At 37.5% G+C, this 215,298-nt stretch overlaps 1 protein-coding gene, 1 long non-coding RNA gene and 1 other non-coding gene across 8 annotated transcripts; 2 read left to right on the top strand and 1 right to left on the bottom strand.

Annotated features, from left to right (window-relative positions):
- The first annotated feature begins 36,670 nt into the window (after positions 1–36,670).
- Positions 36,671–201,474, top strand: ZMYM4 (zinc finger MYM-type containing 4). 6 transcript variants are annotated; one of them, XM_040231724.1, is made up of 30 exons: positions 36,671–37,070; positions 87,526–87,571; positions 125,995–126,519; positions 128,195–128,256; positions 128,608–128,778; positions 135,620–135,704; positions 135,943–136,198; positions 140,285–140,459; positions 140,571–140,783; positions 144,232–144,382; positions 144,858–144,973; positions 145,415–145,690; positions 145,864–146,014; positions 146,790–146,962; positions 147,672–147,822; positions 148,375–148,515; positions 148,848–148,885; positions 149,920–150,064; positions 153,981–154,099; positions 154,799–154,970; positions 162,836–162,889; positions 163,290–163,469; positions 163,868–163,962; positions 171,693–171,864; positions 172,050–172,145; positions 174,366–174,517; positions 182,654–182,765; positions 184,207–184,455; positions 197,855–197,984; positions 198,870–200,845. In XM_040231724.1, exons 1-30 carry the CDS (start codon positions 37,032–37,034, stop codon positions 199,075–199,077), a joined length of 4,653 nt encoding a protein of 1,550 aa, XP_040087658.1. In that variant the 5' UTR covers positions 36,671–37,031; the 3' UTR covers positions 199,078–200,845. The 6 variants fall into 6 exon arrangements, with proteins under 6 accessions (XP_040087658.1, XP_040087659.1, XP_040087657.1 ...); XM_040231725.1 differs by having other exon boundaries at positions 37,001–37,070; positions 125,995–126,851; XM_040231723.1 differs by lacking the exon at positions 36,671–37,070 and having other exon boundaries at positions 87,218–87,571; positions 153,984–154,099.
- LOC120857167 lies at positions 58,742–58,848 on the top strand. The gene has a single exon (XR_005719624.1). It is a non-coding gene; the product is annotated as a U6 spliceosomal RNA (small nuclear RNA).
- On the bottom strand, positions 151,640–166,893 carry LOC120856436. The gene is made up of 3 exons (XR_005719429.1): positions 166,795–166,893; positions 162,050–162,055; positions 151,640–151,651 (listed from the first exon to the last, which is right to left on the bottom strand). It is a non-coding gene; the product is annotated as an uncharacterized LOC120856436 (long non-coding RNA).
- Positions 201,475–215,298: the final 13,824 nt, after the last annotated feature.

The raw sequence follows: 215,298 nt of genomic DNA, 5'->3' as shown, positions 1-215,298 counted from the left end.
AAGTTGGCTTAAAGCTCAACATTCAGAAAACGAAGATCATGGCATCTAATCCCATCACTTCATGGCAAATAGATGAGGAAACAGTGGAAACAGTGTCAGACTTTATTTTTTGGGGCTCCAAAATCCCTGCAGATGGTGACTGCAGCCATAAAATTAAAAGACACTTACTCCTTGGAAGGAAAGTTATGACCAACCTAGATAGTATATTCAAAAGCAGAGACATTACTTTGCCGACTAAGGTCCGTCTAGTCAAGGCTATGGTTTTTCCAGTGGTCATGTATGGATGTGAGAGTTGGACTGTGAAGAAGGCTGAGCCCCGAAGAATTGATGCTTTTGAACTGTGGTGTTGGAGAAGACTCTTGAGAGTCCCTTGGACTGCAAGGAGATCCAACCAGTCCATTCTGAAGGAGATGAGCCCTGGGATTTCTTGGGAAGGAATGATGCTAAAGCTGAAACTCCAGTACTTTGGCCACCTGATGCGAAGAATTGACTCATTGGAAAAGACTCTGATGTTCGGAGGGATTGGGGGCAGGAGGAGAAGGGGCCGACAGAGGATGAGATGGCTGGATGGCATCACGGACTCGATGGACGTGAGTCTGAGTGAACTCCGGGAGATGGTGATGGACAGGGAGGCCTGGCGTGCTGTGATTCATGGGGTCACAAAGAGTCAGACACGACTGAGCAACTAAACTGAACTGAACTGAACTGAGGGATATATTTTCTTCCATTTAAAATTTTAAGTTTTAAATACTTTGGGACTTGAAGGAATCTTGCATTCCCACAAAACCCTAGAATAAGACAAGTATTACTTTTGAATATCTTAAATATCTCATTTAATTTTTAATACCTCATAGATTTTGTGTAACTTGCAGCCAACAGCCAAAAGCCTCATTCTACCAACTTTTGAGTGCCCCAGGTTCTCCAGGGAACCCTAAAAACCCTCACGAGACCAAATATGCATGCAGAAAGTCAGAGGACCATGGAGAGAAGACCAGATTTCCCTTGAAATAAAGAATCTGCTCCAGGTGTTCTAACAGCAACTGTTTGGTTCAGTTCAGTCACTCAGTCACATCCAGCTCTTTGCAGCCCCATGGACTGCAGCATGCCAGGCCTCCCTGTCCATCGCCAACTCCCGGAGTTTACTCAAACTCATCTCCTTTGAGTTGGTGATATCATTCAACCATCTCATCTTCTGTGGTCCCCTTCTCCTCCTGCCTTCAATCTTTCCCAGTATCAGGGTCTTTTCAAATGTGTCAGTTCTTCACATCAGGTGGCTAAAGTATTGGGGTTTCAGCTTTAGCATCAGTCCTTCCAAAGAAATCCCAGGGCTGATCTCCTTCAGAATGGACTGGTTGGATCTCCTTGCAGTCCAAGGGACTCTCAAGAGTCTTCTCCAACACCACAGTTCAAAAGCATCAATTCTTCACTTGGTGGTCAGCTTTCTTTATATTCCAACTCTCACATTCATACATGACTGCTGGAAAAACCATAGCTTTGACTAGATGGACCTTTGTTGGCAAACTAATGTTTCTGCTTTTTAATATGCTCTCTAGGTTGGTCATAACTTTTCCTCCAAGGAGCAAGTGCCTTTTAATTTCATGCAGTCACCATCTGCAGTGATTTTGGAGCCCCCAAAATAAAGTCTGTCACTTTTCCCACTGTTTCCCCATCTATTTGCCATGAAGTGATGGGACCAGATGCCATGATCTTAGTTTTCTGAATGCAACTGTTAGGGCTTCATAATCTTAGTATTGTTTATTAATAACCAATGTCAAGATTACAGACATTTCTCTAAATCCCCTTGTGAACTTTACAATGATTCATATCAAACCTGTGGAGTCATCCGTTCATTCAACCTATACTGAGGCAAGCAAGGGTCTTCTCATTTATTGAAGGGCTACCGAGTGACTGGCACTAGGCTAGGCATCCATAGACATGACCTTACTGAATTCCCCAAGAATTTGCAAGATGGAAATTATTATCTCCTCATTACAAATGAGGAAACTGAAGTTAAGATAGCAGTTAATTTGCCCAGGTTCTGCCAAGAAGGCACTTTGCTGATTATGCTGTGAAAGAAACAGGCGCTCTCTGGAAGGTTTACAGTCTAATGGCAAGACAGACATACAAACGACTGTAATATAAAACAAAAGAAATAAATGAGAAGATAAAAGTGCCAGCAAAATATCCAGAGAGCACACAGGAAGGGGAATTTTGTCTGAGTTGGTAGGGAGAGGTATTTCGGCTGGGCCCCAAAGGATGAGTAGTCCTTTTTATTTTATGAGTTTTAAATAAAATAAGAAGGTAGTCCCTAGAATATTGCTTGAGCACAGCCCGTGAAATGTTTTGTGTTTGGGAGATAGCAACTGTCTGTGTGGTTGAAGCACAGAGAAGTAGAAGCAGAGAAGGGAAGTGAAGCCAGATCATGTATGGTCCTGAAGGCTATAACGTGGAGTGTGGACCTCATTTTGAAGGTAATCAGGAGCCAACAGATGATTTAGAGCAACAGTTCTCAAGATGTGGTCAGTGGACGTCCCCAAGACCTTGTCAGAGTGTCTGTGGGATTAAAACTATTTTAATACTAATAAATATCTTGCCTTGGGACTTCCCTGGTGGTCCTGTGGCTAAGGCCCTGTGCTCCCCATGCAGGGGACCCAGGTTTGATCCCTCATCAGGGAACTAGATCCTAAATGCCACAATTAAAGAACTCACATGCCTGCAATGAAGATTGAAGATCCTGTGTGTTGCAACTAAGACACAGAACAACCAAATAAATAAATTTAAAAAAAATCAGTACAGTTTCTATACACTAACAACTGACTATCTGAAAACTTATAAAAAGTAAATATCTTGCCTTTTTAAAATGGTGGTAAAGAGCACATGCCATAAAATCTACCATCTTAACCATTTTTAAGTGTACAGTTAAATAAGAAAGAAAGTGAAGTCTCTCAGTCATGTCCAACTCTTTGCGATCCCATGGACTATAGTCTACCAGGTTTCTCTGTCCATGGGATTTTGTAGGCAAGAGTACTGGAGTGGGTTGCCATTTCCTTCTCCAGGAGATCTTCCTGACCCAGAGATCAAACCCAGGTCTCCTGCATTGCAGGCACACGCTTTACCCTCTGAGCCACCAGGGAAGCCCCAAGTGCTAAGTATATTCATATTGTTGTGCCATCATCAAATCATCCACTTCCAAAACTTTTTTTTTTTCAGAACTGAAACTTTACACCCATTAAATAATAACTTCCTACTTTCCATTTCCACCAGCTCCTGCTAATCACCCTTTTACTTTCTGTTTCTGTGAATTGGACTCTATAGACACCTCATATAAGTGAAAGCTTATGGTATTTGTCTTTTGAGGACTGGCCTATTTCACTTAGCATAATTCTTCACAGTTCCTCCATGCTGTAGAATGTGTCAGAATTTCCTTTCTTTTTAATGCTGAGTAATATTTCACTGTGTGTATACCACATTTTGTTTATCCTTTCATTCACTGATGGACATTTGGGTTGCTTCCACCTCTTAACTATTGTGAATAATACTGCTGTAAGCATCAGTGTGCGCGTGCCCCTTTGAGATCCTACGTTCAATTGTTTTGGATACATATCCAGGAGCGAGGTTGATAGAACATACGATAATTTGATTTTTATTTTTTTTGAGGAACCATCATAGTTTTCCCTAGTTGTTGCACCATTTTACATTGTTATTTGCCTTTTTAGCTATGTTAACATTTTCACTGACATTGTAAATCAATGGTGGGTTAATGGTGGGTCAGCATAGCTCAGTGGCCCCAGATTGAATCTGTATTCTTTGCACATAATCACAGTAAAACAAGTCTTCTTGATGAAGCAGTAAAAAAAAAAAATTTAATTTTAATTTTATTAAATTTTGACTCTCGAGCGCATATCTTTTTAATATCTTGTATGGCAAAATGTGATGAAGACATAAAGCACTTTAGCTGTGTATCAAAGTATGAAGTTTATTTCAAGGAAAAGCACTTGTGAGATTGTTTGAGCTGGGAGCAGATCTAGCAGCTTTTTCACATAATACCATCTTTACTTGAAAGAATGATTAATGAATGATGGTTATACAGACTTGTGTGGCAGACAAGTTCCCAAAATAGACTGAAATGAGACTACTACCTCAAGGAAAACAACTGACAATATTTGTTGCCAATAATAAAATTCAACTTTTCATGTGAAATTATAATTTAGGAAAACTTGTATCTGCTATCATGACCTTGACAGGTTTGCAATACTTGAAGACTTTTATGATAAGGCTGATGGAGACATTAATGAATGAGATTTTTGATATTTTATAATGAAATGTGTCAGTGTTTGGAAGATTAGGGTAACGTGGTGAATCAATATTTTCCACATGACCAATGCCTGATGTTATAAAATTATTCACGGATGGAGTATCTATTCAGGGTATAAGATAGATCAGTGAATTTTAATGTAACAGTATACAGAATTCATTGATATGGCTTCAGATTCCACATTGAAAGTAGCCTTTCATAAATTACTCTGTGTATGTTGATTATTGGTGTCATGCTAAAGAAGAATATCCACATCCCAAAAGGCTTTTAAAATACTTCTCCTTTTCCCAATAATACATCTATATGAGGTTAGGTTTTTTCATAGACTTCAACCAAAACAGCATATTGCAATAGATTGAATGCAGAAGATATGAGAATCCAGCTGTTTTCTATTGAGCCAGACACAAATGAGGTTTGCAAAAATGTAAAACACTTGATTTTTCTCTCTGATTTTTTTTATTTTGGAAAATATAGTTATTTTTCATAAGTTATATTAACACAGTGGATTTATTGCTATCATCTTAAGTAAATGAAAATATATTTTAATACATTCTAGCTCTAATTTCAAATATGGTAAATATACATAAACAAAAGCTCAATATTTGTTTGTTTATTTTTGACTGTGCGGGTTCTTCATTGCTAGTTTGCAGCGAGTAGAAGCTACTGTCTAGTTGCGGTCCATGGGCTTCTCATTGCAGTGCAGGGCTTCTCATTGCAGTGCAATTGAGGTGGCTTCTCTTGTTGTGGAGCACGGGCTCTGGAGCACACGGGATTCAATAGCCGTGGCATGTGGGCTCAATAGTTGCAGCTCCCCCGCTCTTGAGCACAGTCTCAGTAGTTGTGTCCGACAGACTTTGTTGCTTGGAGGCACGTGGGATCTTCCCAGACAGGGATCGAACCCATGTCTCCTGCATTGGCAGGTGGATTCTTTACCACAGAGCTATGAGGGAAGCCCCCCAAAGCTCAATAATTTTAACAGTGTAAAGGAGTCCTGATATAAAGAACTTCAGAACTGGTGATTTAGGGGTCTAGTGCAACATGATCAGGACTTTTAGGACTTTTTTTTTTGGCTGTGCCAGTTCTTAGAACTAGGCACGTGGGGCCTAGTTCTCTGAACAGGGATCCAACCTGGGCCCCCTGCATTGAGTGTGAAGTCTTAGCCCCTGGACCACCAGGGAAGTCCCTAGGACTGTTTTTAAGAATATAATTCTGAAGATGGTATTTGGAAGGCCTGAAAAAGGTGAAAATTTAGAGGTATTGAAGTCAGTGAGGAAACTGTTAAAATAGTTGTACTGAACATTCCACAATCTGAATGCAAAGTAAGAAAAGTATAGGGAAAAGGTTTCAACCCAATAGAAATTTTAAGAACACTCAAAATTAAGAGAAAATGCCATTAAAAAAAATCTAACTGATTGCTAACTGAATGCTCAAAAAGTCTGATGATAGATGAAGGTAGGTGAAGGTACAGAGATATAGTCACATTTATACACAGCTGGGGGATGAATAGAGCTTCACAAAATATTAATATCTATCAATATTTAAAGTATCTATGTATGTTGACCCAGACATTTATACTTTTAAGAATTTATACTACAAATATATGCACATTTGTTCAAAATTACACACACACATATATTTATATGCAATGGAGAGAGTTTAAACGTTTGTAGAGGATGGTTAAATATTTGAGTTAAGCTATCCATACAATGTGGAGAAGGGAATGGCAGCCCACTCTAGTATTCTCCCCTGGGGAATCCTGGGGATAGATCCCTCCCAGCATAGACAGAGCAGCCTGGCAGCCAGCAGTCTAGTGGGTCACAAAAGAGTCGGACATGAATTAGTGACTAACACACACAAACAAACCATAAAATGACATATTATGAAGTCACTGAAAAGAAGGAATCAGTTTTTATGGGTACAAATATAGAACTATCTCCAAAATATATTGTTAGTGAAAATAAAGATCGAGAAAAATGCACATAATGTGCTATCATGTGTGAAAAAAAGTGTGTGTGTGTGTGGGGTAGATTTATAACCTCTCAAAAGATATACAAGAAACTGTGATAGTAGCTGCCTCTGAAGTAGAGAATTAGATGGCTGAAAGACAATAGTAGAAGGGGGATTTACTCTTCCCTATATAACCTTTTATATCTTAAAAATTCACGTCAGATATATGTATTATGAGTCCAAATTTCATTTAAATGATTAAGAACAAGAAGATAGTTTCAGTGACAGTAAGTCTTATCTATGGTCGTGCATGAAATGGAGAGCGGGAGATAGATAGTACAGATAGATAGTGGGAGGTAGACAGCACTGTTGTAAAAGTGGCATTGGTTGGTTTTTAAACCTTTTTTTGGCTGTGATGGATCTCAGTTCCCTGACCAAGGATTGAAACTTTGTCCCTTGCTGTGGAATTGTGGAGTCTTAACCAAGCAAGTCCTCAGTTCAGTTCAGTTCAGTCACTCTGTCGTGTCCGACTCTTTGCGACCCCATGAATCGCAGCACGCCAGGCCTCCCTGTCCATCACCAACTCCCGGAGTTCACTCAGACTCATGTCCATTGAGTCCGTGATGCCATCCAGCCATCTCATCCTCGGTCGTCCCCTTCTCCTCCTGCCCCAATCCCTCCCAGCATCAGAGTCTTTTCCAATGAGTCAACTCTTTGCATGAGGTGGCCAAAGTACTGGAGTTTCAGCTTTAGCATTATTTCTTCCAAAGAAATCCCAGGGCTGATCTCCTTCAGAATGGACTGGTTGGATCTCCTTGCAGTCCAAGGGACTCTCAAGAGTCTTCTCCAACACCACAGTTCAAAAGCATCAATTCTTCGGTGCTCAGCCTTCTCCACAGTCCAACTCTCACATCCATACATGACTACTGGAAAAACCATAGCCTTGACTAGATGGACCTTAGTCGGCAAAGTAATATCTCTGCTTTTGAATATGCTATCTAGGTTGGTCATAACTTTTCTTCCAAGGAGTAAGTGTCTTTTAATTTCATGGCTGCAGTCACCATCTGCAGTGATTTTGGAGCCCCCAAAAATAAAGTCTGACACTGTTTCCACTGTTTCCCCATCTATTTGCCATGAAGTGATGGGATTAGATGCCATGATCTTCGTTTTCTGAATGTTGAGCTTTAAGCCAACTTTTTCACTCTCCTCTTTCACTTTCATCAAGAGGCTTTTTAGTTCCTCTTCCCTTTCTGCCATAAGGGTGGTGTCATCTGCATATCTGAGGTTATTGATATTTCTCCCGGCAATCTTGATTCCAGCTTGTGTTTCTTCTAGTCCAGCGTTTCTCATAGAAGTTAAATAAGAAGTTAAATAAGCAGGGTGACAATATACAGCCTTGACGTACTCCTTTTCCTATTTGGAACCAGTCTGTTGTTCCATGTCCAGTTCTGACTGTTGCTTCCTGACCTCGATACAGATTTCTCAAGAGGCAGCAAGTCCTAGAATTGATTAATTTTGATGACTGATTTTATTTTGAAGGTATGAGTGGTGCTGGGGCTAAAAAGAAAGATAATAGGGAATTAACGATGATTTCATTTTCCAGACAGAATGATTGATGGCACCCATAACCCCTGTGTGTGCTCAATTGTGTCCAAGTTTTTGTGACCCCATGGACTGTAGCCCACTGGGGTCTTCTGTCCATGGAATTTTCCAGGCAAAAATACTGGAGTGGGTTGCCATTTCCTACTCCAGGGCCATAACACTGAAAGAAACACAAAATAAAGAGCTGGTTTATGGGGGTGGTAGAGATAGAGTGAAAATTTATGCGTTTCAGGCCCAGATGCTCCAATCATTTATAAGAAGACACCTATAATTTACTAAATATATTTTTCACAAACATAGTCTCTTAAATACAAACCAATAAACAAAATAAGTATATAAGGTAAGAATTACTATCTCTGCTTGATAGGAACAAAGTAGCCTCTACGATGCTAATAAACTTGCATAGGGCTGAACATCTATTAAGTGCAAGAGGTAGCTTTGAATTAAGTTGTTTTTGTTCTCCAAAAATGTTTTCCTCCCCATCTATCAGATGCCAGATGTTAAACTGGCAAAAGAGGCTAAAAGAACAGGTTGTGGACTTGAATAGACTTGTAGTCAGATCCCAACTCTGCTAATTCCTACCTGTATGACCTTGAGCAAGTTCCCTCAGCTTTCTAGACCTCACTTTCATCTTGGTGTTGTTTGGTAGCTAAGTCGTGTCTGAGTCTCAGCGACCCCATGGATTGCAGCATGCCAGGCTCCTCTGTCCTCCACTATCTCCTGGAGTTTGTTGAAATTTGTGTCCATTTAATCGGTGATGCTATCTAACCATCTCATCCTTTACCACCCCCTTGGAAAATACCCTGATGCTAGGAAATATAAAAGGCAAAGGGAGAAGGGGGCGGCAGTATCTATAAATGAGATTTAAATTAGATGACATATCGAAAGGTTTTGGCAGACATGCATGATGGCTTAATATACAGCAGATCAACTGTCATATTGATTAGATGTGGGATCTATCAGTACAGTAAATTGATAGTAAGAATTTTACATCTGGAGTTAAGGGAGGAGTACAGATTTACTTCACATAATGATAACCAGTTTTTGCCATAATGGCTCTTGAAAAATTATTCCACTTTTCAGTCAATGACTCATTTTTCCCAATACTAGTTTTTTCACTTAAAAATAGTAAAAGTATGCTCTATTTTTATTATGTAATATTTTAATCCTATGGTTTCCAGTAAAAATACACTCACCACTTTACTTGGCACAACAGATTTAGTCAGAGAATATCATATGAACAGATTTGTATTGGACTCTAGATTTAGACAAGCACAAATGTTTTGTTTTGCATATATACACAAAGTGAGAAAAATGAAGCATCTTCTAGGATCAGTTGAATGAGTGCTTATGTCATTTCCATTTTTCAAAACACATTTGGAGTTAGCCTTTATTTTGCTCTAGAGATATTTTTCCTTGTTATAAACTTATTTTTAAGTGCAGTTCAAGTGCAAGAAAGCCATGAGCTTCTAAAAGATTGAAAAAGTGGTGCAAATGGCCAACAAAAGAATACACCTTCTAAAGAATAATTTCCCTGTACCCATCCTCCACCAACCACCTCTCACAAACAAGTCTTCTCTTCTTTTTTTGATAAGTTTAAAAGATCGATTGAATTATGTTTTATGTACAAAAGATATTAACCTTCAAGTAGCTGTTTATTTGAAGATTAATATATATATTACATGGTATGGGCTTTCCCTGTGGCTCAGATGGTAAAGAACCTGTCTGTAATGTGGGAGACCAGGTTCGATCCCTGGGTGGGGAAGATACCCTGGAGAAAGGAATGGCAATTGCTCTAGTATTCTTGCCTGGAGAATTCCATGGACAGAGGAGCCTGGCAGGCCACAGTCCATGGGGATGCAGCATCAGATATGACCGAGCAAATAACACACACACACTATATACCTCATATAATAATTATAATATTATTATGCAATTATATATTGTATTATATGCAATGATATATACATGTGATAGATATCATATAATATACCACATAATTGTATATATTTACAGTTACATATTATATTACAGTGATGTATCATTATATATATACTATGGTATAACATAATTATGATACTTAAGTGAAAACAATTATATGTTATAAACCATGTTATAGCTATATATACCATCATGTAATGATATGTGTGCTCAGTTGCTTCAGTCATGTCTGACTCTTTGCATTCCCATGGACTAGCCCACTCCAGTACTCTTGCCTGGAAAATCCCATGGACGGAGGAGCCTGGTAGGCTGCAGTCCATGGGATCGCTAAGAGTCAGACTTGACTGAGCGACTTCATTTTCAATTTTCACTTTCATGCACTGGGGAAGGAAATGGCAACCCATTCCAGTGTTCTTGCATGGAGAATCCCAGGGACGGGGGAGCCTGGTGGGCTGCTGTCTATGGGGTCGCACAGAGTTGGACACGACTGAAGTGATTTAGCAGCAGCAGCAGGCTACTAGGCTCCTCTGTCCATAAGATTCTCCAGGCAAGAATACTGGAGTGGATTGCTATGCCCTTCTACATGGGATCTTCCTGGAACCCATGTCTCCTGCATTGCAGGCAGATTCTTTACTACTGAGCCACTGGGGAAGCCCATAATTGTATACATATCATATATAATATATATAATTTACATATGTGTATTTGCTGTGCACCATTATTGATTATAATTAATATATTATCTACTATAATAGATTATAATATATACCATTATAGTACATAATATATAAACCTATTTTCACTACTTAATAAATGTATTTGTTTATTATTTTTACTTTAGTTGAGATAATTTAATATGCAGAGTTGGGACTAAGATCTTGGTGGAGGAGGCACAGCTGGCTGCTGATAGAACTTCAGGAGGGTACAAAAAGGTACCTTGGAGCTGGGACTCAGACCTCCAAAGAAAGATTGTGTGCTGCTGGTTCTAGGAATATCAAAAAAGCTGGAGGTTGGAACCAATTGATGCTGCCAGGGTGAAATGATCATTGATGGGAACAGTGAAGGAGCCAGTCCTTTATTCTACCTCCAACATTGCAATCTCCCTCTACATCCTCTATTTCTTTATCTTTAAAAATTGTTTGCAAATCTTGGGTTCTAAGTTGGCTCTGAAAGTTTCCATCTCTTGGTGTACACATTCTATAAAATCCCTACCCTCGAGAATGGGTGGGATCTATAAATACGATGAGCTATAATGTGTGATTAGGTAATCTTAAATAGCAAAAGTAAGGAGATTTTTGAGATGTAATAAGGTTTCATGTATGAATGTGAGAGTTGGACTATAAAGAAAGCTGAGCGCTGAAGAATTGATGCTTTTGAACTGTGGTGCTGATGAAGACTCTTGAGAGTCCCTTGAACTGCAAGGAGATCCAACCAGTCCATCCTAAAGGATGTCAATCCTGGGTGTACGTTGGAAGGACTGATTTTGAAGCTGAAACTCCAATACTTTGGCCACCTGATGCAAAGAGCTGACTCATTTGAAAAGACCCTGATGCTGGGAGGGATTGGGGGCAGGAGGAGAAGGGGATGACAGAGGATGAAATGGCTGGATGGTATCACCGACTCAATGGCCATGAGTTTGGGTGGACTCCGGGAGTTGGTGATGGACAGGGAGGCCTGGCTTGCTGCAGTTTTGAAACTGAAACTGAAAGGTTTCTATTCAGTTGACTTTAAGGTAATCGAAAGGGGGATTATCCTGGATGGGCTTGACCTAATCAGCAGAGCTCTTTGAAAAGGGTTAGAGACAGAAAGATCTAAAGCATAACTGTCTTAAAGAAGCAAACTGCCCTGTTGTAGGGTGGTCTATATAGCAGGACATTGTGACTGGCCGTTAAGAGTTGAGGGCCTCAGCCCAATGAATGGAAGAAGTTGCATCAGCCAACAACCAGCAAGTCTGGAAGAGGACCCTGAGCCTCAGATGACATCAAAGTCCTGGCTGACATCTTGATTTCAGCAGAGAAAGAACAGAACAGAGGATCCAGCTAACCCATGTCCAGATTTCTGACCCATGTGTGTGCAAACATGCTTAGTCACTTCAATCGTGTCCAACACTGTGCAACCTGTGACTATAGCCCCCCAGGCTCCTCTGTCCATGGGAATTCTCCAGGCAAGAATACTGGAGTGGGTTGCCATTCCCTCCTCCTAGGGATGTTCCTTATCCAGAGATCAAACCTGCGTCTCTTATGTTTCCTGCTTTGGCAGGTAGTTATTTTACGGCTAAGGCCACGTGGAAAGTCCAAGACTGAGATAATGAATGTGTTGTTTTAATCCACTAAGTTTCTGATAATGTGTCATGCAGCAGTAGAATACTGGTATAGATGTGTATAAATTATCTATGGCCACAATAATTCTGTATAACAAACCATCCCCAAACTCAGAAGCTTAAAGGAACTACTATTTATTACTTCTCAGGTCACCCAGGCTGCTCTTTTGACCCGGGCTGGTCTAGGCTAATCTCACTCGGACTTGTTCATGAATCTATAACATCTGTTGAATTGCCTGGACGTTGGCTAGTCTAGAAAGACCTCAGGTGGGATGACCTGGCTTCTCTCCACATGGTCCCTCATTTCCCAGCAGGCTAGACTGTGTTTGTTGTCATGGTAATAACAAGGTTAGAGAGAGGAATTAAAATTTACAAAAGTGAATTTCAAATTGTTTGCATCAAATTTGCTCAGTTCAGTCCAGTTCAGTCACTCAGTCATGTCCGCCTCTTTGCAACCCTAAGGACTGCAGCCCGCCAGGCTTCCCTGTCTATCACCGACTCCCAGAGTTTACTCAAACTCACATCCATTGAGTCGGTGATGCCATCCAACTATCTCATCCTCTGCTGTCCCCCTTCCCCTTCTGCTTTCAATCTTTCCCAGTATCAGAGTCTTTTCAAATGAGTCAGTTCTTCACATAAGGTGGCCAAAGTATTGGAGTTTCACCTTCAGCATCAGTCGATCCAATGAATACTCAGGACTGATCTCCTTTAGGATGGACTGGTTTGATCTGCCTCCAGTCCAAGGAACTCTCAAGAGTCTTCTCCAACACCACAGCTCAAAAGCATCAATTCTTTGGTGCTCAGCTTTATTAATAGTTCAACTCTTGGATCCGTACAGGACTACTTGGAAAAACCATCTCTTTGACTAGACGGACCTTTGTTGGCAAGAGAACAAACACAGTCTAGCCTGCTAGAAAATGAGGGACCATGTGGAGAGAAGCCAGGTCATCCCACCTAAGGTCTTTTTAATAAGCTGTCTAGGTTGGTCATAACTTTTCTTCCAAGGAGCAAGCGTCTTTTAATTTCATGGCTGCAGTCACCATCTGCAGTGATTTTGAAGTCCAAATAAATAAAGTCTGTCACTGTTTTCACTGTTTCCCCATCTATTTGCCATGATGTGATGGGACCAGATGCCATGATCGTAGTTTTCTAAATGTTGAGTTTTAAGCCAACTTTTTCACTCTCCTCTTTCACATTCACCAAGAGGCTCTTTAGTTCTTCTTCACTTTCTGCCATAAGGGTGGCATCATCTGCATATCTGAGATTATTAATATTTCTCCCGGCAATCTTGTACTTCATCCAGTCCAGCATTTATCATGATGTACTCTTCATATAAGTTAAACAAGCAGGGTGACAATACACAGCCTTGACATACTCATTTCCTGATTTGGAACCAGTCTGTTGTTCCATGCCCAGTTCTAAATGTTGCTTCTTGACCTGCATACAGATTTCTCAGGAGGCAGGTCAGGTGGTCTGGCATTCCCATCTCTTAAAGAATTTTCCAGAGTTTGTTGTGATCCACACAGTCAAAGGTTTGGCGTTGTCAGTAAAGCAGAAGTAGATGTTTTTCTGGAAGTCTTTTGTTTTTTGATGATCCAACGGATGTTGGCAATTTGATCTCTGGTTCCTCTGCCTTTTCTAAATCTAGCTTGAACATCTGGAAGTTCGCGGTTCATGTACTGTTGAAGCCTGGCTTGGAGAATTTTGAGCATTACTTTACTAGCGTGTGAGATGAGTGCAATTGTTTGGTAGTTTGAGCATTCTTTTGCATTGCCTTTCTTTGGGATTGGATGAAAACTGACCTTTTCCAGTCCTGTGGCCACTGCTGAGTTTTCCACATTTGCTGGCATATTGAGTGCAGCACTTTCATAGCATCATCTTTTAGGATTTGAAGTAGCTCAACTGGAATTCATCCCATTAACTAAAGCAAGTTACATGAGAAAAGAAATTAAAATGTAGCTATATAGAGTTGTGAAAAAATATTTATAGTAGTTTTAGTCATAAGAGCCAACAACAGGAAACAATCCCAATGTTCAATGTTCATCAATAAGAGGAAGAATAAACAAACTGTGGCATATTCACAAAATGAAGTATTACTCAGCAATAAAAGGATGAAGAACTGATACAAGTAACAACACAGATGAAAATAAAAAATATTATGTTGAGTCAAAGAGGTCAGACCTAAAAAAGTACATGTGAATAGATCCATTTATTTGAAGCTAGAGAATAGGTAAAGCTAACGTATGGTGATAGAAATCAGGATAATGGTTAAAGGGTATGAAGGTTGAGTGGAAGGGGCATAAGGGCATTCTCTGGGTTCATAGAAATGGGCTTCATCTTGATTGGAGTGCTGGTTACAATTATATGTTAATTTATCAGAATTCACTAAACTTGATATTTTATGTTTTTACTTGTATACTTTAGATCTATACATTTCACTGTTATCAAAATTTTACCTTAAACAAACTGATGTAGTAGTAAGACCATAAGCTTTGGTGTTAAAAAGCCTTGTATTTGGATACCATTTCCAATTCCTAGCTATGTAAAGTCACATAATCTTTTAAAAAATATTTATTCATTTACTTTATTTGGCTGCAGGAGGTCTTAATTTACACATGCTAACTCTTACTTGTAGTGTATGGGATCTACCTAGACAGCATATTAAAAAGAAGACTTTGCCAACAAAGGTCTGTCTAGTCAAAGCTATGATTTTTCCAGCAGTCATGTATGGATATGAGAGTTGGACTATAAAGAAAGCTGAGCACAGAAGAATTGATGCTTTTGAACTGTGGTGTTGGAGAAGACTCTTGAGAGTCCCTTGGACTACAAGGAGATCCAACCAGTCCATCCTAAAGGAAATCAGTCCTGAATATTCATTGGAAGGACTGATGGCTGAAACTGAAACTCCAATACTTTGGCTACCTGGTGTGAAGAACTGACTCATTTGAAAAGATCCTGATGCTGGGAAAGATTGAAGATGGAAGGAGAAGGGGACAATAGAGGATGAGATGGTTGGATCGCATCACCGACTCAATGGACATGAGTTTGAATAAACTCTGGTGATGGAGTTGGTGATGGACATGGAGGCCTGGCGTGCTGCAGTCTATGGGGTCGCAAAGAGTCGGACATGACTGAGCGACTGAACTGAACTGAATTCCCTGACCAGGGATCGAACCCAGCCCCCATTGCATTGGGAGCTTAGAGTCTTAGTCACTGGATTACTAGGGAAGTCTCTAAAGTTAATTAATCTGGATAAACTTTATTTGTTTATCTATAAAATAGGAAAGTTGTTCACTGTTTTTTTAAAATTGTGGTCAAGTGTGTATAACATAAATTTACCATTAAATGTACAGTTCTGTAGCATTTAGTACATTCATATCACTGTGCAACAATTCCCATCATCCATCTCCAGAACTTTCTCATCTTCCCTAACTCAAACTTTTTACTTGTTAAACAACAAATCTCCATCATCCTCTTCTTCCACCCCCTGGCAATCACCTAATTTCTATGAACTGGGCTACTTTAGATACGTTATGTAAGTGGAATGGTACAAGATTTGTCCTTTTGTGATTGGCTTTTTTCACATAGCATAATTCTTCAAGGTTCATCTACGTACTGCATGTCAAAATTTCTATCCTTCTAAAGGTGGAAAAACATTCTGTTATATGGATATAGCACATTTTGTTTACCCTTTCATCTGTTGATAGATACTTGGATTGCTTCTGTCTTTTGGTTACAATGAATAATGCTGCTTTGAATGTGGGCATATAAATACTTGTTCAAATCTCTTCTTTATTTCTTTGGAGTATATATCTAAAAGTAGATATGTTGCAATATATAATAATTCTATGTTTAATTTTTTGAGGCATTGCGATGCCCTTTTCCACAGTGATTCAACCATTTACATTTCTATCAGCAGTGTACATGCGTTCCAATTTGTTTGCAGTCTCATCAACAGTCATTATTTTCTGTTGTTTTTTTTTTTTTTAATAACAATCACCCTAATGTGGGTGCAGTGGTATCTTATTGTGTTTTTGATTTGGATTTCTAATGACCAGTGATATTGAGCACCTTTTCTTATGCTTATTGGCCATTTATATTTCTTCTTTGGAGAAATAAAATCCTGTACTAACTTTTTTGGGGGGCCATGCCACATGACTTGCTGGGTTTCAGTTTCCTGACCAAGGATTGAACATGGGCCATGGCAATAACAGCCTGGAATGTTAACCACTAGGCCACCAGGGAGCTCCCTCCTTTACTAATTTTTAAAAATTTTTTTTTTTTTGGTATTGAATTCTAGGAGTTCTTTATATATTCTAGATATTAATCCCTTATCAGATACATGATTTGCAAATATTTTATCCTATGCTATGGGTTGCCTTTTCATTCTGTTGACAATGTCCTTTGATGCATAAAAGCTTTGAATTTTGATGAAGTCTAACATCAAACAAAAGAAAAACATTTTTTTCTTTTCTTGCCTGTGTTTTTGGTGTCATGTCCAAACAGTGGTTGCCAAATCCAATATCATGAAGTTTTTCCCTTAAGTTCTCTTTTAAGAGTTTTATAGTTTTAGCTCTTATATTTAAGCCTTTGATCCATTTTGAGTTATTTTTTAATCCAGTGTAAGTCAGGGGTCCAAACTTTCTTTCTCTTGAATGTGGATATTGAGTTTTCCCCATACTATTTGTTGAAAAGACTATCCTTTTCCTGTTGAGTGTTCTTGCCCCTTATCTTGCTCCTTGGCTCTTATCTAAATGATTTCACCAGGAATTCCTTGGTGGTCCACTGGTTAAGGATCTGCTTGACAAAGCAGAGGGCATGGGTTCAATCCCTGTTCTGGGAGGATTCCACATACCTTGGGATAACTAAGCCTGTGTGTCCCAAAAAGAAAAAATAACTGAAATGAGAAGCCCATGTACCACGACAAGAAAGTAGCCCCTGATGGCCACAACTAGAGAAAGCTGGCATGCAGTAATGAAGACCCAGTGTGGCCAAAAATTAATTCCTTAATTGAAAAAAAATCACTTGACCATATAGAGGAGGGCTTTTTCTGAGCTTTCTATTCTATGCCAATTATCTTTGTGTCAGTATCACATTATTTTTTAATAAATTTTAAAATCAAGAACTATGAGTCCTTCAGCTTTGTTCTTCTCTCTTATGACTGTTTTGGCTATTCCAAGTCGCCTGAGACTTTATATGAATTTTAGAATGGGTTATTTTAGTTCTGCATAAAAGTTCATTAGAATTTTGATAGTGATTGCATTGAATCTGTAGATTTCTTTGGGCACTATGAAATTTTGACAATAATAAGACTTCTAATCCATGACCATGACATGTGTTTCCATTTATCTATGTTTCTTTAATTTCTTTTAGGAATGTTTTGTAGTTTTTGTTGTATAAGTCTTTCAACACTGTGGTTAAATTAATTTCTAGATCAGTCAGACAGTTCAGTCGCTCAGTCATGTCCAACTCTTTGCAACCCCATGGACTGCAGCATGCCAGGCTTCCCTGTCCATCACCAACTCCCAGAGCTTGTCCAAACTCATGTCCATCAACTTGGTGATGCCATCCAACCATCTCATCCTCTGTTGTCCCCTTCTCTTCCTGCCTTCAATCTTTCCTAGCATCAGGGTCTTTTCAAGTGAGTTACTTCTTCACATCAGGTGGCCAAAGTATTGGAGTTTCACCTTCAGCATCAGTCGTTCCAATGAATATTCAGGACTGATTTCCTGTAGGATGGACTAGTTTGATCCGCTTCCAATCCAAGGGACTCTCAAAGTCTCCAACACCACAGTTCAAAAGCATCAATTCTTCAGTGCTCAGCTTTCTTTATAGCCTAACTCTCACATCCGTACATGACTACCAGAAAAACCATAGGTTTGACTAGATGGACCTTTCTTTGTTAGCAAAGTAATGTCTCTGGTTTTTATTTTATTTTTTTTATTTTTTTATTTTATTTTTTTTTGAATTGAAAGAGACACGTGTACCCCAGTGGTCTCTGGTTTTTAATATGCTGTCCAGGTTGGTCAAAGCCTTTCTTCCAAGGAGCAAGTGTCTTTTAATTTCATGGATGCAGTCACCATCTGCAGTGATTTTGAAGCCCAAAAATATAAAGTCTGTCACTGTTTCCACTGTTTCCCCATCTATTTGCCATAAAGTGATGGGACCAGATGCCATGATCTTAGCTTTCTGAATGTTGAGGTTTAAGCCCACTTTTTCACTGTCCTCTTTCACTTTCATCAAGAGGCTCTTTAGCTCTTCACTTTCTGCCAGAAAGCTGGTGCCATCAGCGTATCTGAGATGACTGATGTTTCTCCCAGCAGTCTTGATTCCAGCTTGTGCCTCATCCAGTCCAGCATTTCTAGATATTGCATTCTTTTTAATGCTATTATAAATAGAATTGTTTTTGTAATTTTCTTTTCAGATTGTTAACTGTCAGTGTATAGAAATATATATGATTTTGTGTAATTTTATATCCTGTTATAAAAATTTGCTAAATTCATTTAGTAATTCTGTATATCTGAAGTTACTGATATTTCTTCCAGCAATCTTGATTCCAGCTTGGGCTTCATCCAGCCAAGCATTTCACATGATATACTCTGCATATAAGTTAAATAAGCAGGGTGACAATACACAGCCTTGACGTACTCCTTTCCCGATTTGGAACCAGTCCCTTGTTCCAAGTCCTGTTCTAACTGTTGCTTCCTGACCTGCATACAGATTTCTCAGGAGGCAGGTCAGGTGGTCTGGTATTCACATCTCCTTAAGAAATTTCCACGGTTTGTTGTGATCCAAACAGTCAAAGGTTTTAGCGTAGTCATTGAAACAGAAGTAGATGTTTTTCTGGAATTCTCTTGCTTTTTCGATGATCCAACGGATGTTGGCAATTTGATGTCTGGTTCCTCTGCCGTTTCAAAATCCAGCTTGAGCATCTGGAAGTTCTCGGTTCATGTACTGTTGAGGCCTGACTTGGAGAATTTTGAGGATTCCTTGCTAGTGTGTGAGATGAGTGCAATTGTGCAGTACTTTGAACATTCTTTGACGTTGCCTTTCTTTTGGATTGGAATGAAAACTGACCTTTTCCAGTCCTGTGGCCACTGCTGAGTTTTCCAACATTACTGGCATATTGAGGAAAAAAGTAGTGACCCCACAAGAGACTGAACCAGACTTGCCTGTGAGTGTCCAGGATTCTCCGGTGGAGGCGTGGGTTAACAGTGGCCTGCTGTGGGGTTAGGGTCACTGAATGAAACAGTCCTGCACCATGCTGGTGTAAGTCTTTTTGATGGCGGTCACCATTAATGCCATTAGCCTTACAATAGTTTGACTTCAGGCCAATCTACAAGGAGGGAACACAGCCCCACCCATCAACAGAAAATTGCATTAAAGATATACTGAGCATGGATCTCATTTCCACTGTATAATCGTAATGGATTTCATTTAGGTCATACCTGAATGGTCTAGTGGTTTTCCTTACTTTCTTCAATTTAAGTCTGAATTTGCAAGATGGTGTTCATGATCTGAGCAACAGTCAGCTCCTGGTCTTGTTTTTGCTGACACTATAGAGCTTTGCCATCTTTGGCTTCAAAGAATATAATCAATCTGATTTCGGTATTGACCATTTAGTGATGTCCATTTGTAGAATCATCTCTTGTGTTGTTGGAAGAAGGTGTTTGCTATGACCAGTGTGTTCTCTTGGCAAAACTCTATTAGCCTTTGCCCTGCTTCATTCTGTTCTCCAAGGCCAAATTTGCTTGTTACTCCAGGTATCTCTTGACTTCCTACTTTTGCATTCCAGTCCCCTATAATGAAAAGGATATTTTTTTTGGGGTGTAAGTTCTAGAAGGTCTTGAAGGTCTTCACAGAACCATTCAGCCTCAGCTTCTTCAGGATTACTAGTCAGGGACTCAACTTGGATTACTGTGGTATTGAATGGTTTGCCTTGGAAATAAATAGAGATCATTCTGTTATTTTTGAGATTGCACCCAAGTACTGCATTTCAGACTCTTTTGTTGATAATGGTGGCTACTCCATTTCTTCTAAGGGATTCTTGCACACAGTAGTAGATACAATGGTCATCTGAGTTAAATTCACCCATTCCAGTCCCTTTTAGTTCACTGATTCCTAAAATGTCGGTGTTCACTCTTGCCACCTCCTGTTTGATCACTTCTAATTTGCCTTGATTCATGGACCTAACATTCCAGGTTCCTGTGCAATATTGCTCTTTACAGCATCAGACTTCACTTTCATCACCAGTCACATCCACAACTGGGTATTGTTTTTGCTTTGGTTCCATTTCTTCATTCTTTCTGGAGTTATTTCTCCACTGATCTCCAGTAGCATATTGGTGACCTATTGACCTGGGGAGTTCATCTTTCAGTGTCTTATCTTTTTGCCTTTTCATACTGCGGCTGCACCCTTACTATTATACAATGGATGTGAGAAATAGATTCAAGGGATTAGATCTGATAGACAGTGTGCCTGACTGCCTGAAGAACTATGGATGTAGGCTCATGACATTGTACAGGAGGCAGGGATCAAGATCATCCCCAAGAAAAAGAAATGCAAAAAGGCAAAATGGTTATCTGAGGAGGCCTTACAAATAGCTGTGAAAAGAAGAGAAGTGAAAGGCAAAGGAGTAAAGGAAAGATATACCCAATGCAGAGTTTCAAAGAATAGCATGGAGAGATAAGAAACCCTTCCTCAGTGATCAATGCCAAGAAATAGAGGAACACAATAGAATGGGAAGGACTAGAGATCTCTTCAAGAAAATTAGAGATACCAAGGGAACATTTCATGCAAAGATGGGCTCAATAAAGGACAGAAATGGTATGGACCTAACAGAAGCAGAAGATATTAAGAAGAGGTGGCAAGAATACACAGAAGAACTGTACAAAAAAGATCTTCATGACCCAGATAATCACGATGGTGTGATCACTCACCTAGAGTCAGACATCCTGGAATGGGAAGTCACTACGAACAAAGCTAGTGGAGGTGATGGAATTCCAGTTGAGTTATTTCAAATCCTGAATGATGATGCTGTGAAAGTGCTGCGGTCAATATGCCAGCAAATTTGGAAAACTCAGTAGTGGCCACAAGACTGGAAAAGGTCAGTTTTCATTCCAATCCCAAATAAAGGCAGTGCCAAAGAATGCTCAAACTACTGCACAATTGCACTCATCTCACAGGCCAGTAAGGTCATGCTCAAAATTCTCCAAGCCAGGCTTCAATAGTACGTGAACTGCGAACTTCCAAATGTTCAAGCTGGATTTAGAAAAGGCAGAGGAACCAGAGATCAAATTGCCAACATCCGTTGTATCATCAAAAAAGCAAGAGACTTCCAGAAAAGCATCTACTTCTGCTTTATTAACTATGCCAAACCTTTAACTGTGTGGATCACAACAAACTGTGGAAAATTCTTCAAGAGATAGAAATGCCAGACCACCTGACCTGCCTCCTGAGGATCTGTGTGCAGATTAAGAAGCAACAGTTACAACTGGACATGGAACAACAGACTGGTTCCAAATCGGGAAACAAGTACGTCAAGACTATGTATTGTCACCCTGCTTATTTAACTTATATGCAAGGTACATCATGAGAAATGCTGGACTGGATGAAGGACAAGCTGGAATCAAGTTGCTAGGAGAAATATCAATAACCTCAGATATGCTGATGATACCACCCTTATGGCAGAAAGAGAACTAAAGAGCCTCTTGATGAAAGTGAAAAAGGAGAGTGAAAAAGTTGGCTTAAACCTCAACATTCAGAAAACTAAGATCATGGCATCTGGTCCCATCACTTCATGGCAAATAGATGGGGAAATAGTGAAAACAGTGGCTGATTTTATTTATTTGGGCTCCAAAATCACTGCAGATAGTGACTGTAGCCATGAAATTAAAAGACACTTGCCCCTTGGAAGGAAAATTATGACCAACCTAGACAGCTTATTAAAAAGCAGAGACACTACTTTGCCAAGAAAGGTCTGTCTAGTCAAAGCTATGGTTTTTCCAGTAGTCATGTATGGATGTGAGTGTTGGACTATAAAGAAAGCTGAGCACTGAAGAACTGATGCTTTTAAACTGTGGTGTTGGAGAAGACTCTTGAGAGTCCCTTGGACTGCAAGGAGATCCAACCAGTCTATCCTAAAGGAAATCAGTCCTGAATATTCATTGAAAAGACTGACACTGAAGCTGAAATTTTAATACTTTGGCCACCTGATGTGAAGAACTGACTCATTTGAAAAGACCCTGATGCTGGGAAAGATTGAAGGCAGGAGGAGAAGGGGACGACAGAGGATGAGATGGTTGGATGGTATCACCGACTCAATCGACATGAGTTTGAGTAACCTCTGGGAGTTTGTGATGGACAGGGAAGCCTGGTGTGCTGCAGTTCATGGGGTTGCAGAGTGGGACATGATTGAGTGATTGAACTGAATTGAACCAAACTGATCACATGAGCAAAAGCCTTGTCTAATTCAGTGAATCTATGAGCCATCCCTGGTAGAGCCACTGAAGATGGGCAGGTCATGGTTGAGAGTTCTGACAAAATGTGGTCAACTGGAAAAGGGAATGGCAAACCACTTGAGTATTCTTGCCGTGAGAGACTCATGAACAGTATGAAAAGGCAAAAATATATGACACTGAAAGGTGAACTCCCCAGATCAGTAGGTGTCCAAGATGCTACTCGAGAATAGTGAAGAAATGACTCCAGAAAGAATGAAGAGATGGAGCCAAAATGAAAACAACGCCCAACTATGGATGTGACTGGTGACGGAAGTAACATCCGATGCTGTAAAGAACAATATTGTACAGGAACCAAAAAAGGTTATTTCCATGAATCAAGGTAAATGTGTAGTGGTCAAATAGGAGATGGCAAGAGTTAACATTGACATTTTAGGAATCAGTAAACTAAAATGGACCAAAATTGGCATATTTAATTCAGATGACCATTATAACTGCTACTGTGGGCAATAATCCCTTAGAAGAAATGGAGTAGCTATCATAGTCAACAAAAGAGTCTGAAATGCAGTACTTGGGTGCAATCTCAAAAACGACAGAATGATCTCTTTTTGTTTCCAAGGCAGACCATTCAACACCACAGTAATCCAAGTCTACTCCCCAGCCACTAATGCTAAAGAAGCTGAAGTTGAATAGTTCTATATGACTTACAAGACCTTCTAGAAATAACACTAAAAAATGATGTCCTTATCATCATAGAGGACTGGAATGCAAAAGTAGTAAGTCAAGAGATACCTAGAGTAATAGGCAAGTTTGGCCTTGGAGTACAAAATGAAACAGGGCACATGCTAACAGAGTTTTGCCAAGAGAACACACTGGTCATAGCAAACACTCTCTTCCAACAACATAAGAGAAGACTCTACACATGGACATCACCAAATGGTCAATACCGAAATCAGATTGATTATATTCTTTGCAGCCAAAGATAGAGAAGCTCTACACGGTCAGCAAAAACAAAACTGGGAGTTGACTGTGGCTCAGGTGATCAACTCCTTATTCCTGAAATAAGAATTGAATTGAAGGAAGTATAGAATACCACTAGGCCATTCGGGTGACGTAAATAAATCCCTTACAATTATACAGTGTAAGTGACAAATATACTGAAGGGATTTGATCTGATAGACAGAGTGCCTGAAGAACCATGGATGGAGGTTCATGACATTGTACAAGCGGCAGGGATCAAGACCATTCCAAGAAAAAGAAAGGCAAAATGGTTATCTGAGGAAGCCTTATAAATAGCTGTGAAAAGAAGAGACGCAAAAGGCAAAGGAGAAAAGGAAAGACATACTCATTTGAATGCAGAGTTCCAAACAACAGCAAGGAGAGATAAGAAACCCTTCCTCAGTGATCAATGCCAAGAAATAGAGGAACACAATAGAATGGGAAGGACTAGAGATCTCTTCAAGAAAATTAGGGATACCAAGGGAACATTTCATGCAAAGATAGGCTCAATAAAGGGCAGAAATGGTATGGACCTAATAGAAGCAGAAGATATTAAGATGAGGTGGCAAGAATACACAGAAGAACTATACAAAAAAGATCTTCATGACCCAGGTAACCACAATGGTGTGATCACTCACCAGAGCCAGGCATCCTGGTGTGTGAAAGTCAAGTGGGCCTTAGAAAGCATCACTATGAACAAAACTAGTGGAGGTGATGGAATTCTAGCTGAGCTATTTCAAATTCTAGAAGATGATGCTGTGAAAGTGCTGCAGTCAATATGCCAGCAAATTTGGAAAACTCAGGAGTGGCCACAGGACTGGAAAAGGTCAGTTTTCATTCCAATCCCAAATAAAGGCAGTGCCAAAGAATGCTCAAGGTACCGCACAATTGTACTCATCTCACATGCTAGCAAAGTAATGCTCAAAATTTTCCAAGTGAGGCTTCAACTGTGTATGAACTGAGAACTTCCAAACGCTCAAGCTGACTTTAGAAAAGGCAGAAGAACCAGAGATCAAATTGCCAACATCCACTGGATCATAGAAAAAGCAAGAGCATTCAAGAAAACATGTACTTCTGTTTCATTGATTATGCCAAACCCTTTGACTGTGTGGATCACAACAAACTGTGGAAAATTCTTCAAGAGATGGGGCTACCAGACCCCTTTACCTGCCTCCTGAGAAACCTGTATGCAGGTCAAGAAACACCAGTTAGAACCAGACATGGAAGAATGGACTGGTTCCAAATTGGCAAAGGAGTATGTCAAGGCTATCTATCGTCACCCTGCCTATTTAACTTATATGCAGAGAACATCGTGTGAAATGATAGACTGGATAAAGCACAAGTTGGGATCAAGTTGCTAGGAGAAATATCAATAACCTCAGATATGCAGATGACATCACCCTTAGGGCAGAAAGCGAAGAGGAATTAAAGAGCCTCTTCATGAAGGTGAAAGAGGAGAGTCCAAAATGCTGGCTTAAAACTCAACATTCAAAAAACTAACATCATGGCATCTGGTCCCATCACTTCATGACAAGTAGATGCAGAAACAATGGAAATAGTGACAGACTATTTTCTTGGGCTCCAAAATCACTGCAGATGGTGACTGCAACCATGAAATTAAAAGATGCTTCCTCCTTGGAAGAAAAGCTATGACAAATCTAGACCGCATATCAGTGACTTTATTTTGCAGATTAAGTTTCATATAGTCAAAGCTAAGTTTTTGTCAGTAGTTACATATGTATGTGAGATTTGGACCATAAAGAAGGCTAATTGTCAAAGAACTGATGCTTTTAAACTGCGGTGTTAGAGAAGAGTCTTGAGAATTCCTTGGACTGCAAGGACATCAAACCAGTCAATCCTAAAGGAAATCAGTCCTGAGTATTCATTCAAGGAATGATGCTGAAGCTGAAGCTTCAATACTTTGGCCACCTGATTTGAAGAGTTGCATCATTAGGAAAGGCCCTGATGCTAGGAAAGATTGAAGGCAGGAGAAGGGGACAGAATAGGATGAAATGGTTGGATGGAGTCCCCAAGTCAATGGACAAGAGTTTGCGCAAGCTCTGGGAGACAGTGAGTACAGGGACGCCTGGAGGGCTGCAGTCCATTGGGTGGTAAAGAGTCGGACAAGACTGAGGAACTGAACAACAATAACAACGAGGAAGTACCCATTTTAGTTTTGGTCTCATATGCAGATATCCAAGATTAGAACAATTGAAACTGAGGAGGACAGACAATCAGCACTTAGGAGGAAATCAATGGTCTTTTTCCCTGTCATTTCCTCTTTTGTCTCCCAGGAGTTGGAGCCTGCTGTGCCTTCAGGCTACTCGTGTTGTTCCTGTGATGCTACGAAGGGAGTTAACTGTGTTGACGTGTCAGCTCTGAGCCTGTCTGTGTTTTCAGTGTTCTTTTCCACCCAAAGTTTGCCTGAATGTCTTCTCTTATTGCTGTTCCTTATCCTTCACTTTACAATTAGGTGATATTTATTCGAAGCATTTGGAGACATTACAAATGGTGGGCTTTCTAGGTAGTTTTTCTTAGTTCAGTTCTGTGGCTTATTTGTGTCCAACTCTTTGCGACCCCATAAACTGCAGCACGCCAGACTTTCCTGTCATCACCAACTCCCTGAGCTTGCTCACACTCACATCCTTCGAGTTGGTGATGCCATCGAACCATCTAATCTTCTGTGGTACCCCTTCTTCTCCTGCCTTTGATCTTTCCCAGCATCAGAGTCTTTTTTTCAATAAGTCAGGTCTTTACATCAGGTGGCCAAAGTATTGGAATTTCAGCTTCAGCATCAGTCCTTCCAATTTTTGTTAGCATATGTGGAAAGTTCAAAACTATTTTTTTTTTCAAAACTATTTGACTTAATTGACAGCACTGAAATATTTGTAAATTTTATGGTGTGTCCATACAGGAGAATGTTATTTAGTTATATAAAGGAATGAAGTACTGATACATGTTACAACATGGATGAACTGGAAAAATAGTATGCTAAATGAAAGAAACCGTTAACAAATGCCACGTATTATATGATTCCATTCATATGAAATTTCCAGAATATTGAACTCGGTAGAGACTGAAAGTAAGTTAGTAGTTGCTTATGGCCGGTTGGGTTGTGGGAGAGATTGGAGGGTCATAGTGAAAGTGTATTTTGGAGGTGATGCAAATGTTCTAAAAGTGATGGTGATGTTGGTTGTATGTATCTGTGAATATAGTAAAAACTATTGAATTGTATGGTGGCTTCCCAGGTGGTGAAGTGGTAAAAAAAAATCTACCTGCCAATGCAGGAGAGGCAAGAGACGCAGGTTCAATCCCTGGGTTGGGACGATCCGTGGAAGTAGGAAACGGCAACCAGCTCCAGATTATTCTTACCGGGATAATCCGAAGGACAGAGGAGCCTGATGGGCTACGGCTGATAGGGTCGCAAAGAGTAGGATACGACTGAGGACTGAGCACACACACACACTGAATTGTGTACTTTACGTGGGTAAATTATATGGTTCGTAAATTGTATGTAGTAAAGTTATCTCAAAAAATTGACTTCCAAATATCCAAAAGAGTTGAAAGCAGGGTCTCGAAGAGATACATGCGCATCCATATGCATGGAGACATTATTCACAATAGTTGAAAAGTGAAAACAATTCATGTGTGCATTAACAGATGAATGGATAAACAAAAGGTAGTATATACACACAATGGAATATCATTCAGCCTCTAAAAAGGAAGGGAATTTTGACATATGCTATAATATGAATGAATCTCAAAGATTATGTTCAGTGAAGTTGGACAGAGAAAGATAAATACTCATGATTCTACCTATATGTGGTATCTAAAGTAGTCCAATCTATAGAAACAGAAAGTAGAATGATGGTTGCCAGAGAAGGAGATAGCTATTTTTTGAGGGGTAATAATAATAATTACTTATTTTTACATTTACATAATTAACAATATTTTTAAAGTATATGATTAAGATTATTCCTTCCCCATCTTCCCTCATCTGGTCCCAAATAGGTAACTACTATTCATTTCCTGTGTATCTTTCCAGATTTTTAAATGCATATTCGAGTAAATACATATTCTTTTCAGGGGGTGATTTTTAAATTTGACTCTTTGAAATTTTCCTTTTGAAAAATAATTTCCATATTATTGAGAACAATGTTGTTACTATCATTACTGTTGTAGAAGAAAATAAGAATATTTCATGATTATTCAGCTGGCCTACGACAATTATTGTGACTTGCCAAGCTCTGTCCTTTATATTTTCTTCCTGAAATTTCTAAATATCTAACTCATCAGCATTAAATATACTCATCTTTAATATATCCTTATTAATCATGAATTTTACTCTCGTGCTAGGACCTGAAGAACAAGGTTTATAGAAGAAGCAGTACAATGATATTCACCTTCTTTCACAGAAAGAAACCAATAACCATGACAACTCTACAGGGCTGCCCCAGTGGCTCAGCAGTAAAGCATCCTCCTGCAACCCAGGAGCCACAGATTCGACCCCTGGGTTGGGAAGATCCCCTGGGTTGGGAAGATCCCCTGGAGGAGAGCACGGCATCCCATTCCAGGATTTTTGCCTGCAGAATCCCATGGACAGAGGAACTTGGTGGGCTACAGTCCATAGGGTCGCAAAGAATCAGACACACCTGAAGGGACTTGCCATGCACGCGTGACAATGCTACAGAACGCATTTCCAAAGGATTAACTGTTGGGTGAGCACTGGTTTCTGAAAATGGCTTGGCCCCATGATACATGATTTCTTCTTTTTCACCCACCTCATCATCCACTTCCTGGCCTTCACCTAATCTTTTAGCCTCGTCTCCAAAGTTTGTGCCATCTTGAAGGTAGAGGTCTTTCATACTGTGTTGTCTGTATGATCTTTCCAATATATTTGGTGATGCTTTACTATTTGTAATATGCTTTAATGATTCCCATCTTTAAAAAAAAAACAACCCTCTTGACCCACAATTCTCCTTGTAGTAATATAGGGTTACTTAGGTCCTCACAAGTCGTGTCAGTCTCCATAGTTTGCATTTCATCTGTTTTTAGTTTCTTGAAGTATCAGTTTGGGTGGGGGCAAAGTTAATGGGTTCAAGTTGAAACACACTGGCATTAACTGGAGTCTCAAAAGCTTCAGTACACTTCCTCTGTGCTCCCTATCATATCAGGCTCATTTCTCTCGTATCACCCGTTTTAACTGTTTAATTACATGTCCATATCAATTCTTATCTTATTTATCTTGGTATCCTTAATTTCTGACAGATGCTAGGCTTATAAATAAGTAAATTATGTTAAATCATCATGTAGTGGATATGAGGTTCTAGAGCTCAGAATAAGGCCTGGACTGAAGATGTCAATAGAGGCAGCCAATGAGTTATGTGATGGATGAAGTTTACCAGGGAAAGTTCCCATCTTCCAGGCCTGTGAAGCTGACTCTGCTCCAGTCTCTGAGCCTCTCTCACATACCTAGAGAATATCATACCTTAGTGAGTCACTTTTTAGTGAAGGGAAATGGGGAAAATATCTTCACATGAGGATAATGTAATGTGCACTCATTGTTTGGGTGTTCAGTTCAGTTCAGTTCAGTCACTCAGTCGTGTCCAACTCTTTGTGACCCCATGAACTACAGCATGCCAGGCCTCCCTGTCCATCACCAACTCCCAGAGTCTACCCAAACCCATGTCCATTGAGTCAGTGATGTCATCCAACCATCTCATCCTCTGCTGTCCCCTTCTCCTCCTGCCCTCAATCTTTCCCAGCATCAGGGTCTTTTCAAATGAGTCAGCTCTTCATATCAGGTGGCCAAAGTATTGGAGTTTCAGCTTCAACATCAGTCCTTCCAATGAACGCCCAGGATTGATCTGCTTTAGGATAGATTGGTTAGATGGACACTACCTGAAAAAACTGAATTGAAAATGTGGACATTATGTTAATAAAAGGTACAGTAAACTTGTCATAAGGAATCCAAACAACTTCAAATCAGTAACAACTTCCCTGCAATTTACTGCATGCTATTTTTTTGAAAAATGACAAACAAAATGTCCCTGTTGCTTCAGTGTATGTCAAGATGTAAGTCAGGAAAGATTCAGCCCAACGCCCCACACCGTCTGTTAGAAAGTTAAGATGCTTGACTTAATAACCCAGCAGCACTACAAAATCACGGACTGTCTTCAAACCACCAAAGCAAGATTAAATTCTAATCTGAATAGTTTTTATGTGAATTATATCCTCATATTCTAAATTTTTGAAAATTAATTCGTGCAGAACATGTGCATTAACTATCAAACTGAATATTCACCATTTCTCCTATCATTTTTGGCAGATAGTTGCTAATTTTATTTGTATTTATGTGTTAAGTCCTCTGAACCACTCACCTCAGACACACAGGTTCTTGAAGCTGAAAAGCTTTCATGATCCTTCTTACTATTATTTTTTATTTTCTCACAAAGGAACAGAAACTTATTTTATTATTTGCTTAACTTTAATTTTTTCTATTGTCCTCATTTCAGAATGAGAATCTTTAAATTGTTTTTTAGTTTAATTTAAAAAATAATATTTGAAGATCATTCTTTAAGACAAAATTTTCTGCACAAAGGTCTGGTACATGAAAAGGAGATAAGCATTATTTTCTCCATATTAGGACAAGAAAAATGAGTTATCCTTTAATGAAAGAATCCATCTTCAGTTTTTTTTTTTCTTGCAGCTAATTAAAAAGCTTTGGTTCAAGAAAAAGCTGTGGACCAGATTTCTGGATCTTCATTACTCAAAGAGCAGTGTTAAATTGGAGGATCAATTCTTTTTTTCCATCCCTTCTCTCCATTCCCATTGACATAATGGCAAATAGTCAAAACAGTGAGACTAAATTGCTACATCTCAACAGCAGTCACGTAAATTTATAGAATCAAAAAAATCTAGAAAGGGGGTAATTAGTAGAGCATTTAGCTTAGGGATGGCCTATGTAATGGGCAATGTAGCTCCCTCCACCCCTGTCTGATCTGTGGCAGACATCACTCATTAATTACTGAAACTAAATGTGTTTTCTAACATTCCAACAGATGTTTTCTGCACAACACCCCCAGTGGTATTACCAGGTAATTGGCTCTGCCAGTGAGACCATATCTGAACTAATCACCTTACATTTGAACATTGAGGCCCACGGAGGTAAGGTAACTGCCCTAAGGTCATTCTGTGACTGACGTGTGCAAGCATGCTCAGTTGCTCAGTCGTGTCCCACTCTGCGACCCCTTGGACTGAAGCCTGCCAGGCTCCTCCAGCCAGGCGGTTTCCCAGGCAAGAATACTGGAGTGGGTTGCCATTTCCTGCTCCAGGGGTTCTTTTTCACCCAGAGACTGAGCCCATCTCTCCTGTGTCTCCTGCATTGCAGGTGGATTCTTTACTCACTGAGCCATCAGGGATGCCAGTGGCTGACAGAGAATCCTTCTTTGTATAATGTAAAAATCTGCTTTCTTATGAGCCTTGAATCAATTGAGTATGCTTCAGGTCCCAGCAATGGCAAATAAGAGTCTGTATACAGTAGACCATTTCTATCTGGGAAGACAGGTTCCTATGACATTAAGAAACCCAAGGGAGAAGCCAGGGACAAACAATAGATTACTCTTCTTCCTCATATTCTGGTGAAAGCAGGTGACAGAAAGAGGGGAAATTAGGATCTTCTGCAAGTCTTCTAATTGTGGAATTCTTGAAACTGTCCTACCAGGTAGCAGGGAAGGAAGGAAGGTGTCCCTCTACAAGCGGCAGTCCACAAGAGGGGCACCTAATTCCCTTTCTACTTGTTCAGGTTCCCAAAACCAGGGTTTAGAAGTTCTTGAGAAACTAAATAACTGATGTAGCCCTACTCCATTCACCTTTTATCCCAGCACCCTATTACTTTCTTTTAAACATTCTCAGAATTTATCTAATATACCCGAGTGTCCAATTTTGTTTAGGACATATTTGAATCTAAAGGATGGAATTCCTTTAGGTAATAAACTCTTTGGGGAAGAAATGCCAAGTACTACCTACAGCTTCTCTCCACTTCTGCACATGTCCTTAAGATAGTGTTGTCGTGGTTGTGTAGGAAACATTATATTGCTGAGGAAGGACTTCGGACCCAAATGGACCTTGGGTCCATTTGATATCCTTGTACTGTTCTCTGACTTCTTTGGATGCCCAGCAACCTGTTCCTCACGAGCAGTGTAACTTGTAGCTTGGCCTTGCTAAGCTTGCTGGGAGCCTGAAAGCAAACCACAGTTCTTCCTAAGATCTGGCTATTACTACTTTTTGTTCCCAGACCGAGCTGTAGAGTTACCTCCTCCTACACTTGCCAGCCAGTTCTCTTGGCTACCTTCATATTCTTCTGCAGGGTGTGTGGGAACTTCTGGATACATTCCATATCACACTGGAGCTAAAGGGCCACTCACTTGCATAGCTCCTTCAAAAACACCGTATCTAATAATTGTGTCTATGGAATTTTACACAAATTGGGAAGATGTAGACATATATCTCTCAATCATTCTCTCTCTTATCTCTCTCTTTCTTCTTCCCTCTACACTTTGAGTTAGGCTTAATGTCTGAGTATGTCATGGCTTCCTGACTGAACTCTCCTAGCTGGAAGCAGTATCTTTTCTGGAGTGTGGGAGAATATGAGATTCTTAGGAAGTACTAAATTTCACAGGTTAAATGAAAATTTTTTAAAATTTATTTTTAATTTTACTTTACAGGTTAAATGAAATTAAGGAAATTTAGCAAATTCGTTTTCTCTCCACTAAGTCTGTTCTAGGAGAAAAGGAAAGATATAAGCACCTGAATGCAGAATTTCAAAGAATAGCAAGAAGAGACAAGAAAGCCTTCCTCAGCGATCAATGCAAAGAAATAGAGGAAAACAACAGAATGGGAAAGACTAGAGATCTTTTCAAGAAAATTAGAGATACCAAGGGAACATTTCATTCAAAGATGGGCTCGATAAAGGACAGAAATGGTATGGACCTAACAGAAGCAGAAGATATTAAGAAGAGGTGGCAAGAATACACAGAAGAACTGTACAAAAAAGATCTTCATGACCCAGATAATCATGATGGTGTGATCACTCTCCTAGAGCCAGATATCCTGGAATGTGAAGTCAAGTGGGCCTTAGAAAGCATCACTACGAATAAAGCTAGTGGAAATGATGGAATTCCAGTTGAGGTAATTCAAATCCTAAAAGATGATGCTGTGAAAGTGCTGCACTCAATATGCCAGCAAATTTGGAAAACTCAGCAGTGGCCACAGGACTGGAAAAGGTCAGTTTTCATTCCAATACCTAAGAAAGGCAATGCCAAAGAATGCTCAAACTACAGCACACTTGCACTCATCTCACACGCTAGTAAAGTAATGCTCAAAATTCTCCAAGCCAGGCTTCAGCAATACGTGAACCGTGAACTTCCAGATGTTCATGCTGGATTTAGAAAAGGCAGAGGAACCAGAGATCAAATTGCCAACATCTGCTGGATCATGGAAAAAGCAAGAGAGTTCCAGAAAAACATCTATTTCTGCTTTATTGACTATGTCAAAGCTTTGACTGTGTGGATCACAATCAACTGTGGAAAATTCTGAAAGAGATGGGAATACCAGACTACTCTGACCTGCCTCTTGAGAAACCTGTATGCAGGTCAGGAAGCAACAGTTAGAACTGGACATGGAACAACAGACTGGTTCCAAATAGGAAAAGGAGTATGTCAAGGCTGTATATTGTCACCCTGCTTATTTAACTTCTATGCAGAGTACATCATGAGAAACACTGGACTGGAAGAAACACAAGCTGGAGTCAAGACTGCTGGGAGAAATATAAAAAACCTCAGATATGCAGATGACACCACCCTTATGGCAGAAAGTGAAGAGGAATTAAAAAGCCTCCTGATGAAAGTGAAAATGGAGAGTGAAAAAGTTGGTTTAAAGCTCAACATTCAGAAAACGAAGATCATGGCATCTGGTCCCATCACTTCATGGGAAATAGATGGGGAAAGAGTGAAAACAGTGTCAGACTTTATTTTTGGGGGCTCCAAAATCACTGTAGTTGGTGATTGCAGCCATGAAATTAAAAGACGCTTACTCCTTGGAAGGAAAGTTAAGACCAAGACATTACTTTGCCAACAAAGGTCCGTCTAGTCAAGGCTATGGTTTTTCCAGTAGTCATGTATGGATGTGTGAGTTGGACTGTGAAGAAAGCTGAGCGCCGAACAATTGATGCTTTTGAACTGTGGTGTTGGAGAAGACTCTTGAGAGTCCCTTGGACTGCAAGGAGATCCAACCAGTCCATTCTAGAGGAGATTGGTCCTGGGTGTTCTTTGGAAGGAATGATGCTAAAGCTGAAACTCCAGTACTTTGGCCACCTCATGCGAACAGTTGATTCATTGGAAAAGACTGATGCTGAGAGGGATTGGGGGCAGGTGGAGAAGGGGCGGACAGAGGATGAGATGGCTGGATGGCATCACCAATTCAATGGACATGAGTTTGAGTGAACTCCGGGAGATGGTGATGGACAGGGAGTCCTGGCGTGCTGCAATTCATGGGGTCGCAAAGAGTCGGACATGACTGAGCGACTGAACTGAACTGAAGCCTGTTCTACTCACTGCTGATTAGGGAAATAAGTCTCAGAGCTACACTTCAGACAATAGTCTATACTGGAACATAACTTAAAGAAGAAAATTAAGATGATATTCACGAAATACTACACCATTATATTCTGCTCGTTCATAGAGAAGTCAGAAAAATTTATGTGAAATTTGCATGCGAAATAGCCCATTTTAAAGGTTGACATGCAATAAATATAAGTTAAAAAATTTTTTTAAATCTATAAAATGATATGCACTTTTGGTGTTTGGAACCAAAAGTATCCTAAGAGATTTAGAGGTATTAACTAATTCTCCTAGCAACCTATTTTACAGATGAGGAAACTGAGGCAAAGAGCAGGTAACCTGACTAAAGTGTACACGGTGAAGCCAAATAGGACTGTGGGAAAGATGTGTCTGCAAGACTGCCAATTTGCAATCTCCAGGTTATGACATATTTGCATAAGCTAGAAAGAAAAAGGCTTTTAATTCTGAGTTGGTTTCTCTGCTGAATGACCTTGGACTGTCACTTAACCTCTAAAATTCCCTCTACAAAATTCAGATAATATGAGTAACCTTGCAGTGCCCACTAAGTGTTGGTTTTCTCTTTTCTCCTTCCCCCACATGGATGATTGCTCTGAAAATTGATGGTATGCTTGTGTTATCATCTGGAATGTACAAATCCCACCTATTGTTCAGGACCCAACACATTCACAATACCTGTAGAAACAGTCAGAGATAAGAAACAGCTTTAGGCTGTCTGTTCCAGTTCTAATGTTGTTCCTAATTCTTTTTGTGATCTCAAGCAAGTCAAATCTTATTTCTGGGTCTCAGTGGCTCCATCTTTAAAAGCGTGGAGGAAATAAATGGCTTTAAGCTGTGTTCAGAGAAACACATTTCTCTAACAGTGGGAGGGGGCATGAAAGGAGAACACTGAGGGCAAGGGGGAAGCTGGGGAGCAGGCTTATAGATTCCCCATTTCCTCTTCAAATTTAACAACTCCAACTTCAAATTTAAATCACCAGATTTTATTAGAAAAATGACTAGACCTTTCATGTACCCATATTCCCTGGAATTTTCTTTCCTTGGATGCTCTTTTTAATACCTTCTTGTTCTTAACATGGAACTAAAGGGTCTGACATCTCTTTTTCTTTTGGGCTGAAAGATACTTTTATTTATTTAGTCTTTTTCTCCTCTTTCTCATCCACAAGTGAAATTAAAGATGAACAAGAGTGAGCAAAGATCAGCATGGAAACCTAACAATCTTACAGATACTTTTCAGTAAAGTGTGATGGATTAGAAAACTTCTTAGTTTAAAAACATCTATCAAGCAATATATAAAAGTTAAAGTGACACACAAAAGTTACATCCCATTATCCTGTAATTTTGGGAGTTGCTCATTTGCATCTGAATGTCTCTTGTCATGAGGAAAGACTCTTCGGGAAGCAAATTCTTTGTATTTCTTTCTTATATGATTACCCCTAGCTATAACTCCATTAGGGCAATTTCTCCCCACCTGGGGATGGGACACTGGAATGGATGAAGAAGAATGGATCAAGTCTTCATTTTCTTCAGCGATCTTCAGCTTTGGTTTCAGGGCAAGTTAGATCTAAATCAGTCCCAGTTTTCTGCTTAAAGATGCTCATTCTTTAAGTCAGATTCTTAAAGCTCCTTCAGTGGAAATGAATGAAGACACACAGTATTTGCAAACCGTCACACATCTTCAAAGGATAATTACAGTATTCTTGAAATATCATGAATTTTCACTTTTAATCCTCTAGATAAGAATGAATTTATTTCTTGCTTCGAAGACAGCCTGGTGCGTTGAAAAGCCTGGAGGATTGTGACTCAAGTCTTGTTCTAATTACACACCAGCCTCTACATGCTTTGGGGCAAATGACTTCCCTTGTTTCGGCTGCAATTTTACCAATGGGAAAGAGTAGATGGTTCCTAAGATGCTTTTCGATTTAGACAAAGGACAAATTTGAGAAAATTGTCTCCGGTTGTTGCTTCAGTCTTCAAAATCACCAAAGGCTTTGCCTTAGAAGTTAGGCTGTCAGAGTTGGCCGTTAATCGTCTATGCCCTGTGCTTCTGATCAGGCTGTCTAAAGGCAAGAAAGGTGGATCTTCTTGAGATGACTGGCTGGTTCTCTCGTTGCTTGGGATTCTTCACATTCAGAGGTCCACTGTGAACTTCAGCTCACCATCATTTCCCCCTTACAATGGTATCACTGCAGTCCGGTCCAAGATGGTGATCTGGACCCCTCACTGACATTTCACCCAATACTCCAGATAGCCCTTTCACTAATTTCTTGCATTCCTCCTTCATCATTGCGTCATGGCCCCTTTAAGGAAGCAGCCATAGTTGAGTAGTGGGACCAGCTGCTGGCAGCAAAGAGACTTGCAGGATTTGGCCTACCCTGGGCTACTCAACGCGCACGCTCGGGACCGGGGGCTTGGTGGGAAAGGAAGGAGGGGCTTAGGGTGCGCCTGCGCATCAAGGGCGCGCGCAAGGGGCTGGTTTGGTGATCCCTTTAAGAAACCGCAGGCGGAGGAATTTCTCTGAGAGAAAATAATCCTACTCACGGGGCCCCTTGGAGGCCATTAACCCCCCGAGTCCCGGCCCCCCCAACCCTTTCCCGGGCAGGCCCTACTGCCTACGCTCGCACCCGTGGGATCTCAAGATCTCCGACCCGGCGCGCGGCATCCGCCCCCTCCCACTCTAAGCGCCAGGCCCGGCCAGGTTCGGGGACGCTGCCGCGAGGCGGCTATTCCTGCAGTGTGGGCGGGGGCCGGGGGCCCGAGAGGTTCCGCCGCCACCGCGCTGGGAGCCGCAGCGGTTCCGAGCGGGGCCCAACATGGCGGAGAGAGAGGTGGAGTCCGGCCCCCGAAAGAGGGTAGGTGAGGTGAGGCAGAACTCGGGCGGCGGGGGGCGGGGCGGGGGCCGCGTCCCGGGGCCCGGGAGAGGAATGGGCCAAGCGTAGGCTCGTGGAGGCGTCGCCGGGGCCCGCTTGGGCCAAGGCTGCGGGCAGCACTGAGGCAACCTTGAGTGTGGAGCGCGTTTAGAGTGGTCCTTCGGCAGGTGGGACAAAGATTTGCTGCTGGTTGGGAGGGGAGGGGGAGGGGCTGTTGTTTTTGTGGTTTTAATTTTTCCAGCACTGTTGGTGGGTTATCTGGGTCGGGAGAGGAAAGGTGTCATATACTTAAGGGCATCTTTAGTGAACCAGAGTCTGGAAGTTTTAACAGGAGAGAGGTCAGGTGGGGGTGGTGGTGGCGGGAATGAGTTGTGGAGGGGTCTTCTGAGGAATAACCGAGAGGGCTTTTCAGTAGTACCGTAGCCAATTCATTTTCCTGCCTTCTTTCCCCTCCCCCCATAACCGTTATCAAGACCAAGGTGGAGGTGGTGCTCTTACCTAAAGAAGAAATGGGTTCGTTGGCTTGTCCTGATTTAGGAGAAAGATGTTGGCAACTATAAATGTCATGTTCTAGTCCCTTTAGCATCAATTAAGAATGTGGAAGAGAGTGACAAGTTTTGTCATAACAAGGATGTATCCAACCAACCTGCAGAGGTGTAAGCCAGTTCTACATAGGAGTTGCTGAGTGCCTTTTAAAGTTTGTCTTGAAACTTTTCTTATTTAATTCTGAGTGATTTTCTTTTTTTCAGATGGAGAACAATACTGTACTGTCAATTGAGCAGTATTTTTTAGATTTTTCTTATATCACCCGTCCCCCCTCCCCCTCGCCTCCCCTCTCCCTTCGCGTGCGTGTTAAGCAGTAAGTTTCCTACCAGGAATCTTCCTTTTTGTAAATGGAATCAAAATGATCAACTCAGTGTTAAGCCAACTGCCTAGAAAATTACTGCTTAAATCCTAATCTTTCGATTTATCATAAAATTAGCAATCTCATTGATACTACAGCTAACATTTTGAGTGCTTACCATGTGCCTGGCACTATGCTTTATAGGAAGAATTAAACCTCAACATTTACTATGGACTTCCCTGGCGTCTCAGCTGGTAAAGAATCTGCCTGCAGTGCCGGAGAGCTGGGTTAGATGCCTGAGTTGGGAAGTTGGGAAGATTACCTGGAGAAGGGAAAGGCTTCCCACTCCAGTATTCTGGCCTGGAGAACTCTATGGACTCTATAGTCCATGGGATTGCAAAGAGTTGGACAGAACTGAGTGACTTTCAGTCACTTTACTATGTAGACCCATTTTGCACAGGAGGCATATAGGGGTTAAGTAACTAATATTAGAGAGCTAGTTAGGAGATTTAGCTGGGATTTGAATCCATGTTTGTCCCAACTACAGTGCCCACATAGGAGTTTTTAAAGTCTGTTTCTCTCCTTAAAAGCTTAAATGATAAATAACCAAAGAAGTGTCAAGTGGTGTTTTTTCCACAATTTATTAGGAAAATATTTTCAACTACTCAGCAAAACTGAAAAAAAAATGCAGGATGTGTCCATAATGATCAACATCTGGATTCTGTCATTGACATTTTACTATACTTGTGTTATTAAATATTTATCCACATCTATCACTTTATCAGTTCTTATTTGCATTTCATTGTAGTATACTGAGCAATTGAAGTTTATTGTTGATAGTCTTAGGTTTAGAAAACTTTAGATCTCTCATGCAATAGTTAGATCTTCCTCATAGGACAAATTAAATTGTATGATAGTATGCCCAAACAGTTCACTTAGGATTAATATTGGTTATGGAATGCATGCGTTTTGAAAGTTTTAAATTGTTCTTCATACTTTGAGCCAGTTTTAAACTGGATCCTCATTATGCTTGAGTGAAGGCATATGACATGTGGTCCACCTGTTAAAATATAAAGAATAAATTATTTTAGTCGAGAATTCAAGATCATCTCTGAACCCAGTTGCTGCTAATGCTGTTATTTTCACCATAGAAGATAGAATGTTCTAGAAAACATCTATGCACTTTGGTAACAAATTCAATTAGATTTTAAATACTACTTTCTCTTCTAATACACTTAAGAGGTGCTATCAGTGTAAACTTAATATTATTTTTAATAGCATGTAGCATACGGAGCACTTGTACAGGTTTTCCCTGTTATTTTACCAGTTTCATTGTGGAGGAAGGTTACAGCCAGTCTCTTTTAGGCTCCATAATCTATTTTGGTTTTGATATTTGGTTAGAATGTTTAGTAGAGTTGTTTTAAATGGTGCATATGGTGCACGTGCTTTTTTTCCCCATATTTTTGTCTCCCTGCACTAAACTCTACATGGGTTCCATGTGTACATTCTGAGCAGTTAGTGAGGAATATGTACAAAAGTATAGTATCTTTTTAAAGAAGCTGTGGTACATATATAAAATGGAATATTACTCAGTCATAAAAAGGAACACATTTGAGATAGTCCTAATGAAGGGGATGAATCTAGTAAGTCAGAAAGAGAAAAACAATTATTGTATACTAATGCATATATATGAAATCTAGAAAGATGGTGTTGATGAACCTGTTTGCAGAGCAGCAGTGGAGACACAGACATTGAGTACAGACTTAGGGACATGACTAGGTGGGGGAGAAGGAGAGGTGAGGGGAGTATGGCCAGAGTAACATGGAAACATATATTACCATATTTAAAATAGATACCAAAGGGAATTTGCTGTAGACTCAGGGAACTCAAACTGGGGCTGGATAACACCCTAGAGGGGTGGAATAGGGAGGGTGGTGGGAGAAATGTTCAAGTGGGAGGGGACATGGGTAAACCTATGGCTGATTCATGCTGATGTTTGGTAGAGACAAATGTAATACTGTAAAGCAATTATCCTTCACTTAAAAATAAATTTAAAAAGTACAGTATCTTTTAAAATAATCTGTTTGCCTTGAGGTAGTTAAACTGCATAGGCCTAGGTAATAAATTTATTTAATCTGAAATTGTATTGTTGATACGGTGTTGTGTTTATGATACTTACTGCCTTTGACTTTTATAATCACAAGTCACAAAAAAATTGTTGAGTACCTGTGCCTGTTGGTGAACTGTGTTTTAGGCATTGTGCTATGGTATATGGTATGTATGATCATTTAGAATTACATATTCTGACTTGTCTGCTAAATTGTGAACTCCATAAGGATAGGGCCATCGTATTCTTTTTTGAACCTCTAATACCTATGACCTCCTTGTGATAAGGACTTAAAAATTGACTTTTGGTAGTTTACGTGTATTAGAGACTCTATATCTTGGGTACCAAGTTGTTTGTAGTTTTGCGACCTTCTGTTAATCTTTCATATCACCCTTTATATTCCAAATTCTCCTCTGTGTATCTAGATTTAAGCATCTTGTGATTGTTTTGGATTACGGTTAGATGGGAGAGTGTGTTTTAAAACCATTGACTTAACAATCTTAAATTCTTTGTAGGTCTGCTTGATGTCTTATTTTTATGTTTATGGGCACTTAGGACAATAGTAATACCTAAGGTAAGACTGATTTAATTGTATTCAGACTATATCTGAGTGCCAGTCTCTCAATTTGTAAACGTGGAGAAGCTGAATATGTGGGTGGGTGAGTACCACATCCATCTATCATCTCTGCTGTAGAAAGAACCAAGTTCATATGAAGGCCAGTATTATACACACACATTCACACACTCTTTAAAGTCAGGATATTTTTCAGATATTATTTATGAGTTTGTTTAAGGTTATAAAATTTTTATTTTCTGGACTAAGCTTTAAAATTCATAAGATAGGCTTGTAAGCAGTGGATTATTTTATGTATGGTTATTACAATAAATACTTATGAAGCATGAGCTCTGACTAAATTTGGTGAAATTCCTTTATCTTTTCAAAGGTTACATACAAAATAATAGTAACTTTTGTAAATGTATGTATTATTACCTGGTCTAGTAGATTGTATCCATTTTCATATTTAAACTTTTCTGTATATTAACTTTGAGATATATGTTTGGCCTATGTTTAAAAGAAAGAGAAAGCATATGTATATAAGTAGTATGCTTCCATTTTTGTAAAAACAAACTGATCTTTCTCTCCTTACATATGTGTCTATGCTTGTATATGTATGAGCTTGGAGAAAGTTGTGAAGGATGCATGTCAGCTGTTACCATTATCTTCAGCAGGTGGGGATGAGAAAGGACAAGGGAGACTAAGGGAAAATTTTGCAAAATGGAAAATTTCTTGGGGTATAAAATTAAAGTGAAAATGTAAACTATGTTCCCATTGTAAATATGTTAAAATTGAACATGCATGTAGACAAGGAATAGAAAGTAACATGAACAAATGAAAACATTGGTTTTACTATGCGATGGGATTATGGAGAAGTTTTGTTTTGTATTTCTGTTATTTTAATATTTTATAATAAAAAATTGCAAAAGGTTAATCCCTCTTAATTCCTTAATGAACTTTTTATCTTTGGTTTTTCTACTAAATGTGTTGCTGAAGAACATGGTGGTGCATATCATTAAAAATATTTGCAGTTCACATGTGCATAGTGTAAGTTATCTACTTACATACTTACTTCAAAATGCTCTTTATATACTCAGTGTATAAAGAGCATTTTGAAGAGACTATTCTAATGCTGACAGTGATCCTGAATTGTTTTCACAGTGTGCGTCTTGTAACTAGCAGAGACTTCTACAAATAGTGATAATATTTATAAACGTTTACATGCCATTCTAAAGGTTTTATATGTAGTGTATTTTTTAATCCTCATTAATTCCATAAATAGTAGTCAACTATTACTGTCCTGTTTTATACATGAGGAAAGTGCAGCACAGAGAGAGCTCAAGGTCATGATACATTAGGCTAAAGTAAGATCAAGTGCCACTTGAAAAATTGTACTGTTTGATAAGTAGTATAGGTTAGAATTCATTATATTAACATACAGTAATTAATAAACATTGTGCTTAGTCGCCCAGTCATGTCTCTTTGTGGCCCCATGGCCTGGAGCCCAGCAGGCTCCTCCATCCATGAAATTTTCCAGGCAAGAATACTGAAGTGAGTTGCCATTTCCTCCTCTGGGGAATCTTCCCGACTCAGGGACTGAACTCGTGCCTCGTGCATCTCCTGCGTTGGCAGGTGGAGTCTTTACCGCTAGTGCCACCTGGGAAGCCCTCAGTGAACACATACATCAGTTATTAGTATATGTGATACAAGATAATGTGTGTACATAATAGTACTGGCTCAGAATTCATTCTCTGGGATTTTTGGTTTTTAAAGTAATACTGTAGTTAAGACTGCACTTCTACGGCAGGGAGCGTGGGTTTGACCCCTGGTTGGGAAACTATGATTCTGCATGCCCTGTGGCCTGGCAAACAAAACACTGAAATATATTTAAATCTAATTGATACAGATTGTTTCTCAAGAAGCATCACATTAACTTTCTGCCTATGGAATATATCTTGTGATAACCTTAAAACATATCTTTGCATCTCACAGGTTTGTTTTTAAGAAATATACGCTAAATATTTTAAAGCTACGATTCACTTAAAAGATAAAGTTTATGCTTCCCTTGAAAATGGAATGCTTTTATTATGTGATAAAATATAAGTAGATAAATGTACAGTTGCAATTTCTCTGGATATTTAGAAGATATTTTTGAGTTCTGTATTAGATCAGTCACTATTTTTTTTAAGATCAACCACTTTTTAAAGAAGACTGACATTTCCTTTAAATATTCTGATTATTTTACTATGAGTTAACTGTATGTAATTATTTTAGCAAAAGAAAGAGAAAGGAATTTTAACATAGTATTAGGTTGTACTGTACAGAATTGCTAATATTTGGCCATTTTAACTACATAGATGCCTTTTCATATGGCTCAACTCAGTAGTAAGAGCGTAGACTTTACAAAGTCAGGTTATGTACAACCTCTGGTATTTAGCAATAGTATTCCTATGCCCAGTTTCTTATGCTTAGGGAATACTAATAATGTTATTTTAATTTCATTCTTTCTGGTCTCACAGAAGCTTGAGCTAGCTGCCTTCCTGTCTTTGATGAAAGACAGTACATAAGCAATCCTTTTGTTGTCCAATATTTAGGCTACCCACTATTCCTTGAGGCCAGGGATCACATGTGTTCATTTTTCTTTATATTTCCCAACATATCTTATAAATATATACAGTCACATATATACTACACATTCATAGGCAAGATTAAGAAACTTTACTATATTTCATAATTCCGTATCAATGCAGAATATAGAAAATATATTGGGGCAGTGAATCCCCATCTTCTTAATACCCAGCTTTGACAAGTAAACAGTTATCAACATTTTGCCATTTTTTGGTCTCATCTGATTTCTTCCTGCCTGCCTTCTCTCTCTCTTTTTTGTTTGATGTAATAACTTCAAAGAAATCTCAGGTATCACATCATTTAATCTATAAATACTTCCATATGCATTTTAACAGGTAAACAACACAACCACAATGCTAAACAAAATTGATTTCCTTAATCCAGTTTAGATTTCTCTGATTATTAATAAGTGTCTTTTTACAATTGTTCTGTTTAAATAACTGTGCAAATGAGATTTACCATTTCATCTGCCTTATATGTATCTTAAGTTTCTGTTAACTTTAACCATCCACCCTCCCCTTCCTTTACGCTATCCCCTCTACCTCCTGCACTTTTTCCCATGCTCTTTATTTGTTAAATATATTCCCTCTTTTGACCAGCAGAGTTTCCCACATTCTGGTTTTGGCTGATTGGATTCTCATGGTGGTTAACGCTTCATATTTCCCACAAAATAGAGATAGAGCAATTGTTCTCTATTTTGGCTGAAACATTAGGATTACTTGGCGAGCTCTTAAATATCTTGATTCTCAGATCAATTAAATCAGAATTCACAAGGTGGATTCTAGGCATCAGTATTTTTAAAAATTTCCCAAGAGATTTCAGTCTGCAGCCAAGGTTGAAAACTTGAATTGGTAGACCTTTATGAGATTTAGGTTCAGTTTCTTTGCAAAGAAGAATTCATGAATTGATTGCATATTTCCAATCAGATAATTTTAAGAATGAAAGAGTATGCTCTTTAATAATTGCAGTGGGACAGTAGCGATGAACTGGGACTGTCCTGGACTAATTAGGATGTGTAGTCAATCTATTAGGTGATGCTGCAAATTCTTACCGCATCATTCCAGGAGTCACATAGATAGTTGTCACACTTCTAGTGTTACTAAAATTGATCAGTTTTAGCTTTTGTCAGCAGGATCCAAAGGTACTTTCTTAACTTATCACCTAATAGATTTATCAGCCATTGATGATTATTGCCTTGATCCATTATTTTATTAGAATAGTGATTTTCTGTTATTTCTCCTGTATTTATTTACTGGAATTCTTTTGTAAAGAGTTGCTTTATTAGTTATTTGGTTACTCTTTAATATCATTTGTATAGGAGAAGCAGAGTAAATGCTTATTTTTTTCCTCTTTATTTGCCAGTTTTTAGACAAATGAATTGTTACCTAAGCAAATCCCAAAGGTGAGGTTTAGGAGGGGCTGTCACTGAACTCATATTTTAATACAGTTGATATATTTAAACTTACTGTGGTTAGTATACTTTTTGATGTTTAAATTTGTCATTTTTTTGATTGATAGCTATCTGTAATAGTTTCCTAAGGCTGCCATAACAAATTACTAAAAATTTTGTTTAAAACTACAAGAATTTGTTCTCTCACAGTTCTGGAGGCTAGATGTCTGAAATCAAGATGTTGGCAAGCAACGTTCTCTCTGAAGGCTCCAGGGAAGAATCCTTTCTTGCCTCTTCCAGCTTCTGGTGGATTGATTTGTGTTCTTTGGTTTGTGGCAGTATAACTCCAGTTTTTCCCTCCATCTTCACACTGCCACCTTCTCTCTGTGTCTTCAGTGTCTTCTAAGGATACTCTTCATTGAATTTAGAGCCCATCCTAATTCAGGATGATCTCATTTCAGGATCTTTATCTATCTTCATTACATCTGCAGAACCCATTCTGTACACATTCTGAGCTGAAGCTCCAGTACTTTGGCCATCTCATGCGAAGAGTTCACTCATTGGAAAAGACTCTGATGCTGGGAGGGATTGGGGGCAGGAGAAGAAGGGGACGACAGAGGTTGAGATGGTTGGATGGCATCACTGACTCGATGGACATGAGTCTGAGTGAACTCCGGGAGTTGGTGATGGACAGGGAGGCCTGGTGTGCTGCGATTCATGGGGTTGCAAAGGGTCGGACACAACTGAGCGACTGAACTGAACTGAACTGAACTGGGTGGACATATATAGGGGCCACAGTTCAACCCACTGTAGTCAGCTATGTGGGACTACTGTGGAATGGAAACATCATGTCCATTCCATATGCAAAATACATTCACCTTCATCAAGAGACTCTCGTTCCTCTTCACTTTCTGACATTAGGGTGGTATCATCTGCATATCTGAGGTTGTTGAAATTTGTCCTAGTAATCTAGATTCCACCTTGTGCTTCATCCAGATTCTGACATTTTGTATGATTTACTCTGCATGTAAGTTAAATAAGTGGGGTGACAATACATAGCATTGACCTGTGTGGATCACAATAAACTGTGGAAAATTCTGAAAGAGATGGGAATACCAGACCACCTGACCTGCCTCTTGAGAAATCTGTATGCAAGTTAGGAAGCAACAGTTAGAACTGGACATGGAACAGCAGACTGGTTTCAGATGGGAATAGGAGTACATCAAGGCTGTATATTGTCACCCTGCTTATTTAACTTCTATGCAGAGTACATCATGAGAAACACTGGACTGGAAGAAATACAAGCTGGAATCAAGATTGCCGGGAAAAATATCAGTAACCTCAGATATGCAGATGACACCACCCTTATGGCAGAAAGGGAAGAGGAACTAAAAAGCCTCTTGATGAAAGTGAAAGTGGAGAGTGACGACAGAGGATGAGATGGCTGGATGGCATCACTGACTCAATGGGCGTGAGTTTGAGTGAACTCCGGGAGTTGGTGATGGACAGGGAGGCCTGGCATGCTGCGATTCATGGGGTCTCAAAGAGTCAGACATGACTGAGCAACTGAACTGAACTGAATGCTTTCCCATTTTTGAACCAGTCCATTATTTTATATCTGGTTCTAACTGTTGCTTCTTGACTTACATACAGGTTTCTCAGGAGACAGGTGAGGTGGTCTGGTAGTCCCATCTCTTTAAAGAGTTTTCCGCAGTTTGTTGTGATCCACATAGTCAAATGATTTTTGTAGTCAGTGAAGGCAAAGTAGGTGTTTTTCTGCAATTCCCTTTTTCTATGATCCAGTGGATGTTGGCAGTTTGATCTCTGGTTCCATTGCCTTTTCTAAATCCAGCTTGTACATTTGGAAGTTCTCGGTTCGTGTACAGCTGAAGCCTAGCTTAAAGTATTTTGAGCATAACTTTGCTACCTTGCGAAATGAGTGCAATTGTATGGTAGTTTAAACATTCTTCGACATTGCCTTTCTTTGAGATTGAAATGAAAACTGACCTTTTCCAGGCCTGTGGCCATTGCTGAGTTTGCCAGATGTGCTGACATACTGAGTGCAGTATTTTAACAGCATCATTTTTTAAGATTTGAAATAGCTCAGCTGGAATTCCATCACCTCCACTAGGTTTTTTTGTAGTAAAGATTCCTAAGGCTCCCTCTACTTCATACTCCAGAATGTCTGGCTCTAGGTGAGTGACCACACCATTGTGGTTATCTGGGCCATTAGGAGCTTTTTTGTATAGTTGTTCTGTGTATTCTTGCCACCTCTTCTTAATCTCTTCTGCTTCTGTTAGGTCCATACCGCTTCTGTCCTTTATTGTGCCCATCTTTGCATGAAATGTTCGCTTGGTATCTCCAATTTTCTTGAAAAGATCTTTAGTCTTTCCCATTCTATAGCTTTCTTCTATTTCTTTGTATTGTTCACTTAAGGAAGTCTTTCTTATCTCTCCTTGCTATTCTCTGGGACTGCATTCACTTGGGTTTATCTTTCCCTTTCTCCTTTGCCTTTCGCTTCTCTTCCTTTCTTTGCTATTTGTAGGGCCTCCTCAGATATCCATCTTGGCCTTGTTGCATTTCTTTTTCTTGGGGATGGTTTTGATCACCACCCCCTGTTAGATGTTATGAACCTCTGTCCATAGTTCTTCAGGCACTCTGTCTATCAGATCTAATCCCTTGAATCTGTTTGTCACTTCCACTGTATAATCATAAGGGATTTGGTTTTTCCCTGGGTAGCTCACACGGTAAAGGTTCTGCCTGCAATGCAGGATCTGGGTTTGATTCCTGGGTTGGGAAGATCCCCTGGAGGAGGAAATGGCAACCCACTCCAGTATTCTTGCCTGGAGAATTTTATGGACAGAGGAGCCTGATGGGCTATGGTCCATGGGGTCACAAAGAGTTAGACACTGCTAAGTCACTTCAGTCGTGTCCGACTCTGTGCGACCCCATAGACGGCATTCCACCAGGGTACCCTGTCCCTGGGATTCTCCAGGCAAGAACACTGAAGTGGGTTGCCATTTCTTTCTCCAATGCATGAAAGTGAAAAGTGAAAGTGAAGTCGCTCAGTCGTGTCCGACCCTCAGCGATCACATGGACTGCAGCCTTCCAGGCTCCTCCGTCTATGAGATTTTCCAGGCAAGAGTACTGGAGTGGGGTGCCCATTGCCTTCTCCAGAGTTAGACACTACTGAGCGACTAAACACTACATGAATGGTGTAGTGGTTTTCCCTTCTTTCTTCAGTTTAAGCCTGAATTTTGCGTGAAGAAACCTGTGATCTGAGGTCAGCTCTAGATCTTATTTTTGCTGATGATATAGAGCATTCCATCTTTGCTTGCAAAGAATATAATTAATGATTTCGATATTGACCATCTGTTAATGTCCATGATAGAGTCGTTTTTTGTCTTCTTGGAAGAGGATGTTTGCTATGACCAGTGTGTTCTCTTGGCAAAACTCTGTTAGTCTTTGCCCTGCTTCATTTTGTACTCCAAGGCCAAACTTGCCTGTCACTCCAGATATCTCTTGACTTTCTCCTTTTACATTCCAGTCCCCTGTGATGAAAAGAACATCTTTTTTTGACGTTATAGAAGGTTTTGTAGATTTTCGTAGAACCTTTCAAACTCAGCTTCTTTGACATTAGTGATTGGAGCCTAGACTTGGATTACTGTGGTGTTGAATGGTTTGCCTTGGAAACAAACAGAGATCATTCTGTCGTTTTTGAGATTGCATGTAAGTACTGCATTTTGGACTCTCTTTTTGACTGCAATGGCTACTCCATTTCTTCTAAGGGATTCTTGCCCACAGTAGTACATATAATGGTCATCTGAATTAAATTCGCCTATTCTGGTCCAGTTTAGTTAACTGATTGCTAAAATGTTGGTGTTCCCTTTTGCCATCTCCTGCTTGACCATGTCCAACTTACCTTGATTCGTGGACCTGACATTCCAGGTTCCTGTGCAATATTTGCTTCACAGCATTGGACTTTTACCACAGGCACATCCACACCTGAGTGTCATTTCCGCTTTGGCCCAACTACTTCATCTTTCTGGAGCTTTTCTCTGCTCTTTCCTAGTAGCATTTTGGATACTTACCCTGGGGATTTATCTTCCAGTGTCATATCTTTTTGCCTTCTCATATTGTTCATGGGCTTTTCAAGGCAAGAATACTGGAGTGGTTTGCCATTACCTTCTCCAGTGACTATCTTTTGTTAGAACTCTCCACCATTATCTTGAGTGACCCAAACCTGTGTCTCCTGCATTGCTGGCCATTGTTTTCTGAGTCACCAGGGAACCCCCTCAAATTGCACATTTTTAGGTATTTATTGCAGCAGCATGCCTCTGTGTTCCAAAGGAACTTGGTGGCTTTAAACAACAGAAATTTATTTCTGCACAGTTCTGGAGGCTAGAAGTCCAAAATCAAGGTGTCAGCAGGGCCATGCCATGTCTGAAGACTCTAGGAAAGAATCCTTTGTCTCTTCTAACCTCTGGTGGCTCCACATGTTCTTTGGTTCTTTGGCATAATTCCAGTCTTTCCCTCCATCTTCACACAGCCTTCTCTTTCTGTTTGTTCTTTTCCGTCTAAGGATGATTGTCATTGGATTTAGGATCCACTCTAAACGAAGGTAATTTCGTTTGAAGATCTTTATATTAATTATATCTGCAAAGAAGTTTATTTCAAAAAGGTCACATTCTGAGATTCTGGGTATACAGATCTTTTGGGGGCCACAGTTTAACCTACAGCAGGGTCTTTTACTTCCTGAATCCTTTATAAAGATGATTATTTTATATTTAAACAGTTAGTTTAAAAATTTCTTATGTGTTCAGTTCAATCACTCAGTCATGTCTGACTCTTTGCAGCCCCATGGACTGCAGCATGCCAGGCTTCCCATCACCAGCTCCCGAAGCTTGCTCAAACTCATGTCCATTGAGTCGGTGGTGCCATCCAGCCATCTCATGCTCTGTTGTTCCCTTTTCCTCCTGCTTTCAGTCTTTCCCAGCATCAGGGTCTTTTCCAATGAGTCAGTTCTTCACATCAGGTGGGTCAAAGTATTGGAGCTTCAGCAGCATTCCTTCCAATGAATATTCAGGACTGATTTTCTTTAGGATGGACTGGTTTGATCTCCTTGCTGTCCAAGGGACTCTGAAGAGTCTTCTCCAACACCACACTTCAAAAGCATCAGTTCTTAGGTGCTCAGCTTTCTTTATGGTCCAACTCTCAAATCCATACGTGACTACTGGAAAACCATTGCTTTGACTAGACGGACCTTTGTTGGCAAAGTAATGCCTCTGCTTTTTCATATGTTGTCTAGGTTTGTCATAGCTTTTCTTCCAAGGAGCAAATGTCTTTAAATTTCATGGCTGTAGTCACCATCTGCAGTGATTTTGGAGCCCTCAAAAATAAAGTCTCTCACTGTTTTCATTGTTTTTCTGCATCTATTTGCTATGAAGTGATGGGACCAGATGCCATGATCTTAGTTTTCTGAATATTGAGTTTTAAGCCAACTTTTTCACTCTCCTCTTTCACTTTCATCAAGGGGCTCCTCAGTTCCTCTCTGCTTTCTGCCATCTACATATCTGAGGTTATTGATATTTCTCCTGGCAATCTTGATTCCAGTTTGTGCTTCCTCCATCCGGGCATTTCTCATGGTGTACTCTGCATATAAGTTAAGCGAGCAGGGTGACAGTTTCCCAGTTTGGAACCAGACTATTGTTCCATGTCTGATTCTGTTGCTTCTTGAAATATATATAATTTCCAGTTTATGATTTTAATCATTTAAAATGTACAGGTTTAGTGGCATTTGATACATTCACAGTGTTGTGCAGCTGTCACCACTGTTTCATCCCAAACAGAAGCTCTGTGTATACATTAAGGTGTAAGTCTCCTTTGCCCTTTTCTCCAGCCTTCGGTGTGTTTGCTTCTTGTTTTAGGTATTTCATATAAGTGAAATCTTAAGTATTTGACCTTTGGTGTGTGGCTTATTTCACATAGCATAATGTTGTAGGATGTGCCAAAACTTCATTTTTTAAAATGGCTGAATAATAGTCCATTATATGTATATAGCACATTTTGTTTTATCTGTTCCCCTCTGTTGATACTTTGGTTGTTTCTACCTTTTAGCTGTTGTGAAAAATGCTGGTGTAAACATTGCCATACAAGTATTTGAGTTCCTTCCTTCATTTTTTGGTTGGGGATCTAGAAATGGATTTGCTGGGTCATATAGAAATTTTATGCCTGTCGTTTTGAGGAATCACCAAACTCCTCAACAGAAGCTGCATTGATTTCCATTCTCACTAGCAGTTCATGCCTGTTCTGTTTTCTCTACATCCTCACCAATACTTGTTCTTTTCTTTTGGTAATAGCGATCCCGGTGGATGTGAAGTGTATCTCTTTGTGGTTTTTACCCCTAGTTTTATTGAGATCTAGTTGACATACAAGATTGTAGAATTTTAAGGTATACAGTATAAGGATTTGACTCACATACATCATGAAATGATTGTCATTGTAAGTTTAGTGAACATCTATCATCTCATACAAATACAGACTTAGAAAAAAAGTTTTTTCTTGTAATGAGAACTCTTAGGACTTATTCTCTTAACAACTTCCATATGTAACATATAGCAGTGTTAATTTTATTTATCCTGTTGTATGTTCATTATGGGTTTGATGTTTTTTCCAAGTATAATTTACAGTATTCAGTTGAACAGTAGGGTGATTAAATTATACACACAAACATATATATGTATACATTCTTTTTCAGATTCTTTTCCAATATAGGTTATTACAAGATGTTGAATATAGTTCCCTGTGCCATTTAGTAGGCACTTGTTGTTTATCCATTTTTATATATGGTACTGTGTATCTGTTAATCCCAAATTCCTAATTTATTCCTTATTGTTTGTGTGTTTGTTGTTGTTTTGTTGTTGTTGTTTTTGGCTTCCCTGCATGGCTTGTGGGATTTTAGTTCCCCAGCCAGGGACTGGGATTGAACCTGACCTTTAGCAGTGAGAACATTGAGTGTTGAACATTGGACCCCTAGGGAAGTCCCTGTTTTGATTACTGTAGTTTGTAAGAAGTTTGAAATTGGAAAGTATAAGTCCTCCAACTTTGTTTTTTTTTCTAACTTGTTTTGGCTTTACTTGGGTTTTTTAAAAATTCATAAGAAGTTTAGGATTTTTGTTGATTTCTGCAGTAAGTGCCGTGCCATTGGAATTTTGATAGGTATTGGATTCAATCTGTGAATTTCCCGAGTAGTATGTTTCATCCCAGCACTATTAAATGTTGTAATCAGTGAACATGGGATATCTTCCAATTTATTTAGGTCTTATTTAATTTCTTTCAGCAATGTTTTGTACACGTTCCTCAATGTGTAAGTTTTATACCTCCTTTGCTGCAATATCAGTCAGAGTAATAGACCACATTGATAGAATGAAGGGAAAAGCATGATAATCTTTGTTGATGTAGGGGAAAAAAAGCATTTGAAAAGATCCAACACCCTTTTATAAAAACACTCAAGAAACTAGGAATAGAAGGAAACTTTCTCAATATGATAAAGTCTATATATGAAAAATCATAGCTAACATCATATTTGATGATGAAAGACTGAAAAAATTTCCCCTCCGAATAGGAATAAGACAGAGATGCCGTTTTTTGGCATTTCTTTTCAGTGTGGTATATGAAGTTTTAGCCAAAGCATTTAGGCAAGAAAGAAAGAAAAGATCCAAATTGAAAAGAAAGAAGTAAAACTATATTTACAGAGGATATGACCTTGTATGTAGAAGCCTCTAAAAATCAAGCCCTCTGAGAAATTTCAGGATACAAAAAAATACAAAGAACTTAGTTTTATTTCTACATTCTAGCAATGAACAACCCCAAAAGGAAATTTAAAAAATGATTTCATTTATATTATAATAAAAAGGAATAAAATACTTGTATTTATCCTTTTGACTTAATTCCAGTAGTCCTCGAGTCTCCCCTTTTGGCCAAAAAGATGTTCCTAGGCTCATTGGCTCATCTTGTATATTACCACTTCAGACTTGGAATTAACTCCAATAACTTATTTTAAGTGGGAAATGGTAGTTATAGACCATAGACTGAACTCAGGCAAGTCTTTTGACTTTGGAGTTTTTTTGAGATTGTATCAGCTGAATATTTCCCATTTACTCCTCAGTCACACCTATGCTTTTCCTTCTGTTTTACCACTGAAATTCTCTTTAAAATCACTGAAATGACCTAATAATCACCAAGTCTAATGGATGCTTTTTCAGAACTTTCCTTTTTTGATCTTTGTTAAACATCTGACCCTATTACCCATTCTTTCCTTGAAACTTCTCCCTTAGGTATAAGATGGCATTCTCATGGTTCTTCTCTTGAATTGATTCTTTTCAAAAGAGTCATCTCTGACTCTTTTTTTGCTTGCCCAGTTGGTCTTGTTCCCTCAGCTGGATTTTTCTTGGGTAATCCCTTCTACAGTGATTTTAGCCGTTACCCATTAAATACATTATGTGATTTCCTTCCTTTGCTTCTCTGTTGTCTCTAGAATTCAAAATCAGTGTTTCCAAATGTGAGCTTTGACTCACATTTTGATGTCTTGTGAGTATTGCTAACTCAGTATACCTAAAATAGAATTCTCTATATCCTTGACAGGTACTTAATCTTCCAAATAGTGCCCTATTCCTTCTGAACCTATTTTTCTTCCTGTATTATCACCCAGCTTAGAGACTTCTGAGTCATCTTGCTTCTTCCCTTTCCTTTATCAATCCAGTTTAAATTGGTAAATCTTGTTGAGATTATCTGAAATGATTTTTAAAACTTCAGTGCTACTGCCAACACCCTAGTTCTAGTACTTAAAATGCTTTGTCTTTTTACTTTGTATGCCTTTACAATTCTTGTTTTACCTTTCTGTAATCTACTGTTTCCTCTTCCCCATTCATTTTATACACTGGAGACTGATTTATCTTCAGAAATGAGAATCTGTTCATCTATAAGGTAACATGTTGACTCCCTCACTATTCTAATTCCCTTAGATACTCTTTGAATTCTCTCCCTGTGGCAAGAGGCAGGTTGCTTCACAGCTCTTACTCTTATCTTGGAAATTTTCTTTTCCTTCATGGGAGAGTTTCTTTCTGGTTATCTTTGCTGCTATCATGTTACTTGGTAGGGGTTCTGCTTGGGCTCTGCAACCCAAATATGGAGACAAAATCTTTGCTTAATTCCACCCAATACAGCTGAGACCAGGCTATGATTTTTTACACAGGACTATTAAAAGTTTGCTTTTAACTTTATTAATAGAGGATCAGATGGCTGGATGGCATCACTGAGGCAATTAACATTTACTTGGGCTAACTTTGGGAGATGGTGAAGGACAGGGAGGCCTGGTGTGCTGTAGGTCATGGGTCTCACAGAGTTGGACACAACTGAGTGACTGAACAACAACAGTTAAAAGTGTAGCATAGTAGGAGGGAATTTGAAACAGATATAGCTGGCTTTTACATAGGTTGATCTGGGAGAAATGGGCAACATTTACCTCCTAAGCCTTCAGCTTATTGTCAAGTGAGTAGAGGAAGTCTTTTCTTTGGAACCTGGAAGCAGTTGGAGATCTGAGGGAAAGAACTTATTCCTCGCTCCTTTCTTCTGAGGATCTAGCATCCTGACCTGTAATTTCTTGTTTTTTGGCTGACTAACATTGGGACTAGTTCACTTCAGGAGATTCATTCTCCTTTCTGCAGAGATGCAGTGTTATGTTAGTCATTGGCTACAATAGAGCAAACAGACCAACATTTGTGTAAGACAGATTGGCTTATTCAACATATATAGAAGATGTGTCACACAGCCATGGAGTTTCAGAGTTGGACACAACTGAGCCACTGAACTGAACATATGGCTTAGGTGCTGGAGAAATAATAATGAATGAGAAAGACAAGGTTCATGCTGGTGGTGGGGGTGCAAGACAGAAAATAAGAAATAGATAAAATAATTTCAGGTAGTGAAGAAAATAAGAGAGCATAAGATAATATGATAGTGAGTAATTGGGGTGGAAAGAAACAATATTAGATATTTCTCTGAGAAGCTAGCTTGTGGTTTTTAAATAAGATCTCTTAAAAAGGTTCCTTTAGTTCCCGTGTATAGGGTGATCTTCAGGGAGCATGATGGGAAAGAGGATGAATTAGGAGGCTGTTGGTGTAATTTTTGTATAAAGGTAACCATTGTTTGAGGAAGATAGAGATGGTGAGAATTGGTTGTGATACATTGTGGAGATGGAGTCAGTAGGACTTGTGGATCGATTGAATAGGGGAATAAGACTGCAGACCTCTGGGTTTTCACCTGGATGAGCTAGATATTTGGTGGCACCATAAACTGAGATGGGAAAATGGAAAAGAATACACATAGTAATGAGGATAAAGGAAGTGAAGTGAAGTGAAAGTCGCTCAGTCGTGTGACTCTTTGTGACCCCAGGGACTGTATAGCCTGTCATGCTCCTCTGTCCATGGAATTCTCCAGGCCAGAATACTGGATTGGGTAGCCATTTCCTTCTTTAGGGATCTTCCCAACCCAGGGATCGAACCCAGGTCTCCCACAAAGTGGATTCTTTATTGTCTGAACCAGCAGGGAAGCCCTGGAGGTTCCACCAAGATAGGAAGAAACTGTTATTTCCTTACATTAGATTACTGGTCTAAATTGCTTGTGATTAGTATATAACAGCTTCACTGTAAAGAATACATCAGAGTTTCTCAACTTTGATACTGTTGAGGTTTTGAACCAGGTAGTTTGTATGGGGTAGAGCGAGTTGCCCTGTGTATTTTGGATGTTTAGCAGTATACCTGCCCTTTATCAACTGCATGCCAGTAGCACTGACTCCCCATTGTGAGAACTGAAAATACCTCCAGGCATGGCCAGATGTCTCCTGAGGGGCATGATTGCCCCTCGTTGAGTACCATGGCTCTAGATACAGCCTAAAGACCTATCCAAATGGTTCCAACTACTTCTCATCCATCCTCTTATATAAATTCTATCAATACAGCTATGTTGATTGACATGCTACTTTTCTTGCTTTTGTGCCTTTTAAAAAAATCATGTTTTATTCAGCCATGATTTCCTGATTTTTTAACCTAAATTTTTATCCTGAGCACTGCTTCTGTTATTAAAAATATGCTTATAAACATAACTTAAATGGCTTTAAAATTATATTTTAAAGTTGTAGTACTTTATAACTTAAAAATTTTTTTAATTGTAATAATCTGTGCTATAGATAGACCATAATATGAGAATATCCTCCAATTCTTAGGTTGTTTAAAATCTTTTCCTGTTAAAAGTGAGGCTAAACTGGCTGGATGAAGCACAAGCTGGAATCAAGATTGCCGGGAGAAACATCAACAACCTCAGATATGCAGATGATACCACCCTCATGGCAGAAAGCAAAGAAGAACTACTGAGCCTCTTGATGAAAGTACAAGAGGAGAGTGAAAAAATTGGCTTAAAACTCAACATTCAGAAAACTAAGATCATGGCCTCTGGTCCCATCACTTCATGTGAATAGATGGGGAAACAATGGAAACAGTGAGAGACTACTTTTGGGGGTTCCAGAATCACTGCAGATGGTGACTGCAGCCATGAAATTAAAAAACACTTGCTTGTTGAAAGAAAAGCTATGACCAACCTAGACAGCATATTAAAAAGCAGAGACATTACTTTGCCAGCAAAGGTCTGTCTAGTCAAGGCTATGGTTTTTCCAGTGGTCGTGTATGGATGTGAGAGTTGGACTATAAAGAAAGCTGAGCGCTGAAGAATTTATTGATGCTTTTGAACTGTGGTGATGAAGAAGATTCTTGAGAGTCCCTTGGACTATGAGGAGATCCAACCAGTTCATCCTAAAGGAAATCGGTGCTGAATATTCATTGGAAGGAGTGATATTTAAGCTGAAACTCCAATACTTTGGCCACCTGATGCAAAGAACTGACTCACTGGAAAAGACCCTGATGCTGAGAAAGATTGAATGCAGGCGGAGAAGGGGACGACAGAGGATGAGATGGTTGGATGGCATCACTGACGCGATAGACATGAGTTTGAGAAAGCTCTGGGAGTTGGTGATGGACAAGGGAGGCCTGGTGTGCTGCAGTCCATGGCGTCACAAAGAATCAGACATGACTGAGCGACTGAACTGAAACTGGCTAAACTGAGTGGGAGATGTTGGGACCAGTGAGGGTTTGAGGTTTCCTTCTGGGATAAGAAAAATATTCTAAAATTGATTGTGGTCATGGTTAGGTAACTCTGAGTATACTAACACTCATTGGGTTGTGTACTTTAGATGTGTGATGTGAATTATGTGGCATCTCATTGAAGTTGTTACAGAAAAAGGTTTAAAGCAAACAGCCTTATGTGTAACTTTGTACAAGTTTTTTTTTTTTTTAACTTTTATTTTTGGTTGTGATGGGTCTTTGTTGTTGCTCACAGGTTTTCTCTAGTTGCGACAGGTGGGGTCTGCTCGTCATTTTGGTGTACCGCTTTCTCACTGAGGTGGCTTCTCTTGTTTCGGAGAACAGGCTCTCAGCGCACGGGCTTCAGCAGCTGGGGCACAGAGGCTTAGTTGCTCCGTGGCATGTGGAATCTTTCTAGACCAGGGATCTAACCTGTGTTCCCTGCATCGGCAGGCAGGCTCTTATCCACTGTACCACCAGGGAAGTCTGATTGTGTGTAATTTTTGTCTGTAACTAGAAGTGAAACTACTGATTGAAGGCAAGTGAAAAATATATTTACGGTTTATTGAGGTATTCTATTACTTTACTAGCATGTGAGATGAGTGCAATTGTGCGGTAGTTTGAGCATTCTTTGGCATTGCCTTTCTTTGGAATTGGAATGAAAACTGACCTTTTCCAGTCCTGTGGCCACTGCTGAGTTTTCCAAATTTGCTGGCATATTGAGTGCAGCACTTTCACAGCATCATCTTTCAGGATTTGAAATAGCTCCACTGGAATTCCATCACCTCCACTAGCTTTGTTCGTAGTGATGCTTTCTAAGGCCCACTTGACTTCCCATTCCAGGATGTCTGGCTCTAGGTGAGTGAGCACACCATCGTCATTATCTTGGTCATGGAGATCTTTTTTGTATAGTTCTTCTGTGTATTCTTGCCACCTCTTCTTAATATCTTCTGCTTCTGTTAGGTCCATACCATTTCTGTCCTTTATCGAGCCCATCTTTGCATAAAATGTTCCCTTGGTATCTCTAATTTTCCTGATGAGATCTCTAGTCTTTCCCATTCTGTTGTTTTCCTCTATTTCTTTGCATTGATCGCTAAGGAAGGTTTTCTTATCTCTCCTTGCTATTCTTTGGAACTCTGCATTCAGGTGCTTATATCTTTCCTTTTCTCCTTTGCTTTTCACTTCTCTTCTTTTTGCTATTTGTAAGGCCTCCCCAGACAGCCATTTTGCTTTTTTGCATTTCTTTTCCATGGGGATAGTATTGATTCCTATCTCCTATACAGTGTCACAAACCTCAGTCCATAGTTCATCAGGCACTCTATCTATCAGATCTAGTCTCTTAAATCTATTTCTCACTTCTACTGTATAATCATAAGGGATTTGATTTAGGTCATACTGTAAAGTAATGCTCAAAATTCTCCAAGCCAGGCTTCAGCAATACGTGAACTGTGAACTTCCAGATGTTCAAGCAGGTTTTAGAAAAGGCAGAGGGACCAGAGATCAAATTGCCAACATCCACTGGATCATTGAAAAAGCAAGAGAGTTCCAGAAAACCATCTCTTTCTGCTTTGTTGACTATGCCAAAGCCTTTGACTGTATGGATCACAATCAACTGCGGAAAATTCTGAAAGAGATGGGAATACCAGACCACCCTGACCTGCCTCTTGAGAAACCTATATGCAGGTCAGGAAGAAACAGTTAGAACTGGACATGGAACAACAGAATGGTTCCAAATAGGAAAAGGAGTATGTCAAGCCTGTATATTGTCACCCTGCTTATTTAACTTCTATGCAGAGTACATAATGAGAAACGCTGGGCTGGAAGAAGCACAAGCTGGAATCAAGATTGCCGGGAGAAATATCAATAACCTCAGATATGCAGATGACACCACCCTTATGGCAGAAAGTAAAAATCTTCTTGATGAAAGTGAAAGTGGAGTGCTCTCTTCGGCAGCACATATACTAAAATTGGAACGATACAGAGAAGATTAGCATGGCCCCTGCACAAGGATGACATGCAAATTCATGAAGCGTTCCATATTTTTAGCCAGGACATGGAAACCTAGATGTCCATCAGCAGATGAATGGATAAGAAAGCTGTGGTACATATACACAATGGAGTATTACTCAGCCGTTAAAAAGAATACGGTTGAATCAGTTCTAATGAGATGGATGAAACTGGGGCTGATTATAGAGTGAAGTAAGCCAGAAAGAAAAACACCAATACAGTATACTAACACATATATATGGAATTTAGAAAGATGGAAATGATGACCCTGTGTGCGAGACAGCAAAAGAGACACAGATGTGTAGAACGGACTTTTGGACTCTGAGGGAGCGGGAGAGGGTGGGAAGACTTGGGAGAATGGCATTGAAACATGTATACTATCATGTAAGAAACGAATCGCCAGTCTATATTCAATACAGGATACAGGATGCTTGGGGCTTATACACATGGATGATCCAGAGAGATGATATGGAGTGGGAGGTGGGAGGGGGGTTCATGATTGGGAACTCATGTACACCCGTGGCGGATTCATGTTAATGTATGGCAAAACCAATACAGTATTGTAAAATAAAGTAAAAATTTTAAAAAAAAAGGAGGTGAAAGTGGAGAGTGAAAAAGTTGGCTTAAAGCTCAACATTCAGAAAACGAAGATCATGGCATCTGGTCCCATCACTTCATGGGAAATAGGTGGGGAAACACTGGAAACAGTATCACAGTTTATTTTGGGGGGCTCCAAAATCACTGCAGATGGTGATTGCAGCCATGAAATTAAAAGACGCTTACTCCTTGGAAGGAAAGTTATGACCAACCTAGATAGCATATTCAAAAGCAGAGATATTACTTTGCTAACAAAGGTCCGTCTAGTCAAGGCTATGGTTTTTCCAGTCGTCAAGTATGGATGCAAGAGTTGAACTGTGAAGAAAGCTGAGTGCTGAAGAATTGATGCTTTTGAACTGTGGTGTTGGAGAAGACTCTTGAGAGTCCCTTGGACTGCAAGGAGATCCAACCAGTCCATTCTGAAGGAGATCAGCCCTGGGATTTCTTTGGAAGGAATGATGCTAAAGCTGAAATTCCAGTACTCTGGCTACCTCATGCAAAGAGTTGACTCATTGGAAAAGACTCTGATGTTCGGAGGGATTGGGGGCAGGAGGAGAAGGGGACAACAGAGGATGAGATGGCTGGATGGCATCACTGACTCAATGGACTTGAGTCTGAGTGAACTCCGGAAGTTGGTGATGGGCAGGGAGGCCTGGTGTGCTGCAATTTGTGGGGTTGCGAAGAGTCAGACACAACTGAGTGACTGAACTGACTGAACTGAGGTATTCTATATAGAGTAACATTTATCCTTTTTGCTGTACAGTACATTCTGTAACTTATTGAACTACCAACAGAGTCAAGATCCAGAACAGTTCCATCAACCCCAAAATTCCTCATGTCCCTTACAGCCAGCCTTTCCTCTACCTCTACCCTGATCTGTTTTCTATTCTGCAATTCTGCATTTTCAGAAAATCATGTAAATAACATCATACAATATGCAGCCTTATGAATTTTGTTTTTTTCACTTAGGAGACACTTAGCATAATGCATTTGAAATTTATCCATATTGTTGCATGAGTCAGCAGTTCCTTTTTATTGATGACTAACATTCCTTTTTGTGATGTACCAAAATTTGTTTATCAACTTGCCAGTTGAAAAACAATTGTATTGTTTCTAGTGTTTGGTGATTATGGGTAAAGTCATGATAAATATTTGCCTATAAGTGTTTTTTATTTGGCTGCCCTGGGTTTTTGTTGTGGTGTGTGGGCTTCTCTAGTTGTGGCATGTGGGCTTCTGTTTGTGTAGTGTGGGATTCTTGTGTTGTGGAGCTCAGGCTCTAGAGTGCGTGGAGTTAATTGCACCATGGCATATGAGATCGTAGTTCTTCAACCATGTCCCCTAATTGGAAGATGGATTCTTAACCACTAGAGCACCAGGAAAGTCCCTGCCTATAGATTTTTTTTTTCCTAAGCACTGTATATTGCAGGGATATACTATAAGACTTTGCTTTTTCAAAAAAATTTAAAGCAAAGTATACAAATGGGGAAAAACCCTTTATTTTCCAGAAGGAATTAATGAGGAAAAAGCTTATGTTGAGTGTGATTTCTTTATACTTGTTCATAATGAACGATGAATTTGAGGCAGTTTATAAAAAGATGTATGGGGAGAAAAGATTAAAAGAAATAAAAACCATAGTACGAAAATATAGATAATTCTAATGTGATTGATGAGAGAATACAATTAGGTATGTATGTGCCATTATTAAGTGGAGCAGACATTACTGAATCTGCTAAAAAAACAGTATCTTCTAGCACTGATTCTAAAAGTAATTTCAGATGTGAATCTTCAGTAGGAGACACTGAGTAAAGGAACAATAACGTTTCCTTTTCAATAGGAAACAACAGTCTGAACTTCTTGCTTATAGGTTTTTGTATACACATACATTTTCATTTCCTTTGGGTAAATAGGTGTGGGTTTGCTAGGTCATATAGTGTTTTCTTATGTTGCGTTTTAAGAGTTGTTTTTGTATTTTGGATGCAAATCTTTTACTTGATATGTGTTTTGCAAATATTTTTTCCTAGTCTGTGGCTCAACTTCATATTCTTAAGTATTTTTCAAAGAGTAGAAATTGAGATTGAAGTGGGTGAATACACACACAGACACAAATTTAATTTTTTGGAATAAGCACATACATCATGTCAAAGGACCCAAGAGAAAACGTCATGATGTATTTCTTTTTTTTGTTGTTTCAAAAAAAGCAACTTGTTATTGAATTATAGTTGATTTACAGTGGTGTGTTCGTTTCAGGTGTATGGCAGATTGACTCAGTTATACATGTATTTATCTATTTTTTCATATTTGTTTTCCACTATAGCTAATTACAAGATATTGAACATAGTTTCATGTATCATATAATAAGTCTTTGTTGTTTATTTAATATAGAGAAGTGTGTCTCTGTTAATCCCACATTCCTAATTTATCATTCCTCCCTTTTCCTCTTTGGTAACCATAAACTTGTTTTCTATGTCTGTGAGTCTATTTCTGTTTTGTAAATAAGTTCATCTGTATCATTTTTTCAGATTGTAAGTTTCTAGATCATTCATATTGCTGTAAATGACATTATTTCATTCTGTTTTATGGCTGAGTAATATTCTTTTATATATTTTTATATACATAAGCGCACACACACACACACACAGGCGCGCATGCACACATCGCATCTGGTTTCTGCATTCATCTGTCAGTGGACATTTAGGTTAATTCCCTGTGTTTATGTCAAAGAGTGTTCTGCCTATGTCTTCCTCTAGAAGTTTATAGTATCCCGTCTTATATTTAGGTCTTGAATCCATTTTGAGTTTATTTTGTGTATGGTGTTAGGGAATGTTCTGATTTCACTCTTTTACGTGTAGCTGTCCAGTTTTCCCAGCATTACTTGTTGAAGAGGCTGTCTTTTCTCCACAGTACATTCCTGCCTCCTCTGTCATAGATTTGTCGGACATAAGCATATGAGTATATTTCTGGGCCTTCTGTCCTCTTCCATTGATCTAGTGTCTGGTTTGGTAATTTGAGTTTGATTACTGTAGCTTTGTAATATAGCTTGAGTTAGGGAGTCTGATTCCTTCAGCTTTATTTTTTGTTCTCAAGATTGTTATGGCTATTCAGGATCTTTTGTGTTTCCATACAAAGTTTAAAATTATTTGTTCTAGTTCTCTGAAAAATGCCATGGTAGTTTGATAGGGATTGCGTTGAATCTGTAGATTGCCTTGGGTAGTTTGGTTATTTTTAACAGTATTGATTTTTCCCATCCAAGAACACAGTATATCTTTCCATTTGTGTTGACTTCAATATCTCTTGTCAGTGTCTTACAGTTTTTGGAGTACAAGCTTTTTGCCTTGTGAGGTAGATTTATTCCTAGGTATTTTACTGTTTTTGATGCAGTGGTAAGCAGAATTGTTTCTTTATGTTTTTGATAATTTGTTGTTAGTGTGTAGAAATGTAAAAGGCTTCTGTATGTTAATTTTGTATTTGGTAACTTTACCAAATTCAGTGATGAGTTCTAGTAGTTTTCTGATGGCATCTCCAGGATTTTCTGTCTATACTATGCTGTTACCTGCAGACATTGACAGTTGTAGTTCTTCCTTCCCATTCGGATTCCTTTATTTTTCTTTTCTGAGTGCTGTGGCTAGGACTTTCCAAACTGTTGAATAACGGTGGTGAAAGTGTCCTTCCTTGTCTTGTTTCTGGTCTTGGAAGGAATGCTTTGAACTTTCCATCGTTGAGTGTAATGTTAGCCATAGGTTTGTTATATGTCACCTTTATTATGTTGAGATATGTTCCCTCTGTGCCTGCTTTCTAGAGAGTTATTTTCAGTGGATATTGAGTTCTATCAGAAGCCTTTTCTGCATCTATTGAGATGATCCTATGGTTTTTATTCTTTAGTTTGTTAATATGATGTATCATATTGATCTTTGGATATTGAAAAATCCTTGCTTTCCTGGGATAAATCACACTTCATCATGATGTATGATCCTTTTAATGTGTTTTTGGATTTGGTTTGCTAGTATTTTGTTGAGGATTTTTGCATCTGCTGTTTGTCAGTGATAAGTTCAGTTCAGTTGCTCAGTTGTGTCTGACTCTTTGCGAACCCATGGACTGAAGGATGCCGGGTTTCTCTGCCCGTCACCAACTCCCAGAGCTTGCTCAAACTCGTGTCCATTTAGTCAGTGATGCTATCCAACCATCTCATCCTCTGTTGTCCCCTTCTCCTCCTGCCTTCAATCTTTCCCAGCATCAGGGTCTTTTCTAATGAGTCAGTTCTTTGCATCACGTGGCCAAAGTATTGGAGTTTCAGTCATCATCATTCCTTCCAATGAATATCAGGGCTGATTTTATTTTAAGATTGACTGGTTTGATCTCCTTGCAGGCCAAAGGACTCTGAAGAGTCTTCTCCAACACCACAGTTCAAAAGCATCAATTCTTTGGTGCTCAGCTTTCTTTAGAGTCCACTCTCACATCCATACATGACTATTGGAGAAACCATAACTTTGACTATATGGACCTTTGTTGGCAAAGTAATGTATCCGCTTTTTAATATGCTGTCTAGGTTGGTCATAGCTTTTCCTCCAAGGACCAAGTATCTTTTAATTTCATGGCTGCGGTTACCATCTGCAGTGATTCTGGAGCCATAAGAAAGTCTGTCACTGTTTCCATTGTTTCCCCATCTGTTTGCCATGAAGTGATGGGACTGGATGCCGTGAACTTCGTTTTTTGAATATCAAGTTTTAAGCCAGCTTTTTCCCTCTCTTTGACTTTCATCAAGAGGCCCTTTAGTTCTTTGCTTTCTGCCATGAGGGTGGTGTCATCTGCATATCTGAGGTTATTGATACTTCTCCCAGCAATCTTGATTTGAGCTTGTGCTTCATCCAGCCCGGCATTTCTCATGATGTACTCTGCATATAAATTAAATAAGCAGGGTGACAGCATACAGCCTTGACGTACTCCTCTCCCAATCTGGAACCAGTCCATTGTTCCATGTCTGGTTTTAACTGTTGCTTCTTGACCTGCATGCAGATTTCTCAGGAGGCAGGTAAGGTGGTCTGGTATTCCCATCTCTTGAAGACCTTTCACAGTTTGTTGTGATCCACACAGTCAAAGGCTTTGGCATAGTCCATAAAGCAGAAGTTGATGTTTTTCTGGAACTCTCTTGCTTTTTCTATGATCCAGTGGATGTTGGCAATATGATCTCTGGTTCCTTTGCCTTTTCTAAATCCAGGTTGAACATCTGGAAGTTCTCGGTTGAACCCTGGCTTGGAGATTAAAATCAGTGATACTGGCCTGTAATATTTTTTGTGTGTGATATCTTTGCCTGCTGTTGGCAGAGGTGTTCATTCCTCTGCAATAAAAAGCAGTAGAGAAGATAAATGAAATTAAAAGCTAGTTCTTCGAAATGGTAGACAAAATTGATAAACAGTTACCCAGACTCATCAAGAAAAAAAGGGAGAGAGCTCAAATCAGTAAAATCAGATGAAAAAGGTGAAGTTACAACAGACTCCACAGAAATACCAGGGGTCCTAAGAGACTATTGTGAACAACAGTGCGCCAGTAAAGTGGACAACTTAGAAAAGGTAGAAAAGGTGGACAAATTCTTAGAAAGATACACGCTCCTGAGACTGAAACAGGAAGAAATAGAAAATATGAACAAACCAGTTATCAGTACTGAAACTGAATCAGTAATTAAAACAAGTCCAGGATCAGATGGCTTCACCAGTGAATTCTGCTAAACATTTAGGGAAGAGTTAACATCTGTTCTTCTCAAAGTCTTTCAAAAGATTGCAGAGGAAGGAACATTTCTGAAGTCATTTTATGAGGCCACCCTTATACTCAAAGCAGACACATTTATCACACAAAAAAACAAAATTCCAGACTAATATCACTGATGAGCATAGATGCAAAATAGTCTTCAACAAAATACTTGCAAACTGAATCCAACAATATATTTGAGAGATCATACACACCGATCAAGTGGGATTTTTCTCATGGGTATAAGTATTTTTCAATATCCAGAAATCAATCAATATAATATACCACATTAACAAATTGAAGAATAAAAACCATGGTGTAGTTTTCAGAATCCCCTGAAGGAATTCACCCTCCCCCCTCTTTACAATACACAAATAGTCATCCAGTTTCTGTCTATCCCAGACCTTTTGAAGTAGAATGTGGGGGAGAAAGTGGAAGATTGCAGAATAGGAACCATTGGTATTAGAATTTGGCCCTGGTCCTTAGCAGTAACAACAGTTTGTGTTTCCTTATGGATAAAATGGAAAGAACGACAGTCTAACTCTGTTAGTAGGTTTCAGTAGGTTAGTGCACATGAAATACATTAGGTGGTGATTTCTAAAAGCAAAGGGAAAGAGCAAGAGCAAAGATCTTGTCATGGAAGGGTTTCAGATCATTGCCAGAAACTGGTAGTGAACATTACTCTTTTCTTCCTTTCCATTTCTGTGTGGTACTTGAATTATTTAAGAAGCAAATGTTTTTTAGTTTTTCTCTGGTTCAGTCTATTTATTCTCCTGAAATTGATTATGATGTTTTCAGAAGTTCTTGAATTCCAATATAACATAGTAAATTTTTTGCTTTTTTATATGCTCTTCATATGAGTTTTGATGAATTTATGTCAAAGTTGAAATGCTCCACTAAAGATACTTTAAAAAACTATGCATGTTTACTGACCTTCAGTTATTCTTCATGCTTGATGTTCTAACATACATATTGGAGAAGTAAATACTTTTCTTACTGTAATTTTTATATATGAAAAATAATTTCACTTTAATTGAAAGAGTATTCAACCATGATAAAAAGGAAAAAAGGGTCCTCTACCTATTACCAAAAGAAGATGTGCTTTGTTTTGTTGCCATTTGTTGGATGAAGGAATAACGAAAGGCCCCCAAATAGTTATTTTTCAGTTCAATTCATTTCAGTGGCTCAGTTGTGTCCGATTCTTTGTGACCGCATGGACTGCAGCACGCCAGGCTTTGCTGTCCGTCACCACTCCCGGAGCTTGTTCAAGCTCATGTCCATCAAGTCAGTGACGCCCTCCAACCATCTCATCCTCTGTCGTCCCCTTTTCCTCCTACCTTCAGTCTTTCCCAGCATCAGGGTCTTTCCATTGAGTCACTTCTTTGCATCAGGTGGCCAAAGTATTGGAGTTTCAGCTTCTACATCAGCCCTTCCAGTGAATATTCAGGACTGGTTTCCTTCGGGATGGATGGTTGGCTCTCCTCGTAGTCCAAGGGACTCTCAAGAGTCTTTTCCAACACCACAGTTCAAAAGCATTAATTCTTTGGCACTCAGTTTTCTTTATAGTCCAACTCTCACATCCGTACATGACCACTGGAAAAACCATAGCTTTGACTGGATAGACCTTTGTTGGCAAAGTAATGTCTCTGCTTTTTAATATGCTGCTGAGGTTGGTCATCGCTTTTCTTCCAATGAGCAAGCATCTTTTAATTTCATTGCTGCAGTCACAATCTGCTGTGATATTAGAGCCAAAATAGTAAAGTCTCACTGTTTCCATTGTTTCCCCATCTATTTGCCATGAAGTGATGGGACCAGATGCCATGATCTTAGTTTTCTGAATGTTGAGTTTTAAGCCAACTTTTTCACTCTCCTCTTTCACTTTCATTAAGAGGCTTTTTAGTTCTTATTCGCTTTGTACCATAAGGGTGGTGTCATCTACATAACTGAGATTATTGATATTTCTCCCCGAGTCTTGATTCCAGCTTGGGCTTCTCCCAGCCCAGCGTTTCTCATGATGTACTCTGCATATAAGATAAATAAACAAGGTGACAGTATACAGCCTTGATGTACTCCTTTCCTGATCTGCAACCAGTCTGTTGTTCCATGTCGGGTTCTAACTGTTGCTTCTTGACCTGCATACAGAATTCTCAGGAGGCAGTAAGGTGGTCTGGTATGCCCATCTCTTTAAGAATTTCCCACAGATTGTTGTGACCCACACAGTCAAAGGCTTTGGCGTAGTCAGTGAAGCAGAAGTACATGTTTTTCTGGAACTCTTGCTTTTTTGATGATCCAGTGGATGTTGGCAATTTGATCTCTGGTTCCTCTGCCTTTCTAAATCCAGCTTGAACATCTGGAAGTTCATGGTTCACATACTGTTGAAGCCTGGCTTGGAGAATTTTGAGCATTACTTTTCTAGTGTGTGAAATCAGTGCAATTGTGTGGTAGTTTGAGCATTCTTTGGCATTGCCTTTCTTTGGGATGGAATGAAAAGAAACCTTTTCTGGTCCTGTGGCCACTGCTGAGTTTTCCAAATTTGCTGGCATATTGAGTGCAGCACTTTGACAGTATCATCTTTTAGGATATGAAATTGCTCAACTGGAATTCCTTCACCTCCACTAGTTTTTATTTGTAGTGATGTTTCCTAAGGCCCATTTGACTTCATACACCAGAATGCCTGGTTCTAGGTGAGTAATCACGCCATCCTGGTTATCTTGGTCATGAAGATATATTATTGTATAGTTCTTCTGTGTATTCTTGCCACCGTGTCTTAATATCTTCTGCTTCTGTTAGGTCCATACCATTTCTGTCCTTTATCGAGCCCATCTTTGGATGAAATGTTCCCTTTGTATCTCTGATTTTCTTGAAGAGATCTCTAGTCTTTCCTGTTCTCTTGTTTTCCTCTATTTCTTTGCATTCATCGCTGAGGAAGGTTTTCTTATCTCTCCTTGCTGTTGTTTGGAACTCTGCATTCAGATGAGTATATCTTTCCTTTTCTCCTTTGCCTTTTGTGTCTTGTCTTTTCTCAGCTATTTGTAAGGCCTCCTCAGACAACCATTTTGTCTTTGCGTTTTTTTCTCTTGGGGATGTTCTTGATCACTGCCTCCTGTACAGATAGTTTGTTAAAAGTAAAAATGGCTTGTTTAGTGTGAGGAATACAACTTTTAAGAGATTTCTACTTGATTACTACTTTGCTTAACCTTTGTTACGAAAATTTTCGAACATAAATGTGAGTAGATAAACTAATGCTCATGTATTCATCATTCATCTTTTTAAAGATTCATCAGCTTTTTGCCTTATTTTTCATGTATTCCTCCCACATTTCTTTCCCTATAATTTACATGTGTGTAAATGTGTGTGTGTGTGTGTATAAAGTAGTTGGTTACACCGGGTCTTAGTTGCAGCACACAGGATCTTTGATCTTCATTGTGGGCATGTGGAATCGAATTATCCAACCAGGGATCAAACCTGGGCCTCCTGCATTCAGAGCTCGGAGTCTTAGCCACTGGACCACCAGGGAAGCCCCCCCTCCCTGTCATGTTTTAAAGCAAATCCTGGACATACTTCTTTTTACCTATTAATACATAAAATATGTATGTCTGAAAGATGAGTCTCTTTTTTACAGAAAATAAGCCATAAATACCATTATTGCACTTAACAAAATCATTAATAGTTTCACTTAATACCCGGTTCAACTGTTGAAACTGTTTCAGAAAGTTAGTAGCTAAAATAAGATTTGTGTGTTGCTAAAACAAAGTCTGTGGGTTGTTGTGTCTTTTCAGCCTCTTCATCAGTAAATCTTTTCCCAGTTAAAAAAAAAAAAGCCATTTATTTTTAGAAGATACTGTTTGATTTGTTCTATGGCATTTCCTACATTCTGTGTTTTGCTGGTTATATCCTGGTGTCATTGAACACATTCCTCCATCCCTTATGTTCCCTGTAAGCTGTTAGAAGTATGATTAGATTCAGGCTTAATTTTTTTTTTTGCAAAGACTTCTTCATAGGTGGTACTGTGTTCTTTCTATGACACCAGTAATGGTAGCACTTCACTATTCGTGATGTTCATCCTAGGTCAGGTGATACCAGCCTAATCCAGATATTAAAAAGTTCTCCTTCAGTTTTGACCTAATGGTTTTATCATTCATTGATTAGTTCTTGATTCACTATTTAATTAGTAGTTATAAAATGATAGTTTCCTGATTCTTTTATTTCTGTAGTATCTGTTAACTGTAATAGTTCCTTGTCAGTTAACTCTCTTGTTTTCTTATTGCTTTGAAATATTGTTAATGCAGGAAAGACAAGATAAATGCTTAATTCTTTTTTTTGTCATTTAAAAAAATAAGTTGATACCCTCACAGGCTCTACAGATGACGAGTAAAGGTTGTTTTTTGGGTGGGTGGGAGAACGAGGGAGCTATCCTGGTAAGTCATCAAAAATGGATTTCTGTATTGTTTATTGTACTGTATTATACTTCATGGCAAATAGATGGGGGAACAGTGTAAACAGTGATGGACTTTGTTTCTTTGGGCTCCAGAATCACTGAAGATGGTGACTGCAGCCATGAAATTAATAGACACCTGCTCCTTGGAAGAAAAACTATGACAAACCTAGACAGCGTTATTAAAAAGCAGAGACATTACTTTGCCAACAAAGGTCCATATAGTCAAAGCTGTAAAGCTATGTTTTTTTCAGTATTCATGTATGGATGTGTGAGTTGGACCATAAAGAAGGCTGACCTCTGAATAATTGATACTTTTGAATTGTGGTGTTGGAGAAAACTCTTGAGAGTCCCTTGGACAGCAAGGAAATCAAACTAGTCAATCCTGTAAGAAATTAGCCCTGAATATTCATTGGAAGGACTGATGCTGAAGCTGAAGCTCCAGTACTTTGGCCACCTGATGTGAAGAACTGAGTCATTAGAAAAGACACTGATGCTGGGAAAGATTGAAGGCAGGAGGAGAAGGGGACGACAGAGGTTGAGATGGTTGGATGGCATCACTGACTCAACAGACGTGAGTTTGGGCAAGCTCTGGGAGTTGGTGATGGACAGGGAAGCCTGGCGTGTTGCAGTCCATGGGGTTGCAAAGAGTTGGACACGATTGGGCGACTGAAATGAACTGAGAAGAGCTGGTGTACGTCAGTTGTACCATCTTTGGTCAGTAAAATCCTGTTAGCCCTTGAGTCATTCTGTCATGACTTCAGTAAGTAGTCTTTTGTAATTTACTTGCTTTTTGATGCAACATGAAGCACCTTGATGCTGGGAATGATTGAAGGCAAAAGGAGAGGAGAACAGCAGAGAATGAGAGGATGAGATGGTTAGATAGCATTATCGACTCAATGGACATGAACTTGAGCTAAGTCTGGGAGATGGTGAAGAACAGGGAAGCTTGGCATGGAAGGAGTCAGACATGACTTTGTAGCTGAACAATGAAGCAGCTTCATGTTGAAATCAACCATTTCTGCCTGGAGTCCTGATCCCTCTTAGTGGGAAATATTATTTAGAGAACATAACACTTCATAATCTTTTTTTTTGACTGTGCTTGCGAGATGTTAGTTCCCTGACCACAGGTTGAACCCATGCCCTTGGCAGTGAAAGCGTGGAGTCCTAACCACTGGGCTCCCAGGGAATTCCTAGGACTTTTTAAAGTTATATCATCTTAGTTTGTAGATTTAGAAGAGTTCTCTAAAGTTTCTACCAAGTGTGGGAATCTGTGTCCTAAGCATTTTGCACATTCATGGTTGGACTCCTTTGGAGACCATTTAAAAAGGTTAGGTGATAAAGATTCTCTTGTTCAATATGAGCTCTACTTGATGTTGCTCATAAGAAATCTAAAAAATTTAAAAATAAAACAGTGTATATAAAGCATATGCAGCAAAATCAGAATTCTAATATTAAAGGAAAACTATGTAAAAAATGATTATCTGCCACAGATTTCTGACTTTATTCATAACAGATATAATTCACTTTGAGAATGTGATTACCATGAATTTTTATGTATCAAAAAGCCTTGAAGTATCTGAAACAAAAATTTAAATGGTTTAGAGGCTTATAATTCAGAGGTTTGTAGTTTAATTGAACCTGGTACAGAATGGGGAGACATTGCGTTCTTTTTACACTCTCATAGAATGTTTACAGAAATCAATCATAATTTATACTTTGAAGAAGATTGCAAATTTTAAAACCTTAAAATTTAGAGGTTACATTCTTTGACCATAGTGCATTAAAACTGAGATGAGTAGAGTGTCAATTAAAACAGTCCAACCATTTGGAAATTTTAAAACTTCTAAACAACTCTTGGGTTAAATAAGTTATAACTAACTTCAGTTGTTTAGAGAGTATAATAATGGTGTTATATGTTAATTATACCTTAGTAACAAAAAGAATATAGCAATGAGAACATGCCAGATCACAGCTTGGGGTATGAGCAGAGCTATACTGTAAAGACGGAGAAGGAAATCCCATGGACAGAGGAGCCTCGTAGGCTACAGTCCATGGGGTCGCTAAAAGTCGGACACGACTGACGTGACTTAGCAGCAGCAGCAGCATACTGTAAAGAAAATATTTAGAGCAGTTCCTTGGCAATCCAGTGGTTAGGAGTTTGTGCTCTCACTGCCAAGGGCCCACGTTCAGTCCCTGATTGGGGAACTAGGATCCTATAAGCCACAAGATGGGGCCAGAAAAAAAGAAAAAAAGGAGTGGGCAGTCCCTAACTACTGGACTGCCAGGGAAGTCCCTGTAACCACTGTGCTTTGACTCTTGGAAGAAAAAGAGTAATATATCATGTTCCTGGATGGGAAAACTCAATATTATTAAAATGGGACACAGTATGCTATAGTGGAAGGGGTGTTACAGTTTTAAACAGGGGCATCTAAGCAAAAATCTGAAGGAAATGAGAAACCCATACAGATCTCTGAGAGGAAGAACATTATAGGAGAGGGAAAGCAAACAAGGGCAGTCGCTCTGAGGCAGAGGAGTACTGAGCGTGTTTTATGAACATCAAACAGGCAGTTGGAGGTGAAAGAGCTAGGTGGTGAACAGTCAGAGAAGAGATCAGGGAGAGAACTGTCTAGATCATGTAGGGTCTTTTAAGCCCAGGTAATTCTTTGTTGTGGTGGCTGTTGTATATATTGTTGATGTTTTGCAGCATCCTTGACCTGTACCCACTAGATGTCAGTTGAACTCCCTGGTTGTGATAACCAAAAATGCCTCCAGACACTGCCAAATTTTCTAGATTTGGGAAGCGAAATTGCCCCTGATTGAAAACTATTCCTTTACCAAGTGGCTGTGGATCTATCTGGGGGGAGGCTTGGAGGAAGATTTATGGTTGTGTTAGGGGCTTCCCAGGTGGCTCAGTGGTAAAGAATCCACCTGCCAAGCAGGACACATGGATTTGATCCCTGGGTTGGGAAGATCCCGTGGAGAAGGAAATGGCAACCCACTCGAGTATTCATGCTAGGGAAATCCCATGGACCGAGGAGCCTGCTGGGTCTTTAGTCAGTGGGGTTGCAAAGAGTTGGATATGACTTAGCCATTAAACCACCACCACCACTTGTGGTAATGGTGCCGAGTCCTTCCTCAAGGGAACAAAATCTCCCCACAATTAAGAGGCAGTGGGGGACTTCCCTAGTTTTCCAGTGGTTAAGAATCCGTCTTACAATGCAAGGGATACCAGTTCAACCCCTGGTCTGGGAAGATCCCACCTGTGTTGGCGCAATTAAGCCTGTGTGCCACAACTGCTGAGCTTGTGCTTTAGAGTCTGTGAGCCACAGGTTCTGAGCCCATGTGCTGCAGCTCCCGAGGCCCCATGCCCTAGAGCCTGTGCTCTATAGGAGAAGGTGTGTGTTCAGTTGCGTCCACCTCCTTGAGACCCTGTGGACTGTAGCCTGCTGGGCTCCTCTGTTCATGGAATTTTTATGGGCAAGAATACTGGAGGGATTTGCCATTTCCTAATCCAGAGGATATTCCAAACTCAGGGATTGGACCTGCATCTCTTGTGTCTCTGTGTTGGCAGGTGGGTTCTTTAGCACTGTGCCATCCAGGAAGCCACAGTAAGAGAAGCTGCCACGTTGAGAAGGAGCAGTGAGGAGTAGCTCCTGCGCTTCACAACTGGAGGAAGCTTGCCTGCAGCAACAGAGCCCACTGTAGCCAGAAACCAATCCATAAACCTTAATAAAAAAGAGCCAATGAGTCTGTTAATTAACTTGGTCTGGAAACTGGACACACGTCCTTAACTTCCACTCTGATGCCTTAAGTCAGTTTCTGGCCACCAGATTTAGACATTTTTTTGGTAGATAGATTACACTGCCCGTGTATTTCATTGCTAGAATCATTGTGACCAGTTAGCCACTGCCAGGCTCCTGCAGGCCAGGCACTCTGATCACTGGTGCCTCACTGCTGCCCTTCTCTTGGGGCTGAGCTGCCTTTGCTGCCTGGGGCCCCATCTCAGTGGGCTGGCTTCCATATCTGACTTCCAAAGGAGAGCCGCCACGCAGCTTCTCCAGGTGCTGTGCTCCTCTCACTGGTGTGGTCTCCTCTGGGCCTCCTCAGAGAATGTCGTTGGGTAATAGGTGTGTAGGTTGCAGAGGATAAATGCATGATGTTCCTGTTTCCCTGAGCCTTTGGATTTCCTCTCCTACATAATGCCAGTGGAACTTTGATATCTCAGTCTCTTTAAACTTTATTACATCTTCATTGTTAGTGTAGTTTTGATTTGTATTTCCCTAATGATTCTCAGCTATTGTTGAGTATAAGTTTAAACCAACAACTAAGCCAGTATAGCCACCTCCAGCTGCACAGCTAACGCATTACATTCTGAATCTGTAGTCATCTCACTCATTTTAATGACTTATATAATCTCCTTGGTCTGATACCTTTAGCATCTATTTTCACACAGTCCCAGGTTTTTGCCTTTATATGTTAGCAAAGTCTTGGCATTTTGGACATGTAATTTCTTCCCTGTTGGGTCATAGTGTGTATGTGTCTTCCTGCAACCAACTCGTGGGTCAAGTGACAACAGGGTTGGTTGTGGTTGATCTTGAAGAGAATTAACATCTTTTCGCAAGTCATTTGTGTCACATAAGGAAGTCACAGATATTCAAGAAAAGGAAGGCTGTTCTTACAGGATGGTAAGTTATTTCCACTGGAGGTTTGAAATTGTCTTTTTCATTCTGGTTCAATCACATGTTTCCATTCCAGGTTTAAGGATCTATTTTCCTAGTCATTGCCCTTACTTTCACATTAGAATTGGTTTGACTGTGAACTTATGTGATAATTGTAGTTCAGCTGTTTGCACAGTTACATTTTGCATTTTATTTTTAGCAATACCAAGCTAGGAAAGTGAAACTCACTCAGTTGTGTCTGACTCTTTGGGACCCCATGGACCATACAGTCCATGGAATTCTCCAGGCCAGAATTGTGGGGTGCGTAGCCTTTCCTTTCTCCAGGGGATCTTCCCAACCCAGATATCAGAGCCATGTCTCTCAACTTGAAGGCGGATTCTTTACCAGCTGAGCCATCAGGGAAGCCCTTCAACCTATGGTTATAAGAATTAAGACTTTTTAAAAATACCATCATGAAAGTGCTCTGTTTCTCAGACTGTGATTTGATTTGAGAGTTAGTGGACCTGAACTTGTTATTCTCTAACTGCTGAAGAGCACTTGGAGAATCCATCTCATAAATCTGTTACATGAGATGGATATAACTCATGATTACTGCCTTAACAGTTAACTGCAACAACTCTAATGGCACTGTGTGCCAGGGATTACTAGCCTCCACAATCAAGCCAGTCTCCAAATCTCATCCTTATGGATCTGTCTACTGTGAACACTGCCATTACCTACCCTGTATTAGTCAGAGATCAGAAACCAAAAAGTAAGTTGAATAGGAAAAGTTTAGTGTAAAGAATTATTAACCAGTAGCAGAGAATTAACTCTTAAGGGCAAAAGAGAATATTAAAGTTTACAGACTAGCAGGTAACAGGAGCAGCCACTCACTGTAGGACTGAGGCAAAGTAGCAGTGATGGAAAAATTTGAAGATGCCTTCAGGGCTGAGATTCAGATTTTGGAGAGGGTTGTGTGCCGCTAGATGCTGAAGAAGTTTTAGGTGCTGCAGATTTTTGCTGGCAGGGAGGAAACCTTCTTCGGGTGCCGACAGAAGTCGCTAGAAAACCAATTTCTGAACCTGAGAAGAAGCCGCCTGGAGTATTGGCATAATTCTCTGGGAACCCTGCTCACTGGAGTACTGCTGAAACGTGCTCACTATGCTACCCTCTAGGGAGCTGACCAAATCTGATAGGAAACTACCTGCGGGGGTGCGTGTGTGTCCGAGCAGGAAACCACCAGTGGAGTGGTGTGTGTGTCGCTGAGCCTGGCGGGGAGTTGGCACCTGGGGAGAGGGCCATCAACTGTCTCATGGACCACTGGCCTCCACTGGAGCAAGCAGATTAGAGCACAGTGCAGTGAGAAGAGGACCCGTTCTTTCCAGAGTATTCTTTTGGTGCCATTTATTGTCAAAAGTTAACACTGCCAGATGACAAAGGAGAAGTGTTTATAGATAACAAAAACAAGGCAGAGAAAATCAGATTTGAAGTTGAAAGACAGTATGTATATAGTTGGTAACTCAGATATTTACATTTCTTGTGCTCTTCATTCCTTTGAAAGTGAAAGTGAAGTCACTCATTCGTGTCTGACTCTTTGCGACCCCATGGACTGTAGCCTGCCAGGCGTCCCCACCCATGGGATTTTCCAGGCAAGAATACTGGAGCGGGTTACCATTTCCTTCTCCAAGGGATCTTCTCGACCCAAGGATCAAACCTGGGTCTCCTGCAATGCAGGTAGAATCTTTACCATCTGAGCCACCAGGGAAGCCCTCGTTTCTTTGGGTTTACCTTGATTTCCACGTGGTGTAATTTTTCTTCTTTCTGAAAAGTGAAAGTCACTCAGTCGTGTCCGACTCTTTGTGACCACATGAACTATAGAGTCCAAGGAATTCTCCAGGCCAGAATACTGGAGTGGGTAGCCTTTGCCTTCTCCAGGGGATCTTGACAATCCAGAGATTGAATCCAGGTCTCCCACATTGCAAGTGGATTCTCTAGCAGCTGAGCCACCAAGGAAACCCAAGAAGACTGTAGTGGGTAGCCTATCCCTTTTCCAGAGGATCTTTTGGACCCAGGAATCAAACCAGAGTCTCCTGCATTGCCGGCGAATTCTTTACCAGCTGAACTACCAGGAAAGCCTTCTTTGTGTAGGACATGCCATCTTTAATATTCTTGCTGTGCTGGTCTGGTGGAGATGAATTCTTTAGCTTTTGTACATCTGAAAAGCTCTGTTTTGCCTTAAAAAATAGTGGCAAAACATACATAAAATGTACCATCTTACATATTTTTAAGTGTACAGGTCAGCAGTGTTAAATACATTTAAAATGTTGTACAACCATTTCCATCTTCATAGCTCTTTTCATCTTGTAAACCTGAAACTATATCCGTTAAACTGATTTTCTTCTCTCCTAACCCCAACCCTTGGCAACTATCATTCTACTTTCTGGCTCTATTTAGTTTACTTAGTATAATGTGTTAAGGTTTCATACATGTTGTTACCATGTGTCAAAATTTCCTTTCTTCTAATGGGTGAGTAATACTCCCATTGTATGTAAACACCATGTTTTGCTTATTTATCTGTCTGTGGTTACTTGGGTTGCTCTCATGCTTTAGCCTTTGTAATGTTATTATGAACGTGGGTATACAAGTATCTCTTCAAGACCTTGCTTTCAGTTCTTTTGAGTATATACTCAGAAGTGGAATTGCTGGATCACTTGGTAATTCTATTTTTATTTTTTGAGGCACCAATATAGTGTTTTTCATAACAGTTGTACCGTTTTTCAGTTCAGTTTAGTTCAGTCGCTCAGTTGTGTCCGACTCTTTGTGACCCCATGAATCGCAGCACGCCAGGCCTCCCTGTCCATCACCGACTCCTGGAGTTCACTCAAACTCATGTCCATTGAGTCGGTGATGCCATCCAGCCATTTCATCCTCTGTCGTCCCCTTCTCCTCCTGCCCCCAATCCCTCCCAGCATCAGAGTCTTTTCCAATGAGTCAACTCTTTGCATGAGGTGGCCAAAGTATTAGAGTTTCAGCTTTAGCATCAGTCCTTCCAGTGAACACCCAGGACTGATCTCCTTCAGAATGGACTGGTTGGATCTCCTTGCAGACCAAGGGACTCTCAAGAGTCTTCTCCAACACCACAGTTCAAAAGCATCAATTCTTCAGCGCTCAGCTTTCTTCACAGTCCAACTCTCACATCCATACATGACCACTGGAAAAACCATAGCCTTGACTAGACGGACCTTTGTTGGCAAAGTAATGTCTCTGCTTTTTAATATGCTATCTAGGTTGGTCATAACTTCCCTTCCAAGGAGTAAGCGTTTTTTAGTTTCATGGCTGCAATCACTGTTTTTACATTCCCACAATTTCAATTTCTCCACATCCTTGACAACACCTGTCTTCTGTTTTTTTGATAAGAAAGAAAGTGAAGTTGCTCAGTCGTGTCCGACTCTTTGCGACCCCATGCTGCCAGGCTTCTCCATCTGTGGGATTTTCCAGGCAAGAATACTGGAGTGGTTTGTGATTTCCTTCCTAATGAGCTTGAGGTCATATCTCATTGTAGTTTTGATTAGCATTTTTCAAATAATTAGGGGCATTGAGAATCTTTTCTCATGCTTATTGGCCATCTATATATTTTCTCGGGAGAAATGTCTGTTCAAGTCCTTTGCCCCTGTTTTTTTTAATCTAATTTTTGGTGACACCACACGGCATGTGGGATCTTAGTTCTCCAACCAGGAATTGAACCCACACCCCTTGCAGTTGAAGCATGGAGTCTTAACCACCGGACTGCTAGAGAAGTCCTGTTTTTGAATTGGGGTGGTTTTCTTGTAGGTTTTAGGAATTTTCTATATGTTCTCAGCATCCTTTATCAAGTAGGTTTGTAAATACAGTCGACCTCTGAACAGCATCAGGGTTCGGGGCGCCAGCCCTGCATGCCGTGGAGCACCCCCATGGAATTTATAGCTGGCCTCTGTATCTGTGGTTTCCATATCGGTATAGTACTGTCATATGTACTGTTGAAAAAATGCAGGTATAAGTGGACCCACACAGATCGTATCTTTATACATCATGTGCCTAAAAACAGAAAGTAAGAATTTAACAAGTTTCACTAATGTCTTAAATTACGTAGAAAAATAACTGGAGTTATAAACCAAAGTTACAGTAATTCTAACTTTTATAATTGCCCATATGTTTACCTTTATTAAGATCTTTATTTTTTTATATGGCTGTGAATTACTATATTGTTTTTTTAATTTTTAAAATTTATTTATTTTTAATTGGAGGATAATTGCTTTACAATATTGTGTTGGTTTCTGCCATATATCAACATGAATCAGCCATAGGTTATGTATGGCCCCTCTCTCTCAAACCTCCCTCCCACCCCATTCCCACCCCTCTAAGGTATCACACACAGCATCGGATTTGAGCTCCCCACTTCACACAGTAACGTTCCGCCGACTGTCTAGCTTCACATATGGCAGTGAATATGTGTCAGTGCAACTCTCTTAATCTGCCCCACCCTCTCCTTTCCTACTGTTTCCACAGTCTGTTCTCTATGTCTGCATCTCCATTGCTGCCCTGCAGGTAGCTTCATCAGCACTGTTTTTCTAGACTCCATATGTATTCATTAATATATAATATTTGTTTTTCTCTTTCTGACTTACATCACTCTGTATAGGTTCATCCATCTTGTTAGAACTGAGTCAAATGTGTTCCTTTTTATGGCTGAGTAATATTCCATTGTGTACATGTATCAGAACTTCTTTTTTTTTTTTCAAATGAACAAGAGATTATTTAATTTTTGAAAATGACACACAAGAAGGACAGAACCATGAATTCACTACAATTACTTTTATCACCTCTTCCATCATCAACGTTACTGCTAAGTAAGCTCGCTTTTCCAAAACAGTCCTAATTCCAATTCCATTGCATCCTGTTCTTTATCCATTCATCTGATTATGGACATCTAGGTTGCTTCCATGTCCTAGCAGTTTGAAATAATGCTGCGATGAACATTGAGGTACATGAGTTTTTTTCAGTTATGGTTTCCTCAAAGTATATGCCCAGGATGTGAATTACTTTCTATTGCGTTTTCATTTCATTGTGCTGAACTTCCTTCAGTAGTATGAACTTTGTCAGGCTTTATTTATTTGGTAATGTCTTAATTTCTCCTTGAAGGAGAGTTTTACCGAGTATAAGATTCTTGGTTATCTGCTTTTTCTTTTAACATTTTGAATATATCAGTGTGCTGGCGTACAGTCTTTCTAATGAGTTCAGTTCAGTTCTTTCACTCAGTCGTGTCCCACTCTTTGTGTCCCCAGCAGACTGCAGCACGCCAGGCCTCCCTGTCCATCACCAACCCCTGAAGTTTACTCAAACTCATGTCCATTGAGTCAGTGATGCCATCCAACCCCACTTATATTCTTACTGAGGACACCTTGTGTGTGATAAGTCAGTTGTGTCTTGCTGCTTTCAACATTTTCTCTTTGGCTGTTCAAAGTGTCTTTATGTGGATCTCTTTGAGCTTATCTTTACATGGTGTTTGTAGAGCTTCTTGGACATTTATGTTCATGTTTTTCATCAGATTTGGGGAAGTTTTCAATTATTAATTTTTCAGATACTCTGTCTGCCTCATTTTGCTCTTTTCCTCCTTGTGGGACTCCCACAGTGCATATGTTGGTACACTGGTTTGTGTCCTATAGGTACCTTACTGTGTTTATTTTTCTATCAGTTTTCTTCTTTTCCTCAGACTTGATAATTTCCCTTGTTCTGTCTTCAAGCTTGATGATTCTTTTTGTTTGCCTAAATCTGCCTTTGAATCCATTTAGTGAATTCATTTTAGATATTGAACTTTTTGTCTCTGGAATTTCTTTTTTGGTTTCTTTATGTATTTTCTCTTTATTGATATTTCTGTTTTGTCTATATAACATTTTATTGATTTTCTTCATATCTCCATATCAGTTTTTCTTGCTAAGTGTTGACCACTCATCATTCTGGTTTGTGAACCATTGACTCAGGTCATTTAAAAAATTCTGAAATCAGACAGTTGATAGAAATGATAATCACAGATAGTTAATAACTATATGGAAAGATTCTTCAAAAATGAAAATGAAAACAACTGAATGTAAATAAAACAGCAGAATACAAACTTAAATGAAATAACATCTTTTTCCTACCAAATGGAGGATGATGAATAAAACTTTATGCCAAGTAGTGGAAGAGTTCTATAATACTATATTTGGAAAGAGTATCTGATCACAGAACTCTTTTTTTCACTTAGGGCCTCTTGCAGGTTTTCTGTAACAAATATTGAGAGATGCAGCGTTACGGTATTCAGTTAATAAAAAAGATACAGAGAGGAGATATAGCACAATATGCAGGGCCTGTAGGTATCCCAAGATGAAAAAGATTTATCTAGAAAGTGATACTGACACATATATGTTAACTGTGCCACAAGTAACTAAGTGAAATATAAATGTAGTGCTGCAGTGGAGTCAAGACTTATAAATGGTTTATCAGGAAAGGCCTTATCAAAGAGCTGTATTTTAAATAAACATTGGAGAGAATTCCCTGGCAGTCTAGTGGTTAGGACTCTGGGCTTCCACTACTGGTGACTTGGATTCAGTCCCTGATTGGGGAAGTAAGATTCTGAAAGATGAGTGGCACCTCGCGCCCCCCTCCCCCCCAAAAAAAGTAAGCATTGGAATTTCATCAGGCAGAACTCATTCCCAGTTGGAAGACAATAGTATGAGAATAGTATGATGAGAACTTTAGTGAGGAATAATAAATAACCTTACTCCATAACCAGAGTAATTGTTTTCAGAACTTAGATCTCCTTTCTACTATCTCTTTCAGTGTTTTTGCTTAGGATAAAGTCCAGTGTCTAATCATGACTAATACTTAGGGTGACAAACTGAGACAGTTTTGAGAGGAAAGGGAGCATGTTAATGATTACATGGGGATAGTAGGCATAAGCTGCGATGCTTTGGGCTAACTGGAATATGTGGTTACCCTTTCCATAAAGAATGTCCATTGTTTGGCCCATGATTTGCCATCAGCTTTGTCTTACAGTGCTGACTTGCTTTAGTCCCAGAATTCTTACCCACCTAGCCTTTCTGTTGTTTGAATTCTCTGTTTTTTCCTGCTAACAACCTTTACATTTGCTGTTCTTTTCTTGAATCTTTTCTTCTGTCTTTTCATTTAATTCTTAGTTATCCTTCAGAAATTAAATTATGGAACAATTTCCATTTCTTTCTTGACCTCTTCTTTAGGTTAGCTAATCATGGAAAGTTAAGATTTATTTAAAACTGAAGATGTGTTAGAAATAGAAACAGTAGTTCTTACGATCAGCTGAAGGGGGTGGTGGGTTTAGAAAGTAAGTCATGTCCAACTCTTGCGACCTCATGGACTGTAGCTTGCCAGGCTCCTCTGATCATGGAATTTCCCAGGCAAGAATATTGGAGTGGGTTACTATTTCCTTCTCCAGGTGATCTTCCTGTCTCAGGAATCACTACCATCTCCTGCATTGCAGGCGGATTCTTTATGAATGAGCCACCAAGGAAGCCCAATTGAATGGCAGAAAATATTTTGAGAGTTCTTTGAATTCTGGGGTGTTGGGGCTCCTACTGAAATGAAAAAAAGGAATCAGTGGTGAAAAGAGTAAATTTTAGAGAAGAAGATAGTGAAGGACGTTTGACAGTTTTCAGTCTCTACTTAATCATTGAAAAATCCAGGTTCAACTTTCTGAAAATAAAGCTTTTGGTTTAGTTTTCACTGAATAAGTTTATCATATAAACTCTTAAATTGTTGCAGATATTAAAACCAGTTTGAGAAAAGTGTTTATGGTGTTAGGCATTTTAGCAGTTATGTCCAGACAATTTGCAAAGCTGTATGGTGGATTTTCCTCATAGCTCAGTTGGTAAAGAGTCCGCATGCAGTGTAGGAGTCTGCCTGCAATTGAAGAGATCTGGGTTCAGTCCCTGGGTTCAGAAGATCCCCTGAAGAAGGCAGTGGCAACCCACTCCTGCTTGGAGAATACCATGGACAGAGGAGTCTGGTCAGCTACAGTCCATGGGGTTGCAAAGAGTAGGACATGACTGAGCAACTAACACACACATGGTGGATAAAAGAGAAAATTAACATTTTAAAATAAAAATTATTGGTCCAGGATTCAATAAATTTCTGTTTTTGTTTTTTTTTTTTCCCACACCACCCTGTGTGCAGATTTAGTTCCCCAACCAGGGATGGAATCTGGTTCCCTTGCAGTGGGAATGCAGTGTCCTAAAACTGGACTGCCAGGGAATTCCCTCTGTGATTTTTTAAATGTTTTAATTTTTTCCCACAGGTGGTCGTGGGTGGTATTTTCACAGTATATTGGGATTTTTAGCCTCCTCTAGGGTTAGGGAACTTTAGTGTTCTATTTGGTAAGTAAAAGTATACTTTATTCCCAGTGCTTGATTTTTGGAATAAAGAGGGATAAGTCATTTTCCCAGTGCTTTCCTTTTATTTTAAGCAGTGGATACATTTTTACAAACAAATGTTGTAGTGAATCCTAAATTTTAAGATAAGGGAGGATATCTTTTATTAATATCATGTTATTGCTCCCTGGTGCTTCAGACAGTAAAGAATCTGCCTGTGATACAGGAGATGGTTTCAGTCCCTGGGTCAGGCTGATACCCTGGAGAAGGTAATGGCTACCCATTCCAGTATTCTTAGCTATAGAATTCTAGGGTCAGAGGAGCCTGGTAGGAGTTGGACATGACTCAGTGACTAACGCTTTCACTGCATATTTATGATTTGCTAATCATATGCTAAATGCTTTTCATTTAATCATGCTAACAATTCTGGGAAGTGTAGGTATCACTATATCTTTATTTTATGGGTAAAGAAATTGGAAAGTAAAAATCCCTTAAAGTTGTAGCATTTATTTTATAAGTTTAAATATGCAACAGTTACATGTTTTGAAAGGGGTAGAACCCATAAGACTATTTTGATAACTAAAAATGAACTGGTATTTTTTTTGTCTTAATATCCATATTCATTTGTTTATTTTTTTAATTTTAGGTTTTATGGTATTGAGAAAATCCTTGCCTACAGAATAGTTATTACAGATTCTTAAAACCAGCTTGGCTTTTAAGTCCAGTTAAATCTTTTATGAAACTTGAGGATTGAGTAATACATTATTCAAAGCTAAATTACAGTTTATATTTAATTCTTACTTGTAAATATACAGGTTAGACAGGAAGCACCCAAATATATTTAGCAAAACTACCATATGATAGCCAAGTGAAGTCTTACTTGTACCTTTGTTGTCACCCCAGTGTTAGATTTTAGGCCAAGCAGGTGTTCTGCAGTTCTGATGTAGTCCACAGTTGAGAGTGGTGTTAGTGTTAAGTGAGCAGTCACCAACAGATTTGAATGAAAACAAAAGATCAAAAAGGCGAACAACCCAATCAAAAAATGAGCAGAAGATCTAAATTAGACATTTCTCCAAAGAATACATGCGGATAGCCAATAGACACATGTAAAGATGCTCAACATCACTATTAAGGGTTTTTAAAAAATTTATTTAGTTTAGTTTTACTTGGAGGATAATTGCTTTACAATGTTGTGTTGGTTTCTGCCATATATCAGCATGAATCAGCCATAGGTTTTCGGGCGTTCCTTCCCTTTTGAACCTCCCTCCTACTTCCCACCCCATCCCACCCCACTAGGTTGTCACAGAGCACCAAGGTGAGCTCCCTGCATCATACAGATCTGTTTCGAAGAGCTGACTCATTGGAAAAGATTCTGATGCTGGGAGGGATTGGGGGCAGGAGGAGAAGGGGGCGACAGGATGAGATGGCTGGATGGCATCACTGACTTGATGGACGCGAGTCTGAGTGAACTCTGGGAGTTGGTGATGGACAGGGAGTCCTGGCATGCTGCAATTCATGGGGTCGCAAAGAGTCAGACACGACTGAGTGACTGAACTGAACTGAACTGAATATATATGTTTCAATGCTGTTCTCTCAGTTCATCCCGCCCTCTTCCCCTGCTGTGTCCACAAGTCTTTCTCTATGTCTGCTTCTCTACTATTGCCCTGCGGATAGGTTCCTTAGTACCATTTTTCTGTTGCTGTTTAGTAGGTCAGTTTTGTCTCACTTTTCTGTGACCCCATGGACTAGCCTACCAGGCTCCTTTGTCCATTGGATTTTCTAGGCAAGAATACTAGAGTGGGTTGCCATTTCCTTCTCTAGGGAACCATTTTTGTAGATTCCATATATATGTGTTAATACACAATACTTGTTTTTCTCTCTTTGACTTAATTCACTCTGTATGACAAACTATTAAGTGCATCCATCTCACTAGAACTGATACAAATTTGTTCCTTTTTATGGCTGAGTAATATTCTGTTGTATATCACATCACTGCATATTCAGTTCAGTTCAGTTCAGTTGCTCAGTTGTGTCCAGCTCTTTGTGACCCCATGAATTGCAGAACGCCAGGCCTCCCTATCCATCACCAACTCCTGGAGTTCACTCAAACTCACGTCCATCGAGTCGGTGATGCCATCCAGCCATCTCATCCTCTGTCGTCCCCTTCTCCTCCTGCCCCCAATCCCTCCCAGCATCAGGGTCTTTTCCAGTGAAGTCAGCTCTTCGCATGAGGTGGACAAAGTACTGGAGTTTCAGCCTCAGCATCATTCCTTCCAAAGAACACCCAGGACTGATCTCCTTTAGAATGGACTGGTTGGATCTCCTTGCAGTCCAGGGTCCTCTCAAGAGTCTTCTCCAACACCACAGTTCAAAAGCATTAATTCTTAGGTGCTCAGCTTTCTTTGCAGTCCAACTGTCACATCCATACTTGACTACTGGAAAAACCATAGCCTTGACTAGACAGACCCTTGTTGGCAAAGTAATGTCTCTGTTTCTGAATGTGCTATCTAGGTTGGTCATAACTTTCCTTCCAAGGAGTAAGCGTTTTTTAATTTCATGGCTGCAGTCACCATCTGCAGTGATTTTAGAGTCCAAAAAAGTACAAACAATAAATGCCAGAGAGGGGATGGAGAAAAGTGAATCCTTCTACACTGTTGGTGGGAATGTTCTCCATTTCATTACAGTAAATCAACTATAGGTAAAATAAAATTCTGTGAATATGAAAAACAAAAACAACAAAATCAGAGTGAATCAACAGTAGATTCTCCCTTAATTGATGCTCTACCGTAGTAAGAAGTTCAAATACATAGAGAGGCTAACATTAAACGGAGATAACCACATAATACTGGAAATTGTACTTGAGGGGCTTCAATGTATTAAAAATATTACTTATTTAATGGATTTGACTATATATTTTGAAAATTTCTGTTTTAAAAATACTGGCATATGCTGACATACCATTTCCCTAGTTACTCTTGTTTCAGTTGTGCATTTTGGTTTTTAATACGCAAGACTTCATGGAAATAGTTTTCTTAATGTGTTTTTAGAACAGCTTAATAGAGATATAGTTCATATGCCATGCAATTCACCCATTTAAAGCACATAATTCAATGGTTGTATTTTCACAGTTGAGCAACCGCATCAGTTTTAGATCATTTTCATCACCAGAAAAAGAAAAAGGCAGTGTTGTCCAAAAAATGCATTTTCTTCAGACACTCAAACCCCTTTCAGTGTAGCCCAGTGCTTTCATTCTTTGGCTTGCAGAGTCACGTCTCCCATTTCCCTTTTATTCACATAGCTCATTGAGTGGGATGGTAGGTAGAGTGGCCTTTACTGTTTCTTTCCTTTTTCAGTGTTTACATAGTTGAATTCAGTTATGTTAAATGTGTTTAGTGAATCATCTGCATGATAATTTTAAAATTTTCTTTTTGAAATTTTGAAATTTCACCAGGATGTACCTTCCCGCCTTCCCACCCCCCACTTTCTCTTTGGTATTTGGTATACCCATTCAATCTCAAATATTTATTTAGTTCATGGAAATTTATTTAGTTCAGGGAAATTTTCTTCTATTATATCACCTGTTGTTCTCTTCCTTGGATTTGCCTTTGAGATTTCTTTTGCATATAAAATATCTTCCAACTCTAACTTTTTGTTTTTGTTTTTTGGAAGTTGATTGAGAACTCTGTCAAAAGCTTGCCCAGCAAAATTTTTATTTTCTTGTCTCCTAATATTTTCACATGTCTCCTTTTCATGACTATCTGGTTTTAGTTTTTTGTATCCGTAGCCTCTCACATATCTCAGATAGCACTTAAAAGTAGAAACTTCTTTTCTGTAAATTGTTTCCTTCTGGAGTGGTTATTCTTTAATTCACCTTGAACCTTCTCTTTCACATAGTTAATTTCTTTCAGAAACCTGGGATCCTTGGTTGTCTTTTTGTTCTATGAATCTTAGATATTATTGATTACTATAGCTAGCTGTTGTGTTTCGTTTGTAGTTATGTAGGTAGCTAGGTAGTTCTTTTTCCCTGAAGTTTTCCCTTTGAATGGGGAGACTCGTCTGTAGTTTAGTGGGTTGCAGAGTTGCTTCTCTTCTTGCCTCATGGATGAATAGTAAGTAGGGAGGTGGGAGGTTGCAATGCTCACACTTGCCAAAATGAGGAGGCCTTTAAAGACTAGAAGTGAAAAATGCTAGTTGTGTCTCTATCAGCTTCTGAGTGGAGTTGCCTTTGCTTTACATTTCCCCTCCTCTGTGTCTGTTTTAAAGGTCTGAAATTACTTTATACTTGGCTCTGTTTGTGTCTTGGGCCCTAACATACTCAACACGGAATCATTTCTGTAATTTGGCTAACTTTGATTTAAAGAGCAGCAGATTTCTGGCTTTCGCCTGAGAGTAAAACCTATTGATGAGATTGTTCTGTTCAGTTTTGATTAGAAGTTTAACATAGTTCTAATATTAAGTGTTGTAAGTTCTCAGTAAGTGTTGCCTGTGTTTTATTATTACAAATGTATATGATCTTTTGTGTTATGTGATAGAAAAGTGATTTGTAACTTTTCCGATTCACTTTGTTGTATACCTGAAATGTTGTAGATCAACTATACTTCAGTTTTTAAAAAAAACTTAAAAAATAGCTTTTTTAATAGAGTATGTATATATCTCTTAATTTTTGGTTTGGAGATTTTGGCTTGAGAACTCTTTTATCTATACTAAACTTTTGTTTTACTCTATTTGGTAGTGTTTTTGTTTATATTGTTATGAATTTGCATACTTTGGGTGAAGATTACAGCTCTTAAGGGAGGAAGAAGGGATACTAAAAAGTATGAATGAAGAATGATAATAATGTTACTTTTCTTTTTTTGCTTTTTCAGTTTGAGCAGAAAACTGGTGCAGTTTTTGATGAAATTGTAGAGAACTGTAAGTACCATTCGGAAAAAAAAAAACCCAAAACAATGGTGTTTTAGATAGTAAATACAAGTCTAGAGAAGGCATTTATCTATAACTGTGATTAGTTAGGGCTAATTAATGTGATGGTCCAATTTGATTTGGTTTAGATCTTATCACACCCTCTTAGTGTTTTAATAAAGTTAATCTGACTTGTAAGAATCACTCTTTTCTTTAAATATTCTTTAAATATGTAGTTATTACTATTGAAATATAGCCATGGTTTGTGTATGTGTGGATCATATTGAACTTATCACTCAAGCTTTGTTTACAGGGTCTCTTAATTCTATCTTCATATTTTTTCCATTGTTACATTATTTTCTTAAAAGAAACTTTGTTTCTTAGATTATAAAAGTAATACATTCAATTTTATAATACAAAAATGAATAAAGCAGAAAATAAAAACCTTATCTTTACCATTCTCCAAAGAGAATCTGGTTTGAAAGTGTAATATATATCTTTCCAGACTTTTTTCTATGAATGTAAATATATATCTTTATGTGATGGGTGGGAAGAATGTAGTGTTCTTGCATTTTTCATACAACTGCCTGGACATCTTCTGTTAGTGTTTATGGACCCATTTTATCCTTTTTAGTGTGTACTCAGTATTTTACTGTCTCACTGTACTATAAGTTAACCAGATTCCTCCTTTACATGTGTGATATTATTTTCAACTTTTTACTGTTACAGTGTTAAGTATGCATTTCTATTATCTACTTATTGAAGTGTTTTTGTAGAATAAATTTCAAGAATAGAATTTTTCCTTCCAGTTTTATTGAGATATAATTGACATGTTTTGCCTTATGTGCATCATTAAATGATTACCACGGTACGTTTAGTGAATCTAAGAGTAGAATTGATGAATCATCAAAGGATGTTTGTGCACTTGTTTATGATGGATAATTTTCATCATCTGAAATTCCTGAGGCAAGGGAAATGTGCTTTGCTTTTGTTTTCTGTTTACCTTCACTAAAGGGATCTCTTAGTACCTTCTTTCTCTTTGGAATTAGTTTGTTAATATTTTTTGAGTGATAACAGTTCTTTAGACTACATATTGAAAAGTAACTAGCGCTCCTGATCTTCAGTGGATTTAATTATTAAATGTCCTTTTTGTTGCATGCACGTTTCAAAACTAGACTTTTGCTTGCTTGTCTCAAGAAAAAAGATTTAGAAGTATACTGGTGTATTTCACAGAAATCAGGAAGGAGATAAAGAACACATTTCCTCCAGGGAACTCAATGAAACGTGATCATGGGCCCGTTCTCTCTACTACTGCCAAAAAGCAGTTATGCTCCAGTGACTTTTAGTCTTTTTCTGTATCCATTTTAGATTTTAAGTTCCTAGTAAAAAGATTATAATTGGTCCAGCTGGTTTTTCTTTGAACCAGTCGTCTGTGATCAGGGGAACAGGGTCAAAAAGTAAAACATGCTGTTAGAAGGTATTCCTCAGCCTTTACTTCTCACTTTCAGCAAGTAATTTTTGATTTCCTGCTTCTGGATATGCCTTTGCTCAAGTCTGTGTGCCAGAAATAGTAATTAATAGTAATAATAATTAATCAAATAGCTTTCTAATGATGCTTTTGATTGGATACTTTTTTTGTGAAAGATGTTGCAGTAACAGCAATTTTAAAGCCAAAATCTCAATGCAGTAATAAGCATGCTGCTATATGTGGGTCTTTACACAGAACATTTGGAATTTATGTTTCTGGTGCAGGTACTCTTTTTTGCTCCAGCCCTGCAGACATTTTTAGGCTAGGGGTTTGCAAGCAGGGGATTTTAAACCAAATTTTGAATGCAAATGGTGTGGTAAAGATTAGTGTTTATCTCCCTCTTTCTGGTAGTTTATAATTAAGGGGCTGTTGAAGGCAGAGAAGAAACTAGCTTGGAAGAGGAGGCTGCTCTGCCTCTACAAGGGAGCTCAGGAACACAGACCTCTACATACAGAGAGAAGGGCAGACTGATATATAGACGGTATTCTGGAAGTTTCTGATTCCAAAGATGGTCATTTGAGGCCTACCATTTTGTCTTGATGTCCAGAAAAAAAGGAGATTCACTGTTTCTCAGGCAGGTGCCTGAAGATGTCTTGTGTAATACCAGACCTAACTGTGTGCTCATTGCCCAAGACTACTAGGATTGGAACTTCAAATATTTGTTTTATAAATCAAGTTCAGCCCTTCTAGGGTGCAACCTTTTGGCAAACTACAGTGTCTGCTAATGTAACCCCATCAGTGAGGACTTCGGGAAATTTGGTTTAAACATGAAAATAGTTAAATTGGTGTTCCAAATATATAGTGTTGTCAATGAAAGAGATTTAAAAGAAAAAAGAAAAATCTTCAATATTTTATGCAAATCAGAAGAGAAAGTAGAGTTGTCCACCTTCTAGTTTGTCATTTGTCTGGAGAATTGTGCTGTCGATTTTTTAAGGTAACATGTTGATAGTAGAAATGACTGATGTATAACTCATGTTCCTTTAACCATTGCTTCACATTATTGATGTGCAGTTTGAAAGAAGTTCAAAAATAATTTTTATTGACATATTGTTTATTTACAATGTCAATTTCTGCTGTATAGCAAAGTGCGTTATACATTTTTTTACTATTCATTTCCATTTATAGGATATTGAATATAGTTCCCTGTGTTTATACAGTAGGACCTGGTTGTTGAGAGATTTTTTAAAAAATGCTTTTAGATAACTGCTTCTTTAAATCAAGGACTTGCATCAATTGAATGGCTCTAAGGTAACCACCAGGGAAGAATCCACTTGCCAGTGCAGTTTCAATCCCTGGATTGGGAGGATCTCCTGGAGAAGGAAATGGCCACCCACTCTGATATTCTCACCTGGGAAATCCTATGGACAAAGGAACCTGATGGGCTACAGTCCGTGGGGTTGCAAAAGAGTCAGACACGACTTGGCGACTAAATGATAAAAACAAAGATAACCACTTGGTCATTTACCAGTGGTTAATTTTCTTAATGATAGAAAAAGCTCATTGAATATAACAGACTCAACAACTTCAAGGGAAAAAATAAGAGCATTGTTGAATTTTCATGTGCAGTCTTTGGATTAAAAAACTATTCATATTGTTTTGATCACTTGCAGTATACCAGTTTGTTTGTGAAAAACTTTACATGTATTACTTTTTAAAAATCTTGATCATTATATAATTGGTAGATTAGATTCAACTATGTGTTGATATAACAGAAACACAATAGAAAAACTTATTTTCCATGTGAAAAAAGCCTAGATGAAAAAATGCTCTGGATATCAGGAATACAGGGTGTTCTGGTTTTCTTTATCATTTCCTTAGCATATGGCTTCCATTCTCTGATGTTTTGAGATGCCTGCTGTATCTTCAGCTTGTGATGGGTTAGGGAGGAAGGCAAAAAGGCATACTTCTCAATGGAATCAGCCTCTTAAAGAACTTTCCTAGAAACTCTACATATATACATTGGTTTCCATTTCATTAGCCATCCTGATTTTGAAGAAAACTAGGTTTGTCCTTTAGCTGTGCCTGTTGGTGCCAACAGTAAAATTAAGGATCTCTTAATGAAGGGAAAGGGAATTGTTACCAGGTATGTAATCTATGCCATAACAACCCTCTAGATGAAGATATTACAGCTGTTTCTGTGTTACTAAGGAGGAAACTAAGGCTTAGAGACATCATTTAAAGTGGTACAACCAGGATTTGAATGCAGATTTATCTTTAACTCCCAAGCTCCTCTAAGCTCCTCTTAAATCTCTTGTTACCTATTTCTGAACTGCCCCCTAGTTCACTGGAATCACAGGTTTTGAATAGTAATTGTTATTTGGTAGAAATAAAAGAATATTTTGTAAAGTAATTTAGAGATATTTTAATGAGTGTTAACCATGACAGGTTTTTGGGACTGTCTATCAGCAGTCAAGAATCCGCTTGTAATTCAGGAGACACAGGAGATGTGGGTTCAATCCCTGAGTTTGGAAGATTCCTCTGGAGGAGGGCATGGCAACCCACTCCAGTGTTATTGCATGGAGAATTGCCATGAACAAGGGATCCTGATAGGCTCCCGTCCATAGAGTTGCAGAGTCAGGCGCAACTGAGCACACACAGCGTCAACGTCAGTTTGTGTTTGAATTATAAAATATCTGTCCTGTCAGTGCAGTTCAATTTTTAAAAGAACTAATAAAGTTGAGCAGTGTTTTTTTTTAAACCTCAGAGCTACTTAAAAATTTCTGTTTATATGGCCTATTGCTGAGTATTGTTTTTGTCCTTCCAGCATTTGAAGGAATATCTTCTTTATGAAAATGTTGAAATCAAAACCTAGAGTTGTCTTTAAAGATATAAGCATGGGTATAAAACTGAGATGACTTTAACTTAAAACACGTCACCATTCTTAATAATTTTCTATTTATTAAATAAAAACATAGATTCTTTTTGAATTAAGCATTGTATTTTTAAACTAATTTTTTCTTTATTTCTATGTTGCTAAAAGGAATATGTATTTGAAAACAAGTTACACTTTTATTTCAAGACGGTTATCTTTAAAACTGAGTGGTGACAGCATAACTTTGAGACTGAAAGGAAGACATGAGTTGTATATGAATTTTAGTTTATGTTGATAACTAGTATAAAAGATTGGTAGAGTTGAAAGTATAAGATAAATGTTTAAATATAAGATGATTCAAATACAGGGTTCTCATCCATTTACCAATGAAAAGATCATAACACTTAAGTTTTTAATATCTACAGTGCATGTTGTCTTAGACATATAGATGAAAATCAGATGTCTGTTGATCATGTTAATTCAACTACTTGTTAATTTAAATATATACATCTTTAAGCTTCATGTTAAGCAATATTAATTTAGAAAATACTCCTTTTCTCACAGTTATTTTGTGAAAGAATTTTAAGTACCTAACATGCATGTTTTAGAAATTTGACCTTGTTATCACTAGTGTCATTTCTTAAATCAGTTAATAATTTTCTAGAGCCTACTGTCTAAATTATTTAAGATAAAACATAGTTTGAATTTGCATTCTTATTACTGATAATGTGCTGCTTAACAGATCACCATAAACTTCGTGGTTTACAACGACAATTTTATTATGCTTGTCGATCTATGGCTCAGATATTCCGAAACGATACATGTGAGATATCTTGTTTTTGTTCTGCAATATCTTGTTTCTTGGCTAGGAAGATTTGAAAACTCAGTAGGGAGAATCTGGAAGTGTGTTGTGTATCACATTTATCCTTTCATCTGTTGATGGACATTTAATTTACTTCTATGTCTTAGCTATTGTAAATAGTGCTGCTGTGAACACTGGTGTGCATGTATCTTTTCAAATTAGTGTTTCATGTTTCTTGGATATGTGTCCAGGAATGGAATTGCTGGGTCATATAGTAACTTTTTAGTTTTTTAAGAAAACTTCAGATTGTTTAGTGACTGTCTCAGTTTACATTCCCACTAACAGTATAGGAAGCTTCCTTTTCCTCTATGGTCTCTCCAGCATTTATTATTTGTGAACTTGTTGATGATGGCCATTCTGACCAGTGTGAGGTGATACCTCATTGTAGTTTTGATTGGCATTTTTCTAGTAATTAGCTATCGGAGAAGGCAATGGCACCCCACTGCAGTACTCTTGCCTGGAAAATCCCATGGGTGGAGGAGCCTGGTAGGCTGCAGTCCATGGGGTTGCTAAGAGTCCGACACGACTGAGCGACTTCCCTTTCACTTTTCACTTTCATGCATTGGAGAAGGAAATGGCAACCTACTCCAGTGTTCTTGCCTGGAGAATCCTAGGGACAGGGGAGCCTGGTGGGTTGTTGTCTATGGGGTCGCACAGAGGTGGACACGACTGAAGCGACTCAGCAGCAGTAGCAGCAGTAATTAGCTATGCAGAGCATCTTTTCATGTGCCTGTTGACCATCTGTATGTCTTTAGAGAAATGTCTATTTAGGTCTTAAGCCCATTTTTTGGAGTGAGTTGTTTTTTTGATACTGAGTTGTATGATGTGTTTGCTTATTTTGGAAATTAAGGCTTTGCCGGTCACATTGTTAGCAAATATTTTCTTCCATTCTGTAGGTAGGCTGTCTTTTTTTTTTTTTTTTTTTAATGGTTTTCCTTTGCTGTGCAAAAGCTTTTAAGTTTGGTTAGGTTCCATTTATTTTTGCTTTTACTTCTTTTACCTTGAGAGACTGATCTAAGAAAATTTTATGTCTGAGAATGGTTTGCTTATGTTCTCCTCTAGGAATTTAAGGTTTCATGTCTTATCTTTAAGTTTTTAAGTCATTTTGAGTTTATTTTGATGTCTGGTGTTAGGGAGTGGTCTAACTTCAGTGATTTATATGACACTGTCCAATTTGCCCAACACCACTTACTAGAAAGACTGTCTTTTCTCCATTGTATATTCTTGCCTCCTTTGTTGAGGATTAATTGACTGTAGGAATGTGGGCATATTTCTGGCCTCTATTTTGTCTATTGATCCATACATCTGTTTTTGTGCCAATACCTTCATGTTTTGATTACTGTAGGTTTGCAGTATTGTCTGAAGTCTGGGATGTTATTCCTCTACCTTTGTTCTTTTCCCTCTGAACTACTTTGGCAATTCTTGGTCTTTTGTGATTCTGTGTAAATTTTAGGATCATTTGTGGAAAATGTCATGGATAATTTGATAGGGATTATATTAAATCAGTAGATTGTGGTGTATAGTATGACCATTTTAGCAGTATTCTTCAAATCTGATATCAGTATTTTATAGTTTTCAGCATATGTCTTTTACCTGCTTGGTTAGGTTTATTCCTGTTTTTTGCTTAAAACAATTTTAAATGTTAATTATTTTTAAACTTTCTGTTTGTGACTTCACTGTTAGTGTAAAGAAATGCAACAGATTTCTATATATTGAACTGTGTCCTATTATCTTGCTGAATTCATTTGTTCTAATTGTTTTGTGTGGAGTCTTTAGGGTTTTTTAATATAGAATATTGTATCATCTGCATACAGTGACAATTTTACTTCTTCCCTTCCAATTTGGATATGTGTTCTTGTTCTCGTCTGATTGCTGTGGCTAAGATTTCCAGTACTGTGTTGAAGAGCAGTGATGAGGGTGGACATGCTTGTACTGTTCCAGAATTTAGCAGGAAGGCTTTTAGGCTTTCACTGTGGGGTGTTACACTGACTGTGGGTTTGTCAAAAATAGCTTTTATTATGTTGAAATATGTTCCCTTTGTACTTGTTTTGGTGAGTTTTTATCATGAATGGGTGTTGAATTTTATCATTTAGTTTCTGTTGCCTTATTGGTTTTCAGTTTGGAAAATCTGTCCATTGATGTCAGTGGGGTTTTAAAATCTCCTACTGTTGTGTTCCCCTCAGTTTCTTTTTTTATTTCTGTTAGTATGATGTTTTATGTGTTTAGGTGCTCCTGTATTCATGATCCTTTTGTCATTATATAGTGTCCTTCTTTGTCTGCCTGTATGACGTTTGCTTTAAAATCATTTTTTTTCCTCAATGTTGCTATCTCTTTCTTGTTATTGCCATTTACATGAAATACATTTTCCATCCCCTCACTTTCAATCTGTTCATCTCTGTTGCCCTAAAGTGGGTCTCTTGTAAGCAGTATAATTGTACATTCTTGTTTTATTATCCAATCAGCCATCATGTGTCTTTTGATTGCAGCTTTTACTCCATTGACATTTATAATTGTTATTGATAAATATGTATTTATTGCCATTTTTCCTTGCCTGTCTTTATAGTTTTCAACCACATTTTCATTATTGATCAGTATATTGTTTGGTTTTTCTTATTTATGAATTTCGTGTTATTTTTGAATCATTCTATATGTTACCACTTTGTTTTTTCATTATACTTGCTATTTGTCTGTATTCCTTGTTTAGCTCTCATTCATTCATCACTGATGTGTAATTCGTTATTAACGCTCACCCTAATAATTTCTGTTTATTCATTTTTAAATGTGGTAAAAAACACATAATGCAGAATTTACCATCTTAATCATTTTTAAGTGTACAGTTTCGTAATATTAAATACGTTCACATTTTTGTGCAGCAAATCTCTGGAACTATTTTGTCTTGCAAAACTGAAATTTCTATACCCATTGAACAAAAATACCCTCCCCTCTTACGGTTTATGTGTTGTAACATGTATTAGGGTTTCCTTCCTTTTTAAGAATGAGTAATACTCTGTTGTATGGCTAATACCACATTTTGTTTGTCTGTTTACCTATTGATGGGCATTTGGGTTGTTTCTGCCTCTTAGTCTGTGTGAGTAATGCTGTAAATAGCACCTTTTGATATGCTTGTTGCCCATTTGTCTTATAGCAGAAATGTGTTTTTCAACTCTTATGACTATTTTTGGTTTTTTATTCTTACTGTTGATTTATGAGTTCTCTATGTATTCTGGGTATTATTCCTTATCAGATGTATGATTTGCAAATACTTTATTCCATTCCATGTGATGTCCTTTTACTCTGTTGATAGTTTCTTTGGATGTGCAGAAGTTTTAAAAATTGTTTGTCCCATTTGTTTATTTTTGCTATTGTTGCCTGTGCTTTTGGTGTCATATACAAAAATTTATTGCCTAATCCAATGTAATGAAAGTTTTTCCCTATTTTTTCTTTTAGGAGTTTTATACTTTTAGGTCTTCTGTTTAAGATATATCACAATTTCAAAATCTATTTTACTGTTTATAGACTTCTTGATATTTCTAGTTTTTCCATTGCGAATCTTTCCTCTGTGAACATCCTTGTATGTCTTTTGATTCATATAAGAAAGTATCATGTGGGGAATTCATGTAAAATCTATTATGGTGAGTCTCTGTCAGAAAGCAAATTTAGAATCTTTTGGCTTAAGACAGGAATTGGCTAACTGTTTCTCTAAAAGGCTAGAATCTAGTAAATATTTTAGATATTATGCCATCTCTGTTGCAGCTTATTCAACTCTGTCTGTTCAGCATGAAAGCAACCATAGACGATACATGAAGAGGTTAGTGTTTGTTTTCAATGAAACTTTACTGGCACTGAATTTTGAATTTAGCATTATTTTCATGTGTCTTTTTTGTTTTTTAACTGTTTAAAAATGTGAAAATCATTCTTAGCTCATGGGTTATGTGGACAGGACACAGGTGGCTTTTGGATTTAGCATGCAGACATAATGTACATACCCCTGCTCTAGAGTGCATATGGAATGTGATTGCTCAAGCATTGGATGTGTACATTCTCAACTTACTAAAACTGCAAAATTTACTGTTTTCATTTGTTTATATTTCTATCATTGTTTAGAGTTTTGGTCACTATGCACCTGGACAACACTTATTACTAGACTTAAATATTTTGTAATTGTAGTAGGTATAACATGGAATTCATTTTTAAAATATTTATATTTAACTGCTTAATAATTTAGTTGAATATTTTTTCATGTTTTTGGCTCTTTCTGGTTCCTCTACTGCAAAATCTGTTGCCCACTTGCTGTTGCATTGCTGACCTTTTCTTAACTGCACTGTAGGAAGTTCTCTAAGTACCCTAAAGAAGAAACTTGTCAGTTATAAATATTAAAAATAAACTTTCCTAACTCATGACTTGACCTAATAAGTCTTTGCATAAGCTGACATTAATTTTAATATATTTGAATGATAATAAATAGAGTCTTTTATGACTTGATCTTTAAAAAGTTTTTATTTAGGGAAACCTTTTCTAGGCTGACATCAGAAAGATATTTCATGTTGTTTCCTAAAATGTTCATTGATTTTACCTTTAACACATAGCTCTTTGAATTCTCATAGAGTTAACTGTTTTATGGTTTTTGTTAGGGAACTAATTTATTTCTTGCCATAGTACTAACAAATCATCTCATTACCAATCATCAAATACTGTTTTCTTCACACAGTTACTTGAAAAGCTATTCTGTAGTGTATACCTATGGGCTTTCCCCCACATTGTCCAGTGGAATTTTTATTTCTGTGCCATGTTCTTTTAATTAATTTAGCTTTGCAATAAGTCTTGTTTGATAACCTGATAGTTCACATATCCTTGAAAATTTTTCTTCAGGAATGTCTCAACTCTTCTTGTTACTGTTCATTTTAGAAGTACTTTACCAAGTAGCTAACAAAACAAAATTGTAAGAGCAGAATTTTGATGGACTGTTTTTTGAGTCTGTCGATCAACAGATAATTGGCATGTTTATGATATTGACTGACTGTGAACTTTGTGTGTCTTTTTATTTATTTAATTCTTAATTGCCTTTCAATAAAATTTTATAATCTATAAAGATTATCTTGTAAGCATTTTATTTTATATTTTAGATTTAAGTCTTATTTAATTTGATATTTATTTTTGTATGCAGGATAAGATTGGGGTACAGTTTTTTCACATGAGTAACTAATTGTGGTAACATGTTAAATAACTTATCTTTTCATCTAAATAGTTGATATTCATCAGTGAACTCATTTGGCACTACTTAAATGTATTTAAGTCATATATATGTGGGAATCTTTTTCTGAATTTCTTTTACATTCTGTTAATATTTACATAGTAATATTTATCATAAACATATTTATTGCTATATTATCTTCACTGATTTTATTAATAGTATATATTATTATAAGAAATATGTTAATACTGTATATATTTTGGATTTGAGGTATTGGCGTTTCTCTGCTCTGTCAAGCCAGTGTCTTAGTTTTAATATCTGTTACTTTAAAGCTTTTCTTTAGGCTCTTCACCCACTAAATTTTAATATGATTTATTGAATATCCAAAAATAGTCTTTTGGAATTCTGATTGAAAATGTATATATTTATATGTTATTTTTTGGGAGAATCAGTATTTTACTATATTTTTCTATTCAGAAATGAACTAGATTTTAATACAGATTTTGATTTATGCCATTTACTTAATTTTTAGAGTTGCTTTCAAGTAACTGTATTGTGTTTTTCTTCTATCATTTATTCTTAAATATCTTATTTTTGTTAAGTATAATAGTTCTCATATTTTATCATTTAGGGATAATTATTGTTGGTTTTGGTCACATTTGGTAAGGCTTTATTGCATTAAAAACTTCCCATTTTACAAGGAATGGCCGAAAAATATTTATATATTACTGGACTCAATCTGCTAATATTTCATTAAGGATTTTTTCTGACAGACTTTGTATATAGCTGGAGTTATATCTTCATTAATGTTTTATAGAATTCATAGGTAAACCACCTTGGCTTAGAGATTTCTTGGTGTGAGGTTTTTTTTTTGTTTGTTTGTTTGTTTTTAAGGCATACATTTCCCATGTATTTTAAAATTTTGAGCATAATTGTTTTCCAAAATATTTTTGATGTCAGTTGTAGAACTTCTTGCCATGAAACCTCGGTTCCTGACCCTGAAATGCTCCTCTTTTCTGTGAGAATGAATGTGCCTCCAAGGGACCTGGCGCATCATGCACTTTTCACAAGGGTGTGCAAGTGCGAATAAATCAGTCCTTGTGAGACCGCATATGCATTTGGTATGCACTTTAATTTTCCTAGGTATATAGAATACTCTTTCAACTTTGTCCTTTAATACTAAAGGAAAGGAGAAAACCTATACATGAGTTCTAAAAAATCTGATCTCCAGAAATCCAAACACTGTCAAATAACAGTTGTCCTTCAGAACCAAATATGTGACTGTTAGCTAGTGATTTTTTTTTCTCATTCTTTCTTTTGAAAGTGAAAGTTGCTGAGTTGTGTCTGACCTTTGTGACCTCATGGACCGTAGCCCGCCAGGCTCGCCTGTCTGTGGAATTTTCCAGGCAAGAATACTGGAGTGGGTTGCCAATTCCTACTCTGTGGTGTGAGGTTTTAAGTTATGAATTCAAAATTTTCAATAAATACAGGATTATTTATATATTTACTCTTGTGTCAGGTTTGTTATGTTTTCAGATAGTTTGTTCATTTCACTTAACTGGTCTTTTCCTTTTAGGTTATAATTATTTTAAAAGTGGGAAGGAGGGACTTCCCTGGCAGTCCAGTGATTAAAACTCTGCCTTTCAATGCAGGCAGTGCAGGTTCAATCACTGCTCAGGGTGCTAGGATCCCACATGCCTAGGGGCCCAAAAACCAAAACATGAAACAGAAGCAATATTGTATAACAAATTCAAAAAGACGTAAAAAAGCTGGTTCCCATCAATAAAATCTTTCTAAAAAATAAGTTGAAAGGATGGATACTTTGCTGACAAAGGTCTGTCTAGTCAAAGCTATGGTTTTTCCAGTAGCTGTGTATGGATGTGAGAGTTGGACCATAAGGAAAGCTGAGTGCTGAAGAATTGATGCTTTTGAACTGTGGTGTTGGAAGAGACTGTTGAGAGTCCGTTGGACTGCAAGGAAATCAAATCAGTCAATCCTAAAGGAAATCTGTCCTGAATATTCACTGGAAGGACTGATGCAGAAGTTGAAGCTCCACTATTTTGGCCACCTGATGGGAAGAACTGACTGACTGGAAAAGACCCTGCTGCTGGGAAAGATTGAAGGCAGGAGGAGAAGGGGACAACAGAGGATGAGATGGTTGGATGGCATCCCCAACTCAAGTTTGAGCAGGCTCCTGCAGTTGGTGATGGACAGGGAAGCCTGGCATGCTGCAGTCATGGGGTCACAAAGAGTTGGACACAATTGAATGACTGAACTGAAGGATGGATAGTGGCAACTGTTTATGGTTTTAATTTACATTTCCCTGCTGACTAATGATTTCAAACATTTTTTCAGCATGTGTATTAGCCTTTCTTAAAATGTTTCATTTGTAAAGTATCCCAAGTCTTTGCCCATTTTTTGAATTGTTGGTTTGTCTTTTCTATTATATCGTTATCAGGGTTTTTTACATATTCTGGATACAGATCTTTTGTTTTATAGATGATTAAATAGAAATAGTTTCATTGAGTTAGACAAAGCTATGGTCCGTGTGATTAGATGGACTAGTTTTCTGTGATTATGGTTTCAGTGTGTCTGCCCTCTGATGCCCTCTTGCAACACCTACCGTCTTACTTGGGTTTCTCTAACCTTGGACTTGGGGTATCTCTTCACAGCTGCTGCTGCTCCAGCAAAGCGCAGCCACTGCTCCTTACCTTGGATGAGGGGTATCTCATCACCGCTGTCCCTCCTGACCTTGAAAATGGAGTAGCTCCTCTAGGCCCTCCTGCGCCCGCACAGCCACCGCTCCTTGGACGTGCCCTGCCCTAACTAAGCCATGCCCTGTGGGGCCACCCAAGACGGGCAGGTCATGGTGGAGAGGTCTGACGGAATGTGGTCCACTGGAGAAGGGAATGGCAAACCACTTCAGTATTCTTGCCTTGAGAAACCCATGAACAGTATGAAAAGGCAAAATGATAGGACACTGAAAGAGGAACTCCCCAGGTCAGTAGGTGCCCAATATGCTACTGGAGATCAGTGGACAAATAACTCCAGAAAGAATGAATGGATGGAGCCTAAGCAAAAACAACACCCAGTTGTGGATGTGACTGGTGGTAGAAGCAAGGTCCGATGCTGTAAAGAGCGATATTGCATAGGAACCTGGAGTGTTAGGTCCATGAATCAAGGCAAATTGGAAGTGGTCAAACAGGAGATGGCAAGAGTGAATGTCGACATTCTAGGAATCAGTGAACTAAAATGGACTGGAATGGGTAAATTTAACTCAGATGACCATTATATCTACTACCACGGCCAGGAATCCTTTAGAAGAAATGGAGTAGCCATCATGGTCAACAGAAGATTCCAAAATGCAGTACTTGGATGCAGTCTCAAAGATGACAGAAGGATCTCTGTTTGTTTTCAAGGCAAACCATTCAATATCACAGTAATCCAAGTTTATGCCAAAACCAGTAATGCTGAAGAAGCTGAAGTTGAACGGTTCTATGAAGACCTACAAGACCTTTTAGAACTAACACCCAAAAAAGATGTCCTTTTCATTATAGGGGACTGGAATGCAAAAGTAGGAGGCAAGAAACACCTGGAGTAACAGGCAAATTTGGCCTTGGAGTACAGAATGAAGCAGGACAAAGGCTAATAGCGTTTGCCAAGAGAATGTGCTGGTCAAAACCTTCTTCCAACAGCACAAGAAAAGACTCTACACGTGGATATCACCAGATGGTCAACACTGAAATCAGATTGATTATATTCTTTGCAGCCAAAGATGGAGAAGCTCTATACAGTCAGCAAAAACAAGACTGGGAGCTGACTGTGGCTCAGATCATGAGCTCCTTATTACCAAGTTCAGACTTAAATTGAAGAAAGTAGGGAAAACCAGTAGATCATTCAGGTATGACTTAAATCCCTTATGATTATACAGTGAAAGTGAGAAATAGATTAAAGGGACTAGATCTGATAGATAGAGTGCCTGATGAACTATGGATGAAGGTTCGTGACACTGTACAGGAGACACGGATCAAGACCATCCCCATGGAAAAGACATGTAAAAAGGCAAAATGGCTGTCTGGGGAGGCCTTACAAATAGCTGTGAAAAGAAGAGAAGCGAAAAGCAAAGGAGAAAAGGAAAGATATAAGCATCTGAATGTAGAATTCCAAAGAATAGCAAGAAGAGATAAGAAAGCCTTCTTCAGCAATCAATGCAAAGAAATAGAGGAAAACAACAGAATGAGAAAGACTAAAGATCTCTTCAAGAAAGTTAGAGATACCAAGGGAACATTTCATTCAAAGATGGACTCGATAAAGGACAGAAATGGTATGGACCTAACAGAAGCAGAAGTTATTAAGAAGAGGTGGCAAGAATACACAGAAGAACTGTACAAAAAAGATCTTCACGACCAAGATAATCTCAATGGTGTAATCACTCACCTAGAGCCAGACATCCTGGAATGTGAAGTCAAGTGGGCCTTAGAAAGCATCACTACAAACAAAGCTAGTGGAGGTGATGGAATTCCAGTGGAGCTATTTCAAATCCTGAAAGATGTTGTTGCGAAAGTGCTGCACTCAATATGCCAGCAAATTTGGAAAACTCAGCAGTGGCCACAGGACTGGAAAAGGTCAGTTTTCATTCCAATCCCAAAGGAAGGCAATGCCAAAGAAAGCTCAAACGACCGCACAATTGCACTCATCTCACATGCTAGTAAAGTAATGCTCAAAATTCTCCAAGCCAGGCTTCAGCAATATGTGAACCGTGAACTTCCAGATGTTCTAGTTGGTTTTAGAAAAGGTAGAGGAACCAGAGATCAAAGTGCCAACATCCGCTGGACCATGGAAAAAGCAAGAGAGTTCCAGAAAAACATCTATTTCTGCTTTATTGACTGTGCCCAACCTTTGACTGTGTGGATCACAAGAAACTGTGGCAAATTCTGAAAGAGATGGGAATACCAGACCACCTGACCTGCCTCTTGAGAAATCTGTATGCAGGTCAGGAAGCAACAGTAGAACTGGACATGGAACAACAGAATGGTTCCAAATAGGAAAAGGAGTGTGTTAGGGCTGTATATTGTCACCCTGCTTATTTAACTTCTATGCAGAGTACATCCTGAGAAACGCTGGACTGGAAGAAGCACAAGCTGGAATCAAGATTGCCGGGAGAAATATCAATAATCTCAGATATGCAGATGACACCACTCTTTTGGCAGAAAGTGAAGAGGAACTCAAAAGCCTCTTGATGAAAGTGAAAGAGGAGAGTGAAAAAGTTGGCTTAAAGCTCAGCATTCAGAAAACGAAGATCATGGCATCCGGTCCCATCACTTCATGGGAAATAGATGGGGAAACAGTGGAAACAGTGTCAGACTTCATTTTGGGGGCTTCCAAAATCACTGCAGACGGTGACTGCAGCCATGAAATTAAAAGACACTTACTCCTTGGAAGAAAAGCTCTGATCAACCTAGATAGTATATTCAAAAGCAGAGACATTACTTTGCCAACTAAGGTCCGTCTAATCAAGGCTATGGTTTTTCCAGTAGTCATGTATGGTTGTGACAGTTGGACTGTGCGGAAGGTTGAGCGCTGAAGAATTGATGCTTTTGAACTGTGATGTTGGAGAAGACTTTTGAGAGTCCCTTGGACTGCAAGGAGATGCAGCCAGTCCATTCTAGAGGAGATTGGTCCTGGGTGTTCTTTGGAAGGAATGATGCTAAAGCTGAAGCTCCAGTACTTTGGCCACTTCATGCGAAGAGTTGACTCATTGGAAAAGACTCTGATGCTGGGAGGGATTGGGAGCAGGAGGAGAAGGGGACGACCGAGGATGAGATGGCTGGATGGCATCACGGACTCGATGGACATGAGTCTGAGTGAACTTCGGGAGATGGTGATGGACAGGGAGGCCTGGTGTGCTGTGACTCATGGGGTCGCAAAAAGTCGGACACAACTGAGCGACTGAACTCAACTGAACTGAAAATCACTGCAGATGGTGATTGTAGCCATGAAATTAAAAGACGTTTACTCCTTGGAAGTAAAGTTATTACCAACTGAAATAGCATATTCAAAAGCAGAGATATCACTTTGCCAACAAAGGTCCGTCTAGTCAAGGCTATGGTTTTTCCAGTCGTCATGTGTGGATGCAAGAGTTGAACTGTGAAGAAAGCTGAGCGCTGAAGAATTGATGCTTTTGAACTGTGGTGTTGGAGAAGACTCTTGAGAGTCCTTTGGACTGCAAGGAAATCCATCCAGTCCATTCTGGAGATCAGCCCTTCCTGTTCTTTGGAAGGAATGATGCTAAAGCTGAAACTAGCACTTTGGCCACCTCATGCGAAGACTTGACACATTGGAAAAAACTCTGATGCTTGGAGGGATTGGGGGCAGGAGGAAAAGGGGATGACAGAGGATGAGATGGCTGGATGGCATCACTGACTCGATGGACGTGAGTTTGAGTGAACTCTGGGAGTTGGTGATGGACAGGGAGGCCTGGCGTGCTGTGATTCAAGGGGTCGCAAAGCGTCGGACATGACTGAGCAACTGAACTGAGATTGAAATAGATTTACATATATCTGTCTCCATCTATTCAGGTATTCTCTGGCTGATGTTTTCATTAATTTTGGTGTCTTTTGAAAAGCACAAGTTTTAATTTTGATGAAATTCCATGAAGTTCCATTTTTTGTTGTTGAGTCACTCAGTTGTGTTCGACTTTCTGGCCCCATGGACTGCAGCTTGCCAGGCTTCTCTGTCCTTCACCATCTCCCTGAGCTTGCTCAAACTCATGTCCATTGAGTTGGTGATACCATCCAGCCATCTTGCTGTCTGTAAGACCCTTCTCCTCCTGCCTTTAGTCTTTCCCAGCATCAAGGTCTTTTCCAATGAATCTGCTCATTGCATATAACGTGGCTAAAGTATTGAGGCTTTAGCATCAGTCCTTCCAATGAATATTCAGGGTTGATTTCCTTTAGGATGGACTGGTTTGATCTCCTTGCTGTCTAAGGGACTCTTCTGCAACACCACAGTTTGGTAAGCATCAATTGTTCAGCACTCAGCTTTCTTTATGTTCCAACTCATACATCCATACATGACTACTGGAATAATTATAGCTTTGACTGTACGGACCTTGTTGGCAAAGTAATGTCTTTGCTTTTTAATATGCTATCTAGGTTGGTCATAGCTTTTCCTCCAAGGAGCAAGTGTTTTTTAATTTCATGGCTGCAGTTACCATCTGCAGTGATTTTGGAGCCCAAGAAAATAATCTTTTTTCTGATTGATTTATTTTGATACGTTTTTGAAGAGTAAATGTTTTGTATGTTTGGTTTTATTTTGGACTCATACTGTTCCAAGGATCTATATGTCGTTCCTTATGTCAGTACCACATTGTATTAATTACTTTAGTTTTTATATTAGATCACATAGTCTAAGCCATTTTTTTCAAAAGTTGTTTTTCCTATTCCAGATCTTTAGCATTTTCATGCAGTTTCTTAGAAACACTTTGTTATTTTTCTATAAAAAAGCTTCCTGGGATTTTTATTGGGATTCTCATCTATAGATGAGTTTGGGGAGAATTGACATGTAAAAGAGTTTCCCATTCATGAATGTTTTGTATCTTTAAAAAAATTTATTTAGATCATCTTTCCTTTTAGCAGGGTTTGGTAATTTTTAAGTATGAGTCTTATGCATATTTTGTTATCCCTGTGCATTTAAAATTTCTTGTGCTATTGTAAATGAAATTTTAAAAATATTTGCTGATGTATAATTTACGTATAAGATGTACTGTATCATGAAATCATTTTTAACTTTTTACTTCAAAATAATTACAGACTTATAAAACAAGTTAGTGTAAGCCATCCATCTCTTCTTAAAATTTACTTTGTTTAACTCCTTTGTATTTACACAGACATTTTAGTATATAGATAAACCATTGGCTATTTGATTAGAATTGCATTAAATTTGTGGATTAATATGGAGGAGAATTGACTTGTTAAATATATCCATGAGCATCATATTTCTGAGTTTATTTAGTTCTTTAAGTCTGTAAATAGTAAATTATTAAATTTCTAAATAACTTTTTATAGTTTTAGTGTTATAGATTTTGCATGTATTTAATAAATTAGCATTCCTGTTTTTCTTTTGGTCTTCTAAATATTTTGCCTCAATTTTAGTGTATGTGGATAAATTAAGGGACAGTTTTCCCCCATACTAGCCAGTTTTTGTCTTCCAAGTCAGTTAATAACAGTCCATCCTTTCCTTACTAATTTGAAATTTAATATTCCTATTTTTTATTCTATTATAATGATTACAAAATTTTTTTTAATTTTCCAGTTGATCTTTATTATCTTTGTAGATGCCTTTTCTCAGGTTGAGGACCTTCTCCTCTGTTTTTGCGAGATTTTTTTCATGAATGACTATTTTGTCAAATGGTTTCTTTTCATATGCTGAAATGATCATGTTTGTTTTTTTATTGTGTTAATGTGGTGAATTGATTTTTGAATCTTAAACCCACCTTGCATTCGTGATATAAATCATACTTTGTCATTATCTATTCTTTGTTTTATATCTTTTAAAAACCAATTTGCTGATATTTTAAATATTGTGATTTTTTAGCACCTATATTTATGAAGGATATTTGTATTTTTTTTTTTTTTTTTGTCGCATCTTTCTCTGGCTTTGGTTCCAGGGTGATAATGGCCTCATAATATTAGTTAGAAAGTGTTCCTTTCTCTTACATTTGCTGAAAGAATTCATGTAAGGTGGGTATTACTTCTTCCTTAAGTATTTAATTTATTAGTGATGTCATCTAATCTTCAGATTGTTCATATTTTCTGTTTCTTCTGTGTAATTTACACCTTTCAGGGCATTTTCTCATAAGTCAGCAGTCTGGTAGAACTTTCTCTGAGTATTAAAATATCTATATTGTACTACACCATTAAAGTATAGTAGCCACTGTCTGTGGCAGTAGAGTACTTGAAATATGATTAAGTGCAGAACTGAAGTTCTAATTTTATTTAAGCATGTAGCTGGTGACGTACTGTACTGAATATTATAGATCTAAGTTGTTAATTCATTTCCGTAGAATTATTAATAACTTTTAAATGTATTATCATATACTATGAATAATAGTTTTAGTTTATGTTCATAGTTTAAAAATTTTTTTCTACATAGTTGTTTATAGGGAATTCCCTGGTGGTCCAGTGGTTATTAGGACTCTGAGCTTCCACTACAGGGAACCTGGATTTGATCCCTGCTCGGGAAACTAATGTCCTGCAAGCTGTGTACTATGGTAAAAAACACAGACACACAATTGGGAGATGATAGGTTGTTTATGATGTTAGCTGATTTTTACTCTGATGAAACCTTTAGTGCTATCTCTTTTACTCCTGAGGATTGGTAATTTGTGTCTTCTCTCTCTATGCTTTCCTCCTCTTTGTATTTTTTATTAAAATATTTTAAGTGTGAAAATACATAAATTAAAATTTACCATTTTTATAATTTTTAAATGTTCAGTTCAGTGTTATTCATTACATTTAGATTGCTGTCCAGCCAATCTGTTAACTTTTCATCTTGCAAAACTGAAAGTCTGTACCTGTTACACTCCCTATTTATCCTTTCAGCTGTGTCATCTACCTCTTTACTGTCTGTCTCTATGAATTTTACTCTTCTGGGTACCTCATATAAGTGGAATTATACAGTATTTGTCTTTATGGGACTGGTTTATTTCATTTAAAATGATGTCCTCAAGGTTCATCTATGTTGAAGCAGAAGTCAGAATTTCCTTCCTTTTTAAGACTAAGTAATATTCCACCACGGGCTTCCCTGGTGGCTCAGCAGTAAAGAATCTCCTGCCAATGCAAGAGACATGGTTTTGATCCTTGGGCTCCAAAGATCTCCTGGAGAAGGAAGTGGCAACCCACTCTGGTATTCTTGACTGCGAAATCTCATGAACAGAGGATTCTGGTGGGCTATAGTACATGGGGTTGCCGAAGAGTCAGACAGAACTTAAGAGACTGCAAGCAACAACAGCGACAATATTTCATCGTATGGATATACCACATTTTATCAGTTCAGTCAGCAATGGACACATACTTGAATTGCTTCCATCTTTAAGCCATTGTAAATAATGCTGACTTCCCTGGTGGCTCAGATGGTAAAGCATCTGTCTACAGTGTGGGAGACCTGGGTTCGATCCCTGGGTCAGGAAGTTCCCTGGAGAAGGAAATGGCAACCCACTCCAGTACTCTTGCCTAGAAAACCCCTGGACGGAGGAGCCTGGTGTTCATGGGGTCGCAAAGAGCCGGACGCATCTGAGCGACTTCACTTTCACTCTTTCTTAAGCCATTGTAAATAATGCTGCAGTGAACATGGTGTACAGATATAAATATCTCTTACAGACCATGCTTTTTATTCTTTTGAGATCATGTGGTAATTCCATTTTGAACTCTTGGGAAACTGCCGTACTGTTTTATACAGCAGCTGTACCGCTTTGCATTCACACCAGCAGTGTGCAAGGGTTCCAGTTTCTCCACATCTTCACCTATGTGGTTATTTTTGCTTTTTGATAGTAGTTAGCCTATTGAATGTGAGTTGATATCTGATTTCAGTTTTGATATACGTTTCCCAAATACTTAGTGATGTTGAACATCTTCTTCATGTATTTGTTTGCCTTTTTTATTTCTCTCTGTCTATGGTTAGTTTGTCTAGAAGCTTATCATTTTTGTTCTTTTTGAAGATCTTGCTTTTGGTTTTTCTTCACTGTTTATTGTCTGTTATATAGATTTTTCTTTTTATCTTCATTATTCCTTCTGTTTAGTTGGCCAAATGTTCATTTGCTTTTAACTAAAATTAAAAGACATTAATATTTTCACTTTTACCAAGAACTTTATTGAACAGTGTATTCACTAACCAAGTAAAACTTTTTGGCCAACCAAATAAACTTTTTGGCAAGCCCAATCAATACTTGAGCTTAATTTGATTTTTTTTCTTGCTTCTAAAGGTGGAAGTTTACGTCATAGGTTTTAGATGTATAAATCTGTAAGTTCCCCCTCTAAGGACTTCGTTTATTGCCCTTCTCAAGTTTTCTTGTGTGTCCATGAACTTTACCAAGTCCATGTGCATGCATGCATGCATGGCAAGTCACTTCAGTCGTTTCTGACTCTTTGCCACCCTATGGACTGTACCCACCCTGGCTCTTCTGTCCATTGGCATTCTCCAGGCAGGAATACTGGCATGGGTTGCCATGCCCTTCTCCAGGAGATCTTCCATACCCAGGGATCAAATCCGTGTCACTTATATCTCCTGTATTGGCAGATGGGTTCTTTACCACTAGCACCACCTGGGTAGCCCCTATTCAGTTTATAATATTTTCTAATTTTCCTTGTGATTTCTTTTTTGACCAATCGCTTTTTTTAAAAGAAGTTTTTTATTTCTAAATGTTTGGGGTTTTTCCACCTGTGCTTTTGTTACTGAGTGCATTTTAGTCAAAGTAAATATTCTGTATGAGTTCCATTCTTTGATAATTCTTCCATACAATATTTCCATCACTTAGCATGTGATCTATATTGGTGATTATTCCATGTATATTGGAAAAGAGTATGTGTTTGCCATTTATGGGTTAACATTTTATAAATGTCAGTTAGGTTCAGTTGGTTGACAGCGTCTTTTTGGGTCTTTTATATTTTTATTGATTTCCTGCTATTCAATTAATGGCAGGGAAGTGTTAAAACTATCCAGATATTACAATAAAGTTATCTAGTTTTGCCCTTAAATTTTATTCATTTATTTGTTTTATTTGGCTACATGGGATCTTCTTTGTTGCACTGTGGCATGGGGGATCCTTAGTTGCTTCGTGCAGAATATAGTTCTCTGACCAGAGATCGAACCTGGGCTCCCTGCATTTGGGAGCAGGGAGTCTTACCTACCAGATCACCAGCAAAGTCCCCGTTTTTGCTTTTAATTGTTTGTTTCCAGTATTCCTTGTCTAGATCTAGGTTTCCATCCGGTGTCTTTCTTTAGGAAGAACTTTCTTTAGCATTTCTTGTCATATAAGTCTGCTGATAACACATTCTTTCATATATAACAATAATAATATAGTTTTTTTTAATTTCCATCTCCTCCCGTTTACTATTTTCATCTGTATAGTCTAATGTGCAGTTAACTCATTCCGTTAAATTTTCATTTCAGATATATTTTTCAGTTTTAGAAGTTTCCTTTTTAAAAATATAGTTTCTACTTTTATTCTTATTAAGATCATGCTTTGCATTGAATCTTTCTACTTTTTTTACAATAACTTTTTAAGTATTTTCTGCTAATCTAATCCCATCATTTATATTCTTTCTGGCCCCATTTCTGTTGGCTGAATTTTCTTCTGGTTATGATTCTCATGTCTTTTTCAAATGTGTTACAGTTTTTGATTGGATGCGGTATATTGTTAATGTTACATTAAGTGTTAGATTATATTTTATATTTCATATTATATTTCCTTTAAGGAGCATTGAGTTTTATTCTGACACGCAGTTTGCTTTGATTCAGCTTGATTTTTTTTTTTTTTTTCTTTGAGATTTGCTTTTAAAGCTTGTTAGGACAGCTGTAGGGTTGGCTTTTGTAGCTCACTCAGTAAAGAATCTGCCTGCAGTGCAGGAGACCGGGGTTCGATCCCTGGGTTGGGAAGATCCCCTGGGGAAGGAAGTGGCAACCCACTCTAGTATCCTTGCCTGGGAGATCTCATGGACAGAGCAGCCTGGCGGGCTGCAGTCCATGGGGTCGCAAGAGTCGGGCATGGCTGAGCGACTGACACTAATACCAGTCCTACTTTTAATTTCAAGGTCTCCCTTGATTCTCCTTGTTGTTTGACGAGGTTTCTTTGTTTTTTTAAAGATAGGCTTTAATTTTTAGAGCATATTTTTAGGTTCACAGCAAAATTGAGCAGAATGTGCAGAGTTCTCATATGTTGCATTCTCTCACAGAACCATAACCTTCCCCACCTTCTCACGTGTGTCTTACTGTTCAGCCAAAGAATTTCTAGGGCTCTTTCAGTGTATATTTGTCTCTTTTTGGTGGCGTGTCCTCCAAATACCATCTGCTTCAGTTTTTTCAGTCTCTTGTCTCCCCAGTGTACTGAGCCTGATGTGCTCTGCTTGAGTTTTCCCTCTGTGTACTGGACCCTGCTAAATGTCCCCAGGCCGAAGGTGGAGGCTGCTCACCTCAGTAGTTTATTTTGTTGGAGATCACAGTCTCGTGTTTATTGTTGTCCATACTTTGGGTATATTTGTTTTACATATTTCGTCAAGTTTTTTATTCACAGCAGAAGGGTTATTCTGGTACCAGAACTCTGCTAGACCTGCAAGTAGTTTTATGATAGTGTATTATACCTGGTGCCTAATTTGCAGTTGCTTTGTTCTGAATCATTTTGGCTGTAACTCAGAGATAGGTCTGTAGATAATTGCCCTGAGGGCTTTTCTAAGCCTATTTAGTGCCGTATGTTTTCCTAGCATGATGCAAATTATACTGTGTGAACTACATTCAGCAATATTCCTATAGATAGGGGTCAGGAAGCCTTTTTTATAAAGGGCTGAATGGGAAATATTTAAGCTCTGTAAGATGTAGTCAAAAATAGGGTCTCCCATGTATTCTTCTCTTTCTCAAGATGTAGTCAAAAATAGGGTCTCCCATGTATTCTTCTCTTCCTCCTCTTCCCTCCCCTCTCCCCTACATCTTTCTTTTACTGTCTCAAAAATGTAACTATTCCTGGCTCAGGGGCCATCCTTTGATCAAGAGTTTACCAGCCCCTACTCTAGATAAAGTTGTTCAAGTGGGATTTTTTCTTTCTGTGTTTAAATCTCTATTGACATTGTTGCAGGTAATATGAGATAGTAGAGTTGATGTTTCTGAGTTTAATGAGTTCAAGAGAGTAACAGCATGAAATGGTTGTAAGTTTACTAATGCCTTTGAAGGCAGAAAAGTGAAAGTTACTCTAGTTCTACAGCTTTAAAGCTCTTAAAAATGGCTATTTTACCCTTGCATTTGTTTCCCAGTTAAATTGGGTGGAATAAAAAGTAAGGTTCAGGACTGGAACAGATCCTTGTTTATCTGTATAGAAAAGGATATCAGCTAAATTTGGTGTGGCAAGAAGGGAGAGAAGATGAAAATTAAAACATTGTATTTTATATATAACAACTGTATCACAGAAATTTAGAATTAGAAGGAATAACAGGGAAGTTGTAGAACTGTAGATTGGGACACAGTTGGAACTGGCTCCTCATACCTCTGTAGAATTGTGCTTCTGCAGCTATTAGTATGAATTACTTTCGCTTTTATTGTTTTGTTAAAATTTCATTGTTTTCTCCTTATAGAAGTAATATACTCTCTGAAATGTTATTGAAATGTTATAAAAATATATAAATATTTTACTTGATTAAAATGTATGCTATTCTGTTGTAGTGGTATGCTTCAGTTTTAACAGACCCTGGACAGTTTTTAGGTACATGCTGAATATATCTATTTATAGACATCTCTAATCTTCTTGATCATTGCTTTCAGAGCACTGTAAATATCAATAACCATTCAAAAACAGTAGTCTGTTGTATTTGCTCTAGTTGTCCTACAGTAAAGAACAAATAGTTACTTGTTTTATAATGTGTGTTAAATCTTTTTTTAGCTCTAAAAATAGTATACAAGTGGACTATTGAAATTGACAAAATCTAACCAATTTATATCAGAGGTGTTAGAAGTGTTCACATTTGTCAGTCACCTTTTAGCAAGTTATAAAGTCAAATTGTTCTGGATAGTCCCATTTTTCCCCAGTGTGGGAACAAATAAAAGCAAAATTTAGTGAAAAGTTCTGTGAATATCACTTAGGAGTCTCCTCTCTCTTCATTGAATGTATAGAATCATCAATGGCATTCTTTAATAATTCCACAGTAACAATACATATTTAAATGAAAACAAGAAAAGAGAGCAGTGATCTCAAATCATGACTCCCTGAGGAAACTAACTCATTTTCATTAGTACTTAACATGGATTATTTTTGAACTATCATAAATGGTTCATAAATGGCTCATCTCTTGTATGGTAGTAGATCTTTCAGTGGTCCATCTTTGTTGGTTTAACATTCAGAGGGATGGTTGACCATTTAGGGTTTTGTGAAAGAAATTCAACCATCTCATGAGAGATTGGACTTGATGAAGATTGCTTTTAGCCTCCGGGTATAGTGTTTTATTATCTGAAGTTAATTATGCCTGGTTCGTAAAAACTAGAGCCTGTTACTTCAAATGTGGTAGGGTATTAGCATCACCTAGAGCTGGGTTAGGAATCAGATCTTTGACCGCCACCCTTGACTTCCTGAGTCAGAATCTTGAGAAGTTAATTTAGGAATCCGTTTCCAAGCTCACCAAGAGAGTCTGATATCCAGTAACTGTTGAGAAGCGTTGCTTCAGTTCAGTTCAGTTCAGTTCAGTTCAGTATAGTCGCTCAGTCGTGTCCGACTCTTTGCGACCCCATGAATCGCAGCACACCAGGCCTCCCTGTCCATCACCACCTCCTGGAGCTCACCCAAAGTCATATCCGTTGAGTCGGTGATGCCATCCAGCCATCTCATCCTTTGTCGTCCCCTTCTCCTCATGCCCCCAATCCCTCCCAGCATCAGGGTCTTTTCCAGTGAGTCAACTCTTCGCATGAGGTGGCCAAAGTATTGGGGTTTCAGCCTCAGATCAGTACTTCCAATGAACACCCACAATTAGTCTCCTTTAGGATGGACTGGTTGGATCTCCTTGCAGTCCAAGGGACTCTCAAGAGTCTTCTCCAAAAAAAAAAAAAAAAAAAAAGAGTCTTCTCCAACACCACAGTTCAAAAGCATCAATTGTTCGGCGCTCAGCTTTCTTCACAGTCCAATTCTCATATCCATACATGACCACTGGAAAAACCATAGCCTTGACTAGACGGACCTTTGTTGGTAAAGTAATATCTCTGCTTTTCAATATGCTGTCTAGGTTGGGCATAACTTTTCTTCCAAGGAGTAAGCGTCTTTTAATTTCATGGCTGCAATCACCATCTGCAGTGATTTTGGAGCCCCCCAAATAAAGTCTGACACTGTTTCCACTGTTTCCCCATCTATTTCCCATGAAGTGATGGGACCAGATGCCATGATCTTCATTTTCTGAATGTTGAGCTTTAAGCCAACTTTTTCACTCTCCTCTTTCGCTTTCGTCAAGAAGCTTTTTAGTTCCTCTTCACTTTCTGCCATAAGGGTGGTGTCATCTGCATGTCTGAGGTTATTGATATTTCTCCCGGCAATCTTGATTCCAGCTTGTGCTTCTTCAGCCCAGCGTTTCTGATGGTGTCCTCTGCATCTGAGTTAAATAAGCAGGATGACAGTATACAGCCTTGACATACTCCCTTTTTTCCTATTTGGAACCAGTCTGTTGTCCATGGCCAATTCTAACTGTTGCTTCCTGACCTGCATATAGGTTTCTCAAGAGGCAGGTCAGGTGGTCTGGTATTCCCATCTCTTCCAGAATTTTCCACAGTTGATTGTGATCCACATAGTCAAAGGCTTTGGCATAGTCAATAAAGAAGAAATAGATGTTTTTCTGGAACTCTCTTGCTTTTTCCATGATCCAGTGGATGTTGGCAATTTGATCTCTGGTTCCTCTGCCTTTTCTAAAACCAGCTTGAACATCTGGAAATTCACGGTTCACATATTGCTGAAGCCTGGCTTGGAGAATTTTGAGCATCACTTTACTAGCATGTGAGATGTGTGCAATTGTGCGGTAGTTTGAGCATTCTTTGGCATTGCCTTTCTTTGGGATTGGAATGAAAACTGACCTTTTCCAGTCCTGTGGCCATTGCTGAGTTTTCCAAATTTGCTGGCAAATTGAGTGCAGCACTTTCACAGCATCATCTTTCAGGATTTGAAATAGCTCAACTGGAATTCCATCACCTCCACCAGCTTTGTTCGTAGTAATGTTTTTTAAGGCCCACTTGACTTCACATTCCAGGATGTCTGGCTCTAGGTAAGTGATCACACCATCATGATTATCTGGGTCATGAAGATCTGTTTTGTATAGTTCTTCAGTGTATTCTTGCCGCTGCTTCTTAATATCTTCTGCTTCTGTTAGGTCCATACCATTTCTGTCCTTTATCGAGCCCATCTTTGCATAAAATGTTCTCTTGGTATCTCTAATTTTCTTGAAGAGATCTCTAGTCTTTCTCATTCTGTTGTTTTCCTCTATTTCCTTGCATTGATCGCTGAGGAAGGCTTTCTTATCTCTCCTTGGTATTCTTTGGAACTCTGCATTCAGATGCTTATATCTTTCCTTTTCTCCTTTACTTTTCGCTTATCTTCTTTTCACAGCTATTTGTAAGGCCTCCTCAGACGGCCATTTTGCTTGTTTGCATTTCTTTTCCATGGGGATGGTCTTGATCCCTGTCTCTTGTACAATGTCATGAACCTCAGTACATAGTTCATCAGGCACTCTATCAGATCTAGTCCTTTAAATCTATTTCTCACTTCCACTGTGTAATCATAAGGAATTTGGTTTAGGTCATACCTGAATGGCCTAGTGGTTTTTCCTACTTTCTTCAATTTAAGTCTGAATTTGGCAGTAAGAAGTTCATGATCTGAGCCACAGTCAGCTCCCAGTCTTGTTTTGCTGACTGTATAGAACCTGTCTATCTTTTGCTGCAAAGAATATAATCAATGTGATCTCAGTGTTGACCGTCTGGTGATGTCCATGTGTAGAGTCTTCTCTTGTGTTGTTGGAAGAGGGTGTTTGGTATGACCAGTGCATTCTCTTGGCAAAACTCTATTACCCTTTGCCCTGCTTCATTCTGTACTCTAAGGCCAAATTTGCCTGTTACTTCAGGTGTTTCTTGACTGCCTACTTTTGCATTCCAGTCCCCTATAATGAAAAGGACATCTTTTTTGGGTGTTAGTTCTAAAAGGTCTTGTAGGTCTTCATAGAACCGTTCAACTTCAGCTCCTTCAGCATTACTGGTTGGGGCATAGACTTGGATAACTGTGATATTGAATTGTTTGCCTTGGAGATGAACAGAGATCATTCTGTCGTTTTTGAGATTGCATCCAAGTACTGCGTTCTGGGATCTTTTGTTGACCATGATGGCTACTCCATTTCTTCTAAGGGATTCCTGGCTGTGGTAGTAGATATAATGGTCATCTGAGTTAAATTTACCCATTCCAGTCCATTTTAGTTCACTGATTCCTAGAATGTCGACATTCACTCTTGCCATCTCCTGTTTGACCACTTCCAATTTGCCTTGATTCATGGACCTAACATTCCAGGTTCCTATGCAATATTGCTCTTTAGTTCAGTGATCCGCAAACATTAATGTGCATCAGAAGCAAAATTATGTAGGAGCGCTTGTTTTTGTTTTGTTTAAAACATTTTTTAAAATTTATTTTTAATTGGAAGGTAATTACTTTATAATATTGTGATAGTTTCTGCCATACATCAACATGAATCAGGCATGGTAAACATTATTTTAAATTGAGATAAAATTGACATATAACATTGTATTAGTTTTAGATATATAACATAATGACTTGCTATATGTGTACATTGCAAAATGATTACCATAACAAGGTTACTTAACATCCAAGGTTACTTAACATCCATTACCAGTGCTGTTTTTCTTTTTTAATTTTGATGCTGTTAGAAATCTGTTTTACGTTGAGATCTACTTGTGTGTGTTACAGTGTTTTATAGCATTATTTATGGCAGAAAGTGAAGAGGAACTAAAAAGCCTCTTGATGAAAGTGAAAGAGGAGAGTGAAAAAGTTGGCTTAAAGCTCAACATTCAGAAAACGAAGATCATGGCATCTGGTCCCATCGCTTCATGGGAAATAGATGGGGAAACAGTGGAAACAGTGTCAGACTTTATTTTGGGGGGCTTCAAAATCACTGCAGATGGTGGTTGTACCATTTTTGACAATAATGAAATTTCCTCTGAAAAGTAAAATTGTTTCTGTGAATATTTTTAATGCTTTAGGAAGATTTAACTCAGTCAAGTCAGTAAAAACGTGGAGGTGCCTTTATTTTCTCATTCCATTCTAAAGAAACCAAAGTTGCGATCTGGAAGGTTGCATTAGAGCTGTAATTTGTTCAAGGAAGAACTCAAATTAGCAAACCGATTTCCAAAGTCTTACTGATCATCAGTGATAGGTCAATGTGCTTTTTTAATACATACCAAGTAAAAATAAATGTTTAAAGCATGTATGTTTCATTTTTAATTCCTGACTTTATTGGACTTTTAACTGGTAAACTATATTCCTGATCTTATAATTTAAAGGGGCTTTTATTACTTTGTTGTTGCTGTTCATTTGGTGAATCATGTCCAGCTGTTTGGAACCCATTGACTGCAGCATGCCAGGCTTCCCTGTCCTTCACTATCTCCTGGAGTTCGCTTATTGAGTTGGTGATGCCATCCAGTCATCTCCTCTTCTGTCATCCCCTTCTCCTGTGCCTGATCTTTCTCAGCATCAGGGTCTTTTCCAATGAGTAGGCTCTTCACGTCAGTTGGCCACAGTATTGGAGCTTTAGCATCAGTCCTTCCAGTGAATATTCAGGATTGACTTCCTTTAGGATTGACTGGTTTGATCTCCTTTCTGTCCGAGGACTCTCAAGAGGCTTCTCCAGCACTGCAATTTGAATGCCTCAGTTCTTCAGTGCTGAGCCTTCTTTATGATTCAACTCTCACATCTGTTTATGACTCCTGGAAAAACTATAACTTTGACTATATGGACTGTTGTTGGCAAAGTGATGTCTCTGCTTTTTAATATGCTGTCTCGGTTTGTCATAGCTTTACTTGCAAGGAGCAAGCGTGTTTTAATTTTGTGGCTGTAGTCACCATCTGCAGTGATTTTGGAGCCCAAGAAAATGAAGTCTGTTGCTCCTTCCACGTTTTCCCCATCTATTTCCCATGAAGTGATGGGACTGGATGCCATAATGTTAGTTTTTTGTATTTTGAATTTTAAGCCAGCTTTTTCACTCTCCTCATCAAGAGGCTCTTTAGTTCCTCTTCACTTTCTGCTATTAGAATGGTATCATCTGCACATATGAGGTTGTTGATATTTCTCCCAGCAGTCTTGATTCCAGCTTGGGCTTCATCCAGCTGTACATTTTGCATGATATACTCTGCATATAAGTTAAATAAGCAGGGTGACAGTATACAGCCTAGATGTACTCCTTTCCCAATTTTGAACCCGTCTGTTGTTCCATGTCCAGTTCTAACTGTTGCTTCTTGACCTGTATACAGGTTTTGCAGGAGGCAGGCAAGGTGGTCTGGTATGTCCATCTCTTTAAGAATTTTTCACAGTTTGTTCTGATTCACACAGTCAAAGGCTTTAGCATAGTCAATTAAGCAGATATTTTTTTTGAAATTCCCTTTTTTTAATGATCCAACGGATGTTGGCAGTTTGATCTCTGATTCCTCTGCATTTTCTCAGTCAGGTTTATACATTTGGAAGTTCTCAGTTCACGTACTTTTGAAGCCTAGCTTGAAGAATTTTGAGCATTATATTGCTAGCATGTGAAATGAATGCCGTTGTTCACTAGATTGAACATTCTTTGGCATTGCCTTTCTTTGGGATTGGGATGGAAAGAAACCTTTTCCAGTCCTGTGGCCACTGCTGAGTTTTCTAAATTTGCTGGCATATTGAATACAGCACTTTCACAGCATCATCTTCTAAGATTTGAAATAGCTCAACTTGAATTCCATCACCTTCACTAGCTTTGTTCATAGTAATGCTTCCTAAGGCCCAGTTGACTTCACATTCCAGGATGTCTGGCTGTAGGTGAGTGATTACACCATCGTGGTTATCCAGGTTATTAAAACTTGTTTTGTATAGTTCTTCTCTGTATTCTTGCCACCTCTTCTTTTTTTTTAAGTTATTAAATTTATTTATTTTTAGTTGAAGGATAATTGCTTTATAATATTGTGGTGGTTTCTCCCAGACATGCCCTGGTTTGAAGTCATATAGCAAATTCCCATTGGCTGTCTGTTTACATATGGTAGTGTATATGTTTCCATGTTACTCCCTCCGTCCATCCCACCCTCTCTTCCTTTCCTCTCCCTCCCCCTGTGTCCATGAATCTGTTGTCTATGTCTGTGTCTCCACTGCTACCCTTCAGACAGGTTCATCAGGACCGTCTTTCTAGATTTCTGTATGTATGCATTAATACACAATATTTGATTTTGTCTTTCTGACTGACTGCTCTTTGTTTAATAGGCTCTAGGTTCATCCACCTCATTAGAACTGACTGAAATGCATTTCTTTTTATGTTGCCACCTCTTCTTAATCTCTTCTGCTTCTCTTTGGTCCTTACTGTTTCTGTGCCCACTTGGAGATGGTTTTGTCACCACCTTGTGTATAGTGTTTCAGACCTTCGTCCGTAGTTCTTCAGGCACTCTTTCTACCAGATCCAATCCCTTGAATCTATTCGTCTCCTCTATTGTATAATCATAAGATTGTATTTTGTTGAAAACAAAAATCATCTCCTAGCAACTATTTTAGTGTCAAAGCAAAATGCTAATTTAAAAGTTTAAAAGAACCAAGATTACCTTGCTTTTATGCTTGCTGTTATTTATTTTTGCATTCTTTTGAGTTTGTGTTTTTTCTTTTGATCCTTTGTTTCTTTATTAAGAGAGAAAAACAGTGTCAGAATTACTGGAGAACCATAACTTCTAAGGTTGAAATTACAATTGACATTATTTTATTTCTGAAAGTTATCATTTATTGAAATAAAAATATATGAAATTAATTGAGTAATATATTGGAAATGAGTAATAGCCCTTTCATAATGTTTATTTATGTAGCTTCCTTTAATGGGTTCTTTAGTTGTTGGTTGTACCTTAAAGTAAAATGATTCTTGTATATAGTATGCAAATACCAATATGCCACTAAATCGAAAGCAAAAAGGAGGACAAGGTATAAAAGCTCATTTGACCTCATGAAATTTATTTTCATATTCAAACACAAATATTGTACTTAAGTACTTTAAATAACTTCATTCTTCTTTCTGAAAATCTTAACAGGCTACCTGCATTTAACCAGTATGCTCATTTTATTTTTTCACAAAGGAAATTTATGTACTGATCACATCCCTGTTGCACAGATTTTCCCTGTTACTAGTTTTTCCCTTTTTTGAAAAAATGTTTGTTTATTTGGCTGCACTGGGTCTTCCCAGGTGGCAGTAGTGGTAAAGAACTTGGCTGCCAGTGCAGGAGATGTAAGAAACTTGAGTTTGATCCTTGGGTTGGGAAGATCCCCTGGAGGAGGGCGTGGCATCCCAATCCAGTAGTCATGCTTGGAGAATCCTGTGGGTAGAGGAGCCTGGTTGGCTATAGCCCGTAGGGTTGCAAAGAGTCAGACACAACTGAAGTGACTTAGCATGCACGGGTCTTGCTTGCGGCTCTCAGGATCTTCAGTCTTTGTTGCATCACACAGGAGCTTTAGTTGCAGTATGCGAGGATCTAGTTCCCTGATCAGGGATTGAACCTAGGCCTCCTGCACTGAGAGCACGGAGTCTTAGCCACTGGACCACCAGGGAGGTCTCCTCCCTCTGTTTTTTTTTTTTTCTTATTGGAGTGTAGTTGTTTTACAGTGTTAATTTCTGTTATACAGCGGAGTGAGTCAATTATATATACACAAATAGCCACTCTTTTATATTCTGTTCCCATTGTTATTCCCTCTTTATTGAATCATTCCTAGGAGTATGCTATAAGCTGTGATAGCCTTCATCTTAAAAAAAAAAACTCCCCCCCTCCAAAAAATTACCCAAAACAAAGAAAGCAAAAATAGAGTCAGAAGAACTTTTCAGTCTATATTTTAGTCTAGTTTCTGCTCATTTTCTTTAATTTAGAGCAAAAGTCCTCTGTAGAGTTGTTTGTACTTAAAGTTCTCTCCTCTGAGTCTCTTTATGGGATCACCCCACTCCAGCTTTTGTGTATGCATTTTCCACTGATAAAGCTCCTGTCAAGTAAGAAGTTTGTTTCAGCTTTGCCAGTATTAATAATCAGTCTTCAGCCTTCATTTTTCTGTGTTAGCTCAGCAGCATTCATTAAGGTTGGCCACTTCTTTCTAATTGAAATATTTTTTTCACTTTTCTTCTATAATATCACCCCTCTAATTTTCCTCCTGCCTCATTGGTTGTTCCATTTTAGTCTCTTTCCCTGATTCCTTCCTTTCTACCAGATTTCTAAAAGTTGAATGAAGTATCTCAGGACTCTCAGCTCTCTTCCATCAGTAGTAAGTTCAATCACTAGGTTATCTTAACTAGTCTCATGAACTTTAAGTACCATCATTTCATCTATGACTCCCAAATTTATATATCATTTGTTGACAAGAGTTTCTTCTTTACCTCGTTAATATGTCCAGTTGCCTTCTTGATATCTCCATTTGCAAGTTTCATAAAGTTTTCAAAATTAACAGGTCCAAACCAAACTATTCATGCCACCCCTCTCAGTCTCTTCCTCCCTTAGTGTTTACGTCTCAAGACATGGCACCCTTTTCTGCTATTTTTGACTCCTTTCATATACAGCTTCTCATATACCACGAAATGCCTCTACTTTCAAATTATATCCACAGCTGAGTACTGTTCCTCACATCCACTGTTCTATCCTGGTCTGAGCCACCAGTTTTTCCTTGGATTACTGCAGTAGCCTCCTACATGATATCCTTGCTTCCCTTCTTCACTCCCTGTAACATTTAACAGCTTTAAAGTAGTCCTGCTACTTTACATCCTGTTCCTTGTAAAACATAAATCATATTATTTCCTCTTTGAGATATTTTTTGTATGGTTTGGAAATTCCTAATATATCTATCCTCCTGCATTTTCTCTTTTATCACTTTTAAGAACTCTTCCTCACACTTACTCATTTCCCGCCATATACCATTTATTCCCTCAAACATACCGGTCCAGTTCAGTATCTAAAAATTAGGTAGGAATCTTTTGTGAGAAATTTGCTTTCAAGTGTTTCATTATCCACCTGTATCCCCAAATACAATTTAGCGTTGCATTTTTTCTGTAGCTGTAGGCTCTGAGAAACAAAACCTATTTCTTTTATTTGGGCCACAAGGATGAGTACAATTCTGTTCTGTTTAATTATGTATACTAATATAACTAACATAATTTAATCTCATATACTTTTATTCAGCCTGTAGATTTATTGTGTGATAACTATCAAAATTGCAATTCAAATTAGATAACTTAATAGCAATTGCCACCTCTGAAAATCTTGAGTGCATTCTCAAATGAAAATAAATTTTGTTTTTTCAATAGATAATAGATGTGCTTCAAAACTCTGAGATACGAAAGGATATGCTTTGAAAGTTAGCGTTTCTGTTTCATAGCCACCTGGTTCTGGTGTCACAAAAAATCAGTGGAAGGTATATTTAACGTGTACACAAACATACATATAAATTATAAAATATATAGCAGTGATAGCCTAATATATATATGTGTATTCTTTCTCAGTTTAGGTATTTTTACTAATTGACTCTGAGAACTCTTATAAAGCTGCCTTCTTTTTACCAACTATATAATATTCTGTTATAGGTAGGTACTATAGTTAATTGAGCCTCATTGTTGAACAGATAGACTATTTCCAGTCTTTGCTGTTTATTCATGTTCTTTTTCATAGATCTTTTGAGAAATGTCTATAGGATAAATTCTTAGAAATTGAATTACTGGATCAAAGGTATGTGTAAAGTCTCATAACTATTGCCTGGTTGCTTTTTTTTTTTTACTGATTGTGCCATCTTATTCTTTGCCTAATAGGGATTATAGTAGGGATTCCCTACTACAGGGATTGGCAAACTTTTTTTTCTCTTAAGGGCCACATTGTAAATATTTTAGGCCTTACAGCTCACGTATGGTCTATGCCACACTCTTCTTTGTGTATTTTTTGGCCTCGGGCCATAGTTTGACAGCTTTGGCCAATAGCATAGCTGCCAGGCTGTTATCAAAACCTTAACTGCATTATTAATTTGCATTTCGTTTATGAGCAAAGTTCAACCTTAGTGTTTCCTTTCCTGTGAAATGTTCATTTAGATCCTTTGCTTTTATAAATGTATTTGTTTTTGGTATCTTTAGTGAACTAAGAGTCCAATATTTATCCATTAGGGAAAGGATCTGTTGTGATGTAAAGTGCAGTAGAATGTTTTTGACAGCTTTGTCTTTGATCTTTTGGTTTGCCTTATGTTTCCTTCTCGTTAGGAATTTTTTATAGTCACATTTGGTCTTTTATTCAGTCAGTCTTTTATTCTAGGTTTTGTGTCATTCTTAGAAAGGCTTTTCCCTAAAAATAATTCTTCCATTTTTTTTAATATTAGTGTTTTATTTTTTTATGTCTCGAAGTTAAATATATCTGGACATTATTTTGGTGTGAGTTAGAGATCCAGTTCTTTTCAGGTGGTTCCCCTTTCCTCCCAATATCATATTCTGAATTTAAACATAAAGATTTTGGAAGTCTCTTGGCAATATTACTTTTTAGATGATTTCTTATATACTGTAGTACTTAGATTAAAATGTTGATCACAAGAATGCATATTCTTTCATTCCTTAAACAGTTACTGAGTATATACCATGTGGTCAGGTAGTAAGGATAAACTTCTGTAGAGAAGGCTGTAACCGTGACCTTTGGTTGCCTTGTGATCTGGTAAATTTATCTCACTATGTGTGTGTTTTAACACCCTGCTTTTTTATATTTTCTCCCTATTCTTCTGTTACTAGGAAAATTTTCAAATAAAACAGTCTAAAGAATAAGAATAGTATAGTGAATATCTGTGATGTTGTACATACTTTCTCTTCCCTCCATGCTTTTCTCTGTGTGTTACACTATATGAAAGTAAGTTGCGGGAATGTCTATGAATTTACCATTTTTATTTAAAATTAATTAGTTACGTGAAAATGGTGATTTTCTCATTTTATTATTTACTCTGTTTCTCTGGTTGTCTGAAGAGAGGGAATCATAGCTATCTTTTTCATCATCATATCCTTTAGAACCTAGCAGAGTAGTTACCATGAAGTGATTTCCTAATAAATAGGTGCTGAATGAATGAATGAGTACTTTTAGGCCAAGGGATATTTTTGAAGGATTTCAAGTGAAGATATAATATGGAATGGTTAATGGTTTCAAAAGATAATTCTGATATCTTTATGAAGGGAGCAACTTGAAGAAAGCTTTCATTTGGACCCTATATTAGTTAGGACTTGATTAGAAGTAATCCAACTCAAATCAGTTTGAACAAAAAGAGAAATTTATCCTGGATCATGGAACTCAGGGAATGATTTGAAGATCCAGCCACATGAAATAAAAGCAAAGCTGTTGGTGCCATTAATATTTTTAGTTTTTGCTTCACTCTGTGTTTTCACCAGTTCTAGTTTGTTTGCTCATGGACCAATTAAATATGGTTTGAGGGCAGGATTTGTAAGAATATGGTTGCCTGCTAGATATCCTGTGGATTGAGTTATAGTGCACTGTCAGTAGGAAGAGATGTGAAGTGTTGGAATGGTACCAAAGAAGGAGAGATATTAATATAGTTAACAGAATTTGTCCCAAGAGAAAGGAAAATTGGAGTGAGTCTTTTTTTAAAATCTTGATCAGTCTGCTGATTTGGCAATGCTATTAATTAAGTGACAGAAATAAAGTACAAGAAAGTATTCTTGGAATGGGAACATGATGAATTTGATTTTAGAGGTGTTAAGTTTAAGGTTCTTAGGGGTCCTATAGAAGCTAGTTGAATATAGACATCTGAAGTTTGGAGGAAAGTTCTAAGCTAAAACATTTGGGAAGTCCTCAGCAAAAGTCAAGGCTATGATGGTGAATAAAATGGTCTGAGTGTATAAAATTAGATGAGAATTGGAATATTGAACACATAAAATAGGAAGAGAAGAATGGAATAAATTAATAGAATAGTAAGTGAAGTGAGTGAAGTTGCTCAGTCGTGTCCAACTCCTCGCGACCCCGTGGACTGTAGCCTACCAGGCTCCTCTGTCCATGGGATTTTCCAGACAATAGTACTGGAGTGGATTGCCATTTCCTTCTCCATAGAATAGTAAGGAAAATAGGAAATGGTGCATGTCAAAGAAACCAAAGTATTTTATCTGGGAAGGATATGACACATAAAGGTTGAAAGGGATATGACACATAAAGATTGAAAAAATAATTGAATTTGGCCATGAGGAAATCATTGATCTTAATGAGAGAGGTTCCAGTGTGAAATTGGGAACCAGACTGCAGTAAGTTCAAAGGATTAATAACTGGGAGATGAAATAGAAACAAACCAATGTAAACTTTTCCCCTAGAAGTTTGTCAAAGAAAGGTGAATTAGGGCAGGAAAAAGAAATACAGGACTGAGTTTTCTTGTTTGTTTTATTTTGGAATGGGAGAGACTTGAGCGTGTAGTTCAAACAGTAAACAGTTTTTAATATTTATTCTGGCTTGGATAAATTTTATTTTTATGTTTTAATATTCACCACTGTAAACAGTAACTGCTGTGTTTATTAAGGGTTAGTGTAGGGAAATTAGGACTCTGAGGTCAGAGAACTGGGTTCTAATCTCAGCTCCCCAGAATAGTCTCTATGATAACTGTAATTATCACTTTCGTATTCCCTTCTGTGTGTCAGTCAGCCCTTTATACATACTATCATTAAACCTCACCACAAATTAATCTGCAAGGTGAGTATTATACTGTTTTATAGATAAGGAAGCCTTAGAGTTTCTTCTCAGGATCACATAGATTTTCAGTAATTATGCTATGATTCCAACACACATATGTCTCATTCTGAAGTTGGTACTCTTTCTTTCTGTATTGCTTTGACTTTCTTTCTAACTTAAAATAGTTTCTCAAGTTTTATGTCCCTGTTTCCTTATCTGTCAGGTAGGGATATCTGTCACACCTATTGAAAATTGCAGTATTATTATCTATATTTTGTTTGAAAAGAAAAAATATATATAATTTGTTAAATGCCAGACAGACCTTATAAATATGGTCATCTTTAGCACTATCATTTGTCTAAACAGTATTTTACTTTTTAAGGTGGTGGTATCATGGATACAGAAATGTCTGAAGATATAGACCACAACTTAACTCCTACCCTTGACAGCATGTCTTATGGAATGCCGAATCAAACAGGATCTGAAAATTCATTGCTGGATGAAGATGATTATTTTTTGAACTCTGGGGATCTTGCAGGAATTCCAGTCGTTGGTAGTGACAATGAGGATGAACAGGATTTTAGTTCAAAGGACAATCTTGTTTCTTCAATTCATACTGATGATAGCTTGGAAGTAGAGAGAAGAGTCACACAGCATGAATCAGACAATGAAAATGAAATACAGATTCAAAATAAATTAAAAAAAGACTTTCCTAAACAATTTGATCAGGTTTCTGTCTTTAAATCAATACGGAAAGATTTTAGTCTAGTAAGAGAAAACAGCAAAGAGACATTTTCTGGAAAGGAGAAAAATAGAGACCTAACTTATCATGAACGTGAAAAACGGTTGGATAAACCCCATAAAGAGTTGGATTCAAGGTTGAAAAGCAGTTTTTTTGATAAAGCAGGTAATAATTGTTGGAATAGAGCCATAAAACACAATAAATAACAACATACTGATAATAATACAGCTTTTATTACTTCTGATACTAAGCAAAGTGTGAACAGTTAAATTCATTGTAAGCTTGTCATTTTTCTTTTATCCTTGTTCTTTGCAGAGTGACTGAATTTCTCCCAGTAACTATTGGTAATGGTATAAATGGTTGAAAAATAGCTCTAAACCTCATTTCTCCCTCCCCTGGTTGCAATATTTTGATGAGAAGGCAAGATACTCGAATCACCTGTTCATTTTCTTTGGTTGAACATTGGAACCTGAAGTTGGATTTAACTTCTCTGTGCTGTAAGCACTAATTCAAACTGCTGTCCCGCCAATTAGTCCAGTTCAGGGAGGGTTTTCCTTTTTGATATCATTTCTGTTTTATGTTTTAAAAGTTTCTTGAGACTCCTCTTGAGCCTCTTTGCCCAGCATACCCTATACTTTAGCTTCAGTTCCATTCTTGAATATATACATTTTCTTATTTCTATGCCTTTCTTTTCTCTTGCTGTTCCATTTGCTTGCGTGTCATTTTCTCTCTTGTATATGTGCCTGTAAAAGTGCTTCTTATCTGACAATACCTAACTCATAAACCTCTTCTACCCTGTGGTCATCCCTAATCTCTCTGCATCAAGAATGTTTGTTTCCTCATCTATATTTCCATAGCATTTTGTTTATGCCTCATTTGTTTATAGTAATTATTACACAGTATCATAGCTGTTTGTTTTGCCTTTACTTGTTAGTGTGAGAGTTTATTGAGGGCCGGACTGTATCTTACTCATTTTTGTGTTCTTGGGGCCTAACCTGGTAGTAAAATTTCAATAAATATTCAGTAGGTGTGAAAGAAAGCAAGGTTGAACATACTAGTCCTTGTGTTACTATTTCTTCTGACAGTGCTGGGAAAACTATGATAGAACAAATCAGTATCATTATAAAGAACAATTAGTTTAAGTATCCATTATGTACAAGGGTATACTGTATTTTTCAGTATATATTATTTAATGTATTTTCAGTATGCCTAGAAGGAATAAATTATATGGGTACTTATCTTCAGGGAACATAATGTCTAATAGCAGAAGGGACAAGTCAAGTAGTTGAAGTATTAATGACCAGTTGAATAGCATAAAATTTAATTTATAATTGAAGACAATGGTAGAAGAGTTTTTAATAAAGCAGTACAATAATATTTCTTTGAAATAACTGAAACTGTGTTTTAGGTATTCTTAGAAGAGAAAGTATTTTTAACTTAGTGGACAAGGGAAGGTTTTCTAGAGGAGAGGTGATTTTTGAACTGAGCTGAATCTGGAAGACTGTGTAAAGATTAGGATAGTGGGGACTTGGAATGATATAAGCAGAGATGGGGAAGAACAAACTTAAGTAATTTTTAGAACATGGTGAATAAAGTAACCACTTTATTTAGGTTTGAGCAAGGAAATAGTGTGAGGTGAGGCTAAAAGCTAGGTGGGGCCAGATTGTTTATTTTGAGTGAAACTACCTTGTGGGTATTTTTTGGTACCCTTTTCACTCTAATGAGCATCTTTGTTGGAAAGAGAGGTGATTATCAAGTAATAGCTTTTTAGGTCACTCTTTGTAATATTTGTTATTCATATACATATGTTTGTTTTGTTTTGTTTTTTTTCTTTCAATAGCTAATCAAGTTGAAGAAACATTACATACCCATTTACCACAAACCCCAGAAACAAACTTTAGGGTAAGTTTTCAGTGTGTATGTAGATTGCTGTAACTGTGGCAAGTGTCAAAGTTTTCTTTATGTGATTTTCTAAACTGTAACTATATGTATTAGGTAGAGCACTGGTTTTTTAACATTTCCTTTATTATTTGGATAAGGACATCTTTGGAGATGTGCTAAGAAGTCTTTGCTCTTAGATTCTTTATTTGTATTTGATATTTGGACATATATCACATTTACTTGTAAGCATAGGGACTCTAATGAACATCCACAGAGTTCTTCATTTCCAATGAGCTTTTCTTTGGGTGTTAAACCTGAAGAGGAATAATTTAAAAATCTGAATATTTATTAATCCTTTATATTGTGTTTTAGGATTCCAGCTATCCATTTGCCAATAAAGAATCCATTGGTTCGGAACTGGGAAATTCCTTTGCATCAAATATTAGAATTAAAGAAGAACCTTTGGATGATGAGTATGACAAAGCAATGGCACCACAGCAGGGACTACTAGACAGAATTAAAGATGAACCTGGCAATGCTCAAGTAACCATTTCACCTTTTTTCCCCCTTCTTTTTGGTTTCACACATGCATTATTCATTCAAGAAAGGAAGTTCTTGATTAAGCAGTGTTTTGTGGATGGGGTGAGAGGAGACTCGTAATGAAGGTTGCGGAAATTGAATTACCTTAAGAATACTACTAAGGAATCAACCAGAGTTACAGGAAACTTTTTCCAAGGAGTAATTAAGGCTTCTAATTCACTTTGTTCCTTAATAACGCTGTTCTGTGATTTTTAACAGTTTTAGTGAAGGATTAGGGAAAGTGAGTCTTCAAGGATTTGAGATTTATAATAGCAGACATGGCTGAAGTTTATGGAGGTTTATGAGTTTATGGTGTGATTGTTTATATAAGGTAGTAATAAGCCTTTTACAGTTATTGCTAATGAAGTATGTAAAGATTTAAGTGTTTTTCAGGAAGGATTAATGGACAGGTTATCTTTGGAAGAGTTAATTGATTGAGGAACCAGTTCTGTAGATCAGTGGGTTGAAGATAAAGGAGACTTTGATGGGTGATACAGGATTCCAGTTTTGAGGTGTGTGAGTAAAAAGGGTAGGGATAGAGCTCTGTTATTTTAAGGTTGTTCTGGAGATGAAAGTTGGAGAGATCCTGTAACTGTGAATCCTGAAGTCGGTGAAGTTATCCATGCAGTTAATGACATAGCAGTGGTTGGAACAGAATAAAGATGGTGTAATCATTTAAGAATATAGAAAAGGACCAGGGGATGAATATGCAATAGCAGCAGTTGTTTGAGGGTGTTCTGTATTTTATACAGATGGTATGAGTGCAGAAGCTGAGAAGTAAAGATAGCATGAATTAGCTGTTTTTTTGAAACGACATTTGATCTGGAGAAAGCTTACCTTTCCCTTTCTTTTATATTAGGGTGGTTGAGAATGTGAGACTGTGTGGAAGAGATTTTTTTCACTCAGATGTCTCTAAGCAGGGTTTCTCAGCACTGTTGACAGTTTGAGCCAGATAGGTCTTTGTAGTGAGGGGCAATACATCCTAGGCATTATAGGATGTTTCGTAGCATCCTTGACCTCTACCTACTAGTTGCCAGTAGCAGCATGTCGTCAGACATTGCCAAATGTCCCCTGGGGGACAAAGTCATCTGGTATTGAGAACCACTGTTTTAGAGTAGGAAAAGGCAAGAGATATAAGTGATTTATGTGAGTCAGACTGATGCTTTAATTAAACAGGAATTCCATGGTGCCCAGTGGAAGCTAGCTGTACAGGGTAGTGATGATAAAGCTGTAGAGTTGGATGGGTATGAGTGTGGTAGCTACAAAGAAGGTGGTAGAAGTTAGATTGAAAGAACGGTAATAGAAGCAGGCAAAATAGAGATATCTGAATTAGAGATAAAGAAATGTCCTGACACCTAGGGGAGATCCATATGGCATTGTATATTTCAGAGACAGTTATGTCTATACAGAGCAGATCTCCATCCTTTACATGCCCCAATCTGGACACGAGAAATCCGTAAGGAATCGCAGTGCTGTCAGGGTACCAAAGACATCAGTTTCTCCCTGTACATGACCCAGTGACACTCCTTGAGATGAAAGACAGTTATAGGAAAGACTACATACATTAGGGGAAGGGGGCATCAGGAAGGGTTATTTGTATTACTGTTTTGAAAACAATCAGATATTCCAGTGACTAGAGAACAGCAATAGGATGGAACTGTCAGGACCCAGAAATACCTACATTTTTATCAACTATTCAAAGTGTAATAATGTGTTATAAAATACCAAATAGGAAGTTTCGTCATGATTTTGGGGAAGAACTTCCGTAAGAGCTCACCACTTGATTGACTGGACTCGAGAACCAAGCAGGAATGTAAGTCCAAGGCATAAGGTCTAGAAGCGTTCTTTATGCTGACCCCAAAATAAGGACGTTCCAACGCGTGAGTGGGTAAAGCTAGGTTTTCTCTGAGAAGTCCTCTCTGTTTTCAGCTACACCAATCCTGTGGGATCAGACCTTCATCATTCTTCTAGACATTCCTCAGGGGACCTCATGTTAAACTATGGATACCGGATTCTTTATCTCCCTTTCCCTTCCTTACCCTTCTCTCCCTTTCTTTCCTACTTCCTCTCGCCACTCCTGTTTCCTCTCCCCTTCTCTTGCTTCCTTCTTCATTGTTCTCTTCTTTTAGGTATTTCTCCTCAGTGACCATTGGAAATCTATATTCATTTTTTAGTACTACCTAATGCTTTATCACTCTTCATTTCCAAAAATAGGTTGGAAGAAGGAGTTCCAATGAATTATTCTGAAACAGTACTATTAACCTAATGCTCATAAAATACTGATAGATTTAACAGCTGTGGTCAGTCTTTACTTTTGACCATCAGTTACTTGTAATAACTTTTCTCTTGACTTATTAAGATCATAGCTTTAGCTTCTGGCACCTTGTAAAAACCTCCCTTGGCTTTTCTCTTTGCTTAACGTGTAGCTTTGTTTCAACTTGCTTCCTTATTCTCCACTTTACACAATTCATTTTAGTCTTAGTTTTTTTACTTTCCCATATAACTCACTAAGATATGGAAATATGTTTATATATGTTTATCCACTTCTTCCCAATTGCTCTTGATTATTCTTCAGTTACAATTTTCTGGGTTTGCCAGTTGTCATACTCCTTCCTTTGTTACTGGCATAGCATCGTGTGTCCTCCTGGTTACGTTTCCTCATTCAAATCCTATTGCATGTTACTATATTTTCTATATAATATTTACAATTACAGATACTTTTATATGTACTACATTGTTTCATCCTTCAGAATAAAAAGGCCAGAGTAGATGATATTAAGTCCATTTATAGATAAGAGAACTGAGGTTTGTAGAGGTTAATAAGTTATTCAAAGCCATATGGCCAGGAAGGAGCCAATCAGGGGCCTTCATCAAGGCCTTATTATTAGTCTACCAGACTTTGTTCTATAAATAAAAGTTGTTTCTCATTTTTTCTTTTCCCCTTTTCTATAGATTCTAAAAACTGGGAATTCAGTAAATATTACTTTTAAATAATGATTTTTTTTCTTTTTGCTCATAATAAAAGGAGAGCTAATCTATAATCTCATTGAAATAAATGGATTAGAATGGGAAAGCAAATCAGTTAATTGTGATAATAGTGAGTCATATTGTTGTGGAAAGTAGGATGCAATAATGTTGTAGCTTGTTTTTTAGCTATGTCGAGTTAACTTGGTTATAGAATCTGGGTTTTTCATTTCTGAAACACTGTCTTGTAATACTGATATATACTTTATGGTAAACAAAGGGAAAGTAAAGATACTGGTAAAGGATATTTTTGGTTTTGACATCTGTTTTTCTGCTTCTGAGAGCTTTTGGGTCATAAGATTTTCACTTCTCAAGTTATTAGTCATTGATTTCTTATTAAATATTTGTGAAATTAGTCATTGTTGGGAGGATGCTAACATAAACATGATTCTGCCTTGAAAGCATTGTGGGGGGTACAAGCAGAGTACTTAAGATATATATGTATTTTACTATGTTACATAAGTAATATGTACTTGAGGCTTAAGGAATATATCAGAAGCTTTAAATAACTGTCATAGACTGAGAAAGAGAGCTGATTGGAGACTATTAAAGTATACCCATGAATATTGATTTTTTTTTCTGGAATTTTCTGAGATTAGAAAAGATTTTTATTTGTAATATGCCTTAATATACTATATAATGTAGGAATGTTAGAAGGAGTCAATCTTAGAAAATCTCTTAATGTATAACTTCATCAACAGGTCAAATAAGACTAGATAGATAGATAGATAGATGCCAAAAAAAATTTCAGTGTAATTCACTATACATTTCTTACAATAGATACTCTCTTGATCAGGTAAGGAAATACCTACTTCTGATCAATAACAGTCATTGAATTTAAAAGTAAAATGATGGAAACCTTCGGTTAATAATTACTAAAATGAATACAAATTAAAGATGTCAGCATTATTATTTAACTCTTGTTGGATTTTCGACCCAACGCATGTTAAAGAAATTAGGAGAAATAATGGAAAAGGGGAGACAAAATTATCATCATTTGCTGGTAAGGATCTTTATTAGAAAGTTAATAGAATTCATGAAAGTTTAGTTGAGTAGCTAGTTGGAATTTTAGTTATGTAAAACAGAGCAGTATTTCTATAAATCAGTTTCCCACCTAGATAATACAGTGAAAAGATACACTATTTCCTACAGCAAAGTGACTAAAAAGTGTTGTATCATACAAAACAGCTTGAATGAAAGTATAGACTTTCTTTAAAAAATGTAAGAAATTAGTTATTCCTAAAGTAAAATATAGTTCTGATACAATTCTGATGAAATATCAATGGTTTCTTATGTTTTGAGGAAGAATAAGTAGGCATGCGCACACACACATTATATTATATGTATATTCTAGTAATTAGAGACATGGTAAACTATTAAATGATTAAGCATCTCACAGTTATTTTCATTAGGATAGTGTGAAATTGTAAGAGTAGTAGCCTGATAATGATGCAGAATAGATTGCCACAAAAGAGGTATTTTTAGAGGAATTTGATATATTAATTGTAAGTGAAAGGAATTCACCAGCTATTCAGAGAAAGAGAAAGAAAAATGTTCATTATATATCAAAAGAAATAAATCCTGGATGGATTAAAATAGGAGTTGGCAAATTATTTTACCAGCAGCAGGCTAAATCCCGCCTGTCCTCTTTGTTTCTGTTTTGTTTTTCTGTATACTATTTTTGTAAATAAAGCTTTATTGGTTATTGCCACAGTCGTTCATTTATATATTATCTATGGGTGCTTTTGCTCTACCAGGGCAGAGTTGAGTAGTTGTGATAGCATGGCTTGAAAAGTCAGAAATACTTTGTATCTGGCCTTTTGCAGATAAAGTTTGCCGACCTCTGGATTAAAGGACTCTATAAAAACAATGAGAGCATTTTCTTAGCATTTTATCGTGGAAGTAGAACTTTGTAAGAAATAGAAGTGAAGTGAAGTCGCTCAGTCGTGTCCGACTCTTTGCGACCCCATGGACTGTAGCCTACCGGGCTTCTCCGTCCATGGGATTTTCCAGGCAAGAATACTGGAGTGGGTTGCTATTTCCCTCTTCAGGGGAACTTCCTGACCCGGGGATCGAACCTGGGTTTCCTGCATTGTAGGCAGACGCTTTACTGTCTGAGCCCCAGGAGAAGCCCTTTGTAAGAAATAGAAGGAATGGCTAAAGCTAAAACCATCGATTTTTTTGGCATAAACATGGGAACTTCAGTATGTAAAATTTTAACTGAAAGAACATATTGAGGAAATATTGATAACAGATGCTATAGGAGGTTAATATTATTACCTTATAGTGCTTTTTTGTAAATGGATACTGAAAAAATTGGAAATTATAGCAAGAATGGGAAAAGACTAAGTGGCTTTTTTCACAAATTGCTAGAATAAATGTAGTTAAATTTTTAAAAAGCAATCTGTCATTGTGCACCAAGAACCTTTACTATATACTTATCTACCTAGTAATTTCACTTTTAAGGTTATTTCCTTAGGCGATAATCCTAAATATGAATGTATTAGCATTCACAAAGATGTACATCATGGCATTAATGATTGAAGCAAATGTGTGGAAACAAATGGACCAGCACTGGGTTGTGGTTTTGTAATTTCAGTGCCATACAAGGCTATCATCAAATTGGAGACTGAGGCCAAGGGAAGAATTAGTAATGGTATCCTGTCTTTGCTTATTTAAAGTTTTGATATTTTATCATGGAGTTTTGCATTAAAAAAAAAAATATGACTGAGAATTGGTGCCTTAATTTATACCTGAGGCAAGGGCCTCACCTCACCCCAGTCTCATCCTTGTGTAATCTGTTATGTCTATTAAATAATATATATCAGTATTTCTTGAATTTGAGTAATGTACAGACACTTGTTGCCACAAAAAAGGGAGTATGTTGGAGTTGCCTGAGAATTCCAAGAATACGACATCTTTGGGGGTTTTGCAAGTTTCAGTGTGGTAAACAGTGAATTAAAAAATCAAAAGTTAAATCTATTACTTAGAGGTTTCACAATGCAATAATATAATTGTAAAAGCTAACAACAGTACTATAAACTTGTAGTATAACTCAGTTATATGTGATTATTCATGACTGAAAATAAGCTTAATTCAATAAAAAATTACTCAAAAACTCAAATTTTTTTTAGAATTTTCATACTGCTTAGAGTACCTTTATATAGATCTCATGGATTCTTGGAATCTGCCTTTAGAAACACTGGTACTTAGCCACTAGAAGTTATTTTGGAGTAAAGTGTGGTAATATGCAAATATTCCATTGATTCAAGTGACAAAAAAAAATCACTTTATAAAAATGGTATATTCAATATAATTACAGCTGTGTTAAGAAACACATACCGGAGGGGAAAAGACTGGAAAGAAATATACCAAAAGAATAACAGTGGTTGGTTGGTTGGGGGTAATGGAAATATTGTAAGAATTTTTTTCTGATTTCTATTTGTCTAAATTTTGTATAGTAAGTGTGTATTACTTTTATAAATATAAATACTTAAAATACTGTAGTAAATTGAGAATTAAACAATAGTTTGTGAATATCTAGTAGTGCTGTAAGCTAATTAGATAGCTACTTTGATTTTTTACCTCTTAAACTCTCAGCATGTATAAACCTGTTATACCCTCATTGTAATTATAGTTTGCTTGCTTTTATTTCTTACTAATGTAGTAAACATTTTCCAACCTTGTATAGCCTTAGTAAAATGTCTTGAATGTTTCAGTTTCTTTAGACACAATGTATTCATTTTTTATTTACATATTTATTTATTTTTCTTTTTAAAAGGAGTATAGTCATGGCCAACAGCAAAAAACTCAAGAGGGGGAACTGAAAATTAGCGCTGTGTTTTCAGTCAGTGGCAGTCCTCTTGGTAAGAAACAACTGAATGAATGAATCACGTTTGTTTATTCTGACCAGTGTGAGTGAGAGGAAGTGCCTACTTATATTAGTAAATTAGGCAGTTCTCTCTGTCTGTTTAGAATGGCTTTAATTGTGTGTTGCATAATTAGTGCTGGATTTCAAAACTAGTTCTAGAAGAGAAAGAAAGGGTGCCTACTTAAAATTCATGGTAAAAAGTAAAACTTTTTTTCAATTTTTTTTTTTTAAAGCTCCACAGTTGACTACTGGCTTTCAGCCTTCACTGGCGTCACCTGGCATGAATAAAATGCTTCCTTCAGTTCCAGCCACAGCTGTTCGAGTTTCCTGTTCTGGTTGTAAAAAAATCCTCCAGAAGGGGCAAACTGCTTATCAGAGGAAAGGGTCTACTCAGCTGTTCTGCTCTACATTGTGCCTCACTGGATATACAGTTCCACCTGCCCGCCCACCGCCTCCTCCCACTAAGAAAACTTGCTCAAGTTGCTCAAAGTATAGCAGAATTCTAAATTATCTTCTGTTTCCTTTCTCTCAAGATGTTTTGTTCTAATTTGTGCATTGTTTAATTTTTTACCTTTCTGTGTTTTTTGAGAAATATCACACATTGTTTACTACAAACTTGTTGCTGCTGCTTTCAGTCTTACAGGATGCTAGGTGCTCAGCTTTCTTTTAACTTTAATTAATGTGCATTTTATATAATAAGAGATACTTTTGAAACAGATTTTAGCATCCCTGTTAGTTGAGATGCTTTATAAAACAAAAACTGCATAACTTAAAGTAACATGTGACTGAAGTATTTTATAACTGTAGGCAATAGACACTTAAATCCAACAAATATTTAATGCTTGGGTGTATTTCTTATTTACATAGTTGGAATTCACGTAATACTTTTCATATTAACATTAATTAGATTCCAGTATATTTATTTTTATCTTTTCAGTATCTCTGAAGTATCTCAAAGGTTACATTTCAGTGTTTAACAACAAAAAATTATGACCTTAGGATCATTTGAGGAATATGAACTAATTTTGCGGGGTGGTCATTAGACACTGTTTAAATAAGTCAGAAAAAGATGAATAATGCTCTTGTTCTGAAACAATTTGGCTTCTGTTATTAAGCTACTCAAACTATGATTTATTTGTATCAGTACTTAGATCAATACAAAGATGTTGCCCTTTTCTGACTAGAAAGGGAAAAAGATGCTCCCTCTTCTAGTTCAGTTGGAAAAGGCATATAGAAAGAAACTTCTAAAAGAAATTTGAGTATGGTTAGATGTTCCAGAAGTTATATTTGCATTCCTTTATGTTTCAAATTAAATTTAGTAAAAGTAGACTTTATTTATACTGTTTGAATTATGAAATATGCTTTAAAAAATGAATACTTACAGACCACATATCTAATTACTGTATTTTAGTAAATTCATCATCTTTCTAAGGTTAATCAACCTGAGAATTAGACTTTTTATAAGGCTTTTTTCAGTTTCCTATTTTGCCATGAAAAAATTTCATTTAATAACTTTCTCTTATGTTTATTTAATTCTTGAGCAATCAGCACTTTCTAAAATTTCAGCGATTTCTCCTTTCATAATAATAGTCATAGATATTTATTGCAATGATATATCAGTGAATTTCAAAATGACCATAGGAAATTCATAGAAGTTTAAAATGTGTGCCCTCTTTTTGTGTTTTTTAATTCTTATCCATACATGTTGTTCTCATCTAAATTCACTGTATCTCTTTGACCTCTGGAATTGACCTCCCATTATCTGGAGATGGTTATTTTTACCTGCATGTCATCCCTTAGTTTTATTCGATCTTTTGTTGTTTAATTATTTTTAAGATTACATTTTCTTCTTTTGTAACATTTGGTCTTACCCAAACATAAATTTCAACCTGTCATTCTTTGACTTTAAACTGTTCTACCTCTTCCTTTACTTACTCTGTTACCTTTTTAAAAATGCTTTGCCCCTTTCTGGTCTTTTTTCAGGTACTCCTAGCCTGCTTATCACCTCAGGTTTTCTTTTCATTTTCTGTCTTCATTTCCCCCTTTCTCTTATTACAGAGTACCTTTTTCACTCAATCTAAATCCAACCATTTTTATTAGTTTTGTTTTCCTTTGTATTCTGTTTCATTTCGTTTTCTGAACTACTCTTTCATCTCCGTTTCATAACTTTTCCTTTCTCTTTTTTTCTCTCTTGTTTACACAGTCATTACAGCAGTTTGGAATAGTCTCGTTTATCTGATTATAAAATTATTGATATGAATTGTGCCTTAAATATAAGGAAATTAAGAGTCAAAGAAGTTAAATGATTTACTCAGTGTCACATTCTAACAGCTTGTTTTGGCACATTCATTTTCCCCCCTTATAGTCCATTTAGTCAAATAGGTTTAATTTGTAATTCAGTCCCTATAAGAAGGATTTTTACTTTAATTTGAATAGGTGGGGATAGAAAAGATTTCCATTCACATAAGCTTACTGCTTTTTTTATGTTGTTGTTCAGTCGCTAAGTCATGTCTGACTCTGCGACCCCGTAAACTGCAGCCTGCCAGGCTTCCCTGTCCTTCACTATCTCCCAGAGTTTGCTCAGATTCATGTCCGTTGAGTTGAAGATGCTGTCTAACCATCTCATTTTCTACTGCCCACTTCTCCTTTTGCCTTCAGTCTTTCCCAGCATCAGGGTCTTTTCCAGTGAGTCAGCGCTTCACATTAGGTGGCCAGTAGAGCGGTAGAAATAATAGCAGCACCACTTAGGTTGAAGGAAGCTACGTCACTGGAGTAACAGTTTTATTTTTTAGTCTTTTATTAACCAAATCTCTTAGCATCCTGAATTTAACCTAAAGTCTGAATATATTTTGGCTAATCATTTAATCTTTAGATTTCATTAGTAATAAGGACGTAACAATTTGTTTTAAAAAACTCAATTTCACATCCTACACTTTCTGATTTTTTTGACATTTACTTCGTGTTTTAATTATATAGAGAAACAAACATTACTAGAGTAAGGTGAAATTTTAATCCAACAAATAGGCAGATATGAAAAACATTTTTCACATTCTCCCACATATCCTGTCTTCATTTTTGCCTGTCTTTGCTTTTGTCATCAAATCCAACATTTAAAAGAGATAATTTGGATAAGGATACTTGTGTTAATTAATACCCATAGATCAGTTTTCTAGATATAATGGCACTCAAGTAACTCTTTCAGGATTGTCTGTACCATTTCTGAATTTTTGCTATCTGAAATGATGTTTCTCATTCTCATTCTGACATAAGATGTAATCTGAAACAATAAAATGTAATGCAGCTGGATGTTAAACATATTGAGAGCCAGGAGAAATAGCTGCTTTTATGCTTCTGTTGCCTTGATCCGTGCTGTTCCCCAACGCTTATCTACTTAGCCTTCTAGAAAACACCTATTTAAGGTTCAGATAAAATATCATAATTTTCATGTCACATCTTGTCTAATATTTTCAGTAGTACATTTTATGTATATAAATATCTTTGTCAAAATTATTATACTATTTTAAGAATACTTCTGTTACAGTGTTTAATATATCATTTATGTGCTTGTCTCAGTATACAAGCTCCTTGAGTGCTTGTACCATTACTTGGCCTAGGGTTGGGCTAGTCCCTGACTCAATATAACTGCTCATTAAATACCCTTATAAATGAAATATAATAAATTAAAACCTAATTAAAAATAGCTATAAAAAGTGAGAAAATGCAGATAATAGAGCGGTGTCAAGCTCTTAAGTATTGAAGATGAGGTGTGGTGTTACGAATTACAGTATTGTGATGAATCCCACTGTGTTTACTGCTTTCCTTTATTGAAGCAGGGATATTTGTAATCTTTTCTAAAAAGTACTATATTAATATAATCTGTTGAAAATGTAAGAATGAATATAACAGTTTATTTATTATTATGTGAGTGTATACTCATGGAACAGAGACATTGTTTAAAGAACTACTGGTTTTGAAAATGGTTTGCACTTAATCTCATAAACTTCTATGCAGTAAGACTGATTTGGGAGTGGGATAAAGGGTGGAATGGTAGGGGGTCTTAATTATCACAGTTTTAATCGTCATTGTCTTTTACTAATGCTTACAGATTGAATTACTTAGATATGAAAATGTTCAATATAATCTTGATAGAATATGCACTGTGTAGTTTGAAATGTATTCTTAATTTTAAAAGATAGTGACTTCAAATTTTTCAAATGTAACGTTATTTGAAGAGTATTTTGAACATACAGGAGACCTGAATAAAGAAAATGAGAATCTCCTATAATTTTTCCTCTTAGAGATAGTAAATGATAACTATTTATCTTAAAACATAGTATACTGATCCTCACAACAGTTCTATGAACTAAGCCATGTATTCGTTTCATTTTATACAACAGAGCTTGAGGATCAAAGAGATTTATCAGTTTATTCAAGAAAACCCAGGTTTCAGGTTTAAATTTCAGTGCCCTTTCCCTACACTTTTAATTGCCCTTGTTTCATTTGATATTTCTAGTTGACAAAAAGGAAAAAAATGAATTATGTTGTGGCTTATTTTATCTTTGTTGTCATTTTTAGAGACATTTTAAATCCGAAGGATGTGATCAGTGCCCAGTTTGAAAATACCACCACTAGTAAAGATTTTTGTAGTCAGTCGTGTTTGTCAACATATGAACTGAAAAGAAAGCCTGTTGTTACCATAAATACAAATAGCATTTCAACTAAATGCAGCATGTGTCAGAAGAATGCTGTTGTAAGTTCCCTTTTTTACTTTACTGGGGGAAAGAGTCTGGCATTTGTGCTTGAACGACAGCTTTTGGTGATCTTTGCCTGTTGTTTCTAAGTTGTTACTTGATAATTCTAGATTCGACATGAAGTTAATTACCAGAATGTGGTACATAAACTTTGCAGTGATGCCTGCTTCTCTAAGTTTCGCTCTGCTAACAATCTCACCATGAACTGTTGTGAAAACTGTGGGGGTTACTGCTACAGTGGCTCTGGACAGTGCCACCTGCTCCAGATAGAGGGCCAGTCTAAGAAGTTCTGTAGTTCAGCATGTGTCACCGCATACAAGCAGGTATGTGACCACACCTCAGAAGGATCTATTTTGGTAGAAATTACTTACTAAAACGTCACAAAAATATTAAGTTCTTATTATTAGCTTAGTTAGTATTTTTGCATCTAAATAGTGTTTGTGAAATGCTTGTATGTTAAACACTTGTTACGGAGCTTTGTAAGTACTGGTTATACCCCAGTGTCCATGGGGGATTGCTTCCAGGAACCCTGAGGAAACCGGAATCTGAGCATGCGTAAGTCCCTTGTATAAATTGGTATAGTAATTGTATATAATCTACATACATTCTCCTGCATACTTTAAATCATCTCCAGATTATTTATAATATCTAATACATTGTAAATGCCATATAAATAGTTGCTGACATGAAGCAATTTCTTTTGCTTTTTGAAACTTTCTGGAATTTTTTTCATTAAATGTTTTTGAACAGTATTTTGAAAATGCAGAAAAGCGCGAAGAAGATGCATTTCCCAGAAATCCCCAGTATCATCATTTTGGTTTATGCATTCTAATCTTTGCATCTGCTAATCCCAAACTCCCAATCCATCCCTCTCCCGCCCTCCTCCTGCCTTTACAACCATCAGTTTATTCTCTATGTCCCTCCCTCATTCTGTTTCTGTTTCATAGATAGGTTTGTTTGTGTCTGATTTTAAATTCCACATATAAATGATATCATATGGTATTTGTCTTTTTCTTTCTGGCTTGCTTCACCTAGTATGATAATCTCTAGTTGCATCCGTGTTGCTGCAAATGGCATTTTGTTCTGCTTTATGGCTGAGTAGTACTCCATTATGCACAGACATATAGGTTGTTTCCATGTCTTGACTATTGTGGATAGTGCTGCTGTGGACAGTAGGGATGCATGTATCTTTTTGAATTATACTTTTGTCTGGATGTATGGACAGGGGTGGGATTGTTGTATCACATGGTAATTCTGTTTCTGCTTTTCTGAGGAACCTCCGTACAGTTATCCACAGCGCTGCGCCAGGTTATATTCTCACCGGCCGGGTGGAAGTGTTCCCTTTTTTTTACACTCTCCCCAGCATTTGTTATTTATAGACTTTTTAATGATGGCAGTTCTGACTGGTGTGAGGTATAGTTTTGATTTGTATTCCTCTGATAATTAGCAGTGTTGGCAGTTTTATTTACACTGTTTATATTTTGTTGATAAGTTTTGATTTAAAATTCCACTTTAAAATTGATAAGAAAGAACTTTTTACATTTTCAGTTTTATAATACTTTCCTGTCTCACTGCATTTACTGATCATTCTTTTTCATAGAATAGTAAATTTTTATATAGTTTATGAAAACTGGTGAATTTAATAATGTTGATTGAGAAGTTTCTTTTAAATTGTTCTTCAAACTTTTCAGTGTTCTTGAAATTTTAAACATCCTAGTGTTTCCATTTATTTCTTGTTAATGTGCAAGCATGTTTAAAGGACTTAGTTCCTATTTAATCCTTCCTTAGAAACACTTTGTTTTTGTTCTCACGTGGGAAAAAAAATCCACCATCTTTGTTTGCTTTATCTTTGTCCAAAAGACGGTTTTCCTGGTACTGTGTCAAGTTCTAAAAGTTACTTCTATTCAGTCTACTGGAAGATGGTAGTATGGTCCACAAGAGGAGAAATACTTTGAAATGCCTTAAGTTTATTACTTTCAATTTAGCTAATACTTATTAAACTTTTCACTTATTAGTGTGTACTTAAGAGAAAGGATGTGGATTTAGAAGTAAATAGATTTTGATTTGATTTCCAGACTTTCTGTTCAAATAGAATTTTATATTGGGGAAAGCAGTTAAACTCCCTGACTGCATTTTCTTTTCTATAAATGAATATGTACTACCAATGTCACTGGGATGTTTTCAGGATTATGTGAAGTAAGAATGAGAAAGCACCTAGTATACAGCCTGAAATGTTGAAGATGGTCATTTCTGCTACTTTTCTTCTATATAATTGTTAAATTTATTTAACAAGCATTAGATGTGGTTCCTGTTTTGAGGTGCTATTTGTTCCTTGGGGAGATATACATATAACTGTGTATAGATACTATGTAAGTATTAAGGGATTCAGAAAGGCACAGCAGAAGCAAGGTCAGTTCTGCTTGGTAGTTTCAGAGATAACTCTTGACCTAATTCTTACAAATGAAGTTTGTATTTGTAGCCCTGATGGAGGAAGAAAGGAGAAATGGGGTTGGAGATGCTGAAGACATTCCAGAATGCAAGAATGTGCTCACTTGAACATGCATTTATTTTAATAGCAAGTCTTACATAGGAATCTTGAAATCTTTTAATTGGTGCTAGATATACTGTATAAGTTATCCTGAATGTATGACATGTTAATAGTATCTAGCATTATTTACTACTGATTCACGGAGTGGGAACTTAAGACAACAGATTATTTCATTGTCTATATTGGACACTTGGGATAAGTTTCCTCTCACTTTATTGCTGAGAGTGTGCTTTGCTGTTATTATCATTATTAATTTATTTTTTGGCTGTGCCATGTGGCGTGTGGGATCTTAGCTCCCTGACCAGGGATCAAACCCAGTTTGGCCCCTGCAGTGGAAATGTGGAGTCTTAACCATTGAACTGCCAGAGAATTCCCTGTGCTTTGTTATTGTTAGTGGTAGTATATTTGAAAGTGAATTTTTCTGTTAAGTTTATTGATTTCCTTGGATTCACATTTCATTCCTATATGCAGCACCTTTGGTGGGGAAGTTCTTCCAATGTTTTGAAGAGAGTAAGAGCGTGAATTCTCTGTTGTGTAATTTTTAAAATAGTGGGGGGGATTTGTTTGGTTGGAGTTTTGTATGGTATATTCTTATAGCTAATTTACTTTATACATAATATTGAATAGTTTGTACTTAACCCCTTATGCTTATCTTGAAGTGAAAGAAAGTGTTAGTTACTCAGTCTGTCTGACTCTTTGTGACCCCATGGACCTGTAACCCACCAGGCTTCTCTGTCCATGGGATTCTCCTGGCAAGAATACTGGAGTGGGTTGCCATTTCTTTCTCCAGGGGACCTTCCCAACTCAGGAATCAAACCCAGGTCTCCCACATTCCAGGCAGATTCTTTACAATCTGAGAGGGAAGTCTAAAATAATGATTTTAAAACTGTAGTTGCAATGGATCCCAAAATTAGTTGCTAAAAAGCATTGTTTTTTAAGGAAGTTGAGTAGAAAGGAAAAATATCAAGCTTATTGTGATATATATTATTTTATGAAACTTTTCAGTTTTATGTACTGCTTACTTAATACACAAATACAAAACATCAGAAGTGTGTGTTACTGAGTGATTTTCTAAAATTTATTTCTTACTGAGGATTGTAATCATAAAAGTTTGGAAGCCACTAATTTAAAATATTTCAACAGTATTAAGTATAAACATTTCAAAGAATTATGCTTTCACTTGTAATTTGGTAAAAATGAATGTTATTTTATTCTCTTAATAGAAATCAGCCAAAATTACACCATGTGCGCTTTGCAAATCATTGAGATCCTCAGCAGAAATGATTGAAAATACCAATAGCTTGGGAAAGACAGAGCTTTTCTGTTCTGTTAATTGCTTATCTGCTTACAGAGTTAAAATGGTTACTTCTGCAGGTAATATTGGTTTTATAAACTTTATAAATAGTTGAAAAAATTATGATTATTGCTTTGTTTTTGTAGTACAGACTGTTGTCCATATTTAATTGGTTTTAATGCAAATTAAAATATTTCAGATCTGTGTTGTAAAATATCACCTATTATCTTGATTGCATACTTGCTTGCCTATTTGTACATCTTCCTTACCAAAAGAATTTCGGGCTTTTTAAATGTACTTTAGTCACACCCGATTTGTTTCAAGATTTGTTCTTTTTTAGTTTTAGGGTGTAGACTGTGACAACTTTAAATTATCCGAAATATTTTTAACATTGTTAGTTTTTGTCTACATGTGAGGTAACTAAGTTTAATTTTAGTTCCTGCAACATGACTTGGCCCTTGAATTTTCATGTATTGTATGATACTTATTTACTTTCTCATACATTTGTATACATTTGTTTGTATTACTCATTAGCTTTTATTTTGATTTGCTAAGGTGTACAAGTTCAGTGTAACAGTTGTAAAACCTCAGCAATCCCTCAGTATCACCTAGCCATGTCAGATGGAAGTATACGCAACTTCTGCAGCTACAGTTGTGTGGTAGCTTTCCAGGTATGGCTTCAGGACTCTTCCTTTTCTCCAGCCAGTTAGTAGCCTACAATAGTGAAGTAAACTTATTAGGTGTTTGCTAACTGCCTGGATTGCCTACATTTCTGTCTCAGATTTAGTAAATAAACTAGGGTTCTTTGGTCCACTCTCTATTTGGACGCATGTTATTTAATTGCTTCCTGTGAAATTAAATACTATTATTACCTAGATTATCTATTGGGAGGATATTATCTTTAAAGATTATGATTAGTTAAATTATTTTATTTTTTGAATGTAAATAACACTTCCTCCATTCAATTATAAGTTACTGAAAGGCAGGGATTTTTGCCTGTTCACAAAATGTATGTTAGGTGCCTAGAACCGTGCTTGATATAGGTAGGTACTCAGTGCCCTCTTACTTGAGAAAGTAAGTAGACTGATCTTTTTATTTGTTTGTTCTTTCAGAATTTGTTCAACAAACCAGCAGGAATGAATTCTTCAGTAGTGCCCTTGTCTCAGGGCCAAGTAATTGTAAGCATCCCTACAGGTTCAACAGTGTCAGCAGGAGGGGGTAACTCCTCTGCTGTTTCTCCCACTTCCATCAGCAGCTCTGCTGCAGCTGGTCTCCAGCGTCTTGCTGCCCAATCCCAACATGTGGGGTTTGCACGAAGTGTTGTAAAACTCAAGTGTCAGCACTGTAACCGTCTTTTTGCCACAAAACCAGAACTTCTCGACTATAAGGTAAAGTATAGGAACATGATAGAAAGTTTGGGTATAAAATGATCTATTTGTAAACTTACTTCTGGCTTTTCACTTTTCAAAATTACACTATTTGCTTGAAAGTAAGAGAGAGAAAGATTTCCCCAAGATAAAAGTGAAATGTTTAATTAGTACTTAATCTTATTTCTTTGCAGGGTAAAATGTTTCAGTTCTGTGGCAAAAATTGTTCTGATGAATATAAGAAAATAAATAATGTAATGGCAATGTGTGAATATTGTAAAATTGAGAAAATTATAAAAGAGACTGTGCGATTCTCAGGTGCTGACAAGTCATTCTGTAGTGAAGGTAAAGATAGAAGATTATCTTCCCTACCGAGCATGTTGGTTGTTTCAAAAGTAGTTGATAATTTAAGCTGTCACTGTGTAACTTTTATCTATTTCATCCTTTGCGTGTAACACCAAAACCTTTTGTTTTGTTTATACTTGTTCACTCTTTTCTGGTATAATCCTTCATATTGTAAAGATGTTAAAATGAAGGAAAAGATCCCCAAAGTATATAGCAAAAGATGATGGTGATGGGAAAAACGTTTAATGTTATTAGATTGATGAGGATCTTTTAGTTCTTATATTTATTTCTGAAGGGAACTTCTTAAATTTTTGTAGCATCCTAAGATGATACTTTTTTTAAAAACATCCATTATATTTCTGAATATGCAAATCAGTGTGTCTTCCTTATTTAGATGACTGTAAGTTTAGAATGTTTTGTTTTACTCTAAAACCATGCAGAATTAACCTCCTAGTTTAGTGACTTTCAAACCTCTTGACCACATGCAGAAAACATACATTTTACATTGTGACCCAGTGTATGATCACATACCCAAAGAAAACAAGTTTTATGAAACAAAACTGACTTATTATATATGATGGACTGTAATATTTGCTGTGCTGTCTTATTTTGTATAAAAAAAGAAAATGGTAGCATCAATCCTCTAAATTGATTTCTTGATCTACTAATTGGTGAGAACCCAACTGTGCAAACTTTATCATAGGGCATTTAAATTAAAGATGTAAATACTTATTATTCTCTCTAATGTTAATTTTACCTTCTCTGATTTTTTTAGGTTGCAAATTGCTTTATAAACATGACTTGGCAAAACGCTGGGGAAATCACTGTAAAATGTGCAGTTATTGTTTACAGACATCTCCCAAATTGGTACAGAATAATTTAGGGGGGAAAGTAGAAGAGTTTTGTTGTGAAGAATGCATGTCCAAATATACAGTTTTGCTCTGTCAGGTAAATATGATTCACGTTCCTGGGTTTTTCAAGTTAGGGCACATTTTTCCCTTCTTTTTTTCTTTCAAATAGTATAAAGGGCAATTAATGATTTTCAGTGTTAAGTGTAATGTAGGATTTAAAAAGACTTTAATGTCACTGAAGTTACATTGCTATTGTTTTTTAATTTCCTTGTAGAAGACATATGTCTTAAAATATTAAAATATTTAAAATTATAATTATTCACTTATTCTTTAAAGTAGTCTTCTGATGTGTTTAAGGAAGATGAGGCTATTTCCATATCACTTTTTAAAAATTGCTGTTTTTGGCATCTCTATAATGTGACTTTTGTATAAGATTGTTGACAGATAATTTCCAATTTCAGAATCATTAACCTTCATTAAAAAAAAAAAGCTGAATCATAGTATTATAGTGAAGTATTAGGTGTGCAATATAGTGACAAACAATTTGGAAATGTTATACTTCACTTATAAAATATTGGCTATATTCCCTGTGTTGTACCATATCTTTATAGCTTATTTTCTGCATAGTAGTTTGTACCTCTTAGTCCCCTTCTGTATATTGCCCCTCCCTCCAGGATAGTTAACCTTCCTTTCAGTGATCTAAATTCTAAGCAGATTTCCTCACTCGTTACCTGGGACCTTTTATTTCATCAGACCATAGATAATTTGTTTCTTACTTCTTTACTGTCTTCTGTTTCTTTTTTCAGATGGCAAAATGTGATGGTTGTAAGCGACAGGGTAAGCTCAGTGAGTCCTTGAAATGGCGGGGAGAAATTAAACATTTCTGTAACCTGCTTTGTATTTTGATGTTCTGTAATCAGCAAAGTATGTGTGACCCACCTTCACAGAACAATGCAGGTAAATTTAAACTTTAGTCTTAGGTCAATGCCAGGGACTAACTACTGTTCCACAGATTGAGAACTTTAAACAGTTGTAAATAATTTCATGAATTGTAGATTTCATTCTGTTCAAATCACATTAACATTTAGATCCCTTTTTGTTTAACACCTTAGATTAATGCCCTAAATTCTTTCAGTTTTCTCTGAGCATATTTAGTCAAATAAACTCTGTTAGAACTTTATGGGAAAGAATGGCAGTTAACATTTGATAATGGAAGAAACGCATCTTGACTTCTTTAGAAAAGCATTTAAGATTATAACAAAGAACATAGAATCTAGACCACGTAGCCTTTTTTATCTACCACATGCCTAGTTATGCAAGAGAAAGTACATGGAATACTTTTAAGGTTCAGTAATTTAAAAATAGAAAAAATACAGTTAATCTTGAAATGACTCTCTAATCCATTTTACTGTAACCTAAAAGCATTGTTTAACCATCTTAAGATGTTGGTTTCTATGTATGTTCATATAAATTACATGAGGTTCTCTTATTTTTGTTTATTTTAATCAGCAAGTATTTCCATGGTGCCAGCTGCTTCAGCAGGGCCCCCGTCTCTAAGAAAAGATTCAACTCCAGTCATAGCTAATGTCGTATCATTAGCAAGTGCTCCTGCTGCTCAGCCCACAGTGAATTCTAACAGTGTCTTACAAGGTATGACTTGATTGGACAGCATTTATTTAGCCTTTTTGAGGTTGATGACAGTGGCCCTCTACCTTTTTTCTATCTGTAATCAATTTCATGTGTTTGTCACATTCATATTAGGAACGGTGGTTCCCTATGTGCTACTGTGGCATTAAACAGTGTTTCTGTAACAGTTTCCAAATCTTTTTTTCTTGTATAATACTTTAGATTCTACTCTTCCCCTGAATAAAATAAAATACATATTTTTATTATAAAACTTTGTGTTTATTTTCTAAAAATCAGCTTTTAATGCTAGTGTTTAAATAATAAGACCCTAAATTTTATATTTTTATTTATATCAGGTGCAGTTCCAACAGTAACAGCAAAAATCATTGGGGATGTAAGTTTTACTATTTTTATTGTTGTTGCCACTGTCTTTTCCATCTTACTCAGAATGAATATGTCTAAGCTGGTTTGCCCTCATTTATTTTTTATTTATTATATAAAGTAAATTTCATGAGTTCATTTAATCTTGTTCAGGAACAGGATTTCCTGGTTATTTAACTAGGTCTTTTATGCACTTCAGTTTTTTGGGATGCTTTATGTAGTTACTGAAAATTTTTGTTTTAATTGTATAGAATTACATTTTAAAGCATTCAGGCATACAAGGATTTGGGGCATTTTGTAATGTAGTCAGATTGTAGATGAAGTATTTGTAGAAAGTAGTTTGTTTCCCATTCAGTGCAGATTATGCCATAAATAAGCATTCTTTTCTTTTTTAAAGCTTATATTTTTGTCTCTTAAAAGAAGGACAAAATCAATAATGAGAAAAACGTAGGACTAGAACAGTGCCATTTCGAAAGTGTTTCCTAGTCTCTGGGACAGTTTTCATATCATCTTTTCTCAAGTTACTTCCAGGATCATGAGTGATGTTATTATTTCTAGTTACCTTGAAACTGGTTCTCCTAAGATTTAACTCAGTCAAGAAAAAACAGTTCTGATTTTAAGCTCAACCATCATTGTTCCTGATCAACAATATTTCATAAATGCAAATGGTATTTTTCTTGGTTAACAGAACTGGTAATTAGATACATTCAGAGTCAATATGTAGTTATCAGGGTATTCCTTTATTGCTGTTAATATTTCAGGAATTTTGTATTTCTTAAATATTTAATTGAATATTTATATTCTGTGTCTTCCATATGATTCCAGTATAGCATTTCTTTTGAAATTGTAATGCTTTGAAATATAACATTATATAGTGAAGTGTTAGTCGCTCAGTTGTGTCTGACTCTGTGCGACCCCATGGACTAGGGCTCACTAGGCTCTCCAGGCAAGAATACTGGAATGGGTTGCCATTTCCTTCTCCAATAATATTATACAATATTTCTCATAGTTAGTAAGCTTTTCATTTCTGATGTATTTTTTTACTAGGCAAGTACACAAACAGATGTCCTGAAACTGCCACCTTCCCAGCCTCCAAGACTTTTGAAGAATAAAGCTTTATTGTGCAAACCCATCACACAGACCAAGGCCACCTCTTGCAAACCACATACACAAAACAAAGAATGCCAGACAGGTATGTTCCTTGTGTTTTCTTTGTTTAATTTTTGCTAAAGGAAAGGAATGTGGTATGTGCTTACATTAATTAAGTGTCTTTTATTTCATACGTGATGTATTTCATTGCTCATATACATTGCACAATTGAATCCTTACAGTATCCCCGTGGGTTAGATGTTTTCATTAACTTAATTACTTATGGCAAAGAAAAGGTAGTTGATAATACCATGCCATGAATGCTTCATTTGATTTCCTTATTCATGACAGTGATATATTATGGGAAATATATCCAAATTCCATAGCTTTTGGAATTATATATACAGGGTCTTAGTTAAGAGGAACTATTACTTTCCAGACCACCCTTAGGTTTGGACTTTTCCACACTGTTTCAAATAAAGTCAGTTCTTTTGGGAAGAGCTTTAGGGCTTTCTTTTCTTATAAACTGCCTCTTCCCTCTTTGAGCTGCTGCTTTTCTGGATTGTGGACACAGTGTAAGCTTCTGATCTTCTTAGCTTCCCTCTGCTAGCATGGAATCTCTGCCCTACAAGTGAACTGGGATGAAGGTAGTTCGGACCCTGGCTTTGATAGCCTTGCTATTCCTGTAGTTGTTGATGTTCAGTTCCTCAATCATGTCTGACCCTTTGCAGCCCGTGGACTGCAGCACACCAGGCTTCCCTGTCCTTCACCATCTCCTGGAGTTTGCTCAAACTCATGTCCATTGAGTTGGTGATGACATCCAACTATCTTGTCCTGGGTTGTCCCCTTCTCCTCCTGCCTTCAATCTTTCCCAGCATCAGGGTCTTTTCCAATGAGTCAGTTGTTAACATCAGGTGGCCAAAGTATTGGAGCTTCAGCGTCAGTCCTTCCAGTGAATATTCAGGATTGATTTCCTTCAGGATTGACTGGGTGGATCTCTTTGCATTCTGAGGGACTCTCAAGAGTTTTCTCCAACACCACAGTTCGAAAGCATCAATTCTTCAGCACTAAGCCTTCTTTTTGGTCCACCTCTCACGTCCGTTTGTGACTACTGGAAAAACCATAGCTTTGACTCTATGGACATTTGTCGGCAAAGTAATGTCACTGCATTTGAATATGCTGTCTAGGTTTGTCATAGCTTTTCTCCCAAGGAGCAAGCATCTTTTAATTTTATGGCTGCAGTCATCGTCCACAGTGATTGTGGAGCCCAGGAAAATAAAATCTGTCACTGTTTCCATTATTTCTGCATCTGTTTGCCATGAAGTGATGGGACCGGATGCCAGGATATTAGTTTTTTGAATGTTGAGTTTTAATTCCTGTAGTAGGTTTTCTCTTTATTGGTGGTAGTGATACTCACTGGGAAATTAACTTTTCTGTCCTGGAGTTTGAGGGAATAAGAAATCATGGTGGCCTGCCCTTCCTGGTGAGATACAGTAACCTTGAATTGGGAGCTGAAGGAAGAGGAGCCCATTCTTGTTGGTGACATCCATTCCAGAGTGGAGTTTCTGTCTCATTGAGCTGGGCGAGGCAGGGATGTGGAGCAGGTGGTCGATCAAATGGCATAGACTCCTACTGTTCTTACTGTATTTAGTAGGTTTTCTTAAACATTTCTCCATTTGATGTGTACCCTCTGGACAATTTTGAAAGAATTTAAATGATTATTTTTTAGATTTTCACCAGCTTTGCTTGTTTCCCTAAGGAGCTCCTCATGCTGCCATCTGAAAATCGCAGAATTTTTAAAATAGAAAGGAATCTTAGATTCTTAGGTTTGGAAGGTTATCCTCTAGGCCAGTACTTCCCAAACATGAATATGCGTATGAATTACTTGGGAATATTGCTATGTAGATTATGATTTAGTGGCGCTGAGGTTCTGCATCTTTTAAGTTCCTGAGTAATGTCAGTGCTGCTGGTTCATGAACCATGTTGTATAGCAAGGCTATAGATAAGATAGTCCTATATTTTTATTGTGTGGCTTTTAAAAAACTTATTTTTAATATTTTTTTGCAGTAGGTCCTTGTTGGATATTTATTTTAAATATAGCAGTGTGTACACGTCAATCCCAAAATAGTGACCTAGTTTAGCATCATGTAGCTTGGTTACTGCATGGTAAATAGAAGGGGAAAAGGTGGAAGTAGTGACAGATCTTCCTTTTCTTGGGCTCCAAAATCACTGCGGATGGTGACTGCAGCCATGAAATCAGAAGATGATTGCTTCTTGGCAGGAAAGAGATGATAAGCCTAGACAGTGTGGTGAAAAGCAGAGACATTACTCTGCCAACAAAGGTCCATATAATCAAGGCTCTGGTCTTCCCCATGGTCACATATGGTTGTGAGAGCTAGACCATAAAGAAGGCAGAACACCAAAGAGTTGTTGCCTTCGAACTATGGTGCAGGAGAAGACTCCTGAAAGTCCCTTGGAGAGCAAGGAGATCAAACCAGTCAATCTTAAGGGAGATCAACCCTGAATATTCACTGGAAGGAGTGATGCTAAAACTGAAGCTTCAGTATTTTGGTCATCTGATGCGAACAGACGACTCATTGGAAAAGTCCCCAGTGCTGGGAAAGATCAAGGGCAGAAGGAGAGGAGGGCATCAGAGGATGAGTTGGCTGGACGGCATCCCCGATGCAGTTGGCATGAACTTGGGCAAACTCCAGGAGATGGTGAGGGACAAGGAGGCTGTTTTTTTATGTCCACTGTACCATGGTAAAATTGATCCCATATTATTCCCCACTTCTAACCCTAGCCAAATTGTCAACTTTTCAGTTCCCCTTTTCTCTTAGAGTAATGATTTTACAGTTATCTAGCATGTTTCTGGCCTACAGAAAAGACTGTAGATGGTTGTTAAATAATTGAATGACTCCTACCTCCATCCTTCCCATTTTTTCCTTACTCATGTATAAGTTAGTTTCCAAGTTCTGTTTAATTTTTTAATATCTTAGACCCTCTGCTGTGAATGAAGTGAAAGTGAAAGTGAAGTTGCTCAGTCGTGTCCGACTCTTTGCAGCCCCGTGGACTGTAGCATATCAGGCTTCTCCGTCCATGGGATTTTCCAGGCAAGAGTACTGGAGTGGGTTGCCATTTCCTTCTCCAGGGGATCTTCCCGACCCAGGGATTGAACCCAGGTCTCCCGCATTGTAGGCAGACGCTTTACCCTCTGAGCCACCGGGGAAGCCTGCTGTGAATACTTAAGTCTTTTTCTACAGCTATCATAACCACCCTAGTTCAGACCCTTATTGTCTTAGCTCTATATATTGTAATTGCTTTGTATACTTTATATTCCATGCAAAGATGGCAGCAAAATTAATCTTTTAAAATGCAATTTTTATACCATTACTTTGTACTAAACAATTTGTAGTACTTCCCACTGTTTACTAGAAATGATTTAAAATGTATTAAAGGGCCCTTCTATATATTGTCTCCTCTTTAACATACACTACTATTCATGTTAAGCTTTCTATACCTCCCTTCTAAGATAACTGTTCCATTTATTCATTGGGATTATAGCCACCATTCATCTTATTCTTGTGTCACTGATAATTATTGTGTTGCCCACTTTTTGTTAGTGCTTTTATACTCAAGCCTTTCTTCACAAAATTTCTCCTTTCTATGAACTCCTAGTATCATGGGTCTGTGGGTACATGCTCAGTCACTTCAGTCATGTCTGACTCTTTGCACCCTATGGACTGTAGCCCACCAGGCTCCTCTGTCCATGGGATTCTCTGGGCAAGAATACTGGAGTGGGTTGCCATCCCCTCCTCCTGGGGATCTTCCCTACCCAGAGATCGAACCTGCGTCTCCTGCATTGTAGGCAGATTCTTTACCCACTGAGTCACCTGGGAAGCACCCTAGTGTCATAGATATTTCTTCTGAAGTACAAAAAAAATTTTTTTTATTAAAATGGTGTTTCTAACCCTCTTTGTTTTTGTGTGGGTTTTTGCTTTTATTTTTGTTTTTATTAGAAGACACTCCAACTCAGCCCCAGATGATTGTGGTGCCAGTTCCAGTACCGGTGTTCATACCTATACCTCTTCATCTTTATACTCAGTATGCACCTGTCCCATTTGGAATTCCAGTTCCAGTGAGTAATCATTTAGAGGTTAAGGCTAATTTAGCGCACATTTTTCTCAGTTGAGATTTGGCAGCCCCATAAAAACTTTTCACTTGTTGGTAAAATATACCTGACTCATGTTGGATATCATCATATTACTTTAATTACTTGAACATGGAGTATATAAAGGACAGCTTCTGATTGTACCCTGCCTTCTCAGATAAGATTATGATGTTTTTTTAAAATAGTTTAAACACAATAAGACCACTAACATATAAAAAGATTGGAAATGGTGTGTATTAGAATCTTAGATTCTAGCATGGCTGAAAAGAGGAGTACTGTGATTTCCAGGATTCTGACTTTTTATGAAAGAAAAATGTATTCATTTTTTATCAGAAAATACATATTTTCTTGGTACTGAATTCTTACAAGAAACACTTTTGTGAAAATATTAAACAAGAAATATAATCAAAAATAAAAATGAATTGCTTAATTATTCTTTTAAAGGATTCAGAGATACTTTTTTTGAGTGTCCGAAAAGCACTTACTGAATTTTTATTTAAGAGACTGTAGTCTTATAAAAACAAACTAGCAAGGCTGTTTTAGTTATTGGCCATAAAATATCTTGGATTTGTTTATTATTTTTGTATTTAAATGATCTCACAAATAATAGTTTTGATGATAGACTTATTTCCCAAGAAACTCTTCAGTCTGTCCTTGGTCTTTCAGATGCCTGTCCCTATGTTTATTCCATCTGTAATGGGTAATGAAGATAAAGTCACTGAGAGTATTGAGGACATTAAGGAGAAGCTTCCCTCACATCCTTTTGAAGCTGATCTCCTTGAAATGGCAGAAATGATTGCAGAAGATGAAGAGAAGGAGAAGACTCTATCTCAGGGAGGTTGGTATGATTTTAAAGGAGAAAAAAAAGAAAAGCACATCTGCAGATTTTCTGGTCAATGAAAGTGAAAGAGTAATTTTAAGTATTAGCCAGTCAGGAAGTTTCTAAAAGCTTTTGCTGTTGTTCAGCCACTAAGTCTAAAAGCTTGTGTTTAAATACCAAGTGTGTGGGCTTGTTAAACTTGTTAACTCTGAAACTCTATGCAGTTTAGGAAAAAAATTAAGTTTTGATACAATTTCTGGTTCTTAATGTTTCCAGAAAAATAACATACAAATCCCTGTTTCATGATCATATTCTGGTTTTATACTTGTTGTCAAAGCCTGTGTGCTCAGTTGTTCAGTCGTGTCTGACTCTTTGCAACCCCATGGACTGTAGCCCACCAGGCTCCTCTGTCCGTGGGATTTCCCAGGCAAGAATACTAGACTGGGTTGCCGTTTCCATTTCCTTCTCCAGGGGATCTTCCCAACTCAGGGACTGAACCCGGGTCTCTTGCATTGAAGGCAGTCTCCTACATTGCAGGCAGATTGTTTAGTGACTGAGCCACCAGGGCAGTCCCTGGTCCACAGATAAAAATTCCTGTTGTGTAATAGTCAGCTTGTTGGTAGAAGGTAAATACAATGTTAGGATGGAAAACCGTTTAGTTCAAAATAGCCTATAGATAAATCCCATTTTATGAGTGTATAATAATGATAATAACCGTAGTTAAGATTTATGTCCTTGTTGTACCCTAGGCATTGTCCTAAATGCACTTGTATACATCACCTCATTTAATCTTCACAACTACTCCATGAGGAAGGTATTGTTTACTTTAGACTCTTCTTTTGGAAAATAGGCTAGCCGTGGTTATACAATCAGGAAATAATGAAACCAGAAGTTGAATCCAGGTCCATCTCACTCCAAAGAAAGGATTTTGACTAGAACTCAGTAGTATGTATTCCAGAATGGTTTCCAGCCTTAATTAGCACCTTCTTGATTTATGGGATTTATGGATGAAAGAAGAGATACAATCATAAGAAAAGATAGAGGAAACAGTGTTTAAGGTAGTTGAAATGTACAGGTGAATATTTATAAAAGCAAAAAAAGCAGAGACATTACTTTGCCAACAAAGGTCCGTCTCATCAAGGCTATGGTTTTTCCAGTAGTCATGTAGGGATGTGAGAGTTGGACTGTAAAGAAAGCTGAGTGCCGAAGAACTGATGCTTTTGAACTGTGGTGTTGGAGAAGACTCTTGAGAGTCCCTTGGACTGCAAGGAGATCCAACCAGTCCATCCTAAAGGAGATCAGTCCTGAGTGTTCATTGGAAAGACTGATGCTGGAGGCGGAAACTCCAATACTTTGGCTATCTGACTCATTTGAAAAGACCCTGATGCTGGGAAAGATTGAGGTGGGAGGAGAAGGGGACAGAGGATGAGATAGTTGCATGGCATCACCAACTCAATGGAGATGAGTTTGAGTAAACTCTGGGAGTTGGTGATGGACAGGGAGGCCTGGCGTGCTCTGTCCATGGAGTCGCGAAGTCAGATTTGACTGAGCGAATGAACTGAACTTTCACATATCATTGATGAGCCAACAAATTACTCTTTTCTGACAACATTTTTCCCGTGATGGCTTTTAGAAAGTTAGCCACTTGGTTCTGATTTTGTATAGTACATTCTAGAGATTTTCTGAACAGTTTAGCATTTGAAAAAACTACTGTCAACTTTTCGGTTGTGTTGCCACTATATATTTTAAAATCATATATGAGATGGAGAAAAAGCTTTTTGTCATTATTCCAAAGTTTCTGGTCTCATTTTGCTCTTTGGTGTATAATCTGATAGTTGTGACCCATTTATATATGGATGTCAGTGTCTTAGAATATTGCTCCTATACTTGATCTTCTGATATCTGATACTTATTTTGGAAGTTCAGGCAATTTCAAATGATAAACCTCATTTTAACTTGGCTTCTCCATTCTCATTAATAGTCAGCATTTATCAGATATTTCCTCTGTACAAATATTGTGAGTTTGCCTTAACTTGCAATGGAGTCAAACAGAAAAACTTTAAGCTCTAAGCCAGTTTTAATCATCATAGCGTAAGTACAATCAAATGGTCTAGAAATATAACGGGGAAAAATTAATTCCAACTGAAAGGATCTGGCTCATTTATCTTTGATTTCAGGGAAGAGAGACAGTTTTCCTTGGTTTTTAAAATCTGATTTTTTAGTACTCTGAATCTTTAAATTTTTTATATTTATTTTTTAATATATGTATTTTATTAACATTTAGTTGACTTACAGTGTTTCAGGTACATAGCAAGGTGATTCAGTTATACATATACAGATATAATATTTTTGAAATTATTATCCATTATAGGTTATTACAAGATGTTGATTATAGTTTCCTGTGTATAGTTTACTGTTCTATACAGTAAAACTTTTCTTGTTGCATATCTATTTTTTTAGTTACAAATCTAGCATTCTATTTATTCATTCTAAGTCAAACAAGTGGAATTAAAATGTCATAAATTTTTTAGTTAGGTGAAAATTCCTAAGTTTTCTAAAATATATATATTGTACATGTTATTTATATATACGTATACAAAAGCTTTTCTACTACACTTGAGAAAGAACGTCCAAAAAAAAAAAAACCATAAGAGATGGAGAAATTGGAAAACATAAACTAAATGAAATGGGAGCACTGAATATGAAATACAAAAGGTGAAACAAACTAGATAAAAGTAAAAGAGACATCACTGTGCCAACAGAGGTCCATATAGTCAGAGCTGTGGTTTTTCCAGTAGTCATGTATAGATGTGAGAGCTGGACAATAAAAAAGGCTGAGCACTGAAGAATTGATGCCTCTGTACTGTGGTCCTGGTGAAGACCCTTGAGAGTCCATTGGACTGCATGGAGATGAAACCAATTAATCCTAAAATAAATCAACCCTGAATATTCATTGGAAGGACTTGATGCTGAAGTGCCAGTGCTATGGCCACTTGATGTGAAGAGCTGACTCACTGGAAAAGACCCTGATCCTGGGAAAGACTGAAGGCAGGGGAAGGGGGCAACAGAGGATGAGATGGTTGGATGGCATCACTGGCTCAATGGATGTGAGTTTAATCAAGCGCCAGGAGATGGTGAAGGCCGGGGAACCCTGGCATGCTGTACTTCATGGGGTCAGAAAAAGTTGGACACGACTGAGGAACTGAACACCAACAACAAAAGTTACAGTCCAGTTCTTTTTAAACATGGCTACACATTAGAAATATATCTGGAGCTCTGGAGGGAAAAAAGCAATACCTGTACATTTGTATTTTTCAAAAAATTCCGAGATAGTGGACTTCCTTGGTGGTCCAGTGGCCAAGACTCTGTGCTTCCAAGTCAGAGTTCCCATGCCACAACTAAAGATCTTGTTGCAAGAGAAGATTGAAGATCTACATGCTGCAATTAAAACCTGCTGCAGCCAATAAATAAATATTTAAAAAATCCAAAGTGATTCTGATAAGCATCTGGATTTTCAAAAGTGTTTACAGGTTTTTCTATTAAATGGTAGTTTTGATGATACAAAGTTCTATTATTTTTCTGTTGACCAATCATGATACAATGGTATTGAGTGAGTAATAGTTACATAATCACAGTAGTGAAAGATGTTTATCAGTTTTCACAATCAATATCCAGACAAAAAGTAAAACATAATTACAGTTGCAAACCATAATGGGAACATGATTGACTTAACAGTATAAAATAATTACATGCAGTTTGGGGCGTCGAGCAGAGTGATGTAGTAAGTGGAGTTGCAAACACACAACATATTTTCATCCAGCCAGCCAGTCTGTTTTTTGGTTAGTGCATTTGATCCTGTTACCATTTTCTTTATTTTGGGTTTATTTTCTGTAGATCTTTGCCTTCTATTGTGTTCCTGTCTGGAGAAGTTCCCTTAGCATTTGTTGTGAAGCTGGTTTGATGGTGCTGAATTCTCTTTAACTTTTGCTTGTCTGGAAAGCTTTTAATTTCTCCATCAAATCTGAAAGGAAAGTCTTGCTGGATAGAGTTTCCTTGGTTGTACGTTCTTCCCTTTTATCGCTTTAAATATACCATGCCATTTCCTTCTGGCTTGTAGAGTTTTTGTGGAGAAATCAGCTGATATCTTGATGGGAGTTCCCTTGTTTGTTATTTGTTGTTTTTCCCTGGTTGTTTTTAATGTTAATCTTTGTCTTTAATTTTTGTCAGTTTGAGTACTGTGTATCTCGATGTATTCCTCCTTGGGTTTATCCTGTCTGGAACTCTCTGTGCTTCTTGAACTTGGATGACTATTTCTTTACCCTGTTAAGAAAGTTTTCATCTGTTACTTCTTAATATTTTCTCAGATCCTGTCCCTGTCTCTTCTTCTGGTACCCCTCTAATGCAAATGTTGGTGTGTTTAATGTTGTCACAGAGATCTCTTTGGCTGTCCTCATTTCTTTTCATTCTTTTTTCTATATTCTCTTCTACAGCAGTGATTTCCACCATTCTGTTCTCTGTTCTCTGTTCTCTGTTCTTTTGCCTCTGCTATTGATTCCTTCTAGCGTATTCTTCATCTCTGTTTGTTTGTTCTTTAGTTCTTCTAGGTCTTTGGTAAACACTTCTTGCATCTTCTCCATTGCTTTCTGGATATCCTGGATTATCTTCACTGTCATTATTCTGAATTCTTTTTCTGGAAGGTTGCCTAGCTCCATTTCACTTAGTTGTTTTTCTCGGATTTTATCTTGTCCCTTTATCTGGGACATAGCTTTCTGCTTTTTCATCTTATTTAACTTTCTATAATGTGGTTTTTGTTTTATCTGCTGAAGGGCTGTAGTTCTTGCTTCTTCTGTCTGCCCTCTGATGGAGGAGGCTAACAGGCTTGTGTAAACTTCCTGATGTAAGGGATTGGTGGTGGGAAAAACTGGGTTTTGCTCTGGTGGGCCTTGGTCAGTAAAGCTTTAATCCGATTATCTGCTGATGCGTGGGGTTGTGCTTCCTCTTTGATAGTTGTTTGGCCTGGGAAGAATTGATGCTTTTGAACTGTGGTGTTGGAGAAGACTCTTGAGAGTCTCTTGGACTGCAAGGAGATCCAACCAGTCCATTCTGAAGGAGATCAACCCTGGGATTTCTTTGGAAGGAATGATGCTAAAGCTGAAGCTCCAGTACTTTGGCCACCTTGTCGAAGAGTTGACTCATTGGAAAAGACTCTGATGCTGGGAGGGATTGGGAGCAGGAGGAGAAGGGGACGACCAAGGATGAGATGGCTGGATGGCATCACTGACTCGATGGACGTGAGTCTGAGTGAACTCCGGGAGTTGGTGATGGACAGGGAGGCCTGGTGTGCTGCGATTCATGGGGTGGCAAAGAGTCAGACACGACTGAGCGACTGAACTGAACTAACTGATACAACCCTGGGGTCCACAGGCTCGATGGTAAGGTTAATGGTGGCCCATAAAGGGGCTTATGCCAAAGGAGACCTTCCTGGACTGCTGCAGCCAGTGCCCTGTACCTTCGGGGAGCCCCTGCTGACCCATCCCTCCACAGGAGACCCACAGCACTAACAGGTAGTTTTTGGTTCAGGCTCCTGTGAGGTCACTGCTCCTTCCCTCTAGGTCTTGGTGTGTACAAGATTTTGCTTGTGCAAAATCCTCCAAGACTGGAGTACTGCTTCGCCCAGTCCTGTGAAAGTCCTTTCATCAAATCTCGCTTTCCTTCAAGGCCAGATTCCTTGGAGATTCCCAGACCCTTTGTCAGAGCTCCAGGCTGGGAAGCCTGATGTGGGGTTCAGAACCTTCACAGCAGTGGGAGAACTTCTTCTGGTACTGTTATTCTGCAGTTTGTGGGTCATCCACCTGCTGGTATGGGATTTGATTTTATTGTGATTGTGCCACTCCTTCTCACTGCAGCTTCTTTGTCTTTGGATGTGGCTTATCTTTTTTTGGTGCATCCCTATGTCCTGTTGATTATTCAGTAGGTAGTTGCAATTTTGGTGCTGTCATAGGAGGAGATGAGCATGCTTCCTTCACCATATTGAACTGAAAGCCCTAAACTGTTTACTTTTAAAGTGGTTTATAGGGACTTACTTTGCTGGTGTCCAGGGGTTAAGACTCTGTTTCCACTGAAGAGAACACAGGTTTGATTCTTGGTTGGGGAACTGAGATCCTGTATGCTATGTGGTACAACCAAAAAAAAAAAAAAAAAAAAGTAGTAATAGTAAGGTGGTTTATAATTGATAGAACTTTGTTCTGTTTAGTTTCATGTGCTGATTGCTAATGTATTTATATTCTGTTTTCCATTTCATGGTAAATCTTTTTTTTCAGGGGGGAAGCAATGTAAAACAGATTTTTCAACCTATGAGTAAATAAACATTGTGTGTGTTTGTTATTAAAAAAGGAAATTTCATAGTCAGAACACTTGATGACATAAAGCAAGATCCTCTCTGACCCACCTCCTAGAGTAACGGAAACAAAAACAAAAGTAAACAAGTGGGACCTGATTAAACTTAAAAGCTTTTGCACAGCAAAGGAAACTATAAGCAAGGTGAAAAGACAACCCTCAGAATGGGAGAAAATAATAGCAAGTGAAACAACTTGCAAAGGATTAATTTCCAAAATATACAAGCAGCTCATACAACCTAATGCCAGAAAAACAAACAACCCAATCAAAAAGTGGGAAAAAGACTTAAAAAGACATTTCTCCAGAGAAGACATACAGATGGCTAACAAACACATGAAAAGATGCTCAACATTGCTCATTATTGGAGAAATGCAAATCAGAACTACAATGAGATATCATCTCACACTAGTCACAATGGCCATCATCAGAAAGTCTACAAACAATAAATGCTGCAGAGGGTGTGGAGAAAAGGGAAGACTCTTGCACTGTTGGTGGGAATGTTAATTGATACAGCCACTATGAGACTGTATGGAGATTCCTTAAAAAACTAGGAATAAAACCACCATATGACTGAGCAATCCCACTCCTAGGCATATACCCTGAGGAAACCAAAACTGAAAAAGACAAAAATGTATCCCATGGTTCATTGCAGCATTATTTACAATAGCTAGAACATGGAAGCAACCTAAATGTCCATCGACAGATGACTGGATAAAGAAGTTGAGGTACATATACACGATGGAATATTAGTCACAGAAAGGAATGCTTTTGAGTCAGTTCTGATGAGGTGGATGAACCTAGAACCTATTATACAGAGTGAAGTGAGTCAGAATGAGAAGGATAAATATTGTATTCTAACGCATTTATACGGAATCTGGAAGAATGGTACTGAAGAATTTGTTTACAGGGCCGCAGTGGAGAAACAGACATAGAAAACAGACTTACGGACATGGGGAGAGGGTGAGATGTATGGAAAGAGTAACATGGAAACTTACATTACCATATGTAAAATAGATAGCCAATGGGAATTTGCTATATGTCTCAGGAAACTCAAACGGGTTCAATCTAGAGGGGTGGGATGGGGCAGGAGATGGGAGGGAGTTTCAGAAAGGAGGGGAAATATGTTTACCTACAGCTGATTCATGTTGAGGTTTGACAGAAAACGAAAAAAAATTCTGTAAAGCAATTATCCTTAAATAAAAAAAATTTTTTAGTATATTTTAAAAAGTAAAAGCAAAAAAAAGAAATTTCAGATAACATAGAATCCAAAATAAACATCTCTTGCCTTGACTTTTTTCATACTGCTATTTGGAAATATAACCACTGTTACCCAGTTGTAATTTAACTGTGTTTATCGCTAATGCTTAATTTTTATTAATGAATCATTCATTCTGCATATGCAGGGTATTTTGCAGTCATTTCATTTGAGATGCAGGTTGTTCACATATACATATAAATTGACATTATGTGCTTTTCTTTTTCTTTAGAATCCCAAACTTCTGAACAGGAACTCTTTTTAGACACCAAGATATTTGAAAAAGGTTTGTAAGTGTAAAATATATTATGAAACTTAGAAATATTGTATCTCTGTTAGTGATGCAAACCCATAAAGTATTAGCAACCTTGGATTTAATATTTATAATTTAAGCCATTTGTAGGGGGCATCAGAGAACTGTGAATTTGTGCTAATTTATAAAGAGACTGATAAAAGCTACCTCAGATACTGGTTTTAGGGATTAACTGAACTATTGTACTAAAGTGTACACCAAGAATATAAATCCATTTCTGTGATTCTGGTGAAAAAGTTGCTTCATTCTTGAGGGTAACTACAGAATTGTCCAGCAGCTATACCTGACTTTTTGTTATTCAGGATTTCAGGGAGATGTGTGAGCATGTCAGGAGTCTTATTTCATTTTGAGGGCTTGTTTTTTATTATTTCAGACCAAGGAAGTACTTACAGTGGTGATCTTGAATCAGAGGCGGTATCTACTCCACATAGCTGGGAGGAAGAATTAAATCATTATGCCTTAAAGTCAAATACTGTGCAAGAGGCTGATTTAGAAGTGAAGCAGTTCTCAAAAGGGGAAACTGAACAAGATCTGGAAGCAGATTTCCCCTCAGGTTCGTTCACTGTAACCTGACTGTTGAAAGTCTTTTTTTAAAAGATTGGTACAACTCTGAATCGACATTTTGAAGCAGTTATAATGTGTGATTACTATTTAAAGGCACAAATGGTCCCTGACTTTGAAGATATTGATTCATACCATATTCTTTACAAAAGTTTAGTTTGTTTTTGTTGTTATTTTTAACTTTCCCACAGTAATCATATAGGAGATTTTCTCGATTGTTAATAAAGCTTTTATTCATGCTATATCTCCTCTGTTTCCTTAAGTATACAAGTAAAATCTGTATTTTATCAAAACAATATAAATGATTACCTGATATTTCCTCCTCTAGTCTGAGACTTTATTTAACTAAAGTTATTTATCTCACATTATGCTTTCTCCTGGTTATCACAGAATCCTTTGACCCACTGAACAAAGGACAGGGAATCCAGGTACGTTCCCGAACAAGAAGACGACACAGAGATGGCTTCCCCCAGCCCAGACGAAGAGTAAGCAGTAGCTTAATTTTTTTAGCATTTTGTTTTATTTATTATTTCCCAATCTTGAATTTTCATGTTTTTGCTTTTTGAAGTAAAAAACCATATCTTTTTATTTTACATTTCTTTAAGAGGGAGTTTTTCCACAATTGAAGGATTTTTCTGTTTTGTTTTTTATAATTTTTGTTAGTAGACTTTCCTCTTTTTTTAAAAGTCTCTAAATTTAGCTTTTAAATATAATAATGAGTTTTGCTGATTTATTTAGTACAGTTATAATAGTGAAGTACACAAAGACTTTTTCATGGTGACTGGGGTTTCTCATACTAAAATTTAAACAATAATAGCCTTAAAAAAAAAAACTCCATTGAGTTGTAATTACATTTAAAAATTCATAAATTTTAAGTGTACAATTTGATGAGCTTTGATAAATGTGTACAGTATGTAACTACCTCCACAATCACAATACTTTCCTTGTGCAAAAAATTTACCTTGTTACCATTTCCAGTCAATCTTCATCTCCAGCTCCTGACATCCACTGGCTTATTTGCTTTGTGGATTGCTGTAAAATGGTACTGCTTTACTTTTTCTAAGATTTCATATAAATGCAGTCACATAATTTGTATTCTTCTGTATCTGGGTTCTTTCAGTTAGCATAATGTTTTTGAGAGTTATCCATATTGTTTCATGTATCACTAGCTCATTCCTTTTTATTTCTGAGTATTTCATTTTATGGGTAAACTACTGTTTATATAATTGTTTAATAGCTAATGGAAATTTGGGTTATTTCCGGTTTGGGTGTTTTTAAATAAAGCTGCTGTGAATATTCTAATATAAACATCTTTGTGAAGGATATATATTTTCATTTGGGGAAAAATATCCAGGGATGGAATTGTGAGGTCTGATGTGTATTTTTAACTTTGTAAGAAAGCTGACAAAGTGTGTTCCAAAGTGGATGTACCATCTTGAATTCCCACCAACAGTCTGGGAATTCTATCTGCTCCATGACTTTACTAACAATTATCAATTGTTATTGATAATAACAATTATTATCAGTTGTTATCAGTTACTAATTATCAATTATCATCACCTGGTATTATCAATTTTTTATTTTAGTTATTCTAGTAAATTTGTAGTGATATTAATTTATGGCTCTAATTTGTATTTTCCTCATGACTAATGTGTGGGCATCTTTTCAAATGTGTATTGCTGTTTGTGTATCTTTGATAAAGTGTGTGTTCAAAATTATTGAGCATTGGGAGGTGTTAGGTGTCTTATGGAGTTGTGTTTTGTTTTTTTTTATGGATATAATTCTTGTATCAAATATGAGTTGCTCCTATTCTGTGACTTTTTCTTTTCTTAATAGTGAAAAACAATTCTTCCCCCCATTTCCATGATTCATTTTATTTTCTTCCAGTTTTACTGAAATATATTCGGCATCCAGCACTGTATAAGTTTAAGGTATATAGCAAAATGATTTGACTGACTTACATTTCATGGAATGAATACAAGAATAAGATGGTAAACACACATCATCTCATATAGATAAAGAATTAAAGACATTTTTTAAAAAGTTTTTTCCTTATTATTAGAATTATTAGGGTTTACTTCTAACAACTTTGATATATAATATAGAGAAGTGTTCATTATATGTATCATGTTGCACATTATATCCCTAGTACTTCCCTACCTAAAATTGGAAATTTGTGCCTTTTGACTGCCTTCATCCAGTTCCACCTCCCTCTCCCTTGTGCCTCTGGTAACCACAAATCTGATCTCTTTTTCTAAGAATTTGTTTGGTTTTGAAATATGATAGACCCATAACATTATGTTCTTGGAGTGCGATGTAGTGATTGGACATTGCTACATATTTCAAAATGTTCACTAGGGTAAGTCTAGTTACAATATGTCAACATACAGAGATATTGCATAAATATTGTGTGACTGTATTCCCCACGCTGTACGTGTCCTAACATGACCGTGACTCATTTGCTTTGTGACTGAAGTTTGTACGTCTTAATCTCCCTCACCTGTGTCTCTCATCTCTCCAACACCCTCCCCTCTGACAACCCCATGTTTATTCCCTGTATGTTTGATTCTGTTTCTGTTTTGTTGTTTTTGTTCATTTGTCCTATTTTTTAGGTTGCAGATATAAGTGAAATAATACAGTATTTACATTCTGTCCAATTTTTTTCTCTTACCTTAGTATTCTCTAGGTCCGTTTGTGCTGTCACAGATAGCAAGATTTCATTTGTTTTTTGTGATTGATTAATAATTCCATTGCATGTAACTGTGTGTGTGTGTGTACACACCACATCGTCTTTATCCATTCATGTAGGACACTTGGCTGTTCCCATATTTTGGCGTTGTTGGTAATGTTGCAGTGGACATAGGGGTGCATATATATCTTTTTGAATTTGTGTTTTTGTTTTCTTTGGGTAGAAAATACCCAGAAGTGGAATTTCTGAGTCATATGATAGTCCTATTAATATTTTTAGTTTTTGAGAAAGCTCCATGCCACTTTCCCCAATGGTGGAACCAATTTACATTCGCACCAAGAGTGCACAAGGGTTCCTCTTTTTACACATCTTCATCAACACTTGTTCTTCATTGTCCCTTTCATGATAGTCATTCTGAAAGGTGTGAAGTGATATGTCGTGTTGGTTTTGACCTGTATTTTCCTGATAATTAGTGATGTGGAGGATCTTTCTAAATGTCGGTTGGCAGTCTGTTTGGAAAAGAGTCTGTCCAGCTCCCCTGACCATTTTTTAACTGCATTTTTTTCTTTTTATGAGTTCTCTAAGTTCTTTTTATATTTTGTATATTAACTCCTTTCTAGATACGTACTTGGAGAGTATCTTCTCCTATTCAGTAGGGTGCCTTTTCATTTTGTTAAGAGTTTTCTTTGGTATGCAAAATCTTTTTATTTGATGAGTCTCCACCTGTTTGTTTATTTTTGTTTTGTTTTACTTTGCTTTTGCTTATTTTGTCTTTACTTGAGGATACAGATCTAGAAAAATATTACTAAAACCAATGCTAGAGTTTCCTGCCTGTGTTTTCTTCTACGAGTTTCATGGTTTCAGGTCTTACGTTTACATCTCTAATCCATTTTGAGTGTAATTTTGTATATGGTGTGAGAAAGTAGTTCAGTTTCATTTTTTTCCATGTAGCTCTCCAGTTTTCCTAATATCATTTACTGAAGGATCAGCCTTTTCTCCATTATATATTCTTGCCTCTTTTGTCATAGATTAATTGACCATATAATTGACTGTTTGTTTTAGTTCTGTGGAACATGCCATTGGTATTTTGAATTGTTCGCATTGAATCTGTCATTTTCTGTGGGTAGTATCATTATTTTCACAGTATTCTAATTCATGAGGATGATATGTTTTCCCATTTACTTGTTTAATCTTCAGTTCCCTTCATCATTTCACAGTTCTCTGAGCCAGGTCTTTCGCTTCTTTATTAGATTGATTCCTGGTATTTTCTTCTTTCTGATGCACTTGTCAGTGGGATTGCTTTAAAATTTCCCTGACAGTTTGCTGTTAGTGTCTAGAAATGCATTAGATTTTGTATCAGACAACCTTACTGAGTTCATTGGTGACTTCTCATAGCTTTTTAGTGGTGTGTTTAGTATTTTCTATGTATAGTATTGTGTTATCTGCAAGCACTGACAGTTTTTCTTCTTCCAATTTGGATTATTCTGTTTAGATTATCTTAATTTCTCCCAACATTATTTTTATGTTTCATTGTACAAGTCTTACACTTTGTTAAATTATACCTAGTAAATATTTTAATATATTTTTGATCCTGTTGTGGGTAGCATTGTTTTAAAATTTCCTTTTCTAGTGTTCTTCATTGACATATAGAAATAGAGATGGTTTTGTATATTGACTTTATATGTGGCGATTTTGCTCAACTAAAATCTGTAGGATTTTTTACCTACACAGTTGTATTATCTGTGAATTAAGAAAGTTTAAATTTTTTCCTTTACAATCTCAGGGTATTTTCTTCTTCTTTTTTTTTTTTTTAATTATTATTTGTTATTTTACTTTTTTTTTTTTTGGCCATGCCATGTGGCATGTTGGATCATAGTTGCCCAAACAGGGATTGAGTCTGTGCCACCTGCAGTGGAAGCAAGAGTCTTAACCGTTGGACCACCAGGAAGCCCCTCTTTCTTTTTTTGATTTATTGCATTAACTGGGATCAGTGTTTAATATGAGTGTAGACTTTCATGCCTCTTACCAATTTTAACAAAGAGTTCAGCCTTGCAATATTAAATACAGTGTACCTGTATATTTCTTGTTGTTGTTGTTCAGTTGCTCAGTCATGTCTGACTCTTTTTGACCCTATGGACTGCAGCACACCAGGCTTCCCTGTCCTTCACCATCAGAGTCTGCTCAAACTCATGTCCATTGAGTTGGTGATGCCATCCGACCATCTCATCCTCTGTCGTCCGCTTCTCCTGCTGCCTTCAGTCTTTCCCAGCATCAGTTCTTTCGAATGAGTCGGCTCTTCATATCAGGTGGCCAGAGTACTGGTGCTTCAGCATCAGTCCTTCCAGTGAATATTCAGGATTGATTTCCTTTAGAATTGATTGGTTTACTCTCCTTGCTATTCAAAGAATTCTCAAGAGTCTTATCCAGCACCACAGTTCGAAGGCATCAGTTCTTCAGCACTCAGCCTTTTTTATTGCCCAGCTCTCACATTCACACATGACTACTAAAAAAATCACAGCTTTGACTAGAGGGACCTTTGTAGGCAAAGTAATGTCTCTGCATTTTAATATGCTGTCTAGGTGGTCATAGCTTTTCTCCCAAGGAGCAAACGTCTTTTAATTTCATGGCTGCAGTCACCGTCCACAGTGATTTTGGTGCCCAAGAACATAAAGTCTGTCACTGTTTCCTTTGTTTCCCCATCTATTTACCATGAAGTGATGGGACCAGATACCATGATCTTAGTTTTTGAATGTTGAGTTTTAAGCCAGCTTTTTCACTCTCCTCTTTCACCTTTATCAAGAGGCTCTTTAATTCCTCTTTGCCTTCTGCCATAAGGGTGGTATCATCTGCATATCTGAAATTATTGATATTTCTCCCCACAAGCTTGATTGTAGCTTGCGCTTCATACAGACCAGCATTCTGCATCTAAGTTGCATAAGCTGGGTGACAGTATACAGCTTTGACATGCTCCTTTCCCAGTTTGGAACCAGTCCACTGATCTGTCTGGTTCACTGTTGCTTCTTGACCTCCATGCAGGTTTCTTGTAGATGGCAGTCTCTCTCATAGATGACCTCTATCAAGGTTAGGAAGTTCTCTTCTGAGTTACTCAGCTTTTGTGATCGTGTTTTGAACTTAGGTGATCTCTTGAGATGATCGTCTGATTTTTCTTTTGTAAGTCTTTTTAAATGGTGAAATACATTGATTTTTTTCAGTGATAAACTTAACCTTGCATTTATGGGATGAACAGTACTCTCTTTTTGATGTTTTTATATTTATATATATTGCTGAATTGAGTTTGCTGGTATAAGTTTTTAAGTATGTCAGTTTAAAAGATCTATTGATGTCTCAGTCAGTCAGTCAGTTCAGTCGCTCAGTCATGTCTAACTCTTTGCGACCCCATGAATCACAGCACACCAGGCCTCCCTGTCCAGCACCAACTTCTGGAGTTTACCCAAACTCATGTGCATCGAGTCAGTGATGCCATCCAGCCATCTCATCCTCGGTCGTCCCCTTCTGTTCTTGTCCCCAATCCCTCCCAGCATTAGGGTCTTTTCCAATGAGTCAACTCTTTGCATGAGGAAGTATTGGAGTTTCAGCCTCAGCATCATTCCTTCCAGTGAACACCCAGGACTGATCTCCTTTAGAATGGACTGGTTGGATCTCCTTGCAGTCCAAGGGACTCTCAAGAGTCTTCTCCAACACCACAGTTCAAAAGCATCAATTCTTCGGTGCTCAGCTTTCTTCACAGTCCAACTCTCACATCCATACATGACCACTGGAAAAACCATAGCCTTGACTAGATGGACCTTTGTTGGCAAAGTAATGTCTCTGCTTTTTAATATGCTATCTAGGTTGGTCATAACTTTCCTTAAAAGGAATAAGCATCTTTTAATTTCATGGCTGCAATCACAATCTGCAGTGATTTTAGAGCCCCCAAAAATAAAGTCTGACACTGTTTTCACCGTTTCCCCATCTACTTCCCATGAAGTTATGGGACCGGATGCCATGATCTTCGTTTTCTGAATGTTGAACGTTAAGCCAGCTTTTTCACTCTCCACTTCACTTTCATCAAGAGGCTTTTTAGTTCCTCTTCACTTTCTGCCATAAGGGTGGTGTCATCTGCATATCTGAGGTTACTGATATTTCTCCTGGCAATTTTAATTCCAGCCTGTGCTTCCTCCAGGCCAGCATTTCTCATGATGTACTCTGCATAGAAGTTAAATAAGCAGGGTGACAATATACAGCCTTGACGTACTCCTTTTCCTATTTGGAACCAGTCTGTTGTTCCATGTCCAGTTCTAACTGTTGCTTCCTGACCTGCATATAGGTTTCTCAAGAGACAGGTCAGGTGGTCTGGTATTGATGTGTAGTTTTCTTGTAATGACTTTTATCTGCCCTTGCTGGCAAGATAATAGTGATGTAAAGTGACTTACTGTTCCTCTTCTGTTTTCTGAAATACAATTTATATAGTTACTTTAATTCTTGGGTAGACTTCAGCAGTGAAGTCATCTGGGTTTGGAATTTTTTTGTGGGAATGTTTTAAAATACAATTTGAATTCCTCTGGCTGTTTACATTATCTATGTCTTCTAGAGCAAGCTTTGTTAGGTTGTATTTTTCAAGAAATTTGTTCAGTTTTTCTAAGCTGTCTAGTTTATTGTCATCAGGATGTTCACAGTTTTCTTTTGTTACCCTTTATTTTGTCTGTGGAATCAGGTGTTGATAATTTGTATCTTCTCTCTTATCTCTATAATCATTCTGGCTAGAGATTTATCAATTTTTTTAACCTTTTAAAATTACCAGCTTTTTTGTCTTACTAATCTTTTCCTCTATTTTTTAATTGATTTTTGCTCTTATTTTTATTACTAAGTTGGGTTTTAATGTAGTCTTTATTCTAGTTTCTTAACATAGGAGCTAGCTTATTGATTTCAGACTTTCTTCTCATATAAGCATTTTAATAAATATAAATATCCTTATAAGCACTGTTAGCATTATTACATAAATTTTGATATGTTTTGTTTTCATTTTTACTTAAATTCAAAATATTCCCTAATTGCATTTTTGATTTCTTAACATGTGTTGGTTAATTCTGACTTTCATGGATTTTGCTAACATTTTTTTATTGTTTTAATTGCTGAATTCCAGTGTAGTTAGAGAGTTGATTGAGGGTTGTTTTGTAGCCATCTGTTCATCTATTCCATTAAATAGACCTGAGTGTAATAAGTGTTACTCATACCTCATACCTCATTTTGTAATTCTAGTATCTGGAAGATAGATAAATAAATATTCAAATATTATTGATTATTACAGTATTATTTCCTACACTTCAGTTTTCTCTTTTTTTCTCTCCTGTGGATAGGATTAGATAACTTCTAAAACTCTTTCTAGCTATAAGAACTCTGAATCTCAGGGATGTAATACTGAGTTCCATTTTCTGTAAATTTATGCCCATTCTATCTTTGCAAACCATGATTCTTAAAGATCCAAAACTAAATTTATATTCTGTAAATTTTTGGAAATTCTTACAGGGACGGAAGAAGTCTATAGTATCTGTGGAGCCCAGGAGTCTTATTCAAGGAGCCTTTCAAGGGTGCTCAGTGTCTGGGATGACATTGAAATACATGTATGGGGTAAACGCCTGGAAGAACTGGGTTCAGTGGAAAAATGCCAAGGAAGAGCAGGGGGATCTGAAATGTGGCGGTAAATACATGGCATGAATTTGTGTCTTGATTTAGGGGTGGGAGGAATACGGATTAATAAATTCATAAACCTACTCAAAGGGGAGAAATACTAAGTCAAAAATCCCATAAAGCTTTGATTTTGGCCTTGCTTAATTTTTTTCCATCTTTATTTAAACTTCTCATCTAGTTTTCTTTTCATGTCAGGAGTTGAACATGCCTCATCTAGCCCATGTTCTGAGCCGTTAGGAAGTACTCAAGACCATGCACTCTCTCAAGAATCTTCAGAGCCAGGCTGTAAAGGTAAAATACTTCTCTCCTTATGATCTGAATTGCTTGTAATATCATCGTTGGTTTTAAATTTATAAATGGAAATTTAAAATTCTTTAAAATTTGAAATTTATGTTTAAAAAGTGAAATTAATCTCCCCTTTCAGTTTTCAAGAACTTGTTATTAAGGGAAGGTTATTATCTTCAGATCATGAGTTTCTTATACAAATATAAGAAATTTTGTGTCTTTATCTAACACTGTGGAAGTGACTCAAGTCTCTCTTTTTTGAGCCCTATATCTGTAGGATAACCCGTCTGGAAACCAGTGCAGCACTTCATTCTTGTTAGGAAAAGTACCTGGGAACGCTTGTTGTTCCTGTAGTTTCTCCCATCAAGGAGCTATATGTGACTGGCCGTGTTTGCAGGTTTCACTTCTGGTGCCAAGAAAGTTGGAACCCAGTAAACAGTTCAAACAGAGCAACACTGTGTTAGTTTAGAACCCTAATCATTAGGTTTCTTCTTTCCAGGGTTTTCTTTTATGTTCTAAATTTTGTTTTCAGTTTGTGTCCTGCTTTTTAATTTTGTTTATATGTCATTTGTTTATCACAAAAAATTATTTTATGAAGTCTTTGTGGAATGAGATAGGGCAGGAATGCATGAGTGTGTAACTAAATTTTTCACCCCTTTCCAACTGTACCTTCTCTCTGATACCTGGGTGATTGCATGTATTCTTTGCTTCACCTCAGTTTACCCTCATTGGAACAGTTAGTTGCTGCTGTGGTCTGTGACTGGCTTACTGAGTTCCCACAGATCAAGTGTGATCTCTCTGCTTCAGAGTGATGTAAAAATACTCACATCATGGGGGTTTACTAGGCCTTTCACTTTGCACTTTGAGCCACAACAGTTTTGAGAAAGAAGGAGGGGTAGTGAGAATGGAGAAGTAATATTGTATTAGACTGCCAGGCCTAAATGCAGTAGCCACACAGGATGCCTACTCATTTCTACTACTCATTCTTCCAGAAAAATACTTACTGTATTTATCTGTCATGTATCAAGCATGGTGGTACATATTGAGGTAAAAAGGTCAAACATGGTCCTTGCCCTCATGAATGACCTGTTTAAATTTGCAAAACCAACTCAGGGAAGCTCAAGTGTACCATTGGAAACATGTAGTCTTTTTTACATGCGGAAAAACAGGAACTGGAAAGGGTGTTTTAACTCATCCCACAGTGTGGACCAGTCTGTTCCCGTAAGATCTCTAAAAATCAAATTAGATAACTCTCCTGCCTAAAACTAATTCAGGTCATATGTGCGTGTGCTCATTTGCTCTATGTCCAACTCTTTGCGACACTGTGGACTGTAGGCCACCAGTCTCCTCTGTCCATAGACTTTTCCTGGCAAGAATACTGGAGTGAGTTGCCATTTCCTCCTCCAGAGATCTTCCTGACCCAGGGAATAATCCCACATCTCCTGTGTCTATTGAATTGGCGGGAGGATCCTTTACCCCTGAGACACCTGGGAAGCAATTCAGTTCTTAGTTGTCTTCAAAATCTTTATATATATATATGAGGCTTACCATGATCTGCCCTCTTTACTTTCCTCCTATATTCCTGAGTCCCCAAACCCTTTCGCTTTTGTGGCTCAGCACATACTGTATTTTCCAGCATTTTCAAAAGCATGAAGTTGTTAATATATAATCTGAAATGTACTTTATTCAAATAAATATGACTTAAAGTTAAATAGCATTCCTTTTACAGATATCTTCCAAGCCTTTAATATATTAAAACATACTGTGAATTCTTCACAGGCAGATATAATATACTGCTGTTTTCCAAATTTATCAGACCTTAGAAACTCAGTTTTATTGAGCTTTCACATGGTTAGTATTTTGTGGAATATACTTTGGGAAATCTTTTTATATCCTCAAGTTGAAATTCTTAATCTACATGTTTAATTCTTCTCCACCTTTCACATCCTCTGGAATCTAACATGACTCTTCACTATTAGATTTCCTTTATTTGTTTTCATAGGATTTTACTTAAATAAGACATTTTATTTAAATGTTACATCATATGTGCTAAATTATTTCTTTAACTAAAAAAGCCTTGAGATGAATATCTGTCTTTAATCCATGTATTCACTAATGTATACCACAGTTACTGGGGCAGTGTAGTCAGTGTTTACTTAGTGAATTGAGTAATGTTATTATTTTTCTTGTAAGTTAGTATTTCAGATGTTTTCTACCTTTCCACAGTCCGCTCTATCAAGCTGAAGGAAGATATTCTGTCCTGCACTTTTGCTGAGTTGAGTTTAGGCTTATGCCAGTTTATTCAAGAAGTGCGGAGACCAAATGGTGAAAAATATGACCCAGACAGTATCTTATACTTGTGCCTTGGAATTCAGCAGGTATGAAATCAGTTGTTATGTAAACTATTGCATTTTTAATAATTCTGGGAGAACTTGTAAATTAAGCTGAGAAAGTATTGTATATATTATCTGTTTGGTATTGCTCCTATACTCTCTTCTTAATGAACCACTGACCCTGATTTAAAAGTCTTAGTCACGTAAACCTTTTATTAGTTTAATTTAAGACTGTTAGAGTAACAGAAATTGAAGTTGGTTCATTTTATTGCTAAATGGAAAAAAATAGGCCTAATAGCAATTCACAAAAGAAGTGACTCTGTGTATATATGTGTGTATTTATATGAATTTTGTAGTTTCATTTAAACTTTAAATTCACATTAGAATAGATATGTCAATATTTATCTATCACATTAGCAAAAGTCAAAAAATTACAATACTCATCGTTGATATGAGTTCTGTGAGATGGAGGTTCACCTTCATAGTTGACGATAAATAATAGTACATAGTTTGTAAAAAGCAGTTTTGAGCGTATGTTTCAAGAATCCTTTTGAATGTTCATATTATTTCACCAACGATTCATTTTTTGGGAATCTCTCAAAAGTCTGAAGTTCAGACATCATTGCCCCAAACTGGAAATCACCTCAGTGTCCACCAAAGTAAAGTATAGTATATTTATAAAGTTATATATTATGCCCCCAATAAAAATGGTTTACAAAGTGACTTCTAGTAACATAAAAATCTTAATACTAAAGCATTAATGAGCAAAGTAAGAGTGTATGTGTACCACTATATTTTAACACAGTGGTTTATAAGCCATTCACATAAATAACATAGTAAAATGAAATATATGAAAAGTTTTTACAGTGGTTATTATCTTGGAATGATGGAACTCTGAATGTAATTGATTATTTTTTCTCTATTTGCCAAATTTTATTCCCTTTGTATTTCAGGGGGTATTATTTGGTCATTTATTTGTTGCTAAAGTTTCATTTTTTAATTATACAAGTAGTATGGGCTCAGTTAACTGTTAAAAGAGTAAGAGAAGGCATAAGAAAAATTAATCTGTCCATTCCCACTCCCTGAGGTAATCAGCGTTTGCAGTGTGATATGTGACCTATATCTTCTTTTTTGGTAATTTTTATTGTAGTGTTGTTGACTTATCTCATTGTCTTCTGTGCAATATATGTTTATACATGTGTGTAGATGTTTAACAGTTTTTATTTTGCTTAGTTTTTTTCAAAATGGGGCCTATACTATACCCACTTTTTGTAGCTTACTATTCTCAATCTGTGTATCCCTTGAGATGAATATAAATCAGATTCCTTGCTTTAAAAAAGAAAGTCACATAATATTGCAGAATATGAACATAACATTTATTCAGCTTTTCCTCTTTTATATATTCAAGAGTTTCTCCCTCCTCTTCTCTTACTCTTGCAAACCGTGCTTCAGTAAATATTTTGTTTGCATACCTAATGAACTGGTGCTTTTATTTCTAGGTTAAAGCATATATTTTTCTAATTATAAGATATTTTCAGATTACTTTCCAGGATAATTATGGTAGCTTATGGTTTTACCAGCAGTGTGATGCCTGTTTCTTGAATCCTCTTTACCAGTCCTCTTTCTAATGTTTATTATTCTGATGGAATTTTTGAAAATGTTAACTTGTGGATCCAGTATGTGTTTTTTCAATTTTTGTGAAGTAAAATGTCTTTTTATGTTGGTCGTTTGGATTTTTCCTCCCGATCTGTAGAGTCTCTTTTATATTAGGGATATGGATTCTAATATGAGATTAAATTTTTCTAGTATATTTTTGTCTTTTGGTCTTTATGTATGTTATACTATTCAAAAAGTTTTCATTTTTATATAGTCCAGTATGGATATATTTCCCTTTGTAGTTCCTATATTTTCCTTGTTGCTTAGAATGGTCTTTGTATTTAAATTCTCATCAATTTCTAAAATATTTGGAGTTTTTTAGATCGACATTGTTAATACATCTGAAATTCATTTTTATGCATGAAATAAGTATGTTGCTGATGAATAACATATCTGAATTGTAGCTGGTTATCTAACCAGCGTTGGTTGTTCATGGAATCAAAATGGCACCTGTTAATAAGTTTCCCTTATATTTTGATCCAATTTCTAGATGGTAAAATATATTTTTTAAAGTCGCATATAAGAGAATTTTTATGGATTCTTTCAGCAAAATTTGAGAACCCTCTGTGTGTGTTAACATGTGTTTTGCTTAGGTAGAAGTTGGAAAGATTCTGACCACACTTCCTTTCTTTGGAGTTTATAATATGAAGAATCTAAAGAACATTTCCTAATTTTATTAATGCATATATCAATAAATAAGATTTTTTGGTATTTATTAATAATCTAATGATTATGAATATAATCAAAACATAAGTGCTCATTGCTAGGAATTTCAATAAAAAACATTTGAGTACTTTACATGTAGACACTCTGCTGTATATATTCTATTTGTGAGGTGAATGATAAACCTGTTAAAAGTTTTTTCCTAGTATATTTCTCTTGTTATTTGTTTATATTAATAAATGACTTTCTGTAACAATACTATAGGTTAACAGATTCTCAGATGACTTACAGAAAGTAAGTAATTACAAACTTGTTAGCAATTTTGGCAAGAAATAAAATTTTATTAACCTATAACTTATTCCTTTTAGGAAATTTTAAAAGTTTACTTATGTTTACATCTGAAATTTGTTCCCTTTTTTATTTTTTCCTCATTATAAACATATGGTTATGCTATAAAAGTTGGCATTATAAACATACGGTTATGCTTAAAAGTTGGCTTAAAACTCATCATTCAGAAAACTAAGATCATGGCATCTGGTCCCATCACTTCATGGCAGATAGATGGGGAAACAATGAGTGATAGACTTTGGAGCACTGCAGATGGTGCCTGCTGCCATGAATTTAGAAGACACTTGCTCCGTGGAAGAAAAGCTATGACGAACCTAGACAACATATTAAAAGCAGCATATTACTTTGCCAACAAAGGTCCGTCTAGTCAAAGCTATGGTTTTTCCAGTAGTTGTGTATGGAGGTGAGAGTTGGACTATAAAGAAAGCTGAGCTCTGAAGAATTGATGCTTTTGAACTTTTGTGGTTTTGGAGAAGACTCTTTGAGAGTCCATTGGACTGCAAGGAGATCCTACCAGTCCACCCTAAAGGAAATCAGTCCTGAATATTCATTGGAAGGACTGCTGCTGAAGCTGAAACTCCAATACTTTGGCCACCTGATGCAAAGAACTGACTTATTGGAAAAGACCCTGTTGCTGGAGGAGAAGAGGACAACAGAGGATGAGATGGTTGGATGGCATCACCAACTCGATGGACATGAGTTTGAGTAAGCTCCGGGAGTTGGTAATAAACTGGGAAGCCTGGTGTGCTGCAGTCCATGGGGTCGCAAAGAGTCAGAGATGACTGAGCAACTGAACTGAACTGAACTGATGCTAATTGGAAAGAGTTTTGAAAATACATAAAAATGTAAAATTAAACAACAGCTTTAATATCAATACCTTGACCACCACTGTTAACGTTCTGTAGGAGGGATAATTGGCAAAAGAAACAGTCAAGTAACAGAAGAAAATCAAAAGATTGCTAATAGATAAAATGTATCAGAAATATTTAACAATCATTTACTTTGTATGCTATATTTTAATATAAGCCCATTTCATATATTAACTTACATAATTGTTAGTGCACCCTTATTATGTATAAGAACTAATATCATTTTCTGCTGAAGAATCTGAGGCACAGTGAGTTAAATAACTTGCCTAAGGTCTTAAAGGTAGTAAGTGGCAGGGCCAAGTTGTGAAGTGAACGCAGGTAGCTCAGCTTTAGGGTCCATGTTATGATTACTGTGTTGGGCTGCCTCTCTAATGTAAAATAGTGGTCAGCTGTTATCAGGGAAATTTTTCACCTATCAGATGGATTAAAAAACTTGAAAGATTGAGAAGTTTGATAATACTAAGTATTAGTGAAGACACATGTGCACTGTTGGAGGCCTTTTCAGAGGGCAAGTTGACAGTGTCTATTAAAACTTGAAGTGCATATAGATTCTTCAGTCTAGCAAATCTATTGATCAGTATCTTTCCCACAAAGAAATTGCTACAATTACCTAGGAAAACGCATAATGGTGTTTTCATTGTAACGTTTTTAACAGCAAAAAACTAGAAACCACCTTAGTGTTCATGAAATGATTCAATCAAATATAGTACATCCATACTGTTAAATCAAACGGTAGTTCTAAAGGAATGAATTGGTTCTATAACTTCTATATGTTTTGACATGGAAAACTCTTGGAGACATACATTTTGAAAAGTAACTTACAAAATTGTATATGTAGTATAATGTTGATAGTATGGTAAAATACATATAATATAAAATTTACCATTTTAAAGTATATAATTCATTACATTCATGATGTTGTGGAACCATCATCACTATCTTGTTCTAAAATTTTAATTCTCTAAAGGGAAACCTCTTACCCATTATGTTTTCCCTTCTTACCTCCTCTATCTAGTCCTTGGCAACCATAAATGTGCTTTCTGTCTCTATGGGTTTGCCTATTCTAGATGTTTCATATAAGTGGAAAGTTAGTTTGTGGACTTTCATGCCTTGCTTCTTTCACTTAACACGATGTTTTCAAAGGTCATCCATTTTGTAATATGAATCAGTATTTTGTTCCCATTTATGGTTGAATTATTCTATTGGGAAAGTGTTGATAGACTTTTGAGTTCTCTCCACCTTTTGGCTGCTCTAAATAGTGAGTGCTGCTATGAACATTCATATATAAGTTTTTGTTTGAACACCCATTTTACTGTCTTCGGGATACTATATGCCTAGGAGTGGAATTCTAGAGTCAAATGGTAACTGTTTAGCTTGTTGAGGAACCACCAAACCATTTTCCAAGATGACTGCACCATTTTACATCGCCAGCAGCAATTTCTGAGTGTTACATTATCTCCATATACTCGTCAACCCTTGTTAATATCCTTAAGAAGAAATAGCCATCTGATGGGTGTGAGGTGGTATCCTTTTGTGATTTTGGTTTGCTTTTCCCTAATAACTAATGACACTGAGCATTTTTTCATGTACGAGGCCATTTGTATAGTCTCTTCAGGGAAAATGTCCAAATCTTTTGCCTGTTTTAAAACTGAGTAGTTTGCTTGTTATTGAGTTGTAGAATCTCTTTTTATAGTCTGGATAGTAAACTTGAATTAGATTTGTGAGTCAAATATTTTTCCAGTTCTCTGGGTTTTCTTTTCAGTTTCATATACTTTCTTGTACTTTCATTTTTAATTTTGATGAAGTTCTGTTTATTTTTTCTGTTGTTGCTTGTTCTTTTGGTGATATATCTAAAGAATCCATTGAGAAGTTCAAGTTCATTAAGATTTGCTTGTGTTTTCTTCTAAAAGTTTTATGGTCTTAGCTCTTATGTTTAAGTCAGTGGATCGGTGTTTAGATCACCGATCCATTTTGAATGATTATTCTATCAGGTGAGGTATATCAGGTGGTAAAGAATCTGCCTGCAATGCAGGAGACCTGGGTTCAATCCCCAAGTCAGGAAGATCCCCTGGAGAAGAAAATGGCAATCCATTCCAGTATTCTTGCCTGGGAAATTCCATGAGAAAGGAGCCTGGCAGGCTACAGTCGATGGGGTCACAAAAAGTCAGACACAACTAAGTGACTAACACAGGGATATATTGAATTAGGGCTAACTGGATATGTGGATATCCAGTTCTCCTGGCATCATTTGTTGAAGAGTCTGTTCTTTCTTCATTCATTGGTCTTGACATCCTTTGCAGAAATCATTTGACTAAATGTGTATGTGTTTATTTTGCACTCTCGGTTTTTAATACTTTTTGGTCATATGAGTATTCTTGTGGCAATACACAGTTTTGATTGCTGTAGCTTTGTAGCAAATTTTGAAATTGGGAAGTGTGATTCCTCAAGATTCTTTTGACTGTTTGAGATTCCTTACAATTTCATAACAGTTTTAGGATTGACTTTTCCATTTCTTCAAAAAAGAAAATCTGAACCTTTGGAATTTTGATAAGATTGCATTGAATCTGTAGTTTACTTTGGGAAGTATTGGTGTTGTAATAATACTGTCTCTAGATCCATAAATACAAGATGTTTTTCTTAGGTCTTCTTTAATTTCAGAAGTTTTATAGAGTTATAAGTGTGTAAATGTGTATCTCCTTGGTTAAATTTATTCTTCTCAAGTATTTTATTTCTGATAAGGTTGTAAATGGAATTTTCTTAACATTCTCATTGGATCATTGATTGCAACTGATTTTATGTTGCTTGTATTCTGCAGCTTTATTGAGTTCATTTATTAGCTCTAATTATATTTTTGGGGTGGAGAAGGCAATGGCACCCCACTCCAGTACTCTTGCCTGGAAAATCCATGGACAGAGGAGCCTGGTAGGCTGCGGTCCATGGGGTCATTAAGAGTTGGACATGACTGAGTGACTTCACTTTCACTTTTCTCTTTCATGCATTGGAGAAGGAAATGGCAACCCACTCCAGTGTTCTTGCCTGGAGAATCCCAGGGACAGAGGAGCCTAGTGGGCTGCCGTCTGTGGGGTCGCACAGAGTCAGACTTGACTGAAGCGACTTAGCAGCAGCAGCGTCATGTTTTTGGGGACTCTAGAATTTTCTATATATAGGTTCATGTCACTGCAAATAGAGATAGTTTTACTTCTTCTTTTTCTGTTTCAGTGCTTTTTATTTCTTTTTCTTGCCTGGTTACTCTCGCTCGGATTTTCTATCCAGTGTTGAATAGAAGTGGCATTTTTATCTTGTTCCTGATCTAAGGGAGAAGTGATTTTTTAAAATATTTCTTTTTATTTTATTGATATATTTATTTGGCTGCTAGTTGCAGCATGTAGGATCTAAATAATTCCCTGACCAGAGATTGAACCCATGCCCCACACATTTGGACCATGGAGTCTTAGCCACTGGACCACCAGGGAAGCCCTGTGATTTTTTTTTTAGCCCATGTATTTTATATGTACTTATATTTGAGTTACTGTATAAATACAAACTCAACTCTGTGTATTCATAAAGGAAAATTTTTTAAAGATTGAAATAACCCCGACTGTTGATAGTAGTTGCTTTTGAGTAATGAGTCTGAATGTACTTTTCTTCCACCTTTTCTATATTTTAAACTCTTTTCATAATGAGGATATAATATTTTTAAGTTGTAAAAATAACTTTATTAAAATAAAAGAAATGAATGCTTTTCAACAACAAAACTAAGAGACCTATAAAAGTATACATTTAAATGGTATATAATCTTTATTAGCCAGAATAAACTTCAGTGGAAATAAAAATTTACAGCAAGTCATATAGATCAAGAAAGCAGGAAACCAACATAGTCATAGATAAATGTTTAAAATACTAGATCTTTAAGACACCAAGATTTTTAGCTTATAATTATGCTACTTTGTGTTCTTCTCACATTTTACTGATTTTATTTCTCTGAGTGATTTCATCTGACCTCACCTGCACCCTCAAAATATTTAACAGTAATTTACTCAAGCTATTGCTTGTTTCCTCTCTGAAATGATTCTTGATGGTTATAATTAGCATACTTTTATGTCCTGTAATTAGTCTTGAACTTTGTGAAGGCTGGCTTGTGGGGCGGAGAGTTGAGAGCTGTGGTTAGAAGCCTCCAAATAAATAGTTTTACAATTTCAGTACCCTTGGGTCACCTGACACTAGCTAAATGTATTATTTTCAGGAAGTGATCTTATAACTAGATTAAAAAGTAAACAAACTTCTAAGAGTACATCTCAGATGCTGAGAATTAAAAAATGATTTGAGAAATATGAATTAAGACCAGTTTTTAGTATATCAGTTTTATTAAGTGACTGAAAGGTACTGATTTATTATTATTATTTTAAATAATTGTTTTTAAAAGAAAATACAAAACTTTACCTTACAAGCTCAGTGGTCAAGATAATGTTAATTTATGTGAAAAGGATCTTTAGCCTGAATTCTGCTGTTTTGACTGTATCCTTAAAATATTTCACAGTATTGGTAGGATAGAAACTAAGGGTAAACTATATTCCTAAACATATATTTTAAAAATTTTATGTTTCCTTTGTATCAACATATATGTTTCCATTTTTTTCTCTTGTAGTACCTGTTTGAAAATGGTAGAATAGATAACATTTTTACTGAGCCCTATTCCAGATTTATGATTGAACTTACCAAACTCTTGAAAATATGGGAACCTACAATACTTCCTAATGGTAGGATGATTATATTTTGATTCTTTTCATGATATGCCTTCTTAAATTGCTTAATTTTTATGATTATCTTTTGTAAATTGTTCATTTTATATTTGTCTTGACTTATATTTGGACTTTTGAGGAGAAAATCTTTGGTTTTTTATCAGTTACTTAATAAAACTATATCTTGCATATAGCACTTGAATAGATAATGACTACTAGGTATAAAAAGCAACTAAAGGTTACATTTACTTTTTTGAAACCATTTTTGATATGGTCTATTGGTAAAGTTGTACACTGTACCAGTAGCTGGCACAGATGCTACTTTTAGACTCTGTTAGCAGTGGATCTTTTCCAGTAGTTTGAAAGAAGTACCCTGAACTGGCTGTTAAGAGAGTTAAGTCTTCATCCTTGAATTGTCTATGACCATATGTCTTTGGACAAGCCCCTAATTCACTGCTGCTCTCATGCTCCTTGCCTGTGAATGGAGAGGTTGAATGTAGTGCCCAGAAATGTGGTCCCCTTCTTTTGGGCTACAGAGAACCTTTGAAGCATTAAAAGGAATGCAGTGGCATGATGCATTTAGCTTTCAAAGGAGGAGCTAAGAAACTATATTTGGAAGTAACAAATAACGTATTCGTGGGCAGTCTCCCAAGAACAGAATGAGAGGTGGTAACAAAGAAGATTGGGAGAGAACATTAGGAAAGACCTGAGTTTAACCGATATCATGAGGAAGCTGTGTTTAAAAATAGACTAATTTTAATTCTTCTGACCTCTGCTTTTCAGGAAAAATACAGATAAACTATTGTGAAGTAATTTCTCTTAATATCAGGTTTAAATAGGAGCTGCCTTCTAATGTTCTTAGGCAAATAAAACTGAAGCAGTTAACATTAAGCATAATGTTCTCAAACCACAGTCTGCTAACTGCACCTCATGGCTGGATCTAGCCTTTTGCCTGTTTCTATATACTTTATGAGTTAAAAATATTTGTTTACATTTCTAAATAGTTGGGGGAAATTAAATTACATTTTGTGACATGGGAAAATTGCACGAGATTCAGATTTGTTTCTATAAATAAAATTTACAAATAGCCATACCTATTTGTTTCTATATTGTGTATACTACCTTACCTTTCGCAACAACAAAGCTGTTCAGAGCCCTTATGGCCCACAGTGGTTAATATACTTATCATCTGGCTCTTCACAGGAAAAATTGACCATGCCCTGATATAGAATAACAATAGATTACAACTGTTTCAGGGGAGTGCTCACAATGTCTGTTTCACTGGAATCATCTGGCCTTTTCTTTGCAGTGCTTTTTCTATTTTTATGTATGAGGAAGAGGGGCAAAGGGAGGAACAATCGGTGTTTTCCTTAGTATCCTCCTGTCTGAGAATTAAAGAAATTACGTAGTCCCTTTTAGCAGGAGCTTAGTGCTGTTTCTTTTTCCCTGTTCTGTTCAGGTTACATGTTCTCTCGCATTGAAGAAGAGCATTTGTGGGAGTGCAAACAGCTGGGCGCTTACTCACCAATCGTCCTCTTGAACACCCTCCTTTTCTTCAATACCAAATATTTTCAACTAAAGAATGTTACTGAGCACTTGAAGCTTTCCTTTGCCCATGTGATGAGACGGACGAGGACTCTGAAGTACAGTACCAAGATGACCTATCTGAGGTTCTTCCCACCTTCACAAAAACAAGAGTCAGAACCAGGTGTGGTGGAGTTTTTAAGATTCCTTTCTTTTTTAATTGAAATATAGTTGATGTACAATATTATGTTAGTTTCAGGTGTGTAACGTAATGACTTGACATTTAAATACATTATGAAATGATCAACGCTATAAGTCTAGTAACCATCTGTCACCATACAAAGTTATTACAGTAGTATTGGCTATATTCTGTATGCTGCATATTACATGACTTATTTATTTTATAACTGAAATCTCATATCTCTTAATCCCCTTCACCTAATTACTCCCACCCTTCTTGCCTTTGGCATCCACCAACTTGCTCAACATTTAGAAAACGAAGATCATGGCATCTGGTCCCATCACTTCATGGGAAATAGATGGGGAAACAGTGGAAACAGTGTCAGACTTTATTTTTGGGGGCTCCAAAATCACTGCAGATCATGACTGCAGCCATGAAATTAAAAGGCGCTTACTCCTTGGAAGAAAAGTTATGACCAACCTAGATAGCATGTTGAAAAGCAGAGACATTACTTTGCCGAGAAAGGTCCATCTAGTTAAGGCTATGGTTTTTCCAGTGGTCATGTATAGATGTGAGAGTTGGACTGTGAAGAAAGCTTGAGCGCCAAAGAACTGATGCTTTTGAACTGTGGTGTTGGAGAAGACTCCTGAGAGTCCCCTGGACTGCAAGGAGATCCAACCAGTCCATTCTAAAGGAGATAGCCCTGGGTATTCTTTGGAAGGAATGATGCTAAAGCTGAAACTCCAGTACTTTGGTCACCTCATGCGAAGAGTTGACTCATTAGCAAAGGCCCTGATGCTGGGAGGGATTGGGGGCAGGAGGAAAATGGGACGACCGAGGATGAGATGGCTGGATGGCATCACCGACTTGATGGACGTGAGTCTGAGTGAACTCCAGGAGTTGGTGATGGACAGGGAGGCCTGGCGTGCTGCAGTTCATGGGGTCGCAAAGAGTCGGACACGACTGAGCGACTGAACTGAACTGAATTTCTTCTCTGTAGCTGGAGTCTATTTCTGTTTTGTCTGTTAGTTTATTTTTTTAAGATTATACATACAGATAAAATCATATGCTGTTTGTCTTTTTCTCACTGACTTTTTTCACTTAGCATAGCACACTCTTGTGTTTTCACAAATGGCAAGATTATATTCTTTTTTATAGCTGAGTGAATTAATCCTTCTCTTGATGGACACTTCTATATTTTGGCTATTGTCAGTAATGCTGTATTGGATATAGGGGTGCATTTATATCTTTTTGAATTAGTGTTTTTGTTTGCTTTGGGTAAAAAATACCCAGAAGTAGAATTGCTGGATCATATGGTAGTTCTGTTTTCAGTTTTTGAGGACGCTGCATACTGTTTTCCACAGTGGCTCCACCAGCAGTGCACAGGGGTTCCCTTGTCCCTTTCATGACAGTCATTCTGATAGACATGAGATGTTATCTTGTTGTGGGTTTTGACTTGCATTTTCCTGATGACTAGTGATGTGGAGCATCTTTCCATGTGTCTGTTGGCAGCTTGTATGTCCCTTTTGGAAAAATGTCTATTTAGATCCTCTGCCCATTTTTTAATTGTAATTTTTCTATTGAGTTTTCTGAGTTGTATGATTTGTGTGTATACTTTGCAGATGTATACCTTGCAAATACCCTTACCCATTCAGTAAGTTGCCTTTTCATTTTGTTGAGTTTCCTTTGCTATGCAAAATCTTTTAAGTTTGATTTGGCCCCAGTTGTTTATTTTTGCTTTGTTGTCTTCACCTGATGAGAAGGATCCAAAAAAATATTATTAACACCAATGTCAGAGTTTCCTGCCTGTGTTTTCCTCTAGGAGTCTTATGGTTTCAGGTCTTACATGTAAGTCTTTAATCCATTTTGAGTTTAATTTTGTACATGGTGTGAAAAAGTGGTTCACTTCCATTCTTTTCCGTGTAGCTGTCCAGTTTTCCCAGTCCATTTGTTTTAGAGTCTGTCTTCCCCATGGTGTATTCTTGCTTTCTTTGTCATACATTGATTGTAAAAGGATTGATTTGTGTCTGGTCTGTCTGTTCTGTCCCACTGATTTGTGTCTCTGTCTTCACACCACTACCGTACTGTTATGATCACTGTGGCTTTGGGTATACAGTTGAACCTTAAGCCAGCCAGTTAAAAATCTACATATAACTTTACAGTCAGCCCTCCTCATTTACCATTTCATGTCTGCAGATTCAAAAGCCATGTATTATATAGTACTATATATTTATTGAAAAAAATCCATGTGTGAGTAGATCCATGTAGTTCAAACTTGTGTTTTTAAGAATCAGCGGTAGTTTGAAGTCAGGAAGTGGAACCTCCAGCTTTGTTCTTACTCAAGATACCTTTGGCCATTTATGGTATTTTGTGAGTTCATATAAATTTTAGAATTACTCACGGTATCTTTGTGAAAAATGCAAACAGTATTTTGTTCAGTTCAGTTCAGTTCAGTTCAGTTGCTCAGTCATGTCCGTCTCTTTGCGACCCCGTGAATCGCAACACACCAGGCCTCCTTGTCCATCACCAACTCCCGGGCTTCACTCAAACTCATGTCCATTGAGTTGGTTATGCCATTCAGCCATCTCATCCTCTCTTGTCCCCTTTTCCTCCTGCCCCCAATGCCTCTCAGCATCAGAGTCTCTTCCAATGAGTCAACTCTTCTCATGAGGTGGCCAGAGTATTGGAGTTTCAGCTTTAGCATCAGTCCTTCCAAAGAACACCCAGGACTGATCTCCTTTAGAATGGACTGGCTGGATCTCCTTGCATTCCAAGGGACTCTCAAGAGTTCTCCAACACCACAGTTCAAAAGCATCAATTCTTCGGCGCTCAGCCTTCTTCACAGTCCAACTCTCACATCCATACATGACCACTGGAAAAACCATAGCCTTGACTAGACGGACCTTTGTTGGCAAAGTAATATTTCTGCTTTTCAACATGCTATCTAGGTTGGTCATAACTTTCCTTCCAAGGAGTAAGCGTCTTTTAATTTCATGGCTGCAGTCACCATCTGCAGTGATTTTGGAGCCCCCCAAAATAAAAGTTTGACACTGTTTTCACTGTTTCCCCAACTATTTGCCATGAAGTGATGGGACCGGATGCCATGATCTTCGTTTTCTGAATGTTGAACGTTAAGCCAACTTTTTCACTCTCCTCTTTCACTTCCATCAAGAGGCTTTTTAGATCCTCTTCACTTTCTGCCAGAAGGGTGGTGTCATCTGCGTATCTGAGGTTATTGATACTTTTCCCGGCAATCTTGATTCCAGCTTGTGCTTCTTCTAGCCCAGGGTTTCTCATGATGTACTTACTCTGCAAAGAAGTTAAATAAGCAGGGTGACAATATACAGCCTTGACGTACTCCTTTTCCTATTGGGAACCAGTCTGTTCTAACTGTTGATTCCTGACCTGAATACAGGTTTCTCAAGAGGCAGGTCAGGTGGTCTGGTATTCCCATCTCTTTCAGAATTTTCCACAGTTGATTGTGATCCACACAGTCAGAGGCTTTGAAATAGTCAATAAAGCAGAAATAGATGTTTTTCTGGAACTGTTCCTTTTTCAATGATGGAGCAGATGTTGGCACTTTGATCTCTGGTTCCTCTGCCTTTTCTAAAACCAGTATTTTGTTAGGGATTGCATTGAATCTGTCAGTTATTTTGGAATAGACCTTTTAACACTATTCTTTCAGTCTATCAGCATGGTGTATCTTCCAATTTATTTGTATCTTTTTATAGTTTTTAGAGTACAGATCTTTCACCTCTTTGGTTAGATTTCTTCCTAGGTATTTTATCATTTTTGATGCAGTTGTAAATGGGATTGTTTTCTTAATTTCTGTTTCTGATAGATTGTTATGGGTGTATGGAAATCTGAAATATTTCTGCATGTTTAGTATCCTGTAAAATGTATTTACCAGAGTTGATTTATTCTTATAATTTTTGGTAGTGTCTTTAGAATATTCTATATATAGTATCATGTCATCTGCAGGTAGTGATGGTTTTACTTCTTCTTTTCCAGTTTGAATTTTTAAAAATATTTTCTTGTAACCTATGACGTGTCTTTTAGTATTATTTTTTAAAAATATTTATTTATTTTATTTATCTGGCTCCTCCAGGTCTTAGTTGTGGCACCTGGCATCTTCGATCATCGTTTTGGCATGCAGGATCTTTAATTGTTGAAATGTGGCATCTAATTCCCTGACCAAGGATTGAACCTGGGCCCCCTGCATTGGGAGCATGGAATCTTAGCCACTGGACCGCCAGCAAAGTTCTTGATTTTTAAAATTTCCTTTTCTTGTTTGATTGCTTAGGACTTCATAGGATTGCCTAGGACTTTGTAGATTGCCTCAGTCTTTGTGGGATTGCCATGGCTAGAATTTCATCCAATACTATGTTGAATAAAACTGTCAGGAGTGAGCATCTTGTCTTTTCTCCAACTTAGAGAAAATTTATTTAGCTTTTCACCATTGGGTATAATGTTAGTTGTGAGTTTATCATATATGACATTTATTATGTGGGTATCTTCCCTCTGTAGCTGCTTTGTTGAGTTTTTATCAGAAATGGATATTGATTTTTTTTCAAAACCTTTTTCTGCATCTACTGAGATTATCTTATGCTTTTTATCCTTCATTTTCTTAATGTGGTGTGCTTTGTTAATTTGTGAATATTGAATCATTCTTGTATTCCTGGGATAAATCCCATTTGTTCGTGGCATATGATCCTCTTAATGTATGGTTGAATTCAGTTTGCCAATACCTTTTTGAGGATCAGTGATATTGGGGTATCTTTGTCTGGTTTTGGTATCAGGGTTCTGCTGGCCATGTAGAATGAGTTTGGAAGAATTCCTTCCTCTCCTGTTTTGGAATAGTTTGAGAAGGATAGGTATTAACTCTTACCTAAATGTTTGGTAAAACTCATGTGTGAAGCCATCTGTCTCCAGCTTTTGTTTTTTGAGAGTTTTATGATTACTGTTTCAGTTTTATTATTGGTGATTGGTCTGTTCATGTTTTCTATTTCTTGCCTGATTTAGTCAGATAGTATGTTTCTAAGAATTTATCCATTTTTTTCCCCTAGATTGTCTAACTTGTTGGCCTAGAACTGTTCACGGTAATCTCTTGTGATCCATTTTATTTCTGTGGTGTCTATTGTAACTTCTGTTTCAATTTTCATTTTGAGCCCTCTCTTTTTGTTTTTGATGAATCTCGTTAGTCAGTTTTGTTCATCTTTTCAAAGAACAGGTTCTCTTCTATTTTTTTGTTTCTATTTTATGTATTTTCACTTTTGATCTTTATTATTACTTCCTTTACTAGGTATAAAGTTAGAGATTATTTGAGTTTTTTCGTTTCCTAAGGTAGACCTATATCACTATAAACATCCCTCTTAAAACTGTTTTTGCTGCAGCTGATAGATTTTTGTCTCAAAGTATGTGTTTTTTTTAAATTTCCTCGTTGATTTCTTCAATGATCCATTGATTGTTTAATAGCATGTTGTTTGGACTCCACATATTTGTTTTTTCCAGTGTTTTCCATATAATTGCTGTCTAGTGTGATAGCATTGTGGTTGGGAAAGATGCTTAGTATGATTTCAACTTTGGGGTGACAGGATGAGATGGTTGGATGGCATCACTGACTCAGTGGACATGAGTTTGAGCAAACTCCAGGAGATAGTGAAGGACAGGGAAGCCTGGTTTGCTGCAGTCCATAAGGTCATAGTCAGACATGACTTGGCAACTGAATAACAACAAACTTATTGAGATTTGTTTTGTGGTCTGACGTGATGTATCCTGGAGAATGTTCCATGTGTAATTGAATATTATTTTGTTTGGGGATGTAACATACTGTTTAAAGTTCATCTGGTCTAATGTGTCCTTTAAGGCCAATGTTTCCTTCGGCCTTATGGACACATATTGATGTGTCCATTGATATAATAGGATGTTAGAGTCCCCCTGCTGTTATGGTATTACTGTCAGTGCCTCCTTTTGTGTCTGTTAATATTGGCTTATATAGTGTATTTAGGTGCTCCTGTGTAGGATGCATACATACATACAAGTGTTTTGTATTGTTGTTGGAATATTCCCTTTATCGTTATGCAGTGTCCTTCTTCCATCTTTGTTTTAAAGTCTTTTTAGTCTAATGTAAGTATTGCTACCCCAGCTTTCTGTTTCCAGTTACGTGGAATATCTTTTTCTTTTCCCTTGCTTTCAGTCTGTGTGTGTCTCTAGGTCTGAAGTGAGTCTCTGATATGCAGCATATATATGGATCTTATTTTGGTATCCATTCAGGCACCCTGTGTCTTCAGATTGCAGCATTTAGTTGACTTCCACGTAAAGTAGGTTATTGCTATCTATGTACAGGACAGGGAAGCCTGGCATGCTGCAGTCCACGGGGTCACAGTCCAACACTACTTAAATGACTGAACGACAAAAATGTATTTATTACCATTTTAAAAATTGTTTTATGATTGTTTGTATTGTTCATGTCCGTTTCTTTTCTTCTTGCTCTCTTCCCTTGCAGTTTGATTACTTTTTAGTTTTGTTTGTATTCTTTTTTCTTTTTCGTGTGTGTATCTGTTCGGCTTTGGTTATCATGAGGCTCTTATATAACAACTTAATGTATATAGCAGTGTATTTTAAGTTGATGGTTGCTTAAGTTTGTGTGTGTTCTAAAAGCACTACATTTTTACTCTCACCACCCCACCCCATCTTTTATGTTTTTGACAAATTTTATTTTTTTAATGTTGTATTTTAATAACTATAGATTATTTGATCTTATTACTTTTGTAGTCTTCATACTAGCTACATAGATGGTTGAGTCACTACCTTTAGTATGTGCTTGCCTTTATATTGAGATTTTTTTCTTCCATAATTTTCATATTTCAAGTAATGGCCTTCTTTTTATGTTCAAAGAAGTCCCTTGAACATTTGTTGTAGGGTCAGTTTTGTAATGATAAACTCCTTTAACTTCTTGTTTGGGAAACTTTATTTTACCTTTAGTTCTGAATGATAATCTTGACAGAGTATTCTCTGTATGTAACTAGTTATTTCTCTCTTTTGCTCAGTCATGTCTGACTCTTGGTAACCCCGTGGACTGCAGCACACCAGGCTTCCCTATCCTTCACCATCTCCCAGAGCTTGCTCGAGCACATGTCCATTGAGTCGGTGATGCCATCTAGCCATCTCATCCTCTGTCACCCCTTTCTTCTCCTGCTGCTTTAAATATTCTCTATCTTTAACTTTTGACATTTTAGTTATAATGTGCCTCAGTGTAGGTTTCTTTGCATTCATCTTGTTTGGGACTCTCCATTTCCTGGAATTGGATGAGTTTACTTTTTCAAGTTAGTGAAGTTTTCAGCCAGTTTTTTCTTCAAATACATTTTCTGTTTCTTTTCTCCCTTCTTTGGGAATCCTTATAATGCATATGTTAGTATGCTTGATGTTGTCCCCAGAAGTCTTTCAAATGGTCTTTTTTAAAAGTTTTTGCCAATTTCATTTGGAACAATTCCTTTGTCTCTTCCATTTTCCTAGCTCTCTGTGTTTCTATGTACTAGATAGATCAGCCACATCTGCCAGCCTTTAAAGGATGACTTTATGTAAAAGGGCTGCATGCACCCCTCTCTGTGGTTAGGCCATGATGGCTGTAGGTTTCCTAGTATGCAGGACTGGACCCTGAGATAGCTGGCTAGAATGGTGAGTTGTGACCGTTGGGGGCAGTATGCTTTGTAGGGCCGTCTCCTAGGGTGGAGCTGCTTTGGAGGGGCTCTAGTGCTGGCCAGAGCCACTTGCTAGGTGTAGTAGGGTAGCTTTGGAGCAGCGCCAGCCTGGATGGGTCTACAGGTGAGCCTGGGATGAGTTGGGGAGAGTCAAACTGGTCCCACCAGCCCTGGACCAAGTAGGCGTAGAAGGTGAGCAAAGATCCTGGTGTTCCTCAGTGGCTACAGAACCAGAGAAAATTATGAAAATCCCTGGTTCTGCTGCACACACCCTAAGATATGGCCCACGTCCTCTTCAAACTGCTACCTCTGGGACTTGGGGCAAGAGAGTTTTTGCATGTGCCCTTTAAATTTTAGTTTCCTACAGACGTCTGGATGTAAGTCCCACTGGTTTTCAAATCCAGGTGTTATGGGGGTTTGTTGGTTTATCTTTCTGGTGCTGGTCGTCCCCAGGCTGAGGAGCTCAATGTGGAGTTTAGACACTTGCTCCTCAGAAGGACCTCTGCAGCTGTGATGTCCTCTTTGCCTGTGGGTCCTGGCCAGATACCATCTCTACCTCTCTTACTCATCTTAATGGTGATTTTCTTTTCATCTTTAGTTGTGGAAAATCTTTTGTGCTGGTCTTCAGGTCTTTCTCAAGGATAGTTGCTCTGTGTATAGTTGTAGTTGTGGTGTGTTCATGGAAACAGGTGAGCCCAGGATCTTCCTACTCTTGCATCTTGTCCCCTCCTTGTAAGATTTTTATTTGAAATCTTATTAGTATTCAGATAGACGCTTATCAGAGAAGTTCAGTTCAGTTCAATTCAGTCACTCAGTCGTGTCCGACTCTTTGCGACCCCATGAATCGCAGCACGCCAGGCCTCGCTGTCCATCACCGTCTCCCGGAGTTCACTTAAACTCACGTACATTGAGTCCGTGATGCCATCCAGCCATCTCATCCTCGGTTGTCCCCTTTTCCTCCTGCCCCCAATACCTCCCAGCATCAGAGTCTTTTCCAATGAGTCAGCTCTTCGCATGAGGTGGCCAAAGTACTGGAGTTTCAGCTTCAGCATCAGTCCTTCCAAAGAAATCCCAGGGTTGATCTCCTTCAGAATGGACTGGTTGGGTCTCCCCGCAGTCCAAGGGACTCTCAAGAGTCTTCTCCAACACCGCAGTTCAAAAGCATCAATTCTTTGGCACTCAGCCTTCTTCACAGTCCAACTCTCACATCCATACATGACCACAGGAAAAACCATAGCCTTGACTAGATGGACCTTAGTCGGCAAAGTAATGTCTCTGCTTTTGAGTATACTATCTTGGTTGGTCATAACTTTTCTTCTAAGGAATAAGTGTCTTTTAATTTCATGGCTGCAATCACCATCTGCAGTGATTTTGGAGCCCCAAAAAATAAAATCTGACACTGTTTCCACCGTTTCCCCATCTATTTCCCATGAAGTGATGGGACCAGATGCCATGATCTTCGTTTTCTGAATGTTGAGCTTTAAACCAACTTTTTCGCTCTCCTCTTTCACTTTCATCAAGAGGCTTTTTAGCTCCTCTTCACTTTCTGCCATAAGGGTGGTGTCATCTGCATATCTGAGGTTATTGATATTTCTCCCGGCAGTCTTGATTCCAGCTTGTGCTTCTTCCAGTCCAGCGTTTCTCATGATGTCCTCTGCATAGAAGTTAAATAAGCAGGGTGACAATATACAGCCTTGACGTACTCCTTTTCCATTTTGGAACCAGTCTGTTTTTCCATGTCTAGTTCTAACTGTTGCTTCCTGACCTGCATACAGATTTCTCAAGAGGCAGGTTAGGTGGTCTGGTATTCCCATCTCTTTCAGAATTTTCTACAGTTGATTGTGATCCACACAGTCAAAGGCTTTGGCATAGTCAATAAAGAAGAAATAGATGTTTTTCTGGAACTCGCTTGCTTTTTCCTGATCCAGCGGATGTTGGCACTTTGATCTCTGGTTCCTCTGCCTTTTTTAAAACCAGCTTGAACATCAAGGAGTTCACGGTTCATGTATGGCTGAAGCCTGGCTTGGAGAATTTTGAGCATTACTTTACTAGCATGTGAGATGAGTGCAATTGTGCGGTAGTTTGAGCATTCTTTAGCATTGCCTTTCTTAGGGATTGGAATGGAAACTGACCTTTTCCAGTCCTGTGGCCACTGCTGAGTTTTCCAAATTTGCTGGCATATTGAACGCAGCACTTTCACAGCATCATCTTTCAGGATTTGAAACAGCTCAACTGGAATTCCATCACCTCCAGTAGCTTTGTTCGTAGTGATGCTTTCTAAGGCCCACTTGACTTCACTTTCCAAGATGTCTGGCTCTAGATTAGTGATCACATCATCATGATCATCTGGGTCGTGAAGATCTTTTTTGTACAGTTCTTATGTGTATTCTTGCCACCTCTTCTTAATATCTCTGCTTCTGTTAGGGCCATACCATTTCTGTCCTTTATCAAGTCCATCTTTGCATGAAATGTTCCCTTGGTATCTCTAATTTTCTTGACGAGATCTCTAGTCTTTCCCATTCTGTTGTTTTCTTCTATTTCTTTGCATTGATCACTGAAGGCTTTCTCATCTCTTCTTGCTAATCTTTGGAACTCTGCATTCAGATGCTTATATCTTTCCTTTTCTCCTTTGCTTTTTGCCTCTCTTCTTTTCACAGCTATTTGTAAGGCCTCCCCAGACAGCCATTTTGCTTTTTTGCATTTCTTTCCCATGGGGATGGTCTTGATCCCTGTCTCCTGTACAATGTCACGAACCTCATTCCATAGTTCATCAGGCACTCTATCTATCAGATCTAGTCCCTTTAATCTGTTTCTCACTTCCACTGTATAATCATAAGGGATTTGATTTAGGTCATACCTGAATGGTCTAGCGGTTTTCCCTACTTTCTTCAACTTAAGTCTGAATTTGGCAATAAGGAGTTCATGATCTGAGCCACAGTCAGCTCCTGGTCTTGTCTTGTTCTTGCTGACTGTATAGAGCTTCTCCATCTTTGGCTGCATAGAATATAATCAATCTGATTTTGGTGTTGACCATCTGGTGAGTAATTGCAAATTCTAGACATGGAAGAGTACAGCTTTAGTTTAACATTTAAATGCTTTACTGTGTTGTTACGGTCATATTAAACGCTTGACTCAAAATTAGAAGAATCAGTTGCTTCAGTATGCTTTTATTGGTGGGGGCAGTGGTTGCCACTCTGCATGGCTTGTGGGATCTCAGTTCCCTGACCAGGGTTCAAACTTGTGTCCCCTGCAGTGCAGAGTATTAATCACTTAAAAGTCCTCTCTTATTGTCATTTAAATTAGAAATTCTAATATAATTGGTTAGGGATGTAACCCAGATAATCTTCGTTTTAAAAGTTTGTAAGTAATTGAAATATACAGCCAAGATTGGGGAACGTTGATTTAGAGGCAACAGATGGGTCAACTACTAGTTAAAAGGAACTTTTATAACTTTTAAATCTAGTGTTTCTAAAAGTTTGGGGGTTTTTTGACCAGAGTACTCCGTTTTAGTTAACTCAATATTGGCCACAGGATTTTTGTAGAGACTAACACCTGTGGCTGGTGGCTTTTATTCTGACCAACCAGAAACTAACTCTGTTGTTTCACCAACACTTTGTGGTAATTGCGTTCAGCAGTCACACTTGACACACCTGTGAAGTCTTCTCGTTTTCTTGAAATGTTGTCTTTAGTCCACTCTTCTGTTGAAGCAAAGGTACTTTCTCCAGCACCATGAGCTTCCCTGTATGTATCAGAATCAATTACTATGGCCCTTTGTCTTATTTTGTCCTAATATTTGCATTGTTTGAATGAGAGGTATATTTTGAAGAACTATCATCTTCCAAGACACTAGTATACATGTCACTTGGAAAATCAGAGAAAGTACCTGTATAAAATTCACCAAGAAATTATTGTTTACTCAAAATTTTTCTATGTGTCAGTTTTGAAAATTTTATGTTAATATACACAAGGCTGGTACAAAAACCTAGTGGAGCAAAATGTGAATGATAACAATCATAAGTTACATAACGAATCCTTGATCAGTTTTAAACTCTTAACAGCTTCACCTGGTGATATTAATTGTATCACTATCTAAATATGTGTTGATATGTCTCTAGTCAATAATGTGTTAACGTTGTAAAATTCTGAGGGAACTTAAACCTGTCCTAGAGTATACTGCTTTCATACACAGTAGAAAAATATCAGCAGTGACTGTTTTATTAGAAGGTTTATGATCTTGCATTCTAAAAAGTCTGTTAATAATTTGTTTTTAATGTTTAAAAATTAATGTTATTATGGAACTAGAAATTATATTTATTGATTTTGAACAGAATTGCAAGTTCTGAAATTCCCAAAACCAAGCTGTTATTTCCTTGAGATAAGAGTGAAGTATATATTTTGAATGTAAGAATTTTAAATTACTGAAACTAGAATCTGTAAAAGAGCAATTGTGATGTTCATCTTTGTGTTTACTTTTTTCTCAGTTGCTCGTTTACTTTAGAAAATACTAAGATTATCTTGCTTTTTCCACCATGCATTCATACCCTCTTTCTTATATTTTGTTTATATATAGCCCACTTTATGCTCTTAATTGATATTAATTCAGCGACTTCCCTGGTGGTCCAGTACCTAAGAACCCACGCTCCCAATGTGGGGGTTGCAGTTGTGATCCCTGCTTGGGGAACTAGATCTCACATGCCATGACTAAAGAGTTCACGTGCCACAGCTAAAGATCCCACATGTCGCAACTAAGACCTGGTTCTGCCAAATAAATAAAAATAGATAACTTTAAAAATTTATATTAATTCAGGGAGGTAGAGACAATGGGACAACATTTCCCTGCTTTCTGATTAGGTGCTTTGACCAGATTGGTAATAAATTTAGCTTCTTTTATGAATGAGCAGCTAGCACATTTTCTATTTAGAAAACTGGATGACGTATGCCTAATTGAGAACTAATACGGGAAGCTGGGGAAATTTTTGGATCGCTTGTTAAAAGCAGATATAAGAAAAGAAGAAGAAAACCTTTTTCCTTCGGGTTTCCAGATCCGTCTAATATTCTCTTGAAGTTTGAATGGAGTAAGTGGGAAGGAAACAGCCTGCTTTCCATGTCTTTACCCTGGCTTCTTTCTGATAACCCTTGGCCTCTGCACAACTCTGTTGGTGAAAAAGGGATTGATTGTTCTTTCCTTATCAAATGGTCAGCTTTACTGAGAATTCTTTTTCTAACAAAAGATTTCATTTCTCATAATACTATAACAAATGAAAGAGACTTAAATGCCCAGTGGACACTGGTGTCCCACAGGAGAACTATTTTCAGAGAAAGAGGTGCCAACTTCTGTTTTGATCTCTACTATAGGAGAAGAACATGCAGAACCCTTTTTTCTCTTTATTTTGCTACGGATTAAGAACCCTATGCCTAATAAAATCGTCTGACAAAGTCAGGCTTAGGATTGAGACATACTCTCAAGCATCATGCTTTTTGTCATGCTGCCCCAACTTGGGTAAGGATAGAAACGTAAATGCTACAGGACAGGGACTTTGCTTGATTAGCCCAGCACTAGTCTAGTGCTTCCATAGATCCTCGATGAATGTTTGTTGAACGTGTGAGTAAGTGAAAGGAAGGGAAAGGGAGCCACATAGTGGGTGTCTTAAGACTTGAAGAAAGACTTTTCTAATTCTTTGATTATAATTTTCTGTCTCAAGATAAACTAACTGTTGGCAAGAGGAAACGAAATGAAGATGATGATGTTCCAGTGGGTGTGGAGATGGCAGAGAATACTGATAACCCCCTCAGATGCCCAGTCCGACTTTATGAGTTTTACCTGTCCAAATGGTAAGTGATTGTCCTCTGAACTTGATACAGCACACTTCAAAAAGTAATTATTATATTTTAGATTTCAGATGCTCAAATCCCAGAAATGTAGCTGGTCTGTGACTTTAAACAAAGATTTACTTACAGTTTCATTTTTTCCCCACTTTCATATCTGCCTGGATTTTGAACCAAGAAAAAAATTGCTTTATCTTAAGCATTTTTTCCCCCCAAAATCTCTTAAAAAGCAAGAATCACTGTCATTGTTTGATCTTTACAACTGTTGTTTAACTTTATGTGACATCTAAACTGCTGTGAATTCGTTATTTACATAGAAAACTAGGGGAAAGACTGTACTACTAAGTCTATAAATGAGAAAACAGTTTTTAAAGAATTGACATTTTTTGAGTGGTCTTTTTCTTACAGAAACTTTATGATTTTAAAAATTTGCAAGATCCACACTAAAGCAATTTTTTTTTTCCCCCAAAGAAATACAGTGACTGGGTTTGCTCTTTAGTAGAGTTGTGTGGAGTATTTTGGGGATTCGTTATAGGGTATTGGGTACTGAGTTTGAGTGTCAGCCATAGTGTCACTTGTGAGTTAACTTTTTTTTTGCTCCTGTTAAGTTTTACGTACTAACACTTGTGAAGAATTTACATTTTGTCATCTATTAACATTATACTTACTTCAAATCCAGTGTGATTCTTGAGTATGGGGAAAAAAATATGCAGTTACAGGTTGCTCCTGGAGCATAAATGTCTGTAAACTTGTTTATCTCTGTGGGCACATTGTTGGCAATGTTAGTCACAGTACGAAAGATAGAGGGCCATTATACTTAAAGTTAATTACATATGTGCTGTACTCTCTGATTCCAATTTTCTTTCTCTCTCTTTTCTTTCCTGTGGATAGTTCTGAAAGTGTGAAGCAGAGGAATGATGTGTTTTACCTTCAGCCTGAGCGCTCCTGTGTTCCAAATAGCCCTATGTGGTACTCCACATTTCCCATAGACCCTGGGACCCTGGACACCATGTTAACACGTATTCTCATGGTGAGGGAGGTACACGAAGAACTTGCCAAAGCCAAATCAGAAGACTCTGATGTTGAATTATCAGATTAAAGTGGAAGTGGGGTTCCTATTTTCATACATGTTGGTATGCACCAAACTGTGAATGCATCCAGCTTTGGAAAACGATAAGTCCCAAGTCCTCTTGACTTGATTATGAGATAATGGAAAACAGACAACTCGTGAACCACAGTGTGGATGTACAAATGAAAATTGAAGGAAAGAATATGAACAGAGAAACCTTGTTCTTTGGCAGTGATATAGTTCTTAGACATCTTCAGAATGACTAACCAATTTCTCTGAGTGGTGCATAATCTTATTTTGTTTGGGAATAACAAATTGTGGAATATTTTTAAGGAAACTGTTGTATAAAATTCTACCATAGTAACCTTAGACCTTAGAGAGGTAGCTTTGGAGTGAAACCTTGGCTGCAGTAGGCTACTTGGGCAAGCCCTCTGTAAAAGTCAGGGGAGAAATCAGTACAGAGCTAAGAGTGGCATCAGATGAGGACTGTGGGAACCAGACTTGAAGACCCAATAAAAATACTCAGCTTTTTTTTTTCTTTTTTAAGGTAGAGAGTGAAGTGGTCTTGATTTTGATTTTCACTGCCAAGCCAATTCTGTGAAGGATAGAGGCCTCTGGTGCTTTTGCCATAGGGTCCCTCACATCCGGGGAAAAGGCCTTCCCTGCTGTTCATAGTCATGTGTCCCCTTCACTTTCTGGGTCTAGCCTTCTCAGCTGTGGGTCTGGATGTGGGTAAATTAAGTTAAAGGGGCTGAAACTCTGCAAAATAATTATGCACACAGAAAACCTGTGGCACTTGTTAGACCCCAAGTGTCTTGAAATGTTTGTAGAAAACCCACTAAAATGCCCACTTCTCTGGGTGTCAGCCTCTATTGCTGCTGTCTCACAGCATGAGCTGTGGTACACAGAAGTGGGGGTTCTTTTGTTTTTATTTTATCCCCAAATGGCAGCTTTCCTCCTGTTGTTTTATCTTCCCATTTCCCAAATAATTTGTCTTTTGTACCAGTTTCTCGAGGCCCTTGTCATTTCAAAAAGAGTCTCTCCTTCTCTGGCAAACCTGTGGGTGATTCCACAGAGACACAGTGTTACTTAGCTATCAGAATTATGGTAGAAGAACTAGTATTTTCCTATATAAAGCATTGGAAGATGACCTTGTTACCCTAAGAAACTTAAAAATAGGATTCTGGGGTTAGGATACAAAGACACTGATGGTCTTGCATATATCCACAAGGTCTTCTTATAGCATTATTCCAAACTCTAGCTGTTTTAGTAGTTTGATGAGGATCAAGTCATAGGAGTGTTTGGCAAATGGATCTATTTCCTTCTTCTCCATTCTGTTTCTTCCCCACAAAATTTTGAATCAAAGCTTCTATAATATTGGCCAATCACAGAGTTTCTTTAGCTGAGGTTAATTTGATCCTTTAATAGAAATGAGAGAAGTCTAAAAAGCCTCTTAGAAATTTTAACCTTGAAAGACTTTACCATATGTCCCATTTTTTAGATGGGAGTGGCAGGTGGTTTTTTTTGTTTTTTTTTAATAAATAAATTTAAATACAATAAAAATTTTAAAGTAGGCCTTTTGACATTGTGTACTTATGGTTCGTCCCTCTGCTTGTAACAAATCTTGTTTTTGTTACCAAGAACTATGTGAAAGAAGTAAATCTGCCCCGGTTCTGTATGGTTAATTCCATCTGTGTTTGTCATTTCTGACTGGAAAACTTACTTCCAGACCTTGTTTGATATGGAGGAAAAACAATTGGATTATCTGATAAGTCTGCCAATAAACTATCCAGAAACATCAGGTGTAATAGTCCCCACTAAGAAATTTTATGGTTTATATAAACACTAACGTTTCCCCTTCTGTAGAAATGCAAATTTATGGCATAGTAGATAAACAATTATAAAACACTAGAGAGAGAGGAAAAAATTCTGTATCTTTTCATTGAGAACAGCCAATATCCGGGTAAACGACTGTATCAAGATGTCAATTGCATGTTAGTCCACAGAGTTGTCCAGATCCTGGAATAATTTGTAAAAGAAAATATTGATTCATTATTGGTCATTCCTTATAAGCATAGCTGTTGATGTGTGTGTCCAGTTATTTGCTTTTTAAAATTTTATTAAAATTATGTAAAATTGGTTTTTTTTTCCCCCAGGGGAGGAAAAAATATCAAACGAGAAACATTAAATTATCTGTTCTTCTTTGTTTTTTAAACACTTTCGGGTTTTCACCTTGCAGAAACCACAGAAATATTCCCTTAGAATAAAATAGTATATTTGTATTTGATGGGTGAATTATTCATTTTCTTTATGTCTTGAAAGAATTTTAAATATTTTTTTTCTGTTTAACCCTATTGGTATGATCCAACAGATGGTATATTACAAAGAAAGAGATCAGTTTTCAGAAAATAAATTATTTGGTTTTTACTCAGTCCAGAAAACATTGTTTCATTACAAAATCTTTCAGTTGTTTTTTTTTCCCCCATCAAAGACTTGTTCTGGTTTTTAATTTATTACTATTTTCAAAGCCCTGAAAGCTAGAAGCATCAAGTATTAGGTTGGTGCAAAAGTAACTGCGGTTTTGCATTATTGAACTTTGCTATTTGATATTAATGAGTACATTTCTTAAATGTGGTTATATTATACATTATTTTAATGTACATTTCTTTAATTTTTTTGCTAATGACTTACTGCTTGCTGTTTATTTTATATTTACTTTAGCCTAGGGAAATGATGATGTTAGATAAAAAGCAAGTTCTAGTAATTTTCTTATTCGAGTTCAAAATGGGTTGTAAAGCAGTAGAGACAACTCGCAACGTCAACAATGCACTTGGCCCAGGAACTGGTGATTCAAGAAGTTTTGCAAAGGAAACAAGACCCTTGACAATGAGGAGTGCAGTGTTCGGCTGTGGGACGTTCACAACAGCAGATTGAGAGGATCATCGAAGCTGATCCTCTTACAGCTACACAAGAAGTTGCCGAAGAACTCAGTGTGGACCACTCGATGGTCACTTGGCATTTGAAGCAAATTGGAAAAGTGAAAAAGCTTGATAAGTGGGCACCTCACTTACCTTGTGGCTGACTGCAAATCAAAAAAAAAACATCATTTTGAAGTGTCATCTTAATTCTACACAACTACAACAAATCATTTTCTTGATCAGATTGTGACATGTGATGAAAAGTGGATTTATACCAGGCAACAACCAGCTCAGTGGTTGGATCGAGAAGAAGCCGCAAAGCACTTCCCAAAGCTAAACTTGAACCAAACAACGGTCATGGGTCAGTGGTGGTGTGCTGCCCATCTGATTCACTGTAGCTTTCTGAATCCCATCAAAACCATTACATCTGAGATATATGCTCAACAGTTCGATGAGATGCACCAAAAACTGCAATGCCCGTGGCCAGCACTGGTCACCAGTAAGGACCCAATTCTGCATGACAGCGCCTGACTGCACATCACACAACCAGCACTTCAAAAGCTGAACGAATTGGGCATGAACTGTTGCCTCATCTGTCACACTCACCTGGCCTCTCACCAACCGTCACTTCTTCAAGCAGCTCAACTTTCTACAGAGAAAATGATTCTACAGCCAGCAGGAGGCAGAAAATGCTTTCCAAGAGTTCTTCAAATCCTGAAGCACAGATTCTTAAATGTGATGGGAATAAAACTTGTTTCTCATTGGCCAAAATGTGTTGATTGCAGTAATTCCTATTTTGATTAATAAAGATGTGCTTGATCCTACTCATAATATTTAAAACTCATAGTTCAAAACCGCAGTTATATTTGCATCAACCTGATCTGTATTTCATTTTAGGCAGACTTTTTTTTAGATTTACGCAGCTTACCTAGTTCAGCTTGAATCATTTTGAAATCATGAGATTAGAATAAAGAATATATTCTTAAGTATGAATACATAGTTAATTTGGGAATGTAAGACTAAGTGGCATTTTCCTTAGACTCTAGTTATCTTGGTATCTTGCAAATATACCTTCAGATTCCACATAGATTGTTTTTACCTACCTGCCTTGTGGCATTCCTATTTTTTTAACAAAGTTTTCTGAAAAGTTTTAAGTTGAAATTATGTAAATGAATCCCAGTTTTTCTGTTAAATCCAAATTTTAATTTTCTATGCAATAGAAAAAGTCGTTGTGATTCTGAGTTGAAAAAAGCAACAGTACCCCCAATTCCTCCTGTCTATCATCATCGTACTTTATTTCATCATTGAAAAATAATTGTGAGCCTTTGTTACAGAGTGGGAAGATCAGAAGCTCTGGAGCCTAGTCTTTCTACTTTACTGTTTGTGTAGCCTTAAGTTACCTAACCTCTCTGTGCCTCTGTTTTCTCTTAAACTGGGAATAATACCAACTTCTGTAAGTTGTGCTTGGAACATGCTAGGTTTTCAATGTCAACTCTTTTTTACTATAACACCTGCAAATTCTAGGCATAGAGTAAGATTTTAAATAAATGCTAATACCCCCACTACGGCCTGAATTTTCACTAAATTCAGTGCTTCAGATTCTGTAAAACATAATACCCAGCATCATCAATTCAGTATATTGGAATGAACTATTTAGAATAACTAAAGACTGTATACACTAAATCATATGTTCTTCACTCATGTGCTTGCTTACATGCATATAAATTGTAATCAACATTAGAGAAATCCTTTGATACACTTAACTGCATTGAAAAAGGTAAATAATACATGGTATATCAATGGATACAAGACGAGCCTGTGATAGTTTACCTTTTTTTAAATTGAAATTCTGAATCTGTTGTGAGATTTCATTTATTTGACAATAGTTATGCACCACCATAGAGGAGGAAGGCTGCTGTGCAATCTGCATCTTCACATTTCTTCCTCATTTCGGAACCGGCACCCCCTACATTTTGGGTAGGCAGTAGCTTCCTGGTAAGTGACTATTTTCCAGCCTATCTTGCAACTGGATGTAAACAAGTGACTAGGTTTTGACCAATGGGATGGAAACAGAAGTAGGTAACAACCAGGCCACATCCTTAAAAGGGAAGAGTTTGCCCTCCTTTCTAGTTTTCCTCTCCCTATGCACCAAAATGTGAATGTAGTCAGTCAGTGGTGATGGCAAACCAGTTTTTTTCTGTGAGAACGGGCGATAATAGAGAGAGGACGGTAACCATGTGGGATAACCACTTACCCCCTGAATTGCCTAGTAGCTCAGACCTTCACATAAAAAAAGAAACCTTCCATCTTAGTGAAGCCAACATTATTTGGTTTCTCCTAAAGTAGCATTGGACTGTGAAGAAGGCTGAGCACCGAAGAATTGATACTTTTGAACTGTGGTGTTGGAGAAGACTCTTGAGAGTCCCTTGGACTGCAAGGAGATCAACCAGTCCATTCTGAAGGAGGTCAGCCCTGCGATTTCTTTGGAAGGAATGATGCTAAAGCTGAAACTCTAGTACTTGGGCCACCTCATGCAAAGAGTTGACTCATTGGAAAAGACTCCAGTGCTGGGAGGGATTGGGGGCAGGAGGAGAAGGGGATGGCAGGAGGAGAAGAGGATGAGATGGCTGGATGGCATCACTGACTCGATGGACGTGAATCTGAGTGGACTCTGGGAGTTGGTGATGGACAGGGAGGCCTGGCGTGCTGCAATTCATGGGGTCGCAAAGAGTCGGACACGACTGAGTGAGTGAACTGAAAGTAGCCAAACCAGTATCCTAACAGACCTACTGTGCCCAATATCATGCTACTGCTTAATACAGAACTGGAAGTTCTGATCCAGAGTACAAAGAGCTTTTCAATATTGGCAAGTGAGAAAACCCATTATATTTAAGTCCGTATTTTCAGATGTAGAAACATTTGTGCAAAAAGCCAAGAGAGGGAATTCTCTGGCAGTCCAGTGGTTAGGACTGCTTGCTTTCACTGCTGTGGGCCTGGGTTTAATTCCTGGTCAGGAAACTAAGATCGCAAAGCCATGCCACAAAGCCGAAAAATAAAATAACCAAGAGAAAAAACACGATTAAAAATAAGGCTGCTGCTGCTGTGCTCAGTCATGTCCAACTCTGCAGCACCATGGACTGTGGCCTACCAGGCTCCTCTGACCATGGAACTTTCCAAGGAAGAATACTGGAGCAGGTTGCCATTTCCTACACCAGGGGATCTTCGACCCAGGGATCAAACCCAGATCTCTTGTGTCTCCTGCATTGGATTCTTTACCACTGTACCACCTTTAAAGCCCTAAGTTTAAGGTTGCTAACCATAAAATAAGTTTATAAAAAAGCATTTTTTCCACAAGAGCAGTACCTAATTAGATAATGTAATTGAAAAGATACTCATTTTTTAAAAAGATAACTATTCACAGTAGCAATGCAAACTGTACAGTATTCATTTACTAATCATATCTGTAAAGGATGACGAACATGACAGGCTGAGAGAAGATACTTCTGTAAGGCCACCAAAGGATTTATTCCTAGAATATAGAAAAACTGCTAAATTGTAAAGAAAGTTAAACGAAGATATTTCATAGATCAGTTGCTCAGTTGTGTCCAACTCTTTATGACCAAGCACGCCAGGCTTTACTCAAACTCATGTCTGTTGAGTCGGTGATGCCATCCAACCATCTCCTCCTCTGTCATCCCCTTCTCCTCCCACCTTCAATCTTTCCCAGCATCAGGGTCTTTTCAAATGAGTTAGTTCTTCACATCAGGTGGCCAAAGTATTGGAATTTCAGCATCAGTCCTTGCAATGAATACGCATGACTGATTCTCTTTACGATGGACTGGTTGGATCTCGTTGCAGTCCCAGGGACTCTCAAGAGTTCTCCAACAAAACAGTTACCAAGCATCAATTCTTCAGTGCTCAGCTTTCTTATATAGTCCAGCTCTCACATCCATACATGACTAAATCCATAGCTTTGACTAAATGGACCTTAGTCAGCAAAATAATATCTCTTCTTTTTAATATGCTGTCCAGGCTGGTCATAACTTTTCTTCCAAGGAGTAAGTGTCTTTTAATTTTATGGAGGCAGTCACCATCTGCAATGATTTTGGAGCCCCCCAGAATAAAGTTTCTCACTGTTCCCATTGTTTCCCTGTCTGTTTACCATGAAGTAATGGGACTGGATGCTGCAATCTTAGTTTTCTGAATGTTGAGTTTTAAGACCAACTTTTTCGCTCTCCTCTTTCACTTTCATCAAGAGGCTTTTTGGTTCTTCTTTGCTTTCTGCCATAAGGGTGGTGTCATCTGCATATCTGAGGTTATTGATATTTCTCCCGGCAGTCTTGATTCCAGCTTGGGCTACGTCCAGTCCAACACTTCTCATGATGTACTCTGCATATAAGTTAAATAAGCAGAGTGACAATATACAGCCTTGATGTACTCCTTTCCTGATTTGGAACCAGTCATTTGTTCCATGTCGGGTTCTAACTGTTGCTCCTTGACCTGCATACAGATTTCTCAGGAGGCAGATCAGGTGGTTTGGTATTCCCATCTCTTGAAGAACTTTCAGTTTATTGTGATCCACTCAGTCAAAGGCTTTGGCATAGTCAATAAAGAAGAAGTAGATGTTTTTCTGGAACTCTCTTGGTTTTTCAATGAACCCACAGAGTTTGGCAATTTGATCTCTGGTTCCTCTGTCTTTTCTAAATCCAGCTTGAACATCTGGAAGTTCACAGTTCACATACTGTTGAAGCCTGGCTTGGAAACTTTTAAGCATTACTTTACTAGCGTGTGAGATGAGTGCAACTGTGCAATAGTTTGGGCATTCTTTGGCATTGCCTTTCTTTGGGATTGGAATGAAAACTGACCTTTTCCAGTCCTGTGGCCACTGCTGAGTTTTCCAAATTTGCTGGCATATTGAGCACAGCACTTTCACAGCATCATCTTTCAGGATTTGAAATAGCTCAACTGGAATTCCATCACCTCCACTAGCTTTGTAGTGATGCTTCCTAAGGTCCACTTGACTTCGCATTCCAGGATGTCTGGCTCTAGGTGAGTGATCACACCATCGTGGTGTGATCTGGGCCAGTTATCATGGGTCATGTTATCTGGGTCATGAAGATCTTTTTTGTACAGTTCTTCTGTGTATTTTTGCCCCTTCTTAGTATCTTCTGCTTCTGTTAGGTCCCTACCATTTCTGTCCTTAATTGAGCCCATCTTTGCATAAATGTTCCCTTAGTATCTCTAATTTTCTTGAAGAGATCTCTTGTCTTTCCCATTCTATTGTTTTCCTCTATTTCTTTGCGTTGATCACTGATGAAGGCTTTCTTATCTCTTTGCTATTCTTTAGAACTCTGCATTCAAATGGGTATATCTTTTCTTGTTTCCCTTGCCTTTTGTTTCTCTTCTTTTCACAGCTATTTGTAAGGCTGCCTCAGAGAACCATTTTGCCTTTTTGCATTTCTTTTCCTTGGGGATGGTCTTGATCCCTGCCTCCTGTACAATGTCACGAACCTCTGTCCATAGTTCTTCAGGCACTCTGTCTATCAGGTCTAATCCCTTAAATCTATTTCTCACTTGCACTGCATAATCATAAGGGATTTCATTTAGGTCATACCTGAATGGTCTAGTGGTTTCCCCTACTTTCTTCAAATTAAGTCTGAATGTGGCAAGAAGGAGTTCATGATCTGAGCCACAGTCAGCTCCTGGTCTTGTTTTTGCTGACTGTATAGAGCTGCTCCATCTTTGGCTGCAAAGAATATAATCAGTCTGACTTTGGTACTGACCATCTGGTGATGTCCATGTGTAGAGTCTTCTCTTGTGTTGTTGGAAGAGGGTGTTTGCTATGACCAGTGCGTTCTCTTGGCCCTGCTTCATTCTGTATTCCAAGGCCAAATGTGCCTGTTACTCCAGGTATGCTTTTGCATTCCAGTCCCCTATAATGAAAAGGACATCTTTTTTGGGTGATAGCTCTAGAAGGTCTTGTAGGTCTTCATAGAACTATTCAACTTCAGCTTCTTCAGCATTACTGGTTGGGGCATAGCCTTGGATTACTGTGATATTGAATGGTTTGCCTTGGGAACAAACAGAGATCATTATGTTGTTTTTGAGATTGCATCCAAGTACTGTAGTTTGGACTCTCTTGTTGATTATGATGGCTAATCCATTTCTTCTAAGGAATTCTTGCCCACATTTCATAGATGAGGAGCCCCAAAGGGTAAGCAAATACATGAAGAGGTGTTCAAACTCATCAGTAATCAACAGATTTTTTTTTTTTAAGAACTATCACTTTACACCTTTAAGACTAGCCAAAATTAGAAGAAAAATTTAAAAAGGATAATGTCAACTGGTGCTGGTGATATAGGGATATTAAAACCCTTATATATTGCAAGAATAAATGTAGAACTGTATACCCACTCTGGAGTCAATCTTGGACATTAACTTAAGTTTGGTAGACTTTACAAAGACGTTTACCCTTTCCTCTTGTTAAATAAATGATTATTATTAAATGTGTTTGTTTTTCACTATATATGTCCATGCAATTTTTATCTTTATTCATTTGCCAAAATACCTTGATGGATTTTTCTAATGTTGAACCATCATCCCTGCACTCCTTGGTGAACTCCTAATGTGATTTATATACAGGATTAGATATATAACCTTTATCAAGGTAAAGATAATACCTTCCATTCCTAGTTTGCCCTGAATTTTTCTTTAAATTTTAAATAAGTGTTGAGCTTACCAAAGGCCTTTTTTTTTCCTTTTGCATTTTTAAAATAATACTCATCTTACTTTTCTGTCTTCATTAATGTTGTGAAGCACATTCCTTGGATAAACTCTTATGTTTACATATTTTGGCTAACTAATATCTTATTCAGTTCTGTTTTTACATCAATAGTCACAAGTGACTATATTTTTTTCTCTTTGAATTATTTTTGACTATTTTTCTCTTTGATTTCTCATCTGATTTTGGAATCACTGTTAGAAAAAGAAAAAGGCAAGTTTTATTTTTCCAGTGTGTGGAACAACTTATATAGAACTTATATTCTTGAGAGTGTAGTCAAACTATAAAAGTTTTTTTCAAAAAAAAAAATAAAAGTTTTTTTCTACTTTTTGGCCATGCCATGTGACATGCGGGATTTTAGTTCCTCAACCACAGGTGGAACTTGCACCCTCAGCAGTGGAGGTGCAGTGTATTAACCACTGGACTACCAGGGAAGCCCATATAGAATTTTATTGTTTTTTAAATTCCTCTGAAGGGATTTTGAGTTAATGCCATTTTGGTTTATTCAATGCTCATTCATCTACTCAAGTTTTTATGTCTTATCAATTTGGATTTTTGGGTAATTTTCTCAGTTTGATCTATATATTCAGGTTTATTAGCATATGTTTCATAATTCCTTCTTCCATTCTATAGTTCTTATTTTGTTTGCATTTGTTTTTTCCTGATCTGCCTTCTTTTTAAAAATTTTTATTGGAGTATAGTCAATTTACAATGTTGTTTTAGTTTCTGCCGTACAGCAAGGTGAATCCTATATAGCTACTTCTTTTTAGATTCTTTCCCATGTAAATTATTGCAGAGTATTAAGTAGAATTCCCTGCACTATACCCTAGGTCCTTATTAGTTTTCTATTTTATATAGTATGTGTATGTCAATCCTAATATCCCAGTTTATCCTTTCCCCCATTGTAACCTTAAGATTGTTTTATACATCAGTGCCTCTGTTTCTGTTTTGTAAATAAGTTCGTTTGTACCATTTCTAAAGATTCCATGTATAAGTGCTATATTTGTCTTTGTCTGACTTACATCACTCAGTATGACAATCTCTAGCTCTGTTCATGTAATAGTGATGTGGAGCACCTTATGCTTTTTAAACATCTGTATATCTGCTTTGAAGCAATGTGTATTTAGATCTTCCACCCATTTTTTGACTGGGTTTCTGTTTTTTGTTACTGAGCCACATGAGCTGTTTGTATACTTTGGAGATTGACCCCTTGTTGGAGAAAATGCAAGCATTTTCTCCCATTCTGTGGGCTATTTTTTGGTTTTATGATTTCCTTTGCTGTGCAAAGCTTTTAAGTTTAATTATGTCCCATTTGTTTTAGTTTTTATTTTCATTAGTATAATGAGATGAATAAAAAAAAAATCTTGCTTCAGTTTATGTCAGTGTTCTGCCTATGTTCTCCTCTAAGAGGTGTATAGTATTCAGCCTTACACTTAGTCTTTAGTCCATTTTGAATTTATTTTTGTCTACAGTATTAGGGAGTGTTCTAATTTCATTCTTTTACATGTGGCTGTCCAGTTTTCCCAGCGCCATTTATTGAAGACTGTCTTTCCTCCATTGTATATTCTTGCTTCCTTTGTCATAGATTAGACCATAGGTGTGGGGGTTTATCTCTGGCCTTGCTACCCTGTTCCATTGATCTATATTTGTTTTTTATGTCAGTCCCATGCTGTCTGATTACTGTAGCTTTGTAGTGTAGTCTGAAGTCAGGGAACCTGATTCCTCCAGCCCCACTTTTCTTTCTAAAGATGGCTTTGGCTATTTCAGGTCTTTTGTGTTTCTGTACAAATTGTAAAATTTTTTGTTCTAATTCTGTGGAAAATGTCAGTTTGACATTGAATCTGTAGATTGCTTTGGGTAGTATAGTCATTTTGATGATACTGGTTCTTCCAATCCAAGAACATGGTATATCTCTCCAACTGTTTGTGTCCTCTTTGATTTCTTTCATCAGTATCATAGTTTTTTCAATACCAGTCTTTACTAGGTATTTATTCTTTTTGATGCAGTGGTAAATGAGATTGTTTCATTGATTTCTCTTTCTCATCTTTTATTGTTAGTGTGTAGTAATGCAAGAGATTTCTGTGCATTAATTTTATTTCTGTGTACGAGTATGTTGTAAAGTTTGCAACTTTACCAAATTCAGTGATGAGCTCTAGCAGCTTTCCGGTAGTATGTTTAGGATATTCTATGTGTAGTCTCATGTCATCTGCAAATAGTGAAAGTTTTTACTTCTTTTCACTTTGGATTCCTTTTATTTCTGTTTCAGTTGCCTTGCTAGAACTTGCAAAACTGTGTTGGATAAAAGTGGTGAGAGGGGACATCTTTGTCTTGTTCCCAATCTTAGAGGAAATGCTTTCAGTTTTTCACTGTTGAGAAACTGGGTTTGACAAACTACATATGCTGTGGGTCGGTCATGTGACCTTAATTATGTTATGTTCTCTTTATGCCTTACTTCTGGAGAGCTTTTATCATTAATCGATATTGACTTTTATCAGAAACCTTTTCTGCAACTCTCGAGATGATCATATGGTTTTTATTCTTCAGTTTGTTAATGTGGTGTATCACATTATTTGTGGATACTGAAACACCTTTGCATCCTTGGGATAAATCCCACTTGGTCATGGTATATGATCCTTTTAATGTATTGCTGGATTTGGTTTGCTAGTATTTTGTTGAAGATTTTTGTATCTGTGTTCATCAGTGATAATGGCCTGTAATTTTCTTATTTTGTGCTATCTTTGTCTGGTTTTGCTACCAGGGTGATGCTGGCCTCACAGAATGAATTTGGGAGTGTTCCTTCCTGTGCAGTTTTTTGGAAGAGTTTCAGAAGGACAGGTGTTAACTCTTCTGTAAATGTTTGATAGAAGGACTTCCTGGTGGCCCAATGGCTAAGACTCCATTAACTCCCAAAGTGGGGAACCCAGGTTAGATCCCTGGTCTGAGAACTAGATCCCACATGCCACAACTAAATGTTTTATAGAATTTGCCTGTGAAGCCTTCTGGTCCTGAATTTTTGTTTGTTGGCAGCTATTTTAATCAGTTTCGATTTCAGTACCTATTGGTCTGTTTATATATTTTATTTCTTGTTTACTCTTGGAAGATTGTACCTTTCTATGAATTTGTCCCCCTAGAAGAAATGGACAGATTCATAGGCATATAGTTGCTTGTAGTAGCTCTTATGATCCTTTATACTTATGTGGTGTCAGTTGTAACTTCTTTTTCATTTCTGATTTTATTGATTTTGAACCCTCTCCCTTTTTTTCTTGATGAGTCTGGCTAAAAGTTTATCAATTTTGTTCACCTTTTTAAAGAACCAACTTTTCATTGATCTTTTCTGTTGTCTTCTTCATCTCTTATTTCTGCTCTGACCTTTATGATTTCTTTCCTTCTACTAATTTGGGTTCGTTTGTTCTCTTTCCAGTTGCTTTAGCTGTGAGGTTATGTTCTTTGAGATTTTTCTTGTATCCTGAAGTAAGATTGTATTGCTATAAACTTCTCTCTTACAACTGCTTTTGCTGTGTCCCATAGGTTTCCGAACATCATGTTTCCATTGTCATTTTGTCTCCGTGTGTTTTTTAAAATTTCTTTGGTGATCCATTAGTTTTTTAATAACATATTGTTGTCTCAGGTTTTTTCCCAGTATTGAGGATAAAGTATATTCTGCTGCCTTTGGATGGATTGCTCTAAAAATACCGATTAAGTTCATCTGGTCCAATGTGTCACTCTAGGCCTGTGTCCTTAGTTTCTATCTGGATGACCTGTCCATTGGTGTAAGCGGGGTGTTAAAGTCGCTGTTGATTTTAATCTGTTTTGTCTCATAATGAGTATTGCTTACTCCAGTTTTGTTTTGGTTTCTATTTTCATGGAATACCTTTTTCTATCCCCTCACTTTCAGCCTGTATGTGTCCCTAGCTCTGAAGTGGGTCTCTTGTAGACAGCATATATATGGGTCTTATTTTTGTATATGATCAGCCAGCCTGTATATTTCAGTTGGAATATTTAATCCATTTACATTTAAGGTAATTATTGATATGTGTGTTCCTACTGACGTTTTCTCAACTGTTTTGGATTTGTTTCTGTAAGTCTTTTTTCTTCCTGTCTTGTTTTCTTGTGATCTGAATGGCTGCCTTTGGCACTGTGTGTGTGTGTTGTAGTTTTTTGGTTTGCCATTGCCCATGAGGTTTTGATATAGCAGTCTGTATATACACAAAGTTGTTTTAAGTTGATGGTCTCTTTCCTGCCTAGAGAAGTTCCTTCGGTGTTTGTTGTAAAGTTGGTTTGCTGGTACTGGATTCTCTTAGCTTTTGCTGTTCTTAAAGCTTTTGATTTCTCCACTGAATCTGAATGAGAGCCCTGCTGGGTAGAGTATTCTTGGTTGTAGGTGTTGCCCTTCATCACTTTAAATATATCGTGCCATTCTCTCTTGGCTTGTAGAGTTTCTGCTGGAAAATCGGCTGGTAACCTTATGGAGACTCCCTTGTATGTTATTTGTTTTTTTTGATCAGACTTATCTATCTTAAAAATCTTTCCAAGAACCACCACTTGGTTTTGTCAGTCTTTTCTCTTCCATCTCTGATTTTATAACTATTTTTCCTCTCCCGTTTTTTTTCCCTTGCTGTTTCTTCTTTTTTTCTGTTGCTTTAGCCCTAAATTTTGGGGTTTTAAAAAGAGATTTCATATTGAGTCCTTCATATTTTTTACTCATTTATATATATCAGTATAGTCTCATATATTCCTATTTTATTGTTATAATTTGATACTCAAATTTCCCTAGGTTTAATCAGTAGAAACAACACACGCTTATATAACCATATATAACAATTTATCATCTACCTATTTCTCTTAACTTGTGAGTTAATATCAGTTCTTCCAATTTGAGTTCAATACCTCAGGGCTCTTTCTAGCCGCCTCCTTTTTCACACCCATAAACCCTTTAAGAGTTACTCATACTAAAACATGCTTCTTTTCTCCTTGGTTTCTTTAACTGTCATCTAAACCTTCTTTCTAATAAGATTTAGTCTTTGCAACCCTACCATGTTGATATTTTTCAGAATTTTGGCTCTGGGTTGTTAATATACTTCATTGTTTTCCTTTCCTTCTCCTTCCTCTTTTCCCGTCATCTCAGTCTTCCTCAACTTGTGTTTTGTCCCAATAAACCCAGTAAGTTGAAAATATTTTAAGTCAAGAAAGCATTTATCACGCCTAACCTCAACATCATAGCTTAGCGATTCTACCTTAAAGGTGCCCAGAACACTTAAATTAGCCTGCATTAACTGGGCAATACCATTTTCTTGATTCTGATTAGTTGCTAAGTCATGTCTGACTCTTTGCTACCCCACGGACTGTAGCCTGCCGGGCTCCTCTGTCCATGGGATTTCCCAGGCAAGAATATTGGAGTGAGCTGCCATTTCCTTCCCCAGGGAATCTTTCTGACCCAGGGATCGAACTATTTTCTCCTTCATTGCAGGTGGATTCTTCACTGCTTTGCCATTGCAGGTTGTACACAAAGCCTATTCTATAATAAAGTGTTGACTATCTCATGTAATTTATTGAATATTGTACTGAAAGTGAAAAACAGATGGGTTGTATAGATATAGAATAGTTACAATGTATCGGTTGTTTACCCTTCTGATCTGTGGCAACTGGGAGCTGCGGCTGCCGCCACTGCCCAGCATCACAAGCAGGTATCCTACATATTGCTAGCCCAGGAAAGATTAAAATTCAAAATTCGAGTGACTTCCTTGGTGGTCCAGTGGCTAGGATTTCACCTTCCAAAGTATGGGGTACAGGATCAATCCCTGGTCAGGAAGGTAAGATCCCACATACTTTGTGGCCAAAAAACCAAAACATAAAACAAGTAATACGGTAAGAGTCTAAAGACTTTATAAATTGTCCACATTTTAAAAAATCTTCAAAATAAATTTTTAAAAATGCAAAATTTGATAGTTTCTACTGAATCTGTATCATTTTTACATCATCATAAAGTTGAAAAATCTTAAACCATTTTAAGTTGGAAACCATCTGTACCAACTGTGCCAAATAATTTATTTGCTCATTCTTACCTCCTATATATCTTTCCATGTCTAAATTTACTTTTCATATTTTGTAGAATTTAAAAAATTATTTACTTTTGGGTCTTTGCTGTGCAAGGGCTTTCTCTAGCTGTGGCGAGTGGGGGTTCCCCTTCACTGCAGTGTGCGGGCTTCTCATTGCAGACCGTGGGCTCTGGCGCACGGGCTTTCGAGGTTATGGTGCACAGGCTCTGTTGCTGTGTGGCATCTGGGCTCTTCCAGGCAGGCAGATTCTTAACCACTGCGCCACCAGGGAAGTCTCTCTTTTTCATACCTAACCACTTCTTCTAAGTACATTTTAAGTGGATCTGTTGGAAAAAATATTTGAAGCCTTGTATCCCTGAGAATATTTTTTATTCTGCTTTCATGTTTAAGTTTGTCTTGCTATAAATTGAGTTCCACTACATTCTTTTCCTTCAGCATTTTGGAAACATGATTTGTCTTTTTTCCACCTGAGGATACTGTTAAGAAACCTGATGTC

The sequence above is a fragment of the Oryx dammah genome, unplaced genomic scaffold, assembly GCF_014754425.2.
Source record: "Oryx dammah isolate SB20612 unplaced genomic scaffold, SCBI_Odam_1.1 HiC_scaffold_28, whole genome shotgun sequence".
NCBI classification, from domain to species: Eukaryota; Metazoa; Chordata; class Mammalia; order Artiodactyla; family Bovidae; genus Oryx; species Oryx dammah.
The sequence above is the reverse complement of the archived record's forward strand: the minus strand, read 5'-3'. Positions and strand labels throughout refer to the sequence as shown.

Coding starts and splice junctions, on each gene's coding strand:
- ZMYM4 (XM_040231722.1), top strand. CDS start 87,481: ATGAAGAATGATAATAATGTTACTTTTCTTTTTTTGCTTTTTCAGTTT. Junction 147,823..148,374: donor ACCTTCACAGAACAATGCAG/GTAAATTTAAAC, acceptor TATTTTAATCAG/CAAGTATTTCCATGGTGCCA. Junction 148,516..148,847: donor TTCTAACAGTGTCTTACAAG/GTATGACTTGAT, acceptor TATTTATATCAG/GTGCAGTTCCAACAGTAACA.